Source organism: Bos mutus, chromosome 5 (genome assembly GCF_027580195.1).
Source record: "Bos mutus isolate GX-2022 chromosome 5, NWIPB_WYAK_1.1, whole genome shotgun sequence".
Lineage (NCBI taxonomy): Eukaryota > Metazoa > Chordata > Mammalia > Artiodactyla > Bovidae > Bos > Bos mutus.
In genome coordinates, this window is record NC_091621.1 from 14127356 (window position 1) to 14415713 (window position 288358).

Sequence of the window (288358 nt, forward strand, 5' to 3'; positions counted from 1 at the left end):
ATGCAGGAGACTCAGGTTCAATCCCTGGGTTGGGAGGATCCCTTGGAGTAGGAAATGGCAACCCTCTCCAGTATTCTTCTCTGGAAAATTCCATGGACAGAGGAGCCTGGAGTCCATGGGGTCGCAGAGAGTTGGATATAACTAAGCAGCAGCAGCAGCAAATATAAACTAATGGATTAGTTATGTAAGCTTGTTTCCAGCCCTTAGGACATCAATTAGTTAATCACATTCATGGAAAGGAAATTATTATTTTTATTTTGAAATAATTTCAAATTTATTGAAATATTGCAAGCACGGCACATTAACTTTATTTTTCCTGAATCATTTGCTAGTAAGTTGCCAACATGATGCTCTATTACACCAAATACTTTAGTGTATATTTCCTGCAAATAAGGAGTAAGAAGAATACTGTAGTCTAATGTAGTACATATTTTTAGTGTAGCTAGGAGTTTTGCCTGTTTATCTCCTAGGGAATTAGAAGTTTTAGCATTTGAAATTAATTCCTATGGGTTAAAGCAAGCATGGTAAAATTTTTATTTAGGGCAGGTAACCAATAAAAAAAATACGACTTTAGAGTGATATCGAGTTAAAAAATCTACTTTTGAAAATATTTTAAGAGAGAAGATATAAATCAATGAAGCTCAGTTTAAGATTATGTAACAGAAAATAAATATTAAAAAATATATTGATAATCTGTATGGTCAGTTATTTCCTCTTTTTCTCCTATCTTTTCTCTTCCCTTTTCTTCAATAAGTATCTATTTATCACTGACTCTATTACAGGCTCTGGAGATCCAAGGATTAACAAATAGAGGCTGGGTTCCTGCGTGCTTGGACCTAGTTGGACCCAGTTAGTGAAAGAAAGAAGAAAAAAAACTTCTAGGACAAAGGAAGGCAGAGAAAAATAGCAAAGTACTAGGGATTAAGCAGCATCTCATTTTTTTCCTACCTTTGTCCTATTCTAGTCTTTTTATAGTTTTTCCTTGCTGTGATCTGTCTTCTTTTGACTTCTCATAAAACTCATTTGCGACAATCATCAAAGGGTTGTACTTGATATTATAGCAAATTAACCATTTATAACATTTTCCAAGATGAGACTCAAAAACTTCTATAAAAAGAGAAAACAGTAACTTTATAGTACAGAAATCTGGCAAACACTGCCTTAACAAAGTAATGAAGGTCAAGATGATCACTGATATCCATGGGCGTCATGTTAATCTGACAAATGTGTATTCTCTACTTTGCCAGTTAATGATAAATGAGCCATTTTGAAGTCGAAGTTCTGTGCACAAAGGGGATTCTGAAAGTGTTGGGGTTCTCAAGTGTTACTCACTTTCTTCTTTAACCTCTCCTCACCCATCCTTGTTCTCTGCTGAGACTGTCTTTTCCCCTTTGAGCTTAAGTGCATTTGGCCTGTCAGTCAGGGCCACTTCCATTGCCATCAGGCTTAACAAAAGTTGCTATAAAACTGCTTTTATTGAAGTGTCAGAATATTACAAAATACAGAAGAAAGGCAGAAAACAATATGGCAACATGAAATATACTTCATCTCTGTTTTTAGCACATTCTAACATTTGCCATATTTTTTCCCACCCCACCCCACACTCTTTAAGACATAGAAGTTCCATTCCTTCATCTTCTTTTACACTTCCCCACCACAATTCCAGTAGTTCCCCTTTGAGAGGAACTGCAGGCTGCATACCTAGATCTGAAAATGGCTATGCCCATCTTCAGCTTTTCTAGACCTTTTCATCTTCAGTTTTCCCAGAAATTGCCACACTGTTCTTCAAAGTGGATGTGTATTAGGGTTCTTCAGAGAAACAGAACCAAGAGGTTCTGTGTGTATACACACAGGCATATAAACACACAAACATACAGAGATTATACACACACACATACATATAATATGGAGTGAGAGACAGAGATTTCATGAAATTGGCTCACAAGGTTGTGGGCCAAGCCCAAAATTTGTGGGGCAAACTAGCAGACTACAGATTCAGGTGGGAGTTGATATTACTGGTTTGGGCCTGAAATCTGCAGAACAGTTCAGTAACTGAAAATATAGTCAGGGCAGTCTTGGGGCAGAATCACTTTTTTGAGAAACCTCAGTCTTTACTTTTAATTCCTTCAGCTGATAGGGTAAAGCCCACCCGCATTCCACAGGGTAACCTGCTTTACTCAAGGTCTACTGATTTAAGTGTCAATCACATCGAAAAATACATTGTTGCTTTCATAGCAACATCTGGACTGGTGTTTGACCAAGCAACCAGATAATATAACCTAGTCAAGATGACACATCAAATTAACCATTACAGGTTGTATCAATTTACACTTCTACCAACACCTTTTGAGAGTTCACAGTGTTACCAACTCTTGTAATTTTGTAAGCTTGTTTAGTGTGAACTAATACTTTATATTAATTTGTATTTCCATGACTACTAGAGAACTGAATATATGTTTTATATCTTTTGCTTATTGCTTTTTTCTTCTTTCTTTTCCATACAGCCCACATGTTTTTTCTTACATTTGGTCTTTGTCCAAGTTCCTCTGTTGTGTCCTATGTTTGTCAAGATTTTGGTTGCATGTAACTGAAACTAGCCTAAGGGAAAAAAAACAATCTGATTATAGTTTCTGTTTTCATTTTTGTTTCAACAGTGTGCATGTTGGTGAGGAAACTGTTGTTTTTAGTCATTCACTAGTGGATGAAAGAAATTTGGAAGTAAGTCAAGAGAGAACAAAATATGATTTGATAGAAGGAAGTAAAGTTGTTTGCTTTATTAACGTCACTTTACCAGGTGCAGAGTCTTTCGGCCTTCCTAGAAGTACTGAAATACATTCCTTATAAAAGGACGCTAAGTGATTTAAAGCTCTCTGTCTCAGAACTATTGATTTATTGATGTTTTTGTTGTAGTAAAATATACATAACAAAAATTTACCATGTAAACTATTTTTAAACATATAGTTTATTGGCATTAAGTACACTCATTATTGTACAACCATCACCACCATCAATCTCCAGAACTTTTTCACTGCAGACATTCTGGATCAAATAATTCTTTGTTGGGGCTGAAGCAGGGTGCCTGTCCTATATATAGGAGGATGTTTAACATCATCCCTGGACTTTACCCATTAGATGTCAGTGGCATCCCTCCTCTCGTCAGTCACGACAATCAAAAATGTCCCTCAGTCAGTTCATTTCAGTCGCTCAGTCGTGCGACCCCATGGACTGCAGCATGCCAGGTCTCCCTGCCCATCACCAACTCCCGGAGTTTACTCAAACTCATGTCCACTGAGTCAGTGATGCCATCCAACCATATCATCCTCTGTCATCCCCTTCTCCTCTCGCCTTCAATCTTGCCCAGCATCAGGGTCTTTTCAAATGAGTCAGCTCTTCGCATCAGGTGACCAAAGTATTAAAGTTTCAGCTTCAACATCAGTCCTTCCAATGAACATTCAGGACTGATTTCCTTTAGGATGGACTGGTTGGATCTCCTTGCAGTCCAAGGGACTCTCAAGAGTCTTCTCCAACACCGTAGTTCAAAAGCATCAATTCTTCTGCGCTCAGCTTTCTTTATAGTCTAACTCTCACATCCATACATGACTACTGGAAAAACCATAGCCTTGACTAGACGGACCTTTGTTGACAAAGTAATGTCTATGCTTTTTAATATGCTGTCTAGGTTGGTCATAACTTTCCTTCCAAGGAGTAAGCATCTTTTAATTTCATGGCTGCAGTCACCATCTGCAGTGAGTTTGGGACCCCCAAAAATAAAGTCTGCCACTGTTTCCACTGTTTCTCCATCTATTTGCCATGAAGTGATGGGACCGGATGCCAAGATCTTAGTTTTCTGAATGTTGAGCTTTAAGCCAACTTTTTCACTCTCCTCTTTCACTTTCATCAAGAGGCTCTTTAGTTCTTCATTTTCTGCTATAAGGGTGGTTTTATCTGTGTATTAGAGGTTATTGATATTTCTCCCGGCAATCTTGATTCCAGCTTGTGCTTCCTCCAGCCCAGCATTTCTCATGATGTACTTTGCATATAAGTTAAATAAGCAGGGTGACAACATACAGCCTTGACATGCTCCTTTTCCTATTTGGAACCAGTCTGTTGTTCCATGTCCAGCTCTAACTGTTGCTTCCTGACCTGCATACAGATTTCTCAAGAGGCAGATCAAGTGGTTTGGTATTCCCATCTAATTCAGAATTTTCCATAGTTTGTTGTGAAAAAATTTCCCTAGATATTACCAAATGTCCCTGGGAGACAAAGTTGCCCCTGGCTGAGAACCACTGATTAAAATAGGAAGGATTTTCATTGTAAATAGAGTTATTTTAACTGTGAAGAAATAACTTTGGAAAAATGCATTATGGGCATTCATTAATATCAGACACAGAACTATTTATGATTTGACTATGTATCAGATCAGTCATGCTTTCAGTAGTAAAAAAAATAGAGCATTTAATTGCCACAACAGTGATAACATAATCACTCTGATTGGCATTGCTTCAGAACAGCAGAGACTAACCAGAAATAGTCTAGATTGGAAATGACAGCTTTGCATGCATGACTGAATGTGAATGAGTGAAAAATTGTTGACGTATAAGGTTAAGAAGTCTATTTTAGTTTTTTTTAATCATAATTACTGTATATTTTATAGAGTAACATCAACTAGCTTGTAAAAAAATAGCCATTCTCTGTTATTCTCAAACACAGAGAGTATCTTTTGTTAAAAAATTATTTGATCTTGTTGGCCAATATATACAGTAATTACAGTGAATAATACAATATAGACAAATATTTGAGGAATGTATTAGTTATACACCAAGAAAGTGAAATTTCCCAAAGCCAAACATGATGCTACATCCATTGCTAGCCAATGTATAAAATGATGGAATTTGAGTAGCATTTTGATTTTTAAAGCACTGAAGAACCTGTCCATGTGTTGTAGAAATATAGTGGGCTATTGTGTAAAGAACTGTAGAAATGAGGCACTTAATGTTATTTACATTGTTCCAAATAGTTGATATTTATCCTTAGGTGTGAGAGCCAGTTAAGATTTTAAAAGTCAGGTTTATTCCATACCAAACTAGTTCTATTTATTTCTAGCAGTTATCAACTTATTTTATTTATGGTTGCTGCGATTCTGAAAACAAAGAAGTTTTTTAGTTCTACACTTGATCCCATAGATATTTGGTGAAGTCCGTTGACCTCTCTAGGCCTTAGTTTTGCATTAGTCAAATTAAGGGATTGAAATAAATCATTTTCTCTGATAGTTTAAATTAATAACTGGAATAAATTGAAGATTAAAATAGGAAATACCTATTTTGATATAGTTGTAACTATTGTTGTAACTTGAATTGTAACCATGGTCTCAATTATATGAGACTAATCCTTCATACTCCCAAATAAAAGACAGAATAGATTTTCAGTTTGAGTAACAGTGTTGCTTACAGATAAGCCTTTCAGTTTTCCATGTATGTTCAGAGTGTTAGGCAAGAAAATATGATTCTTTTAAAACCATACACTGTAAAATGAGATTTTGCAATGATGCTGTTAAACATCTGTATCTTGATTCCCATAGTCTAATAGAGCAATTAGAAATGTAATAATTTAGAAGGGAAACTAAAGCTGATTCTGCTTCTATCCAATTATAGATGACAAATTAGATTTTTATAACTGACACAAGATTAAATTTATTCAGCAGACTATTTTTATTCATAATGTAATTTATTTATCCATAATTATTTAGACAATAAAAGTTTTATTCTCCTTATAGGAACTTGCTATGCTTGGGGGAAAGTCTAGACTGTTTTCAGATCTGTATAATAATAATAATATTTAAGTCAACAGCAGCATCATTATGACTGCCATTTATTGAGCACTTATGTGTCAACACTTTACATATATCATCTCATTTAATCCTTACAGCAACTCTGTGAGGCAGCTATTATTAACTAGAGTTGCTAAGTAACTTGCAGAAAATCCCACAAGGATTAAACCTCAGAGCCAGGATCTTTCTCCAACTTTGCTCCTTAGCACTTCTAATGCAAACTATATGAGGCCCAGGGAAAACAAACAAACACAATCTATCTTAATTCTACATATAGTTAATAGCCTAAGTTAGTGAAATTTCTGTACTGCAGACTGAATGTGATTTATTTTGACATATGTGATTGTCCACTTAATTACCCATACACATAACCTTCCGTATAGTATCAGACTCGTCCGTCAGTCTCCAAATTAGGTTTTGATGTGTGGTCAAAATTAAGATCACTCTTATATCAGAATGTCTGCTATTCTTTATTCTATTCTCTGTCTGTAAGCAGATATAGGAACCAAAGAAAGCTCCTGGGAGTTTAAATTAGAGAAAGACATTCTTAGCTTCTTACAAATCTGCCCTCTCGTTTGAATGGTTGTCCTTCATAGGCTTGCTTAAAGGATAGACATTTTCCCACAGCCCCCTGCTGCTTCTGAATGAACAGATTCTCAGCCCCCTGCTGACTGGTGAATATATTGCTTATCCTCATTTTTACTCTTTACTGACAGCCTTCATAATAACTTGCCTAGAAGACAAATGGCATGGCAGAATCTCTGACAACTCATTAAGGAAGAAATACAGTAGATTTCTGCCAAATATCACTACCCCCTTAAAGTGAACTGAGAGCAGTTTTTGTCATGATGGAAGAAGAAGCTGCTGAGAACTGCTGCCTTCTGTCAAAAGCAGCATAATGTCTCTTTGCACTGTTTTAAAGAGAGATTTAATGACACATCAACTTGTAGATTATCTATAGTGTTCTGCCTTGGCGCGTGCTGTTCCCTCTGCATGGAATGCCTGCCTCTCCCTTCTCTGCCAAACTTTCCAGAGACAGCCCAGATGGTATTTTCAATATGATCCCTTCCCTATCTCCCATGGCATCACTCCTTCCTCTAGGCTCTGGCAATACAATTGATATGTTGCAATATAGTCTGTATAATTATTTGTTGGTCTTGACTCAACTTGAAGCTTCTTGAACACAGAGACCATGGTGTACTTATTCATCTTTGTGTCCCCGGCATCCATAGCAATGCTTAGCACAGAAAAGGTGCTGGGTTACTGATTGTTAAATACCTTGTCTACCATAGGAAGAATCTTTCCTCATTGGGGTCCAGACCTACATAGAGTATGGTGATTACAATCATGGAAACCACTGACAAGTCCCAGTTCTGCTAGTTCTTTGACGTGTAACTTCTTCATTTTGTAAAATGGGGGTTATAATGGTATCTACCTCATGGAGGTATATTTCTGCAAATTTTTTCTGTTTCATCCATAGTTGAAGATCTGTTTAGGTTTTCTACTGTTTATTCTTGGGGACTTTCCTGGTGGCTCAGTGATAAATAATCCTCCTGCCAATGAAGGATACATAGATTTGATCACTGGTCTAGGAATATCCCCTGGAGAAAGAAATGACAACTCACGCCAGTATTCTGGTCTGGGAAATCCTATGGACAGAGAAGCCTGGCAGGCTGTAGTTGGCGGGATTACAAAAGAGTCAGACATACCTTAGTGACTAAACAACAAAAACTTCTTATTCTTGAGTCAATTAATGTAATTTATAGTTTTCTAAGAATCACTCACATCTTTTTATTTATTTTCATAAAGTACTCTACTTGTTGATTTCACCTATACATTTGTTTATATCCTGAGGAGAAGGGGACGACAGAGGATGAGATGGCTGGATGGCATCACTGACTCGATGGACGTGAGTCTGAGTGAACTCCAGGAGTTGGTGATGGACAGGGAGGCCTGGTGTGCTGCGATTCATGGGGTCGCAAAGAGTCGGACACGACTGCGCGACTGAACTGAACTGAACTGAACTGAATCTGTATATATATGTATTCACCTCTTTTACTGTTTTCCTTTTTCTAGAGAGAAATATGTAAAAATGTTAATATTTGGCTCTCTCTGGGTGATAAGATTGTGTTATATTTATATACGTCTCTTTTTACCAAATATTCAGAAACCAGTATGTATGTTACTTTCATATTCACAAAAAAATACTTAAGAAAATCTCTTTCAGTTCCTAAATTGAGACCAGGAATATTATATGGAACATTCTTAGACTGGAACCGGGAAACTGTACTGGCTCAGATGCTTTTTCCTGAGCCTTGAGGTAAGAGTCATGAAACCAGTGTGATTTCTCTAGTTCTCATCTGATACAAAGAAAATTAGCCACTAAACCATCTCACCTGCTCTAGTTCTCATCTTATATAAAGGTAAAGATGGTTGGAGTCATGTAAAAGATCATGAAGAATTAGTCATTGGGGCCGAACTCATCTTATGTGGTGGATTGAATTTTTGGTGACTCAGCATATCATTGATGATAAAAAATAATCACCCTAGTGATGAAGGACAACTTAGTTAATATGTCAGAATGACACATAGCAATGCGTGAAACATCTGAATGTATAATTGGAAGTATCTGAATGTGTAACTGGAAGTAACTAATTAATTACCTGTGTAATTATAATTAAAATGTGTAATTGAAAATATTCAACATTTTAAAATTTCCTGTGATTCTGTAGTAGCATTTTTAGAGGGAAACTGGTTTTTAAAAAAACTGTCTGGAAGAAGGCCCCTTGTAGTTTCCTGGCTCACAGCAAACTAGAATGAAGAGATAGGCAGCCTAATTTGATTCAACAAATATTTTTGGATTAACTAGTTTGAATCTCTTACTAGGCCATAAGTAGAAATGTCTTGATTGTCCTTGTTAAGGACATAACTACTTTCAAAGGGACTTTCTACAATTAGGTGTTAATGATTAGTTTGTTGTTGTTTAGTCACTAAGTCATGTCTGACTCTTTTGTGACCACATGGACTGTAGCCTGCCAGGCTCCTCTGTCAATGGGATTTCCTAGGTGAGAATACTGGAGTGGGTTCCATCTCATTTTCTAGGGGATCTTCCTTGACCAGGGATCGAATACGTGTCTACTGCATTGACAGGCAGGTTCTTTACCACTGAGCCACCAGGGAAGCCCAACAATTAGTTTACTAGGTTACTATATGTTCAGTTCAGTTTAGTCGCTCAGTCATGTCCGACTCTTTGCGACCCCATGGACTGCAGCACGCCAGGCCTCCCTGTCCATCACCAACTCCTGGAGTTTACCCATACTCACATCCACTAAGTTGGTGATGCCATCCAACCATCTCATCCTCTGTCGTCCCCTTCTCCTACCCTCAATCTTGCCCAGCATCAGGGTCTTCAAATGAGTCAGCTTTTCGCATCAGGTGGCCAAAGTATTGGAGTTTCAGCTTCAACATCAGTCCTTCCAATGAACATTCAGGACTGATGTCCTTTAGAATGGACTGGTTGAATATCCTTGCAGTCCAAGTGACTCTCTAAGAGTCTTCTCCAACACCACAGTTCAAAAGCATCAATTCTTCTGTGCTCAGGTTTCTTTATAGTCCAACTCTCACATCCATACATGACCACTGGAAAAACCATAGCCATGACTAGATGGATCTTTGTTGACAAAGTAATGTCTTTGCTTTTTAATATGCTAGGTTGGTCTAGGTTGGTCATGGCTTTTCTTCCAAGGAGTAAGCGTCTTTTTATTTCATGGCTGCAGTCACCATCTGCAGTGAGTTTGGAACCCCAAAAATAAAGTCTGACACTGTTTCCATTGTTTCCCCATCTATTTGCCATGAAGTGATGGGACCAGGTGCCATAATCTTTGTTTTCTGAATGTTGAGCTTTAAGCCAGCTTTTTCACTCTCTTCTTTTGCTTTCATCAAGAAGCTCTTTAGTTCTTCTTCACTTTCTGCCATAAGGGTGGTGTCATCTGCTTATCTGAGGTTCTTGATATTTCTCCCAGCAATCTTGATTCCAGCTTGTGCTTCTTCCAGCCCAGCGTTTCTCATGATGTACTCTGCATATAAGTTAAAAAAGCAGGGTGACAGTATACAGCCTTGATGTACTCCTTTTCCTATTTGGAACCAGTCTGTTGTTCCATGTCTAGTTCTAACTGTTGCTTCCTGACCTGCATACAGATTTCTCAAGAGGCAGGTCAGGTGGTCTGGTATTCCCATCTCTTTCAGAATTTTCTACAGTTTGTTGTGATCCACACAGTCAAAGACTTTGGCATAGTCAATAAAGCAGAAATAGATGTTTTTCTGAAACTCTCTAGCTTTTTCGATGATCTAGTGGATGTTGGCAATTTGATCTTTGGTTCCTCTGCCTTTTCTAAAACCAGCTTGAACATCTGGAAGTTCATGGTTCACATATTGTTGAAGTCTGGCTTGGAGGATTTTGAGCATTACTTTGTTATTACTATATGTAACTCACATCTTAAACCCTAAGTGATTTGCCTGGTGCTGACCACAAAGTATATATATTAATAATTTTGTCCCTTTCTACTAGGATATATATAAGCTTTATGACAACTAAATGTTTTCGTTATTTCATTGTTTTAAAGTCATTCGGTTCAGTTCAGTTCAGTTGCTCAGTCGTGTCCGAATTTTTGTGACCTCATGAATTGCAGCACGCCAGGCCTCCCTGTCCATCACCAACTCCCGGAGTTCACTCAAACTCATGTCCATCGAGCCAGTGATGCCATCCAGCAATCTCATCCTCTGTTGTCCCCTTCTCCTCCTGCCCCCAATCCCTCCCAGCATCAGAGTCTTTTCTAATGTCAACTCTTCACATGAGGTGGCCAAAGTACTGGAGTTTCAGCTTTAGCATCAGTCCTTCCAAAGAACACCCAGGACTGATCTCCTTTAGAATGGACAGGTTGGATTTCCTTGCAGTCCAAGGGACTCTCAAGAGTCTTCTCCAACACCACGGTTCAAAAAGCATCAATTCTTCGGTGCTCAGCTTTCTTCATAGTCCAACTCACATCCATACGTGACCACTGGAAAAACCATAGCCTTGACTAGACGGACCTTTGTTGGCAAAGTAATGTCTCTGCTTTTTAATATGCTATCTAACCTTATTTTTAAATTTTTATTTAATTTTTAATTATTATTTTAATTAATTAATTTTACTTTACAATATTGTATTGGTTTTGCCATACATTGACTTGAATCTGCCATGGGTGTACATGTGTTCCCCATCCTGAACCCCCCTCCCACCTCCTTCCCCATCCCATCCCTCTGAGTCATCCCAGTGTACCAGCCCCGAGCACCCTGTATCATGCATCAAACCTGGACTGGTGATTCATTTCACATATGATATTTTACATGTTTCAATGTCATTCTCCCAAATCATCCCACCCTCTCCCTCTCCCACAGAGTCCAAAAGACTGTTCAATACATCTGTGTCTCTTTTGCTGTCTCGCATACAGGGTTATCATTACCTTCTTTCTAAATTCCAAATATATGTATTAATATACTGTTTTGGTGTTTTTCTTTCTGGCTTACTTCACTCTGTATAATAAGTTCCAGTTTCATCCACCTCATTAGAACTGATTCAAATGTTTTCTTTTTAATGGCTGAGTAATATTCCATTGTGTATATGTACCACAGTTTTCTTGTCCATTCATCTGCTGATGGACATCTAGGTTGCTTCCATGTCTTGGCTATTATAAACAGTGCTGTGATGAACACTGGGGTATTACCTAACCTTAGAACACTGTGTAGCACAACAGAGGTATGTAAAAGATTTTAAAATTAATAGTGATAATAGTGGATAACACTTATCAGTGTGCTAAACATTGTGCTGGTCCCTTAAATGAATTATTACATTGAATCCTCATGATAACTTTAAGAGTTACTATTAACATCTTCATCTGACTGAGGTTTGGAGAGATTAGGTAACTTGTTCAAGGTCACACAGCTTGAAAATGGTTTGACTAGTATTTAACATTAAGTCTGTCTGATTTCAGAGTTTTGCTACTTTGATCACCAAACTCAATGAATGGTTGGTGGCTAAAAGAGTAAGTGAACTTTCATTTGCAGAAATTTGTATTTATTTAATCACTTTTCTTAAAAAAAAAAAGATTTCTGATTTTACGAACATCTTTCTATAGGAAGGAAAAACTATAAGTGCCTATGAGATTTATTTTACTATATTTCAAAGACACAGCATTGTTTTATATTATCAGTTATGTATCTGTTATAGTTATAGGTATCACTTATGTATCAGTATAGGTAATTATGATTGTAGACCCCATTGATTTTTGGTAATATCCCAGTTTTAGAGATGTTAAATTAAGTGTCTTACAACAGGAAATACATGTGATATGCACGAATATGTGTGTTCTGTATTGCAATGTGAAATTTTTTCTGCAAGTTCTGAGGCAATACAGTGTAGTAGTCAAGCATGCAGACTTTGAAGCCTGTCTGTTTCTTATTTGCTTGCAGTCATGGGGAAATTATTTAATTTCTCCAATTCATCCATAAAATATGGATAATAATAATATATTCCTTTGGATCACTCGAAGTACACTTTATTAGACCTAGCTAGGCATTTTTAGTTTGATTTCTAAAGTCTTTTACAAAAGATTGATTTGTTTCCTTGCTTAAAATCTCTATCAGCTGTCAGAGGACCTGCATTCGTATTTCTGCCTGAATTTTATTTTCAAATACCATCTTTTAGTTCAAAGACTTATCATTGTCTTCAGGAGGGCTCCAGTTTTATGATACCCTAAAAATGGCCATCCTATCAGGTTATTGACACTAACTGAGCTCAAGGTAAGAATATGATGTTAATGAGACACATTTCCATGCATTCACTTCCCACTGTAAATCTGTTAATTTTGCATGAAGAAAACCTCTGATCCATAACTACAGCCTACACTTCTCATTCTAGCCATCCAGGGAAGATGTATATTCATTCATATTTTCTTGATCTTTTTCTCCATCCTCCTCTGTCTCACAGGTTAGTTTTTGCACAAATAATCCTCTTAGCTCTATTCAGGTGACAAGTGAACAGAATTCATTTTTGTCAGATGAGGCCCTTATGGGTCCGGTGGATCAACTTGTAATGAGATAGGCTACTTGTTAAGGTGAGTGATAATGAAGTTTTGGAGGCAAAAAATGATGTCTTTTGCTCTAAGTGTAGGAAATGTTTCCTGAGAAGTTTCAGTTCAGTCGCTTAGTCATGACTCTTTGCGACCCCATGAATTTAACACGCCAGGCCTCCCTGTCCATCACCAACTCCTGGAGTTTACCCATACTCATGTCCATTGAGTCAGTGATGCCATCCAACCATCTCATCCTCTTTCGTCCCCTTCTCCTCTTGCCCCCAATCCCTCCCAGCATCAGAGTCCTTTCCAGTGAGTCAACTCTTCACATGAGGTGGCCAAAGTACTGGAGTTTCAGCTTTAGCATCATTCCTTCCAAAGAAATCCCAGGGCTGACCTCCTTCAGAATGGACTGGTTGGATCTCCTTACAGTCCAAGGGACTCTCAAGAGTCTTCTCCAACACCACAGTTCAAAAGCATCAATTCTTCTGCACTCAGCTTTCTTTATAGTCCAACTCTCACATCCATACATGACTACTGGAAAAACCATAGCCTTGACTAGACAGACCTTTGTTGACAAAGTAATGTCTTTGCTTTTGAATATGCTGTCTAGGTTGGTCATAACTTTCCTTCCAAGGAGTAAGCATCTTTTAATTTCATGGCTGCAGTCACCATCTGCAGTGATTTTGGAGCCCAAAAAATAAAGTCAGCCAAGTAAAGTCAGTCAAAAAAATAAAATAAAATAGATGTTTCCCCCTCTATTTGCCATGAATTGATGGGACCGGATGCCATTAGGAACTATAAAATGTGGAGTTATTGTTTGATTTTGTTGTATGCAATTCTGATGATGACCAAAAGAAAGAATAAAGATGTTGACATAGGTTAACTATAGATAGAAGCTGTAAGAATGACTTTTCCTTTCTGTATTCTTCCACATTTAAAACACCTGGAATAGGAAATGGCAACCCACTCCAGTATTCTTGCCTGAAAAATTCTACAGACCGGGGAACCTGGTGTGCGACAGTCCATGGGGTCACAAAGACTTGGACATGACTGAGCAACTGAGTGTGCATGCACACACTTTTAAAACATTTCCTGTGGGGGAAAAGCCTAAATTTCTGCTTTTCTTTGAAAGGGTCAGAAACTGCTTCCCTAAAGCATTATTTGATTATCATAATATAGTGGTTTTCAACCCTGGCAGCTCATTAAATCATCTGAGAGTATTTTTTTAATGCCGTGCCTGACACTAAAATACAGAGGTTCAAATTTAATTGTTCTGAGGTGGGACTTGGGCATTATTATTGTGATTCTAAATCACATCCAGGAATGAAAGTCACTGAGCTAACATGCTGCCTTATCTAAATTATTTCCCAATCTTGATTCTAATACTTCATTTTATTCTGTATAGAACATTTGGTTCATATTTGTAGTTTGAAGAATGAAGAAGGAAAAGATGTGATCTGTTATCTGAACTATATAATCCAACGATGTACTTGTGTTTAATGAGAGACTCCATTGGTTTATTTTTCAGTATTATATCTTAGTACTGAACATTTATTTTCAGCCACACATTTATTTCCAGCTAGATTTCAATGCCTATTCCTGCTATAGGAACTAAAATTTTCCATCTATGAACTGAATAATCATAGAATATGTTCCAGGACCCTTGTCAACCTATTCAATGAACAGGTAATTGGCCATATGCCAAGGGAATCTGCTGCCCTCTGGAGGATATTCTGCTGTGATGGATGAAAGCAGAATTTCTCTTTGTATATTCCAAAGCACTGGATAAGTTATGAAAAGAAAACAAACAAAAATGTTCCAAGGTCAAATCATTCAAAAGATGCTATGCTATCTCTATGTAGGGAAGTAACAAAGCAAACTGACAAAATAAAGATTGAAAAGTTCTGGAACAAAGAAATTTGTTTTCCAAACTAATTGGATTCTCTTTTTCCCATCTAAGTCCTGTTAATATTTGGGGAACTAATATTATACAAATGGCTTTTGTATTAACAATTTATACATAAGATTTGGGATTTGGAGAAAGTAGAGACCACAATGAAAGATTTCTTAAATAAGCTATAAAAAGGAAAAGATTGATAAAGTGGATGAAGTAAGATGAAAGGATCTCACATCCATGCAGTAACATTTTGACTGGAGGAATACAGTCTGACATGGCAGTGTGATGCGCCATGCTATAACATTCGTGTTTTTCTTCTTGTTTTTTATCCTAATGAGTCATTGAGATGTTTGTACTGTTGCATAACAAATGGAATTGTGATTTTTGCTTTATAATAAATAAAGTTGACTTTATGTACTGTCAAATGTACCAGGAATAACATTTGACCAAAATTGTATGGACCGCAAGAAGCTAGACATAACGGAATTCCACCCAGAAGTTCAGTTAGTACTTAAGTTCATATAAGGGTGGATCCCATATATGAAATTACATCAGTGTTTTGCTACAGATGGGATGATAGCAAGTTTAGTAGAAATAAAATATTTTGTCTTTTATGTCAGTAATTTTGTGATTCTTGCCAATTATTAATACAGTTCTCATGTATAAAAAGAAGACACGTAACTCTGTTGCAACTATTTAGTGAGATACCCTATGTGAAAATGCTTCACACAGCCTCTGATAAAGTAGGTGCTCAACAAACATGAGTTCAATATAAAGATGATTGATGAACACGGAGATAGCACCAACTTTAAACAGTAAAGGACTCAACATGGGAGGAAGCTAAAACTGGAGGTGAAAGAACTAAGGTAACCACCTGGCCCACTCCAATCTGCTGGGGACTGTCCCATTTTTTGCACTTCAAGTCCTGCTTTTGGGAGACTTCTCTCCTGGGCAAACCTGGATGGCTTGTCACCTTAACTCAGAACCCAGAATAGGAACACAAACAAGGATATGGATTGCAAGAACTGGTGAGAACACAGACACTGTCTCGGAACATTAGAAAGAATGGTCCTGAGATTGCCCAGTGTTTCTCGGGCAGATGGCAAACCAGGTCCAGCATTTCAGTGAGTACGGACAAGCCCACAGATGCATTGTGTCAGGAGATACGCTTGATTCAGTAGAGGGAAACTAAAGGTCCTATTCAAGTAGTGCTACACAAGAGAAATTTGGCACAACTTTTACTGTGAACAGTAAGGAAGAGAGAGTTTCTTCAGTGAATAATGCTGGAACAATTACTATTCATAGGAAAAAAGAAAACGAATTTCCTACCTCATATAATACACATAAGTTAGCAATATAGAAAACTAAATATGAAAATCAAGACTTCAAACATTCTAGGAGAAAAGCTCATGAAAGAATTTCTTGAGCTATAAAGAGGGAATGGAGCTTTCCAGGTGGCACTAGTGGTAAAGAACCTGCCGGCCAAGGCAGGAGATGTAAGAGACGTGAGTTTGATCCCCGGGTTGGGATGATCCCCTGGAGAAGGGCGTGGAAACCCACTCCAGTATTCTTGCCTGGAGAATCCCATGGACAGAGGAGCCTGGTCAGCTACAGTCCAGGGTTGCTAAGAGTTGGACACAACTGAAGCAACTTAGCACCATAAAGGGAGAAAGGGCAAGATAGCTAAAGTTGGTTCAATCAAAAATTAAAGATTCTATTAACATAGTGAAGAGCCAAACTGTAAACTGGGGAACAATAAAATATTTGCAATGTTGAACCTACACAGTACTTATATCAAGAGTATGTAAAGAACTCCAACAATTCAGTAAGGATAATAGCCAGTAATCCAATAGACACAGGAGAGGTATAGGCGATTCACAGTAGACCCTTGGATGGTAAAAACATTTTTTAAAGAAACTCCGTTTTACTGCTAATCAGGGAAACACTTACTGAATAACAATGAAATAATATTCTGTACCAAGCAGATAGTTAGAAATTTAAACACCTGACAATGTCAAGTGTTGGTGAGATAGTGAGGAAATAGAAATTTTCTTACACCATTGTTGTTCATTGCTGATGAGGGTGTAAATTGGTCCAATCACTGTGGAAAGCGATTTCTCAATATCTATAGTTTTTTTTTTTTTTAAGTATATACCTGAGTACTACTTTTTGGCATACAGCCTAGAGAAATTCTCAAAGGTGTGCACAGGTGTCACATACAAGAATGTTCACTGTTCAGTTCAGTTCAGTCGCTCAGTCGTGTCCGACTCTGCGACCCCATGAATCGCAGCACGCCAGGCCTCCCTGTCCATCACCAACTCCCGGAGTTCACTCAAACTCATGTCCATCAAGTCAGTGATACCATCCAGCCATCTCATCCTCTATTGTCCCCTTCTCTTCCTGCCCCCATTCCCTCCCAGCATCAGAGTCTTTTCCAATGAGTCAACTTTTCGCATGAGGTGGCCAAAGGACTGGAGTTTCAGCTTTAGCATCATTCCTTCCAAAGAACACCCAGGGCTGATCTCCTTCAGAATGGACTAGTTGGATCTCCTTGCAGTCCAAGGGACTCTCAAGAGTCTTCTCCAACACCACAGTTCAAAAGCATCAATTCTTCGGTGCTTAGCTTTCTTCACAGTCCAACTCTCGCATCCGTACATGACCACAGGAAAAACCATAGCCTTGACTAGACGGACCTTTGTTGACAAAGTATTGTCTCTTCTTTTCAATGTGCTATCCAGGTTGGTCATAACTTTCCTTCCAAGGAGTAAGCGTCTTTTAATTTCATGGCTGCAGTCACCATCTGCAGTGAGTTTGGAGCCCCCCAAAATAAAGTCTGACACTGTTTGCACTGTTTCCCCATCTATTTCCCATGAAGTGATGGGACCAGATGCCATGATCTTATTTTTCTGAATGTTGAGTTTTAAGTCAACTTTTTCACTCTCCTCTTTCACTTTCATCAAGAGGCTTTTGAGTTCCTCTTCACTTTCTGCCATAAGGGTGGTGTCATCTGCTTATCTGAGGTTATTGATATTTCTCCCAGCAATCTTCATTCCAGCTTGTGCTTCTTCCAGCCCAGAGTTTCTCATGATGTACTCTGCATATAAGTTAAATAAGCAGGGTGACAACATACAGCCTTGATGTACTCCTTTTCCTATTTGGAACCAGTCTGTTGTTCCATGTCCAGTTCTAACTGTTGCTTCCTGACCTGCATATAGGTTTCTCAAGAGGCAGGTCAGGTGGTCTGGTATGCCCATCTTTTTCAGAATTTTCCACAGTTTATTGTGATCCACACAGTCAAAGGCTTTGGCATAGTCAATAAAGCAGAAATAAATGTTTTTCTGGAACTCTCTTGCTTTTTCCATGATCCAGCGGATGTTGGCAATTTGATCTCTGGTTCCTCTGCCTTTTCTAAAACCAGCTTGAACATCTGGAGGTTCACGGTTCATGTACTGCTGAAGTCTGGCTTGGAGAATTTTGAGCATTACTTTACTAGCGTGTGAGATGAGTGCAATTATGTGGTAGTTTGAGCATTCTTTGACAATGCCTTTCTTTGGGATTGGAATGAAAACCGACCTTTTCCAGTTTCCATGTTCACTATAGCATGGTTTAAAAGAACAAGATCCTGGAAACAATCTAAATGTTCATAAATAAATCGTGCTATAATTCAGTCAATGGATTACTACCATACAGCAGTTAAAATAAATGACTGAAGATCTATATGAATAAATCTGACAAGTATAGTATTGAGATAGAAAGAGCAAGCTGCAGAGGATTTATTCAGTGTGGTATTATTTATCAATAAATCAAGCATAAAAAGTATTATAAATTTTATAGGCACACAAATATGTAATAAAAATATAAAAACAGGCACAGAAATAGTAAGCCAGATAGTGGTTACTTCTGAGGAGAAAAAGAAGCAAATGAAGCCAGGAGAGAGTTCAAAGGGCACATATGTGTCTCCTGTGTTTTACTTTTAAGCTATCTGATGAAAATACAGTAAAATGCCAAAATTGGGTGATAGATACTTGAGTGTCTATATGATACTTCTTTCTGCACTTTGAGTTTTTTTTATGAAAGTAAAAACAATATCAACATTTAAATTCAGATTATTTCAAAATACTCCAGAATATCTTTAAAAATGAAAACAAAACTATGCTTTCAAGAATTGGTCAAGTTTAACATTATTTCCAGAGAATAAGCTAAAGCCTCAGTGTACTTATACATGGTTCACTGCCGCTTAACCAACACTAGATGTCACTTTACTTCATTAATTCAGTTAAATGTGAGTGCTTTGAGTTGAGATTAGATGAACTTGAGTATGTCTTAGACATTTGTTTCCCTCTCCAGTTGATGTAAAGAAGGAGGAAAACTGAGAATGTTTTCTGCTATATATAACATTCTGTAAGGTGAGGGGCATATCTGTTTTGGTTCCTGGTTTTTATTCTCAACATCTACTGCATGTAATACTGTTGCCAAAATATTGTTAACTGAAGAAGGGATACAAGAGACTTTAACAGAAAACTGTTTAATATTACCAAAGTGTATAACATTACATTTAGAATAGTTTTTCTTTCAAATGGCAGCTAGGTATTTGAAGTGTTTTTCAAGAGAAACTTGTGACTCTAATCTCAAAGCTCAGTTTATGGTCAGTGGGGACGGGACATCATTTCAGATCTTTTTTTTTGGCCACACTGCACAAGGCTTAGGTGATCTTACTTCCCAGGATTGAACCCAGGCACCAGCAGTCAAAGCACTGAGTCCTAACCACTAGACTGCCATCGAATTCCCATTTCAGATCTTTTTTTTTTTTTTTTAAATTTTATTTTATTTTTAAACTTTACATAATTGTATTAGTTTTGCCAAATATCAAAATGAATCCGCCACAGGTATACATGTGTTCCCCATCCTGAACCCTCCTCCCACCTCCCTCCCCATACCATCCCTCTGGGTCATCCTAGTGCACTAGGCCCAAGCATCCAGTATCGTGCATTGAACCTGGACTGGCATCTCGTTTCATACATGATATTTTACATGTTTCAATGCCATTCTCCCAAATCTTTTAATTCAAAGTCGTATTGCATTTTATTGGCACACTGGATTTTCCATGAACAAAGACTCCTTAAATCAACAATTGTTAACTTTTTAGGGGGATAAGGACCTTTGAGGAGAAGGCAATGGCAACCCACTCCAGTACTCTTGCCTGGAAAATCCCATGGATGGAGGAGCCTGGTAGGCTCTAGTCCATGGGGTCATGAAGAGTCGGACACTTACTGAGTGACTTCACTTTCACTTTTCACCTTCATGCATTGGAGAAGGAAATGGCAACCCACTCCAGTGTTCTTGCCTGGAGAATCCCAGGGACGGCGGAGCCTGGTGAGCTGCCGTCTGTGGGGCCGCACAGAGTCGGACACGACTGAAGCGATTTAGCAGTAGCAGCAGCAAGGACCTTTGATGATCATGAAAACTATGGACTCTCTGAAAATGTTCATATAAACAAAAATTTTCATGCAGTTTCTGCAGATTTGCAGACCTCATTAAAGCTCATTCATGGGCCCCAGATTGGAATCCCCTTCTTGAGACAGGCAAAAGCACTTACCTAGTCGCTTTTCCTAAACCTCTTGACTTCCACTTTCACTCCGGCAATAACTAGAATGTACGGCTGATGCCTGCATCCATGATGGTGGCTTAATGATTTGATCATGTGAATGAAAATAGAGACAAACCCTGTAAATTCAGGTATAGGCAAATGTGGGCAATATCTACTTTGGAAATATTTGATTTATATATACCAATCAAAGTATTTACATATATATTTTTCCTATTAGACTACTTAAGAAAAAAATGTAATAACATATTTATTTGGAAAAATATTTATTGGAAGCGTGTTCTTCCCTGCAGAGCAAACTAAATCCCAGGAATTGCTCTACAAATTAAAAATATTTCCTTGAGCCACCTTGTCCAAATATTTTCATTTTATGCATTCTAAATGGAAAGAACTATTTTAAATTTTTATTATTGATTTTCTTGCATCATAAATACTTCAAAAGTAACCTTTGGCACTAGCTAGGTGACATTAGTTGATGTTATGAATGCAAATCAATGAAATTCCACTACATCGTGTAAAGACGCTTAAAACCAAGTAAATTTGAAATCTGTTTATTGTCTTTGTTTCAGATTCTTTCCTTATTTAAAAGGCCTCCTCTTTTCAGGAACTCTCAGTTCTGTTGGTCACAATCTCAATCTACCAATATCAGGTGTTGAATAACAAACAGAATTTTTCTTTAACATGACAATTCTTTTTATTTAAACAACTTAAGGCCATAGTTACGATAGTATACTGGGCCGTTTTGTTTTTTGTTTTTTAATTGTGGTTTTACTCAACAGAGATCATGTCAATGCTATGAAAATTGTACCAGGGTTTATTTTTCTCTTATTATGCAATCCTATTGGTGGCTCAGATGGTAAAGAATCTGCCTGCAATGCGGGAGACCCAGGTTTGATCCCTAGGTCAGGAAGATCCCCTGGAGAAGGAAATGGCAACCCACTCCAGTATTCTTGCCTGGAGAATTCCATGGACAGAGAAGCCTGGCTGGCTACAGTCCATGGGGTCAAAGAGTCGGACGTGAATGAGTGATTAACACACACACACATGCAACCCTGATACATGTGCAAAGCCTTGGTAAAGTAAACTAAGAATATTTTCAAGTCCTAATTTGGTGCAATGACTGTGTATAGACCTAGTGGGTTATACCATCCATTGTGAACTTACATGTAGAAAATGGAACCTGCTATAAGAGAACAGAATCTATCTTGGGTTCTAATTATTTGTCCACCAAAAACTTTCACAACTTGAATAGATCAAAGAGCATATGGCTTGTATCAGAGGTATAAAAGGCTGTGTTACAGCTGTTTTATTCAGGCAATTAAAGAAATATTCAGAGTTCCTTTTCCTTAAAGCAAAAAGCCTGAATTCTGATCCTTCTTTATAATTGATGATGTTCCTAGGATGTTTTCTTAAAGAATGATATAAATTTTGTAACTCTAGGGAGAAAAACATATTTTTACAACCAAGTATTTTATCATTTATTCAATAAAATCTGTAAATTTTCAGTCACTGATTTAACTTTTTCTCTCTGGCCTTAGAATTTAGAAACATCTGAACTTTTCTTCATAAACACTATTATACTAAGTGCTTAATTGAATGATCAACCTTTTCCTTGGAGAAAATCATCCTATATGAGTCATGGCTTAAATACTGGTATTTCTGGTTCTATAGCCAAAATCTTGTAATAATATTTGAGCCTTGTGTCAGTTTCTGGTTCTATGATAAAATACTTTGTTTTATATGATAATACCACATACTAAATTTGAGTGTTTATTTTACCATCATTATCGATACTTTAAAAATTATTAGGATGTTTTAAAATTTAGAATTTCTCAGCCTGGGGAGGAGTTAAAAGCTGCTGGGAGGTAGCATCTGACCCAGGTGTTCCTCAAAGGGAGCTCCGCTTTCTCATGCTCCTTGGAAAAGTACTTTCTTTCTGGTTCAATTTATATTGATGATGCCAAAGTGATTCACATACAGCTGAGCCTGTACTGTGAATTCTGAACTCTGCACTTCTCCTGAGCTAGTGATACAGTTTCTCATGATGCTGGGCAGTGGCAGTGAGCTGCAGCTCCAGTCAGGCACACAAGAATGTGGGTAAACCACTGATACAACTATTCTGTTGTTCACTTTCAGCACAGTATTCAGTAAATTACATGAAACACTCAACACTTTATTATAAACAGACTTTGTGTTTTAGATGATTTTGCCCAACTGTAGGCTAATGTAAGTGTTCTGAGCACGTTTAAGATAGGCTGGGCTAAACTGTGATGTTCGGTAGGTTAAGGGCATTTTTGATTTATGATGCCTTCGGTTTACAGTGCGGTTACTAGAATGTAACCACTGTAAGTCAGGGAAGATTTTCACTCAAATTTTTAGAGTTCTACAGTATACTTTGCTTGAAATCTGCATTATTATGAGGCAAATCTACATCACAAATAATGCTGAAATATAGGAAAAATTTTAGAAGTTTTCCGACCTCATGTCTAATTACCTGATCTGGCCAAAAGTGGAAGGGCCATCTCTACCCTCGAAAGGGGTACACACCTGGTCAGAGTGTGGACTCTGCATAAGGATCCTGGATCAGTCACTTTCAGCAACGTGACCTGAGGCCAATGACCTATCTTCTCCTTGCCTCACTTCCTCATCTGTATAGTAGGGATAACAATTATACTTCTATCACAAGACTGTTATGAGACCACTCGAGTTAATGGTGAAGTCTTCAGAGTAGAACCTGGAGCATAATTAGTGTTTTGCTAAACAAACAAGAAACACATAACAGTAGGTGTTAAATGGCTATCATCCAGAGATGCTATAAAAGAGATTTTTTTGCACCTTCAGAAAGATGACATCTAAGCTCCATTCCAGAGCTAAATTCTATTATTCTACTGGCCTTTGTGAACCTTGCTCCTATGACTTGCCTACCCAGTGTATCCAAACATTCCTTATTCACTTTAAACCTTCACTCGTGCCTTTGGAGAATGTCTTTCCTGCCTTTCTTTAGCTTATCATCTCCATCAGCTGCTGCTGCTTTTCTTCTTTTCTTCTTCTTCTCCTTCCTCTTCTGGGCATCCCGGTCTCTAGTGTGTTTTATTGGATTATAGTATTCTCTATTTGTTTTGTGTACAATTATTTGTATTCCTCGGAGAAGGCAATGGCACCCCACTCCAGTACTCTTGCCTGGAAAATCCCATGGATGGAGGAGCCTGGAAAGCTGCAGTCCATGGGGTCACTGAGGGTCGGATATGATTGAGCAACTTCACTTTCACGCATTGGAGAAGGAAATGGCAACCCACTCCAGTGTTCTTCCCTGGAGAATCCCAGGGACGGGGGAGCCTGGTGGGCTGCCATCTATGGGGTCACACAGAGTCGGACATGACTGAAGTGACTTAGCAGCAGTGGCATTTATATTCCTAATCAGATTGTAAGCTGGTTGAGAACATTCTTAGGGTTTACTTATGTTTCCAATCACATAGATAAATATTTATTAAATGAGTAAATGGTAGGGGGAAAGTAAATCAGGAATCAACTCTTTCAGTTCAGTTCAGTTCCGTTGCTCAGTCGTGTCCAACTCTTTGAGACCCCATGAGTTGCAGCACTCCAGGCCTCCCTGTCCATCACCAACTCCCGGAGTTCACTCAGACCCACACGCATCGAGTCAGTGATGCCATCCAGCCATCTCATCCTCTGTCATCCCCTTCTCCTCCTGCCCCCAATCCCTCCCAGCATCAGAGTCTTTTCCAATGAGTCAACTCTTCACATGAGGTGGCCAAAGTACTGGAGTTTCAGCTTTAGCATCATTCCTTCCAAAGAAATCCCAGGGCTGATCTCCTTCAGAATGGACTGGTTGGATCTCCTTACAGTCCAAGGGACTCTCAAGAGTCTTCTCCAACACCACAGTTCAAAAGCATCAATTCTTCAGCACTCAGCCTTCTTCACAGTCCAACTCTCACATCCAAACATGACCACTGGAAAAACCATAGCCTTGACTAGACGGACGTTTGTTGGCAAAGTAATGTCTCTGCTTTTGAATATGCTATCTAGGTTGGTCATAACTTTCCTTCCAAGGAGTAAGCGTCTTTTAATTTCATGGCTGCAGTCACCATCTGCAGTGATTTTGGAGCCCCCAAAAATAAAGTCTAACACTGTTTCCACTGCTTCCTCATCTATTTAGTGAAAATTAAATGCAAGTAAAAGGGATTATGGGCTTCCTAGGTGGTGCTAATGGTAAATAACTCACCTGCCAATGCAGCAGACCTAAGAGACACGTGTTTGATCCATGGATTGGGGGGATCCCCTAGGAGGGCATGGCAACCCACTCCAGTATTCTTGCCTGGAAAATTCCATGGACAGAGGAGCCTGGCAGGCTATAGTCCATAGGGTCGCAGAGTTGGACACAACTGAAGTGACTAAACCAGCACCACCAAAGTGGATTATATATCCAGGTTCAGACTATTAATGAGTAGTTTTTATTCCTAAAGAAATGTTGGTTTATAACTCCCCCTTCACTTTTATGTGGTCTGATCTACTGTTGGTGAAATATTTGTAGATTAGCTGGTTTCCCTTCATTCCTTCTCTTCTGAAATGTGTGGTAAAGTAAAAATGCCTAGAGCAATAATTTGTGGATAAAAACAGCTGCACATGAAAAATAATTGATGTGGTTTTAAAATTACCCTGAGATGGAAATTAAAATGCCTTTTCAACCTATGCTCTAAAAAGAGTGCTGAAGCTAATTCTTTATAAATTATGAAATGGAAGCAGAGGAAGACACAGGTTTTTGACTAGTCAACTGATTTTGGACCAGGAGAGTTTTTAAATTTTGTACATTATATTTTTAAATATTCAGTTCTATGAGAGGACATGGTGTAGTTAAAGAAAGCCTTATCTACACCCTTAGTAATGTGAATAAAATGTTTTCCATCCTTATAAATAAGAAAACTGATCACTCTGACTTCTTAATAATTTTTTAAAAATTTCTTTATAGTTTTAATTGTTTTTCCTATTATGCTTCTAATATTTTCCAAGGAGTGAACCAAATGGCAAATATTCTTTATTCATCTTTCTTCCAAGGGGAGGTGATCACTGTGCTGTCTTACTGCCACCAGTACCTGGTGTGCAGGTGTGTGAATGAAGTCAGACATTGGGACAAGACTGGAGAATTCACAAAATAACATTCTATCAAAATGAAACTGACAATATTTGATTGAACTTTTTAAACTCTAGAGCTACATAGACCTATTATTTCTAAATAAATAAAAATATTTTTTTCTATTAACTTTTTTCCTTCATCTAAAATTCTTAGGTCTAGAAAATATGCTTGTTAAGAGAATTCTAATTCCCTGGTTTTCTTTATATAGAGAACATCTGAGAACTATTCAAACACCAATACTTTCCTTCAGAAAGAAATTAAACAGGAAATAGAAAAGGTTTTAGTCATTATTATTTAAATTGCTGTATCTCTTAGCTAATTCACACAGGAAGCCTAAAAATTAAGCAGCATGAAAATGTGATGAGTCACAAGCATATTTCTCTGCTTGATTTGAGACTGTTGCTAACTTCAACACTCATAAACAGTGGTTAAGCATAAAATTTAAAAATATATACATGTATTTTAATTTTTGAGCTCTAAGCCTTATGATGTTTAGCAGAGTCTGTACAAACAGATAAAATATTCTAAGCATTTATTACCATTTACTATACCTTAAGAGTTTGCTTTGATAGAAAGGGGCTTAATATAAAATTATATAAACAAATTTAAACTTGAGCATGAGTTTTAGGAAAAGTAACAGGCTGAGACAGTAAACGGCAACTACCCTGAACAAAGTATCTGAGGATTAAAATAGAATTAAAGCAATAATTATACTAAAATTAGGCAGATAGAAAGGTCTGAATTTCAACCACCTGTTAAATATATTTTAGGCATTTAGAGTAGGGGAATTTGAATGTTTCCCTATGGACATTTTGCTGCTAAATGTTAAAAAATCAATTGGCAAAATACATTTTCCAACTATATGGACAAAATATAGGAGAAATAAAAACTCATATAAGTGCATGCTATGTACAAGGTATATTCCTAGAACTTTACTTGAAATGACTTTTTAGTCCTCATAAGAAGTCTATGAAGTAGATACTATTTTTAGTATCCTAATTTATAGGTGAGAAAACTGAGGTATACAGAGGGTAGATAATTTGCCCAAAGTCACTCTGCTAGTGAGTGGAAGAACTGGGATTCTTCTAGAGTTAGAATGCCAGAGTCTGAGCTTTTAAGCATCTCACTATTCTGCCTTTGCAACAAGATCGATAATCTTTTAATTCATTTTTGTTAAAGCAATATAAATTCCTAGTTAAAAGAGTGAGGTGAGCTGTGTTGTTTTACAACATGGAATATCCAAATAAGTTCTATAGAGTTTTAAAAAATGTAAGTACATGCTAGTAATCACATTTTTGGGTGACAGGAATTGAAAACATGTAGCTGTATTGAAATATTTTTTAGAAAAAATATCAGAAAAGAAAACAATCCACTATCCCTGATAGAAAAAAGATAAATGATAGTTAACTTGTTATTAAATGCTTATAGTGTGCCAAACATTATTCTAAGTGTTTTAATGAACTTATTCAATTCTATGGAAACCTACAAAATACACATCATTATTATTCCCATTTTATGAATGAGGTTAAGTGGGTGGGTAAAATGCTCACCCTCTCCCCTCCCACCTCTATTCTTTATTCCTGGAGATTCCTGGATCTTTGGTGTTTTCTTGTTTCAAATTTCTTTGAATATTTTGGAAACATTTAGGGGGCTTTTTCTGGTGAGGAAGGTTGACATCTTGGAATCTTTTAGTTGAAGGATAATGCTGCTTAGTGACAGAATAGCGAAAAAACCCACGGCAATTTCAAGGCATTTGCTTTTATCCTGCCACGTAACTACTGCATCATCTAGTTTAGTAGAATGGTAATAGCCACCAGCTCTGGTGTCCAATTTTTCAAATCTTGGCTCTGTCTCTTCTTAGGTGATCTTGGGCAAGTTACTTAACCTCCAGAGATGGTGCTTTTGAATGGATCAGAGGGAAACATCCCTGCCTTGTAAGGTAGGGATGGAAGAGGGCAAGGGGAATAGGAAGAGAGAGAGGTCAATATGTGAAAAGGATTGAAAGGGCAGAAAGTTATAAAAATAACTAAAAATGTTTCTTCCTATCCTCATTCAGCATTTTCCATTACCTATTTGATGTTTCCTATTTGTTTAATGATGAAATCTCTTTGATTTCTGTTTGCAGTTCTTAGTCATATGACAGCTTTCTATGATGACTGTGCTTGTATGAGAACTGACCTACCGGGCCCACCCATGCTGTTTACAGTGAGATCACTTTTTGCAGCTTGTTCTCAGTCTGTTTGTTATCTGTCCTGATGTGTCACCAATGCTGGGTGAACCACACCCACAAAACAAATCAGAAACAGATTTCCTTTAATAACATGTGACATTTGTGAGTTGGGATATTTTAAATTAAATCACATATCTATCTAATTGATCATCCTTCTTCAGTTTTCAACATGTATTTATTGAGAGCTTATTCTGTGCCCAGGATTGGGGATATAAGGATGAAGTAATACAGTTTCTGTCCCTGGCCACCTCAGAGTAGTGTTGTTCAGTCACTCAGTGGTGTCTGACTCTTTGAGACCCCATGGATTGCAGCATGCCAGGCTCTCTGTCCTGCACCATCTCCCAGAGTTTGTTTAAACTCATGTCTATTGAGTTGGTGATACTATCTAACCATCGTATCCTCTCCCGCTGCCTTCTCCTTTTGCCCTCAATCTTTCCTGGCATCAGGGTCTTTTCTAATGAGTCAGCTCTTCTCATCAGGTGGTCAGAGTTTTGGAGCTTCAGCATCAGTCCTTCCAATAAACATTCAGGATTGATATCCTTTAGGGTTTGATTTCCTTGCTGTCCAAGGGACTCTCAAGAGTCTCCAGCACTGCAATTCAAAAGCAACAATTTTTTAGTGCTCAGCCTTTTTTATGGTCCAATTCTCACATCCGTACTTGACTGCTAGGAAAACCATGGCTTTGACTATGCTGACCTTTGTTATAGTAGTGACAAGCCTACTATACTTTATACATTGGCAGGGCAGACTGCTTTTATTTTTTTTTAACTTGTTTTCCAGCTCTTGACTAATCGTAACTTTTTTATATAACCTGTGGTCTCTCTTTTTGCCTTCTGTTTAGTTCCTCTGCTAGCATCATTATTAGCAAATACGTCCAAGCATCCAAATTTTGTCCTTTTATATCGAGGTCACGACTGACCTACACTCCTCTTTCGGCTCCATCCAGTGCTTTTCTTCTGACAGTGCAAATTGGTTGCAAAGCCTTACTGCGACCTGTATGCAGGTCAAGAAGCAACAGTTAGAATCAGACATGAAGCAACAGACTGGTTCAAAATTGACAAAGGAATATGACAAGGCTGTATATTGTCACCTTGCTTATTTAGCTTATATGCAGAGTACTTCATGTGAAATGCCAGGCTAGATAAATCACAAGCTGGAATGAAGACTACCGGGAGAAATATCAACCTCAAATATGCAGATGATACCATTCTAATGGCAGAAGGTAAAGAGGAAGTAAAGAGCCTTTTGATGAGAGTGAAAGAGGAGAGTGAAAAAGTTGGCTTAAAACTCAACATTCAGAAAACTAATATGGCATCCATTCCCATCACTTCATGGCAAATAAAAGGGGAAAATGTGGAAGCAGTGACACATTTTATTTTCTTGGGCTCCAGAATCACTGTAGACAGTGACTGCAGCTACGTAATTAAAAGACGCTCTTTGGAAGAAAAACTATGACAAACCAAGACAGTATTTTAAAAAGCAGAGACGTCACTTTGCTGATAAAAGTCCATATAGTCAAAGCTATGGATTTTCCAGTAGTTATGTACAGATGTGAGAATTAGACCATAAAGAAGGCTGAGCACTGAAGAACTGATGCTTTCGAATTATGCTGCTGGAGACTCTTGAGAGTCCCTTGAATAGCAAGGAGATTAAACCAGTCAATCCTGAAGGAAATCAACCCTGAATATTCACTGAGAGGACTGATGCTGAAGCTGAAGCTCCAATACTTTGGCCCTGATGCAAAGAGCAGACTCATTGGAAAAGACCTTGATACTGGGAAAGATTGAGGGCAGAAGGAGAAGGGGGCAGCAGAAGATAAGATGGTTAGATAGCATCACCAATTCAATTGGCATGAGTTTGAGCAAACTCTGGGAGACAATGAAGGACAGAGAAACCTGGTGAGCTGTAGTCCATGGGGTCGTAAAGAGTCAAACACAACTTAGCTACTGAACAGCAACAACTTTGTACTCAGCACATATTATTTCCTTTGTGGTATTATCTTCTTGAGGTCTAAAACTGCTACACAATAGTGAATGAATCAATGAAATATATGTAACTCAAAGCTACGGATGTACAGGTACAAAGATGAATTGGCTATAAGTTTTGCCCCCTTTTAGTCTAAAACTGAAGATCTGTCTTTCTAAAGATAACTTTATGGGTTCAGTCAGATAAAATTAACTTTGCTTGGGCACAAGATGAGAGTTCAAAAAATTGGAAATCTGGTGTCATTGTATGTCTGGCATATGTCATTAACACTGACATTTCTTAGTGAGAAGGTAGCAACTATGGTATATAATCCTCTGTCTTAAGAATTTTTTATGGCAGAAACTAAGCATCACTGACTCGATGGACATGAGTCTGGGTGAACTCCGGGAGTTGGTGATGGACAGGGAGGCCTGGTGTGCTGCAATTCATGGGGTCGCAAAGAGTCGGATACGACTGAGTGACTGAACTGAACTGAACTGAACTGAAGCCCCAAAGCAATTTGAATTTGCAACTAAGCCAAGTCTACAAGTAACAAATGCTGGAGAGAGTATGGAGAAAAGGGAGCCCTCCTCCACTGTTGATGAGAATGTAAGTTGTACAGCTGCTATGGAAAACAGTATGGAGGTTCCTCAGAAAGTTAAAAAATTGAATTACCATACAATCCAACAATCCCACTCCTAGACATATACCTGGGCAAAATTATCATTCAAAAGATACATGCACCCTTATGTTCATAGCAGCACTATTCACAATAGCCAAAACAATCTACATGTCCATCGACAGATGAATGGATAAAGGTGTGGTACATATATACAATGAAATACTGCTCAGCCATTAAAAAGAACAAAATAATGTCATTTGCAGCAACATGGATACAACTAGAGATTATCATGCTAAGTAAAGTAAATTAGAGATATCAAAGTGATATCAAAATCATATGATACCACTTATAAGTGGAATCTAAAATATGGCACAAATGAATCTATCTACAAAACAGAAACAGACTCATAGACATAGAAAACAGACTTGTTGCCAAGGAGAGGGAGGGTAAGAGAGGGAAGGACTGGGAATTTGGGATTAGCAGATGTAAATCATTATATATAGGAAGGATAGACAACAAGGTCCTACTGTGCAGAACAGGAAGCTATATTTGATATTCTGTAATAAACCATAATGGAAAAAAGATTAAAAAGTGTCTATTTGTGTATAACTGAGTCATTTTGCTGTATAGCAGACATTTGGCACCACACTGTAAATCAACTATACTTCAGTTAAGAAAAAAGAGTTAAAAAAATGAAACTAAACCAAACAACTAGGACTCATTATTATCATTAGCACCTTACCATTATTTAATCACAGATATTATTATTACTACTGGTGAGATTTGTAATTTAATAGTTTTACATTGACTCTTTCCCCCAAGCAATACATTTAATTCTTTCCATTTTTTCACCTCATCTTAATCATATGTTTATACAAACAGGAGTGACAATTTACTTAATTACATAATACTAAAGTTAAAGAACATTGAATCAACACTGATTTGGAGTGGAAGAAGGAGGCTACTCTACTATAGCTACATTATAATGACAACATGTCTCCTAGACAGCATTTTTCTACTTGTAGCCAAAGAATCTTTTTGAAACACATTTAGGGTTATTTCTGGAGTCAGACATTTACAGATTATCACTACTTGCTTGAGAGAGACCCCAGAGTCCTAATTAGACAGAAAAGTGAAATAGACAGGCAAGGCCACCATAGCAGCCTTGCAGGTTGTGTGCTGCAGAATTTCAGGGAGTGCCATTCACAGAGACAGTAATGTAAATGGTGCCTCTGATGTTGTGCAACAAAGCAAGCTGCATGTTGGAAGCACTAGAAAAACTGTAGGAAGATACAGAGAACACTGATGTGCTAGGTAGACCCATAGTCATCTCATTGTCTTTGAAAGTACATTCATTTTTAATTAAGTTTTTCCTAGAAGCCATGAATATTAAGAAGTATGAATAACTGGAATGTAAAGAGAAAGACAGTTTCTCACTAGGGTTTTGATTTCACAATCAATATTCAATTTCACAAAAATACACCATTGGAAATGAGAAAAGTGAATTTGAAACATGGACTCAGAAAATGTATAAAGAGCAATTTACCTAGTAGAAAAGGTTAGGTAAAAGTATGGGAAATGATTAAAGGTAGGCTATGACTCTAGCAATAGGGCAGATTAGACAATTTGATTTCTCTCAGTACAAAACACCTAGTGCTGGGTTAAAAACAAAACAAAACAAAACAAAACTTTAAAACACTTTGTTTAGAATTCTCTGGCAATCCATTGGTTAGGACTCCTCCCTTTCATGGCAGGGGGCCCTGGTCTGATCCCTGGTCAGAGGACTAAGATCCTACAAGCTGGAGCTGGCCAAAACACACACATATACATGCACACACACACACACATACACACACACACACACACATTTTGCTTACCTCACAAAATGAGTTCATCAGTCATCCAGTATTGTGACTATTCAAAATGTACTAAGTGTTCTAGCCAGTGTAATTATCAAGGAAAAACAAATAAAACTTATAAGGACTGGAAATAAACCATAGGTATACACATATGATAAGACTGTCTATACAGAAAAGTCCAAAAAACTAAAAATGATCAGAACTAAGAATTTAGTAAGGTTGCTAGATATAAGATCAATACACAAAAAAATCAATTATGTCCCAATATGCCAACAACAATGATTTTTAAAATGCTATTTTTAAAAAGACACTTAGAAAGATAGTGTCTAGGAATAAATCTAAAGATTGACAATATTTTTATGAAGAAAATATGAAAGTCTATTGAAATATCTTAAAGAGGACCTAAATACATAGAGTTATACCATATTCATAAAAATGTGAACTCAATTTCTGAAGAAAGTAAATAACCTTAAAATTAACTTTGAATATATAATACAATTCCAGTTAAACACAACTCAATAGCTATGAGTAGTGGAATATAATTGAGTTGCTGGTACCTAAAGTGAATCTGGAATTTGGGGGGAGTCTAATATAATTAAAGTTACCTCTAATAGGAAAAAAAAATCCTTGTGAAGTTTGTTATCAGAAAGATGAATGCTCAGATATATGTATACTGCAAACACAACAGTTCTCTTATATACCAAGAATTGGACATTAATGTCAACATTGGGAAATTAGGAATGTGGTTTCTTAGCAAAGGAATTGCTGCCTCAGTTGCATGATGGCATTTTTCATCTATGACTCAGAAGGGAAGTCTGGAATACTAGCTTAATGCCTAAGACACAGACTCTGGGTTTCCAGTTCTAGAAAGAATGTTTTAGCAAGTGCAGCCTGCCACACATGAGAGCGTCCAAAGCATCCAGAGGTATCTGAGTGACTATACCTCACCCAAAGGCCATTTGTTAAACTATAACAGACATGCCACCTGTTCCTTCAGAGGCCAATAAGTGATCTTTGAACAGGGTTGGAGTTAAAAAGTAAACCTATGGTTCACGTTTTTGGATTGTTCTAACTAAAATACAACAATCGGCTTGCTACAAGTATGCAGTCAGTGTTTGCTTCTGAGATTGGCTCAGTGATTACATTTTAAAGGAAGAAGACATTTATTATGAAAACGGTTTTCCAACTAGTCTGATTGCTTTTGAAGGAGCTCTTAAAACTATAATACTATGTTATCAGCCAAACTTTCTGTATTACAGTTACCTTTACAACTCTATAACTGTGACTTTGTGATATTTTACAGTGAAAACAAGGTCAGTTCAAATCACAAGATTATAGATGTTCTTTTTAAGAGTTATAATATCACTTTTTAATTAAAAATTACAAATTCTCAAGAAGACAAAGAGAAAATAAGCTTTTCTAAAAAAATAGGCGTGAAAGCATCATTTAGAATATGGAAAAATCTCAGGCTAGTGACGTAATTGGTGTTTCCTTTCAACACTTTCTTCTGTGTTTCTGGCTTACCCTCTCACCCACCTTTTCCTTTCATACATCCTTTTCATTGTTAGAATGAGGTAACAGGCAAAAGTGAAAAACTTCATGAAAAGCATGCATGGAAATCTGTTTCCTGCATTATAAACTTTAAGTGTAATTAAGTTTTTTATTTACTTTTCTGTTGTTTTGTTCACTAGTTGTAAAAAATGAGCATAATTTGAAAAAGGTGAAAACAGTAAGGGTATAGATGACCTGAACAGATCAGTCAATTTGATCAAGTTGACATTTATAGAATACTCTATACAACAACGGTAGACACACAAGAAATATATACCAAGGTAGACCATATACTGGGCCATAAAACACATGTTAATAAACTTGAAAGAATAGAAATCAAGCATGGTATGTTCTCAGACCACAGTGAATTAAGTAGAAGCAAATAACAGAAAGATAATTGGAAAATCCCAAAATATCTGGAAATTAAACAACATACCTCTAAATAACTCAAGCCAAAGAAGTAATCTCAAGAGGAATTTAAAGATTTTTTGAATTAAAGAAAAATAAAAGTACAACTTGTTAAAATTTGTGGGATGCAGCAAAATCAATTTGCTTAGAGGAAAGTTTATAGAATTAAATGCATATGTTAGAAAAGAACTAAAGTCAATAATCTAAGCTTCCACCTTGGGAATCTAATAAAAAGGGTGAAGTAAAACCAATTAGCGGCCTTCCCTGGTGGCCCAAGGGCTTAAGAATCTGCCTGCTAATGCAGAGACATGGGTTTGATCCCTGGTCTGGGAAGATACTGCAGGCCGCAGCATTACTAAGCCAGTGTGTCAGGACTACTGAGCTGGTGAGCTAGAGTCTGTTCTCCGCAACAAGAGGAGCCACTGCACTGAGAAGCTCATGTTCTGCAAGCAGAGAGAAGCCCCTGCTGGCCGCCGCTAGAGAAAGCCTGCTCACAGCAACAAAGACCCAATGCAGCCAAAATAAATGAAAAATGAAAAAAAAAAAAAACTGATTAGCAAGCATAGAAAATTTTACAATAAATGTTCAATTTTACATATAATCCAGGAAAAGAAATGCAAATTAAGAAGAATCACTTTTCACATACTGAATTAGGAAATTTATATTTCTAAAGTATAATACCCAGTCCTGGTATGAGTGAGGTAAAATAGTCAGTATATTAGAAGTAGTTGTACAAACTGAAATAACCCTTTTTGAAAAGAAGTTTGCAATGTGACCTTAAATGTAATTAATGTGGCTTTTAAATGTATTTCCATTTTAATGATTGTAAATAATCTCAGATTAAGAAAATATTTAACTCCCATAAATAGCTATGCAAGTATTATTTACAGCAAAAATCTGAAAATGGCCCAAATGTCCAAACAAGTGTGGCATTAAGTTGAACAAGGAGTATCCAGTCACTGGAATAGTTGTTGGCCATGGTGATGTTATTTTGAAATAATTTGTAATAACTCGATAATAAGTCAGAGTATGAAACGAAAATCGTATGGCTAGAAATACAATCAGAAAAGTATATGCCAAAATGTAAACTGCTTTCTTGGTATGATGGGTGTATTGTTGTTCATCCTGTTCGTGATGCCAAGTGTCTTGCTATTCATGCTGTCCACACTGTTCGCTGAACCCAGGGTGGGCAAGGTGCAAACTAAGAGGCTGGAAGGAGTCTTGAGGAGCCACAGGAACTGCAGACACATGTATTCTCTCCTGGCTGGCATGGCAGCCAGAACACAGCCTCTCTCCTGCCTGATGCAGCAGCTGTGGCAGCAGCCACAACACAACCGTAACAGAGCCATAACATAACCTCTTATAACATAATCATGAAGTCGCTCCAATGTAGCCCCAATGCAGCAGCAGCCAGGGCTTTCATGGTAAAGCTCATACAGGTGTACCTCACAAAGTAGTCCGTGACCAAGTGAGTTCCTTGTGATGCTCATGCACAGTGCTATCAGTGATCTCAGCTGTTAGTGATCATTATTTACAAAACGCGGGGAAGAGTGAGAGGCCGTGGGGCGAGAGAGCCTGAGCATGCCATCTTGGCTGATTTGCCCTTTCATTACAATGGGTTTGCTCTTTCTACTGCTTTTCCATATTTCCCAAAGACCATGATGGACATAGAGGCTTTGATCATGGGTTTGAGAGAACAGGGGTTTGGGTTACTGTCTCCACCCTGCTGTGGGAGTCTCAGTTCCCATTTGTCAAATGAGATGATGACTGAAGGTCTCTCTCTGCTGTGGCTGTGAGGACTGAAGGTGATACCTGTCACAGGTTTAGCACAGAGTCTGCCACACTGTAAGTCTCTAATAAACAGTAGCTATTGTTACTGGTTACAGTAGTTTTTTTTTTTTTTTTAAGTCCTATTGAGAGTAAGCACATTAGGAAGAGGTTCATCCCAAATTTTCAAAGGGGGTTTTTATTTTTACTGATCCCTTTGGATTTCATCATATCCAAGATATTTGTTTACTAAGTGCAGAATATTCTGAGTCCATAGAGGGGTGATTAAAAATACTTTTGTATACAAAAAAGAACACATACTAGAAAATTACAAGTGTATTGGACTCTCTTTGTGTATTTAAAAGTATTATAACCCAAGACCACACCAGTGAGACTGAAAAGAATTCAAAGCTAGTGAATTTAGCTACTTATTACTTCAAGTCTGCAGGTTTGACCTTTTTTTTTTCCCAGAGTAAGAGACAGTAATCTGAGCCTCCTTCTTTCTCCCTGTTGGATGGGTAGGAAGCCAGAGAAAATGATAGTTTTACAGAGCAAACTTCCTACACGGTCATTAGTGTGCGTGTGTGTGTTAGTCGCTCAGTAGTGCCCAACTCTTTGCAATCCCATGGACTGTAGCCCACCAAGCTTCTCTGTCCACGGAATTCTACAGGCAAGAATACTGGAGTGGATTGGATTGCCATTACCTTCGCCAGAGGAACTTCCCAACCCAGGGATTGAACCCTGGTTTCCTGCCTCGCAGGCAGATTCTTTACCATTTGAACTACAGGGACTTTCCCCTAAAGTGCCCTAAAGCATCATTAGTAGACTGAGAAATCTCCTACTTATTTGGAATTTTTTCTAATATAAATTCTAATACTGCTTTAAAAGTAATATATGCTTTCATTCCCAAAAAGAGTTCTCCCCATAATAAGGATATTATGTATTCTAACAATAATCAATCGTTTTAAAAAGGATTCCTTCTTTTCTGTTTGTAATAAAACTTGCCTTCATTCAAACATCCCTGAAGGAAGGAAGAAAGTGGGAAAATGCTATATTATTCCTTTATGATGAAGGAATCTTCTATAGTTATGTTAGAGAAACTAACTGCATTCATGAAAAAGTGCTTAGACTTCATCAGAGTTAGGACTATTTTCATAATAATTTTGTATTAACTTTGGATTTAAGGCCCTTATTCCTCAAGTTTAGTAGGCAATATTTCTGTGAGTAAATAGCATTTATAAGTACAGAAAGTTTAAGGTAGAACACGGGAGGGGCCATTTTGAATTTTGCAGGAACATAAATGAAATTATTATTATTGTAACCTTGGGTGGCTAAGGCCTTCCATTTTCTTTACCACTCAGCTGATAGACTTTCAAAGTGTATTAATACTCTGAAGCTGTTATCCTGATCTCTGAAGATGGTGTATGGTTTGACATTATTTAATGAGGTTCTCTGATGTTCCTGGTAACTGAATCTGTGTTCTACAATGAGGTCTATTATACTCAATTTAAGGTTAGAGCAAATTATGTCACAGATTTACCTGCTAAATTGCATTGTAATCTTGTGAGACCTGAAATGAAAACATTGAGAAAAGCGCTTGTGTCTGAAATCACAGCCCAAGTTTAGGATTAAAAATTATCCAGTGAAATTATGATCTGTAGGTAAAACCGAACTAGAAGCACACCTAGCTTAATTAGCAGCTTGAATATATTGTCCTATATTATTTATCTTGAAATCCCACTTGCAAAGTTTTTTTTTAATATCAAATTGTTGCTTTAGGAAGCAAACTATTATATATCGAATGGATAAGTAACAAAGTCCTACTGTATAGCACAGGGAACTATATTCAATAAACCGTGATAAACCAAAATGGAAAAGAATACATTTTTCTGTAAGCAGAAATTTACACACCATTGTAAATCTACTAAACGTGAATAAAATTTTTAAAAATTGCTGCTTTAGGAGACTATGGGCATTTTAGAGTTGGGTTTCTAAGCTGTGTGTACTGGGGGATAGTTTATTTGATTTTAAGCTGAAGAGCTAGAAAAACTGAGTAGAACCTTTGTGCTCTCAGTTCAGTTCAGTTCAGTCGCTCAGTCGTGTCTGACTCTTCTGACCCCGTGGACCACAGCACGCCAGGCCTCCCTGTCCATCACCAACTCCCGGGGTTTACTCAAACTCATCTCCATTGAGTCGGTGATGCCATCCAACCATTTCATCCTCTGTCGTCCCCTTCTTCTTTGCCTTCAATCTTTCCCAGCATCAGGGTCTTTTCAAATGAGTCAGCTCTTCGCATCAAGTGGCCAAAGTATTGGAGTTTCAGCTTCAACATAAGTCCTTCCAATGAATATCCAGGACTGATCTCCTTTAGGATGGACTGGTTGGATCTCCTTGCAGTCCAAGGGACTCTCAGGAGTCTCCTTTGTGCTCCAGATTGACGATTTAGGAGTACTGGGCACAGAGAAGGCTCAACCCCAACTTAGTCACTTGTCCTAACTAGCTATATAACCCTGAGTAGACTGGGGCTCATGGAATAAAAGGTTTTAAATGTATAGTCTCAGCAGACTTCAGTTTTCTCATGCCATAAAAAGCGGTTGGCCTAATAATTTCCAAAATCTTTTCCTATGCCAATATTATATTGTGAAAATTACAAAATAGGTAGTTACAGTACAGATGGCAAATGTTCTTAAAATTACCCACTTTTCAGGGGGATTTAAACTTATTGTTTATTGCTTATTATTTCAACTGTATCTTTTTTGGGGGCGGCTATACCCTACAGCTTGTGAGATCTTAGTTTCCCAACCAGGGATTGATCCTGGGCCATGGCAGTGAAAGCACTGAGTCCTAACCACTGAACTGCCAGGAAAGTCCTTCAACTGTATTTTTATGTAAATGATTCCTAAACCTGTGTCTGGACACTTGACTGCTCAGCTATTCTCTTTAGTTCAACCTGTTCAAGGCCATCTCCTATAGCCCCACCTCCTAAAGCAACTGAATTTTCTGACTCTTCTATTTTGATAAAATAAGCTATCATTTTTTTTCAACTAACCAGATTCAGAGCCACCAGGTTCTAACTTCTAACTTTCTTCTAACATTCTAACTTCTTTCTTTGTCAATACCATGATCATTTACAAAGTCCTGTCAATCCCCTGTTTTTCCTTCAATTCCTCTCTCTCCATCTTCTCTAACATCACCTTGGTTTATATCCAAGTCTCCTCATAAAGTAGCTCTCAACTCTCCTTCTAGGTCTTCTTTTTTCTAATTTATTATAGGTCTTGTGTGTGTGCTAAGTCACTTCAATCATGTCCAACTCTTTGCGACCCTGTGGACTGTAGCCTGACAGGCTCCTCTGTCCATGTGATTCTCCAGGCAAGAACACTGGAGTGGATTGCCATGCCTTCTTCCAGGGGATCTTCCTAACCCAGGAATCAGACCCACATCTCCTGTGGCTCCTGAATTGCAGGTGGATTCTTTACCACTGAGCCACTGGGGAAGCCCTACTATGGGTCACATCTAGATAATAACAGCTGTAATCATGTAGCTTTTCAACACAGATCAGCTGGACTCACCAAAGCATTAACTATTTGTCCCTAGTCTACTTTTTCCCCATCTCATGCTGACCCCTCTCCTATTAGATACCACTCGCTCTCCTGGGAGGCACCTTGTATATTCACTCCTGTTCATTACAAGCAAGGCTTACCCACATTGGCCACCAATCCATCTAAACCAATTCAAATGTTAGGGGTCAAATATGTCCACATCCTCTGGATAGCTCTTCTAATCTTCTGAGCCTACAGTGTTCCACCTGCTACTCATCACCTACCAATATGTCATTAATCAGATACTGTTTTTATCATATTCAGCCTTAAGTTGTTACAATTTCACAATAAAAATGTGATCATAACAATTATATGGTATTGCTGAAAATTTCAAAGCTAGAGAAACGGTCATCTCTAGTATTTTAATATATTGTATGCCTTTTTAATATGTATGTTTTCCATAGGTATAGATAACTAAGGTATAGATACAATTTTGCTTCATGTTTTGCCCCCACTCAATATATAAGAAAAAAACTGTAATTGAGGATAATGACGTGATCTATGGGATGACAGAGGGGCAAATAACACTATTGGAAGAGTAGAGAGTAAGAAAGATGTCACAGCAGTTATGTCTGAATTGAATTTCCAAGTATCTGCCAGAGCTAGCCAGAAGCAGAAGAGAAGAGGAGACAGAGGGAGAGAGTGTGCAGAAACAAGGAGCTTGAAGCCCATTGTTAGCTCAGAGGCTGCAGGAAATTCACTGTGGGTGGAGCCAAAGACCCTGTGGCAGGAACTGGTACATGGCGGGTCTGGGTGCCAAGCCAAGCAGCATGAATTCCATCTGTCAATGACGGGGAGCCATGAAATATGTTACTGGGTGCTTGGGCCAGATACACTGGTGAAATTATTAACATTTGATGACATACACAGTATGTCTACTTACACTCAACCTACTCTTCTTTCTAATAGAAAAGGTTTCATTTTTTAAGGGTGGCAATGTGCCCAGTTAAAATATTCACCTCCTCAGACATCCTCATGGTCTGAAGAGGCCACATAATCCAGTTCAGGCCAGTTAGATATAAGCAGATGTGTGGGGCTGCTGGGGAAGCTTTTAAAGACTCAGCTGGCATATATCTTTTCCCCTTCTCTCTTTTCCATTTCTCTTGCCTAGAAGGGGGATACGAGTCCTAGAGGTGGCACAGCCATCTTGCAACCATGAGAAAGAAAACCACATAGGTCCTAATGACTTCCTTGTTCTGGACTGTCTACCTCCTGCCTCTTTGCCATGGGAAGAAAATCAGTCTTGATTTGGTTAAGCTACTGAGTTGAGTCCATGCAATTGAATACAATCCTATCTAATATTATGTCCACTTCTTAATGATTTGCAATGACTTAACATATGAAAGATTTTGAGAAGTCCTATTTAACCTTGTTTAATCTAATATTGATGTCATCTGACTACAGAGCTGTTTTTCCTCAGAACACTTCGTATATCTCACCGAGCACGAGTATTCTGTAGAAGTTTGGAAAATACTACTTGTGTTGATCCAGTAGATGGATTTAGTTATGACATTCTACTATAGGAGGAGTAACATGATAGAAGAGAAAGATAGTGAGTTTAGATTTAAATGTGTTGAATTAAAGATGTCTAAGTGGAGCTGTCCATTGATGACCTTGAAGCTCATGAGTGACATTTGGGAATAAACAAAGTAGGGTGGTGGATAAATCCACAGCTCAATGGGTTAAACTGACATTGTCAAAGGAGAAACTATTCTATGGGTGTCTTTGCCAATGAGAAAGTTGGCAATCTAGTCTTGAATCCTTTCTTTAATTGCCTTCCTATGTCATTTCTCTTGAAAGAGGAATGGAAAGAATACTGTGCTTAAAGTCAGACATGCCGCAGTTCAAATCCTGCCTTGTCAGTTTACTTAGCTGTGTGAACTTGGCTCAGATATTTAACTTCTCTGAGCTTCAGTTTTTTCAACAAGCGGTCAACAACCTAGCTTTAGAGTTGTTATGAGTATTATAAACTATTCAATATTGTGCCTGGTAAATTGTAGTTGCTCCATCAGTGCCATTCTCTTCTCCCTCTAGTTAGAAAAGATTTGTTGCTTCATACTTTCATCTCCTGTGTAGCAACTTTTAATACAGCTAAAACTGCATGTAAAATTAAGTCAGGGCAACTCTTTTATTTCTGCCTTTTAAATACCCATATATATTTCCACAACATTTTGCAGAAAACCCCAAAAGAACTTTTTCGTCAACCAATAACTTGAAGATGGAATTCTAGGGCAGGTCAAAGGAGATTGTATGTAATTGATGGATTTTTGTATTACTATTTTAGGTATTTAACAAAAGAATCGCCTGCAATGCAGAAGACCTGGGTTCGATCCCTGGGTTGGTAAGATCCCCTGGAGAAGGAAAAGGCTGCCCACTCCAGTATTTTGGCCTGGAGAATTCCATGGACTGTATAGTCCATGGGGTTGCAAAGAGTTGGACATGACTAAGCAACTTTCACAACAAAACAAAGTGCTTCCAATGTATCTTGCTCTTTTCTAACCTTTCATAAATATTAACTCATTTCATGTGCATAATAACCTTACTAATTAGATACTGTTATTATTCCCATACAGCAAATAAGGAAATGATTGAATCAAGAGGTTAAGTAACTTGCCCATAGTCACACAGCTAGCAGGTGGCAGAGCCAGGCTTCAAATCTGTGGAAACAGATCCCATAGTCCATGCTCCTAATTACTATGCATGTGTGTGTGCTAAATTGCTTCAGTCGTATCTGACTCTTTGCAACCCCATGGACTGTAGCCCACTATACTCCTCTGTCCATAGGATTCTCCAGGCAAGAATACTGGAGTGGGTTGCCATTTCCTCCTCCCCTAATTACTATACTTCTATATAAAAGACATAAATAAATAAGAGAAATTACTCACATTGCTCACTATTCTTTCATCCTTATGAGGCCTTTGGTAGCTATTTCTTTATCTATTTTCCTACATTAAAAAAATAGTTGTCTCTTAGCATCTTTTCATTAGTGTCAGAAATAGCAATATGCATAGAAAGTTTTAGCTAACAAGTATTCTGAAGAGAAATTGTTTAAAATTTGTGTCAGTATAGTGCTGTCCAGAGGAGCTATCTCTGTAACAACAGAACTGTTCTTGTTTGTTTGAACTTTCTAGATTCCATATAATTAATCTGAACATGAGAGAGCATGCTTTTTTTTTTTTTTTTTTTTAAAGAAACGTACTGCTTACCTTCCTGGAAGAGCAAACATATTTTCAAAGGTTCCTGCTCCCTTCCTAGGAATGAACAGTTATAGCCAGGAAGCAGATGAAATAAGAAATACAGTGCCAGTGGTAAGAGGCTTAGATGAAAGCATAAGGAAATTCCCAAGATGGTGTTTTTAAACGGCATTCAAAGGGAATAGACCAGGTAGACAACAAAATATAGGATTATTTGAATGGAAACAATTCTCCATTTCATTTTATCCTAATGGTTTTCTAGTTCAAAAAGAGAAGATTGTACTCATGGAAAACTGATGGATAAGCAATGGTTAAAGCACAAACAAATCTGGAAATCCATGTCCTATCTCTAGTATATATTTATTGGATGATCTAACTTTGGCATTTATGTCTTTCATATCACTTTCTCTCCCAGAAAATGTGAAAAACTTTTCCTGTTCCTTCCCACATGTTGATGCTTCCGGGATAACTGAGATAGTGTTTACAGTTCTGTGGAGGGAAGATACTAAGTGTACTAAAATCACTATTTCAAAGTTCCTCGTTTTCTTGGAAATGTATAATCATATCAATGTATACAGTGTTGTTAAGGAGAAGGAACTGGCAACCTACTCCAGTATTCTTGCCTGGAGAATCCCAGGGACAGAGAAGCCTGGTGGACTGCCGTCCATGGGGTCTCACAGAATTGGACACAACTGAAGCGACTTAGCAGCAGCAGCAGCAGAATACAGTGTTGTTAAAGAATCAAATTTTCCATAAAAGTGATTATTTTTTCAGAAAATACTTACCCCATTCAGAACTAATAGTTTCCTTTAAAAATTTAATCATTTTCAAAAATTAACAATTTGCATTTGTGGATTTTTTCCTTAATATTTATCAAATGCTTTCTATCTGCAATGTATTTTAGTGGAACTCTTTCCTTCTGGTTAAACAAAATACGTTTACCTTTTATTAAGGAGTCCTTAAGACATCAGCATATAAAAAGGGGATTTTAATTTTCTTCAAGCATAATATCAGTTGACATCATAAAACTTTTAATACACTTTTAGGGTAATGAAATATAAGCCCTAGACCTAAGTGAAGTGAACTATTAGTTCAGTTTTATTCTACACCAATTCAGACAAACCTAGAGTTGAGTTCTAGATACACAGTATAAAAGCAATGTTGACAAAACTGTAGTATATCTGAAAAGGGGTGAATAAGATGGTTAAAGGTTTGGAAATCATGCTATATGGGCAATTAAACACTTGGAGAAGAAAATAGGAGGAGCAATAAAACTTTACTTCAGACCTTCAAATACCTATCGGAAAAAGATTGGACCTATTCTATATTGTTCAGACAATTAAACTATAAACACAGGTAGAATTTTAAGGAGAAAGATTACAATAGTACCCAAAATGAAAAGGGCTGCTTTTGAGGCTTTTGTTTACTGAGATTTCTAGAACAGAATCTGGGTGACCTTTGGACAGAGATTCTGGGGAGAGGATCTGATGAGGTAAGAAGTTGCCCTCAAGGACCCCAAGGTCCCTTTTGATGCTAAATAACTCCATGATCCAATAGAAACATCACTTACTGTACTAAGTTATAATAGGGTGACACCTTTGCAGCTTTTTGATGCTTTGCCTCTGAATTAAAGGCCTCAGATTGCTATGGGGTTTTTGGTCCTTATGCTGCTTTTCATAGTTCTACCATCCCCTTTATGCTTCCCAGGTGGCGCTATTGGTAAAGAACCCACCTGCCAATGCAGGAGACAAAAGAGACGGGGGGTTCGATCCCTGGGTCAGGAAGATTCCCTGGAGGAGGAAATGGCAACCCACTCCAGTATTCTTGCCTGAAGAATCCCATGGACAGAGGAGCCTGGCAGGCTACAGGCTACAGGTTTACAGAGTCGGTCACTACTGAAGCGACTTAGCATGCACAACATGCATCCTCTTTATTACCAGGTTGCCTCAACTCATTCCTTGTTTTAACAACCTCCTGCTTCATTCTACTTTCTTGCTTCTAAATATGCTGTCGTCTAGGATAACAGCATAACCAAACTTATTAACACTGCGTGGATAATTTAAGTGAAGACCTAAAGAGCTCACCTGTAAATAAGGTCTTTGGTATATGGACTTTTTGCCATCAATTTTAGTTCTTGAAGGCATTTTTTAGCTTTCTTTCAAATTCTCAGGAGTATTCTAGATCTGTCAATTATGTGGTGTCTGGAAACTTGTTATCAAAATTCCATAGGTTTGCTAAGCTTCCTACTAACATAAATTTTAAAAAAATTCTAAATTCATTATTGAAATTTTCAAAAACACTTAATCACAGGCAGTGTATGCCCTTGATTATCACTGAGCAAGATTTTCCTTAGGTAGGCAAACTTTCCTTGTATAGCATCTTCAAAATGAAAATAGAAAAAAAAGTAACAAAAAAATTTTCAATGATGAAAACAGAATTTATAACTAAATTAGACTATGCAACCAAATGAAATTGATTAGAAAGCTAATTACTATTCTCTTCTGAGCTGCTTCATATATAAAATATTGGTATAAACATACAGATTTCTTTAGAATATGGGGAATCATCCTGATTTCACTGGTTTTCTTCTTAATCCCTGGTCTTTGGTATACTGCAATCGCTTTTTAACATAACCCAGTCAAAAATGTTTAATGAAAATTTGTTTTATATCTAGCAGGTGTTTTCAGTTAAGAATAAAAGAAAATGATAATAATGTTTTGTTCAGACTAAGTATAACAGACTGCTTGACCATTAAGGAACTCACTGTCTCCTTAAAGGAAGTAGGAACCAGTTACAGAGCAATCAAAGAAGTACATTATCAAGGCAGGATTGGTGCAGATAGTAATGCCCTTAATATTTGTAATGGGAAATGGAGTAGTTCTGCCTCAATAGGGTAGAATCAGAAGTTAATAATAAATGTGCATTTTTTTTTCTTTTTGAAAAGTTTGCTTTGATAATTAGGTTAAATATTGGTGTTAAGAGCCCTTGGATTGTTATTATTTCCTGTCATTTATTTGGTAAGAATAATATGGAGAGATGTTCAATTGACTCAGTTGGAAGCATGTCTATAAGATATGAAGAAAGCCCCCAAATTGCCAATATTTGAAAATTTAAAGGGTTTATTTTCTGAAATGTTATATAAATTGCTATTCCACATCTTTTGCCACTTTCCAGTGCTGGCCAGAATAATTTTAATGTCCCCAAATGGATGATGCTGACCACGTCCCAGTCCCTCCTGTGAGATATAAACTTCTTCTATAGCCTCAGCTGAGTCATAAATAATACCTACTTGTGCTCCGAGGCATCTAAATTGTCATCATCAGCAACACACACAACTGAATTGTATCTGTAAAACAGTTACTTTTCAGGAAAATATTTAAAGGCACAAAATGAACACTGCAATCAAAAACTACTTTCTACTTAACTTTGCCAGTTTCCCTGGATGTGTACATAGAACTTGATTTTCACAGAACTTGAGAAAGCCCCAGATTCAAGTGCTCCATAACCGGCTTCCGTAATCAGCAGCCCGGCACAATGCTATGGACAATTAGCTGCTTTTGGCTGCTACTAAATCTTCTCCCTTAGGTTATTTCACAACTTCACTGTTTCGCAGCACAACTGGAAGGACAGTGCTTGGAAGGACCAAAGAGGTTCTCTTTGTCGTGCCCCTGCCTCTAGCAAGGATGTTCTTAAACTGGGCACTGGCTAATCCTGTGCCCCTTTTCTTTTAGCACCCTGAGTTTGAATTAGGGAACACTTTTTATATCAAAAAGGATACACCTCGGATAAAGTAAGCATTGATTGTTTAGCCAAGATTCCCTCCTCCACTCCCCTGAGGGTCAGCAGAGAAGCGGCGAATGCAGTTAATGAGCTCTCTCTTGCCCATGACCCCGATTGGGTGGGCGTGTGTGTGGGGGGTTCTATCCCTGGGTCGTGAAACTCTGGGAGAAGGGGTGGCGGGAGAAGAGGGAGGGTTTGTTTTTGCTGGGGGGATGTTGGAAGTAGGCGCTAGCCTATTTCGCGGTTTTTTAAGCCCCTTGGCATGCCCTGACCTGATCAAGAAGGAGTCAACTGCTCTGTGGAATGTTCCGGGAGAAGGTGGGAGACTGCTTCTAAAGGAGGCCTGTGGGTGCTGGAGGGCACCAGGGGGGTCACGCAGGGACATGCAGGGCGAGAGCCGGGAGGGGCACGGTCGAAGCTGGGGGCCCGAGGTGAAAGGCGCGCGGAGGGGCGGAGGCGGGCGGGTCAAGCTGGCAGCGAGGCATCGGGGCGGCTGGTCTGGCTGTGGGGGGTGGGGTGGGGGGCGTCCCTCCCCGAGCTGCGGCGGCAATTCGCCCTCACAGGCTACAGCGCCCCGGCTGTCAAAGCGAGCGCGGGGGGCGGGAGGGAGGAAGGGGTGGAGGTGCGAGGGGAGGAGGGCTGGCACCGGAGCGCCGCGGTGTCGGTGCAATAAAAATGCATCCCATGGAACTGCCCATGGAGAAGCAGAGGACGGAGACGCCGCAGCCAGAGGAGGTGGTAAAAGCGGAGGAGGACGCCCAGGAGGCGGCGGCGGCGGCCGGGAAGTGAAAGGTCTCGCGAAGTTCAGCGGCTGCTGCGGGCGCCGAGCCCCGGACTAGCCGCGGAGGAGCCCGCGGACTGCTCCGCTGGGCAGCGCGGCCGGGCAGGTTATGGTCCCGGGGCTTCTGCCGCCCCCGAGGTGCCCGGGCCCCTCCAGGCCGGTGCGCGAGGGTCACCCCACCTCCCAGCGCGGCCCCAGCCCGCGGCTTCCCGGCGCCCCCGCCCACTGACCGAACCAGGCACCCCAGGAGGACGAAGAAATAAAAGAGCCCTGGTTCCTCCCGAGGACTTGTTGGCGCTTCATCCCACAGCCGCGAGGGCTCGACTCCCTCCCGCGCGCCCGGCCCGGGTCCTCCCGGCTTCTCCCGGCCATGGGGAGCTGCGCGCGGCTGCTACTGCTCTGGGGCTGCTCCGCGGTGGCCGCAGGTGGGTGGTGACGCTGCCGGGCCCCCACCCCCCTTCCTTCGCTCTTGTGTTCCCCATCTCGGGACTCGGGGATACAGGGGTGCGCAGGCTGAGAGCGCCGAGCTCAGCGCCCAAGGATGAAATGAGTGGCCATGTTCCGCCTCCTTTTCCCCGGGTCTCCGCAGTTTAAAATATTATTGATTTTTTTTTTTTTTTTTTTTTTTGCATCTGCGATACACATGCCCTTGGATAACCCGATATCCTGGGTGCGCCCTGCCTGAGATAGTGCGACCTTGGTTTTTTCCTCGGTTTGGACTAGTAAAAAACTGCCTTTCCACTTTGTGAGGGAACAAAGGACCAGGCTCGCCATCCCCCGGCACTACATGGCCTGAGGAATGACGGGGAGGGGTGGCCCAGCGACCCTGGGCGCGCGTGGGCCGGGGCCGCTCTCTTGTTGAGAGCGATCGCCGTCGTCCCCGAACTCTTGCTGGGTACTTGGGAGCCAGGTAGGGACACCTGGGGCGGGGTGAGGGCCCTCTCACCGGGACAGTGGCTAGAACTCAGACCCCGGCCTGGGAAGGTAGGTGGTGATCACCCTAGGTTGCAAGGAGCTGGTTTGCCGCCCTGGGGAATTGGTACCCTGGCGGAGGCTCCGCGGGAGGTCGGAGGCGGGTCTGCTTCCTGTCTGGGTAACTGGACTCCGGGCAGCGGCGTCGTCAGATGCGCTCGCCCTTGCACACCCACCCGGGCTGCCTTGGGCTGCCCTTGGCCACCAGTCCTAGCTTGCTCTTTCTAAATTTGGGAGCCCCTTCTGTTCCTCTCTCTCCTCTTGTAGGTCACCTGGTTTCCAGTTAGGCTCAAGTGCAGTTCAGGGTGTAAGGGGGAAAGACAGTGAGTAACTATTTGGCCTCTTGGTCTTTCAAAGCATCTCACTTGCTCCAGAAAGGAGAGTGTGGGCTGGAGGGACTGACGGGTGGAGAGGGAGCATTGGCACACTTCTCCCGTCCCTTCGGTTTCATCTACTCTGCCCCCAGAGATGCCAGCATGAAGAAAAGCCAGGCTTTAGAATCTGCATCCCAAACCCCAGTCGAACTGTTAGGGGCATCTTTGCTATATTTGGATGGTCACTTCTTTAGGGATCTCTAAGTATTGTGTCCATCGATTATTTATCTAACTCCAGTCTTCTCTGGATTGCTTCTTAGTTTTTTTTTTGGCGGGGGGCAGGGGGAGCTCTAAAATTACTCAGAACGTTTCCCAAGGAACTGTTAAAGGGTCTAAGCTTTTATTTTAATTCCTGCTACTTAAGCATCCCTGTGTGCACTTATGTATGCTCCCCCAACCACAAAGTGAACTTTAATAAACCTTTCAAACCATGTTATGGCAAAAACATGCAAGCAATCAAAAGGTTGTAAATAAATATCACAAGGCAAGTGTTTCAAGTCAAAAATACTTGTATGGGCAGTATATGATTTTCCCTGAAATGCTTTACAGGTGAGTCATAGCACATTGTGTGTTCGTGTGATGTTGGCCACAAGCAGCTGATGCCCCAGCTAATCAGAAAAGTGGCAAGCAGAGTCCAGACATAAGGCACACTTGAATCTGACATTTAAAAACTATGCCTAAGGAAGCCCTTTCTTAAGGTTGCAAAGACTATGTGAGGCTCGTGGTAGTCAGTGTGTGAAATGTCTCTCTTTTGGTCTAAGTTGTCATTTGGCTTATAGTGATAACAATTCAGAGGTGCACCCTCTTAAGAAGCAGAAACGTTCAATTAGCTAGAATTTGGGGTTTGGCTTCCTTTTCCTTCTTTCCCTCTCTGTTTTAACTTTTAAAATAGATAATTTTGTTTAAGGTATTCATAATTAAAATGACAAGCCCAAATTAAAGGATTGTATTATGTAGTCAGAATGTTAATGGGTGGATAATGTTTATCATTTTAAGTAATTTTGAAACATTAAAGTCTGCTGGGCCTTTGTTTGGGTGGAAGCACATGTTTCTTTAAGAAGGTGTTTTAGTTCACAGATTATGTTTAAAGGTGCTGTTAGTGGCTGCCAGACTGTAACCATTCTCCTGTTAGGCAAACAGGTGACTACTATATAACCTGTCATAGGGAGAAGCACTCAAGAGGGAGAGAGCACATCAAATAAGCTTTTCTGTCATCTGGTAGTTTAGAGGGTTTTTTCTTAGTTACATTTATGCAGTACTAAAAACAGATATTGCACATCTTAGTTCCCTAAATGAGATCCCATTGTACACCAATATCTCATATTGATTTTCCTAGAGAATTTGTCCCTTCATATTTTTGTCTTAAAAATATGGTAGAATTCTATATTCCCTCTGTAGTGCATTCTCATACACATATTAGATAATGCCAAGGACTCAAATTATATTTGAAAGACTAAACTGAGTGATCTTAAAAACGTTGTTGGTTTTTAGTATTATTTATGTCATGGCTTCAAAAGCAAATGAGTGTGTTTCAAAAATAGAGACTGTTTAAAAATATTTGAAAAGGTTTAGGCCCATTATCTTTTCCCAGTGTTAACACTTTCCTTCCTCTCACCCTTTACCTAAAGTGATTTTATTTTCTTTTATGTGAATTGTACATCTGAACATGAAACACGCATGCAGGCACACCCTCATACACTCATGCACATTCACACACTTCCATATTTGCATTTGGTAGAATTTCCTCTTTACTGAAAGTCTCAGGGCAACATGGGGACTGCTGAAGATGGACTGGGTGGACAGAAGAGCTTTCCAGATGGGTTTGTCTTGAATAACATATGCTTTCCCATCTCTAGGACTGAGTGGAGTGGCTGGAGTGAGTTCCCGCTGTGAAAAAGCCTGTAACCCTCGGATGGGAAATTTGGCTTTAGGGAGAAAACTCTGGACAGACACCACCTGTGGTCAGAACGCCACTGAACTGTACTGCTTCTACAGTGAGAACACTGATCTGACTTGTCAGCAGCCCAAATGTGACAAATGCAATGCTGCCCAGCCTCACCTGGCTCACCTACCAGCTGCCATGGCAGACTCCTCCTTCAGGTATCCTCGCACGTGGTGGCAGTCTGCTGAGGATGTACACAGAGAAAAGATCCAGCTAGACCTGGAAGCTGAATTCTACTTCACTCATCTAATTATGGTGTTCAAGTCTCCCCGGCCGGCAGCCATGGTGCTGGACCGGTCCCAGGACTTTGGAAAAACATGGAAGCCTTACAAGTACTTTGCAACTAACTGCTCAGCTACATTTGGCCTGGAAGACGATGTTGTCAAGAAGGGAGCTATTTGCACTTCTAGATACTCCAATCCTTTTCCCTGTACTGGAGGAGAGGTAAGGGCACAGGTTTAACTCTACACTGTAAGTAAGGTAGAAAAATGTTACCAGCCCACATTTTTTTTTAAAGCATGAAGGTATACTTGTAGCAACATGAATGAAATTAGAATTTTTCATGAGCTTTATTTGTCATAAATTATTTCTCACCCTGAGACATGCATGTGGAATCATTTTCAAGCGGGTTGCCCACTGGCTAGGTTTAAATCAGAATTCTAAGATTTTAATTTTTTTTTCATTTAAAGGAAGAGTAGATAGGCAACATTATCAGTTTACCTTAGAGGTTTAAAAGACTACTGGTGTCTTCAGACAGCAGGACTGCTTACTGTGCCTCTGCAGGGGCAAGCCTTACTGAGACTGCCTGTTCCTGGAGCCCATGCCTATCTTTCTGCAACCTTAACATAAATAGGAAGTAAATAAAAACAAAGCCAAGGGAGGAAAATACTATGTTTGTCAGAAGGATACTTTTGTATAACAGAGGAGTTTTATTGTTAAGATTAAGAGACTGCATAGCAAACAAATGAAGCTAGTTTCTTTTTAGACGCAGGAATTCTTTCTGGGCACACACACACACACATCAGTTGCAGCTCAGGCTCCTGGGTCTATCCTGGGTGCAAGACCTTCTCAATATCACTCTGCAAAACAGCCCCTTATCTACTAGTACCATTTCTATACAGAATGTTTACTCTTTGCTTCATATTTCCCATTGCTCAAGGGGGAGACTTTTTTTTTTCTTTTAATTTGTATGGATGTACCTAGAAAGCCCTCCCCCCACTGAGATGTATGAAAACATGGAGTTTAGAGACAATTGGGTGAAAGCAGATTTAGAGAATAAAGTACCTTCAATATATAGATCAAGAAATATCAACGTAGAAAAAAAAAGAGAAGAGAATATAGTATTTCTAGTTCTAGCACGTGACACAGAGAGTAGATAAGTGGTTCCCAACTAGAGGTGATTTTGTTAACATCACCTTTCAGGGGCTATTTGGCAGTGTCTGGAGACACTTTTGCTGAGGGTGGGGGTGACACGGTTGGTGTCTAGTAGATGGAGACTGGGGAGGTCACTCAGCCTCCTACAGTGCGCAAGATAACACTCCTCCCATTCTGGTTCCCAGAAAAGAATTATTTGCTCAAAATGTTAATAGTGTCAAAGTTGTGAACGTCTGGACCAAGTGTTAAGCATACATCCAGACACTAAGTTAATCATTCTTCCAGCAGTGTTTATATTACTATTCATAGACTTCCCAGATGATTATATTTAGTAAATATTTGAGTCCCTACTATGTGTCAGGCAGTGCTACAAATTCTGTCTTTGGTTTGGTGCACAGGGGTACTTGCCAGGGACTGATGGAAAGATTGGTTTGGGTACTTCTCTGCCCTACTCCCATAGACATGTGGACTTTTGCCATGTTATCCAGCTGCTGCTGTTTCTGTGTGTGCTCTGCAGACCTGGAACAGTGTTGCTGGCACCAGAACCAAGGAGGATACAGCCCAAGCAGCACGCAGATGGTGTTCCATTCTTATTCTTCGTTCCATTCTTCCTTAAGTTGGCTTAGTATTGTAAACCTGTGTGCACCCTGTCACGATGGACATTTTTCCAGATACCAGGACAGGAAAGAGACAGATAAGTTAGACTCTTTGTTTTCTTCTGTGGAGAACACTTTGTGTTGCAAACAAATGAATGGCTTGAACTCTCAGATTGCTTTGGAATTGATCCACAGGCTCATATCATTTCCCTCTATCTCAGTGCTACTGGGTCATGTTATCTATGAAGTAGCAAAAATAAGAGTTTCAGTAACCAGATGGTAGGCATGCTTGCTTAGCAAATATCATATTAAATGTATTTCAATGGCCCAGAAATTACTTAGAGATGACTAAAGTAATGACTAAACATTTATTTACTCTGCTGCTGCTGCTAAGTCACTTCAGTCGTGTCCGACTCTATGCAACCCCATAGACAGCAGCCCACCAGGCTCCTCCATCCCTGGGATTCTCCAGGCAAGGATACTGGAGTGGGTTGCCATTTCCTTCTCCAATGCATGAAAGTGAAAAGTGAAAGTGAAGTCGCTCAGTCGTGCCCGACTCTTAGCGTCCCCATGGACTGCAGCCTACCAGGCTCCTCCGCCCATGGGATTTTCCAGGCAAGAGTACTGGAGTGGGTTGCCATTGCCTTCTCCACTGCAGAGCAAAAATCTTGTTTTCTTTAAAGCCAAACTACTTATTGTCATCAGTGCTTATATCAAATTTCAAGCAGGTAGAGACTAAAACTTATGGTAGATCGATCTTTCAGTGTGCAGTCACCTTTTATATCTAGTTAAAAAATTTTTTATTGTAGTTATTTCAGCAGACATATTTCAATGGCAAGAAAAACATTAAATGCCATCTAGTTCTCTCTAGAGCATTACTTGCAAGTATATGTTAAACCATCATAGAATTTCTTTCCCTTAGAGACAGGTTTGGGAATGAATCTTTCCCTCCTGAGTTAGAAGAGAATCTTCCTCAAAGATAAGGACCAGAGGAAGCCTCCTTGGAAGCGATCATTATCTACCGCTCCTTTGTTGCTTTGGAATATAAATTAGTGCTGAGCTACAAATTAATTTTTCAGTACAACTCTGTAGCATCAGTCACTACTTTTGAAAACTGAGCAGAAAAATAATCCAATTAATCTAGCATCAAATAAGCAGGCTCAGATTTCATTTATTCCTTATTTATAATACTGTAGACCTATATGTTCCTCCATTCTACATAAGATTTCTCAGGCCTTCTCTAGGTATTATCCTACTACGTAGGCTAACGTAAATATATCCCAGTCTTTAAATTTGTTTCCATTGTCGATTCTGAAATACTTCTTTGGGCTTTTTAGGGCTTTAGAGAATCCTGTCGTTTCATGTCTAAGAAATCAGATATGTCCATCTTCAGAGTGGAAGGCACCAGTCATCTGAAAGAGGACTTTAAAAATACAGGCCTCAAAAATCCACACAGAAGAATACTTTTTAAATATAAGTTTAAGTTTACACAAAATGTTCTAAGCTGGTCAGCAGTTTCAAAGAACAGGATATGATTATCTTACAATGTGTCTCATTATAGGAGAGGAGATTGAGGCTCAGAGATAAGGTGATTTGCTCAGCTTACAATTAGTTGGACTTCCCTGGTGGCTCAGATGGTAAAGAATCTGCCTACAATGCAGGAGACCTGGGTTCAATCCCTGGGTCAGGAAGATACCCTAGAGAAGGGAATGGGTACCCACTCCAGTATTCTTGCCTGGAGAATCCCATGGATGAGGAGCCTGGAGGGCTATAGCCCATGGGATTGCAAAGAGTCTGACAGGATTGAGCGACTAACACTTTCATACAGTTAGTTATGTGACAGAGCTTGGACTAAATCACAAAGACTTTAAGTATAGTATTTGTTTCATAAAACCATGTTCTCTCACCATTACTGACCTCTAAGAGTTGATAGCAAAGAGATGTCTGCCTTTACCCTTGCTCACTCTCTCACATTTGCTGTTCATTTGGATGTGACATGAAGGTAAAAAAGAATTTGCCAAACAGTTTTCTCCTAAGCAGAAGTGTCCTCTGAGATGTCGATGGTGTTCTGGGAATAAAAGTTTCCATAGCCAAACTAGGTTGGGAGACACTGATTGGGTTTAACAAAATGAGACATTTATAAACACATAAATATTCTCATTATGTGTCCTGTATCTTCAAATGGGAGGTATAGGATGGGACATTCCCAAACTTATTAGCCCATGCAATCCTGTCTTTGCAGAACTCCAGTTCCTATCTTTTAGAACTCTAGAGATCCTCAGAGCATAATTTGGGAAATGCTGGGGTGAGGTATTAAGTGCTCCCAAAATCCTGGTGAAAGATGCAAACAGGAGGAGATATTGTTCATGGGGCACAAAGTTTCAGTTATGAAAGATAAACAAGTTCTGGAGAACTAATGTACAATAGTATGACTATAGTTGGAGAGGGCATGGCAACGCACTCCAGTATTCTTGCCTGGAGAATCCCATGGACAGAAGAGCCTGGAAGACTATAGTCCATGGGGTCGCAAAGAGTCGGACATGACTGAGTGACTAAGCATGCATGCATTCATGACTACAGTTAACAACACTTTATTGTGTACTTGAAATTTGCCAGGAGGCTGTATCTTAAGTATTCTCACCACGTGTGCTGAAAAGTGGTGACTATCTGAAGTGACAGAAATGTTAATTAGCTTGAATGTGGTGATTATTTGACAATATTTATGTGTAACAAATCATCAAATTGTAAACCTTAAATACATATAATTCTTAATTTCCAAATATACCTCCATTTTTTTTTTTAAAGGCACAGATGGGCCTGGTGCTTGGCACAGTAGTGAGAGTGGGGTGGGGAAGACAAAACAAATTAGCTAAGTTATACAGTATGCCAGAGTGTGATGACTTCTAAGGCGAAAATAAAACAGAATAGAGGATGTGGGGAGGCTCCCCTGGTGGCTCAGATGATCTACCCGCAATGCAGGAGACCTGGGTTCGATCCCTGGGTCAGGAAGATCACTGGAGAAGGGAATGGCTACCCACTCTGGTATTCTTGCCTGGAGAATCCCATGGATAGAGGACAGCAGAGCCTGGCAGGCTGTATAGTCTATGGGGTTGCAAAGAATTGGACTCGACTGAGTGACTAACACACAGACAGTGGGAATGCTGGCAGTGGAGGGGTTGCTGTTCTTATAACAGATTGAAGGATTTGTGTTGGATGAAACAGACAGTGATAAGAACTCTGAGTTCCTGGCAAGATTTCATGAGTGAACAAAATCTATAATTAAGGCTTCCTTCAATCTTTTGATATGGAAAAATGAAGTGTATTAAAATAACAAACACTGGTAAAAATCCCTCTTGCTAGTGTTTTTTAGAATGAGAGCATTTGAAAAGGAACCTCAATGTCATAGATGGAAAAGCACATGACTGATGAGTAATCTGAAGCCTGAAGAGAATTAATGTCTTGTCTACAATTACTCAGCTGAAGTTTGTATTTCCTGACTTCTCTGCTAGTGCTAACTCCACTGTACTATTGGCTTGGCTAAAAAATTTGTTTGTGGTTTTTCTGTAACATCTTACGGAAAAACATGAACGAACTTTTTGGGCAGCCCAATCATTTGAAATTCCTTTGTGTCAAGCTGTGTAGTGTGAAAGATGCAAAAACTACATACATTGCTTTTCCTTTGTAGTCCTTACAGTCTAGTGCATAAGAGATTAAATATCATTTATGGACTGATTTATTAAATAATATGAGACAGTGCATGATTAATTCCCCCAGTATGCTGTGCAAGTCCTATGCTTTTTAAGATTTGAGTGTTTGTCTCTTTAGGCTATTGAAGAGGATTACATTTCAGTACATTGTGATAAAGTCAGTGTGGCACAAATGTGCAGAAAATGATACATTAATCAGGGTTTTATAGGTATTTACATGTATAAGGTGCTCAGCAATATTTAGGATTTTTAAACTGTAAAGATAAAGTAATACACAAGTAGGAATACTTTGGAGACACTACTCTGGTTAGCTACTTGTTTTCTTCAGTCATTGAAATATGTTTGTGCCTGTTTTTGCAGCAGTATCAGTCATGAGAGTCATGGTGGCAGCTCTTATATACTGAAGCTTTCCCATATCCCAGGCATTCTGTAGAGTTCTCTACATCCCTTATTTTCAAAAGAATGTTGTTAGTTGGGTTTCAGTATCAACCCTATTTTACAGATAAAGTCCTTGAGACTTAGTGAGTCAGGGTAACTTTGTCAGAGGAAGTAATCAATGCTGGAGCTGGGATGACTAGATTGCCTTAAAATTATTTATATGATTAGGTTTTATTATAACTCAAAAATTAAAAATAAAATTAAATTTCTCTGGTAATTATTAAACTATAAAACTTACAGTTTAATTGATCATTTGTAATATGGCTATGTGAACTTTGGGCTTCCAAGGTGGCACTAGTGGTAAAGAACCAGCCTGCCATTGCAGGTAGGCATAAGAGACAATTCCTGGTTGGAGGAAAGCATGGCAACCCACCATGGAATTCTCAGCTGGAGAATCCCATGGACAGAGGAACCTGGTGGGCTATGGTCCATGGGGTTGCAAAGAGTCAGACACGACTGAAGCAACTTAGCATGCATGCATGAAAACTTTGTATAATAAAGTTAATTTTTTTTTACATTAGATAGAAAAATAATAGGCAAAGACTCTTTGCATTTAATGTTACCCAAGATGATGGTAAAGAATCTGCCTGCCATGTGGAAGACCTGGGTTTGAGTCCTGGGTCGGGAGGATCCCCTGGAGAAGGGAATAACAATCTACTCCAGTATTCTTACCTGGAGAATTTCATGGACAGAGGTGCGTGGCGGGCTATCGTCCACGGGATCACAAAGAGTCTGACATGACTAAGCGACTAACACAAGATCGTTTAGCATAAACCATATGGTAATGAGTATTAACAGTTCTTCAGTGCCATTTAGCATACTTTTTATTGATTGGTTTGTTTGTTGGGGGGGGGTGAAGGAAATACTTTTTATCTAGTTGGTAACTGCTTTAAGTAATTTTTCTAAGTTATTAATGTTATACTTTGAAGCATGTTCTCAGCTATAATTTTGTTGAGTTTTTTGGAAAATAAATGTTTTATCTGTTTGTTTAGAGTGCTTTGATTATCCACACCCTGGGGCTAGGCTACTCCCTTCCTGTAGGGGTGGGGCAGGAGACTTATAAAAGCACATTTTAAAAAATTGCCTTTAGTTTAAGGAAAACCCACAGGATGGTTATCAATTAAAATTATTCAAAGAAACTACATTAAAAATTAGAACAAACCCAGAGATTAAATCAATAAACTTTGATTGATTGGTTTCAATGGGTGGATTTTTCCTCTGCAAATACTTTCTATGTAGCTATTAAAAAAATCTGTTTAGCATCTGTTTGCTTCATATTTGCCAGTATTTCATTGTAATATTGTGGAAACTTTGAGAGATCATATTGCAAAATGCCGAGTTAGTAACCGATGATTCATGTTGAAAAATTAAGACAATGAGGAACAGACAGCTGAAGGTCAGGTAGGGCATACAAGGTAGCTTCCTACTAAGGGATGGAGAACGCAAACCAGAATGGGGGTTCTTCAGCAGCAGCAGGGGTTGGGCACCTTGGAAGATGAGGAAAATGAGTCATTCCAGAGAATATAGAAGTTATTGCTTCTGATCAGTAATCAGAAGTGTCTGAAAAGTCATTGAATATAAACTGCGTCTCTTCTGCACACCCATGCACTCTGTGTCACTCACATGCAACTATAATATCATGTCCTTTATCTCTTCTACTCCTACAGTGTTCACTTCTTGAAGAACTTTGCCTCTTCTCTCATTGTATTCGCTCTGTGGCTCCTAGACCCCCAACTTCTGCATCTATCATATATCCCCAGAAGCCATAAATGTCCAAATATGTTCATTTTTTTGTTTTTCCAAATACATTCAGGCAGTACTTCAGGACAGCAAGGAGGCTGGTGCTGAATTGAATTCTATGAAAATAACTGTGAAATGATAATACTATTTATTAAATGTGTCGGATGTTACACAACTCCTGTGTAGCCTTTCAAACTAATCATAATTCATTCATTCTTCTTACAAATATTTACATACTGTCTCCTATGTTCCAACTATTTTAGGAATGGGGGGTACAGAACAAAAAGTCAAAAATTCCTGCCCTTGAGATTACATTCTAAGTGTAAGGTGCTAAACAAGTTAAGTAAATAAAATATATGGGATGTTTGATAGTAATAAGTGTAAATTTTATAAAAAAAATAAAGAAGCAAGGAAGGGGACTAGGTAGTAGAAAGGGGGTTTTAAATATTTAGACAGCTTCCAGGGAACACCTTAATGGGATTTTTGAATAAGGACCTGAAGGGAAGCAGAAATGAGTTATGGATATGTCTAGGGGAAGGGCAAAGGTCCTGAGGAAGTCTGCCTCCTGCCGTCAGGACAGTGAAGAGGCTGGTGCTGAGGCAGAAGGGTTGAGGTATGTTACACTATACCAGAGGCCAGAGAGATAATGGCAAGGTGTGGGAAATTATGCAGATCCTTATAAGCGGGTGTCTAGGATGGCCCAAATTTACACCGAGATCACTTAAACTATTAATAGCATTCCCTTTCACTCTCAAAGAGGTCCCAATCTGGACAATAAATTTTTATAAAGTCATTGAGTTTTACTCTGAATGATACTTGAAGCCATTGGAGCTTTAAGCAGAGGGATAATATGATCAATTTATTGTTAATATGATTTCTCTGGTTTATGGGTAAGGAAAGACCAAAGAGGGAAGCAGGGAGACCAGCTAGAATGCTGTTGCCGGTAATTTCAGGCTAGATCTGATGGCGCAGAAACAGAAGGTTGCAGTGGAAATGATGAAAAGTAGTTGAGTTCTGGATCAATGTTATGGATAAAGTCAACAGCATTTGTTGGCAGGTTGGGTGCAGGTATGAGAGAAAGAAACAGATAAGGATGTTTCTAGCCTGAGTACCTGAAGAATGGGACAGCCAGTTACTGAGGTGGAGAAGACTCTAGAAGGAGTAGATTTGGAAAGGAATGTCAGGAACTCATATGTGGACACATTAGGTATAAGTTGCCTGTGACACATCCAAGTGGAAATACTGAGTAGGCAGTTGGTTCTGGGAGTTTAAAGTTCAAAGGGGAGATCTGAACTAAATATATACATTTGGGAGTCATTTGCACAGAGATGATATTTAATGCCATGAAACTGGATGAGATCATCAAGGGAGTGGGTGTGGACAGAAAAGAGGAATGTCCAAGAATGGAGTCCAGGGGAGGATCAAAGTTATTCCACTGACTCTGCCATTACCAAAAACACTTGCAACTGCCCAGGCATATACAAGGACCAGTCTTACCAACCTGCAGATTCAATGGCTGTTTAATTAAGCAACATCATGAATTTGAATAACATTGACTTGCCACTGTCAATACAGTCGGTACAAATTCTAAAATGAAAAGTGAGAGGGAAGGCGTGAAATTTGCCACTTTAGATTTTCAAAAGATGAACTAAAATAAATAGGGAGACAGGAAAGACTGGTCAGATAATGATGATAGAAAAGGGAGAGGGAACAGTATTGAAGGAGAAAGACATCTTTGAAAACATGCTGAAAGAGAAATGCTGATTTTAGGGGCTTTCAGATTTTAAGGGCCTCACGTTCCATTTTATCTTGACTTATTCAACTTTTAATCCTTTTTTGACCCTAAATTCCAGCTATAGGAGAAATTTGGCAGGATGATTTTTTAGAAGTCATTTTTAATATCCATGAGCTGTCACAGCATTGGAAATGAAATTAAAATAGAGCATTGTACACATTTTTTCTGCTTAACGAGTTGTGAAATTTAATTTGCAGAATGTGATGGAGAACATCTACTTAAGGCAAGGGTGCTATGCAATTAATCCCATTTATGTAAAAGTATTTACATTTTCACAATCTCAGAAAATGTTACTGTTTTAATGAATGTTTAATTGTTCTCTTAAGGAGGAGAAGAGAAAAGTATCATTTAGAGATCACAGTAAAATGTGCCAGTTTCTCTGTTGGGCATTTTGTATACATCTCACTTTAAGAAACAAGCTCTTTTCCTGGATGGTTTGTCTTATTAACAAACAAAAAGAAAACACTAATCCTCTTTCTGTGTCATATTTCACTCCTCTTCCTAACTTTCCTTCTGTAACAGAGAGAAGCAGAAGTCTTTCAAGGCCTCTGCTATGTTTGCAGACGTTACTTTACACTTCATAATCACATAGTTCCTAAAACAAAACAAAAAAAATTATGAAAAACATTCAGATGCTTTCTGGGTGACATCATCTGTGCTAACACTATCTTTCAGCAGCTACTAGAAAGGTTTGGGTGTTTTAAAATTAAATTGAAAAGAGAAAATTTAATCACTTTCTTATACTATTTAATCTCCATTAAGAATTTATGTTTCTTTTTATGGCAGTCAACCTGACCTTTCTGAGGTTTCTGAGGTTTTCCATCAGTTCCTTTTGTAATTGATTCCTATAGTTTTCTCATATCCTGTATCCCAGTGCATAGCCCTCTGACTCCACCCCTACCTCCAGATAAGAAGCAAAGATAAATGGAGGTCACGTGGACCAGTGCTCTGGCTCTTCCAGGAGAACTAGGCACCTCATCTCCAACAACCCATGTTTCCCCTCCCAGCACATCTAAAGGGGTAGGACACTGCAGTCACCCTGTTGGAACAATAGCTCCCTCTCCGATGATTATCAAAGTTCAGAAGAACTGAGGTCCACTAGGGGATCCTTCCTAGAACAGAGGGTGTAGTGAAGAAGTGTAGTTTGTAAGAACAAACAGGTAATTGTCAACTCCTCCTCTGCAAATCCCTAGCTCCCTTCCTTTCCTTATCAATTCCTATTTGTTACTTTTGGCCATTTTTCTAATTTTTATTTCTTCTTTTTAATAATCTAGTTATGCCACATTAGACCACTTATTTTCTCTCCTCTCTGGCCCCCACATAGCTATTTGTCTGCAAAAGTGGGCATGATACCTAGCTTGTTCCCATGATTTTCTCTTGAATCTTCTATGAGTCTGCTCAACTCCATTGCCCTCTTGTCTGTCCATCTCAGCCCAGTGCTAATCAATTCTACTGTTCACCTTCTTCCTTCAGCTAAAGAGCTGAACTCTAATGGTAAAATAATAACACAATTGTGCTTAGAGATGCCTCTACAAATTTTTTTTCCCACTCTGAATGTGGCCCTTAAATTACCCTGGAAATCCTTTTTTTCCCTTAACTCTTCTCCATTCCTGTAGTGATTCTTTCAAAGTGTCTTCTCCTGTCCCTAAGACCCCTCCTCACACTCATTGCTTGCTCTCAGCCACAGAGCTTGCCTCTTGTCTCACTGAGAAAATAAAAACTGAAATGAATGGTATTACTGTCTAACTCAGAAAGGCCCATCAAGACAAAAACTGAGACCCATATTCCATCCTTTCTCTCCTTCACTAGCCTTAGACATTCACCAGGGCCTGTCCCATTCTGCTACTGGAGTCTCTTTTGAGTCCATATGCTTCTCTCCATCCCTAAGCTACCAGTGGTGGTGCAGACCATTTCTATGCCTTATAGGAACGTCCCCTCTACCTGAGAGTTCACTCTGTTGGGTCTTGCTTGCTCCCCAATCTATTCTCTATATCGTACTCTGAAGGATCTTTGTGAAATCCAAAATGTCACTTCTTTGCTTAAAACCCTTCACTGACTCTCCAGTTTCCTCACACATTGTCCACACTGTTTAATGCCATGCCCTTTCTGAATGTCTGCTGCCTCAGCCTCCTCACTGCCTCTTACTCCCCAGCCTCCAGCTCTACATGTGGAACTGCTTGTTTTACCCCAAGGTGCCATGCTCTTTCTCATCCCCTGACCCTTGCACACATGCTTCCAGTTCCTGAGATGCTCCTCTTCTTGAGTCCTACCTCTATCCATTTAGCTAAGTTGTCACTCATATATTTTGGGGAGACAGATAGATAAAAGAATAGATAATTCCTACTCATCCTTAAGGACCTGGCTTAATCTTCACCTCTTTCCCAAATTGTGGGTTAGGTGCATGATGTATGTGCATCACACATGTGCACTCTTGGTACACATTCACCTCTGTTATGGCTTTCATCACATTGTTTTGTGAGTTCCTTAAGATAGTCCAGACCACAGTATGAGAAACACTACCCTTGCCTCTAACATGTTGCCTGATAAATAGTTGTTTATCAAATACATGGATTCTGAGGCATTCAGTTTAGTCGCTCAGTCACGTCCGACTCTTTGCGACCCCATGGACCGTAGTATGCCAGGCCTCCCTGTCTATCAGCAACTCCCAGAGTTTACTCAAACTCATGTCCATTGAGTTGGTGATGTCATCCAACCATCTTATCCTCGTTGCCCCCTTCTCCTCCCGCCTTCAATCTTTCCCAGCATCAGGGTCTTGTCAAATGAGTCAGTTCTTTGCATCAGGTGGCCAAAATATTGGAGTTTCAGCTTCAGCATCAGTCCTTCCAGTGAATGTTATTCAGGACTGATTTCCTTTAGGATGGACTGGTTGGATCTCCTAGCTGTACAAGGGACTCTCAAGAGTCTTCTCCAACACCACAGTTCAAAAGCATCAATTCTTTGCCTCTCAGCTTTCTTTATAGTCCAACTCTCACATCCATACATGACTACTGGAAAAACCATAGCCTTGACTAGACAGACCTTTGTTGGCAAAGTAATGTCTCTACTTTTTAAAATGCTGTCTAGGTTAGTTATAACTTTTCTTCCAAGGAGCAAGGGTCTTTTAATTTCGTGGCTGCAGTCACCATCTACAGTGATTTTGGAGCCCCCCAAAATAAAGTCTCTCACTGTTTCTACTGTTTCCCCATCTATTTGCCATGAAGTGATGGGACCAGATGCCATGATCTTAGTTTTCTAAATGTTGAGTTTTCAGCCAACTTTTTCACTCTTCTCTTTCACTTTCATCAAGAAGCTCTTTAGTTCTTCTTCGCTTTCTGCCATAAGTGTGGTGTCATCTGCATATCTGTGGTTATTGATATTTTTCCCGGCAATCTTGATTCCAGCTTGTGCTTCATCCAGTCCAGCATTTTGCATGATGTACTCTGCATATAAGTTAAATAAGCAGGATGACAATATACAACCTTGATGTACTCCTTTCCCTATTTGGAGCCAGTCTGTTGTTTCATGTCCAGTTCTAACTGTTGCTTCTTGACCTGCATATAGATTTCTCAGGAGGCAGATCAGGTTGTCTGGTATTCCCATCTCTTTAATAATTTTCCACAGTTTGTTGTGATCCAAATAGTCAAAGGCTTTGGTCTAGTCAATAAAGCAGAAGTAGATGTTTTTCTGGAACTCTCTTGCTTTTTTGATGATCCAACAGATGTTTGCAATTTGATCTCTGGTTCTGAGGCATTATCATTGTTAATATTATTGGTGCATGCATGTGGGCATGCTTAGTTGCTTCAGTAGTGTCCAACTCTTTGTGACTATGGACTGTGGCCTGCCAGGCTCCTCTGTCTGTGGGGTTTCTCAGACAAGAATACTAGAGTGGGTTTCCATGTCCTCCCACAGGGGATCTTTCTGACCCAAGAATCGAACCTGTGTTTCTTAGGTCTCCTGCATTGGCAGGCAATTCTTTACCACTAGTGCCACCTGGGAAGCCCAGTATTATTGGTAATGACTATTTATTACCTTTAGTTGTTTAAAGCATCTTTATGGCAGACAAAGAGTCAAACATGATTGAATGATTACACTTTCACTTTCACCTGGTGTGCAGGTACACTAAACAGTCTGTTTGAGAGATGACTTGCTAAATATCTGTTAAATTAGCCATTTAGGATGACAGATTCTAAGGCAGATAGTTGACTAGTACAATTTCTGAACAAGAACAATGTCTTAGCCTCTATCCCTTTACAAACCCAAACAACAGGCTCTATTTCTAATCTGCAAAGTCCTGACACAAAGCAGTTTAGACTGAAAGATACAAATCCATCAACATCTCTTGGAACACAATGGAAGGGGTAGGAAAAGGTTAACAGGGATATTTTGTTTAGTTTTTCATCAATATCACTGGAAATGATTGCTTCTGCAGTGCTTCCAACTGGATTTCTTTTCACAGTGTTGTACTGGGTGCAAAGGTGGTTTTTTTGTGTGTGTGTGATTCTGGAAAATAATCACAATAATACACTGCCTCTTGACAAACCTGTGCAGCTATGTGGTTCACTCGGGTAAACTGCCAAGCTTGTTACTTCCTCTCCCTAAGAATTACTGTTTCAAGTAAGCTAAATGCCTCTCACCTGGATTTCTAGAGTTGAAGACAACTGAAGCAGCTTAGTTTACAAGGAAAAAGAGGTTTAAATATTATTTTCTTAAAAAAAAAAGTAAAAATATAAAACTTGTAAATTAAGCTGCTTCAGTTGTATTCAACTCTTAGTAATCCATGGACTGTAGTCCACCAGGCTCCTCTGTCCACGGGTATTCTCCAGGCAAGAATGCTGGAGTGGGTTGCTATGCCCTCCTCAGAGGATCTCCCTGATCCAGTGATCAAACCTGTGTCTCCTGCATTGGCAGGTGGGTTCTTTACCTCTAGCGCCACCTGGGAAGCTCCTATTTTCTATTACCTGAACTTTCATGTAGTATATTCCTGCCTTCAGGAAGTTCACATCCTAATTGGGACTTTTAAATTGTCTCTTAAAAGTAGAAGTAATAATTACAAGGCGGAGAAGGGAATTGCATGGAAAAGTGCACATGTATGAAGAAAGTCAACCCTTAGAATGACTGGAGAGTCTGGTATGGTATGGTGTGGAGAGGAGAGAGAGCTGAGGGGAGATGAGGCTGACCCTGAAGGCTCAGGTTGGATTATACAGGGTCTAGTATGCAAAGTTGGAGAAGGCAATGGCAAGCCACTCTAGTACTCTTGCCTAGAAAATCCCATGGAGGAGCCTGGTAGGCTGCAGTCCACGGGGTTGCTACCAGTTGGACTCGACTGAGTGACTTCACTTTCACTTTTCACTTTCACGCAATGGAGAAGGAAATGGCAACCCACTCCAGTGTTCTTGCCTGGAGAATCCCAGGGATGGCAGAGCCTGATGGGCTGCTGTCTATGGGGTTGCACAGAGTCGGACACGGCTGCTGAAGTGACTTAGCAGCAGCAGCAGCAGTATGCAAAGTATTTTGGATTTGATCCTATAGGTAGCAGAGATCAATCAACAGTTCTGAGTAAGGATAACATTATCAGAGCTGTTTAAGAAAAACAGCTCAGGGAACAGTGTGAAAGAGTCTTGAGTAAAATTTATGACATTAAACTTAATTGTGGTAAATTCCTCTTTTAAAAACTCAGCTGTACTACTACCAAAGAGGTGTGACTTATCAGCCATTCATGTGAAAAAGACCTGAGGGTTTCAGTTGAGTGTAATCTCAGTGTGAGTCAACAGTACGTCATGACTGCCAAAAAAGCTAATGCAATCTTAGGCTGCATTAATAGGAGAATAATTCTCCAAACAAAAGAGAATAGTCCTTCTGTTGTGTTCTCTAGTCAAAGCATAGCTCGAATATTATGTTCAGGTCAAGATATTCCTATTTAGAGAAGGCTGAGCAGAACTTGTGAGATCAATTAGAAACCTCATTATATAATGAACAATTAACTTGGGATATTTTGCCTATGAGAGAGGATTTATGGATGTTCAGGAATTGCTAGCATTCTTCAGATATTTGAAGAGGGATTAAATGGACTCTGATGCTTTTCAGAAAGCAAGAGTTTGACCAAAGAAAGATTTTCTTAAAAACTGGATGTATCCAAAAGACAAAGTGAGGCCCCTTGAGTTTCTCATCCCATGAAGCGTTTCAGCAAGACCTGAATGAGCCTCTGTGAGAGATGTTATGGAGAGGATTTGTGTGCAGATTTGAAGATTTGTCTCAGGACCCCTTAATGTCTCACCCACCTCTGAATACAAGGGTTATACCATAGAGTGAGTAAATTCTTTACATTCAAACTACTCCTATAGCAGGGGTCTTAGGTTCAGACTGCTTAGCTAATCACATCAGTCTTCCTGCTAGCTAGACAGGAGCCTTCAATTTTGGTCTAATCTTTTTGGGGATATCTCTTTTCTTGTGAAGTGAGAGGGTCCTTCTCAATCACTGAACATAAGGATCTCACTTAACTGCTAAAGAAAAGGGTGACAGGAGAAAAAGAAATGAGTCTCTATTCTCCGAGTCTCTATTTTGTATGAAGAGATGATATTTTATCTACAGCTTACACTATTAGATGCAATGTGGTACCATACGTGTAGGAGTTGGAGCCTATATGAGGTCCATCACCAGGCTCTGGTGTTTCTGTCTCTAAGTTGGTTCTCACCTCCACTGTCACCATGTTGATTCAAGCTCCCTCATCTCACACCCAATCCTCTCAAGTAACTTAAATGGCTCTCTCTTTAATTTAGGGGTCTTATGAGCAGCCTTGGGTTATGTTGAGTGTGGCTATCATGCCTACAGTTTCTTGACAACACTTTATTGAGCTAGGCTTCAGCAATATGTGAACTGAAATCTTCCAGATGTACAAGCTGGGTTTTGAAGAGGCAGAGGAACCAGAGATCAAATTGATAACATTCATTGGATCATAGAGAAAACAAGAGAGTTCCAGAAAAACATCTACTTCTACTCCATTGACTATGTAAAAGCCTTTGACTATGTGGATCACAACAAACTGTTGAAAATTCTTCAAGAGATGGGAGTACCATACCATCTTACCTGTTTCCTAATAAACCTGCATGTGGGTCAAGAAGCAACAGTTAGAACCGGATATGGAACACTGACTGGGTTCCAAAGGGAAAGGAGTACAACAAGGCTGTATATCGTCACCCTGCTTATTTAACTTACATGCAGAGCTCATCATGCAAAATGCCAGGCAGAATGAATCACAAACTGAAATTAAGATTGCTGGGAGAAATATCAGCAACCTCAGATATGCAGATGATACCACTCTAATGGCAGAAAGTTAAGAGGAACTAAGGAGCCTCTAGATGAGAGTGAAAGAGAAGACTGAAAAAGCTGACTTAAAACTCAGCATTCAAAAAACTAAGACCATGGCATCTGATCACATCACTTTATGGCAAATAGAAGGGGGAAGAGTGGAAGCAGTGACAGATTTTATTGTCATGGGCTCCAAAATCACTGTGGATAGTGCCTGCAGCCCTGAAATTAAAAGATGCTTGCTCCTTGGAAAGAAAGCTATGACAAACCTAGATAGCATATTAAAAAGCAGAGCCATCACTTTGCCAACAAAGGTCCCTATAGTCAAAGCTATGGTTCTTCTAGTAGTCATGTATGGATATGAGAGGTGGACCATAAAGAAGGCTGAGTGCTGAAGAATTGATGTTTTCAAATTATGGTGCTAGAGAAGACTCTTGAGAGTCTCTTGGACTGCAAGGAGATCAAATCAGTCAATCCTAAAGGAAATCAACCCTGAATATTCACTAAAGGACTGATGGTGAAGTTGAAGCTCCAGTACTTTGGCCACCTAGTGGGAAGAGCCAACTCACTGGAAAAGACCCTCATGCTGGGAAAGATTGAAGGCCAAAGGAGAAGGAGGTACCAGAGGATAAGATGGTTAGATAGCGTCACCGACTCAATGGACATGAACTTGAGCAAACTCCAGGAGATAGTGGCGGACAGAAGAGCTTGGTATGCTTCAGCCCATGGGGTTGCAAAGAGTTGGATACCACTTAGCTCAAACCATTGTAATACTTATGATAATCCAAGTCAACTTTAACAATAAATCCTAAATGAGAAGTTAAAAAAAATTTGCAGGGCTTCAATTCAGTTCAGTTCAGTCGCTCAGTCATGTCCTACTCTTTGAAACCCTATGAATCACAGCACTCCAGGCCTCCCTGTCCATCACTAACTCCGGGAGTTCACTCAGACTCACATCCATCGAGTCAGTGATGCCATCCAGCCATCTCATCCTCTGTCGTCCCCTTCTCCTCCTGCCCCCAATCCCTCCCAGCATCAGAGTCTTTTCCAATGAGTCAACTCTTCACATGAGGTGGCCAAAGTACTGGAGTTTCAGCTTTAGCATCATTTCTTTCAAAGAAATCCCAGGGCTGATCTCCTTCAGAATGGACTGGTTGGATCTCCTTGCAGTCCAAGACACTCAAGAGTCTTCTCCAACACCACAGTTCAAAACATCAATTCTTCGGCACTCAGCCTTCTTCACAGTCCAACTCTCACATCCATACATGACCACAGGAAAAACCATAGCCTTGACTAGACAGACCTTTGTTGGCAAAGTAATGTCTCTGCTTTTGAATATGCTATGTAGGTTGGACATAACTTTCCTTCCAAGGAGTAAGCATCTTTTAATTTCATGGCTGCAGTCACCATCTGCAGTGGTTTTGGAGCCCAAATAAATAAAGTCTGACACTGTTTCCACTATTTCCCCATCTATTTCCCATGAAGTGATGGGACCGGATGCCATGATCTTCATTGTCTGAATGTTGAGCTTTAAGCCAACTTCTTCACTCTCCTCTTTCACTTTCGTCAAGAGGCTTTTGAGTTCCTCTTCACTTTGTGCCATAAGGGTGGTGTCATCTGCATATCTGAGGTTATTGATATTTCTCCCGGCAATCTTGATTCCAGCTTGTGTTTCTTCCAGTCCAGTGTTTCTCATGATGTACTCTGCATATAAGTTAAATAAGCAGGGTGACAATATTGAGCCTTGACGTCCTCCTTTCCCGATTTGGAACCAGTCTGTTGTTCCATGTCCAGTTCTAAGTGTTGCTTCCTGACCTGCATACAGATTTCTGAAGAGGCAGGTCAGGTGGTCTGGTATTCCCATCTCTTTCAGAATTTCCCAGTTTCTTGTGATCCACACAGTCAAAGGCTTTGGTATAGTCAATAAAGCAGAAATAGATGTTTTGCTGGAACTCTCTTGCTTTTTCCATGATCCAGCGGATGTTGGCAATTTGATCTCTGGTTCCTCTGCCTTTTCTAAAACCAGCTTGAACATCTGGAAGTTCATGGTTCACATATTGCTGAAGCCTGGCTTGGAGAATTTTGAGCATTACTTTTACTAGCCTGTGAGATGAGTGCAATTGTGCGGTAGTTTGAGCATTCTTTGGCATTGCCTTTCTTTGGGATCGTAATGAAAACTGACCTTTTCCAGTCCTGTGGCCACTGCTGAGTTTTCCAAATTTGCTGGCATATTGAGTGCAGCACTTTCACAGCATCATCCTTCAGCATTTGAAATAGCTCAACTGGAATTTCATCACCTCCACTAGCTTTGTTCGTAGTAATGCTTTCTAAGGCCCACGTGACTTCACATTCCAGGATGTCTGGCTCTAGGTCAGTCATCACAGCATCGTGATTATCTGGGTCATGAAGATTTTTTTGTACAGTTTTTCTGTGTATTCTTGCCATCTCTTCTTAATATCTTCTGCTTCTGTTAGGTCCATAACTTTTCTGTCCTTTATCGAGCCCATCTTTGCATGAAATGTTCCTTTGGTATCTCTAATTTTCTTGAAGAGATCCCTAGTCTTTCCCATTCTGTTGTTTTCCTCTATTTCTTTGCATTGTGCGGCTTAGATGCTACATTTGTAAATTGAATCAATGTGAGAAAGGGTAAAATATGGCTCATATAAATGTGTTCTATAAATTCTAAGTACTATATAAATGCTAACTATTATTATAATATAATTCAACTGTATCATTAGTGAAATCCACTCTAGGCCAGTTCATTCAGTCAATCAGCAAATATTTGGATGCCCATTGTGTGTCTAGCCCTATCCCAGGCTCTAGGGATACAGTAGTAAACGAAAATAAAGCCCAAGTAACTGACCTTACAAATAAATTTTTAGAACACAAGTCACTTGCAAATTCAGGACATTCTGTACTAACATTGGTTAACTGTCAAAGTTTTTCAAGAGCATCAAGGGTGTACATTTCTTTCTTAATTTGGACAGGTATTTAGTTTAGAGAACACATGTGTCTTAGTCATTTTATAGAAAATAAAGTGAATATAAAGAATTATATACTTTTTATTAAAGTACTAGCCCAGTCATCTTCACAAACAGGCAAAATAGAGTAGAAGGAGTTAGAGTGAGAGAAAAATGAACACATCACACGTGCAAAGAACATTTCATGTCTCGTCATTCCATATTTAGTTCTACATATCTATTGTGATGCTACAAATTCTTTTAAAAGTATATTATGAATGTCAAGTACAAGATAAGGAACTACGTTTTTAAAGATATTTTTAGATGGCAAAGTTATGTTAAGACACAAGTATGAGCTTAAAGTAAAAGTTCTTATCAAAACTGAAAAGTATCTGCCTACACCTTGTTGATATTTCAGACTCAAGGAGGAATTTTCAAGTGATTCTAGTAAGAGGTTGCTCTGTAGTGAACTCAGAGTGAGTGAGCAAAGTTCAGTTCCTGGCCCTGGCCTGGATTCTGTATTTGGACTTGCCTTAATGCTTTGGTTAAGATTAGATACTCTTCATGACTTTGTTGGTTTGTCACTAAAATTAATGGTCTTTTAAAACAATATGCTTGAAAAAGTCTTTCTTGAAGTCCTTTTCAAGTTAGGGAGTTATGTTCAAAAGATTATCAATTTGAAATACTGTCACCAGAACAGGTGGAAAATGCCTGTTTTCCAAGAACTTTATGAAATATGTACCAGCTTCATGGGCCAGGAGTTCAGTGATGTATTTATTTCTGCTCCTTTTTAGTTCTCCTTTTTTAAAAAAAAGCCCACTTGAGGAAGCATTTAGCTACTTCTGGGTGACCCAGCAGGTGCTGTAAGTATAACCAGAAGGATGTTTACTTGTGGAGCTGGCCCCTGGTACTTTCATCCTCAAAGGCCATTTTAATCTCCTGGTCAGTTTCCAACCAGTCACCTTCATCACTTCAGCTACTTCTGGAGACAGGGGGAACCAATTTGTTCATATGTAGTTACTGAATTTAGACTGCTGCCACCTCTCCCAACCCACCTTTGTTACTTTAGCTTTACCTGCCAGCTTTCCTATTGGTTTCATTGGCATATAACCAGAAATATTATTTTCTCAAGAACTAAATAATACAATGACAGATATATCATTGGAATGCTATGGAAATATGCAGATAATATCACAACATTCTATTCATATACAGGAGTGACTTTCCTTCCCTTCCCCACCTCCCAAAATAATGACGTTACTGCAGTCTTGCCTCCCTATTTGACCATGATTGTAGGTGAGTGCTCAGGAGGCCACATAAACAATATTCTCATCATGAATTCACTTTAATACCACTGTCTCCAGTCATCAACTCCATTTCTTCCCAAATAGCTGTATTGACATACTATAGGTCTTTTAAACAAATCTGAATATTTCTGGGCAGGGGCAGGCACAGTTCTTGAGGCACTAGCCTACTGTCTTCCCCCTTTGCCTGTAATAAAGCTGTTCTTTCCTTCTCCTACAAAAACAAAAATACAATAATACAAAAAGAAAAAAAAACCTATGAATATTCCTTAGGTTACAGAAAAACCTTTGAAATGCATTTGGACTGAAAAAGAATTGGGAAAAAAAATGTCCACCAGTAGAGATTAGAATTTTTTTTGAAATCTTAGAGGGGAAAATGTGAGGAAAAGAGTGTCATTGGTAGCTTACATATGTAAATAAAACAGAGGTCTTTTGCTCCCTAGCCAGAGTGGTAGAAAATGATCTTAAAACTATGTGATATGAGACACTGTCAATATTTTACCTAGAGAATGCAAGTGAAGTTGGTGGCTGCCCTTAAGTATCTGAAGGACTTCCTGTTGAAGATAAAATAGACTTATTTTGTGTAGCTGCAAGATCAGTATTAGAAGTTACAGAGGACAGATCCTAGCTTAACATAAGGGAACTTTTTGATAATTAGAATCATCAAAAATGAAGCATGCTGCCTGATGAGGTTGTGGGATCTAGTAGAGAATGGAGCTAATACTCTATTAGAGGAGCTAATACTCTAATAGAGTATTAGCCATTCTAGAAGAACTTCCAGCATTGAGAAATTCGATTAAATGGCCTTATGTGCCCTTCTGATTTAAAAAAATATGTATGTTTTGAGCTGTTTTCTAACACCATTTTAAAAAAAAGAATTATTTTTTAGTTGATGGAAAATTGCTTTACAATGTTGTGTTGTTTCTGCCATACAACAACGTGAATCAATCATAATTATATGTATATCTCCTCCCTGTTGAGCCTCCCTCCCCTTCCCCCCATCCCACCCCTCTAGGTCATATAAATCACTTTTGACAGAGTTCACTCAATTTTCAAGAATTATGGAATAACTGAAATCCTATGTATGATTGATTTTTCTTATTCAATTCTGTATCCGGAGTACCTGGCACAGTGCCTGATACAAAGTACTCCTCAATAAATAATGATTGAATGAATAAGTAAATGCTTCTTCTATAAAAAGGCTTAATGTCACATAGACCTGGGATTTTATCTTATTTAATCACAGCTCTGTCATCACTCAGAAATGACACTGCTGATAAGAGTCACAATTGGGATTTATATTAGCCAAGCTTGAAATATATCCAGGTTGGAAATGTCTTTTTCTTACCTAAAGTATGAGAGAAACATTTTTAGAAACTGAAAGTGAAAGTGTTAGTCGCTCAGTCATGTCCAACTCTTTGCAACCCCGTGGACTATAACCCGCCAGGTTTCTTTGTCCATGCAATTTTCAAGGCAAGAATACTGGAATGGGTAGCTAGTCCCTTCTCCAGGGTATCTTCCTGACCCAAGGATCAAACCTGAGTCTCCTGCATTGGCAGGCAGATTCTTTACTGTCTGAGACACCAGGAAATGAGATTTAACTTACTTCTCTTTGGAGGTCAGAATTTCTTCTATGGGCTTTCCTGTTCTATAAGCTCAATGGCTTAAACATTCTGAAAATTGTATACTTCTAGTTCTTCTCTGTAAATCTCTACTCTGGAGCAGAAGCAAATTTACACTAATTTTATAGTGTTTATTGTTTTCTGTCTTTACAAATCATATAAATGAGGGATACCAGTCTTTCAGTTGAACTGCTTGTACTTCACTATATGTAGGTCGAAGTAGAGAAATAGTATCTTTTTTATCTTTAAGCCAGGTTGCTGCTGCTGCTGCTGCTGCTAAGTCGCTTCAGACATGTCTAACTCTGTGCGACCCGATAGACGGCAGCCCACCAGGCTCCCCCGTCCCTGGGATTCTCCAGGCAAGAACACCGGAGTGGGGCGTTTATTTCTGCAAATTTATCCTTCTATTTAAGTTCTCAGCTCTCTTCCTTAATTAAGCTCTTGCAACTAGTCATTGTATGTCAGACTAGAACTTAATGGGAGAAGGTATATGAGATTCATCTCTACTGGGAAAACTTCATTGTGGTGATCAACAGCTATCTTCAAGATCTCCGGCAGGTGAAGGACAAAGTGGCCATATGCTATCTATTACCACAGTAATATAATAGCAAATATTTGTCTGTGGCTTCGGGAAACCCAGGGAGTCCCTTTGAAGTCTATTTGTTTGGTAGCCAGGATCTCCCCACCAGAGTAACAGTGTTTAAAGTTTGATATATGTTTTAAACCCTAAGCAGGATATTTTGGTTGCTCCTGATTAAGTCTCTTGAATGAAAAGTTGAAAGCACATTCTAGCAAAGGTTTGCATTATGGAAAACCTCCAATAGGCACACAGATGTTCAACAAGAAAGCTAGTTTTAAAGTCAAACTAATTGCTAACTGTGGTTTTCTATGGTAGCCAGTTAGGGAAAGTGTTTATTTTTAACTTATATATATATATATATATATATGCATTTTTATAAGGAAGATTAATTGAGGGCACAAAGAGGAATAAAATTTTTAAAGCCTTTAACATGAAAAAATGGCTGAAAATTTTGCTACAGTGGACAATTTTACTGGCATTTGGTCCTGTTAGTGTTTAAGAGTTGTCTTACTCTTAAAGAGGAGGATGTATTTATAGAAATGTAGGTTTAGTATCAGAGAAGGCAATGGCAACCCACTCCAGTACTCTTGCCTAGAAAATCCATGGACGGAACCTGGTAGGCTGCAGTCCGTGGGGCTGAGGAGAGTCAGACACGACTGAACGACTTCACTTTCACTTTTCAATTTCATGCATTGGGGAAGGAAATGGCAACTCACTCCAGTGTTCTTACCTGGAGAATCCCAGGGACGGGGGAGCCTGGTGGGCTGCCGTCTATGGGGTCGCACAGAGTCGGACACGACTGAAGCGACTTAGCAGCAGCAGCAGCAGGTATTGTAGACTTAGAGAATTCTTCTGGATGTTAATAACTGAGTGTTCATGGTTTATCTTTTTTAAATGTGGCTGTTTTTCAAGTACACTGGAGATCCAAGGATGCCTCTTAGGTCACTTCATTTAAAGGGATATCTCAATTACTGTGATGCAGGAAAATTCACTTTTGCCATGTGCACAATTTACATTCTGTGTTAAAGTACTTGATATTACAATTAAGCAGAGAAGGCAATGGCACCCCACTCCAGTACTCTTGCCTGGAAAATCCCATGGATGGAGGAGCCTGGTGGGCTACAGTCCATGGGGTCCCTAAAAGTCAGACACGACTGAGCGACTTCACTTTCACTTTTCACTTTCATGCATTGGAGAAGGCAATGGCGACCCACTCCAGTGTTCTTGCTTGGAGAATCCCAGGGACTGGGGAGCCTGGTGGGCTGCCATCTATGGGGTCGCACAGAATCGGACACGACTGAAGCGACTTAGCAGCAGCAGCAGCATTACAATTAAGTGACTGAGGAGGCATAGAAGGCTGTAAATAGCTTTGTTCTGATCATGCTGAATGATAGCAGGGCCAAAGTGAAATCCTAGGAACTGTTAATTCAGTAAGTGAAATAGCAACCCAGAGCTATTGTAATACCATCTACTTTGAAAAAGAAAGTATCTGCAACGCTATGGTTTCTGCTTCTTAAATACTGAGTATACCTCCAAATACAACAAATTATAGAAAGCAACTTCATTTGCAAGTTTCATTTGTTCAAGGGAAAAATCTCAGGTAGAATCCTCTATCTTTTAGGGAGGGAAAGGGATATGGGTAGGGAAGAAATAAGAAAGAAAGAATAATTACATTTAAGTATTAAATCATATAGGCTTTCCCTTTTGTCTTCTGACACTCCAGAAGTTACATCTTGTGTGTGTGTATGTGCTAAGTCACTTCAGTTGTGTCCGACTCTTTGTGACCCTATGGACTGTAACCCATCAGGCTCCTCTGTCCATGGAATTCTCCAGGCAGTAATACTGGAGAGGGTTGCCATGCCCTCCTCCAGGGGATCTTCCTGACCCAGGGATCAAACCTGCATCTCTTGCATCTCCTGCATTAGCAGGTAGGTTCTTTACCACAGTACCACCTGGGAAGCCCTATAGCATCTTAAAAATTAGCAATTTGAAATGGAATTTCTGTTTGTGAAGAATTAGCTGCTGTAGGAATTACCTTCCTACATTAAAAAACTAGAAAACCAGGAAAAAATATGTGGTACAATTATTTCAGACATTGGCCAACAGGTAGCATAAAACTGATCTGAGAGGGAAAACAAAACATGACAAGCCCTGTGACTGTCCAGGTTACTGATGGGGCATTTCTAAGGCATGGTGAAGGGGAACCTGAAGTCCAGTTATCTTACTGACTTCAGGAGATCAGTGCTCAAGGAGGCCAAGACAGCTACAGTTTGTGAGGAAGAACCCTGAAGAAGAGGAAGCTTCATGGAGAAGTCCAGAGATCTGTCCAAAGGTCCCCCCAAATCTTTGGCTGAATACTGAGCTGCTTATGTGTGAACTAAACTCTATGAGAGTAGAGAAAGAACCAGTAGAATGTAGAGGCTAGCTGCACAATCCCTAGTATTCACACAAGGCTGAGAATGGTTTATGGTCCTACCATCCAAAGTGGAAAGACCTCATAACTCACAGGTACCTGGAAGGGTTCTCAGACGGCCTTAATAGTGGGGCTAAATTAGCTTGAGAATAAAGACTAGACTGCATTCACCCTAACAAAAATTAAAATAAACCTCAAAAAGATTGGGCTTCCCTGGTGGCTTAGAGAGTAAATAATCTGCATGCAATTCAGGAAACCCAGGTTTGATCCCTGGCTGGGAAGATACCCTGAAAAAGGGAAAGACTACCCATTCTAGTATCCTTGCCTGGAGAATTCCATGGAGAGAGGAGCCTGGCGGGCTACAGTCCACAGGGTCGCAAAGAGTCAGACATGACCGAGCAACTAACACTTTTCATTTTTAAAAAGATTAAATTGACTTCAAGTATATTGACTGCAGAACAAAGTCTAACCATTCTTAGAAAGGTACGTCAAAATCCAGCAACCAACAGCATAATGTTTACAATGTTAATGTTCAATCAAAATGAACAAACTTGGGCTTCCCAGGTGGCTCATTGGTAAAGAATCCTCCTGCCAGTGCAGGAGACATGGGCTCACTTCCTGATCTAGGAAGATCCGACATGCTGCAGACCAACTAAGCCCCTGTGCCGCAACGACTGAACCCACGTGCTGCAACTGCTGAAGCCCTCATGCCCTAGAGTCCATGCTCTGCAACAAGAGAAGCCTCTGCAATTAGAAGCCTGCACCCGACTAGAGAGTAGGCCCTGCTCACTGCAAGTAGAGAAAAGCCTGTGCAGCAATGAAGACACAGCACAGCCAAAAATAGATAAAATTAACAAACATGACACACTACTATATATAAAATAGATAACTAATAAGGACCTACTGTATAACACAGGGAACTCTTCTCAATACTCTGTAATGACCCACATGGGAAAAGAATCTAAAAAACAGTATAAATGAAGTCGATCAGTTATGTCTGACTCTTTGCAACCCCATGGACTGCAGCCTACCAGGCTCCTCTGTCCATGGAATTTTCCAGGCAAGAGTACTGGAGTGGGTTGCCATTTCCTTCTTCAGGGGATCTTCCCAATCCAGGGATTGAACCTGGGTTTCCCGCATTGCAAGGCAGACGTTTTACCATCTGAGCCACCAGGGAAGCACCCCCACCCCCCCAAAAAAAAGAGTAAAGAGTATATGTATATGTATAGCTGATTCACTTTGCTGTACAGCAGAAAGTAACACAACATTGTAAATAAACTCTACTCCAATAGAAAGTTTTTAAAAAATAAAAAAATTTAACAATCGTGAGAAAATAACTCCTGACTAGAAGAAAAATCAGTTAATAGAAACACACCCAGAAATGACACAGCTGATAGAATGAGCAGACAAAGGCATTAAAGCAGCTATTATAAGTATACTCTGTACGTTTGAGACATTGAATACAGAAAACACATTGAATACAGAGATAGAAGATATAAAGAAGATCCAAATGGAACTTCTAAAGATGAAAAATGCAATATATGAAATGGAAATATACTGTAAAGGATTAACAGTAGAGTAGATAGTGCAGAAGAAAAGACTGGTGAACCCAAGAGCATAGCAGTGAAAACTATAAATTAATGAAGCATAGAGAAAAAAGAGAATTGAATGAGAAGAATGTCAGTGAACTGTGTGACAATACTGAGGTGATCTACATTCATATGCTAAGTCGCTTTAGTCGTGTCCGACTCTGTGCGACCCCATAGATGGCAGCCCACCAGGCTCCCCCGTCCCTGGGATTCTCCAGGCAAGAATACTGGAGTGGTTTCCTCAGTGTGTATGCCCAGCAGTGGGATTGCTGGATCATAAGGCAGTTCTATTTCCAGTTTTTTAAGGAATCTCCACACTGTTCTCCATAGTGGCTGTACTAGTTTGCATTCCCACCAACAGTGTAAGAGAGTTCCCTTTTCTCCACACCCTCTCCAGCATTTATTGCTTGTAGACTTATGGATGGCAGCTGTGGTACATATACACAATGGAGTATTACTCAGCCATTAAAAAGAATACATTTGAATCAGTTCTAATGAGATGGATGAAACTGGAACCTATTATACAGAGTGAAGTAAGCCAGAAAGAAAAACACCAATACAGTATACTAACGCATATATATGGAATTTAGAAAGATGGTAACAATAACCCTGTACGAGACAGCAAAAGAGACACTGATGTATAGATCAGTCTTATGGACTCTGTGGGAGAGGGAGGGGTGGGGAGATTTTGGAGAATGGCATTGAAACATGTATAATATCATGTATGAAACGAGTCGCCAGTCCAGGTTCGATGCACGATACTGGATGCTTGGGGCTGATGCACTGGGATGACCCAGAGGGAGGGTATGGGGAGGAGGAGGAGGAGGGTTCAGGATAGGGAACACAGGTATACCTGTGGCGGATTCATTTTGATATTTGGCAAAACTAATACAATATTGTAAAGTTAAAAAAAAAAAAAAAAGAATACTGGAGCGGGTTGCCATTTCCTTCTCTAATGCATGAAAGAGAAAAGTGAAAGTGAAGTCGCTCAGTCGTGTCTGACTCTTTGCGACCCCATGGACTGCAGCCCACCAGGCTCCTCCATCCATGGGATTTTCCAGGCAAGAGTACTGGAGTGGGGTGCCATTGCCTTCTCTGACATTCATATAGCTGGTGTCTAAAAGGAGAAGCAGGGACTTCCATGGCGGTCCAGTGGTTAAGCCTGTGCTTCCACTGCATGGGGCATGGGTTCAATCCCTGATTGGGGATCTATCCTGCATGCCGTGTGGTATGACTAAAAAATTTAATGAATAGATAATATTTTTTAAACAGGAGAAGCAGAGGACCAAAAAAAAAATATTTTTAAGGAATAACAGGCAAATCTTTTCTAACTTGATGGGAACTATAAATCCACAGCTCTAATAATATCAGTAAACTTCAAGCAAAAGAAACATAAAGAAAACTATATACCAAAGTTATCAAGGTGATGCAATAAAGAAAAGGTAGTGTTTTCAACAAGCAGTGCTGGAGTAATTGGATATCCACATGCAAAAAAGAAGGAGAAGGAGAAGAAAGAAACAAAAACTTAGTTCTTAACACAGAGTTCACACCATAGAGAAAATTAACCTGAAATGGACTGTATACCTAAATGTAACAGCTAAAACTATAAAACTTCTAGAAGAAAACATAGGAGAAAATATTTATAAGCTTGAGTTACACAAAAATTTCTTAGGTGGGACAAAAAAAACACAAATCATAAAATGAAAATATTGATAATTCAATTTCATTCAGTTCAGTTCAGTTCAGTTCAGTTGCTCAGTTGTGTCCGACTCTTTGCTATCCCATGGACTGCAGCACACCAGGCCTCCCCGTCCATCGCCAACTCCCGGAGTTTACTCAAATTCATGTCCATTGAGTCGGTGATGCCTTCCAACCATCTCATCCTCTGTCATCCCCTTCTCCTCCCGCCTTCCATCTTTCCCAGCATCAGGGTCTTTTCAAATGAGTCAGTTCTTTGCATCAGGTGGCCAAAGTATTGGAGTTTCAGGTTCAACATCAGACCTTCCAATGAACACCCAGGACTGATCTCCTTTAGGTTGGACTGGTTGGATCTCCTTGCAGTCCAAGGGACTCTCAAGAGTCTTCTCCAACACCATAGTTCAATTTCATAAAATTAAAAATTTTTGCTTTTAAGATACTATTAAGAAAATGAAGAGACAAACCACAGACTGGAAAAAAATACGTGCCAGTAATATATCTGAATATGCATGCATGCATGCTCAGTTGTGTCTGACTCTTTGTGACCCCTTGGACTGTAGCCCGCCAGTCTATTTTGTCCATGGGATTTCCCAGGCAAGAATACTGGAGTGGGTTGCCATTTCCTTCTCAAGGGGATCTTCCCCACCCAAGGATTGAACCGCATATCCTGCATTGGCAGGCGGATTCTTTACCACATATATATTATATATCAGAATTTATAAAGAACTCAAGTCTACAAGAAGGAAAACAACAAGAATAAAAATGGGCAAGAGATTTGAAAAGCTACTTCACCAAAGACGATGTATAGCAAATAAACACATGAAATGATGCCCAACACCATTAGTCAGCAGGGAAATGTACATTAAAACCACAGTGAGAGACTATTCATATTCACTATCAGAGCTAAAGTTAAGAAGACTGACAATACCATGTGTTGGTGAGAATGTGTAGCTACTAAAAGTTTCATCATATATTGCTAGGAGAAATGGAAAATAGTATAATTACCTTAGAAAACAGACTCTCAGTTCCCAATAAAATTAAACACACTCTTATCACACCACCTAAGAATTCCTCTTCTAAATACCCAGGAAAAATGAGTTCAGATCAGATCAGATCAGTCGCTCAGTTGTGTCCGACTCTTTGAGACCCCATGAATTGCAGCACGCCAGGCCTCCCTGTCCATCACCAACTCCCAGAGTTCACTCAGACTCACGTCCATCGAGTCAGTGATGCCATCCAGCCACCTCGTCCTCTGTCGTCCCCTTCTCCTCCTGCCCCCAATCCCTCCCAGCATCAGAGTCTTTTCCAATGAGTCAACTCTTCGCATGAGGTGGCCAAAGGACTGGAGTTTCAGCTTTAGCATCATTCCTTCCAAAGAAATCCCAGGGCTGATCTCCTTCAGAAGGGACTGGTTGGATCTCCTTGCAGTCCAAGGGACTCTCAAGAGTCTTCTCCAACACCACAGTTCAAAAGCATCAATTCTTCGGCACTCAGCCTTCTTCACAGTCCAACTCTCACATCCATACATGACCACAGGAAAAACCATAGCCTTGACTAGACAGACGTTTGTTGGCAAAGTAATGTCTCTGCTTTTGAATATGCTATCTAGGTTGGTCATAACTTTCCTTCCAAGGAGTAAGCGTTTTTTAATTTCATGGCTGCAGTCACCATCTGTAGTGATTTTGGAGCCCAGAAAAATAAAGTCTGACACTGTTTCCACTGTTTCCCCATCTATTTCCCATGAAGTGATGGGACCGGATGCCATGATCTCCGTTTTCTGACTGTTGAGCTTTAAGCCAACTTTTTCACTCTCCACTTTCACTTTCATCAAGAGGCTTTTGAGTTCCTCTTCACTTTGTGCCATAAGGGTGGTGTCATCTGCATATCTGAGGTTATTGATATTTCTCCCGGCAGTCTTGATTCCAGCTTGTGTTTCTTCCAGTCCAGTGTTTCTCATGATGTACTCTGCATATAAGTTAAATAAGCAGGGTGACAATATACAGCCTTGACGAACTCCGTTTCCTATTGGGAACCAGTCTGTTGTTCCATGTCCAGTTCTAACTGTTGCTTCCTGACCTGCATACAAATTTCTCAAGAGGCAGATCAGGTTTTCTGGTATTCCCATCTCTTTCAGAATTTTCCACAGTTTATTGTGACTCTCACAATTACTTTTGTGTGAATGTCATAGCACTTTTATTCATAATAGCCAAAATCTGTAAACAACCCAAATGTCTATCAACTAATTAATGAATAAACAAACTGCCAAAATTCTGCAGTCACTTCTTTTTTGCTTCCACTTCTTTGTCCCTTATTCTTTCTTGAAATTTTTATAAACCATCCCTTATTCCATCTAGGCTCTCAAAAGTCTTCTCTCAGTCAGCCACCACCCCCCCCCAACTTTTTTTTCCTCAGTCTTCTTTCTTGCCTCCTGTATTCAGCTCACCACTAATAGCTAATTTTCTTTATTTTAATTCTCACTTCCTTTGGCTTCTAGGAAAATGAATTTTTAATATTTTCCTACATTGCTCACTGACCCTTCTTTTGTATTATTTCTGGCTCATCTCCTTTCTTCTGCCTTTAACTAAAAGTGGCTCCTAAAGCTTAGCCTTTAGTTCTTAGTTTTTGTTCTAATCTTTTTTTTTTTTTGCCTTTTATCTATGGGTTGTCTGCCCTACCCTTTCCTCACTGCCTCCACTATGGTTCAGATGCTTTTCTTTGCCAGATTTATTCTTCTGTAGAGAAGTTCTGGAGAGGGCAATGGCAACCCATTCCAGTACTCTTGCCTGGAAAATCCCATGGATGAAGGATCCTGGTAGGTTGCAGTCCATGGGGTCGCTAGGAGTAGGACACGACTGAGGGACTTCACTTTCACTTTTCACTTTCATGCATTGGAGAAGGAAATGGCAACCCACTCCAGTATTCTTGCCTGGAGAATCCCAGGGACGGGGGAGCCTGGTGGGCTGCCATCTATGGGGTCGCACAGAGTCAGACACGACTGAAGCGACTTAGCAGCAGCAGCAGCAGTAGAGAAGCTCCAATTATGTCTCTCCCTTGGTCACCTACTTAAGACTTTTAATTATTCTATAACCAAACAAAGTTTGTTGTAATAGTAATAACATTGAACTTGGAATCCAACAACCTGGGTTCAAATACTGGCTCTGCCACTTCTAGCTAGGTGAATTTCTATGTCTGAAAAATGGCAATGAATAATACCAACCATAGGTTTACTGCAAGGATGAAGTGAGGTAAATAAAGGTGAAAGCAGTGTGTGACATGTGAATTATTATTAAGTATGAGTATCATCTTTCTAAAAATATGTGTTAACTCTTTGGACTCTGGTAGCTTAAAAGGTAAATTAAATGCCTACAATGTGAGAGATCCAGGTTTGATCCCTGGGTTGGGAAGGTCCCCTGGAGAAGGAAATGGTTATCCACTCCAATATTCTTGCCTGGAAAATTCCATGGGAAGCAGTGCCTGGCAGGCTACAGTCCATGGGGTCACAAAGAGTCGGACATGACTAAGCGACTTATATGTGGCAAGCATCGGCTATGTACTGGTGGAGAAGCAAACACGGCCCTCTGCACTCATGGGGCTCACAGTCTAGAGAGGAATATAAGCAATTAAAATAGACACAGTAGTGTGAAGTCTGCAAGAAATAACAGGTGCTTGAAGTAGCATATGAGAACATCTCATCTAAACTTACAGTGGAGAGGAATGGTGAAGAAAGATGCGGAAGATGATACCTAAAAGATAGGTAACCAGTTGGCCAAGGAAGGAAGGGGAGTCAAGCACTGGGTGACAGTGGCCAAAAAAAAAAAAAAAATGTAAAAAGGATTCCAGGCAGTGAAATATTATGGGCCAAGTCTGGGAAGGGGAAGGGAGAGAGACCATGGGGCTCTCTAGGAACAGAAAGGAGTTCAATATGATTGGCGTATACAAAACTGAGTACAAAGAGGGAGCAAGAGTTGGAAGGGACAGGCAGTGAAAGCAGAGAGGTCACGTATGCAATTTCCAGCATAGATGAGGCAAACAGAAGGCATTGATGACCCGAGATGAGGCAGAGGGTATTCCAGACTGTAGACTGACTGTGTTGCCAGGAAACAGAAGGGAAAGACTGGGAAGTTACTCAGGTTGACATACAGCCCTCATCTGAAGGGCCTATCATGAATCCTAGCCACTGGGCTGCTCAGTCCCAAAGAAGGTAGATTGACAAAAACAAGGCAGGTCCCTAATAAAAAGCTATTCACCAATCAATTTTATTTATAAAGAGCAGTGATTTTTCAAAATGTTTCTATATCTGATATCTTTTAAAACATCTTCCCTGCATCCCTGTGAGCCAATCAAGAGTAAGTATTGTTACTTTTATGAAGGGTATAGTTAGTCATATCCATTAAAAAAAAGGTGGCACAGTTAGTCCCATCCATTATGAGGATAAGTGGGATAAATCATATATAAAATTCTCCTTAATCTTGCATTTAAAATTTAACTTTAATTCAGGAATGGCTGGCTGCCAAACAAGTATAAAGTGGGATATATTGGAAAACTCATGAGATTAGAATCAGGAAACTGGGTGCTAGTTTTAGCTTGGTCATAAACCTGTTTACTGACCTTTGGTAAATCACTTGAAGCAGTCTGCACCTCAATTTCCTCTCGTCAGACTAGATCATCTGTTACTAAGGACTCTCCTGACACTCAGATCCCAAGACTCCAACTACTGAGGGCAAAGGAAAAGCTAGCATTCCAAATGTATTGGAGAATGTTTTAAAATTTATTTTTAGCCCCAGTCTTTATTTTGATCTTCTGTCTTGTTTCTTGTTTCTCCTTGCAGTTCTGTCATTTCCCTTCCCCCTGAAGATATTTAAGAAGCTGCCTTTTCATCATTTTAAAACTGTAAATATGTCCTTGAAACATGCAAAGAGCCTTTTGTGTACTTACAAATCGAGGTTATTATCGTACAAGTAAGTCACTTGAGTGCACTGCATTCCTCAGCTTGCTCCACTGAGAGGTTTATTAGGTTATATTGTCCTATCTTAGAAGAACTAGTTGAGTAGATAAAACTCTCCCACTTTAAAAGGTGGGCTATCTGATGAAACAGGGTGCTTAACGCTCCAGAGTGTAAGCAAAAGGATTTTGGCACTGCCCAAAGACAGACACACTTCTCTAACACAAGTAGGTGCTCCACTTAAAGTGGCACAGTCAAGGACAAATGTTCTAAAATTAACCCAACCAGCTGCTGTGCCACAGACACCCACCTGTTAATTATGCTGTCTACTCCTTGTCCAGCCTTCTTTCCCCTTGAAACCAGAACTCCACTCACTGCAACCCTTAAGAGGCCTGAAACTTCACATACTTTCCCAAAGATTACCTACCCAGGACAACAGAGAGCTGGTTTCAAAAATATATTAGGGTACAGGTACTCAAAGAATCTTTCAGCTTTCCATCTCAGATTCCTAAAATGTCAGCTTACATGGTGCCAGCAACTAGTTTCAGAAACCAGGTGACATAAAGCCTTCCTTGTTTGTGTGGTGACAATACAAAACTAGAGTGTGTGAATCCCACTAAATTTTAGGAACTTTTTAAGTAGGAGAGTTTGCAATCTCGCTTGAGGAACAGTAAAAATGAAGACAGATATATTAGTTTCTATGTTTAGATCTTAAGGTGTGTCATCAACCTAACAATAAACAGAACAGTTGTCAATGTGTAGTAATGAGATTCAAATGAATTAACCAGATGCGATTTCTAAAGAACTGGTAAACATGAAACAAACAACTTGAAGCAAACACATGAAAAAAAATGACCTGAAACACACGAAACAAATGCTTTATAATGCAATTGGAAATATCTCTCCACATAGATGTCATTCTTTAGAGTTGGGAAGAAGTGTGATTATTTTTCTAATATATATATACAGTTAGTTTTTACGGTAGAGGTGTTTTATCTTTTTATTAAATTATGTTAGGCAAAAGTACCAGGGATTCCCTTTCTAAATGTGTTGTCATTCTTGCAGTTGATGTAAATTTATTACTGAAAATACATTATTCAAATTTGGCACTCAGAAAGTATTTTAATATTGATTATAGTGAATCCTTTTTTTAATAAGGTAAAAATTTTAGGTAGTGTAAGACTAACAAACAACTAAGATATTTTTAAGATGATAAACTTTCTTGTAAAGTACTATGTGCTTAGTATGTTCTTTTATGAATAAAATTCACATTATATAAATAAAATTTTTATATCTATATTATTATTCTTAAATCAGAAAATTTAAGCCTGTCTTAACATGATCCTAATTAACACACTCTTTCAGTAGTATTATTAATCTGTCAGACAGTATTAGATGGGAATACAAAGATGCATCAAAGCATGATATAAACTTAAAAATATAAAGTAGAAGATTATAATAAGTCACATAAACTGTAAAGAATGTTATAATGAGGATTTTCCTGTCTTTTAAAATATACAAATTACCAAAACAGATTTACTGAATAAACTTACAAAGTTCAGATGCTTATGTTTTCAATTCTTTGTATTTCTTAGTTTGATATGCCCCATAAAAAAACAAGTTTTCAAGCCTTTTTATCTACTAAATGTTCCAAGTATGGTTCCCACACTTCTAAAATTTCAATGTATAATTTCCATGATAGCTTTATACAAAACTAAGGACTTAGTTCAATTATCATTTTTAAAATTATATTTTATACAATTAAACTCTCTTGGTTCTTTAGACTTCAGCTCACAGCTAAGATGCAATGACAAGAATCAGACTAATCCTGCTGCCTGAAACAACTAAAAAAATGGACAAAATATATGACACAAATGTTTTCAGGTATTGGACATCAAGCAGCAGATCCCTGATGGTATTGGACATCCCAGTGATCCCTGAAGAGAGCAGTAGCAAATGAGGTGAACTCTATGATTGCCCTAGCTTATTGCCTAGAGTTTCCAGGCTGGGGCACAGGAAAGAGGAACTGAGGAGAAGCCTAATAGATTTCCTGAATTAAAGAGCTGAGAGTTTGAGAAGACCAAGGAGGCAGAGTTTGCAGAGTGGAGCACCAGAAACAACAACAACAACAAAAACGGCTGCACTGGGGGAGACTTCCAGGGATCTACAAATGGTCTCCCTCAAGTCTTCAGCAGAGTACCAATCAACACATGTGTTTAAGAAACCTACTTGAGGGCAGAGAAGGAACCACCTTAAAGGACAGAGGGAACAAATCCTTAGAGATCACACAGGACCAGGATTAGTCAGCCACAGTGGAAAACTTTATAATTCAACCTTGTAATGCATCAGTAGAATAATTAGAAGGGTATGAATGAAAGGACAGAACTAGCCTGATACTAAAAAATGCAGTGGTCCCACCTAACAAAACTTAAAAGCTATTTAAACTTCAAGCTATTTCCAAGTAATTGCATCCCAGAAAAGAGCTCAAGAATTAAAAAAAAAAAAAATCCAGCCATCAATAAGGTAAAATTCACAATGTCTGGCAGCCAATGAAGCCATGCAAAAAAGCAGGAAAATACAACCTATGATGAGTAGAAAAGTAAACAGAAACAGATCCGGAAGTGACACAAATAAATGATAGGGGTAGTAGTCATGGACATTAATACGATTATAACTGTATTCCTTATGTTTAAGAATGTAGAGGAAAGACTGACCATGTTAAGTGGAGCATGGAAAATATGGCAGAAATCCCAGTTCAACATCCACTGTTGAAAAACACAATGTCTCAGATGAAAAATACATGGAATGGGATTAGTAGGTTAGACCTACAGATAAGTAGATTTGTGAAGTTCAATACATGACAGTAGCAATGGTCCAGTATGAAACACAGGGAGAAAAAACGCAGATAAATAAATAAATCATCAGTTTAAATAAATAAATCAGTGAGCTGTGGAACAACTTCAAAAAGCAGAAAAATAAATAACTCAGCAATTTAAAAAAATAAATAAATCAGGGAGCTGTAGTACATGAATAAGTTGGTATCCATGAAGGAGAGGAGAGGAACAGAAAACAATTTAAGGAATAATGGATGAAGTTTTTCTAAATTTGATTGTACTATAAATCCATAGATCCAACAAACCTTAAACAAACAAGTATAACAAACCTTAGACACATGAAATGGAAGAAAACTGCCTCAGGGCACATCGTAATCAAGTAGTTTAACGATGAATAGCAAAGAGAAAAACTTAAAAGCAGCCAGAGGGGGACAAAAAAATAACACATTTATGTACAAAAGAACGAATACAAGAATGGCAGCTTTTGTACAGAAACGATACAAGCCAAAAGATAGTTAAGCAGAATCCTGAAAGTATTGACAGGAAAAAAAAAAAAGTTAACCTAAACGTCTATGCCTGGCAAAAATATCTTTCAAAAATGAAGAAGAAATAGACTTTTTCAGGCATGAAAAGGCAACCAGCAGACCTGCATTACAGGAAATTTTAAAAAGAAATCCTTCAGGCAGAAGGATATCTAGATAAAGGAATAGTAAAGAATGAAGGTCATCAAAAAGGGAAAATAGGTGGCTACATGTAAAATACTTTTTTCTTATTTTTAAAATCTCTTTAAAAGATAATTGACTTTTTAGAGGAAAAGTATTACCAATATGTGGTGGAGATTATAATATATATAGAAGTCAGATGCATGACCACAGTGACACAGGTTGAAGGGAGGAAAGGGAGTACACTATTATATTTCTTATACTGTTTGTGAGGTAGTAAATATTACTTAAAGATAGACTGTGCTAAGTTAAAGATGTATACTATAAATCCTAAGGCAATTACTATTTTTTTAAAAAGAGTTATAACTAATAAAAATGGAAATTATAAAAGGACCCTAAAATGTTCAATCTAATGGAAAATATAAAAAGAAGGGGGACAGAATATAAAGCAAAAACCAAGATGGTAGATTAAACACAATGTGTATCATATTACATTTAAAAGGCTTAAACACTCCAATTAAAGGCAGAGATTATGAAATTGAATATAGATTTTCAAAAGACACAATCATGCTGCTTATATGAAATCCATTTTAAATATTAAGATGTAAATAATTTAAAGGGAGAAGAGTGGAAAAAGATAAGTGCTGAGACTAATCAAAAGCTTCTGATAGTGGCTATATTATTATCAGACAAAGTAAATTTCAGATCAAAGAATATTGCCAGGGATAAAGAGGGACATTTCATACTGATTAAGGAGCCAGTTCATCAAGAGAACATAACAACCCTAAATGTTTATGCACCTAATAAAAAGGCTTCAAATGAGTGTGGCAAACATTGCAAGAAGGAATAGATAAACTGATCATTATAGTTGGAGACTTCTACAACTTTCTCACTGAAATTGATATAATAAGTAGAGAAAATCATGATATAACAAGTAGGGAAAAGAATATAGATGATTTGAATTACATTATCAACCAACTTGATGTAATTAACATTTATGTAACACTTCAACAACAACAGTAGAATATAAATCTTTTCAAGGGCATTTATCAAGATAAGTCATATACTGGGTCATAAGACAGGTGCCAAGAAATATAAAAATATTTAAATCATACAAAGTTTATTCTCTGATCACAAAGGAATTACTTAGAAATCAATTATAGGAAGGTATCTTGGAAATCCCCAAATATTTGGAAATTACACATTTTTGAATAACCCATGGGTCAAAGAAGACATAGAAAGGAAAATTATAAAGCATTTCTGCTGAATTATAAATGGAAATACAGCATAGAAAAATTTATGAGCTGCAACTAATGAAGCACTTAGGGGAAAAAGTCTCAAAACAATGATCTACAGTTCTATCAAGAAACTAGTAAAAGAAAATGAAACCCAAAGGAAGCAGAAAAAAGTAATAAAGGTAAAAGCAAAACTAAGGGGATTCCCTGGTGGTTTAGTGGTAAAGTATCCACCTGTCACATCACTTCATGGGAAATATATGGGGAAACAGTGGAAACAGTGTCAGACTTTATTTTTGGGGGCTCCAAAATCACTGCAGATGGTGACTGCAGCCATGCAATTAAAAGACACTTGCTCCTTGGAAGGAAAGTTATGACCAACCTAGACAGCATATTCAAAAGCAGAGACATTACTTTGTCAACAAAGGTCCGTCTAGTCAAGGCTATGGTTTTTCCTGTTGTCATGTATGGATGTGAGAGTTGGACTTGAAGAAGGCTGAGCGCCGAAGAATTGATGCTTTTGAACTGTGGTGTTGGAGAAGACTCTTGAGAGTCCCTTGGACTACAAGGAGATCCAACCAGTCCATTCTGAAGGAGATCAGCCCTGGGATGTCCTTGGAAGGAATGATGCTAAAGCTGAAACTCCAGTCCTTTGGCCACCTCATGCGAAGAGTTGACTCATTGGAAAAGACTCTGATGCTGGGAGGGATTGGGGGCAGGAGGAGAAGGGGACGACAGAGGATGAGATGGTTGGATTTCATCACTGACTCAATGGACATGAGTTTGGGTGAACTCCGGGAGTTGGTGATGGACAGGAAGGCCTGGTGTGCTGCGATTCATGGGGTCGCAAAGAGTTGGACACGACTGAGCAACTGATCTGATCTGATCTGATCCACCTGTCAGTGCAGAAGGTATGGGTTGGATCCCTGATCTGGGAAGATCCCACATGCCTTGGAGCAACTAAGCCCAAGCACCACAACTATTGAGCCTGTCTGTGTTCTAGAGCCTGGGAGCCACAACTACAAAGCCCATGTGCTGCAACTCCTGAAACCTGCCCAACCTAGAGCCCGTGCTTCACAGCAAGAGAAGCCACAGCAACTAAAGAGTAGCGCCCGCTCGCCACAACTAGAGAAAAGCCCGAGCAGCAATGAAGCCCCAGCACAGCCAAAAATAAATAAAAAAAATTTTTTTTTGTTTTTAAAAAGCAAAAGCGAAATATAGAAATAGAGAAAATCATTGAAACCAAAAGCTCTTTAAGAGAGAACATGAAGCTATCTAGGTTTTCAAAAACCATTAAATAACAATTGCAGTTATGATCCTGAAGCTTCTATTTTTGGTAAATAAAAAAATAGACCAGAAACCATGGGAAATATCTAGTATTTGTATGTGTTTGGGTCCTTGCTCATGCCTCCCTGATTTGTTTTCTGAAGAACATGAAAGATCTTGTGTGCTACTGAAGGGAAAGAATCTATGAAACCACTTGAAATGTACTACCTATATTTTTACATAGGTATTTATACAAATATGTGTGTTCACATACTCCTCATCAGGAGTGCAGAACTTGTGGTAAGACCATCTTGCTTTCTGTATTTTTCTAAACCCTATTCCCTATTTGGCTTCTCCTTTTTAAAAAATGCTATTTGGAGAAATCAGTCATTCATTTTTTCATTCAACTTAATTATGAAATGCTACAATTTGCCAAAGACTGTGGGACATGCTGGGGGACACAGCTGTTAACCAGACAAACAAGATCCTTGCCCACTGAGCAGAGTCTAATGTGGGATACAGACAAGTAAATAAGCAATAACAATGTACTAGTGTAAAAATGCCATCATGGGAAGAACAAGTGCCAGAGGAGTCCATGGAATGGGTAATCAGCTTGGACCTGAAATATTCCTCAAACTAGCAGCTAAAAAGTTTTTTTTTTTTTTAATGTGATAACTAAGTTTCTTGAAGTATTATTCTACACAGGCAATACAATTTTAGGTATAAAACAGTATGTAAATTATGAGTTCAGAATGGAAAGAATTCCTTGACTATTATATACCTAATATTACTCTACTACTTATTTTGTCCACACTGTGTTGGTACTCTGTTGAAATTTCTGAGTATAAATAGAATGCTATGTAAATGTATAGAATGCCATTTTTTAACTAATTCTCAGTATTATTTAGAGTTTTTTGTAAGTATTCTAGAAAAGAAAGAACATGTAGGTGATTCTACCCTGTTCAGAAGATCTCTTTGTTTTAGTAGAGCATGAGAAATGGCAGAGCCTAAGCCAAGAATCCAGATCCTTAGGCAAAGTTTGAGGCATTCCAGGCTTAGAGAAGTGAGGCAAGACTGAGAAATGTCAAGATTCCAAAGATTAGGTAAGAAAGGGTACATGATTCATTCAAGAAGCTCTGATAGGTTTTGAAACTATAACTCTTGATTTTCACATTTGGAAATGTGTCAAGATATTATTATAAACTCCCATATTCTAGCTATAACATTGTACTTTGTAATGAGTTATACTGAAAAGCTGGAAACAATGATACCAGCCTGGCTGAATAAATTGTGTCATAGTCACACAATGGAACGCTAAGCAGTTTTTAAAATTATGTGGCAGTGATTCTCAAATGTTATTGTGCTTCAAAACCACCTGGAAGGCTTGTTGAAACACAGATTGCTGGGCTCCATCTCCAGAGTTTTTGATTTGTCAATCTGGTGTAGGGCCCACGAATTTGCATTTTGAACAAGTTCCCAGGTTGTTACTGATGATAGTGGTCTAGGAGGCCACACTTTGAGAACAACTGATGTAGAGTTATTTTTAATGATTTGGAAGAATATTCACAAGGTTTTGCAAATTTGAACCAAAGTTTTTACATTATACTCTGTATGTATACATATAGAAGTTCAGATGGAAAAATATTATCAAGCTGGCATCCCTGGTTGTCTTCCACGTGGATCAGATTGTAGGTTTTTAATGTTTTCTACACTTTGAGTGACAGATTTTCCTGTAATGAACATAGTATAATCACTAAAACATAATCAAATTTCTTAGTTAAAAAGATAAAATCATGAGTGATAGTTGCTCAGTTGTGTCAACTCTTTGTAACCCCATGGACTGTAACTGGCCAGGCTCCTTTGTCCATGGAATTCTCCAGGAAAAAATACTGGAGTGGTAGCCATTCCCTTCTCCAGGGGATCTTCCCAACCCAGGGATTGAACCAGGGTCTCCTGCATTGCAGGCAGATTCTTTACCATCTGAGTCACCTGGGAAGCCTAAGATCATGAAGTCCTGGCCAATAGCACTAACAAGCTGGAAACATTGAATTGGGCTGGATCCTCATCCCCCTCTGGCTTTTTAACGATGTCTTGTTAGGAGTGCATCTTCAGAAGCAATCACAGACAGAGGAACAGCGATGGCCCCTGTGTATACATCCAGTTCCTGATAGGAACAAAGACACAAGAGGCTGATGTTATATGGAGAGCTTCTACACTTTTTCTTCCTTCATTTTAGTAGTGCCATACAAGCTTCTTCTGTGGATGTTTGAAGAAAAACTGGGTGGGACCCAAAAGGCGACCTGCCAGAAGTTTGAAGCATCTGGATTGGCACACTCTCTGTTTCCTGGTGCAGGGTAGATCCATTTCCCAGGGTATCAGATTAAGGCGTCTCCTTTCTAGAAAAAAAGATTTCATGGTTTAAATTCCCGTTCACTTTTGTGTCTGTGGCACTCTGCTGTCTCCTTTCCAGCATGCAGCCTCGGGGGTCACAATGCCCGTTCCCTGCTGATATCAGCGTGCCAACTGTGGTGTCATGCACACCAAGCACAGAGCCACCATTCAGCTTCCACAGTCTGGGTTCAGGAAGCAAAATAGCCTCTGAGTTCCTACAAACCTTGACAGATCTTCCTGTAGTCTTGCATGTGCTCAACAATTCTCACGGGGAGGGAGAGAGAGGGAACTAGGGTAAATGTCAAGGGTGAAAATGTGCCAGGAGCAGAGAGAGCAAACACAGTTGCCACCAATGTTCAGGAAAAGGATGGGTGGGTGACAGTGTAGTATGCAAAGACTTTTCAGTGGAACACATTTACTTAGCATTGGTTACCCTTTTCCATGTCCTTGCACCACTGGTTAATAAATTGGGAGGTAGCCACATCACTGATCTTATTTAGAGCAAGAGTTCTTCACAAGTGTCTAACATAATGCCAGTGTTTGAGAGTCATATGGAAAATAAACCCTATGTAAATCTCACAATGAAGTCACTGTTTTTTAAAATTTTTTTAATGATTGGAAATATAAAACCGTGTTATGTTTAGTCTGTTGTTCAAAGAAAACGACATTCATTCTTTTAAAAAAATATTTGTTTACTTGGCTGAGCCTGGTCTTAGTTGCGGCACATGGGATCCTATTCCCTGATCAGGAAGGGAACCCAGGCCCCATTCACTGGGAGCACGTCTTACCCGCTAGACCCCTAGGGAAGTCTCAAAAGACATTAGTTTTATATTGACTTTCAAATAGGTGACATATTATTTGTTGGAAAATTTTAGTTGATAATGTGTTGCTTTCTGCCACCTTACATGTGAATGAAGGGGACAGACTATTGTTTAAGACACAGCTTTCTTAAGTTTTGCAAGTTCAAAATTAGCTACATACTGGTTAATAATTCATTATTTATAACTATTGCTTTAATATAACTTACCTGTTCCCTTCTGGTGCTGTGACATGAATTCAGTATGTGAATTTGTTTATGACCCTGTAGAAGGAAGTTATTTGAAATTCTCATCTGTTATTTGAATGCTGAGAACAATGTTATAATTAATCAATTTATTTACCAAAAATTTATTGAATACCAGGCCTTGTTCTGTGCCAGGCACTGTCCTGAGATACATCAGTGACTCTCCTCAAGAAGTTCACATTCTAGGGAACTGGAATTCCCTGGCAGTCCAGTGGTTAAGACTCCACGATGCCACTGCAGGGGGCATGGGTTTGATCCCGGTCAGGGAACTAAAATTCTGTATGTCTTGTGGTGCAGCCAAAAAAAAAAACAAACCAAGTTTATATTCTATATTGAAAAGACTACTAGTAAAACATTAAACAACTACAACTATAATGTGCAGGTAGTAATAGCACTAAGATAAAAAATAAAGCAGGGCCATTATAAGGACTTTGTATTTTATTCTGAGAGAAATGGGAGGTCTTTGGGTGGGTGTGGATTTAAGCAAAGGACATGGTCCAATTTCTGTTAGTGAAGAATCACTCTGGCTGCTGGATGGAGAATTGGCTAGAGGAGGTCTAGTGTCCATTGAATTAACACCTTGCCTTAAGTTATATTTCACTGAGGACAGTTCTGTACCAGTAGATCTGGAAATCTGATCCTACACAGTAGAGTCTTGTCTTTTCATACTTTCCATGCAAAATTGATTTGTAAAATGAAATTTTTCTATCCAAAGTATTCCTTAAAGAAAAAAATTTTTTCCCCTGGAAAGTCACTTTTTACATACATTCTTTCTAAATGGGAGTTTATCCAAAGTTTACTTTTTAATAATTTATTTCATAGTATAGTCAGCTCTCTGTATCCACAGGCTTCATATCTGTGGATTTGGAGGACCAACTAAGGGATTTGAGCATTTGCAAAATTTGGTATTGGGGCGGGGGCAGTGCTGGAACCAGTCCTCCTGAATACCAAGGGATGGCTGTATGTGGTTATCAAAATATTTCTGTTTTTTTGTAAATAAGGTTTTGACATTTTTTTTTTAAAGCCAAGAGATGTTTAAGAATTTTTCAGAGGAGCTTTGTGTTTCTTACTATATAAATCAATGAGATTGATTGAGGTTTTGTCTGTTTTGTTTAACTGCATGATGAGGTGTAACTCATCATGAGTGTTGAGGCAACTCATGCATGAGTGTTGCCTTCCTTCTAATAATCCTTCATGTTACATTATATTTATATTCACTAGTTTCAACAGGCAGTGATTTCCTTCTCCACCAGTCTCTACTCCAAAGTAACAGGTCCACTAGAGAATTTTACACCACCCCACCCCAAGGCCCATGTTATTACCCCTATATAAGGTATAGACTCCTTCGCATGCCCTTCTGAGCCTTCCTCCCTCTGGTTTTCCTCCCTCCCTCCTAACACCTTAAATTGCCTATAGAATCTATAACCTATCTATAACCTAAACAATAAAAAAAATCATTGCTTAATTATACCGTGCTTTTCACCAAAAATGCTGTTAACTAACTCAATCAGGTTTATTACTTACTGCATTGGATTTAAATGCTGCTGCTAAGTCACTTCAGTTGTATCCGACTCTGTGAGACCCCATAGACGGCAGCCCACCAGGCTCCCCCGTCCCTGGGATTCTCCAGGCAAGAATACTGGAGTGCATTGCCATTTCCTTCTCCAATGCATGAAAGTGAAAAGTGAAAGTGAAGTCACTCAGTCGTGTCCAATTCCTAGCGACCCCAAGGACTGTAGCCTACCAGGCTCCTCTCTCCATGGGATTTTCCAGGCAAGAGTACTGGAATGGGTTGTCATTGCCTCCTCTGTATTTAAATGACTTTTGACTAACTTCAGAAATCAGATCCATTCTCAAAGGGTTGTATATTTACTGCCAGTAAAAATATTGTGGCTTCCCTGGTAGCTTAGACGGTAAAGAGTCTGCCTGCAATGAGGGGAGACCTGGGTTTGATCCCTGGGTTGGGAAGATTCCCTGGAGAAAGAAATGGCAACCCACTCCAGTATTCTTGCTTGGAAAATCCCATGGACAGAGGAGCCTGGAAGGCTGCAATCCATGAAATCATAGAGAGTCAGACACAACTGAGTGACTTCACTTTTGGGCTTCCCTGGTAGCTCAGATGGTAAAGCATCTGCCTGCAATGCAGGAGACCTGAGTTCAATGCCTGGGTTGGGAAGATTCCCTGGAAAAGGAAATGGCAACTTACTCCAATATTCTTGCCTGGAGAATTCCATGCACAGAGAAGCTTGGTGGGCTACAGTCCATGGGGTTGCAGAGTTGGACATGACTGAGTGACTAACACACAAAAATATTCCAAATATATGCCACAGGCTTGCCAGGCAGATCCAGAAAAGGAGGACCAAAAATATTTCTAGTCGAAGTGGCCTCAGTTAATAACTGATGAGCCTTTGAAAAGGTCATACCTCATTTACAAATATAAGTACCTGGATCTTTATTATTTTGCAGTCTCTCCCTAACTGGTCTTCTTGCTTCTGTTCTTTACTCTTTGTAATCCACCCTCCTCACAAAAGTAAGTTCCCTTTCTTAAAAATGCAAATCAGATCACATCGCTTCTCTGCCTATTACCTTCCAGTGGCTTCCCACTACAGTTAGAATGACTCTACCATGGCCTTTAAAGGGCGCTGTATTCATAATCTGTCATACAAGGGCTCTCTCCTCCTCTCCGAACACTGTTCCCTTGTCCCCTGGACTCTGGTCACACTGATCTTGTTGTTCTTCCTTGAATAAGCCAAGCTTGATTCTACTTAAAGGTCTTTAAACTGGCTGTTCCTTCTGCCTGGAAGGCTCTTCTCTCAAGATCTTTGTATGGCTGCCTTTATCCCAAGAGTCAGGTTTCTGCTGTTACTCAGTTTATACTTCTGCATCCAAACAGGCAGCACATCTGTTCCTTGAAATAATAGGGCAGCTCTTCCCCAGATGGGATCAAGGTCTGAAACCCTCTTATCTTATCATTTGTAGATGATGAAAGGTATAAAGCAAAGCAGGACTACACGGGGCGGGAGAGTTCAGGGTTTGCACACAGTCCTGTATATGCACCGCGTTTTCTTTTTCTTTACAGGTTATTTTCAGAGCTTTGTCACCACCGAATGATATGGAGAACCCTTACGGTGCCAAGGTGCAGGAGCAGCTGAAGATCACCAACCTCCGTGTGCAGCTGCTAAAACGACAGTCTTGTCCCTGTCAGAGAAACCACTTGAATGCAGAGCCTCAACATTTTACCCACTATGCAATCTATGATTTCATTGTTAAGGGCAGCTGCTTCTGTAACGGCCATGCTGACCAGTGCATACCTATTGCTGGCTTCAGACCTGTCAAGGCCCCTGGAGCATTCCACGTGGTATGTAAAACAAGTCCTCACTTATGAAAAAAATCCGTAGTCTAAATTCTCTTACAGTGAGTCTATGCTTGCATAGTGCTTCTTTCTTCCTCTGATGATTCACTCCTCCAACTCCATGGTCATCCCAGGATGTGCCTATTAACTTGGGTTTTTTTTTTTTTTAATCTTCCATTTTTGAATTATAGTCAAGCATGATAACCAGATTCCTTGGAAAACATTCATGCCAGATTTTAGTACTATGACCTTCAGATATAAAGTGTAAGGTGAGCAGTAGGAGAGGTTAACATAATCACATTTGTGGCATTATCACATGGAAACCAGCTTTGACAGTAAATGGGTACTATTGTTAAATGGATTTTAGAGTGTAAAAAATAAGAACCTTAGTTTAACTCCTGGTATCTTCTGCTTGCCAGCCAGTAGAATGAATAATAACTTTCCTCTCTTAAGAGTGGCCTCTCACCCTAAGGCAGACTTAAATGCTCTTTCCTCTAGGCTCACACTTCTCATTGCACTTTCCTGTGAACTTTTACTTGTTTGCCTCTCCTAGGAGGACAGGCACTGTGTGATCTTTGTATTCTCAGGATCTATTGTGTTACCTGAGCCAGAAGAAGGTGTTCAGCAGGTATTTGGTTGAATGATAGCACCATAGGAATAGGGAGAGGATGTAAATTACTGTCACCATTTGTCCTCACCTCATCTTCTTCCAAAAAAGACACAGAGTGTCTCAGACAGCAAGTACCATTTGGGATTCATGTGGAGGCATGAATGGAGAATAGGGAAATAGGAGAGCATTCTAATTCTTTAATTTTATATTTTCTTCTGATACTTCTAATCAAACCAAATCAAAAATAAAAGGCTTCAGAATATCCTTACTTTGTTACCTAAAGCATTGACATACACATTTGTCTTCTTTCTACCAGCCCTGATATAGGATAGGGCCACCAGAGACCATGAACCAGTTAGCCAGCCTGATTATCTTGTTAGCTGGGCTGAGTTGGCAGGGTGCAGAGTAGCACTGGGGTAACTGAAATGATTAGGACAGCAGCCAGGAAGTAACAAGAATAGAAATAATGCTATTACTTCGAAGTGAATCTAGGGTTCCCAAGTGGAAGAAAGTACAATATTCATTCAACAAACATGTACTAGTTTCTACTCATTAATGGGTTTTTGAATCAATATTGTTTCAAATAAATGATGAAATAATTTTTTATACCTAAGTTAATTGGGTTCAGGTATTAGTCAAATAGAAAGTAACCTAGATATTCTAGAGACGTGTCAACCAGACTGAAAACAGGTCTGTATGAGGTAAGATGTTAGTAACTTTCTGCCATTATATTCTAGGTGCATTAGTGAAAGGAGAGCCTGCAGGCTGCAATGTATTGGGTGTTTGTGTCCCCACCCCCAAATTCTGTTGAGCCCTTAGTTCTAGTGTGATGGTACATAGAGATGGAGCCTTTGAGAAGTGATTAGGTCATGAGAGTGGAGCCCTCATGAATGGGACTAGTGCCCTGAGAAGAAGAAGCCAGACAGCTTGCTAGCTTCTCCTTCTGTCCTGTGAGGACACAGTGAACAGTCTGCAACTTGGAAGAAGGCTTTCACCAGTACCTGACCAGGCTGACACCTGGGTCTCAGACGTTCAGCCTTCAAAACTCTGAGAAGTAAATCTCTGTCTTTTATAATCCACCCAGTCTATAGTACTTGCTTCTAGCAGCCCAAACAGACTACGACACTGGCCTCTTGTTTCAACTGTCTCTTGTAACCTGAGCCTTACAGGATAATTTCAGGGTAGAGTCCTGAGGACGGATACAAGCTTAGAGGCCCCCAAAACATGAGTGGCACAGAATAGGCCACATTTGATTTGTCTCATGACCTATGAGACAACCTGAATGACTCTGATCAACCAAACTAAATTACTAGAGTTCTCAAGAGCCTTATAAAGCATTCATGGGTATGCATTTAAAAGCAATAGCTTCTTTCTTTCTTTTTTTTTTTAAAGTAAATCTTCTGAATATAAACTTTCAAGTTGGCAGATTATCTCTGCCAATCCTATGCCAATTCTAGCAACATTTTCTAAGGCTGAAGAGAAAATCCCGGAAGTTTTTATTATATATTCTGGGTATTTGCAAGTACACTGTCTAGAGTGAGAGCCACTGAGAGGGGTGTCTTGCATATGCTTCTCACTCAATAGCAGCAATCCCATCACTGTCTCCTGTGCCTGGGACAAGCTGGTCAAGATACGAAGCCTGGTAAACTGCAAACTGAAGACCAATCATATCAGCCCCCCAGACTACCTGACCACTGTGACTATCTCTCCAGAGGGATCCCTCTGTGCTTCTGAGGGCAAGGACAGCCAGGCCTAGCTGTGGCCCCTCAATAAAAGCAAGCATCTTTATACACTATCCAGTAGGGACATCATCAATTCCCAGTGCTTCAGCCTCAGCCACTGCTGCCCCAGAGCCACTGCAGGCCTCAATATTCAGATTTGAAGTAAGATGTTATCGGTACCAGCAGCAAGGCAGAGCCACCTCAGTGCCCCTTTCTGACCTGGTCTGCTGATGGCAGAAGTCTTAAAATACAACCATTCTATATAATCTTCAGCCAGATGATCAAGGGCTTTGCCAGTGGTGATGGTAACAAGGATGTCTGGGCTGTGCAGCACTTCATGAAAGAGGGCATTCGTGTTTATCTCTGCCAGTCCTATGCCAAGAACGTTACATAGTCCTATGCCTATGTAAGTCCTATGCTTATATGTGAGCATGTGGGAGCCTTCACTATGATTCGACAAAGATGCCGATGGAGCCAAAAGGGTGGAATTGCACTTGAAGATCTTGATCCATCCTGTGTATTCTCAGTGGAGTCCTGATTGCCTTAATCCCTGAGACCAGCCCAGATTTGCAAAAAACAATGGTTGCAAGAAATTAAAGGCATGGCCAACTGTGTGATTAGCACTCAGATTCAACTTGCCTCCAGCCTCAAGAAAGAGGGCTTCTCACACAATGGGCGGCACATCCCTGACCAAACTGGCAAGTTTCATTTCACAGGTCTAACACCCACCTAAGTAGGTGGAGTGGCCAACCAAGGAATTCTCCATCTACATGACAAAGTCAGCCACATCTCTGTGGCAAGGGACACAGGCAACTAGGCTGCCTCTCTCATGACAGCCACCAGGTCACTCAGTGAGTTCCCTGATGAGAGAAAACAGAGAAAACCTTGTCTTCAGCCTCTGAGCTCATGAGATTCACAAGGAGGATAAAGGAGGGTGGATGGTGGTAAGTGAATCATTTCTTTCAACCACAGTGCTAACACTCAGCAGTGTTTCTCAAAAAAGAACGTATAGTGAAATGGGGCAGAAACATTGGTGGCTTTGTGGCTCTAAACTAAATTCTTCCCCATCTTTATATTTACAGCTTTTTTCTTAAGAATTTACATGTGTAAGAAAGTTGGAACCCCCCAAAACCTGCCCATCACGCCACTGTAATATTTTGGAAACTTTAAAGGAAGCACTGTATGGTGTTGGGGGTTCCTTTGTGGCCTGTATTAGAGGCTTCGTGAGAAGCCCTAGTTCTGACATTAATGGTCAGCCTGTTTGTCCTCCTATAGCTGAGGGGTTTTATTAATAGATCATATTATAGAAATCATGTTCTATGAAAAACAGCGAGTCTGCTGCCACTGCAGCAAGAAAATTTTCCTTAAGGAAATGAGATCAGTGTCTACCTTACACAGTTATTGTGAGGCTTAAAAACGGGATACCCAGTGCCTGACATTCGGTAGCCACTATTTACATCACTATTGTTATCTTGTATTGTCTTTTCTACCACTTCTCTTACAGACACTTCTTTCCCAATAACAACAAGAATAATCATAGAGTAGGTGCTTTTTGCAGAGAAGGCAATGGCACCCCACTCCAGTACTCTTCCCTGGAAAATCCCATGGATGGAGGAGCCTGGTAGGCTGTAGTCCATGGGGTCGCTAAAAGTCGGACACAACTGAGCGACTTCCTTTTCACTTTTCACTTTCATGCATTGGAGAAGGCAATGGCAACCTATTCCAGTGTTCTTGCTTGGAGAATCCCAGAGGCGGGGGAGCCTGGTGGGCTGCTGTCTATGGGGTCGCACAGAGTCGGACACTGCTGCTGATGGAACTTAGCAGCAGCAGCAGCAGGGGTGTTATGTCACAGAAAATGGTACTCTGATTCCAGCCTGCTGGGATCCCAGAAATGATATGGCAGGGAGATCTTAAGCTTTTTCTCTGTGCAGCTGGGAAGGACTGATTTAGTTCCCTTTTTCCTAGCAGTTGGCGATTTTACAGCTGTGGGATGATGGATGGTAATAAGAAGGAACATGGAATATTTCATTGTTTTACTAAAATACCATTCATTGGATAACACACAGGCCTTAGAATGCTGTGGAGAATTGTTTAAATGCCTTGAGTTACACTAAGGTTAAGGTGGATTTTTCTTTTGTAACCAGAAACTCTTTTTTATAAGAGTTTTGACTAATGTGTTCTAAATCTGAAGGTAAACATCAAAACTTGTGGAACCATAGAGTGAGGTTTGAGAAAGATATTATTTAGCTACTAGCTATGTAAGTCAGGTAGCAGAATCATTCATATAACGTCATTACAAACATTGTTCTCCCTCTGAATCTGAAGACTTTTATTCACATATTTATATTTGTATCTCTTATATGTCATATTTTATAAATTCAGGACAGATTTAAGGCCATAGTTTTATATTCTTTTTAAAAATTCTTTGCTGTACTGTGAATATGTATTAATTTGAAAGCTCTTGGCTCTTCAAGATATTAAGGCAAAGAACATAGGTTTTAAAAACAATAAGGTTATTAAATAAGAATATTCAAAATTTTAACATATTTTTATAGCAAACATACATGTATATTTGGAAATGAACATTTGTAAATTAGTGTCAGGTCTGAGTTCTCAGCAGAGAAAAAAATAATTATCATGGATTATAAACACTACTACTAACAGTTACCACTTACTGTGTGCCGGGTTTCGTGCTGTCATGTTACAGGTGTTATTGAATTTAATCTTCACAATAACTGGGTGGAGTGTCGTCATCACTTTGTTTCTTAGATGAGGAACTGAGGCTTGGGAATGTTAACTGACTTCCCAAAGGTTAATGAAGAGTAGAGCTCAGGTTAAATTCATCGTCCATCCTTTTTTGTTGTTTTTGTACTGTAAAAATTTAATCTATACAGAGTTGATAATATGTCAAGAACAGAGTAAAAAAGAGCATAGACAGGACATGAGGGCAAGAGAGGTGGAGGTAGACTCAAGTAATTAATAATCATCATGGATCATGGAATCTAAACCAAGCAAAGGGAATTCTCTGGTGGTCTAGTGGTTAGGACTCTGTGCTTTTATCGCAGAAGATGCAGGTCAGTGTGCATGGCTAAAAAATAAAAAATAAATAAATAAACTGAGCAATGACATAAGAGAGCAAAGACTATTTCCACCACCAAAAGCTCTTAATTTTTACATTTTATAAAGCCCGTTCCCATGCATTTTTTTCCCCTTGATCCTTACTACAATTCTGGAAGATGAGCATTGTCAATACTGTTTCACAGATAAGGGAAACTGAGGTACAGAGAGATTAATTTACCTGCTTATCGTCACAGTGGTAGTAATTTCTACATTCAGAGTTCTTTTTACTGTACCCCACCTCTACCCTCAATATGCTACCAAGGAAAAAGCTTTCACTAAAGAGACTCTTTTCATAGGAATAGGTAATCTATCCAAGTCATCTGCATTTTAATGTTGAATCTGAAATTATCATTGGTTCTCTCTTCTCTTCTATTCATTAGTGAAATGGTCCAAAGGCAAGAAAGAGTAAAAACAAGTCTGGAAAATCTACAAAGAAAATAATTTAGAAGTACCTATCTTTTGGAGTGTGTGACTCATCTTTGTTGAGTATCTTTGGTTTTACTAGAAAGAGGGATTTCTGGACCTACCATTCTTTACTTCCATCTCCAGCCCTAAATCATTTTCACAGCTAATGAAAGGCAGCAGCAACCTCACACCCTTGATGCGTCACATGGAGGAATGGGTAATCCTATCACCAACGGGGACACAATGTTGTTCCTAAAATTAACAAAATAGAAACTGCCAACTTGACACAGTTAGTGTGAGACTATTCTCAACTCATTTCAAAATCTTAATGTTCTTATTTCAGTGTTCCTATGTTAGTATGGTATAGCTTTGCCAGTAGTCCCTTGGCAATGAGTAACTACAGATACAATAATAGAAGGTGTACAGAATGTTCTTTATACTTCATTACTACCTTGTGTTTCCTAGTAGCAGGACAAGTCAGGAAAATATGTTCATGGTCGGAAATTGTTGGTGTTTTGACCATAAGACTGCAAATGAATCTAGCCTTATTTTCCCTCTAAACAGTAAGACATACTGTATTTTAATGGCAAACGTTGCCTAAGATTACTCTTTTTATTTGACGATTAGGAAACCAGAAGACTTAAGAATTAGAAGTGTTACAAAATAATTTTTGCACTCAGGAAAGCAATTCCCTGTGAAGTTCCTTTCAAAGGTTCCCCAGAACATTTAAGTATTTGTTTATGGGCTTTGGACTGCTTAACAGAGAGGTTAAAGGATAAAAATACTGGAAAGCTAAGATGTTAGTGTGAGAGCTGACATCTCTGAAAATAAAATACAAGCCAATAGGAAAATAAGGTTGATTCTCCAAATACTATATTTTGTACATTCAACTTTTCATGAATATGCTTTGAAGAAAATGAATCACATGTATATTTAGGTCAAATTTTGAGTATTGTAAAGGTACAAAAATGAGTTTAACATATCACTTTGCAAATTTTCTTAAGACTAATTCCTTTTCAGTGCTGTAGCATTTGGAAGGTCCATCTCATAGATAGTTGGAAGCCTAGATCAGATCTGTGTGTCTGGAAAGCCTAGTCTCCCTGTTCAATTGTTAGTATAATGGAGTGAGTGGAGGGTGAAGCTACATGGAAAGAAGCTGAAGTTACAGATATCTGACTTCTGGTTCACAACCCCAGGTCTCGTATCTCTGTGGTATTTCACTTGTGTCTTGCCAATTTTGTAAGAGCTGGAAATGTACTTCAATTTGTCTTAAAACAATTACATTCAGTGGAAGATAAGTTGTAATTTAAGTCCTGTTCCCTCTTATGAGGTGAATTTTAGTGACCAAACATACAAAGTTAAAATACACACACATACACGTGTGTGTATGTATATGTATATATATATTCATATATATAATATATGAATATATAATATATGAATATATACAATATATGATATAATATATATAATAATTATTCCACAAGGTGGAGAAACTTCAGAGTCATTTCAAATAGTGAGAACAGCAAAGTGTCTAAGTCTTAGCATTCAAAACCTTAATACTATAACTGGAACTACAGTCATATTATATCTTAGCAATGTAAATATTTAATGGAATGAAATAGTACACATGTGGGGGTATAGAAACAGTATTCTGCTAAGTCACGTCAGTCGTGTCCGACTCTGTGTGACCCCATAGACGGCAGCCCACCAGGCTCCCCCATCCCTGGGATTCTCCAGGCAAGAACACTGGAGTGGGTTGCCATTTCCTTCTCCAATGCATGAAAGTGAAAAGTGAAAGTGAGGTCGCTCAATCATATCCGACCCTCAGCGACTCCATGGACTGCAGCCTTCCAGGCTCCTCCGTCCATGGGATTTTCCAGACAAGAGTACTGGAGTGGGGTGCCATTGCCTTCTCCATAGAAACAGTATAGTATTAGTTAATTCTTAATAAGATGAAATTTTGGTATCTTTAAAACTCTTTGCTCTAGCTATCTAGATAGAAAAAGCAGAGAAAATTATGGCTTCAAAAACTACAATATATTGTAGTTTCAAAAACTACAATATATGTGGAAATGGAAAAATGATTATTTTTCCACTAGTAAATATTTTATAGATACAGTTATTAAATTTATAAAAGTAAACAATGACCAAGTGTCCTTGGCCTTCTATTTTTGCATCTCTAAGGGCATTAGTACCAGGCATGTAATTTAGCTGGCTCAGTCAGCTCTCAGAATTCCTGAAGGGCATTGGTTTCATTGTTTCCCCCATAAGGCCTGAGTAGGCATTAAGATTAAAGAAAACATGGGATCCTAGTATTTCCATTATTCTGAATAAGGGCTAAAGATCATAATTGTAGTATATTTAGCCGCTAATTCTCATTTGCCAGTTCTCATAGTTAATAAAAAGGGAATTTCACTCTGTGGGTTCTGTTTTGGCACTTAACTTCACTAACATGTGAAGTAAAGAATTACAACCTATTTTTTCAAACAAATAGGTTATTAGTGGCCTAGACACAAAGCCCCAATCATTAGTCAGACCTCCAAGAGTTCCCTGTACCTCTCGCAATTAAAATATTTACCTCACTGTATCATTTGCGTACATATCCAGCTTTTCCTATCTGCTAAACTCTCTGATTCTTTAAAGGCAGATGATGGAATAATCAAAATATCAAACACATAGTGGGTTCAAAATATCACCAGTTAATATATGAATGAATTAATCAATAGAATTTTAAAAATAAGGGATTTATTTCAGATAATGTTAAAAATCAATAATAATGACTGCTCTTGATTGATTGTGTCACACATCTACATGCATTTTCTCTTTTAATTCTCAAATACATGGAGCCAGTACTATTTATAGGTAGGACACTGTGGCTTGTTATTAAGGAATTTATCCAAGGTTACTGAGAGCAGGGATTGGAAACCCCATGTATCTAATTCCAAAGTTTATTCTCTTTATGTCATATTTATCCACATAATGCTAAGAAAAGAACCCAATTTAAAAATGGGCAAAGGTTTAAACAGGTATTTTTTCCAAAGAAGATATGAAAATGCCTAATAAGCCCATGAAAAGATGTTTGAAATTCTTAGTCATTAGGAAAATGCAAATCAAAACTACAATGAAATACTTCTTCACATCTATTAGAATGACTATAATGAAAAACACAAATAATAACAAGTTTTGATGAGGATGCAGAGAAATTGGAACCCTCACACCCTGCTGGTAGGAATGTAAAATGGTGCTGCTGCTGTCTGGCAGGTCCTCAAATAGTTTAACAGAATTATTTTATGACCCAGCAGTTCTACTCTTTAGTATCTGCCCAAGTGAATGGAAAACAAATGTCTACACAAAACCTTGTACCTGAATATTCATAGTTGCTTTATTCTTGCCAAAAGGTGGAAACAACCCAGTGTTTATCAACTGATGAATGAATAAACAAAGTGTGGTATATCCATACAACAGAGTATTATCCAACCATAAAAAGGAATGCAGTACTGATACATGCTACAACAAGAATGAACCTTGAAAACATTAGCTGAGTGAGAGAAGCCAGACACAAAAGGCCCCATACTGTATTATTCCTTTTATATGAAATGTCCAGGAGAGACAAATCCATAAAGACAAAGTAGGTTAGTGGTTGCTAGGAGTTGGAGCTTAGGGAGGAATGGGCAGTAACTGCTTAATGGACACAGATTTTCTTTTTGGAGTAATGGGAATGCCTTGGAATGAGATAATGGCAATGACTGCATAATTTTTTTTGGATATACTAGAAACTACTGAATTGTATACTTTAAAATAGTTAAAATGATACATTTTATGCTATGTGAATATAATCTCAGTAGGAAAAAATCAAAAGCTGAAAAACAAACCAACCTATGGCTGGTTATAAAGGAACTTTACAAAATGAATATATTTCTTTTCAAGTCCCAGTCATTAGCTGGGACTGTTTTAAAAAGCACTAGCTTTGGATGGATGGGTATTGAGGCAAACCAGTTCTTTCAGTAGCTGCAGTTGTTGTTTCTGGATGTGTACAAATGACCACAGATTTGGTAATGACATTCTGATAGAGTTATCCAATAAGCATAAGTTTTAATATATCAGTATTTCCACCTTGATCATTCACATGAACATATTCAGTAATGAAGACTATGTTTTACATGGTTCACCTAGAAACAAGCAATTTTCCAATGTGAAAAGAAGCATTTGAATGAATTAATTTAACGAAAAAAAAAAAAAAAAAAACTATGGAAGAAAACATGCCCTAGCAATTGGCTTCTTGTACGACAATCAGGGGCTCATTTATCTTAAACAAGTCAACTTTTGTAACACCCTCTGCACTGTATAGAATACTGAGTGACAGTTAAACAGAACTGTCAAGAAAAGAGGAAAAACAGTGAGAAATGTGAAGTAGAATGAATTAAAATTGTAAGAGAATGCAAAATAGTCTGCGACAAGGAATTTTCTTTAAAATAACCAGAAGCTATGTGAACACATTGAGCAAGTGAAAAGTACTTAATAATCCCCCACAGCATTTCTAATAGAATTTACCTGGTCTTCTACTAATTATAAAAACCCATCTAAATCCTAAAAGACACTGAACAAAACCCCACAAGACCTTCCTTCATTCTTGTGTCAAATGCTGCTTGACAGATAAGTTGCTCACAAAATGAGTTCTAGTATTTCCCTTCACTTAATTTCTCAGGTTCTTGTCTGACAATTGTTGTGTTAATAGTTTTAACAGCATAGAAGTTATATACTGTTAACTCCACTTTAGCTCTTTCTTTCTAAAATTATTCAAATTAACTAGATAAAAATTTGAAATTATCCTTTTTACCCCTCAAGAAAGTTTATCCTAAGAAGTTATTTTAGGTGTTTGTGGGAAGGAAAAAAAAAATCTTCCTGATGACATCACTGTTCCAAGATGGAAGCCTCTAATATTTTTGGATTCTCTTGGGAGTTTTGTTCCCTGTTTTGCCACTGGCTTGCCTTGTGACCCTGGAAAAGCTTAAATATAAAAAGATAAGTGCAAAGTTAACTTATGAAAACAAGACTTAACTGAGATCAAATGAAGAACAGAGATGAAGTGGATCACATGGCTATGTAGCAACTGTTTCAGTAACTCAACACAGTAACCAGGTAGCAATCTGGCTTGAAACAGATTTCAAATGTCGAATCTGTATACTAAGGTAGTTTCATATATAGTCTTTAAGTAAAATCAAAGTCTGCCTATAAACAAGAACGGCAGCAAGAATCTAATGGTATTTGTCAGTCTTCTCTTGCTCTGTACCTTGAAGAAATTGTAACTGTAGAAAAGGAGCTAACTTGACATTTTGAGGTAATTCCATAGATATACCAAAATAAATGTCTTAAAATCAGAGTGCCTTGCTTTATTTCCATTGTACACATGCAAATCTGAAACCAGATTATGCATGTAACCTAAGTATTCATTTGTAGGATTTATCCAAATAAGTAAGTCTGTTGGACAGACATCATTTTTAAAACCCTGTAGTCAGAAATAATACGTAAAGCTCATTGAAAACGAAAAGCAAATAAGAGATGGTTCTATGTAATGAAGTAAGGATAGAAAAAAAATCACCTAAATTGGTGATAGTTTGATTTTATCTAAATGTAATCTTCATAAGCCTCCTAGGCATCATAGTTTTTAGTTTAATGCTATTTACACTTTTATGGCTGAAATATTTATTACAGTTTCCACAGGAGAGATGAAGTGCCTGATGAAACGGAAAAAAACAAAGCTAGTAGAATTAATCTTGTAAAGATATGAGACATTCAAAACCCATTTAACTACATATAGCATGTTGAAATTCCACTTTTAGAAGTATATTCTTAAGTAGTCTACATGGAAGAACTTTAGGTAACATGTGGAGGATAAGAAATGGCAATATTTAAGGATATTCTTTTAAAGAGTAAAGTCATGATTCACACAGATATAAAATAAATACATGTCAAAAATTTTATTTAACTCAGTAATTAATAAGGGGACAGTAAGACCTTACTACTGCTTCAAAGAAAAATTTAAAAAACCACACATACATTGGCAAATAAATAGATTTACAAAGAGGTGCAAAACAGGTCAATATGATAAGAATTGTTCAACTGCACTGTCAGACACAACTGACTTGCATTTCTGTGGAGAAGAACTATTTGCATTATCGTTAATTTTCTACAGCTTATGGAGTTGTGAAATAGTTCATTGATAATAAAATGCAGATATGGACAGAAGACCTAAGTAGACATTTCTCCAAAGAAACATACAGATGGCCAACAGGCACGTGAAAAGATGTTCAGCATCGGTAATTATTAGAGAATGCAAATCAAACCGCAATGAGGTATTACCTCACAGCAGTTAGAATGGCCATCATTAAAATGTCTACAATAAATGCTGGAGAGGATGTGGAGAAATGGGAACCCTCCTACACTGTTGGTGGGAATGTAAATTGGTGCAGCTACTATAGAAAACTGTATGGAGGTTCATTAAAAAACTAAAAATATACTTACCATATGAACCAGTAATCCCACTTCTGGGCATATATCCAAAAAAGATGAAAACTCTAATTCAAAAAGATACATGCACCCCAGTATTCATAGCTGCAGTATTTACAACAGTCAAGAGATGGAAGCAATCTAAATGTTCTTCAACAGATGAATGGATAAAGAAGATGTGGTGTGTATATGTATATATAAATATACATATGCAATGGAATATTACTCAGTCAATGCCAAAGAATGCTCAAACTACCACACAATTGCACTCATCTCACAGGCTGGTAAAGTAATGCTCAAAATTCTCCAAGCCAGGCTTCAGCAATATGTGAACCGTGAAATTCCTGATGTTCAAGCTGGTTTTAGAAAAGGCAGAGGAACCAGAGATCAAATTGCCAACATCTGCTGGATCATGGAAAAAGCAAGACAGTTCCAGAAAAACATCTATTTCTGCTTTATTGACTATGCCAAAGCCTCTGACTGTCAGGATCACAATAAACTGTGGAAAATTCTGAAAGAGATGGGAATACCAGACCACCTGATCTGCCTCTTGAGAAATTTGTATGCAGGTCAGGAAGCAACAGTTAGAACTGGACATGAAACAACAGACTGGTTCCAAATAGGAAAAGGAGTTTGTCAAGGCTGTATATTGTCACCCTGCTTATTTAACTTACATGCAGAGTACATCATGAGAAATGCTGGACTGGAAGAAACACAAGCTGGAATCAAGATTGCTGGGAGAAATATCAATAACCTCAGATATGCAGATGACACCACCCTTATGGCACAAAGTGAAGAGGAACTCAAAAGCCTCTTGATGAAAGTGAAAGTGGAGAGTGAAAAAGTTGGCTTAAAGCTCAACATTCAGAAAATGAAGATCATGGCATCTGGTCCCATCACTTCATGGGAAATAGATGGGGAAACAGTGGAAACAGTGTCAGACTTTATTTTTCTGGGCTCCAAAATCACTGCAGATGGTCACTGCAGCCATGAAATTAAAAGACGCTTACTCCTTGGAAGGAAAGTTATGACCAACCTAGATAGCATATTCAAAAGCAGAGACATTACTTTGCCAACAAAGGTTCGTCTAGTCAAGGCTATGGATTTTCCTGTGGTCATGTATGGATGTGAGAGTTGGACTGTGAAGAAGGCTGAGTGCCGAAGAATTGATGTTTTGAACTGTGGTGTTGGAGAAGACTCTTGAGAGTCCCTTGGACTGCAAGGAGATCCAGCCAGTGCATTCTGAAGGAGATCAGCCCTGGGATTTCTTTGGAAGGACTGATGCTAAAGCTGAAACTCCAGTCCTTTGGCCACTTCATGCGAAACGTTGACTCATTGGAAAAAACTCTGATGCTGGGAGGGATTGGGGGCAGGAAGAGAAGGGGACGACAGAGGATGAGACGGCTGGATGGCATCACTGACTTGATGGATGTGAGTCTGAGTGAACTCTGGGAGTTGGTGATGGACAGGGAGGCCTGGCATGCTGCGATTCATGGGGTCGCAAAGAGTCGGACACGACTGAACGACTGATCTGATCTGATCTGATTACTCATAAAAAAGAATAAAATGATGCCATTTGCAGCAACATGGATGGACCTAGAGATTATCATACTAAGTGAAATAAGTCAGAAAAAGACAAATACAATATAATATTGCTTATATGTGGAATATAAAAAAAGATACAAAAGAACTTATTACAAAACAGAAACAGACTCACAGACATATGAGTTATAGTTACCAAAGGAAAAGTAGAGGAGGGATAGATTAGGAGTTTTGGGCTAACAGATACAAATTCTATATATAAAACAGATAAACAACAAGAACCTCCTGTATAGCACAGGGAACTATATCTAATATCTTGTAATAACCTATAATGGAAAATAATTTGAAAAAGAATATATATATATTTATATATAATTGAATCACTTTGGTGTACACCTGAAATGAATACAACATTGTAAAGCAACTATACTTCAATTAAAAAGAAAAAAAAGCAGATATAATCTAGAAAAGTATGTTAGCCAGAACACTTAGTCTCTCTTTATGGGGGGCGGGTGCATTTCAAAGTTTATCACAATTTTATCCAATAGAAAGAATATTATTTGTTAATTAGAGAAAAATGCAAAGAAAAGTATTCTGATAACGTGGTTTTCCAAAAGATCCTGCATTGATCCTGCCCATGGTTATAAATAAAAGTAGTCCTTATCCCTGGACTCACAAAGAGAGATTTTCTTTATTCTAGGAAATCATCACTCTGAAAGCTAAGAGGAAATTGTACCTAAAATTTACTGAAGAACCCAAAATTTAAACTAAAGTGCTCACTTAACAAAACACAGTTGAGCTAATAGTACATTTTAAAACAATGGGAATATTTTAAAATCTTTCACTTGGCTTTTAAAATAGGTTACTTTATTAACATTTTTTAACTCAAAAGTATTTTGAACTTGATTTGGAAGGTCCAAAAAGCTTTTCTCTGTCCTGGAGAAGTTTCTGCCTTTTTTTCTGCGGATACTGGGTTTGGAAGGTTTGATTTTGTATGTTTTGCTTTGTTTTGACCAATCATCTAATTTCTCAGCAAGGGCCATGTGGTATGTTGAAAGATAAACCACAGAACTTGATTTTAGTTAGTTCTCAGTTCTAGATGTCATACTACAAAACAAAGGTCTACTGAAATACATCTTTAGGAAATCGTAAAATTAATGTCCACAGTTGGGAATACATAGATCTAGTAGCATTTGGAAATTCTGTGTATGTGGATTCATGCTTCCGAATAGTACCTCAGCTACTGATTTCTTCTGATAAATAGCATGCACAATGGCACAGAAAAACTGCCATTTAGATATACAAATCAAAGCTTTGGGGCATACAAAGTTTTGTACATTAAAAAAATGGAAATAAGCCAACAGCCTGAATCTTAACTTTGACCTGAATCATTAGGTTATGTACAATGTTTGACTTACCATTCTTTATAAATTAAAACTAACTGTAAAAGCCATCACATTACACAGTATTACTATCTATCCTTACCAGAGAACAGATAACAAAAGGGAGGCTATTCACAAAGAGCAAATCTTTAATTAGAATGTATTTACATACTTTCCTGTTATCTCCATTTGCAAATTTATTCAGGGGAGTTTCTAAGTTAAGGCAGTAAAGAATCTGCCTGTAATGCAGGAGACCCTAGGTTCGATTCCTGGGTCGGGAATATCCCCTGGAGAAGGGATAGGCTACCCACTCCTGTATTCTTGGGCTTCCCTTGTAGCTCAGCTAGTAAAGAATCCGCCTGCAATGTGGGAGACCTGGGTTCAATCTCTGGGTTGGGAAGATCTCCTGGAGAAGGGAAAGGCTACCCACTCCAGAATTCTGGCCTGGAGAATTCCATGGACTATAGCCCATGGAGTCACAAAGAGTTGGACAGGACTGATTGACTTTCACTTCTAAGACTTGTTAACACCTGCAGTGGCCCACAAATGCCCCTAGGAGGCATCAGAATTTCCAAGGTACAGATAGATTTTACATTGCACCAATAAGAATCTAAAAATATTCTCTACTCCTACATGCCCTGAACTTATTGATGCCAGGCGTGGGAAAAGGGGCCAATCTTCCTATATTCACCCATTGCCAAAACTGCTAGGCTTCTCAGAGGAAGAGGACAAATAATCCATTCAAGAACAGAATACCCTTGAAATGACTCACTTTGAGTCCATACCAACCTTCATCCTGAGGAACTCTTCAAGGACAGACAAATTGGTTTGAAACATCAATATTATTTAAGTAACACACTGAAGATATTTGGCCAAAGTAGATCTCTCAAAAATCCTACTCCCCAGGGTCATTTAAGGGTTAGGATGGTGACTCTGGAGTCAGACTGCTATAGAATTCTTGGGTAAATTACTTAAGCTTCAGTTTTCTAATTTGTAAAATGACAGCAATAGTTATACCTACCTTATAGGGTTCTTATGGGGCTTCCCTGGTGGCACAGTTGGTAAAGAATCCACATGCAATGCAGGAGGCTGCCTGTAATATAGGAGACCTGGGTTCAGTCTCTGGGTTGGGAAGATCCCCTGGAGAAGGAAATGGCAACCCACTCCAGTATTCTTGCCTGGGAAATCCCACAGACAGAGGATCGTGGAGGGCTATAGTCCATGGGGTCGCAAGAGTTGGACACGATTTAGCAACTAAAATACTATGGGTTCTTGTGTAAATCCAATGAATTAATATTTATACAGTGCCTAGAACAGCACCTGGTACATAGTAAGTGCTAATCAATATTAACTACTACTATTATTTTGATTATTTATCATCATCATCTTCATCTTTATTCTCATTTCCCTCCCTGACTAACCTTAAGCCTTAGGCTTACAGTAACTCTCTACATAGCATCATATTTACCAGTGTGACTTGTCCAAAAGTGCTCTGGACAAAGCTAAATATCTTTCAACCCTGTTCTGCCCCAAATCCTGCTTGGTGACAAACAAAAGTACCCCATTCCCACTTCAAATGAATAATTAGCACCCTTTCTTCTTGGGAAGTTTTGAAAGTGGACTTAAACTCAATAACTAAGGTTCTCCATGTTCCATTGAATATATATTGGCTGAATGAAAAAAATTAACACATATCAATTGAAAACCTATTATATGCCAGTTAATAGGGATTCAAAGAAATTTAAGCCATAGTTTCTTCCCTGCAAGAGCTTACAATCTATCAGAGAGATGTATATAAACACATGATTACCATACAGTGTACTTAAATGCAGTTTTGTTATGAAATTTGCATTGGCCCCATGCATTTTTTCCAGGTTTGTCAGCCAGTTACTTGGCACCTTAGTGAAGTAGGGACAGTTTATCTTTGGCTCCTTCCCTCTCTTTAGACATTCCCTTTCCCTCCACCAGAAAGCTACTTCCTTCTTTAGGCAACTCTGAGTACAGTTCTAAAATTGAGAACAGATGGTTATAATCCCTGCTGATATGTTTGCTGCTAATAATTTAAGGATTTTCGGTTTCTGAGCTTAAGTCCCTTTTTGTAGGGAGCTCTTGAACCTAAAATGATATTCAGGGCCTAAAGGAATGAGTTCTGATAGGAAGAATTTCAGGCAACAGGCTGACTGGGAAGAGAGAAGTCTCCTGTGGCTGATTTTCATTCTTTAATCATAATTGTTTCTGCTCTATACCTATCTATTTTATTGCTCATGCTTTCTTACAAGACCTGTTTTCTCTAGTGTTCAAGTATAGACCAAAGAATAGATTGTAGAGCTTTTCCACTGCTTACAATCCTGCGATATATATATTATTGGGCAAGGGTTTGAAATATTCAGTCTTCATTTTACTCCATTCTAACACTATGTTTCAAGCCTCCTTTTACCAAACTCAATTATTGTGCTACATGTTCACCATAGAACTCCCACTTCTGTTAAATTGAAATATGCATACCTTTAATAGGGGTAGAGAAAGATTTTATTTGTTAATGAAAAGACATGTTTTCCTCACAATGCTTTCTAGTCAAGGGTTTGTGCTGTAGCATTGTGGTGCCTGTTTTTGTCCTGCTTAAGAGGAGCAGGTTCTAACAGGCTAGCCCATTGTTAGAATTTATCTCTTTTCATACATAAGAAGTTCATTCATTTGGAAGCTAATCCTTTTCTCTAAAAGGGACATACTATCTCTTTAGAAATTAAATCAGTTTTTTTGCCTTTACATCTTTTCTAAAGTTGCTGCAAAGCACTGTTCCACTTTTGTAAATCATTTATCAGCGCTAAATGAAGGTCTGTGAATTGCCATAGCTGCCTTTAAGTGGGCAATTTTCTTAGGATCATAGAATAGGCACTGTTTGTGTTCTCTTTTCACAAACATTTTTTAAGGTTCCAATGATGGTATGAAAGGATATTCATTTTCCATTGAAATTCAAAGTTGAATGGTAAAGAAAGAAAATAAAATTATATATAAAAACAATAATGGCACAGGAGCCCAAGGAAAGTACCCAATTGAAGTACCCAATTCTTCAGAAATTGAAGAATTTCTGAATACTTGGCTGTAAAATCTTTTTTTTCCCACTAACTTTCATTATAAATTGTAGTAGGACTTGAACAATAGTTGGTTCTTTCTTTCTTGGAGAGCAGCTGGGAAGCAAATTTTATCAGACATTGATAAAAGAATTCAGTTAATTTGAGTCTTCCAAAGCTTTAACCATATTTATTATTTGCTTTGGTATTTCCATTATAATGAATGTCTGTGGATGATAAAATATACCTTTATTTGGAAGGCAGGTGCTAGAATGACAGTCTGATTACTTTTCTCATAAGCAATGGGGAAAATGCAGTACAGAAGGAGGAAAACAGTAGGAGAAAAATCAGAAAGAATGAAACTTATTTTAGTTTTGGTATAGTCATTATCGACATATGCAAATCCATCTTCAGAGACTATTAACATTTACTTTTTCATTTCTGCCACATCAGGTAGTGCCTGCTAAAAAGGAGAGATATTCTCCTAACTCTCCCTTATTTGACTTTCACATTATTTGGAAACACTCTTGGTGAAATGGTAATAGGACCCTGCCATATGACATTTAAGGCTTATTTGGTAGCTTAGAAAGGATTATGGGTAGTTGCCTTCAACCAGGCAGTATTCACAATACACAGAGGCAGGCCTTAGAATCATAGAACCTCAAGCCACTCCAGTACTCTTGCCTAGAAAATCCCATGGATGGAGGAGCCTGGTAGGCTGCAGTCCATGGGGTCGCTAAGAGTTGGACATGAATGAGCGACTTCACTTTGACTTTTCACTTTCATGCATTGGAGAAGGAAATGGCAACCCACTCCAGTGTTCTTGCCTGGAGAATCCCAGGGACGGCAGAGCCTGATGGACTGCTGTCTATGGGGTCACACAGAGTCAGAAATGACTGAAGCGACTTAGCAGCAGCAGCAGCAAGACTCAGTTCAGTTCAGTTCAGTCACTCAGTCGTGTCCGACTCTTTGCAACCCCATGAATTGCAGCATGCCAGGCTTCCCTGTCCATCACCAACTCCCGGAGTTCACTCAAACTTACATCCATTGAGTCGGTGATGCCATCCAGCCATCTCATCCTCTGTCATCCCCTTTTCCTCCTGTCCCCAACCCCTCCCAGCATCAGAGTCTTTTCCAATGAGTCAACTCTTCGCATGCGGTGGCCAAAGTACTGGAGTTTCAGCTTTAGCATCATTCCTTCCAAAGAACACCCAGGACTGATCACCTTAAGACTAAAAGGACCTTAAAAGTTGTCAAAGCCAGTCTTCCATTTAATGTTTAAATATTCTACACTATCTTGATAAGCGATTGTCCAACCCTTATGCTTAACATTGCCAATGGCCAGATTCTCACAACCTCCTGCCATGGACAATTTCCTCAAGTCTATGTTTGCTGACTACTAGAGGGTCTTCTGCCCCCAAAGAACAATTAAAAATGAGCTTTTCTAAGCAAGATGGGTTATCTTACAATGACAAATTTGAAAGATAATAATTTCCTCATTTTGTTCCCACATAGATTCTTAGAGCCTTACATATGAAGGAGCAGTATTTCCTCTTCTGTGTCTATTTACCTCTAATATATCATATTTGTCACCAAAGTAGACAGGTATTCATGAGCAAGCTGTTCTAGTAATCCCTTAAATTTCTTATTCAAAGTTTGTATGATTCCCTCCCTGTATGGGATATAGTAAGAAACTTTTGACATCAATGGAGAAATGTACTCTCAGTATAATGGAGGGGTTTATGAAATTCATAGACTATCAAAAATGCCAAGGTATAACTCTTGTATAATTAGGGTTGTAGATTTGTTGTTAAAGATGAATTCTCATTTCCCAGTTACACAGCCAGACACCTCTCTTTTTCAACTAAGCCTTAAATACATAATCCCATTTTCCTGCTCTTTATCTAGTTTATGTTTGTGTACCAAACAAGAGCTTTGTTTAACTTGTTACTAAAGTTTCCTTTTTCTGTTTTTTTTTTTCCCCAGTGAAGACCTAGTTTCACTTGTACATTTTTCACAAGCATCAAATAGTGGGTGATCTTTCAAGCTTGAACAGTAACAGTTGTATCGCTGAGAAAGGATTTCTTGTTTCAAATGGTCTAGGTAATGATTTACAACTATTTTTAGTAATTCTCAAAATGACAGTTCCTTGACTTTTTCTGTGTGCAGAAATATTTGCTGGGCTGGCATCTTTCAGACCCCGGGAGGTTCATCCCAATCCTTGCATGTGGGTGTAAGGAAGTGCTCTGAGATCCTTACTCTAGAGGGAACTGACCGGTCCACATCATCTTGTGATGCACGTGAATGTTTGATGAGGTTCCCTAAGTGTCTTTGGTCTCCTGAGTTCTGGAATTTGTGGACCAGGACTAACCAGAGTTGGGTGAAATTACATACAGGCCTTGGGCATTCCAAGACCAAACCTGATAAACTGACTTATAATGATAGTTTAGTTTCTCTAAAGAAAAATAGCAATAATTTGCAGCAGAATCCGCTTGCAATGCTGGAGGTATATATATATATATATATGCTGGATATATATATATACACACACCTATATATAACTGATTCATTTTGCTGTATACCTGGAACACAATGTTGTAAATCAACTATACTCCAGTAAAAATTTTTTAGTTAAAAAAATATGACGTAAATGAACTTATGTATGAAACAGAAACAGACTCATAGAGAGAACACACTTGGGATGCCATGGGGGTGTGGGGGAGGGAAGGAGTGAGAGTTTGGGGCTAGCAGATACAAGCTACTATATACAGGGTGGATAAACAGCAAGCTACTTTATAGCACTGGGCACTATATTCATGGTCCTGTGATAAATCATAATGGAAAAGAATATGAATATGCATAACTGAACTACTTTGCTGTATAGCAGAAAGTAATACAACGTTGTAAATCAACTATATTTCAATTAAGAAAAAGAATCTTACCTTGTAGAAATTATTTGATAGAATTTTTTTTTTCATGATGATAAGAATGTTGAATTTAAAAGATTTAATAAAAAGCAGTTGGACTAGAACATTTCTACCAGAATATATGAAAAATTAGATATTCAGGAGCTAGGATGAAAACACCTCATTCTTATAGAGTAGTGAACATTGAATTCCTGCAGCTCTCCAAATTTAAGTGCAAAGTTGTCTTTAGCTCTTAGCTGGATGTGTGAATAGTTATGTATAGTAAACTCCTAACAACTCCATGGGACTTTATGTATAAACAAGTCCTAGCTTTGTTGTATAAACAAGTCTTTTCACAAAGAAAAGCCCAAGAAAAAAGGTAACTGTAATTCATCTCATGCTTTGGCATTCCAAGAACAAAACCAATACATTGAATCTATAATATTAGCTGAGTTTCTATAAAGAAAATCAACAAAAATTTTTGTAACATATTGTACTCTGAGTCAATTCTACTATTTAAAAAATCTATATCCTAGCTAATCCCTAAGAACTAAAAGGACAGCTATAGTTCATTTTCATTAAGCACAAAAACCTTTGTTTATAATACATAGAAACTAAATTTAGCAAGATGGCTCTTAGGTATCATGTGATTCATTCACAAGTAGCCTGTGGACCTCCAAGCCCTGAATAATTCCTGCACTTGAATTTTATGTGTACATAAAGGTCCACAGTAGTCACATAACACACTTGGATAATGCATATGCTATTCCCAGAGTGCCTCTACCAGTGGAACCAAAGAAATATATTCCAAGAGAATAAAAAGAGAAAGGAGACTTTGGGTAGACAACGCAACTTTCTCAAGTGTTAAATTAGGTCAAGCAGTAATACCTCAATGTATTGGTTGTAGCTATTTCCACATTTGTTGAACCCTAAGATTAATTTTATTTCTGGCCAGTCTAAGTACGTCTCATTTTTAGTAGTTCCTTTATCATCACAGTCAGAATATTTCAGATATATTGAAATAAACTTTGTTCATAGATTTTCTGTAACCTCCCAGAACCACAGCTTGGTTAATTTTGTTTCCTCTTCCTGGAAAGTCTCTTCTCTTCTGCCTGTCAGAAATACTGCCCAACTTCAACGCCCGTCTGTCTCATAAAGTCCTCAGTCACTGTTAATCTACTGTGATTTCTGCATCTTTTGAACTCCAACATAATTTTCTTTCTTAGGTATTTATTTATTGTCTTGTTTATGCATAATTTTTTTTATGTAAATCTTTTTTATCCAGCTACATTGTACTTTGCTTAAAGACAGAAATCATGTTTTATAACGCTTTGTGTATCAAACATTGCCTAATATAGCAACTTTCTCTAGTAGGTATTCATTAAATAATTATAAATGGTTGATATAACTTATTACCTCTGCATTGATTTATTTTTTATACTGTTTCTCAAGAAAAAACAACAATACTTCATAGATCCAAGTTTGGGACTCTGTCTCTGAGCTACTTCAAAAAACGTTCGTTTGTACAGTCATGATATCATGTGTCAATAAATTCATTGTGGTACTGGAATTCATGGCAAACTTAGTTATTAGGAAGTATTCCAGATGATCCCAAATACTAATTTTTAGAAATTATTGATGAGATAATACAAAATATTAAAATTCTCATAAAATGCTCAGATCCCAAATAATTCTGTTGGGGGCAGCACACTGATTGAAACCTTCCACCCTGGCCAGGCACCATAGTAACCATTTGCATAAGTTGTTTTACGACAGGAGGTCCTGGTAAAGAACAGAGAACTAATAAGCCTCCACCAACCAGAAGAGTTCGGGAAAGGTCAAAAGGAGACACCACAGGTCCGACCACCTCCCAGAATCCTTCTCTCTGGCATCCATTTTGGCTGAACAAGGCATGCACCACCAAGAAGGACTCTTGAGTCAGAATGATTGGCTAAAGACAATCTGGAAACTAATCCCATCACCATAAAACCCAATAAAACCATATAAAAACCCATAAAACCCATAAAACCCCATAAACTATCACCATAAAAGCCATGTGGCAGAGCTGTTCTCCTGGGTTCCCTTACCCTACTGCTCTCCACCCGAGTGCCCTTTCCCAATAAAATCTCTTGTTTTGTCAGCACATGTGTCTCCTTGGACAATTCTTTTCCGAGTGTTAGACAAGAGCCCAGTTTCGGGCCCTGGAAGGGGTCCCCCTTCCTGCAACAATTCCACTAAAATATTTTTCCTTGTGAGAAATACTATTTTTAAAACCCTCAGCTACTCTGAATTATGGGATTAAAAGAAAATGCCCAGTATTATGACAAAATGTCTTCAAAGCCTTAAAAATATACAGATGATGACTGTTCGACTTTACTTCTAGAAAACACATTCCAAATAAATGAAGATGTACACAATAGCTACAAGGATATTAATTATAGAATTAAAATATACTGTATAAAAATATATAAAAACCTAAATAACCAAAAATAGGTGATTGGTCAAATAAACTGTATATTGTACAAGGAAATCATTAAAATGGGTGTTGTACAAAAACATTTAATGACATGGAAAGGTCTACATTTTCTGTATTGAAGATGTATCACTTTTGTGTAAAGAATAAAAAAAAATTTGAAGTATTAAAAATTTAAGTAAATGCCTAGCAATTATCTCAGAATTGCTTATTTGGGTCATGTATCCTGCTGTCAAGAAAATATGTATTTTGTAGTTTTTTGAATTAACAGCAAAGACAAACCAAAGAAAGGATCTCTCATCTTGATGATTAATATCTTCAAGTGAATGAATGTCATATGGCTAAAGCCAATGAACGAGATGAGCTTGTGGGAAGAATGTTCTTTCCTAGCATTGTTTGTGCTCTTAGCTCTTACTTTTCTTTGCAGGTCCATGGAAAGTGTATATGTAAGCACAACACAGCGGGCACCCACTGCCAACACTGTGCACCTTTATATAACGACCGCCCCTGGGAGGCAGCTGATGGAAAAACAGGGTCTCCAAATGAGTGCAGAAGTAAGTACCAAGTCCACAGACTCAGAAGTCTTCTTTGTTAAGTAAACATCTGTAGACTTCTCGTTTGTTGTCTTGAGAAACACAATATTAAGTGGTAGGTTACAGATGCTAACCTACACAAACATAGCCCATATCACTGCCCACTGTGACTTCAGCCATTGGAAACAATTCAGTTCAGTTCAGTTCAGTTCAGTCGCTCAGTCATGTCTGACTCTTGAGACCCCATGAATCGCAGCATGCCAGGCCTCCCTGTCCATCACCAACTCCCAGAGTTCACTCAGACTCATGTCCATCGAGTCAGTGATGCCATCCAGCCATCTCATCCTCTGTCGTCCCCTTCTCCTCCTGCCCCAATCCCTCCCAGCATCAGAGTCTTTTCCAATGAGTCAACTCTTCGCATGAGGTGGCCACTGGAGTTTCAGCTTTAGCATCATTCCTTCCAAAGAAATCCCAGGGCTGATCTCCTTCAGAATGGACTGGTTGGATCTCCTTGCAGTCCAAGGGACTCTCAAGAGTCTTATCCAACACCACAGTTCAAAAGCATCAATTCTCGGTGCTCAGGAAACAATTACTGCTTGCAAAGTTGCTGGTATGACTATTTTGCCAAAAATGTGTTGCTTATTTGCTGGGACTCTATGTTGAACCTGAGCACCCTTCTTGAGAGTTTGATGTAATAAAAACATGGCAAGACACAGAGCAACTGAGGTTTAGAGTTCACAGATACTGAATTATAATAATGAAAATAGGTATCTTGAATTCAGTTCTCGAAACAATCCTATAAAGTAGGTGGTGTTAATCCCATATTGCTGCTGCTGCTGCTAAGTCGGCTTCAGTCGTGTCCGACTCTGTGCGACCCCATAGACAGCAGCCCACGAGGCTCCCCTGTCCCTGGGATTCTCCAGGCAAGAATACTGGAGTGGGTTGCCATTTCCTTCTCCAATGCATGAAGGTGAAAAGTGAAAGTGAAGTCACTCAGTCGTGTCCGACTCTGAGCGACCCCATGGACTGCAGCCTACAGGGCTCCTCCATCCATGGGATTTTCCAGGCAAGAGTACTGGAGTGGGGTGCCATCGCCTTCTCCTAATCCCATATTAGAGATCAGTAAACTGAGGCACAATAAAATTTTAAGTATCTTGCCAAAGTTAGTAAATGATAGAGTCAGGACTTGATCCCTAGTTTTCAGACTCCAAATTAAATACTTTTTTCTAGAATACCATAATGCCTGTCTCTTCACTTATACTTTTAAAAACAAATTAGATTTGAAACTATGCCAATTCATCAAGAATGAGACTAACACTGTCATGGCTAACTTTGGGTTTGAGATTAGATAGAAGAGTAAAAAATATGGGAATGTGAACCATTTTTTTCTTTGCAATTAAAAATGAAGCACACATGAAATGGAAATATACAGGCACCGAGAAATGCACGTGCCCATAGCAATGTTTACACTAACAAACTTCAACTTTACTAGGATTTAAAGGCAAATACAGTGGGTAAAATTGTGGGAAGTCTCTTCCCATAGGTAGTTTGGAATCATAGCTGATTTATTTTAGTTTCACGGAAATGTACAGGATTTCCTCTAAGCATAAATCTTAAATTATCTTATAGTATGCTTTTTAAAGACTATGAATCTGGTAAAAATATCATAACACATCAAGGAAACAATGAAAAACAATAGCAAAAACATTTTCAAATACAGCTGACCTCCAGGAAAAAGTTCAGATCCTTATTCTAAATCAATCAAGAGAATCTAAAGAATTTCTTCCGAATTCCTAGAGTGCCATTATGACCCTTTCCACAGAAACCAGCTGCATATCTAAATACATATAGAACACAGAGACTTGTCACTTGGTGCTACTGACTATAATCTTAGAAATGACTTTGAGAATCTGTTACATAAGAAACTTGCAAGCCTCTCCCATAAGAAAATTAAGGCCTCTTTAGGAGACCACCTCATACACTCAAGTACAATAACTGAAGAATAGTACTTCATGAAAGGCAAATCAATCTATCTGCCAAGTTACTAACCCCTGTGCACCAGAGGTTTCCTTCTAGGTTTGAAGGAAGGTGGGAGGGAGAGAAGGATGAAAGAGAAGGAAGGAAGAAAGGAAAGAAACTACTGAGGGCCAGAGGAAACAGGGTGAATAGGGATGGGGAGATTAGAGTTCTTAATATATAAACCTGCTTACACTGTTTTGACTCCTGTATTGTGAAAATGTATACTATTCAAAAAACTAAATTAAAAAAAAATGAAGTACAATTGATTTACAATGTTGTGTTAATTTCTGCAGAGTGATTCAATTATACATACATAAGGCTTCCCAGGTGGCATTAGTGGTAAAGAACTCGCCTGCCAGTGCATAAGAGACACAGGTTTGATCCCTGTGTCAGTTAGATCCCCTGGAGGAGGGAATGGCAACCCATCCTGGTATTCTTACTTGGGGAATCCCATGGGCAGAGGAACCTGGCGGGCTACAGTCTTTAAGGGACGAAAGAGTCGGACACGACTGAAGCAACTTCACACACACACACCACACATGTATTCTTTTTTCCATATTCTTTTCTATTATGGTTTATCACAGTTTATTGAATGTAGTTCCCTGTGCTATTACAGTAGAACCTCATTGTTTATCCATTCTATATGTAATAGTTTGCATCTGCTAACCCCAAACTCCTACTCTATTCTTTCCCCATCCTCGCACCCTCTTGGCAACCACAAGTCTGTTTTCTACTTATGAATCTGAAAAAACTAATTTTTAAAAAAATTTAGCAGTCAGTTTGCCCTACTCATAACTGCCTGAATACTAGAGAAACTGTCATTTTATTTTTAATTCTTTGTTTTCCTCTGATTCTTCTTTCCCCCAGCCTGCAAGTGCAATGGACATGCTGACGCCTGTCACTTTGACATTAATGTGTGGGAGGCATCAGGGAATCGTAGTGGCGGCGTCTGCAATGACTGTCAGCACAACACAGAAGGTCAACACTGCCAGCGATGTAAGCCAGGCTTCTACTGGGACCTCCGAAGACCTTTCTCTGCCCCAGATGCTTGCAAATGTAAGTGAACTCATGGTTATGGGGGGAAAAGTTTGATTCTTACAAAAGAGATGACACTGCATCCTTCATTTGCTCACCCAAGGGAGAGAGGTCATGAAATTCTCAGACAATCTACTCATACACTTCAGTTAACTTCATTGATAAGGGGTAAAAATTGTCAGGTGGGCACAGTACAATAGTCATAAAAACAATCTCCTTACTCACTCTCCATGAAGTAAAATTGTCTCCTATAGCACCATATTTTGGAAAACAAGATGACTACTAACAGGGAAAAAAGAATGATCAAGAGGAAGATATATTTAAGATTATCTTCAGCTCAGTTCAGTCGGTCAGTCATGTCCAACTCTTTGCAACCCCATGAACTGCAGCACGCCAGATTTCCCCGTCCATCACCACCTCCCAGAGCTTACTTAAACTTCTGTCCATCAAGTTGGTGATGCCATCCAACTAGCTCATCCTCTGTCATCCCCTTCTCCTGCCTTCAATCTTTCCCAGCATCAGGGTCTTTTCCAATGAGTCAGCTCTTCTCACTAGGTGGCCAAAGTATTGGAGTTTCAGCTTCAGCATCAGTCCTTCCAATGAATATTCAGGGTTGATTTTCTTTAGAATTGACTAGTTAGATCTCCTTGCAGTCCAAGGGACTCTCAAGAGGCTTCTCCACCACTACAGTTCAAAAACATTAATTCTGTGGTGCTCAAATTTTCTTAAGACCAAATATATGAGTAGGACACAGACAATAATGGACTCAAACTGATGAAATAAAGAGTGGTAATCTGCACTTGGGTCATTCTTGTTTTCATCTCTGCAGTGAACTTGAACATCTGAAAAATGACAGATTTTGGTTCCACTCTGAATGCAATCTGGTTGACTCTGCTCTAATGTACCATGGTATCATAAATGAATTTAGAACATAACAGTAATTCCTTACATTCCCTCCAAATACTAAACTATTAAAGAATGGGTTCTGCTTTTTGTTGGCATAAATCCAATAAGAGGTTTTTTTTCAAAGAAAGAGTATAATTCTCCAAGATCTGCCCAGTTAATGAGACATTCTCTGAAACATGACTATGAAGGATGTAGACAGAGCTTAAGTAAAAGTCCAGTGTGGATGAATAGTTCCTCTAACTACATGAGCATTTACATGTCTCTTGACTCAGATGATTAGATCACAGAAACCACTCAAGACTGTTAATGGAGATGAATGATCATGCCCTTCCTTTTCCCACTAAGGACTCTACGCTAGGTCAAAAAACAGAGACAGGAAAGGAACAATACAATGGGAAACAATCATTTAAAATCTTGAGTTTGTTTTTAATTTAAAGGAAAAATTCTGTTGCTCTTGAAAAAACAGTTTTGACATAAGGCAGGAGGTATTTACATGAAATATGAGTGGGCTTACTTGTTAACAGGCTTTTTCTCTTATATTGTTGAAGACAGAACATGGAACAGCTCACTTTCAACACTAAGCCCCAAATTTTGATTTACGTCACAATATTTCTCCAAGAATTGTTTTACTCCTGTTTTTTTTCTGTACTCAGTTCAGTTCAGTTCAGTCGCTCAGTCATGTCCGACTCTTTGAGACTCCATGGACTGCAGCACGCCAGGCTTCCCTGTCCCTCACCAACTCCTGGAATTTACTGAAATTCATGTTCCTTGAGTCAGTGATGCCATCCAACCATCTCATCCTCTGTTGTCACTTTCTCGTCCTGCCTTCAATCTTTCCCAGCATCAGGGTCTTTTCAAATGAGTCAGTTCTTCACACCACGTGGTCAAAGTATTGGAGTTTCAGCTTTAGCATCAGTCCTTCCAGTGAATATTCAGGACTGATTTGCTTTAGGATGGACTGGTTGGATCTCCTTGCAGTCCAAGGGACTCTCAAGAGTCTTTTCCAACACCACAGTTCAAAAACATCAGTGCTCAGCTTTCTTTACAGTCCAACTCTCACATCCACACATGACAACTGGAAAAACCATAGCCTTGACTAGACGGACCTTTGTTGGTATTATTTGACCTGAGGCCAAACTATGGTGGAGGTAATGAAAAGGTCCCATGCACGCACTGCTATACTCAGTGTCCCCAATCCTGCAGCAGGCCACCGCCGACCCACGCCTCCACCAGAGACTCCTGGACACTTATGGGCAAGTCTGGGTTAGTCTCTTGTGGGGTCACTGCTCCTTTCTCCTGGGTCCTGGTACATACAAGATTCTGTTTGTGCCCTTTGAGTGTCTGTTTCCCCAGTCGTGTGTAAGATCTAGCGACTCTATGGTGGGTTAATGGCAGCCTCCTCCCAAAGGGCTTATGCCATACCCAGGTCTAGTGCACCCAGAGCCCCTGCCCCTGAAGCAATCCATTTCTGACCTGTACCTCCTCTGGAGACACCCAAACACAGTTCTGTCTCAGTCTCTGTGGGGTCTCCAGGTCCTGGTGCGTACAAGGTATGTTTGAGCCCTCTGAGCTTCTCTGGCCAGTATGGGATTTGATTCTAAATGCTATCTCTGTATTCAGACTTTAATTTTTTTATTTTATTTGGAGGATAATTGCTGTGCAACACTGTTTTTGTTTCTGCTGTAACATAGTGAATTAGCAAATTCAGACTTAAATTGAAGAAAGTGGGGAAAACCACTAGACCATTCAGGTATGACCTAAATCAAATCCCTTATGATTATACAGTGGAAGTGAGAAATAGATTTAAGGGACTAGATCTGATGGACAGAGTGCCTGATGAACTATGGACGGAGGTTTGTGACATTGTACAGGAGACAGGGATCCAGACCATCCCCATGGAAAAGAAATGCAAAAAAGCAAAATGGCTGTCTGAGGAGGCCTTAAAAATAGCTGTGAAAAGAAGAGAAGTGAAAAGCAGAGGAGAAAAAGAAAGATATAAGTATCTGAATGCAGAGTTCCAAAGAATAACAAGGAGAGATAAGAAAGCCTTGCTCAGAGATCAATGCAAAGAAATAGAGGAAAACAACAGAATGGGAAAGACTAGAGATCTCTTCAAGAAAATTAGAGATACCAAGGGAACATTTCATGCAAAGATGGGCTTGATAAAGGACAGAAATGGTATGGACCTAACAGAAGCAGAAGATATTAAGAAGAGGTGGCAAGAATACCCAGAAGAACTGTACAAAAAAGATCTTTACAACCAAGATAATCACTATGGTGTGATCACTGACCTAGAGCCAGACATCCTGGAATGTGAAGTCAAGTGGGCCTTAGAAAGCATCTCTACAAACAAAGCTAGTGGAGGTGATGGAATTCCAGTTGAGCTATTTCAAATCCTGAAAGATGATGCTGTGAAAGTGCTGCACTCAAGATGTCAGCAAATTTGGAAAACTCAGCAGTGGCCACAGGACTGGAAGAGGTCAGTTTTCATTCCAATCCCAAAGAAAGGCAAAGCCAAACAATGCTCAAACTACCACACAATTGTACTCATCTCACACGCTAGTAAAGTAATGCTCAAAATTCTCCAAGCCAGGCTTCAGCAATACGTGAACCATGAAATTCCAGATATTCAAGCTGGTTTTAGAAAAGGCAGAAGAACCAGAGATCAAATTGCCAACATTCGCTGAATCATGGAAACAACAGAGTTCCAGCAAAACATCTATTTCTACTTTATTGACTATGCCAAAGTCTTTGACTGTGTGGATCACAAGAAACTGTGGGAAATTCTGAAAGAGATGGGAATACCAGACCACCTGACCTGCCTCTTGAGAAACCTATATGCAGGTCAGGAAGCAACAGTTAGAACTGGACATGGAACAACAGACTGGTTCCAAATAGGAAAAGGAGTTCGTCAAGGCTGTATATTGTCACCCTGCTTATTTAACTTATATGCAGAGCACATCATGAGAAATGCTGGGCTGGAAGAAGTACAAGCTGGAATCAAGATTGCCGGGAGAAAGATCAATCACCTTAGATATGCAGATGACACCACCCTTATGGCAGAAAGTGAAGAGGAACTAAAAAGCCCTTTGATGAAAGTGAAAGTGGAGAGTGAAAATGTTGGCTTAAAGCTCAACATTCAGAAAATGAAGACCATGGCATCTGGTCCCATCACTTCATGAGAAATAGATGGGGAAACAGTGGAAACAGTGTCAGACTTTATTTTTCTGGGCTCCAAAATCATTGCAGATGTTGATTACAGCCATGAAATTAAAAGACACTTACTCCTTGGAAAGAAATTTATGACCAACCTAGATATTATATTGAAAAGCAGAGATATTATTTTGCCAACAAAGGTCCATTAAGTCAAGGCTATGGTTTTTCCAGTGGTCATGTATGGATGTGAGAGTTGGACTGTGAAGAAAGCTGAGCGCCGAAGAATTGATGCTTTTGAACTGTGGTGTTGGAGAAGACTCTTGAGAGTCCCTTGGACTGCAAGGAGATCCAACAAGTCCATCCTAAAGGAGATCAGTCCTGGGTGTTCATTGGAAGGACTGATGCTGAATCTGAAACTCCAGTACTTTGGCCACCTCATGAGAAGAGTTGACCCATTGGAAAAGACCCTGATGCTGGGAGGGATTGGGGGCAGGAGGAGAAGGGGACGACAGAGAATGAGATGGCTGGATGGTATGACCAACTCGATGGACATGAGTTTGGGTGAACTCTGGGAGTTGGTGATGAACAGAGCGGCCTGGCATGCTGTGATTCATGGGGTCGCAAAGAGTCGGACATGACTGAAGGACTGAACTGAACTGATACACATATACTTGAGCCTCCCTTCTACATGCCCCAACCATCAGACTTTAATTTTAGTAGAATTCAAACAGATCTAGAATAGAAACTTACCCTGCCCCTTACAGTTGTGTAACCCAATGCCAGCTGTTGAAGGTCTTTGGACACCAATGTCTTTCTACTCACAAGGTTGTAATGAGAACTATATAACCTAAAATATGTGGAGTGTTTAGCAGGTTTCTTGTTGTATAGTAAGTCCTAAAGAAATGAAAAACTAGTATAAACTGTTGTCCTATAAGATCTACTCTTTATTGATTAAAAATACCTTATAACAAAAATAATTACTCCTTTAAAATCCATAGTACCTTAGGGACTAACATGTAGTTTCCTTAACTCTGTGTGCTCAGTGAAGGGTCTGCTTATGAAATTTTTCAATCTGAAACATATTCCGCCCCAGCACCATTTTGTACAGGATATATTTAAATATATATGTGTATGGGGGTATTTCACATCTTCAGACCACTAGTAAAAATGTCTAAAAGAAAGAATATATGCACTAACAAGCAGATAAAACAGGAAATTAGTTTACTACCTTGCATGGCAATGGGCAACATTTTCAGAAAGATACTGTTATAGGGATCGTATTGAATATGTAGATTGCTTTCGGTAGTACAGTCATTTTCACAATATTGATTCTTCCCATCCAAAAACACCTTCTGTGTCATCTTTGGTTTCTTTCACCAGTGTCTTATAGTTTTCTGAGTACAGGTCCTTTACTTCTTTAGGTACGTTTATTCCTAGGTATTTTATTCTTTTTGATGGAATGATAAATGAGATTATTTCCTTAATTTCTCTTTGTGATCTTTTACTGTTAGTATGTAGGAATGCAACAGATTTCTGTGCATTAATTTTGTATCCTGCTTTACCAGATTCATTAATTAGCTCTAGTAGTTTTCTGATAGTAACTTTAGGATTTTCTATGTATAGTATCATGTTATCTGCAAACACTGACATTTTTACTTATTTTCTAATTTGTATAGCTTTTTGAACTATTGGTGGGAATGTAAATTGATACAGTCACTATGAAGAACATTATGAAGGTTCCTTAAAAAACTAAACATAGAACTTCCATATGACCCAGCAGTTCTACTCCTGGTCATATACCCAAAGAAAACCATAAGTCTAAAAGACACAGGCACCCCCAAGTTCACTGCAGCACTATTCACAATAGCCAGGACATGGAAACAACCCAAATATCTATCAACAGAGGAATGGATAAAGGAGATGTGGTACATATATACAATGAAATGTTGCTCAGTCATAAAAGGAATGAAATTGGGTCATTTGGAGAGATGTGGATGGACCTAGAGACTGTCATATAGAGTGAAGTAAGTCAGTGAGAGAAAAGCAGATACTGTATATTAACACATATATGTGGAATCTAGAAAAATGGTATAGATGATCTTATTTGCAAAGCAGAAATAGAGACATCAGATCAGATAAGATCAGCTGCTCAGTCATGTCCGACTCTTTGCGACCCCATGAATCACAGCACACCAGGCCTCCCTGTCCATCACCAACTCCCGGAGTTCACTGAGACTCAAGTCCATCGAGTCAGTGATGCCATCCAGCCTTCTCATCCTCTGTCGTCCCCTTCTCCTCTTGCCCCCAATCCCTCCCAGCATCAGAGTCTTTTCCAACAAGTCAACTCTTCGTATGAGGTGGCCAAAGTACTGGAGTTTCAGCTTTAGCATCATTCCTTCCAAAGAAATCCCAGGGCTGATCTCCTTCAGAATGGACTGGTTGGATCTCCTCGCAGTGCAAGGGACTCTCAAGAGTCTTCTCCAATACACAGTTCAAAAGCATCAATTTTTCAGTGCTCAGCCTTCTTCACAGTCCAACTCTAACATCCATACATGACCACAGGAAAAACCATAGCCTTGAACGAATGCATGGATTCCAAACGGGGAAGAGGGTGGGATGAACTGGGAGGTTGGGTCAGACATATATACACTAGTAATACTATATATAAAATACACAAATAATGAGAACATTTTATAGCACAGGGAACTCTACTCAATGCTCTGTGGTGACCTAAATGGGGAGGAAATCCAAAAAAAGAGGGGCTATGTATACGTATAGCTGATTCACTTTGCTGTATAGCAGAAACTAACATAACATTGGAAAGCAACTATGCTCCAATAAAAACTAATAAAAATCAATAAATAAAATTAATAAATGAAGTATATAGTAAATATGTTAGAAGATGGTAAGTGCTATTAATAACATCACCAAAGAAGTATAAATCAAACAAGTTAAGAAGGATCCGAGGTGCCAGGGGTTTGGAATGAGAAGATGAGTGACAAGATGCAGTATTATTTTTCACTTTCATTATTTAATAATTGGCATATAGCACTATATGAGTTTAAGATGTACAGCATAATCATTTGGTATATGTATATATAATTGTGAAATGATCACCACAATAAGTTTAGTTAACAGCTATCACCTCACATAATTATAGTTTTTTCCTTATGATGAAAACTTTTATAATCTACTCTCTTAGGAACTTTCACATACACAGTACGGTATTAACTGTACTTATCATGCTGTACATTATATCTCCAAAACTTATTTATCTTATAACTGGAAGTTTGTTGTTGTTGTTGTTGTTGTTGTTTTACCATCTTCACCTATTTTGCCCTAACAACCCCTCATTCCCCACCTCTGGAAACCACCAATCTGTTCTCTATTCCTGTAAGTTTGGTTTTTTAGCTTCTCACTGATATAAGTGAGAACATAGACAAGATGCAGTATTGAATGAGGATAGGCTTCATCACTAAGAAGGTGAGACTTGAGCAAAGAACTGAAGATAGTAAAAAAGTTGGCCAAATATTTAAGAAAATCTAAGCAGATGGAATACCCATAGCGAATGTCCTCAGACATGAAGGTACTTAATGTGTCAAAATGAAAACAAGGTCAGCGTGGCTGCATCAGAATGGGATTTGGGGGGAACAGGTGATGAGACCAGAGGTATGAGGCAAATAATGTGGGCCTGTAAGCCACTGAAAGCACAGCACATTTTACCTGAAGTGAAATGATGAACCAGCATAGATATTTGAACAGAAAGGTGGTATAATCTGACTTACTTTTCAAAGATTCATTCTTGTGTTGAACAAAGGCAGCTCAATTCAAGTTTAGTTGCAGTCAACAAGCAAACCAGTGATTCTCAAAATGTCTGGTTCCTGGACCATCAGCATCATCTGGGAATGTGTTAGAAATGCAAGTTTTCAGACTGCAACCCAAACCAGCTGCACCAGATTTTGGGGTGGAGCCCAGAAATCTGAATTTTACAAGCCTGCCAGGTGATTCTGATGCAAGCAGTTTGAGAAACACTGGTCTAGATTAAGACTCTGCAAATTTTACTTACATTGATTAAAACAAACCTAGTTTCTGATATCTAACTAACATTTAAGCATCTACTCTGATCCCCTGGAGAAGGAAATGGCAGCCCACTCCAGTATTCTTGCCTGGAAAATCCCATGGACCACGGAGCCTGGTAGGCTACCGTCCATGGGGTCGCAAAGAGTCAGACACGACTGAGCGACTTCACTTTCACTTTCACTGTTCTAATATGGCTTCCCACGTGGTGCAGTGGTTAAGAATCCATCTGTCAATGCAAGAGACACAGGAGACATGAGTTTGATTCCTGGGTTGGGAAGATTCTCCTGGAGTAGGAGATGGCAACCCACTCCAGTATTCTTGCCTGGAAAATTCTGTGGACATAGAAGCCTGGTGGGCTACAGTCCATGGCGTCGCAGAGAATCAGACACAACCGAGTGAGCATGCATGCACATGTTCTGGTATAGCAAATGGCTGGTCACTTTCATTAGAGTAACAAGCAGAAGATCTGTAAGAAGAAAGAAAACTTTGAAACATTGATTAGGACTAGATTTTAGAGGGCCTTGTATGCTAGCCTAAAAATTTTTGGTATTAATTTTCTAGGGTACTGGGAGCCATTGCAGTGATTAATCTGGAAAGTTTCATATATTTCAAATATATTTTACTAATATAATATTCAGATTAATTTGAAAGCACTGCATATTTTTCATTGCATTTTACTTTACTAGTCAACATTTAAATTCTTCAGCTTTTCAAAACTGCAAGATGAGTAAATGTATAAAAGATTGAAACAGAGATAATTTTTTTTAATGTCTAAGTCTTACCAATAAAAAGAGAAATATAAAAGGTTTATTGGCTGACTTGGAGCCAAAATAAACACCTTTTGTTTTGTTACTGTTCTGTGTTCAAGCTACTGCTCATATTCTTACAAAATGTAAAAAGGTTGTGTCAGCTCTAGCTCTTTAAATACTAGAGGGCTCATGGTTTCAGAGTTTTATAAAAAGATCATGAAAGAGGAGATTATTTAAAAAGTTATCCCACTACTTAATGTAGCTCTTCTGGGGACCTTTGCCAAAAAGGCTTTATAGGTTTTGGTCTCCAAATTACAGTTCTATAAAAACATCAGCAAAATGTGAGAATGTAGCTAAAACTACAAAACACATAACTTTTTATTATTTTTTAGTCCATGAAAATGTCTATAGAGACAATATTTTCCATAATATACTGTTTGATTTCCAAGGTCAATAGAGTTGAAACAAAATTAGAACATTTTAAAAACTTTCCCTTTCATTCAACAAATTCTTATTGAATATTACTGTGTACTAAGTGTGCTCATTTCTGGGAATTATAACAGTGAACAAGAGAGACAGTCTTTTTTTTTTTTTTGAGACACAGTCTTTTTACAGAGCTTATGTGTGAATAAATATATATATGTATGTGTGTGTGTGTGTGTGTATAGGCAACTAGTGATATATATGTGTGTGTTAAATCACACCAGTATGACCAGTACTATTTAGAGTATACAGGAGAGATCATAGGAGGGGCAATGAACAAGAGTTGATTTTTCGACTTAAGATCTAAGACCTGAAGTTTAATAGGAATCAACATGATATGGATAAAGGATATTCCCAGCAGTGAGAACAACCAGTGCTAAAAAGGAACAGAAGGAAGAAGGACTATAGCATATTCAAAGAACTGGAAAAATTTTAGAATACTTCAGTTCAGTTCAGTTCAGTCGCTCAGTCGTGTCCAACTCTTTGCGACCCCATGAACCGCAGCATGCCAGGCCTCCCTGTCCATCGCCCTGTCCATCACCAACTCCCAGAGTTTACTCAAACCCATGTCCATTGAGTCAGTGATGCGATCCAGCCATCTCATCCTCTGTCGTCATCTTCTCCTGCCCTCAATCTTTCCCAGCATCAGGGTCTTTTCCAATGAGTCCGTTCTTCACTGGAGTTTCAGCTTCAACATCAGTCCTTCCAATGAACACCCAGGACTGATCTCCTTGAGGATGGACTTGTTGGATCTCCTTGCAGTCCAAGGGACTCTCAAGAGTCTTCTCCAACCCCACAGTTCAAAAGCATCAATTCTTCAGCACTCAGTTTTCTTTATAGTCCAACTCTCACATCCATACATGACCACTGGAAAAACCATAGCCTTGACTAGACAGACCTTGCTGCTGCTAAGTCGCTTCAGTCGTGTCCAACTCTGTGCGACCCCATAGACTGCAGCCTACCAGGCTTTCCCGTCCCTGGGATTTTCCAGGCAAGAACACTGGAGTGGGTTGCCATTTCCTTCTCCAATGCATGAAAGTGAAAAGTTAAAGTCAAGTCGCTCAGTCGTGTCCGACTCTAGCGACTCCACGGACTGCAGCCTACCAGGCTCCTCCGTCCATGGGATTTTCTAGGCAAAAGTACTCGAGTGGGGTGCCATTGCCTTCTCCAAGACAGACCTTACAGAGGGAAAAAAAAGGGGGAGCATGGTAGAGGAGTATGAGGGTGAGAGAAGTAGAGAAGATGGGTGGTTGGCTGGAGGTGCCCTCATCTTGGATACTTCCATCAGTGAGATGCTGTGGGTTGAACTATCCCACAAGCAGGTGATAGTCAGTCAATAAGTACCATTTAATATTACTGGACCCTACCAAAAGATATTTATAGGCAATGTCAAACTGTCAGAAGACTAAAGGTACCAAAGCTATTTCAATGAAAAGTCCATGAACAGCACAGTAATGACATTCTAGAACAAAACAAAACATTGTAAGATAATTGTAACACACTTTTCTGGATTAGTTTCTGAACCCCTTAAATTATCATAGTATTCCCTTACATCTGGAATCCTGAATGACTTGAAGCTAGAAACTACCACCAATAATTCATAATGCGAATCACTCCTAATTCAAAATATTTACACCTTATAAGTATGGTGCAACAAATAGGGGAATTATGAAAATAACTGGTACCAATTTAGTCCTTTTAGTATAATTTGTAGGAGGTAAATGGATTAGTATGGAAGATCTATATTTCCTTTTTTTCTTCTCCAGACATGCCTTCGATTCTGGGTAGACTGCCTGAGAAAGGCATATCTCCATTCATGTTATGACAGTTCCAGCATGTTTGGGACACAGATGCCTGTGTGACTTCCCAAGCATGGCTTTTCTTAACTGGCACCTTATTCCAGGTTATGACTCTAGTTCTTCCTTTCCCTTTCCTGAGTCAGGAGTAGACTCCACCACTTATTAGCACATCCTATTTTTCTCTCTTTCAAGTATTTTCCATAACATGCTGTTTGGTTGGCAACATGTTTGGCAATGTTTTCATTTTTATTTAGTAATATTTCATATTATTAACTCCCTCTTTAGCAGATGTGTCTCTATATCACCTTTAGATTTACCAAGGCTGAGAATTAAGCTTATGAAAAATATGTTAATGTACTTAACATTTATCAAGTACCTACAGTGCACCACAAGCTTCCCAAGTGGCTCTAGTGGTAAAGAACCTGCCTGTCAATGCAGGAGACATAAGAGACACAAGTTTGATCCCTGAGTTGGGAAGATCCCCTGAAGGAGGGCACAACCCACTCCAGTATTCTTGTCTGGAGAATCCTATGGACAGAGGAGCCTGGACGGCTACAGTCCATGGGGTCACAAAAAGTCAGACACGACTGAAGGGACTTAGCACACACAGGACAGTGCACCATATTTCATGCTAAGTGCTGATAGAGAATCATTATGGCTACAACTTTTCTGCCCATTGGGTCCCACTTTACTTTTATATGAGGAAGGTCATATCAAGAAAACAAGTGGACATTTGAAAAAAAAAATTAAACTATCTCAGTGTGTGGCTTCATCAACATGTATAATGTTATTCAAAATAACAATGTATTTATTCTACTGTGCTTTCCAAGGCAGAAAAGTAACCTGATGCTCAGTGTGTGGTCCAAAGACCAGCTGCATTAGGATCATTCAGTTGCTGATGAACCTCTGATCCCCACCCAACACCTGCTGAAGCCAACATGCACTTTACCAAAACTCTCAGGTGATTATATTTAAAGTTTGAGAGTGGGCAGAATACTTTTCATCAAGGGTTAAATTCATTTAGCACTTATTCTACAGTTAATTTTTTTTTTTAGTTAGCCAGACAGAATAACCTACGATTCCTGAGCATTAAAATTAACCAAAGCTTGCATCTCTCTTTGTATGCATATAGACTTAGATTTTTAATGAATTACGTAGATGAAAAGGATGGAAATCTGATGAAAAGGATGGAAATCTGGATACATGTGTTTCTATGATTTGGTGTTTTCCAAAGTTTGATTCATGGAACACTAACTCCATAAGAGTTAATTAATAGAAATTAGATATACGGGAGTTTTTCTACAGCCTTCAGATTCAGGAAATGATAAATTAGTCAAAGGTTTCTTTACTTAAAGATTTCTCAGAGCTTTTAAATGACAGTGTTCATGATAAAACTCCTATATAGTTTTGAAGTATGACTCCCAAATTTAACCAGAGAATGCTTTTCTTATGGAGTCTCTTTCAGGACTAGTGTTCCATAGAACACACTGGAAATATTGCATTGTATAGTGGCCTTACCTATATGAAGAGTCACTTACAAAGACATATCCTAGAAGATTCCTTCTATATGTTTGTTCCTCATTTTCAAGTGCTACAGCCAGAGCCTACACCTGTGTATTAAGGAGAAAATAAACTTTATATTTCTAGCAGTGAAATGATCACAGTTCAGTTCAGTTCAGCTGCTCAGTTGTGTCTGACTCTTTGAGACCCCATGGACTGCAGAACGCCAGGCCTCCCTGTCCATCACCAACTCATGTCCATTGAGTCCATGATGCCATCCAACCATCTCATCCTCTGTTGTCCCCTTCTCCTCCCACCTTCAATCTTTCCCAGCATCAGGGTCTTTTCAAATGAGTCAATTCTTCGCATCAGGTGGCCAAAGTATTGGAGTTTCAGCTTTATTTTTTTAAAATATTTTATTTTTTAACTTTACAATATTGTATTGGTTTTGCCATATATCTTTTATCTGCTGGGTATTCCTCTGTTTCTTCATCTTGTTTAAATTGCTGATTTTGGGGTGTCCTTTCTGTATTCTGGCAGTTTGTGGAGTTCTCTTTATTGTGGCGTTTCCTCGCTGTGTGTGGGTTTGTACAGGTGCCTTGTCAAGGTTTCCTGGTTAGGGAAGCTTGTGTTGGTGTTCTGGTGGGTGGAGCTGTATTTCTTCTCTCTGGAGTGCAATGAAGTGTCCAGTAATGAGTTATGAGATGTCTATGGTTTTGGGGTGACTTTGGGCAGCCTGTATCTTGAAGCTCAGGGCTGTGTTCCTTTGTTGCTGGAGAATTTGCTTGGTATGTCTTGCCCTGGAACTTGTTGGTCCTTGTGTGGTGCTTGGTTTCAGTATCGGTGTGGAGGTGTTTGATGAACTCCTGTCAATTAATGTTCCCTGGAGTCAGGAGTTCCCTGGAGTCAGGGTTTGGATTTAAGCCTCCTGCTTCCAGTTATCGGTCTTATTTTTACAGTAGTTTCAAAACTTCTCCTTCTATACAGCACCATTGATAAAAAAAAATATGGAACGCTTCACGAATTTGCGTGTCATCCTTGCGCAGGGGCCATGCTAATCTCTGTATCGTTCCAATTTTAGTATATGTGCTGCCGAAGCAAGCACGGTTTTGCCATATATCAACATGAATCCACTACAGGTATACACGTGTTCCCCATCCTGAACCCTCCTCCCTTTAGCATCAGTCCTTCCAGTGAATACTTAGGACTGATTTCCTTTAGGATGGACTGTTGGATCTCCTTGCAGTCCAAGGGACTCTCGAGAGTCTTCTCCAACACCACAGTTCAAAAGCATCAATTCTTTGGCGGTCAGCTTTCTTTATAGTTCAACTCTCATATCCAAACATGACTACTGGAAAAACCATAGCCTTGACTCTAGATGGACCTTTGTTGGCAAAGTAATGTCTCTGCTTTTTAATATGCTGTCTAGGTTGGTCATAACTTTTCTTGCAAGGAGTAAGCATCTTTTAATTTTATGGCTGCAGCCACCATCTGCAGTGATTTTGGAGCCCCCCCAAAATAAAGTCTCTCAGTTTCCACTGTTTCCCCATCTATTTCCCATGAAGTGATGGGACCAGATGCCATGATCTTAGTTTTCTGAATGTTGAGTTTTAAGCCAACCTTTTCACTCTCCTCTCTCACTTTCATCAAGAGGCTCTTTATTCTTCACTTTCTGCCATAAGTGTGGTATCATCTGCATATCTGAGGTTATTGATATTTTTCCTGGCAATCTTGATTCCAGCTTGTGCTTCATCCAGTCCAGCATTTCTCATGATGTACTCTGCATATAAGTTAAATAAGAGGGTGACAACATACAGCCTTGACGTCCTCCTTTCCTGATTTGGAACCAGTCTGTTGTTCCATGTCCAGTTCTAACTGCTGCTTCCTGACCTGCATACAGATTTCTCAAGAGGCAGGTCAGGTGGTCTGGTATTCCCATTTCTTTAAGAATTTTCCACAGTTTGTTGTGATCCATACAGTCAAAGGCTTTGGTGTAGTCAATAAAGCAGAAATAGATGTTTTTCTGGAACTCTCTTGCTTTTTCGATGATCTGATGGATTTTGGCAATTTGATCTCTGGTTCCTCTGCCTTTTCTAAATCCAGGTTGAACAGCTGGAAGTTCACAGTTCATGTACTGTTGAAGTCTGGCTTGGAGAATTTTGAGCATCACTTTGCTAGTGTGTGAGATGAGTGCAATTGTGTGGTAATTTGAGCATTCTTTGACATTGCCTTTCTTTGGGATTGGAATGAAAACTGACCTTTTCCAGTCCTGTGGCCACTGCTGAGTTTTCCAGATTTGCTGGCATATTGAGTGCAGCACTTTCACAGCATCATCTTTTAGGATTTGAAGTAGCTCAACTGGAATTCCATTACCACCACTAGCTTTGTTCATAGTGATGCTTTCTAATGCCCACTTGACCTCACATTCCAGGATATCTTTCTCTAGGTGAGTGATCACACCATCGTGATTATCTGGGTCATTAAGACCTTTTTGTATAGTTCTTCTGTGAATTCTTACCACCTCTTCTTAATCTCTTCTGTTTCTGTTAGGTCCTTGCCATTTCTATCCTTTATTGAGCTCATCTTTGCATAAAATGTTCCCTTGGCATCTCTAATTTTCTTGAAGGGATCTCTAGTCTTTCTCATTCTGTTGTTTTCCTTTATTTCTTTGCACTGATCACTGAGCAAGGCTTTCTTATCTTTCCTTGCTATTCTTTGGAACTCTCCATTCAAATGGGTATATCTTTCCTTTTCTCCTTTGCTTTTAGCTTCTCTTCTTTTCTCAGCTATTTGTAAGGCCTCCTCAGACAACCATTTCACCTTTTTGCATTTCTTTTTCTTGAGGATGGTCTTGATCACTGCCTCCTTACAATGTCATGAACCTCTGTCCATAGTTCTTCAGGCACTCTATCACATCTAATCTCTTGAATCTATTTGTCACTTCCACTGTGTAATCTTAAGGGGTTTGATTTAGATCATACCTGAATGGTCTAGTGGTTTTCCCTATTTTCGTCAATTTAAGTCTGAATTTGGCAATAAACAGTTCATGATTTGTGCCACAGTCAGCTCCCAGTCATGTTTTTGCTTACTCTCAGGGCTTCTCCATATTTGGCTGCAAAGAATGTAATCAATCTGATTTCAGTATTGACCATCTGGTGATGTCTATATGTAGAGTCTTCTCTTGTGTTGTTGGGAGAGGGTGTTTGCTATGACCAATGCATTCTCTTGGCAAAACTCTACTAGCCTTTGCCCTGCTTCATTCTGTACTCCAAGGCCAAATTTGCCTGTTACTCCAGATATCTCTTGATTTCCTATTTTTGCATTCCAGTCCCCTATTATGAAAAGGACATCTTTTTTGGGTGTTAGTTCTAAAAGGTCTTGTAGGTCTTCATAAAAGCATTCAACTTCTGCTTCTTCAGCATTACTGGTTGGGGCATAGACTTGGATTACTATGATATTGAAAGGTTTGCCTTGGAAATGAACAGAGATCATTCTGTCGTTTTTGAGATTGCATCCAAGTACTGCATTTCGGACTCTTTTGTTGACTATGATGGCTACTCCATTTCTTCTAAGGAATTCTTGCCCACGGTAGTAGATATAATGGTCATCTGAGTTAAACTTACCCATTCCAGTCAATTTTAGTTTGCCGATTCCTAAAATGTTGATGGTCACTCTTGCCATCTCCTGTTTGACCACTTCCAGTTTGCCTTGATTCATGGACCTAACATTCCAGGTTCCTATACAGTATTGCTCTCTAATATTAAATAGGCCTGGGCAATTATAATCTATTGGATGGCCATCAATGATGTATCAAAATCCTTCTCTCCTTTATTTCCTAGCTTATGTCTTTTCAGGAGTTGGAACTATTGGAAAACCTGAAACAGCAGTCCAAAGTTTATTAGAAGTGTAAAAATCAAAGTGCAGTTTAGCCAAAGAAACACTCATTGAGTGTCTCCCCTACAGTAGGCACTGTGGTAAGCACTGGATCTGTAAAGATGAAGAGGTCTTCCCTAAAGGATCTTATATCCTCGATGGGGAGAAATTTATTGTAATAGATCATTTCAATACACTGTGGTGTGGTGATGGTGTAATAGTAGTGGCTGACATTTATTGAGTGCCTGCTCTTTTCTGTTCACTGTTCAAAGGGTTGTATAGGTATTAACTCATTTATCTTTCACAAAAGCACTTTCATGTAGGTAATATTATTGTCCCCTATTATATGAAGAAAGTGCAATGAAAGTGAGACACGAAGTGCCTTAAGGAGAGTTTGAGGGTGGTGTGAGGGCATAAGGGGAGACTTCCTTGAAGAGATGTCTTCAATATTTCTTTGGTGACTGTTTTTATTTTTCCCTCTTAAAGTGCCAAAACACAAAGTTTGTCCTACTTTCTAATCAATGATTGCCTGTATTGCCTTTAATGAGGTGATCTGGGAAAGGGAATGAATTGATGTTATTCCTCCTTGCAGAATCTACTGTACATTTAATAGAATATTTACCTGGGCACATTAGTTCATTCAACAAATAGTAATAACATTGCTCTTGGGACTCTATTCACAGTTAGGTAACTAGCTCTCTGCCAGATAAGCCAAGGACTTATTGGTCCCATGGATGTTCTAGGGTTTTTTTCCCTCCTAACAAACACCATGCTAAATACTATGGTCCTTGTGTGTAAACTTTTAGTTACTGGCCATAAATTCACCAAACCTGAATAAACAGGGCCCCGAGTCAACTCTACTAGCCAATAGATTTATTCCTGTGAGAAATTAAATCATCTCTATTCTCACTTCCTCTTTATTTTAGCATTAACTAGAGTCACCTGTGGGACCCAAATAATCAACTACATATTTTCATAGCCAAGAAATCACTTTTGAGGATTTTAGAGATGTTGTTTGTTTTTTTTTAAACTAGAAGGGATCATTGAAACTGAATTTATTTCTACAACTTAGAAAAAAAAATTATTTAAGGACAGTGCATTTAAGGTCTGTAAACACAAGGGACATTGTGAATCTCTCCAGCTGAATTTAGGGTTGAGAACAAAATGGAGGCACAAACTAGTTGTTAAGATACAGGAGAAATCTATCACTGTGTCCTGAGCCATGGTGAAGGAATTCTGTCTTTGTTCTAAAACAGCAGTTTCTTCTAGAGTAACTCACTTGAAATCCTTAAAGTCACTTATGTGCCTTTGGTAGCCTGTAACCTTGATAGATTTTCCTGTGGCAGGCCTTTTAAAAATATGAGAATAACCCTACTAGACAGTGGTGTGCTGCTTTTTAGTGGGGAGGAAGCCCTGATTTGCAGCACTGGTCAGTTCTATTATTTAAATGTTTCCACCATGACCAATTTCAAGCTACCAGGCTTTTTTTTTAAAGTCAGAAACTCAGATTCTAAATGAAAAGTAGGATGGTTTCTTTCCTTTGAACAAAGTCTTGCCTCCACTTTCACAGTACCCTTATTTTATCTCAAGCACTGTTGCTATCTAGTCATTGGTTCCCAAACCTGTATGCAGATCAGAATCACTTGGCAGGAGGTATGGGAGGAAGGAGATACATGTATACTTTAGAGCTGATTCATTTTGCTGTACAGTAGAAACTAACACAGCATTGTAAAGCAACTATAGCTAAGCTAAGCTAAGTCGCTTCAGTCGTGTCTGACTCTGTGCGACCCCATAGACGGCAGCCCACCAGGCTCCCCCGTCCCTGGGATTCTCCAGGCAAGAACACTGGAGTGGGTTGTCATTTCCTTCTCCAGTGCATGAAAGTGAAAAGTGAAAGTGAAGTCACTCAGTCGTGTCCTACTCTTAGCGACCCCATGGACTGCAGCCTACCAGGCTCCTCCGCCCATGGGATTTTCCAGGCAAGAGTACTGGAGTGGGGTGCCATTGCCTTCTCCCAAAGCAACTATATACCCCAACAAAAATTAATCAAAAAATTAAAAAAAAAGAATCATTTGGGAAGGCTTGTTGAAATATGAAATCCCAGAGTCCTGCCCTAGGTCTATTGAATCAGAATCTCCAACAGAAGCGGCGACAGAAATTTGTAGCATCATTGGTGATTCTTATTCAGCCTTCTGGTCTCCAGGTTAGCATATGATAGCACTACACATGCTATTCCTATTTCCAGGATGAACTCTGTTCACTTTCATTCTTGGACCAAAGGTTTTGAGCTAATTATCATCTATAACTTAGTCTACTTACTGAATTAGCCATATCTCTGGTGGAAAATTCTAAAGGATTACTAAAACTCTGGCTAGACATGTTTTCCTAACTCAATGATAGATGTGAATGTTGATAAGCACTCGTTCAGTTATCTTCTCCCACTTAAGAATGTCTCACTCAGAATCTCTGCCTTTCTGCAACAAAATTTCTGGCAGAATTCTAAGATGTCTGTTTTTCATATAACAATTTCAAAATAAATACCTAGCAATTCCATTCAGAGACACACACCCCCATTCATAGTATACAGATTTATTTACCATAAATACCTCATACTTTAAAGTGAATTATTGTAGTGAGACTGGAATTTATAATAAAATTAGTTTACCACCACATTGACAATTTACTTTACTTCTATATTACATATTCCAGAAGTAGCATTAAACTATTACGTTATGTTGGTATTTAAATGATTATTGAATCCAGTACTTCATGAAGTCCCATCCTTCCCCCTTCTCTGTTCTTTTAACACCACAAGATGTGTTAAATGTTCGATGGGTGGGAAATTGATTGCATGTGGAATATAGACAGCTAGTCCGTGACATTTTTCTATAGAAAATTTCCCTTACTTTAGTGGGACTTGTGGTTTAAAATAGATGTTTGAAGAAATGCTTTGTAGAACAGCATTAGTTCTCTTTTTGGGAAACAGTTACTTTACAATAAATGAATTGACTTTTATGTCAAGATATATTTTTACCTATTGCACACTCTCTTTCCACCTTTAAAGAAAAATCAGCGAATGGAAAAGAAAGTAGAACTCATTCTCTGTCAAACTAAACAACCGCTTGAAAAACTGACATGCCCTTCCTTCCTCCCTGGTGGGACAAAATAAATGTAGTCAACTGCCTTTAGCAGAGAGTGAATAAAAACAAACTTAGTCCCTCTGCCCTAAACCCCAAACCAAATGTTTACCAAGATACTGTCTGGTTACTTGGTTACCATTACCCTATGTAGCCAACTATCTTTGTAAAGAATGAGTTTTATCATCCATTCAAATCTCTTTTGTGTCTTCTTGCCTTTTTTTTTTTTTTTTTTTCTTTCTTCTTTCTGGCTTAGATGAAAACTGTTCAGCTGATAGAAATACAAGTGCCTTGAATGGGAACTATTTTGCCACAGACCCTCTTTCCATCCTTCACAGTCCTATTCAGACATCACCTTCTCATCATGGTCCCAAGAAGATTCACAAGAATCACTCTCTGCTCGTACTCCTATTTAACAAGTATTTCATTCTACCCCTGGCATAGTTATTCTTTACCTTCAAATTGTCTTTGAAGTAAAATTGTTAATCAAATCCAGACTGCCTTACCACAGTATTACCTTCCATTTTTCATTCTTGTACCTGTATTCCAGTCCATCTCAGAAAAGAATTGTTCCCCAAGGGTATTGACATGGATTCCAGGAGTAGCTTAGTGGGTTTTTTCTTTGAAACTGTAGTTTTAGCAAAGCCACATGAGTTTATCTTATGTTGTATAAACAACACAGACATTTTGTTTTATTTTGGAAGTAACTGTGAATGATTCTAGCATAGAATCAATATGAAGTAACCAGTTTTGAAAACGAAACTTTAAATAGAACAGTGACTTGGCAATAAGAGTTGGGAAACTTTAATCTCAGTTTTAAAAAAATCTAGGATGTAAAACCAGAATGTTAAGTAGTCAAAGAGATAGATAAAATGCATATATATATATTGTAATAATCATACTAGGACTATCCTTTAAAAGATTAAATAACATTAAAATTCACTGTCAAAAGGAGATATTTTATGAACTGATAAATATAAAAGTCAGTGAAATTTGGGCAGAGAAATGGGAGAGGTCATTTGTTCCTGTTCAGTCACTTAGTCAGGTCCAACTCTTTGCGACCCCATGGACTGCAGCACACCAAGCTTTGCTGTTCTTCACACCATCACCCAGAGCTTGCTCAAACCCATGTACATCAAGTTGGTGATGCCATCCAACCATCTCATCCTCTGTCATTCCCTTCTCCTCCTGCCTTCAATCTTTCCCAGCCTCAGGGTCTTTCCTAATGAGTCAGCTCTTAGCATCAGGTGGCCAAAGTATTGGAGCTTCAGCTTCAGCATCAGTCCTTCCAATGAACATTCAGGACTAATTTCCTTTAGGACGGACTGGTTTGATCTCCTTGCTGTCCAAGGGACTCTCAAGAATCTTCTCCAGCACTACAGTTCAAAAGCATCAATTCTTCAATGCTTAGCCTTCTTTATGGTCCAATTCTCACATTCATCCATGACTAATGGAAAAACCATAGCTTTGACTAGATGGACCTTTGTTGGCAAAGTAATGTCTCTGTGTTTTAATATGCTGTCTAGGTTTACCATAGCTTTTCTTCCAAGGAGCAAGTGTCTTTTAATTTCCTGGCTACAGTCACCATCTGTAGTGATTTTGGAGCCCAAGAAAATAAAGTCTGTCACTGTTTTCATTGTTTCCTCATCTATTTGCTGTGAAATGATGGGACCAGATGCCATTATCTTAGTTTTTTGAGTGTTGAGTTTTAAGCCAGCTTTTTCACTCTCCTCTTTCACCTTCATCACGAGGCTCTTTAGTTCTTCGCTTTCTGTCATAAGGGTGGTTTCATCTACATATCTAAGGTTATTGATATTTCTCCTGGCAATCTTGAGTCCAGCTTGTGCTTCATCCAGTCCAGCATTTTGCATGATGTACTCTGCATATAAGTTAAATAAACAGGGTGACAATATACAGCCTTTATGTACTCCTTTCCCGATTTGAAACCAGTCTGTTGTTCCATGTCCAGTTCTAACTTTTGCTTTTGGAACCAGTCCGTTGTTCTCTAAAATGTCTCTAGGACAATTCACTGAATAAATAAATAATATGCTATTTTGCACTTGATGAGAAGAAGCATTAAATCATCAAACAAACAATGATAAAATACTTAAACTCTCAGAAAACCTAGACAAAATTAGACAGGCTATAAAGAAGAGAGCTAGCATTTGTTGAGTGGCTACTATAGGTCAGACACTGTGCTGGGCAGTTTACATAGGTTTTCCCATTTAGCAATTTTTATGAGTTGGGTGGTATCTATTGTATTTCATAAATGAGGATATCAAGGCTTAAATTGACTATATAATTTGTCCAAGTTCACACAACTGATCAGCACAGAGATTTGAACTCAGGTTTATCTGTTCCCAAAGACTTTGATCCAAAGACCTGTTAAGATCCAAAGAATTTGATTCCACACCACATTGTTACCTAGTTGGTGAAAACAAAAGGAGTAAACAAAGGCAGATAGAATCAGAAATTATATATGTATACTTATATTCTTGGGCCGTAAGAACTGCATTTATCTTAAACTTAGTATAACAAAGGTGGAGGTAAATGGAGAGAGCTTCAAATAGACCAACAAAAGAATCAGGAAAAGAGATACTAATAAATAAACATGGAAGAGAATAAATATTCTCAGATCAATGAGGAAACTGCTCAGGGAGAATACAGCTTTTTACATATACTTGAAAGGTATAAGGGTACATAAGTGCAAGTTGCTCAGTTGTGTCCGGACTCTTTGCGACCCCATGGACTATATAGTCCATGGAATTCTCCAGGCCAGAATACTACAGTGGGTAGCCTTTCCCTTCTCCAGGGGATCTTCCAAGCCCAGGGATCAAACCCAGGTTTCCCACATTACAGGTGGACTCTTTACCAGCTTACAAATGGAGTGGCAAAAAAGAACTGAATTTCCTAGAACAAAGAGTCATAATTTGATATAATTGGTTTGAAAGTGAGGAAAGGAATTTCAGATTGATTAATGTGAAAAAAATATTTTGCTGCCAGTGAGAGGATTTATGGGTGGGGAATGTCTCCCACAGAGTTAGAATAAAGAACTTTTTTTACAAATAATAAATAATATTATTTGACCGAGTAGCTCATTAAATGTAGGAAGCAGTCTTGCACTAATGCAGGGAACAGCCTTGCTCTAGGAAGATTCAGAATATTCTCTTCTATTTGGCCATTTCCATTTTTTATGAATTTGTTCTGCTTGTTCTGTTTCTAGTATCTTAGTGTTACTAAAAACCTGTAAAAGAAATAGTATGAGCCTTTTAGGAGGTTCTTGAAAACATAAAATAATTTCCTGGTTGTTGCTCAATAGAGATTGAGTAAGTCCTAAAAATGGGTCAGTCATGGTCCTAGGTTTTGGGGAATACAGAGATGAAAAGACAAGGCCTCTACCTTCTAGGCCTTCACAATATCCTATAGAGATGGCAGTGAGGTGAAAAATCATAATGAAATTACACTGGAGGCCAGAAGACCATCAATCATTAGGAAACATTTATTAACTGACTGTAATTAACCCAGTTTTAAAAAACCCAACACAGATTTACCCAGTGCCTATCATGTGACTGGTCTATCCTATTCATGATACAAACAGCAAGAGTCCCTAACTCCAAGTGAACAAGCTATAAATAAATTTACCCAAGTAAATGTGTAAATTAAAAACTGCATTAAGGAAAAAAAAACTACATTAAGTATTAAGAAGGAAGGGGTACCATGACAGTCTAGCAGGGGCTATAAATGGAGTCCATAGGGGTTCTTTCTTCAAAGGAAAAAGGAGTTAGAGATGACTAAGTGGATGGTACCTGAGTGGACTGGGAATACAGAAGGCTGTCTTTAACAAAAAGACAATGGTGTATAATCTAACCAAATCCTCCAAATACAGTGTCCAAAACTGTACCAAAAAGTTTTGCCATAGTAAAATTTGTCTATACACTCAAAAGTACTTCCTTCAATTTTAACTAAAGTAGCAACCCAGGAATATAAAAATCAGCTATTTAGTTCTCTAAGATCTCTTACATATACCCAGAAATAAATAGGAACTGGCTCAGTTACAACTAGTAAACAGGAAAGGAATGATATAGAGATCAAACTGAGGGTCTGAGCAGTGGTCATATAGTAAAGCATTAAAAATAAACAGCCTGGGGACTTCTCTGGCAATCCAGTGGTTAAGATTCTGCAGGGGACATTACAAGGGGTATGGACTGTCCCTTGGTGGGGGAACTAAGATCCTGAATACTGCACAGCATGGCCAAAAATAAATACATAAATAAAAAAATAAGAATTCAGTGGGATTATAGCCAAACAATTCAATTCCAAAAATAAATAAATAAAGGGCATGACTTTTGTATTTATTTGCATTACTCATTTAAAAGCTTATAGAAGACAGATAGGAAATATACTTAAATACCTTCCATTTATTTTTAAAAACTATTCAATAGAGGCAAGAATGGATAGATATCAGGCATAAATGAATCTCTATCTTTGTGTGGGATGTACAATTCAGGAGACATTGCATTTTAGTAACTGATAGGCAATCTTAATTTAGATTATTTTCTTATTAAGTTTATTCTAGTGTAGTTTTTTTAAAGGAATATATACCTTGAATATTGTGGAACTAGCTATCTTTGAATACAATGTGTATAACACTTAAAAAGTGAATAGAAACATGCTCCTTAGGAGAATAAAGGGGTAAAACATATTTTATTTGAGTAAAATTCATGTACAAATTTTTTGTTTATTTTTTATAGCTATCCATCCACTAGCAAAAAAATAGTTGATAGTAGAAGGAAAGGAGAAAATAATGTCAAAAAAATAGACAACTTCATTTTATCTAACGCTTAACTTCACACTTAATATAGTAATGACAGTTCATACTGTCTCCTGTTTGGAGCTGCATCTCAAAGTCATTTCCTGTTCCTTCTAAGAACCTTGGCAGGAAGCTGGGCAACTTTTGAAATGGCTTTGGTATTAGAAATTCCCCATCAGAAATTTTGTAGGGCCTTGGCCTTTTCAGGAGAAAACAATGTTGGGAGGCTGGAAGGTGCTGCTGAAGGCATGGTTGCTGAGCAGTGGGGAAAAAGCTTCACGAGCAGCTTCTTTCCCAGCTGAGAGCCGTGACCTTGGAGTTCTGTTTTTAGAAAAGCTAAATCAGAAGCAAATACTTCCAGGGTATTTTGCTCCCAGTATAGCTTCTACTAACAAAGTGGCAAAAGCTAGAGCCATCAGGTAATACTAAGAAGTCCTGACAATTTAAAAAATAGTGAGATGCTAAACTCAGCAGGTGGTTTCTGTGGTTCCCAAGGTGGTTCCCACGCTTGGCATCCTGGATCACTCTTTGAGTGAATGATACGCAGACTCATTGAGCTGCAGTGAAGGTGGGAATAAAGGTGAAAAGGCAGCAATGGTCTCTACCACCAAAGGCTTTAGCAATCCCATCAGAATAAAGGAAGCCATAGCTCTTCCATTATGTTCCTGGCCATTCTGTATCCATGTTGACATGCTTATTGTGCTCATGCAGATTGACAGCTGTGACTCTTGTCCTACATTCCATTGCAGGGTATCTCCCTATAAGCAGCAGGACCATGGATAATACCCTACTTTTTCTCAACATACTTTGACCCACAAAATAAGAGTGATAGCTGATTAATTTTCTTTTAAGCAGAGAAGGGAACATGTAACAGGGCGAGTAACCTAGAGGACTTAGATTAGTCAAGAAAGCTGTTTGCCACCGATTCCTTCCAGGTACAAAGCAAGGAATTTCAGCCTGTTTTGAAAGCCAGTTAGATAATTAATTTCCTTAAAAAAACTCATATCTTTAATGAGGCAGTTTTTATTCTTTCCTCTGTGCTTCCATGCACCCTGGTCTACCTCTGTTCTAACACTTACTGCCCTGGTGGCTCAGTGGTAAAGAAGCCACCTGTAGTGCAGGAGACATGGGAAGATCCCTGGAGAAGGAATTGGCAACCCACTCCAGTATTCTTGTTCTGGAAATCCCACGGACAGAGGAGCCTGGAGGGCTACAGCCCATGGGGTCTCAAAGTTGGACACGACTTAGCGACTTAGCAACAACAATTTATTTACATATCTCTCGAAGAGATATGACTCTCTATTTGTCTTTGTATCTTCATCTCGTAGCATAGTTCATGTTAACACCAAAGCTCAATAACTCTTTGGTAAAGGTTTGATGAATAAATGAATAAATGGTGGACATTTAAAGCTGGTATGTTTCATGCAGATAACAATAACAGTGATTATCTAAGCATAGTTCAGTTCAGTTCAGTCGCTCAGTAGTGTCCGACTCTTTGCGACCCCATGAATCGCAGCACTGCCAGGCTTCCCTGTCCATCACCAACTCCCGGAGTTCACTCAGACTCAAGTTCATCGAGTCAGTGATGCCATCCAGCCATCTCATCCTCTGGCGTCCCCTTACATAAGGTGCCACTAATGCCTGAAACATTGCTACATATATACATTATCTCATTTAGTCCTCAAAGAAACAATTCTGTAGCATAGGTATTATTACTCTTCTTTCATGAGTGAGAAAATTGAGACTTGAGGGGGTTAATTTCACAGTTATATAAGGAGTAAGCCACATAACCAGAATTTGAACTCTTAGTCTGACTCTTTAAGTTTTTGCCATTACCAACTCTATTAGATTGTCTTTGTATTGTAGGTTATGTCTTCCTGAGACATTACAGGTACTTTCCAAACAGTTGTATTTATCGTCAGCCTTTGTGATTGGAAACAGATATTAGTTTCAGAGCCTTATATATACACAAGGTTATTTTAAAAGTCTTCATCTATTGTTCTATTTGTAGTTACCTTTTCTAAGGAAAAAACCGCCTCTGTCCTCACTCTTGTCTGTACATGCTCTGTGGAGGGACAATACATCACAAAATAGATGTGGTGCTACTAATACGTATCTGTAAATAAGATCTGTACAACATTTAGCAATTATTTAAATTCATTATTTGAAGGAAAATTGTTGTGAAATCTTTTGTGAAGTACTCGTTTCCTCTATCTCATCTGTTCTGGAAGTTTTGTGTTACTGTGTCATGTGTTCTTATAACAGGACATACCAGACAAAACATACTGTTTAAAATAAGTTGTTTCATTATTAATGAAATCTTGTGACAATAATGAGGAATTAAAATGACATTTAAAAAATAATTTTGCTTTGTCAGTATGGTTGTATGAGAGCAGCCTAGGGTGAGCTTTCTTTTGGGAGGTAGTGGTATTAATAATTACTCCAGTAATAATTTGTTTCCTAGATAGACCACATAGCCTCTAAATATTGGGTTGGCCAAAAAGTTCATTCAGGGTTTTGTATAAGATGTTACAGAAAAACCTGAACGAACTTTTTGGCCAACCCAGTATATCTGGTTACTACTCAAAGCACTGTCGGGAACAATTTACCAACAATTTTGGCTGTAGGGAACAATTTACCACAGCTGAATACCCCCCCCCCCCAAATGATAATGAAACTAATAATTAAGTTTAGAATAATAGTATATGGTGTCAGTTCAATCTCTACTATTGGGTTTTGTGTCTAACAAGGAGAAGACAAAACTGAAGTCAAGGGTTTATGTCACTCTGGGTTCTAATTTTTTTTTAAATGTATTTATTTGGCTGCTCCAGGTCTTAGCTGTGGCATTACGGGGTCTTTAGTTGTGGCATGTGAACTCCTAGTTGCAGCACGTGGGGTCTTCCCAGACCAGTGATCAAACACATGTCTTCAGCATTGGCAGGTGGATTCTTTACCACCGAACCACCAGGAAAGCCCCCTTGGTTTTAATTTGATATTCACCATAATGAATGTATAAAATGTAAGTGTTTGGGTTGAATTTTAGAGTCAACAATTAGTAAGTTATTGATTTACACAATTAGTAAATTATTGATTCTAAAATTCAACCCAAGCACTTACTGTTTATGTTGGAAGATCATAACCTGAACTGGAATCTAAGAAAAACCTTCCCTCCTTCTCCCAAACAAGGAGAAAATATACTTCCATTTTGGAAGAAAATAAGAAATGTAGATTATGTATGTAATAGATATTGCTTGCCATAGAAACTTCAGGAGATAGGTATGCAAGGCGAGCCTCAGTGTGCAGTCTGAAAAAGTATGCCATGAAAGGTGTCAGGAGCTTTTGCCTGGAGCTAATTCTGCATAGTTTCCAAATGGTATTTTATCTTTTAATTATGTGAAAAGTCACATTGACAGAAATCCACTAGCACGTGTAATAGAATCACATTCTTCTCTGGCCATTCCTGAAATGTGTGTAGGTTTTAAAATATATGGCAGTACAGAGAGGTCAAATCCTAGAAAGGACTGGATTTTCCCATAAGAGTAAAAGATAGCGGTGGTAGTGGTGGAATACCATATAATACAATAGATGAGTCCTACCTTGTCTTTCTTCTGGCCCCCTGCTGCTGTCAAGAACTAAGTTGACTTAACTGAGTGATACGGTAACTATTGGTTTAGTCACCTCAAAATGATGAAATGTTTCTATTGGATTATGGGATTTAATTTAATTAAAACATCTTCACATAGCATTTTGATACATTCATGTTACATACTGTATAATCTCTCCAAATTATTTAATTAAAAACAAATGAAAAATCAAAAATACTTTGCTATCAAGAGGAAATGCCGAATGTTTTCATAACAAAACCCAACCAAAAGAAAAAAAAATCAGGGGATTTAATGTCAGCAATCACCATAACTGTATGAACCGAAATAAAGTTGGTCTCCTGAAAGACTTTAGAGGCAGAATGTTTACTTTTCTCCTTGCATTAGATAAGTTTTTTTAATCTTCTAATAATTATTCTTCTAAATTCTGGATATCTTTAAGAGCCAAAAATATCAAATCGGTGCCTGGAAGTCTGTTCAGTATTTAACACACAGTAAGTGCTCATTAAATGTCTATTGAATAAGTGAACAGATAAATAAATGCTGCCTTAAACAAACACACACATTTATCTTTTCAAGCAATGTCTATTATGGTGTTTTCCTCTGCTGCCCTTTGTAAATAGCTTTTTCATCACTGCCTTTTAATTCAAATAAACCATCTTTTATTGAGTAGCCAGAATCTGCTATTTGTTAGCTGCCTGTTAAGTCCTAGGGACATACACTGCTGCTGCTGCTGCTGCTAAGTCGCTTCAGTCGTGTCTGACTCTGTGCGACCCCATAGACGGCAGCCTACCAGGCTCCCCCATCCCTGGGATTCTCCAGGCAAGAACACTGGAGTGGGTTGCCATTTCCTTCTCCAAGGGACATACACTATGACTCATTTAATTCTTAATACAACCTGGTAAAATAGAAACGTGAGGCTCATAAAGATAAAAACATTTAGCTTGGAGTTGAACCCAAGTCTCTCCACTGAAGACTTCCGGGGGTAGGTGAGTGAAACCCATGCTCACCTTCAAGGAATTTACATACTGGTTGGTCAGAGAAAAGTAGACGCCTGACTGTCTGAAATGCAAAGTAGAAGTGAGCAGAGCTATAACAAGAAATGCTATTTTTAAAGCACCAAGAGGTTTCAAATAAAGGATGAAATCATATTCAACTATGTTGAAATAGGGAATGATTTCTAAGGTAAACTTGCCCATTAGATGGATAAATGGAATGGCTACTTTGGGCTTCATACTTGGTGGGGTGGGAGGGGGTTGCAGCGGGAAGGGTGCTGCATCTTTTCTGAATATCACTGAATTTCAACTGTGAGGTTCTGTCTTTATAGGAAAGATGCAAACAGGGCTTCTACCATGAGCACTTCCACTGTTCCAAATCGTTGAATCATTTTGACCATGGCCTTCCAGAGACAACCTTTAGGGTTGACACTTGAATAGATCTTAAAGGATGTGTAGAATTTTGAAAGATAGATGTAGGAGAAAAGATTTCCCTATTGGGATTCATAAAGAGCAGGAAAGATTGGGGTTCCACTTAATTAGAATAAAGGCTAACTGCAGGAATTCATCTCATTCAATTAGAATAAGGGCTGTACGCAAGAGAGTAATGAGAAGTTAAAGTAGGAAAGTGGGCTAGGGCCATAATATGGAGGACATTAAATATTTGACTAAGGAGTAGTTGTGTTTTGTAAACTACAAATGCTTCATACACATTAGAATTATTAACTAACACATGTTGGTTGAGTGAGCAAGTAAATGAATAGTCCCAAGAAGATAATTTATACCTTTTGTTTTTAAAAAGGGCAATATTCCATGTTCTTATTTTAGTGGTTCTCAACCAAGGAGAGCATAAGAGAGGAAAGGAAGGGTATGTTTCACAGATACAACAAGTATAGAATTTTTGCAGACCTCTCACATTCCTGCTGGTTTGAAAACTACTACCCTAATGATTATAGGCTTAACAAAATGAGGGAGATCTAAACAGAATGCTGCTGCTGCTACTGCTAAGTCGCTTCAGTTGTGTCCAACTCTGTGCGACCCCATAGACGGCAGCCCACCAGGCTCCCCCGTCCCTGGGACATCTCCAGGCAAGAACACTGGAGTGGGTTGCTATTTCCTTCCCCAATGCATGAAAGTGAAAAGTGAAAGTGAAGTTGCTCAGTCGTGTTGGACTCTTAGCGACCCCATGCACTTCAGCCTACAAGGCTCCTCCATCAGTGGGATTTTCCAGGCAAGAGTACTGGAGTGGGTTGCCATTGCCTTCTCCGCTGAACAGAATACTATGCCATTAATACCTCCATTTCTTCAGATCCTGCTCTTCCAAGTCACCAATGCCCTCCTATGTGACAACATTACTGTCCTATTATATATCTTATGTGACTTACACATTCTGCTTTGTTTGACATTGTTAATCACTTGAAACTTTCTCATCCTTTGGTTTCCATAACACCTACTTGATTCTTCTCCCTTTCTATCTGGTCCTTATCTGCTTCACAAGTTACTGCTCCTCCACTGCCTGGACTATGTGGGTGTTCACCAGTGTTCCACTTTGGTTATCTTCTTACTTTGTATACTATCTCTGGGAAATCTCATCCAGTAGTCCTAGTTTCAATTCTCATCTTCTGACAATTCTCAAAACTGTATTTGTTACTCCAACCTTCTATTACACTTCAGATTATTATTTCCAGTTGCTTGGTATAACTTATTGGGCTTCCCTGGTGGCTCAAATGGTGAAGATTCCACTTGCAATACAGGAGACCTGGGTTTGATCACTGAGTTGGGAAGATGCCCTGAATCGCCCATGGCAATTCACTCCAGTATTCTTGCCTAGAGAATACCCATGAACAGAGGAGCCTGGTGGGCTATAGTCCATGGGATCGCAAAGATTTGGACATGACTGAGCAGCTAAGCACATACATACACAGTATAACTTAGTGTATTCTTCAGACATCTCAATATGTCTAACCCTGAACTCATCTTTTTCTCCCTCTCTTCCTTATCTCCACCCCAACATGGATTCACCTACCCCAACCTGCTCTATTCACTTTCATAAACTAGAAACCTTAAAATCTTCCTCAGTTTCTATTGTCCCTCAACAGTGCATTCTTCCTCATCATCCAGCCCCTGAATCCTATCAATTCAATATTTTAAAAGTTTTTCACATCCAACCTTTTCTCCTGTTCCTTCATCTGCTGTCTTAGTTCAATTCCTTGTTTTCTCTCATTTGTTTGGTTTCCCTGACATTAGCCTCTCCCTACTGTAGTCTCTTTATGATGTCACCAAAGTAACTGTCAAAATTAAATTCTAACCATGTCATAATTCTGTTCTTTTTTTTTTTTTTAAAAAAAAAAAACAATTTGCTTCCTATGATTCTTTATACCCATAAGACAAAATTCAACTTCTTAGGTTAGGTTCTGCCATGGTCTGGCTCCAAACCTAACTCAACACTTTTTCTTCTGCCTCATCAGTTGGGAAGATTCCCTGGAGAAGGAAATGACAACCCACTCCAGTATTCTTGCCTGGAAAAATCCCATGGACAGAGAAGCCTGGTGGGCTATAGTCCATGGAGACATGACTTAGTGACTAAAGAACAACAATGGTATCAGTTCCAACTGCTTTCCCCTAAATGTACACTCTACACACACTAAACTTCTCACATTCCCCAAATAGGCCCTTTCACATATGACTCGCACAGCCTGGAATGACCTTCAGGTCAATTCCATAAATTCTTATTTGGGCATCTACTATATTCCGGACTCTGTTCTGGAGTATAGAAAGCCAAAATAAGAAGATAAAGACGCTTCTGTCAATGAGTTCAGAGTCTAGTAATAAGGGAGACAGGCACATAAACAAATAATAATGATGCACTGTGATACACACAAAATAGAAATACATACAAAGAACAGAGGCAGTGTAGAAGAAAGAGTGGTTAACTATCTCGAAGGCATGAAGGAGGCTGAAACTGTCACAGCATTGTTAGTCAGCTGTTGCATATGTACTAAGTTGCGCCCACCAGGCTTCTCTGTCCATAGGGCTGAGGAGAAGGACTCTTGATTAATATAAAGAACTTGCAGAAATGGTGATTATAGATTCTAGTCTGAGGAGCTGTCTTAGCCTATGCAGGCTGTTATAACAAAATATCATAGACTAGGTGGCTTAAGGGCTTTCCAGATGGCTCAGTGGTAAAGAATCCGTCTGCCAAAGCAGGAGCCACAGGGTATGCATGTTCAGTCCCTGGGAAGATCCCCTGGAGGAGGAAATGGCAACACACTCCAGTATTCTTGCCTGGAGAATCTCAGGGAGAGAGGAGTCTGGCAGGCTACAGTCCGCAGGGTTGCAAAGAGTTGGATACAACTGCAGCAACTTAGCAGACAGGCAGGCAGGTGGCTTAAACACAAACATTTATTTCTCACAGTTCTGAAGGTTTAAGTCTGCAATATGATGCCAGCAATGGCCCGGTTCTGGTGAGAGCTCTCTTCCGGGTTGCAGACTGCCAACTTCTGTTGTTGCCTCACATCCTTCACAAGGAAGAGAGCTCTGCGCTCTTTTTCCCTTATAAGGGTACCAATATCATCTCCCCTAAACTGTATCCAAACCTCCCAAAGGCTTCCCACCTCTTAATACCATCACGGTGGGGATTAGGCTCCAACATGCAAATGTAGTGGGAAGGACACAAACATTCAGCAAATCAAATCAAGCTTTCTTCCTGTGCCACATCTGAACTCTCCTAGTTGTATAGAACTGAAGAAACAACCAATCATTTTGTCTGAAGTCACTATGAATTCATGACTACTAATCTCAAAAGGTGCCCTTTATGCTGCTGGCAATTATACTTCACTTCCTAAGTCTCTCAGTCACTTTCCCACTCCCATTCTTTGTCATCTTTCTCACCTGATGACATAGTTTTCTATTTCATTCAGAAAACAAGCAGTCAGAAGAAAAGTCCCAGCTCCCACCATGGCATTTATCCACTTCCCTGCATTTGTATCCACATGCTCTGCCTTCCATCTTATTACTATGAATTAATTATGCTTTTACCCAAGGCCAACACCTCCTCTTCTACACCAAATCCCATCCTTTTGTCCTTACCCAAGTATGCCCAAATATCCCTTTTAAAATTCTCCCATCTCTCTTTCACTCATCAGTTTTCCCCTTTCTACTGGATCTTTTCCAGCAACATCAAGCATGCTGTAATTTCCCCCAGCTTAAAACAAACACAACAGACAAAAACTGAAACCTTCACTTCAGTTCCTATCTCCAATTTAAGCTACCACTACATTTCTGTGCCCTTATAGAAAAGCTCTCAATAGCGCTGTCTGTTTTCATGCTCAAATTCCTCTACTCCTATTCTCTCCTGAGTTTTCTTCAATGAGGTTCACTACTCACTATTACACTGAAACTGTTCCTGTCATGGACACCAGTGGTCTTCATGCTGTCAGGTGCATTGATCCATTCCTGCCCCTCATCTGCTTGGACTTACAGCATTTAACACAGTTGATGTTGCCCACCTCCTTGGAGCTTCCGCTTCCAGAACACCATGCACTCATGATTTTTTTTCTTTCTCACTAACTGCTTCTTCTTTGTCTTCTTTGCTTATTCATCCTCATCACCCCAGACAAAAAGCCGTTCATATTAATGCCTTTAATTTAATGATAAATTAGGTGGTTTAGCAGCAGATGTGCTTTTCTGATGATGTCTTCTTATCTGCAGTTTAATTAGCTTTCACTCGCTGAGCATACATTAAGTGGGTAAAGGAGAAGCCTCAGAGATGTGCTGTGTGGTGAGAGGAAACAGCTGGGGACCAATCTTTGCAGATAACCGGTTGACTCATTGGTGCTTCTGTGTCTTCTCTGTTGTAGCGTGTTCCTGTCATCCAGTTGGATCAGCTGTCCTTCCTTTCAGCTCGGTGACCTTCTGTGACCCCAGCAATGGTGACTGCCCGTGCAAGCCTGGGGTGGCAGGGCCACATTGTGAGAGGTGTATGGTGGGGTACTGGGGCTTCGGAGACTACGGCTGCCGGCCTTGTGACTGTGCGGGGAGCTGCGACCCTCATACAGGAGACTGCCTCAGCAGGTGAATAAGCATGGCTCTTGCTCTCATCTGTGTCTTTCACATTCTTTTGAAGATCTGATGGTGATCTGGAAAACCTTACATGCCACTGGAGGAGCAAAGATGTAGTTTCACATCTCTTTAAAGAATTTTTGTCAAATTGCAGAATCAAGGAAATTGTGCTTGCAAGATTCTAGAGATGGTCTGGTTCATTTTGCAAGATGAATTATTCTTTTTAACAATAGGCCCTTTATGATACTATTTATTTCTGAAAAGTGAAAAGATAGGAAGATAGCTGACAAGGTTTAAATCCCTATAAATACATTCATTTAATTTAAGTTCTAAGAGATTCCTTAATAGGTTCTTCATCGTTTTCTATTTTATTAGCAGCACAGACATAGACTGGTATCATGAAGTTCCTGATTTCCATTCCATGCACAATAAGAGTGAGCCAACCTGGGATTGGAAGGATGAGCAAGGATTTTCTGCACTTCGACATTCAGGTGGGACAAGAGGTATAATTAGAGATGATATTTCTGGGTCTGGTCTCAAGTAGCAGTGATCCATGACAAACCAGAGAACAGATTTTGAATCTTATAAGGGGAATGCTTTAGTTCTGAGGTTAACCAGGTAGTGAACCCCATAAGTATAAAACTATTAAATATAAATCAAGCTTTTTAAATTTTCTTATTGGTAGAGTAACATATAGTTAGAGTAAAAAATTGGAAAACAGAAAATATCAAGTAAAAAAATACCCAAATCTCACTATCCCACTCTTGGTACTTTGGTGTGTTTCCTTCTCTCTAAAATATACTGTTTTGATGGAAATGTACAGATCCATTTAAAAGAAAAATATTCTTATAGACCGAGTGTAACTCAGTATGTACAAAGCAAAAACTAGCTGTGACTGCCTTATGTTTATAGCGTAAAGCAAAAACTAGCTGTGAACGCCTTATGTTTATAGCTTTGTTACAACTCTAAAAGTAATTTTATAGACTAAATATAAGCCAAATAAAACTAATAAAATTCATGTTAACAACATTAATTGAATATGAAACATGATTTTTACTGAAGTCAAAACACTGTTTACTATATAAAGATGATTCTTTGAGCTTATCAAGTCTATACTATCTCTTCTGATTCAGTTTTGCTGTGATATTTATCTGCTCTGTCATTTGAGGAGCATGCTGTAATATTGGTGTGAATACATAATTTCTGGGTTTATCCTGTCTGTATTCTTTTCTCATAGAAAATCAAGTGTTTCTATTTAGCACCAACTTACTCTTATCAAAAATACAAATGTGGACAAAAAATCTTGTCAGCATTTGGCTATAAAGTGATCACCAAATCATCCAAATAAAACTTAAAATAAGTTTTAAAATATTTTTATTATTAAACATTACAAACACCAAAACTATGATATGAACACCCATATGAACACCTTGTAATGCTATCAAATCTTAATTTTGCAATAATTATCTCACATGCTAAGTCACTTCAGTTGTGTCCGACTCTTTGTGACCCTATAGACTTAGCCCACCAGGGATTCTCCAGGCAAGAATACTAGAGTGGGCTGCCATGTCCTCCTCCAGGGGATCTTCCTGATTTAGGGATTGAACCCACATCTCTTGTGTCTCCTGGATTGGCAAATGGGTTCTTTACCACTAGTGCCACCTGGGAAGCCATATTTTCATTTAAATTATAAGATATTACAGATACATTTGAAGCCCTAGGTGTACCAATCTACAAACTCAATTAGCCTTCCTTATGCCATAGAATAACCACTAACCTGAATTTTGGTGTTCACCATACACTTTCATATTTTTACTATTTTACTATACATATAGTAAATAGTGAGCTTCCCTGGTGGCTTAGACGGTAAAGCGTCTGCCTGCAATGCAGGAGACTCGAGTTTGATCCCTGGGTTGGGAAGATCCCGTGGAGAAGGAAATGGCAACCCACTCCAGTAATCCTACCTGGAAAATTCCATGGACTGAGGAGCCTGTTAGGCTACAGTCCATGGGGTCGCAAAGAGTCGGATACAACTGAGCGACCGCACTTTCACTTTCACTTTCATCAGATCAGATCAGATCAGTCTCTCAGTCATGTCCGACTCTTTGCAACCCCATAAATCACAGCAGGCCAGGCCTCCCTGTCCATCACCAACTCCCAGAGTTCACTCAGACTCATGTCCATCGAGTCAGTGATGCCATCCAGCCATCTCATCCTCTGTCGTCCCCTTCTCCTCCTGCCCCCAATCCCTCCCAGCATCAGAGTCTTTTCCAATGAGTCAACTCTTCGTATGAGGTGGCCAAAGTCCTGGAGTTTCAGCTTTAGCATCATTCCTTCCAAAGAAATCCCAGGGCTGATCTCCTTCAGAATGGACTGGTTGGATCTCCTTGCAGTCCAAGGGACTCTCAGGAGTCTTCTCCAACACCACAGTTCAAAAGCATCAATTCTTTGGTGCTCAGCCTTCTTCACAGTCCAACTCTCACATCCATACATGACCACAGGAAAATCCATAGCCTTGACTAGACGAACCTTTGTTGGCAAAGTAATGTCTCTGCTTTTGAATATGCTATCTAGGCTGGTCATAACTTTCCTTCCAAGGAGTAAGCTCTTTTAATTTCATGGCTGCAGTCACCATCTGCAGTGATTTTGGAGCCCAGAAAAATAAAGTCCGACACTGTTTGCACTGTTTCCCCATCTATTTCCCATGAAGTGGTGGGACCAGATGCCATGATCTTCGTTTTCTGAATGTTGAGCTTTAAGCCAACTTTTTCACTCTCCACTTTCACTGTCATCAAGAGGCTTTTTAGTTCCTCTTCACTTTCTGCCATAAGGGTGGTATCTGCATATATGAGGTTATTGATATTTCTCCCAGCGATCTTGATTCCAGTTGTGTTTCTTCCAGTCCAGCGTTTCTCATGATGTACTCTGCATATAAGTTAAATAAACAGGGTGACAATATACAGCCTTGATGAACTCCTTTTCCTATTCACTTTCATAGTAAATAGTATATAATTAGTATAATATATAATATTTTAAAAATCTTATGTACACGATAACTTACCTACCCCTTAAAATTATTTTTACTTAAATGTGTACTTTTTTTTAGATTTATCCATTTTTATTCTCCCATTGTTTACCATTTAGGTTATCTCCAATTTCCAGTTTTCCACTATTACATACAGTGCTACCATGAATATTTTCCTACATATGTTATATTGTGTACTTGAGAAGGAGTTTCACTAGATCAGGCAAACTACAGCCCTCAGGCCAAATCTGGCCTGCCTTATACTTTTCTGCAGGCTAAAGTTTCATCACTTCATGGGAAATAGATGGGGAAACAGTGGAAACAGTTTTTTTTCAGACTTTATTTTTGGTGATTGCAGCCATGAAATTAAAAGATGCTTACTCCTTGAAAGGAAAGTTATGACCAACCTAGATAGCATATTCAAAAGCAGAGACATTACTTTGCCAACAAAGGTCCATCTAGTCAAGGCTATGGTTTTTCCTGTGGTCATGTATGGATGTGCAAGTTAGACTGTGAAGAAAGCTGAGCACCGAAGAATTGATGCTTTTGAACTGTGGTGTTGGAGAAGACTCCTGAGAGTCCCTTGGACTGCAAGGAGATCCAACCAGTCCATTCTAAAGGAGATCAGTCCTGGGTGTTCTTTGGAAGGAATGATGCTAAAGCTGAAACTCCAGGACTTTGGCCACCTCATACGAAGAGTTGACTCATTGGAAAAGACTCTGATGCTGGGAGGGATTGGGGGCAGGAGGAGAAGGAGACAACAGAGGATGAGATGGCTGGATGGCATCACTGACTCAATGGACATGAGTCTGAGTGAACTCCGGGAGTTGGTGATGGATAGGGAGGGCTGGCATGCTGCAATTCATGGGGTCGAAAAGAGTCAGAGACAACTGAGCGACTGAACTGAACTGAAAGCTAACTGCTCTAAGGTTTAAACAGTTACACTTTAAGTGGTTACATAAATACCTACATAAAATCCTTAATTTTTCCCTGTGGCTCACAAAGTCTATAATGTTTATTATCTGATCCCTGTTCTAGGATACAACCTCATTTTGTTGAGTCTCAAGTGTTCAATTCAGTCGCTCAGCTATGGCTGACTCTTTGCAACCCCATGGACTGCAGCTTGCCAGGCCTCCCTGTCCATCACCAATTGCCATAGTTCACTCAAACTCATGTCCATTGAGTCGATGATGCCATCCAACCATCTCACCCTCTGTCATCCCCTTCTCCTCCGCCTTCAGTCTTTCCCAGCATCAGGGTCTTTTCAAATGAATCAGTTCTTTGCATCAGGTGGCCAAAGTATTGGAATTTCAGCTTTAGTATCAGTCCTTCCAATGAATATTCAGGACAGATTTCCTTTAGGATGGACTGGTTGGATCTCCTTGAAGTCCAAGGGACTCTCAAGAGTCTTCTCCAACACCACAGTTCAAAAGCATCAATTCTTCAATGCTCAGCCTTCTTTATGGTCCAACTCTCACATCCATACATGACTAAAGGAAAAACCATAGCTTTGACTAGACAGACCTTTGTTGGCAAAGTAATGTCTCTGCCTTTTCTTCCAAGGAGCAAGTGTCTTTTAATATCATGGCGGCACTCACCATCTGCAGTGATTTTGGAGCCCCCCAAAATAAAATCTCTCACTGTTTCCACTCTTTCCCTATCTATTTGCTATGAAGTGGTGGACCAGATCTTAGTTTTCTGAATGTTGAGTTTTAAGCCAACTTTTTCACTTTCCTCTTTCACTTTCATCAAGAGGCTCTTTAGTTCTTCACTTTCTGCCATAAGGGTGGTGTCATCTGCATATCTGAGGTTATTGATATTTTTCCTGGCAGTCTTGATTCCAGCTTGTGCTTCATCCAGCCCAGCATTTCTTCTGATGTACTCTGCATGTAAGTTAAAAAAGCAGGGTGACAATATACAGCCTTGACGTCCTCCTTTCCCAATTTGGAACCAGTCTGTTGTTCCATGTCCAGTTCTAACTGTTGCTTCCTGACCTGCATATAGATTTCTCAAGAGGCAGGTCTGGTGGTCTGGTATTCCCATTTCTTTAAGAATTTTCCACAGTTTGTTGTGATCCAAACAGTCAAAGGCGTTGGTGTAGTCAATAAAGCAGAAATAGATGTTTTTCTGGAACTGTCTTGCTTTTTCCATGATCCAGCGGATGTTGGGAATTTGCTCTCTGGTTCCTCTGCCTTTTCTAAAACCAGCTTGAACATCTGGAACTTCACAGTTCATGTACTGTTGAAGCCTGGCTTGGAGAATTTTGAGCATTACTTTTCTAGTGTGTGAGATGAGTGCAATTGAGCAGTAGTTTGAGCATTCTTTGGCATTGCCTTTCTTTGGGATTGGAATGAAAACTGACCTTTTCCAGTCCTGTGGCCACTGCTGAGTTTTCCAGATTTGCTGGCATATTGAGTGTAGCACTTTCACAGCATCATCTTCTAGGATTTGAAATAGCTCAACTGGAATTTTGTTGGGTCGCAAGAGTGCTTACTGTCAAATTTATCATTTACTGCCAAATAGCTCTCTCAAGTGGTTGTATCCATTTGCATTCCACCAGCAAAATATGACATCCTGTTGTTCATCCTCACTAATACTTTGTATTTTGCAAATATCTATGTAGCATATACAAAGGGCCAAGCACTATCATAACTCATTCATTCAGGCAGTTTAACTCAGTTAATATTTATTGGACTTCTAAAATTAATGTTATCAAACCTAAATTTTTGCCAATCTGAAGGGTGCGAAATGGGAGCTTGCCATTTTAATTTCATTTTCATGATTAGTAATTTTTCATGACTTCTGGGACATTCAGGTTTCTTTTTCTGTGAATTTCCTATTTGTAATTTTCTTACTAATTTGTAAGTGTTCTTTATAAACTCATTCATTTAGAAGATACTTATTGAGTAGCCTATGCTATGTGCCAGTGCTGCAAATAGAGTAATTGAACAGACAAAAATCTCAGTATCTTAGGAGCTTACATTCCTGCAGAGGAAGACAGCTAATAAATAAATTAAATATTTAATGATGTTTAGTATAATAGAGAAATAAAGCAGGGATGGAGGAAAAGAAGGACTTGAGAGGGACATACTTCTAAGTAGGGTGATCAGAAAAGTCCTATGAAAGGACTTTTGAGGGAAAATGACCTGAAGAAGGTAAGGGAATGAACTATACAGATAAAAGAGGAAGGAGTTTAGGCAGGAGATAAAGCAAATACAGCAGCCCTGAGGTGAGACTGTGTGTGCGTGCCAGCTCAGTCACTTCAGTGTCGCAACTCTAGGGACTGTAGCCCACCAGGCTCCTCTGTCGATGGGATTTCTCCAGGCAAGAATGCTGGAGTGCCATGCCCTCCTCCAGGGGATCTTCCTAACTCAGGGATCACACCCAAGTTTCTTATGTCTCCTGCATTCGCAGGCAGTTCTTTACCACTAGCGCCACCTGGGAAGCCTGCTGCTGCTGCTGCTAAGTCACTTCAGTCATGTCTGACTCTGTGCGACCCCACAGACGGCAGCCCACCAGGCTCCCCTGTCCCTGGGATTCTCCAGGCAAGAACACTGGAGTGGGTTGCCATTTCCTTCTCCAACGCATGAAAGCTAGGCCTGGCTTATTTAAGAAACAGCAAGGAGGCAAGTGTGGCTGGAGCAGAGTTAAGAAACCACAGTTTTAATGCATTCTCCTAGAGAATTATGGACCTTTCAAGAATCAAGACCTCAAATATGAGAAACACTCGATATCAGCAATTTTGTATCATGATTTTTTTTCACTTAACAATCTTAAGATCATTTTCTTAACTGGTGTTACTTTAATTTACAACAGGCAAGAAGGTAGGAAAGATTAGATAATATGAAGTTGTTGTATCTATCTTTTTAGCATTTGAAAAGGAAAAATCTTTCCCGTTAATTTTGTGCCTTAATGCTACTTAGTCTGAATTCTATGTTTGAACAATTGCTTTTGAAAGATTTCTTCTATTTTTCTAATGGTTTTTCAAATTCTCCAACTTTGTTTACCTATTTACCTGCCATGTTTCCATAACTAGGAATATAATGCATTACATGAAGATACTCTTAATTTCTACCACGTCTTGTGAGATGGAGAACATCAGATGAAAATTTCACTTAACTGGCTTTAACTAGTACAACAGAACTATAAATAATACTTCTTTTATGAAATATTCTAACAACCCAGTATAACTAAATAGGTTTTCCTCCTCTTCCAGATTTCTATTAAGAAAACGCATCTGGGCTGAGGCCTAATCAAGAAAGATTTATTCAAATTTTAATGTCTGATTTCTTAGCATATGAAAAGGGAGTACTGGAAAGCAGCCAAGAAAAGGTTTTCAAATAACAGACCTATTCTTGTTCTTTAAAAAATTTTTTTTTCTTTTTTCCCCTTTTTTATTTTCATACAATTTTTAAAGGTTACTTTCCATTCACAATTATTACAAAATATTCACTATATTCCCCATGTTGTACAATACATCTTTGAGCCTCTCTAACACTCAATAGGTTGTACCTCCCACTCCCCTACCACTATGTTGTCCCTCCCTACCCGTGTTCTCATAGGCTGAAGGACTAAAGAGAAGAGCATTACATTCAGGAATAAGATATGCCATTGGTGGCGGGGAGGGCACTTCCCTGGTGGTCCAGTGGCTGAGGGTCTGTGCTCCCAATGCAGTGGGCCCAGGTTTGATCCCTGGTCAGGGAACCAGGTCCCACATGCCACAACTAAGAGTTTACATGCCGTAACTGAAAGATCCCACATGCCCCAGCAAAGATCCTATGTGTTGCAACTAAACCCAGTTCAGTTCAGTTGCTCAGTTGTGTCCGACTTTTTGTGACCCCATGGACTGCAGCACGCCAGGCCTCCCTGTCCATCACCAACTCCCAGAGTTTACTCAAACTCACGTCCATTGAGTTGGTGATGCCATCCAACCATCTCATCCTCTGTCGTTTGCTTCTCCTCCTTCTGTCTTTCCCAGCATCAGGGTTTTTTCAAATGAGTCAGTTCTTTGCATCAGGTGGCCAAAGTATTGGAGTTTCAGCTTCAGCATCAGTCTTTCCAATGAATATTCAGGACAGATTTCCTTTAGGATGGACTGGTTGGATCTCCTTGCAGTCCAAGGGATTCTCAAGAGTCTTCTCTAACACCACAGTTCAAAAGCATCAATTCTTTGGTGCTCAGCTTTCTTTATAGTCCAACTCTCCCATACATGACTACTGGAAAAACCATAGCTTTGACTAGACAGACCTTAGTTGGCAAAGTAATGTCTCTGCTTTTTAATATGCTGTCTAGGTTGGTCATAGCTTTTCTCCCAAGGAGCGTCTTTTAATTTCATGGCTGCGGTCACCATCTGCAGTGATTTTGGAGCCCCCCAAAATAGTCGGTCACTGTTTCCATTGTTTCCCGTCTATTTGCCATGAAGTGATGGGACCAGATGCCATGATCTTAGTTTTCTGAATGTTGAGATTTAAGCCAACTGTGAAAAAGACCCAGTACAGCCAAATAAATAAATAAAATTTTGAAGATATGCGATTTGGAGTTCAAATAGGTTTTGGAGTTCATTTAGCATTTGGAGTTCAATTAGGCTTTTGTAGCTCATTTAGCATTTGGATTTCAATTAACATGGTAGTTACCATACTCTCCTGCTTTGGTAGAATCATCAAAGGCCATGAGGTATCCACTCAGGTTGCTACAATTTCTGCATGAGCAATCCTCTGCTTTGTTTGGATGATAAGCAGTATTATTGAACAAATCACAATAGTTCATTTTAAGCACTTTTGATTTATCTTTCCTATTATTTAATCTCATTATGATTTTCAACTTGCAAATCTTGTGCTCTGATTTCTCAAGAAACTTTAGCTAGAACCAATATGTCAATGTTTCCTACATCTCTGTATCTACCTACATCAGTTACAAGCATTAAAATATATCATTGTTTCTACTTTTCTATATTTCCCTTAGATCAATACTTTGTTGGATGATAACTAATTCAATTAAAATAGTTTTCTTTTAAGTGACTTTTCATGGTTTCTTATGGATTATATTGTACAAATCACTCAAGTCTTAAAAGGTTATGCCACTTGGATTTACTTGCTGATTTTTTTTTTTTTTACTTTGTTTCCAAATTACTAACACCATGTTCATTTACTTTCTTTAGGTAAATGTGAATGTAAGGAACAGGTGTTAGGAAACTCCAAGGCATTCTGTGGAATGAAATACTCATATGGTGAGTCTGAAGTCCATGAGTGCTTCCAAGGATCTATTCAAACTACCTGTACAAAGAGTTTTGAAGGAAATGAGTGGCCTGGTTTATGACATTCTCAATAAATCAAAGCATTAATCTTATGTAACAGTAGTAAATACAGTATTCTGGTCTTGACCTAGATTTTCCTAATAGAGATGGTTTTGAATGTCTTAGTGAGAGTAGGAGGCTTTTAGAGCAAAAGCAAGGTTATCCTAGTATGTGGAAAAGAGGCAGACAATAACAACAACAACAAAATCTTGACATGTAATCCTTTCCTATGAATGATTCTTATTTTATTAATCTAAAAGGAAAGTCTCTAGCCACTTAAATGACTCCTTGGCCAGTAGTACTACTAAGCAGAAATCAGTTTAAAGCAGTGTATTCACAGTGATTAAAAGCTCAGGCTTTGGATTCAGACCTGTGTGTGTTTTATTTCTGGTTTATTGGGTGGGTAGCTTAACATCTTGCCTGGAGAATCCCAGGGACGGGGGAGCCTGATGGGCTGCCATCTATGGGGTCGCACAGAGTTGGACACGACTGAAGCAACTTAGCAGCAGCAGCAGCAGCAGCAGCAGCAGCTTAACATCTCCAAACTTCTTCATCTGTAAAACAGGGATGATGCCATCTTCCCCATGAAATGAGATTTTTGAAAACCACACAGCACATTTCCTTGCACATACTAGATGCTCAGTAAGTAGTAGGAGGGAAGGAGAAATATACTGGAAAGGCATTGAGACTAGCTCTCTGCCTGACTCTCTTCCCTGCCATCTCTGTCTACTCCTCTACCTTTCAAATACCCAGAAGATAAAGTGTATGGACAAAGGAAAATGTCATTACCCTAAGTAAAGACTGTTACTATTTTTAAATTCTAAATGGCTTTATTCTTAAGTATAGGTAGCTCAGATGGTAAAGAATAGGCCCACTATGCCAGAGACCCTGGTTCAATCTCTGGGTTGGGAAGATCCCCTGGAGAAGGAAATGGCAACCTGCTCCAGTATTCTTGCCTGGAGAATTCCATGCACAAAGGAGCCTGGTGGGCTACAGTCCCTACAGTCCACGGGGTTGCAAAGAATTGGACATGATTGAGCAACTAACACTTTCACTTTCAATATATTAAAGATGCCTTATCTTGCCGACATATCATTGACTAGTGTCTGAGTCTTTTATTATTCCATAACTTATACAGCCCAAAATATACATAATCCCTATCCACATCCATTTCATAAATGGAAGAGTATAATAGAATCATGAAACTGGAGCTCTGCCATCACACAGGACAGCTTCCTAATCCTAGTCAGCTTGAATTTTACACCAGGGAAGAAAAGTAACCAATAATATTTAATCTCCTTAGACTATGTAAAATATGTCCTGGCAATAACGTTTTGCTCCTTGTCATAACATTACACAAAGCCAGCCATAGAGTATAATATAGTCAGAATCTAAATAAAAGCCAGGATAACAATTCTACTTCCTGTGCATCTTTTTTCTTTTTAGATTTGATAGCTGAATGTGCTTAAGATTTATTTGCAGTAGACAAATGGTTGATATTCTCTTAACATAATGATATGGAAAGAAGTAACAGTTGAAAATGTCTAAGAAGGAAGAGGATAGTTCACATAGATAGATTGGATGAAGTTAGTGTAAAATCAATGAGCCTAATGATTTTCTTTTATTGAGATATATAGTTAATATATAATATTATATGTTTCAGGAGTATAACTAGTGATTCACAATTTTAAAGGTTATATTCCATTTACAGTTATTATAAAATATTGGCTATATTCCCTGTGTTGTAAATACATCCTTGTAACTTGTTTATTTTATACATAGAAATGTGTACCTCTTAATCCCTAATGATTTTTAAAGCATATTTCCACATTATAATCACTAGTTCACTTTTCCATTATACTCTGAAATGCATATCTAAGTTGTTCAAAGTTCAAAGAGTAGTATGAAATTCTATTCATTTTTACTTTTGGAATTGTGTTCCTACAGTGCTAAAAATAAAGATCTTATCGGCTCATGATAAAGGATCTCATGCTGAGGTCAACGTGAAGATTAAAAAAGTCTTAAAATCCACCAAACTGAAAATTTTACGAGGAAAGCGAACACTGTATCCAGAATCATGGACTAACAGAGGCTGCACTTGTCCAATCCTCAATCCTGGTGAGCATTAGACGTTACTAGCTTGATCCCTACCTTGTCTCTGCTGATTTGCTGCTTGTCTTACATTGTCTGAATCACAATCTAAATAAACTCAGCAAGAGCATCTCTCCTTTTCACCTCCTGAATTCTGGGGAAAGTCCAAACGGAATTCTTCACATGCTCTATGAAAGTAAAATATTTTAAAATCCAGCAATTTAATATTTTCTGTCTTGAAGAGAAGTCTCAGATTGGTTCCAGTGGCAGTAGCAAGGAAAACATTTTCATGAATTCCTCTGCCACTAATACTGTACTGGAAAGCTAGGTCCTGTTACAATGCCCTGGTTAGAACTTGCTCCCAAAGGAATTTCAAAGGCAAAATTCCATCTGTGCAAATAATATTGAATTCATTTTTTCTGTTGCATGGGAAGCATCTGTTTCTTCTGGATAGAAAACAACTCTCAAGTTGTCATCATCTTCTTTTTCATTAAATGATCATTCTGGTTTCAAATCAAGAACAGTAAAAATAAACAGCAGCAAAACTACAGAATCTTAGAGAAACTTGGAATGGAGGGAAATTTACACCTTAAAATAATATGACAGACACAGAGGCAGGCCAGTAAGCATGGGATTCTGATCTGTTTACCTTATAAGCACACTCTTTACATTGTGTCATAATCTGCTTATTTCTCTCTCTCTCTCACTAAATTTGAGGATGGGATTGAGATTTTTGACCATACTGTCTCCAGGATCTACCATTATTTCCAAGATAATAGTACTGCAGTACACAAATAATGAATTCTAGCAAAACAAATAATATATTTTTTAAATCTTCTGTACTTCCCTGTTTACAAAGTTGCCATTTGTGTCTTAATGACACTGCTGAAACAGGTGCATAATTTGTGTTCTGGATCTAATTCTTTTCAAAGTTAAGTCCAGGAAAGCACAGTTACATTAAGAAGTCATTTATGGTCTTTGGTTAATAAATTTGAGAGAAGCAGATAACTGAGTGAGAGAGAGAGAAAAGCTATCAATAAAATATCCCCCAACCTAAACAATCTAAACAATGATATAACTGTTGACTTTGTTGACTAACCTCTCATACCCTTTTTGTAGCTCTTCATATTTTATTTAATCTAAATTTTATTTATTTATTTTTATTTTATTTTTTTCACTTTCTTTTTTAAAAATTTTATTTTATTTTAAAACTTTACAATATTGTATTGGTTTTGCCAAATATTGAAATGAATCCACCACAGGTATACATGTGTTCCCCATCCTGAACCCTCCTCCCTCCTCCCTCCCCATATCCTCCCTCTGGGTCGTCCCAGTGCACCAGCCCTAAGCATCCAGTATCGTGCATCGAACCTGGACTGGCGACTCATTTCATATATGATATTATACGTATTTCAATGCCATTCTCCCAAATCATCCCACCCTCTCCCACAGAGTCCAAAAGACTGTTCTATACATCAGTGTCTCTTTTGCTGTCTCGTACACAGGGTTATTGTTACCATCTTTCTAAATTCCATATATATGCGTTAGTATACTGTATTGGTGTTTTTCTTTCTGGCTTACTTCACTCTGTATAATTTTAATAAGGAAAATTTAAAAGACATTTTAAAATATGTTTCCAAAGAACGAACTAATCAGAATCTTGGGTTTTGAATACTGGAGACTGAGTCATTAAGTTCTGTTTCCCAGTGATCTCTGCATAGGGGCTCTTTCTATAAGCACTTTTGACTAAACTGGCAAACGAAAAAAAAAAAAAGAAATCTACTCAGTTTTTTAGTAAGACATTAAAAACAAAAGCTTTGACCATCTGCACCACCCTCCAGGAAGTGAACTATACTTCCTAATCAGGTTTCTGCCAAACAGAGTAAAAGAACCAACTGAGTTCATCACAATTGAAAACATAAGCACAATTATTCAAAGAATTCTTGAAAACATGTTTATTCACTTTGATAAAAAGACTTTGCCAAAGCAAAACCAGACACTCTTTAACTTTGTTTTCCATTTTTACAAGTTTAATAGCTAAGGCCAAAGAAAGCTGATAAGAAAACACTGAAACCTTACACGCCAACCTGTTTCCTTTGCTACTTTTGAAAAGTAGTAATCTAGTTGGCATCCCTAAAAATTCATTCATTCTTACTTTCATGCATATATTTGCTCATTCATCTATTGAATATTTTAGAATGTCAAGACTAGCACTAAAATATTGTATTTTCTTTTTCTGTGGATAAAAAGTGAGCTTTGTGCCCTCAACCTTTCAGCAAAGTAGATGTCAAAAGCAAAGAGATATCAAAATTAAATGTAAATGCTAATAAGTGATACAACAGATAAAGTTATTTTTCATGCTAACTTTTGGTATGATGCTGTTCCATAGTTTACAGATTTATTCAGCATCATTTTCATTAGTTTAATTTATATTTATACTTTGACATAATGACAAACTCTTATAATATTTGTTTTATTTATACTTTCAAGGTAAATTCATCTAAATACTAGACTTAACACTGAAAGTTTCCTAAAAATTATTCATTGTATTTTTAAAGAGGGTTTTATTATTTTAGGGATGATACAAATAATATCACAACCATTATGTTTCAACTAGTTTGTTGATTAAATACTGGGATTCTTTTTCATGGAGAAGCTAAGGTTACCCTTTAAAGAATTTAAATACCTTATAATTCACCTTACATTTATGCTCTCCAGTGTTTGAAACCTATGTCATTATTTTCCTTTTTCTTTTGTCTCTCTCCTTTTTTTGTTGAAAATATCATCGTAGCTATTTTTAAGTTTAGGACTTAAAGCTTTTAAGTCCTAGACTTAATTTCTTTTAATAATCTTGATTTCTTTTAATAATTTAAATAACCTTTTTTATTATTATAGAAGCAACACATGTACATTATAGAAATTTAGGGGAAATTTTTAAATTTTACACTTGTGTCCTCCAAAGATCATTTCTGTTAACATCCTAGTGTGAATCCTTCCAGATATTTCTCTATATATGTATACATTATATTTTTAACCAAAATGAAATCATAATATACACTTCATTCTGCAACCTACTTTATTCAGTTAATGATCTTTACCTTAAATTTTCGTTTATTTTCATATACTCTAATACTGAGATCATATTCCAATTTCCCAACTGATCCCAAAATGCTCTTTAGGGTTTGTCCTTGACAGTATTCAATCCAAACTATTGAATCCAACTATTCAATCCAAAATCACAAATTGTATCTAGTTTTTAAGTCCCTCAAATATCTTAGATTTATGATGAGTTTCTTTTTAGTGCATTAGAAATTATTGTTGAAAAAAATAGGCCAGGTGTTCTGTAAATTATCCTGCCTTCTGTATTTGGTTGGTTCTTTGTAGTGTCATTTAGCTTGTCTCTCTACTTCCTATTTTTCTTGTAATCTCTACAGTTTATCTTGATAGGCTCAAGATAAGCATTTTGGCTAGCACTTATTATAGATATTGTTGTGTTGTTTCATGTTAAATCACATCACAAGATATACAGTACCTGGATGACCCACCATCGCGGATCTAAACATCTGGGTTGCTCAAACTGAACAGTCTGATCTCTCCATTGGAGAGTTTTGTTTTCCCTTTTGAGACTAGGAAACAATGAGTGTGAGTTATTTAGCCACTATGCAAACATCCAGTTCCCATCAACTATTCACTTAGTGATTTTGTCACCCAACTGGCAATCCCTTCTTGGATGAATAATTTAATTAGTTTGAGAAACGTTTTTTTCTAATTTTGTCTAATTCCCTTCATTTATTACATGACATTATTCTGTAAGAGGACTTTCTCTCCCATGGTGGGCTATTAGGTTACTATGAAATATAGTTCCTATTATAAAAGCAGGATAAAGGCTAAATTGTTTCCTTTAATCAGCAATTTCCAAAGTAAGGAATGGTTTTAACAACTGTCTCAAGATGGCAAGTTAATTTCTCTCTGGTACTTTTTGAGTATCACTTTGGAATTATGGATTTTTGTTGATTCAGTATGTTAGCACACAATTACTATGCTCTTGGTGCTCAAATTATCATAACTTTGACAAGTTATAACCCTCCTTTACTGATTCCTTTACTGTGCCCTTTTAAAATGATTCCTATGAGCCTTTTTAGCATAATAAGTCCCATGCGTACCTGTATCTTTCTGCCTTGGAACTAGAAAAAGCATTTCTTCAAGAAGCTTTGTTTTGTGTTGTTTTTGGTGATACCTGTTATTAGAGACCACGTTATATTTGTAATAGGTAATCCTTACCATTAGAATGGCATTTTTTAAAACCATTTCAGAAAATGAAATGGGGCTTCCCTGGTGGCTCAGACAGTAAAGAATCTTCCTGCAATGCAGGAGACCTGAGTTCAATCCCTGGGTTGGGAATATCCCGGGGAGAAGGAAATGGCAACCCACTATAGTATTCTTGTCTGGAGAATTCATGGACAAAGGAGCCTGGTGGGTTACAGTCCATGGGGTCGCTAAGAGCCAGACAGGACTGAGAGACTAGCACTTTTACTTTCACTCCAGTGAATGAACAAGACTATATATATATATATATATATATATATATATATATATATAAAATCAAGACTTTAAATTGATATTTTCAACTGAATTTTAATATCTCATGTTTTCCCTTGAGTTTTAAAGTATATGTCTCTTTATCTTATATTGGACAGTTTTATTTTATAAATGTAATTACTTATTTTTTTTACCCTATAATATTACAGAAAACTGTTTCAAAATACCAATATTGATATTACTAAAGACATCTACTGAGGGAGATTATCATATTTCTATTTATTAATGTATAGATAATGAGATTGTCCTTTCGGTTTTTTTTTGTTAGCCAAAAAATTTTATTTGAAGCCTGAAAGGAATTTTATAAAATTCTTTTATTATAAAATCAGCAGTAGGTCTTGTCAAGTCTCATCATTTTTTAAAAGTATGACACACAAACATTCTATATTCCAAAAACACTTTATCTAGGAGATATGTGCTGTTTTGTATAATTCATACTTCTCTTCCAGTGTTGTTGTTGTTCAGTTGCTCAGTCGTGTCTGACTCTGTGATCCCATGGACTGTACCCCACCAGGCTCCTCTCTGTCCATGAGATTTTCCAGGCAAGAATACTGGAATGGGTTGCCATTTCCTTCTCCAGGGAATCTTCCCAACCAAGGGATTGAACACACATCTGCACGCATCTCTTGCGTTACAGGTGGATTCTTTACTGCTGAGCCACCGGGGCTTCTCTTTCTTTCAATATGTTTTCCCAAATGGTTGTTTCACTTTTATAAAATCCTCCTTAATGTACACTACCATATATAGTGAGTCCCCAAGAACTATTGGTTTATAGCAGCATGTTAAGTACCCACAGAATCCTCACTTCTTCACCATGGAGAGTGGTATATAGCAAAGAGTAAAACTTCTACCATCAGACAGGGCTAAGCTTGAGTCAAAGAGCTACTGCTTACTGGGAAACACTGTTTCTTAATCTTGCCAAGCCTCAGTGTCCTTATTTGTAAAATGAGGAAAGAAGAAAAGTGATACCTACTTCAAAGGATTATTTTTAAGGTTAAATAAGATAATCCATTTAAAGCATTTGGCACTTAACGAATATTTACCAAATTATTGCCTGTGACTCCCTATTTCAACTGTGAATTGATAAAACCTTGAACCATGTATATATAAAACTGCTAAAATCATATCTTTCCCTTCCATAAATTATGATACTGCATAGCCCCTAATATTGTTCTCTTTTAGGTTTGGAGTACCTCGTAGCAGGACACGAGGATGTAAGAACAGGCAAACTAGTCGTGAATATGAAAAGTTTTGTCCAGCACTGGAAACCATCTCTTGGAAGAAAAGTCATGGATATTTTGAGAAGAGAGTGCAAGTAACAGTAAAGGTTTATAGCACTTAATGGCACGTCTCTATGTACAAAAGACAAACTTAATGGAAAGGAGACCTCAAAAATGAAACTGGAAACTTTTTTAAGTGCCAAAATATATAGAAATGTTCCAATGCATGGACCTTATTTAATGTATCTCTTTTGGGCCCATGTTTAAATGCAGTTTGTTTCATAAAGAAGAATGAAAAGTCCTAATACTGATACCTATTTTCTATGAGACTGATTCTGAAATTCATAACTATTAAGGATATTTTAATAGCAATATGATATTTAGCAGTAATCTATTAAGCCCAATGCACCTAACAAGGACTCTTCCCATCTTCAGACATGTTACTTACATTTGTGCTACTTGAAGTAATTAATGAGATTTTAAGGAATTCCCAACCCTACTATCAGAAAAGGTGTTTCTTAAAAAGAGCCTTCTCTTGCGTGATGTGTGTGAACTTTGGTCTGTGGAGTGTTAAATGGATCCTCTCCACATGTATATAGTATTTCATTGTATAAAGCACTTTACTACCTACCACTTGTGTTGTGAAAGTTTGGAGACTGCTGTTGACAGGAAAAAAAGAGAAAAAGGTGTGTATGAAAACCTGCTGAAACAGAAGCACTGCCACCACGTGTGGAAAAAAGTGACCACATACAGAAAGTTGTACTGTTTAACCTTGAACACTTAGAGAAACTATGTGAAGATGCAACCTGAAAGGAGAATATGTTTGCATGAAGTCTCAGCTTTGGGCTAGAGGTTAGATTCCACAGATACCAGCAATGGTCAAACTTCGAAAAATAAAAAAAACTAAACAAGAAGAGATTCTAAAATAAGAGAAAGGAGTCCTAAGTATAGAAAATGCTTGGATAAAGAGGAAATGGACTTTAAATTGTAAAAAGCCCATTTATTTGCAATGCACTTGTATACACTTCAAAGATTATTGTAGACACAGAATTTGTTTTTTGTGTTTAGTATTTAAACCTGAATATTGAGACAGTTTCCTCCTTGTCTTTATTAACAGTATATGGTCATTCTGTTCACTCATTTTTGGATGCAATGTATGTGATAGTTCACCGAATTACAGTTTTTCATTATTATTCATCTTCTGTATCCATCATAACCACTATATATACCATTTCTTCTGTACTTGAATATATAAATCGTGAACCACAGTGCCATAAGATTAACTTCACATTCAGAACATATTTTTTTCCTGAGGTCCTGTGGACTAGCAAAAAATTTATATATATTGCTCTGTTAAGTTTTTTATACTTCATATATGTAATAAAGAAATATGATCTCCTTACTTTTGCCTCATTTTCTGATCAGCTCTTTCACTGATATTAAAGATTGCTTTCTCTCAATGTAGGAGCTCAACTCTAATCCCTTAAATTAAGAAAATAAAATATCGTGGGGTTTGGGAATGGAGTGGAAGCTAATTCAGAAGGGTTTACTTTCTGTAGCTGTTGGATGTGAACTTTTTTCATCAGATGCATTGCGTTTTTATATTACATTTACTTTTTAAAAGCAATAAAATTTCATTGTTGAAAATACAGAAAACCATAATGAGAGAAAAATATGGCTATACTTCAACAATCCTGTGATAATAACTATTAGCATTTCAGTGTAGATATTGCTAGACTGCTTTCTATGCATATACATACCTTTTATAGAACTGGAATTATACTATACATACTATTAGGAAATCTGCTTTTATAACCTGTAGCATAGGTCTCAGTTTCTTCTCTATTCCTGTCTTATCCTGGTAGATGGAATGCTATCTAGCAGGCATAATTTACAAACAACTTATACAACATAGTGGTAAGTACATCATATCAATAAAAATAAAAATATATCAAATATATGACTTTCTTAAGTTTCAGAATTGCCAGGTTGCCTTCGTTTCCATTTCACTTTACATAAAATAACCCCTTAAAAAGAATATAAATAATGTCTATTTTTTAAAAGAGTACAAAGATGCTAATAATATATTATTCAGTAAAAGAACAATATGTACAGTATTAGCTCCCACTCCTAAAACACATTTATAAAATATACAGCATTTCAAAAGTTCTGACAGATAGATTATATAGTAGTAATATTTGCCCCTGCAGGGGAAAGAAGGAGGGAGGCGTTCACCTTTTATTTTACATATGTCGGCATTGCTTGACTTTCTTTCCTTGATTATGTACTGGTTTTGTAACATTTTTTAAATAATTAACTGTTAATCAATTGTTTTTAAAGTATGTTCAAGCAAAATCATAGCAAAAATTTAATTTAGCTAGTTTACCACATTGCTGGGGCCCCCTATATGGCTTTCCATTTACAAGCAACTTAAAAAACATGTCTTTTGATCAGAATCCAGTCCTTATGATTCAAATCTTCACTAGGTACTCTTTCAACACCTTTTCTGGCAATATTCTAAAAAAAAGGCCCCTCTTATGATCATTTCTTAATGCCTTGATTTTCATATCATTTTTAGCCCCTTCACTGCAGTTTTAATTTCCTGTGAGCATTGTTGGCTTCCAAAGGAAAAAAAAAAAAAGAAAAGAAACCTCATGCTCCCCATTTGTAAAAGTAAATAACAAAATGAAATGTGAGGAAGCTGCCTCCTGACCCCACTCCCATCCCACCATTCCATCATTCTGCCACACTTCTGTATACTTTCTCACCCTTGGCATCTTTCAAAATAACCATCACGGTACCAAGGCAACAGAATCACATACAGCTTCCATCTATGGCTGCAGATGAACATGAACACTTCCTTCGAGAGCTAGTGGGAAAGTCTGCCCCCAGAGCTTTACTCCCTGTACCGCTGGGCTTTATTAGCCAGCAGATTAGTTGCATAATCTTCACATACTTCTCTGTATAATTTGTCTGAGGTCAACTCAGTCTATGCCCTTTTATTACATCACTTTCCCCATAGAGGAATGTTACTAATATTTAGTATTTGATGCAATGGAAATTCTCAATCATAGGATAATCTTTTAATAGTGTCTGCTAAATGAGGTCAAATCTGTAGGGATATGATTGTGAGTCCAAAAAGCAGTGTCCATCTGGCTAGATTAAACAGAGAGCAAGGCCTGTTATGGGTAAATATAGTTCTTTGGGATACTTTGGGTTCTTGCAGAACAAATCCCTTTCTAAATGATTAGAGACTTATCAACTCTGAAGGGTGGGAAAAAGAACCTTGAAAATTCCTTGTGCTGTCTGTCCCTTTGCCACTCCCCTGGAATGCTTGAGAAAAAGGAGCGTGAGTACCGCCTCAGCTGTTGAGAGTTTTGTCAGAGGCCCCAGGACTGAATTGCCTTTGTGTTCATTGTTTCAATGATAAGCAGTCCCCTAACCTAACTTTATCAAAGATCCAAAGTTACTCATGATTTATTTCCCACAGTTTGGAAGGAAAATATTTACGAACAACCTCAATTTTGTAGGGGAGATTGCCATGATAAAAATGGAATAGAAGCAAAGGGGTGTGCCTTGCATGACTGATTTTTTTTTTAATCTCTCAGAGAATGATTTGTCTGAGAATACTTTCTGAAAAATGATGCCCTTGTTCCTGCTTTCCTACACTTCTGCCAAAGAGATTTGAACATTTCTCTACTTTTTTAACATTACTGTGTTTGAGACCTACAATATTTTAAAAGACAAATTCTCAGCTTTATTATTAGTCTTTATATATGCTGAAAGACAAAAAAAGCAGTATTAGTTACGAGCGAGAAAGATATATGCACTGGGTCAAATAGATATTTCCAGAATTAAGATGCATGTTCTGTTAAGAGAGAGTTTTAGTAAATACTGAATACACCTCTAGTTTTTTAATATGTGGTCACAGATGGGTGATTATATCCCAAAGTGTGATCATTAATAACAAGTTAATTTATAAATCTAAAACTATCCAAGGTTTATTGGGGGTGATCAAATCATAGTGCATTTATCTGAATAAAGGGGAATGGCAGCCAGGCAAGGAAACTTGCTTCCCAGAAAGAAAAATAACCACTGTCAGCAAATTTTCACAATGTGAGCAAAATGGTCTGTCCAGAAACTCCCTGAATACTTCCTCCTCACTCAGGACATCACTGAGGATTTCAAACTTGGTGAATGAAAAATAAGAAAGATAATACATCAATAGCAATCAGTACTTAAGAGTTTGCCACAAAGAAGGCACTTCTCTCAGTGCTTTACACATGTTATTCTCATTTGATCCTCCTAAGCACCCTTAAAGGACATGCTGTTATTATCTACATTCCCAGACAAGGAAACTGAGGCACAGTGAGACTAAATTGTCCAAGGACACTCAGCCAATAATTGTGGAGCCTGTGTTTGAACCCAAGCATTCTAACTGCCAGAGTTCATATTTCAACCACTAAAAGGGGATCCTAGTATTCAGAGGGGAATTCATGTGAGATGATGCCAACAGCACCATTTTTTTCATTGGCTGTTTCTTTTATTTATTTATTCATTGAAGTATAGTTGATTTACAATGTTGTGTTAGTTTCTGATCACAGCAAAGTGACTCATTTATATATATATATATATTTTTCATATTATTTTCCATTATGGTTTATTACAGGATGCTGAATATAGCCCCCTGTGGCTATACAATAGAACTTTGTTGTTGTCCATTCTATATATGATAGTTTGCATCTGCTAGTCCCCAGACTTCAGCTCCAACCCTTCCTAACTCCACCTTCCTCCTTGGCAACCACAAGTCTGTTTTCTATGTCTGTGAGTGTTTCTGTTCTGTAGATAAGTTCATTTGTGTGATATTTTAGATTTCACATGCTGTTTCTTTTGGATTGCAGTTGAATCCCAGTTTTCCTTCTCTATCCTCCAAATTATAATGTATCCCATTATTCTGTGATTACATAATTTTATTTCTTATTATTACATTGCCATTAGCATAAAACTGTTTACCATAGTTTACACTAGGATGAAACAATGAGTCCATTTTTATCTTTGCTCTTTTCCTCTTGGTTTGATTTTCTAAGATCTATTTAGGTAAAAGGTCCACTTTCGCATTTATCAGTAGTGACACTGAATAAGTTACTATGCAATTTAACAGAATTTCAATCGGTTCTCTCAGCTTTAAATTTTGCTATGTAGAGCAATTCTGCTTGCAAGATGAATGAGAAGGAATTACACCAGAGAGACAAGGAAACAGAAGAAAATAGAGAATGTAGGCACTATGTTGACCAAGGAGAGAGAGCAAAAGGTAAGAAACAAAGGGTAAAGATATAAGAGAAGAAAAGGAAAGTGACAGCTGGGAAAGAAACCAGGTGGTCTGTTCTAGTAAGAATATGCAAAATATTTCAAAGTATAACATAGTCAATTCTTCCATTGCTAGATACCATGATTTAGGTGAGATTGTTCCAAATTTTTATTACAAAATATTCCATCCAACTCTTTTGCTATTAGATATGTTTGAGAAGTCAGAAAAGCTAAAGAAGATACAGCAACAGAAAAACCTTAGGGAACAATAATTAGGAAACCAATTGGTTTTACCATATATTGCAATAGAATTTTGAAATCATCTTTTATAAAGTACATGGTCATCAAAATATTTAATATCTAATATTAGTCCTGCCTGAGTCTTTTCCAATAAATATACTCATCTTAATAATGATATCACTTTTGCCCTTATTAAGTGCCAGATGCTGTGCTAAACTTCATACAACTTAGCTCCTTGGACCTCACTTAAAAATCTTGTGAAGTTGGTATTCTTATTAGGCAGGAACTGAGGGCTAGATGGTTGCTTGTCCAAGGTCACCAAACAAGCAAGCAGCTGAGGTGGGATGTGAACCCTGACCTACCTACCTTTAGAACCCATATTTTTAACCTCTATAATCTACTGAAACCTCCAAACCAATAATTCTCAAATAATGTGCATAAGAATCAACAGACATATTTGTTAAAATGCAGAGTCCCAGACCCCCATCTCAGAACATCTGTTTCAGAGACTCTGGGTGGGAACCGGGGAGAGGCAATTAAATCTGTGTGGTGATTCAGATACAACTGCCCTAGACACTTTTACAGAATAGTCTCAACAAAGTCAGAATGATCATTAGTTCTGCTTCTACAAATGTATCTCCCTCTGATCATAAATCCACTTGGCCTTCATCATGAATATTAATTTTATGAATAACCAAATCATTAGTCCTGTTATGGTTACCCAAGAACTAATAGTGAGAAGGGGGCAACAGAGGATGAAATGGTTGGATGGCATCACTGACTCAATGGACATGAGTTTGCCCAAATTCAGGGAGATAGTGAAGGACAGGGAAGCCTGGTGTGCTGCAGTTCATGGGGTTGCACTGAACAACAACAACAACAAAGATAGTGGAAAAGGGAATTGAAAGGAGATTCCTCCAACTATTATGTACCCTACTTCTTAACCTTGCCTGAAACAGAACTGTGAAATATTTAAATTTGCTCCTTGGTCCATTTTGGGCAATCTTCTCCCAAGCGCTTATTGCCTTCATACTGCTGAGAGTCTACATGAAGATGCTACATGAAACTCTGGACTCTCAACTTTCCCTCCAGCCTTAACTGTATACTGTACCTACCTGTCAAGATGCGGCTCTTTACTAAGAGATTCACAAACTGATAAGGTAAAATAAGCCATCATAATGAGACACCTTCCCATTTTCCCACTTTCTTCTTTTTCCCGAACACAATGTTTTATTGACCCAAATAAACCATGCGTGTCTGCAGAAAACTTTTAATGGGTGATTCTTATCATAGGAATTTCAGGCACTGATGGCAGGCCAGTGGAGGAGATATTTTTGGTCAGTTGTGCTTTTCAATGCCTCATAAATCAGGCGGCTTAGGCAGCTTCCTAATTTCCCTTTAGGCAGCGCCAGTCCTATTCATACACTCAATTGTGAGTATAAGCTACCCACTCAGAAGCTTAAGAAGTAAGGAGAAATATAAAAAGCAGTGACATTGGGAAAGGAAAGCATTGAGAACCATCTAACTTAGCCTCTGTCAGAAATAAGGATTCATGCCACAAATAATAGTCTGCACAGACTTCACATTTTTCTTTCTCATTCCTGTAAATGAGAAGTAAAATCTAGGATAACATTTTCCTTGATACACATGGGCAGAAAAATGGAGAAAATGTACACAACTTGTATCACAGAAAATAGAATTCCTTAACTTCAGTAATACTTGTTATATACACATACAAGCTCCAACCTCTTACACATAGAGAGTTGGCCAGCAGTGACCTTAGCAACCTTGAGAGCTTTTTATAATAATTGAGAATACACAACTGGATATTTTTATCAGTGTTCTCTGCCTTTGATAAATGTTGTACTAAGTAGTTTGAAGCAAAAACACAGTGAATACATTGTTTTAATGCAGTATTTACAAGTATACTTAATTCGCATCCTCCAGAATTTTACAAGTTTTACAAGTCTCAGGAAAGAAAGCTAACTTTAGGAAAGATCCCTCCAAGCTTTTGCTTGACCCTAAATGTTATCCAACTTGGATTAGGTAAAAGCTATTTGAGAAATGGTGTTTTAAAGCCTCGTATAGGCCATGGTTGATTTTTCAGGATTCTGATTCAGTATCTTTACAAAATGTGCTTTCCATTTTCAAGTAGAAAAGAAAATAACACATTAAAAAAAAAAACAAAAGAAGAGTAAGTACCCTGCAACATGAAGAGTTCTTTAATATCGATTTTTAAGGCAGTAAAGAGATGCTTGACTCGCTTAGTCTCCCATTGAGTAGGTCATCCATTATGTAAATTCCTGACTGAAACAACATGATTTATGGGAGGCAGGGGTAGAATCAGCATTTTCAGAGTGTCAAACTTCATCACAATTTTCATCTCAATTGATCCTCAGAACAACATCTTGAATACAGGTATTTCTAATGACCTTCCTGTGCAGTGGGCATTGTTCTGGGTCCTGGGGATACAGAGGTCAATGAAATAAAATCCCTACTCTCATGGAGCTTACACTGTGTTGGGAGAGGCCTTTCATAAGATACATATAATAAGCCCTACTCTTTATCCACACTGCAAGGATTATTTATGGAGTGCTCCCTGGCCCTAAATGATTTAAGAGGAATATCCTCTTTTCATCACTAAAGGGAAAATCTAATGCAATGAACCCTGTCATCTTGGTTGCATTGAACACTATTTTCTCCCAGATGAACTGAAAGCAATAAATGATTACATTCTTCAGAATGGAAAGCTGTTAAAATTGGCTAATGGTCACAAAGCAGGCATTTTTGAGTTACACTAAATGCCTGGGGTGGGGTGGGGGGAGGCGGGAAGCAGCAGAATTTTTCCTCCCACCACCCGTTATGGAACTGACAAGGTCCTGCTCTGTGTGGTGCTCATTAATTTTCCTGTTGGCTTCAAAGATTTACAACAGCTCTGTGCGACACTCATGCATGAGAAACACAGGGATTCCAGGTGCCCAAGCCTTGGTGTACTGGCTGGCTTTGCTCCCCACACAAGCTTACTGGGGTCTCATCAACTCCAGTCATGAGAGTTTGGGAAGATTCACTTGCCCCTGTGAGAAATAACAGTGATCATAATAGAAAAAGAAATACTAGGCATTCTTTCAAGCTGTTGGGAAGTTCCAGCACATTCCAGCTGCAAAAGAATTCAAATTCCTCCACTTACGTCAAAGTTTCAGCACCATCCTCGTATGCTTTGTACATTTAATAGACCAAAGTTTAGTCATTAACTCTATAGATTCTCTCCCTGCTGTTTTTTATCATGAACCACAAGCTGATTTTATAGGGAGGTCAATCTGGGATTTGGTGAATTATCCTTTGGCTTTGGGCAATGACATTTCAGAGCTTTGAAGATTTTTAACATAAAGCGTTGCTATTCCAGAGCACTAAGACATTGTGATCTGATTTTTGCAGAGTAGTTTTTCCTTAAGCTTTGGAAATCCACATCTATGACTACTTATGGCTTTTGTAAGAAGTCTTCACTCCTTTCAGGGTTCGCATCTTTGAAAGCTCACAACTTGAAGGTTCATATGTAGGGGACTCACTATATCTATTTTCTTCACATTATATCCCCTATGCATACCAGAGTGCCTGGCATATAGCAGGTATTCAGAAAATATTTGTCAATGAATAAATAGGTGGTATCTCCCAAAACATATTCAACTGTTCCCTTTTCTTTATATATTTAATTACTCAAAATTAATTGAACAGCAGTTACTAAAAGAAATGGCTTAATGGAGTGTTTAAGAACACAGAATGTAAACTGATTGCCTAGATTCAAATATTGGTTCTGTCGCTTATCAGCTATGTGGACCTGGGCTAACCAACTAACCTTTCCGTATTTTATATTCCCAATCTGTAAAATGGGGCAAGTAACAGCACCCACCTACCCTTGGATTGTTGTAAGGAAGAAGTGAATTAACATAGGTAAAGTGCTTAGAACAGCACCTGGGATTTGGGTCCAGTGGTTAAGAATCTATGTTCCCAATACAGGGGTCATGGGTTTAATCCCTGGCCAGGGAACTAAGATCCTGCATGTCAAGTGATGCAGCCAATAAATAAATAAATAAAACAGCACCTGGCATATAATAAACAGTAGGTGTTTGCTATGATGAAGATGATGATGGTGTTCGAAGCTTCAGGGCACCGGGGGTACATTAGTGAAAAAGTCAGATAGGTCCCTGTGTACATATAACTTACATTCTAGTGGGAGAAACAAACAGTAAACTTACAAACCAGTCAGTGAAACAATTTCAAATAGTTTTAAACACTATGAAGGAAATGACACTTTCCTGGTGTTGAGAAATGAGTGTGTGTGTGTGCTAAGTCGCTTCATTTGTGTCCAACTCTGTGCGATCCCATGGACTGTAGCCCGCCAGGCTCCTCTCTCCATGGGATTCTCCAGGCAAGAATACTGGAGTGAGTTGCCATGCCCTCTTTCCGGGGATCTTCCAGACGCAGGGGTGGAACCTGTGTCTCTTACATCTCCTGCATTGGCGGGCAGGTTCTTTATCACTAGTGCCACCTGCAAAATGAGCACGGAGGTGGGATTTAGAATGTTTACTAAGGAGAGGTCAACCTCTGTGGAAGGGAGGAGATGGAAACAGAAGTAATCAGAGGAGAAACTGAACAGCAAAGCAGGCCCAACCATAGCCCCAGTTCACGCCACAAGGGCAGCTGGAGCAGAGTGAACCTTCAGGGCTGTCCTGAGTGGGGCTGAGGTAAACAGGCTTTTAGATACCTCTTTGGATGGGGGCTACCTGAGGAAGGGGCATGACCATGATCTCTGCAGCTGAAGAAGTTCCTAAAGGGGCTGACAGCTGAAGACTGCCCGCTGCCACTGAAGGGAGACAGGATAGCACCCAGTACGCATTCCACCTAGAAGACATGATGGAAGGGACGGGTCACTGCCTGAAAATGTGGTCATGGAAGGCCTCTTTGAGGAGGTAATGTTTAAGCTGGTAACTCTACAGTGAGGAAGTGGCAGCCATAAAGTAGAGAGGAGAAAGCATTCTTATTAAAGGAAATAGAACAGTGTCCCCCAGGACGGAACAAGTTGGGAGTGTTCAAAGTTCAAACAGCCAGTCCGGGTGGAGAGTGGTATAAAATGAGATCTGAAGAGGCAGGCAGGGGCCGGAGCATGAGAACCTTGGAAGAGTTTGGATTTTATTCTAGATAATGATGAGGAGCAATTGGAGGAAAGAGGCAGAATCTGTTTTACTTTTTAAAAAGACCCCTCTGGCTGGTATTTTGGGAATAGATTAAAGAAAGAATACAAGTGAAGAAAGAAAGACCAATTAAAAGGTTATTGAAGTTTTCCTAACAAGTGCTGGTATGTTGTAGAGAAGGCAATGGCACCCCACTCCAGTACTCTTACCTGGAAAATCCCATGGACGGGGAAGCCTGGTAGGCTGCAGTCCATGGGGTCGCTAAGAGTCAGACACGACTGAGCAGCTTCACGTTCACTTTTCACTTTCATGCACTGGAGAAGGCAATGGCAACCCACTCCAGTATTCTTGCCTGGAGAATCCCAGGGACTGGGGAGCCTCGTGGGCTGCCGTCTATGGGGTCTCACAGAGTCAGACACGACTGAAGTGACTTAGCAGCAGCAGCAGCAGCTGGTATGTTGATGAACATGAGAAAAGTGGCTGTATTTACATGCAAGACTCTGCAGGAAACCCCACAGGGTTGTTAAAGGATTAAATGTGGAAAGTGAAAAAGAGACTCAAGAATGACTCCTAGTTCTTTTGGCTTGAACGACTGGAAGAATGGTGGTATCCACTGAGATGGTAAAAGGCAGATTTGGGGTTGAAAATAAAGAGTCTATTTTGGATTTTTTCATTTGAGATGCCTCCTAGACACAGTGGAGATGTCAAATAGTCAGTTGGATATAAAAGTCTAGAGCACAAAAGAAGAGACACCAAAGGCTAAAGATTCATATTTGGAAAGGTAAACAAATGCTGATATTGCCACATGTGTGTGCTTACTCAGTCGTGACCGACTCTCTGCAGCTCCATGGCCTATAGCCCTATGAGGTTCCTTTGCCCATGGAATTTTCCAGGCAAGAATACTGGACTAGGGTACCATTTCCTTCTCAAGGTAACCTTCTCTTCCTGACCCAGGGGTCAAACTCACATCTCTTGCATCTCCTGCACTGGTAGGAGATTCTCTACCATTAGCACTACCTGGGAGGTTATTGGCACATGACGATTCCCAATACTCAGTGGCATAAAACAACAATAATATATTTTTGCTCCCATCTCTAAATTGTCTGTGGTTTAATATAAGCATCTCTGCTGTTATCTGCAGGTCTGTGGGTCAGACAGGTAGCTACACTCTATGTCTCTCATCCTCCTAGGACCAGCAGGCCAGCCAGGCAAAGATAGTGGCAGAGACTCAAGAGAACAAGAAGAAACATGCAAGGCCTTGAGAAAGTCCCAGGAAATAGAAACAGAATGAGAAAAAAATATCTGCACTCCCATGTTTACTATATTCACAGTAGCCAAGATGCAGAAACAACCTAAATGCCCATCAGTGGATGAATGGATAAAGAAGATATGATATGTACATATATATTTAATATTCTATTATAAATAGTGAAATATTATTCAGCCATGAGAAAGAAGGAACTTGCACAACACAGATGGACCTTGAGAGCATTAGGCTTAGTGAGATAATCCAAAGACAAACATTTTATATCATCTGTGTAATCTAAAAAAGCCAAACTCATAAAAATAGAGAGTAGAATGGTGGGTAGGCCAGGTTCACAATTTTAGGCTGCTGTTCAGACATCCCCCCAGTCCCTGCTGCTTTCCTTCCCCAAGCCCAGCCCTGTCTGTCTTCCCAGACAGCTCACCACACACCGAAAGCTCATGGAGTTCAGAACATGGTGATGGCCCTCATCTTGCTTGCACAGGCTCTAGTCTTTCTCTTCTAGTCCTCCTCACCTCAGGCTTGACATCTTAAGGATTTTGACCTTGTACAAATGCTTTCCTTACTTCAAGTCCCACTTGTCTGTCCTAGGGACTCTTAGCAGAGGGTTGAGGTGGGAAGGGAGTGTGAGCAAGTAATGATCCTGAAGAGCAGCCATTCTGTCTTTTACATGGCATAATCTGCAGCATTTTCCAAGAAGCCTGAAAGGCACCAACAAATATCTCACATAATGAAATATTATTATTTGTATTACGTAGTAATTTGGCTTGGAGAACTTTTCCTATAGTCTCATGCCAGGAATTGCAGTGAACAGGTGCTTTTTTCCTGGAACAGAAGGATTACTTGAAATGAGCTATAGTTTAAAATAAGTCATTATTGGATATATGCTAGGATTATCCTTGTTGATTTTCTGAGGCCATCATGTTTTTCTAAACTCATACATCTTTAGGTGCTATGCATGGTATTTTCCTGTTGTCTGGCAGCTAAATATTCTTTCACTGACTGGTCCTAGTGAGGTATGGAGAAAACCATAAAACTGGAGATTAGGAAGTAATGACATCAGTGTTCAAATAACAAAAGACAATATGGAAACAAATACCATAGTCCTTTGGTATATGTAGGGACTAGTTCCAGGAAACCCCCTCCCCCTCCAGATACCAAAATCCACAGATGCTCAAGTCTCTTACATAAAGTGGCATGGTGTTTGCACAAAACCTATGGATATCTTCCCATCCTCCTGTATATTTTAAATCATCTCTAGATTACTTATATACCTAATACAAAGTAAATGCTATGTAAATTGTAAATACAATGTAAATGCTATGTAGACAGTTGCCAGTTTACAGCAAACACAAGTTTTGCTTTTTGAAACTTATTTTTCTAACATTTTTGATCCTCGGTTGAATCCACAGACACAGAAACCACAGACAGGCAGGGCCAGCTGTGTTCTGCTTTAATTCTGGTTCGCGGTGTTAACAAAGCATTGAATTTGGCAAGGCTCAAAACTGCTAACTCTGCTTGATCACTGTCATTTAGTGAAAATTTATTTCCCTGAACTCAACAGTACTTCATCTGGCCCTGGTGCTTACTGGGAAATTTCCAGTGACCCATGAAACTCTCTCAGATTTCACCACTCCTGGGTTCTAGTTACATCTTGCCACAAAATCATTTTGTGGTCTCTGCCTCTTCCTTCATTCTTTGCCCTGCAAGTAAGGTGGAGTAACTATGCTGCCCACCTGATGACAGAGACTCTCAGAGGTGCCTGTTATCACATTTTTTCAGGCATCTTCAGAAGCAGCTTTAATTCTGGTTTCTGCTTTAAGACTATTTCATTATTTGATTTACTTCAGAGTTTGTCATACCCAGACTGAATTACTTTTGTCTGGTGGGGACCAGTCTCTTTATGTCTCAGGCTCCTTGTTACTCTCTTCAGCCATGGCTCCCCCTAGTGGCAAAGTTCCTGCACACGCTGATGCCCCTTGTTGCCTCAGGAGTTGGTTACACTTTCTTTTTTGTTTGTTTTTGACTGCATCCCTGCAGCATGAGGGATGTTAGTTCTCCAACCAGGGATCCGACCCATGCCGCTGCATGGGAAGACAGTCTTTGTCTTTGGACCACCAGGGAAGTTCCAGTTACACTTCTTAAAGGGACTCTGTAATACCTTTGTCAAAGAGGGGCTCAGAGCAATCTCTCCACTGAATATATTGCTTGCAAAGATCATGTCTCCTAGTTCGTCCCCCAAACCCTTTTTGAATCAAACTTGCATACGGCCCTAAAAAATTAGAGTAGGGAAGCTAAGGGAACACACCGCAGTCATACTCAAAACTGCCTCTTGACTAACATTTAAGTCTCTGAGGAAAGACATGGACCCACTGACTCTCTTTTAGCCCATGTCTTTGAGTGTATCCTTGGCCCTTCTTCCATGATTACCAGCCCTTCTACCACTCCCAGGTGAAATAGGGACACCTGAGCAAAACAAGCCTGGGGTATTTCTTAGTTTCCCTACACAGACCTACAACAGCCTAGGTTATCCTAGTAAAGGAAAGGAGTCTCTTACTAGAGCCTGTGTCAGGGTCAAGTCACCTCAAATATTTATTGAGAACCTTCTTTATGCCTAGCACCAAGAAGTTCTTGGCACCCAGTTATTGTCGCTAGAACCAACAGTTTTCTCTGAAAGCGTCATTATGTCACATGCTTTTCACAGCCCTCACTGCCCTCCAGGAGCTCTGGTGCGATCCTGAGTGATGGTGGACTATTGAATGGAGCAAGCCTGGGCCACAGACGGACTGCAGACAGACTCAAGTATAGCTGAGTTTTCCAGCCCTCCTCTACCCTCCAAAAGGCTCCGAGCAAACAGTACCTCTGTGTTACGGTCATTATTTAGCACTTCCCTCCTTTGCTTCATTACCTCATATCTGTTACTCAGATTGTAAACACAGACCAAATGCCAAGACAGAGATAAAGGCACCAGGAAACCCAGCTCCATGTGCCAGACCCACCTTTGTGCTTTTGGACGTTTGCTCTTTTTGTTTAGAGATGACAGGAAAATGGTGCCACATTGCTCAGTGCTCATTTGCTTCCTGCTCTGTTAGGTATTAAATCCCAGAAACTTGTGCAAGACTCAGTGCCTCTTACTATGGCCAGCTGACTAGAACACTAGCCCCCAGCTTTATGCCCCAAAAGAGTTTTCTCCTCTCCTCTCCTCTTTTTACTTCTCCTCTTCCCAAGATCCTGTGAGCCAAACACCATAATGTAACAAACAAGGCATGTATGTTGCAGAGACTTCTCTTCTCTGTGATTCCACTCATAGGAAAAAATAAATAAGAAAGAACTGTTGATTATCTTAACCTCCACATAACTTGTAGGACAAAAAGATTCCTGTCAAATAACCTTCCCTTAATAAATTCCCTTCGCCATTGTAAACTAAGACACGACCTTTAAGCATTAATACCCAGACAATAAAACATTTGTGTTATTTAATTAGCTTATTTTTTTGTTAATGTACATTCCTATGATTATACTACTTTCCACTCAAACTTGGAAAAAAAATATAATATCTGGGATTAAAGCTTTTTTTTTAACTGATGCATCCATACTTCTACTCCATTTTTTAATTATTTTATTGCCTCCTAGCCAGGATCTTTTAATGTTTTGAGGTTATCTCATAACAATGGGTAATTTATTAAGTCCTGGAAACTTGTACAACAATAAGTCTTTGTGCAAAGTTTTGGCATGCTGAAGATTTTTGGTTAAAAAAAAAGACTGACAGATCCGGCAGAGACCACTGTCATTTTTGCACCATCTAATCCCCCTTATGAAGTGAGCTTTATCAAAATGGGAAGTGATCATCTGGCAATACAAACAACCCTGGAAAAGCCAATTCAATAAATCAGAGGGGTTATTCCATGTTATCTACATGCTCAAACAAGAGGGAGAGCACATGGGCTTTAGTAAATCCTCAGTTTCCAGCCAAAGGCCTTTCAGAGCTCTTGGCTGCCTGACCAGATGTCTAGGTCTATGAAAGAAAGTGTTTGGAGCTAAAGGAGGACCGTCTGATATACCATAAAGAGAAGGTTTGGACTGTACAACTTGCTCAGTATTCTACATGAGTATCTGATAATCATGTAATTAATAATTATTATCTCATTTTTTACATTATTATCTCATTTAAAGATGTAAGACTAAAACGAGTTAAGAAATATACTTATAGGCAGCTGGGAAATGACGGATCTGGAATGATAATCTTTCCACAATGTCCACATCATAAAACAGAACATCAGAGGGTGGTGCTGGTCTCTATCAGTGATCCCATGTTAGTCCCACACATTGCCTGGTTACTGAGCAATGATGTATATGACTGATGACTCAGATCACAGTGCTGATGAGGCCCACAGCCACTCAGTTGTAACCAATATTGTTGAGAAATTACTGTGTGCCAGGCTCTGTTCTAGGTATAAGAGAAACAGCAGTGAATCAACAGACAAAGTCCCTGTCCTCGCTGGGTTTACATTCTAATAAAGGGAAACAGGGCTTCCCAGCAGTTAAGAATCTGCCTGCAATGATGGAGATGGTGGAGCCTCAGGTTTGATCCGTGGGTTGGGAAGATCCCCTGGAGGAGGGCATGGCAATCTACTCCAGTATTCTTGCCAGGAGAATCCCGTGGATAGAGGAGCCTGCCGGGCTATGGTCCATGGGGTCAAAAAGAATTGGACATGACTGAAGTGACTGAATATGCAAGGGGAAACAGACAACTAAGTACATTATGATGTCAAGTAGGGATAAGCACTATGAAGAAAAATAAAGAAGGTTAAAGAGGAAAAGAGAAAACTTCAGTGGGGGTGCTATTCAATTTAGATGGCCAGGGAAGTCCTCTCTCATAAGAAGACGTCTGAGCAGACTGAAGGAACAGAGGGAAGGGAGAAGAAAGTGAACCATGGGATATCCATGGAAAGAGCATTCCAGGCAGAAGGCACACCAAGTGAAGGACCTTGTACAAGAGGATGTTTTATACATTTTAGGAAAAACACTGATGTCGCCAGTGTGGCTACAGCAGAGTAAGCAAAGGCGAGAGTGCAAAGAGATGAGGTGGAATGGGTGTCAGGGGGGAAGATGACTAGGATCCTTGTAGATTCTGAAAACGTTCTGAATTTCACTATGTGAGATGGAAATTCTTTGGGAGGTTTTTAGGTGAGGAATGACATACTCTGGATTATGTTTTAGGAGAATCACTCTTAATTAACCTGCTGATGTGGCTTCCTCTAGTCAACAAGGTCTCAAACTGCACATAGAATGAGAGGTAGGGTGGTAGTGCAAAGAGCATGGGCTTTGGAATGAGATAGCTCTGGGTCCAGACCTTAGGCTCAATCATCTGTTACTTTATTAACCCTACATTATTTAAGCTCTCTGAAGTGCAGTTTCCTCAACTGTAAAAGAATAACATAATCTACTACAGAGCAATTAATTAAATATTTATAAAGCACTTGAAATATAGTGGTTAACTCTAAAAAACAAAACAAAACAAAACAAAAAAACAGCCAGTGTAGCTATTTAATTTAGTAACTAAGTTTTGGATTCTTTTATCATTAGTACAAATAATATAGGTAAGACCCAGATTGAATAATATTTTTTATCTGCTTCTAGAATAATAACAATAACAAATTAATAGTTGGAAAAATAAAGGAATTGCTCTTTCTCCCTCAAAAAAAACCCTTCTATTTTGGGAAATTTCGAAACATATACAAAATTAAAGCAACTAATCTAATGAATCTCCATTTACACAGTATCAAAAATTAGCATTTATTCAATCTTATTTCATCTTATTTTTCTAGATTGTTTTATTTTTATTTTCTAAATTGTTTTATCTTATTTTTCCAGAATGTTTTAAAGCTAATACCAAATATATTATAATTTCAACCATAAATATTTCAGTTTGAATCCCTATCAGAAAAGAACTTCTTTTTAACATAACTTCAATACAATGATCATATCTAACAAAGCTAGCAATCATTTCTTTCTTAAAACAATTTTTGCTTAATATCATCTAGTATGCATTCCATGATCAAATTTCCCAACTGCGTCAAAAGTATTGTTTTTACAATAGTTTTGGTCAAATCAGGATCTAAACCAGGCCCATAGATTTTGGTTAACTGATATGGCCCTCAACTTTCCTTTTATTTGTAATGGTACCTCCTTCTTTTTTTACCGCATGACATTTGTTTTTGAAGAAACTGTCACTTAAAGAATATGCTCTAATAATGGCATGTTAACAATGTTTCCTCCATATGCAAAGGATAAAAAACCTATACTGTATTGTACTGTAGACACATGACAAATGCTTTCAGACAGAAAAAGGTATGTTTTCTTCTTCCAAGAGAGGAAATCGACACTAGCAAATCTTGTAGAGATAATGTCATTTAACATGGTGAGGAAATGACCAAGAGCTGACTTAGGCTCTTTAACATGGACATAAAGGATTATTGTGGAAATGTATCATATTACCGAGGGCTTCCTTCCAGTCCTAGAATCCTCTGAAACCCATCATTACATATGTATTCAGAGGATCACCATGGGATAATGACTAACAGAATTTCTGTTTTACATTAAAGAGCAATCAGAAGTTTTCCTTGTTGGGAAGAAATGACAAGATTACTTCCTGTCCTAGTTGAAAAGAGAACAGGTCAGTTAATACCACGGAAGGCCTATATTGCTCTTAGAACTTATGGTCCGATTGGGTTGGCTTAGCTAAACTCAATCCTGAAATCATAGCTAGACCTAGCTGACTTTCACTAGTTCTTTCAAGTAATTCTCTAGAACACCAAAAGAATTAAAGGGGTGCTGAAAAATTTTGACTGAGCATAAGTGGTTTTTTCATCTGGGAGAAAAGAAAACCAGGTAAAGGTAGCCCCTATTGATTCCATATCATATTATATAAGTTTTGACAAAGGCTCACTTGTGGAAATAACTACCAAGAAGCTAAACTGTCAAGAACTTGTCCAGGAACTGACTTCTAGAAGGAAGTCAAAAACCTAAATTTAGATATTGGTTCCCATACACTTTATTTAACCATCAGGTACAAACTTCCTTTATAGACCTTAATTAAAGGCCAGAATTAGAAATGAAGTATTTGTACTCGTGACAAATTATTTTGGACTTGAGGATCCTTTGAAATGTCCATGTGAGTCAACATGGGGTGGGAGTTGGAAAAAGAAAGCATGATCTCCCACTCATAGCTAATTTTGGCTCTGGTAATCAGGGAAACACAAGAGGCAGCCAAGTACAGACTGGCAGCTCCAACTAGCTTGTTTTGTTATTTCATCTTTCACTCACTAGTCAACCTTCCTTCAACATTCACTGGAGTGTGACCTAGCACTAGACCCACAGTTTTCTGAGTGTAGTAACTCTTCATCAAAACGTGAAGCCAGGAGTCTGGTTTGACACTGACATTTACTCTTAATTGATATGAATAACTCAGAGATTATTGTTGCCAAACAAATCACAGAAGGAAAGCAGTGGTCTATAGGACACAAGGCAGAATAGTGGAGAGAAAACAGAATAACAGGAGAAGAAAATAGACAGCAGAAAGAAAGAACATTTCTAAAAAATATATACCCAAACATCTGATGATGCGGGAAAAGAAAGTAATAACTTTGCATTCAAAGATGTTATTAAAGCTGGCACATATAGGATTGTGGAAGGGAAACATCAAGTCTCTTCTGTGCTGGATTGGCTGTGGGGAACAGCAGGAGAGGTCAAGTGTAGCCCACTGTGTGGTTCATCACTAATAACAAAAAGAAGACAAGTGAGGCTCTGTCTTGGACAAGGCCTTCCCTTTGCAGGCGAAAACTTGAGCTGTCCTACCAGGGCTTGGTCTCTGAGGTGTGAGAGCAACATACCTGGCCTACCCAAACTACATATGCTTTTTATATTACTAACCAGAATTGATAGAAAGCAGAAAATTTTTAAAGTCTTTAAATTTAAATGGGAGGAATTTTGGTTAGATTTAATCAAGATTTTATAACAAGTTGCTTTAAAAGGAAAAAAAAAATTAAAAGCTGGCATCCAATAAGGGCTGTTCCTTGGAAGAAAGCATAATGTATATTGATGCTGTTTCTTCCTGCTAGGATCAATAAGACAGATGGGAAAATGCTGAGAGACAGATTTCAATTCAATACAATGATAAATTTTTAACACTTTTATGGCCCAGTCATGAAACATGCCACCCCTTCAAAAGGATGAGATCTATGATACTGGAAATAGTCAACATTGGATGACTTGCTATCAGTAAAATTGAATACAAGTGGTCTCCAACGTTTGTAAGTATAAGGTCCCCTTTGAATTCATCAGGTTAGTATTTAAATTCCTGGTATTAAGAAACCATGTTGACTAATGCCATAGAATTATCCAGTTACAAGTGGTTAAAATGGTAAATTTAATGTTATGAGTAGTTTACTACAATAAAAAAATCAGGATGACGAAATATGAATTTAGTGATGCTTTTAAACAACAAAATTCTGTAAAGCAATTATCCTTCAATTAAAAAAAATTAAAAAAACTAAAAAAATTTGTATTTTTATGGCATTTACATATGTTAGGAGAACCATGTTCATTATTTCCTATAGTTGTCTGTTTATGGAATGCATAATATATCCCACGTACCAAGGCAGGCACTGAAGATACAGAAGTGAGTAAAAACCAATATGGCACCTGATTTCATAAAGCACATACATATATATGTAAGACATTAAAAAATTAATTCATTTTTAATTGAAGAATAATTGCTTTACAATATTGTGTTGGTTTCTGCCATACATCAGCATGAATCAGTCAAAAGTATACATATGTCCCCTCCCTCTTCAACCTTCCTCCTATCTCCCACCCCATCCCAAGATTTGTTATTTATGATCCATAGACAGTGCTGTGTCATAGCTGATTAGAGAACCCTGTCTCTAATTCCCCACTTTCACATGTTGAGAACTACTGGTATAAAGCAATCTCCTCCTTCTTTAACCATCAAATCTCTACTGTATGCATTATAAACAAAAACACAGGTCAGCAATAACATGTGGCTACAGATAATAAATAATATGTTAAAGTGTGAAAAGTTCATCCCATGCTAACTTGGGAACAAGAAGATAGGTTTAGGGTCTTTTTCATGGTAACCCAATATGCCCTTGACAGGAATATGAAGGTGATTGATACATGTTGATTTGTTATTCTAAGGTTGGACTTTCGTTGCTGTAGTATGAAAGGGAAAAAAAAAAGCACACTTTTAAAAAGTTCTTATGAAGGATTATTTAGGGACATCTAAAATAGGATCATGAACAACTAGTTTAAAATAAAGAGGTTTTGCTTTAACATCACACTCAGTTTGGGGGTTGTAAAAGAACAGTCAGATAGTTAACAATTTACCTGATACCTTGGGTGCCTGCCAAAGTACTTGCTGATTTCATTCTAAAATGTGTCCTGCCAGGGGCTACAAAAGAGAGGGATTCCTCTGTTTTGCATTTGTATGTGACACATGGTTTTTTAGGAGAGGAGACAGAGGAGAAGGGGAGTTTTTTAATTCAGTTATACACTTCAACAACGGAGAGCCCCTGAATAATATCTGAGGAATAATCAGATTTTCTTCCTCCACTTGGCCCCCAACTGAGCAGGTTGCAATCCTTTCCTAACTGGAGCACTGCAGGGGTGTGACAAGTGAGGACATTACTAGACATTTGCATTTAAAGAATTAATAAAAATTCCTCATTTGCCTGAAAGCCCCATAAAGTTTATAACCTTGACGCTTTATAACCCCCTGCACTGGTTTCTCTCCTGGTATGGCCAAACAAATCAACATAATCTGTATTTTAAAGAATGCAATTAGTAATGTGCTACTGGGCCACATACTGGAATGATGCAGTTCCCTGGCCACAAGTTCACAAAAGGGAAACAAACAATACAGAACAATGAAAAGCATTCCCTGGACTATATTAACCTTTAGGTCACCCATATTAATGGCAGCTATTCCATGTGAACATTTTTTACTGTGAGCAAACAATCTATTGAGGACAAAGAAGTCAAAACTGCTTTTCTTTGGGGTTGACAGAGGAGAACTTCTTTTCACTTGTTCTTGCCTGGAAATTGATACCGATCAGTGCTTCCTGGGGCTGATTTTCAAAGTTTAGCTTGCAAATCTACCTTAGGGTTCTCTGTGATCAGTTCCTCTAGCAGTACCTGAGCCCAGTCTGCCTCTGTGGTCCTACACTCTACTTGGGGCAACACAGAAGGAGGTCATTAGGGCTGTTGCCAAGACCACAAGACTCCTGAGAATGGATCTGGCATCAACACCCTGCCGTGCAGGAGGAGCATTGGGAAGAGGGTACCTAACGGAAAATTTAAGAATGTGTCCTTAGCCAGGGCAGAGAGAGGAACCTGCCCCCCAGCGTGGCACTGAAGAAGATAGAGAACACGGGACATCGATTAGGACCCCACAGGCCTCTCTCTCTTGTGTAACCTTAAAAAAGGAATTTCTTAAAAGATAAGTGGAAATCTCAGATTAGTCAGGCCACTGACGGCTTTGGGATAGATCCAGGCGCCCTCTAGAGGCGATACTGCGGTTTCTAGTCACTGCGTGGCCTAAGGATATTTGGGAAGGGGTCAGGGCTTCTCCCCACTCCAGTATTCTTGCCTGGAGAATTCTATGGGCAGAGGAGCCTGGCTAGCTACAGTCCATGGGGTCGGTCGCAAAAGTCGGACTTGGCTTAGTGACTAAACCACCACCACCAGGACTTCTCCGGGCTTCCTCCATTGACTCAGCGGTAAAGAATCCGCCTGCAATGCAGGAGAGGCGGGTTCAAGCCCTGGATCGGGAAGATCCCCTGGAGGAAGAAATGGCAACCCGCACCAGTATTCTTGCATGGAGAATTCCATGGACAGAGGAGCCTGGCGGACTACAGTCCATAGGTTGCATAGAGGTGGACAAGACTGAGAGACTGAACACATACACACACACACACACACACACACACACACACACAAGGTTAGTTATCAAACACACAAACTGGAGGAAGTCCCCGAGAATAGCAGTACCATTGGGAGCTTCAGTGAAGCCCAGCTGATAAGAACGGTTCCAGGGAGCAGCAGTGTCGAACTCTGTCTTCTCTTCCTGTTTGTCACCCTTGAGGGAAACTGAAGTCAGCCTTTCCTGGCTATACATATATCTAAGGGTGGAATATCGGGGAGAAAGGGTGGCCTTTTCTTCTTTTGGAAACCACTCTATAATTTTGAGCCCTTTTATCTAAATTAGCTAGATCCTTGATTCCAAATTACTTCCTCTTATTTCTTCCCCTGAGAAATCCTTGCAAGCTTCAACCTTGCCACCTCCCCAGCAGCCTGAGTAAGGCTGCTCCCTATCACGATGTCCCTGGTGAGGTAGTTACTTTATTAAGCATAGCTTTCTTCAGCTTGGTCACCACCACTGCTCCCACTTCTCTGGCCCTAGAGATGTGGCATCATTCTTCTCTTTGCCACATCTTTTCAAGCATGCAACAGGCCTTTCTAATAATTCATCAAGGCAGACTATATCACCCATAACAAGGCTTCAACAAAGGCTCAAAAGTAACAAACTGGAAAAGACCCTAAGATTATCTGCTAAACTCCAAACTACATGCATTAGAATTATCTGAAGTGCTTGTTAACAAACAAGGTTAAGGGCCCCACTTTGCCCTTGATTAGAATTTCTGGAAGTGGGACTCAGATATGATAATAATCTCCCCAGAAGGTATACATGCATACCAATATTTGACTGACTGGCATGGGAAGTAATTTACAACTGCTATAAGATGTGACTTCTTTCAGAGCCCATAAGACCAGCAGCCAATATGAGGAACCCTCAGGGCACATCCAGGTCTAATTTTCAACCTGCATTCATGTGGTAGACATTGGCTCAGCCCCACACTACTAGTGTACTGGAATGTCCATGTAGCAAAACCCAGGCAAAATGCCAAAAAGTCTAGTGAGACAAAAGAGTTCTCTCATCTGGTCTAAGGCTCACCCAAGTTTTATTTTATTTCCAGTCCCAGGAAGTGCTTCTTTCAAGATGACTGAGTTTCCAAGATCACAAATTTCCACTGTCATCATGAAAACCACCATCCAAAACTCACCAAAGTATGGTCTTACTCTGAGAGTCTCAAAGATAATCACTTCAATATACTTCCAAAATCCCAGGGTCATTCCTTTTCCAAATAACACCAGAGCTCAGGCATTAACAGTCCAAGCTGACTTCACCAAGTCCACTACAGCTCTTTTTATAGTCTCTCCTCTGTTCTAAGATAAAGATAGTGCCTATATCCCTTTCCTGGAGTTCTCTTGGTCCTGGATTGGACTATGTGATTAATCTTGCTTAACTAGAATACAACAGATCTCCCCAAGAAAAAGAGGTAACAGACAGAGGAGTCTTGATCTATACCTAGAAAAGAGAAATTTCAAATTATTTGATTCTAAAATGCCATCAATTCTCAGACAGAACATCAGTATAATGCAGGTTTTATCAGTTACTTGCATACTCTCATAAATATTTAAATTTATATTTAATGTCACTTAAAATAATTTCAAGATTACATTTTAATGTAGCATTGAAAATCTGTATATGTAAAAGGGCATGAGAATGGAACAATGTTTTAAATGTACACAAAAATGTTTTACTCATTGACAAATAACATATATTTATCCATTTAATTATTCTACTTTATTATATATTACAAAAGTCTGAGACTTTTTAAATTTATAAACTTCCAAATCACTTCTTATAGACAGCATGATATGTGACATCAAACACTGACTTCCACAGCTGTGAAGTGGCAGAACTCAAAGTTTCAGTCAGACCCGCTGACTCCTAAGTCTACCCTTTTTTTGCTATGTCATGCCCCGTCTCGAACTGTCAGTGGTCAGAACTGCAGTTCCTGCCCTGGTTTCTCCTTGTCCTGGTATTTTACCCTTGTCCTGTCTGGATCATTCATTTTCTACGCTACAGTGACGCTAGAAATGTGGTGTCCATTATACCTGCTTCTGAAGGCCAAATAATCTTTCTGGATACATATCTGCCCCTTAAACATAAGTTTTAATTTTCTCGGTTATCTAAAGACAGTGGTTGCCAAATTCTGTTTTGACTACTCAACTCTTACCAGTTTCAGCACAAGTTCCACTGTATGCATGTTTGTGCTCAGTCACTCAGTGGTATCCAACTCTTTGTGACCCCATGGACTGTGGCCCACCAGGCTCCTCTGTCTATGGGATTTTTTAGGCAAGAATATTGGAGTGGGTTGCCACATCCTCCTGGAGGGGATCTTCCTGACCCAGGGATCAAACCCATGTCTCCTGTGGCCACTGAGCCACCTGAGTTATAAATCATATTATATAATACATACTCCTGTATCATATATTTCATAATGCATGAAAAATGTACAATGTTTTAAATGAGATTTTAAAAATAAAGATATTTCTAATATTTTTTCCAACATTCCTACTTTGGAGACTATATAACTTTAAGAAACTCTTACTAGGTCTGATGGCCAGAGCCCACAGTCACATTTTAAAATGATAAAGCTTCAAGACAGTAGCTCCTAGCCTGACAGATTTGGAAACTTTTTTACAAGATAGAATCTCAAGCCCCCTCCCTCCAAAGGTTCTGAGTTAGAACATGTCAATGCCTCAGTTATAGCTGATGCTCAGATGTGGAAACCACAGCTCTAAGAGATCCAACCCTGGCCAGAGGACACAGTCTCAGTGACAACAGTGATTACATCTGTTTATTTCTAACATCACCTCTCCCTGTTTGACCATCTCATCTCTCTGATAAATTCTGACTCACAGGATTTCAATTATCCCTCTTACCTCTGCTTTAATTTGGAAGGAGGGATAATTTATGCTTGCTCTTTAGTTTTAGATGGAATGAAGACTATCCCAGGTAGCAACAATTTTCCTGGGCGGCTGGTCCTCTACTCCTATAAAGAAAGTTCCTCACTGTTTCATAGTAGCAGTGCAACCACAAAATAGCTTTCAAACCTTCTGGCTTTGTTCCATGAATAAAAATTATTTATAAAAAATTAATTATTTCTTGTCTATAACCTTTGAACTACATTTTCACTCAAAATACTATACTTCTGAAATAAATATTTTTTAATAGTTGTTTTGATTCCCACAGCTGCATTTTGGGGCATGTTCGGGAAAGGAAAATGATTGAGGAAGAATCCAACTGTGTAATCTGTTCCTAGGGCCACATATTAATAACTAAACTGTATCCAATACTCAAATGTTTGCATAAGCCATTGTATTTTTGTATATTAAGACAAGATTGTCACTAAGTCAGCTGATTAGCATTCATCGAAATAGATTAAATTATTTACTCTGGTTCTAGAACTATCTGACCAGTTCTCACCATTTACTTATGTCCTTCTTGTCTGATTTGGTATTAATTCCTAATCCATCTTTGATCATCAGTCTTTATCTCTACCTCCACCCTCCCAAATGACAGGGGTGGTAATAACAGCTGCAAATGGATTGCTATAAATGAAGCAATGGGGCACTCATGCAGAAGGGGGGGCTCCAAGGCAATTTGTTCCCCAAATATATTTTATAATGCTTACAAAATCACATATACACTGACATAAAATTTCATTTGTTGGATAAGCCAAACTATCCTTACCTTTAAAAGGAAAAAGTTTATTTTGTTAGAGAACTTATTTCTCACATATAGAAATTAAAGGAAACTATTGACTTGAAAATAACTTTTAAAATTATTTCGCCCATTAAAACTGAGGTGACCGTAACTTTGGAGTCACTAAGGTTAAACTTAGGAGCTTATCCTAAGAAATAATCGAGATGCATCCAAAGATTTATGTTCAGTGGTATTATGCTGAATGTTACCATAAAAAGGAAAAAATTGAGCCCAATCTAAATGACCAACATTATTTTGTTAAATAAATTGTGGTGTTTACCTGATTAAGCTTTAAAGTCATGTTACCAAATAAATTGAAAGAAATAGTAAAATGTATAAAATATCACATGGTGAAAGCAAAAGCAGATAGTGAAGCACTGTTAGATGTATACAGATTTTTATTTCAATTTTGTAAAAGAGAAAATGCTTGTGTCCATTTTTTGAAAAAGACTAGATAGATGTAACAGAGTATTTGTTTTTATCTCTTTTAAAATCTTAGATGAAGTTTTTCCAAATTTTCTACAAGCATTTTTTTCTTACATACAGATATACACATATAGTTTGGTTTGTAGTAACACTGAAAAATTATTTTATTATGAAAGTATGCTTTGGTCCCTGCAGCTGCTGCTAAGTCACTTCAGTTGTTTCCAACTCTGTGTGACTCCATAGACGGCAGCCCACCAGGCTCCCCTGTCCCTGGGATTCTCCAGGCAAGAACACTGGAGTGGGTTGCCATTGCCTTCTCCAATGCATGAAAGTGAAAAGTGAAAGTTAAGTCGCTCAGTCGTGTCTGACCCTCAGCGACCCCATGGACTGCAGCCTTCCAGGCTCCTCCATCCATGGGATTTTCCAGGCGAGAGTACTGGAGTGGGGTGCCATTGACTCATCTTAATTTGAAAACTACTGTAAATATAACTTCCAACATTTTATTATGGAGACCACTCAGTGATCACATATTATTATTCATATTACTAATTTAATTGCCATAAAATACTTACTTAAGCCTTATTCATTTACATAGACATAATATTCCTATGTTGTTTTTATCTCATCTGCTTTTCTTATTAAAGTATGTGTGTGTGTTAGTCACTTAGTCATGTCCGACTCTTTATGACCTCATGGACTACAGACCACCAAGTTCCTCTGTCCATGAAATTTTCCAGGCAAGAATAGTGTAGTGGGCTGCCGTTCCCTTCTCCAGGAGATCTTCCCTAGAGGGATCGAACCTGGGTCTCCTGAGTTGGAGGAATATTCTTTACCATCTGAGCCACCAAGGAAGTCACTTATTAAAGCATGCATGAAAATACAGAGAAAAATATTACCAGACATCCAGTACTAAAGAAAAATAACAATAAGGATCCAAAGGGGCCTGTTAATAATAATACTGTTTTTTCTGTAGGAAGAGATAAATTTTAAGACAGTTAATCATAACTAATTGTTGACTTTTGATCTGCAATGATACAACTTGGATTTCCCATGATCCTGTATTATCTGTTTTTATACTAAAGTGAAAGTGAAGTTGCTGAGTCGTGTCTGACTCTTTGCTACCGCCTGGATTGTAGCCCACCAGGCTCCTCTGTCCATGGGATTTTCCAGGCAAGAATACTGGAGTGGGTTGCCATTTCCTTCTGCAAACAGTGTCAGTTTATATAATTGGGTGGGGGCTTTAAATTACTAAAAATGATCAACAAGAGAGTTATAGCTTATTTATCAAGATTCTTAGTCTTTTAGAAACAGTAAAAAAGAAATACAAATTTCAAACAGATATTTAAATGTATTGACTTTTGTAATTCTTAATAGCCCATCTCTTCATGGGATTTATGTCATTGAAAACACAGATAAATCACAGAAGGAAAGCACCATCCTTCTAATTATTCCAAAGAGCATACAGCAGAGAAAGAAAAGGGAAAGTTTTCATCCAGCAACCCAGCTTCAAGCTTCCATGAGTTGTTGAGACATAACAGAGTGACCAGTTTTCATACACCCATAAAACAGTATTCCTCTGATCGCTTACTTAAAAGATTACTGCCATACATTGGAGGGAATATGTGAGTATGAAGGCTGAGTTTAGTTGGTTTAGTGTGGATCTTTAAATTCAGCCATGAAATAATAATATTTTTCTTCAACTATGCAATGTAGGACAAAATGGGCAGGTAAGCTTAAAAGAGCTATTCATCAGAACAAAATCTGAGCTCTGAGTCAACTGTTTACACAACACAAATGTATTTCGTCCATTTTAACACAATGCCACCCCTGGTGATGATGCCTGCCAAGCTGGAGACTCAAGTTTTAAGGGACCAAAGAAGTTGATTATGGACTTTAAAATGGCCCCATGTATACCTTCTCCCAGATGAGAGCACCTGGATTTTGGACTAACCCTTCTCATCAATCTGCTGTTGCATAAACTCCCAACTTGGAATCTCTTCCTTCTACTTATACAGATTGTATCATAACTGGAAAGGGTTTCCAAGATAAAAAATGAGCATGGTTCAAGGTTGAGACCTTATTAGCATTTACAAAGAGCAGTGAAAGCCTCTACTCTCTCTTCCCTGCCAAGTAAATTTTGTTTTGCTGAGCTTTGGCACTGTTCCTCTGTTGTCATGGTGGGGCATTATTGTCACAGCTGTCTCAGGGGGTGCTGCCTTGAATATGTTTAGCAAATAACACACAAATAAGGAACATGACATTCACTATACCAAATAAAAGAGCTTTTTATAAGGCAACCACACCTACTACTGCAAAAATCCAAAATGGTAATATAAATATCACTTTGCACTTTTAAAACTATGGAGCCAAAAGATAAAATTTTAGGTAAGTGAATGAATGTGCTATTTACTATAGAGAAGAGAACATTAAACAGCATACACTTATGCCTTCACTAAAAAGGGAAAATAAAAAGAATACTCTGAAGATCTTTTAAAATGAACAATCTATGCAACTTTTCTCAACAATAATTATAACCCCTTCCCTCCAACTACCTGCTTCATTCAGTAAATTTTCTTTTTCAATGTGACCTATTCTTTTGTTTTGATTATCTTGCTCTTCAGAAAACACCAAGCTATCAACAACAGGAGAGGAAGTTCCTTTCAATTTTATATTCATTATGAATAAAGAGAGTGGTTAGAGAAGTTAATAGTGCATACAAGGCCTTGAATGATGGATAAAATGTAAATTTAATGCATCATATTGGAATTTCCTTTACCAACATGCTATCTTTAAAATACATATGTTTAACCAGAATTTCATGTAAGAACATGCAACTAATGTGCATTTAATGAAAAGTTATTCATTATATCCTTACCAATAAATAAGTGGCTCAGAGGTCATTTGACATTTTCCAAGCACTTTCACAATGATTTCAAGTTAAAAACAAAACCAAAAAACTTTAGTTGCTATGCCTGATTGACATCTTCAGAATCAAGGGAAATGAGAGCATTTCTCAGTACTATCACAGACTTGCCATGGGATTTTGAGAAAGTCATTCCCAAATCAATGCTCTTTTTTCTAGAAATAGATTAGTGATTAAAATAAAGCAATAATACTTCTAGTGGATTATGATTACATATATTTAGGAATTTCTCACAATAAGATATGGCTGCATTAAGACATTGGTTTGAATACCTTAACAGAATCCAACATAACAGTGACTTAAATAAGAATAAAGAATTATTTCTCCTTCACATAAAAGTCTGAGCTGGTAGATGATGTGGAGTGTAGGGTGGCTTTCTTCCATGAAGTCACCCAAGAACCCAGATTTCACCTATGTTATTGTTCCACAAGAGCAGGGGTAGAGAAACTATAGTCAGTAGGGTGATCGCTTACTTTTGTAAAAAAAAAAAAAGTTTTATTAGAATATAGCCATGCCCAAGTGTGTAAGTATTGGCTATGGCTGCTTTTAATCTATGACAGCAGAACTGAGTTGTGACAAAGACCCTATGGCCTATAAGTCAAAATATCTCCTATCAGGTCTTTTAAGAAAATTTGCCAACCTCTGCAAAGAAATATACTAAATGAAGTTCTCTACTGCAAAGTCAAAGCTGGTTTACCACCACACTGCAGCTTGTGTGAAAGAGTAAAAAGAGAACTAAAGATATTTCCTTAAGTGTGACAATCCCTTTCACATCCCATTGGCCAGAACTTAGTTACATGGCCTACATTCAGAGAAAGCTGGAAAATGTTGTTTCTAGCTTGATAGTCATTTTCCCAACTAAAAACTGGAACTTCTATTAATTAAAAAAATAAAAGACTGACAGAATAATTATCAGAGGTCAATTAGTAGGCTTTCCTACAGACCACCTCTCTGGCCACCCTAGTATTGACACATACCCTTCTGATACATAAGAGCACATCCACTTCCTTCCCATGGGAACCCATCCAACATCCCACCCAGTTACCACATCCATCTTGGAGTCCAAGTTCTGTGAGCATTAAGCAATCTTTTCCATCATATCTGGATGTGGCTTCTTTTCATAAGATAGCCAATATGTAGTGGTATGACAAAGGCAAGATAACCACAATAAAAACTCCAAGTCAGAAAAGGGAAAAATGGGAAATACGGTCGTAGTCACTAGTACACAGCAACTGTCAATTCCTAATGAGCAAAAACTGCAAAGATTCCCTGCCCCAGCAAAGACTAAGTCCCTTGGTTGGCACTTCTGATCACCCCAGTTCTGCTCTATGGGGGTTCTTTCACCAATATCCTCTGTAACCACATCTGAAGTTGGTATTAGAAACTATGTCCTTCTTGGATACTTGAAATTTTCTCAGTCTGTTTCCTGCTGGTGTGGGCCCCAGGGCTGTATTGGGGTGTGAAAAAGCATAGGTTTATGGTTTCTTGCAAACATTTAATAGTTTTCTGTGAGTGACACACCTGGAATTGTATAGTACACAAACTGCAAGGCTGTGATAGCCCCAATCCTGAGTGAGGTCAGATTACAGGAAAGGGCAAGGAATCCTTTAGAAGACACTCATTGTGAAGACAGGAGTCTAGACTTAAGAGCCAAGCTTCCCAAGAAGGGTTGAAAGAGTGCTGCTTCTAAGTACTTCGCAGTTAATATCAGAACCCATCTGAAGCAACGACATCAGAGCTCTGAGTGTGCCTATGCAGGAAATAGTGGGGACTTGTAAACTGAGCAGAACTCTACCTTTTAGGATCCAGAGTTTTTGCCAAAGTACACCCCTGAGTGAGCATTACACAGTAGTGGGGAACATTTTCTCCTCTCTATTCAACCTTCAACACAATGTCATCCTAACCATATAAATAGTTTACTCTTGCTTTCAAGCAAAGTAAAAATGCCCCTTCTCTATAAGATCTCCTTAGTATACCCAGGTCAGAATCAATCAATTCCTCCTTAGGGCTCCAACAGCACTTAAAAATTGTGATCATTTACTGGCTAGTTACTGGTTACTTACCTTCCCTGTGCTTTGGTTTTCTTACGGAAACAATAGCAAAGATTTTACAGAATTATTATGAGAATTAGATCTGTTGACACATGGAAAGCATTTAGAACAATTCTTGTTAAGGAGAAGCACTTGATAAAATTTGGCTGTGATTATTATTATGAGCCAGTGAGTTCCATTTTTGCATAAACAGTTTGGATTGTGTTTCTGTAACTTCCAACTTAAAGTGCCCTGACTCAATTTTACTTTTGTAAGAAACTGCTTAGAGACAATAATCATTCTAACACAAATTCATTTTTTCATGTTTAATTTCACTAAACTGTGCAGAAATTGGTTTTGAGGACATAAGAGATGGAAGAAAACTAAAATTGTAAATTGGATACCAATTTTAAATTGGTCTCTATGTCCAACAAGCATAGTGCACATTGTCAGTCAGTTACCTAAGCAGATCCATTACCTTCCTGACAGTACCCTGATGAGTTTAAGTCTGTGTTCCCATCTGCTTTACACAAAGCTGATCTACCGTCAGCTTCTGGAGTAATCCTGAATTATCTAAATCAGTGGTTTTCATTCAGGGTGATTTTGCCTCTAGGGGACATTTGGCAACATCTAGAGATATTCTGGTTGTTGCAACTGGCTGGGGGATGCTCCTGGCATCTAGTGGGTAAAAGCTGGGGTGCTGCCAAATAACCTAAAATGCACAGGACAGTCCCCCACAACAAAGACTGACCCAGCCCAATGCCGACGGTGTCTAGGCTGAGAAGCCCTAATCCCATCCCTCTGATGAGAAGGAATGATGATGTGACCCAAGTCCAACCAACTAGAAGAGGTTTTCTAGATGCTCTGGGAAAACTGCTCATGTCTCTTAAGAAAGAAGCTTAGGAGTGTGTGTGTGCGTGTGTATGTGTGTGTGTGTGTGACTTCCTCCTTCTCGGTCTCTATCTCTCTCTATCCTGTCACATGCCAAGTTTGCCTGCACCCTAATTGTTCTAGTAACCATCCTTCAACACCAAAAGAAATCTGTCTGCAGATTGAAACAGAACACAGCAACAGAATGACCCTTTGTCTTTGATGACATATTGGGACTGCTGGATCCACCCTACCACTGGAGTTCTCCTTATGTGAACTAACATAAGTTAACATAAGTTAGTTGCATCATCAAGTTTTTGTTAAGTATCTACTGTACAGATACTTTTTAAGTGTTAAAAGATTTTAACACTGAAAGAATAAAAATGAAGACAGTCAACTGGTCCACTGGAGAATTTTTATTCTAAAAGAGGACATGAAGGGACACGGTCCAGTGATTAAGAATCCATCCTTTAAAAGCAGGGGATGTGGGTTCAATTCTTGGTTAGAAAACTAAGATCCCACATGGCTCGGGGCATCTAAGCCTGCACACCGTAATTAGAGAAGCCCATGCACTGCATCTAGAGAAGTCTGCAGGCTACAACAAAGAGCCTGAGTGCCACAGTGAAGACCCAGCATAACCAAAATTAAAAAAAAAAGTACATGGATACTTAAAGAAATAATTATAATATATGCTGTAATAGAGATAGTTACAATAAGAGCCTAATGGAAGAAGTATTAGTCTGGCTTCTTTGGGAAATCAAATCTATCCCCCTTACTAAATTCCTAAGGGTGAAGAATTAAATCATTTCCATCTTCTCATTCTCAGTATTTGGCATGATTTCTTGTACATGGGTGTTCAAAAATATTTGATTACTTCAGCTTAAGTACTTATCAAAATTATCATTTTTGCTAGGTTCTCTAGTGCGCTTGTTAATTTTTTAGAGGATAATATTGAGTCTAAATTCAAAGTACGTTTTTATTACTATTTCCTCCAATCTTGCCAGAAGTCTCTAGCCTTATTTTGTATGTATATATGTGTATTTATTATACTTCTAAAATGTGTTTGCTGCTGCTGCTGCTAAGTTACTTCAGTCGTGTCCGACTCTGTGCGACCCCATAGACAGAAGCCCACCAGGCTCCGCCGTCCCTGGGATTCCCCAGGCAAGAACGCTGGAGTGAGTTGCCATTTCCTTCTCCAATACAGGAAAGTGAAAAGTGAAAGGGAAGTTGCTCAGTTGTGTCTGACTCTCCACGACCCCATGGACTGCAGCCCACCAGGCTCCTCCATCCATGGGATTCTCCAAGCAAGAGTACTGGAGTGGGGTGCCATTGCCTTCTCCGAAAATGTGTTTAAGGTACTATAAATATAAAATACAAACACACTTGGATAGGCATTTTTCCAAAGAAGACATAAAAATGGCCAACAGTTATATGAAAGATGCTCGATATCACTAATTATCAAGGAAATGCAAATCAAAACCACAGTATGGGAGATATCACTTCAAACCTGTTAGAATGGCTACTATTAAAAAAGTCAAAAGGTATCACTTGTTGGTGAGGATGTGTATTATTATTATTTTTTTTACCTTTACAATATTGTATTGGTTTTGCCATACATCAACATGCATCCGCCACGGGTGTACACGTGTTCCCCATTCTGAACACCCCTCCCACCTCCCTCCCCATACCATCCCTCTGGATCATCCCAGTGCACCAGCCCCAAGCTTCCTGTATCCTGCATCGAACCTGGACTGGCGATTCATTTCTTATATGATATTATACATGTTTTAATGACATTCTCCCAAATCATCCTCCCTCTCCCTCTCCCACAGAGTCCAAAAGACTGTTCTATATATCTGTGTCTCTTTTGCTGTCTCACATACAGGGTTGTTGTTACCATCTTTCTAAATTCCATATATATGCATTAGCATACTGTATTGGTGTTTTTCTTTCTGGCTTACTTCACTCTCTATAATAGGCTCCAGTTTCATTCACCTCATTAGAACTGATTCAAATGTATTCTTTTTAATGGCTGAGTAATACTCCATTGTGTATATGTACCACAGCTTTCTTATCCATCTGCTTATGGACATCTAGGTTGCTTCCATGTCCTGGCTATTATAAACAGTGCTGCCATGAACACTGGGGTACACGTGTCTCTTTCAATTCTGGTTTCCTTGTTCTGTATGCCCAGCAGTGGGATTGCTGGGTCGTATGGCAGTTCTATTTCCAGTTTTTTAAGGAATCTCCACACTGTTCTTCACAGTGGCTGTACTAGTTTGCATTCCCACCAACAGTGTAAGAGGGTTCCCTTTTCTCCACACCCTCTCCAGCATTTATTGCTTGTAGACTTTTGGATCACAGCCATTCTGACTGGCGTGAAATGGTACCTCATTGTGGTTTTGATTTGCATTTCTCTTATAATGAGTGATGTTGAGCATCTTTTCATGTGTTTGTTAGCCATCTGTATGTCTTCTTTGGAGAAATGTCTGTTTAGTTTTTTGGCCCATTTTTTGATTGGGTCATTTATTTTTTTGGAATTGAGCTGCAGGAGTTGCTTGTATATGAGGATGTGTAGATAGGGAACCCGTGTGCCATTATGGTAAATTGTTTGGAGGTTCCTCAAAAAAATTAAAAATAGAAATACCATAAGATTCATCAATCCCACTTCTGGGTACATATCTAAAGGAAATAAAGTTACATCTTGAACAGATATCTTTACTCCCATATTTAATGCAGTATTATTCATAATAGCCAAGGTATGGAGACCATTTCAGTATCCCTCAACAGATGAATGGATAAAGAAAAATACAGAAAATGTGTGTGTGTGTGTGTGTGTATGTGTATATATATATATATATATATATATATATATATATATATAATGTTTATACATATTCCATTCCAATATGTAGTATGACAAACACAAGATAACCACAATAAAAACTCCAAGTCAGAAAAGGGAAAAATGGGAAATACGCAGTAGTCACTGGTTTACAGCAACTGTCAATTCCACTATAAAATGTATAATTCATAGAAACATGGAGTTCAATTCCTGGTTGGGGAGCTAGGATCCTGCAAGCCACATGGCCAAAATAAATACTAGCCTTTTTTTGGAAATGTAAATGACAGGTGTTAAAATTTTAGAATAGAATTTTCATATAATATGATAATTTTTCAGAAGGCAAGAGTACCAGAGCTAGAAGTGGCATCCTTAATCCAGGCAGGTAGAGCCTTATTTGATAAGATTCTCCATCCTAGTTTTCTTTCAAAAAAATGTATTTTTACCTACTTGGAGGTTTTAGCCCAAGGAATATAATTGCAGCATCTCTTTAGCCTGAAATATTAGAAACTGAGAACCCAGAGAAATAATCGGAATTAAGGAACTCTGGCATGTGCCTCCTTAGGGATGGGGGGCAGGGGGTACTGATTTCAAGATGTGATCATGATGCAGAGTCCACTGAACATAAGTATTTTCTGATGGATGTATCAGGAGATGGAAAAGGACACTTCTAAGCAAAGATGATCAGTAAACTTTTTATTTCACCTTAACTGCTATCTTTGTAATTAAATGTTTTTATCTTTATAAAGAAAACTGGCATAATCCTCTAAGATTTTCCAAGTTTAAGAATGCCTCTTCCCTTCTACTTCTTCCCTTCCCATTTGTTTTTTTTTAACTGGAATTTTGTCTGTTCACTTTGATTAGTAATTTTCAGTTTAAACTGTGTCTGAATTTTTATGTATGACAGATAAAAATTGTATGTACTTAAGGTGTACATGATGTTCTGATATATATATATAAACACACATATGTAATATGTATAAATATATGATGGAATGATTACCACAATCAAAGTAATTCACATATCCATCACCTCCCATAGTTACCTTGTATGTAGCGTGTATGTGTGTGTGTGGTAAGAACACCTGAGATATAGTCTTTTAGCAAATTTCAAGTATGCAATACATTACTACTAGCTACAGTCATCATGCTGTACACTAGGTCTCCAGAAATTAATCATCTTATAACTGAAAGTTTGTACGGTTTGATTAATATCTCCCCTTTTCCCCCATCTTCTAGACTCTGGTAGCTACCAGTCTGCTCTGTTACTTTGAGTTTGAACTTTTTTTTAAGATTCCACAGGTACATAGTGTGTGTGTGTGTGCGCTAAGTCACTTTCGTTGTGTCTGACTCGTTGTGACCCTATGGACTGTAGCCCAACCAGGTAGTATTTGTCTTTTCTGTCTGGCTTCTTTCACCTAGCATAATTCCCTCCGGGTTCAGCCACATTGTCCCAAATGACAGGATTTCCTTCTTTTTTAAGGCTGACTAATATTCCTGTGTGTGTGTTGGTGTCTGTGTGTGCAGACAGATGAGGTTTTTTTGATCCAGTCATCTGTTAATGGATGCATGCATGCTAAGTTGCTTCAGTTGTGTCCAACTCTTTGTGACCCTATGGATGGTAGCCCATCAGGCTCCTCTCTCCATGGGATTCTCCAGGCAAGAATACTGGATCAGGTTGCTATGGCCTCCTCCAGCAGATCTTCCCCACCCAAGGATCAAACCCTGGTGTCTTAATGTCACCTGCATTGGCAGGCAGGTTCTTGCCAGTGCTACCTGGGATGCCCTTATGGACACTTAGGTTGTTTCCATACCATGGCTATTGTGAATAGTGTTGCAATGAACATAAGAGTACAGATATTGCTTCAAGATAATGGCTGCGTTTCCTTTGACTATATATACCAAAAAGCGGGATTACTGGATAGGAAAGCAACTTTTAAGGTTGCATAGACTTTCCTTAAAGAATTTTATTGTTCAGTTGCTCAGTCATGTCTGACTCTTCATGATCCCATGGACCTCAGCATGCCAGGCTTCTGTCCATCACGTCCATCACCATCTCCCGGAGCTTGCTCAAACTCATGTCTGTTGAGTCAGTGATGCCATCCAACAATCTCCTCCTTCATTGTCCCCTTCTCCTCCTGCCTTCCATCGTTCCCAGCATCAGGGTCTTTTCAAATGAATCAGCTATTCACATCAGGTGGCCAAAGTATTGGAGCTGCAGCTTCAGTATCAGTCCTTCCAATGAATATTCAGGGTTGATTTCCTTTAGGATTGACTGGTTGAATCTCCTTGAGGTCCAAGGGACTCTCCAGAGTCTTCTCCAACAGTACAGTTCAAAAGCAACAATTCTTCAATGCTCAGATTTCTTTATGGTCCAACTCTCACATACACACATGACTACTGCAAAAACCATAGCTTTGACTAGATGGAACTGTGTCAGCAAAGTAATGTCTATGCTTTTTAATACACTGTCTAGATTTGTCAAAGCTTTTCTTCCAAGGAACAAGCGTCTTTTAATTTCATGGCTGCACTCACCACCTCCTCTGATTTTGGAGCCCAAGAAAATAAAGTCTGTCACTGTTTCCATTGTTTCCCCATCTGTTTGCCATGAAATGATGGGACAAGATGCTATGATCTTCATTTTTTTAAAGTTGAATTTTAAGCCAGTGTTTTCACTTTCCTTTTTCACCTTCATCTAGAGACTCTTTAGTTCCTCTTCCCTTTCTTACATAAGGGTTGTGTCATCTGCATATCTGAGGTTATCGATATTTCTCCCAGAACCTGACATTTACCATGATGTACTCTGCATGTAAGTTAAATAAACAGGGTGACAATATACAGCCTTGATGCACTCCTTTCTCAATTTTGAGCCAGTCTATTGTTCCATGTTTGGTTCTAACCATTGCTTCTTGAGCTGCACACAGGTTTCTAATGAGGCAGGTAAGGTGGTCTGGTAGTCCCATCTCTTGAAGAATTTTCCACAATTTGTTGTCATCCACATAGTCAAAGGCTTTAGTGTAGTCAATGAAGAGGAAGTAGATGTTTTTCTGGAATTCTCTTGCTTTTTCGATGATCCAATGGATGTTGGCAATTTGATTTCTGGTTCCTCTACCTTTTCTAAGTATAGCTTGTACACCTGGAAGTTCACAGTTCACATACTGTTGAAGCCTGGCTTGGAGGATTTTGAGCATGACCTTGTTAGTATGAGAAATGAGTGCAATTGTATGGTAGTTTGAACATTCTGTGGCATTGCCCTTCTTTGGGATTGGAATGAAAACTGACCTTTTCCACTGCTGAGTTTTCCAGATTTGCTGGCATATTGAGTGCAGTACTTTCACAGCATCATCTTTTAGGATTGAGATAGCTCAGCTGGAATTCCATCACCTCCACTAGCTTTGTTCATAGTGATGCTTCCTAAGGCCCACTTAACTTTATACTCCTGGATGTCTCCTGGATGTCTGGCTCCAGGTGAGTGATCACGCCATCAGAGTTATCCAGGTCATTAAGATCTTTTGTGTGTGTGAGTGTGTGTGTGTGTGTGTGTGTAGTGCTTCAATGAATTCTTGCCCCCTCTAAATATCTTCTGCTTCTGTTAGGTCCATACCATTTCTGTCCTTTATTGTGCTTTTCTTTGCATGAAATGTTCCCTCAGTATCTCTAATTTTCTTGAATAGACCTCTAGTCTTTCCCATTCTATTGTTTTCCTCTATTTCTTTGCATTGTTCACTTAGGAAGGCTTTCTTATCTCTCCTTTCTATTTGGAACTCTGTATTCAGATAAGTATATCTTTCCTTTTCTCCTCTGCCTTTAGTGTCTCTGCTTTTCACAGCTATTTGTAAGGCCTCCTCAGACAGCCATTTTGCCTTTTTGCATTTCTTTTTCTTGGGGATGGTTTTGATCACCGACTCCTGTACAGTGTTACAAACCTCTGTCCACAGTTCTTCAGGCACTCTGTCTATCAGATCTAACCCCTTGAATCTATGTGTCACTTTCAGTGTATAATTGTAAGGGATTTGATTAAGGTCATACCTGAATGGCTTAGTGGTTTTCCCTACTTTCTTGAATTTAAGTCTGAATTTTGCAATAAGGAGCTCATGATCTGACCTACCATCAGCTCCGGGTCTTTTTTTTTGCTGACTGTATAGAGCTTCTTCATCTCCAGCTGCAAAGAATATAATCAATCTGATTTCAGTATTGACCATCTGGTGATGTCCATGTGTAGAGTTGTCTCCTGTGTTGTTGGAAGAGGGTGTTTGCTATGACCAGTGCGTTCTCTTGGCAAAACTCAGTTGGCCATTGTCCTGCTTCATTTTGTATTCCAAGGCCAAACTTGCCTGTTACTCCAGGTATCTCTTGACTTCCTACTTTTGCATTCCATTCCCCTATGATGAAAAGGACATCTGTTTTTGGTGTCACTTCTAGAAGATCCTTAAAGAATAGATTGTTATTAATTATAACTCAATTAAAAATGAGACAAACACAACTTAGATGCGTTTAAGAAAAAGAGCAAATGACTAGGTTGTCTGGAAAAGTTTAAATACAAGTATATCCAGGAACCAGACCAATATCAGCACCTTTCATTTTCTCTATGTTTCTCCACTCTGCTCCTGTGTGTTAATTTTCTCTTAGTATAAGACAGACTCCATGAGGCCTGGGAGGATTACTCTGTGAGGCTTCATCCTATATCCTGATCTGGCAGCTTTGCAGAAGGAATCCTTCTTACCACCTTCCATCAGTTCAGTGAAAGTCTCAGACTGGTCTTGCTTAGATCAATGCCCACTCCTGAGCCAATAACTATGTTTAGAAGAAGAGGTTACTATGAATGGCCAAGCCTGGTTCATGTGCCTTTACTGTTGCCAAATGAGTGAGACCCTGGGAAATGCAGCCAATAAGAGTCACAGGAAGTAGAGGAGAGGCAGTTCCCGTAAAGAAAGGATGCTGGATAGGGAAAAAAAAAAAAAGAGAGAGTCCAGTGGAGTAGGAAAGCTGAATGTCTGGTAAATTGTATTACTCCAGAACATTTTTATGCATGTATTTAAGGAGTCTATGGCAATTGGTGCTTTCCAAGTTGAAAGGTTTAGTGAGGAGGGAAAGCAGCAATCTTCTGCCCTGGAACTAGTAACCTAACATCATGGGAATTTGTGTCGAGTTAACCTTACAACCTTACAGTTGTCCCATAGATCAACTCTTCTATTTTGTTTTTACCTCAGTTAACGTGTTTAGTTCCTAGATATTCTGAGTATATCATCTGTGAGACAGCATAAGTGGATCCTAACATGGCATGCAGTTTTTTTTCTAAAGCACTTTGAAATCCTGGGAAGATGGGGGTTATAGCATATGCTCCAGTGAGCCTGTTAAGATTACTCATGATGACTCTAGGCTATGTTTGGAACTCTTTCTGAAGTGAATAAACAGATGGTCGGCAGTGGCTAAAATTGAAAGTAGTTTTAGAAATGCTGAGAATCAATTACTTTAATACTCTCTAAGCTTAAAGGTCCTTCAGAAATGACTGGATGATATTTACTGAGAAACATGTTCTTTCTGGAAAGAATTCAGCTCAAGGAGAGCAGATGTGCTGTAATATTCTGAGACATGATGTGAGCAAAAATTACTTGTTTCACATCAATATCATAGAAGTCCTGAGGCATAATTAATTGACGATTGCTTCAGAAATATTCTGAGCCAAGACACCACCAAAAAAGGGAAGTATTTTTCTCATTAACTTTCTAATAGCACATATTACTCATAAGAAATTCACAGGAATGGACATGCTATGTCTTGGAAAAGTGACCCATTTAGGAGTATTCTTGAGCCACAAACAGCAAAATGGTGGGAAGGTTGAGCTGCAGGGTTCTGAATCCTAGAAACTATGCCAGTAAGATTTTCTGAGGGCCAAGAAAGACAGTGAATCAGCCAGTCCAGCTGTGAGAATGCAGCTGTGAGATTGCTGAAGGAAACGATGAAGTAGAAAGTAAGGTCATAAAATGGACACACCAAGAAGCTGAGAGAGGCATTAGCATACTGGAGGATAAAAATCAGTACCAAGAATGACTTTGGCAAGTTAGAGACTTGTGTCTAAAATTTAAAAAAGAAAAGAAAAAATTTTAACAAGATCAGTCACAAATTGATATGAAGAATCTGTAGGACCAACATAAGGCTGCAGACAGAAGTTGAGTAGCAACTTCTGGGAGTTTATGCTATATGGAAATTATCTTGTCTGACTAATTCATCTTACAGATGAAAAACATCTTGCACAGAGAGTGTGTTTCAATTCTCTTGCTATTTAACAAATTAACCTGAAAGATAGTGGCTTTAAAAAGCCATTTATTTGCCTCTAATTCTGTAATTTGGGTAAGGCTGGGCAAGGACAGTTTGTCATCACTCCACATGGCTTCAGATGGGGTGCCATGTCTATGATTAGAGAATTCCATCTACTTACAAGATGGCCTCACTGGTGGGAGGTCAAGCTGGTGTAGTTGGCATGGTCAGTTAGATCAGCAAGGGCCATTGGCCAGGGGTTGGTCTTCTCTACATGGCCTCTCCATGTGGCTAGTTTGGGCTCATGGAGAGGTGATGTGGAGCACAACTGCTCACAGCATGGCAGTCTTAGGGTGGAAATGTTACACAGTGGCTGGCTTTACTCCAGAAAGCTACTAGGTCTTCTTGAGGCTTAAGTCTGGAATGAGCACAGTGTCACTTTCTCAGTATTCTGTTAGTTACAGCAGGTCTCAGGGCCAGCCCACAGTCAAGAGGAGAACATAACACAGGGGCCTGAATAACAGAAGGCATAGTTCAATTTACCACAGAGGAGCTGTGGCTTGGGTAAAGTTAACAGTATGCTATTATCAGTAAAATTTGACTCTAATATGTCTGTATAATAAAACATAGTGGGGGGGAAAAAGTACTGTTTGGCATTGCCAACACAGGAAAAAAAGAAAAAGAAAAGAAGAAGAGGAAAATAGGCAGAAACAGGTAAATAATGATTCTACTATAAGGGCTATGGTTTTTCCAATAGTCATGTATGGATGTGAGAGTTGGACTATAAGGAAAGCTGAGTGCTGAAGAATTGATGCTTTTGAACTGTGGTGTTGGAGAAGACTCTTGAGAGTCCCTTGGACTGCAAGGAGATCCAACCAGTCCATCCTAAAGGAGATCAGTCCTGAATATTCATTGGAAGGACTGATGTTGAAGCTGAAACTCCAATACTTTGGCCACCTGATGCGAAGAACCATCTCACTGGAAAAGACCCTGATTCTGGAAAAGATTGAAGGCGGGAGGAGAAGGGGATGGTTGAGATGGTTGGATGGCATCACTGACTCAATGGACATGAGTTTGAGTAGGCTCTGGGAGTTGGCGATGGACAGGGAAGCCTCCTGGAGTGCTGCAGTCCATGGGATCACAAAGAGTCGGACATGACTGAGCAACTGAACTGAAGTGACTATAAGGGCCATGTTCAAATCTCAACTTCACAACTTAAAATAAACCTGGAAAATTTGCAGGTAAGTCTAAGGGAAGCCATAATTATAATTGGAGGGTAGGAAAATAAAACTTAGGATGAAACTTTTAAAAATTATATGCCTGGAGAAAAGAAGACTGGAGAGTGACTTAGTAAATGATCCTCAAAGTCTGCATATAAACATTCACCACTAGTTTCTATCTCTAAGAAGAGGAAAAGAGGATGTCTGTTTAAACTGAGCATATAAGATATAGGTTGAAATAACGTCCTGGAAGAGACCATGGATTAGAAAAAGGAGGCATACGTTTCTCTTTTTATATGGGTTAGTTTCCTCTGTCCTGGACAAAATGGAACCCTCATGATGACTCCGTCATGTGAAGCTGAGAAGCTCCTAGGGAGGGTGATGCTCTATATAGACTAATTGTCTATACCTTCCCTCCTGCATTATTATTAACCCTTTTATCCCCCTGTCTTTGCTCCCTGCCCTACATCCCATCTATATCAAAGGTTCCTTGAGAGCAGGGATTATGTCTTGATCTTCTTTTTCCAGAGTCTACAACTTGCTCTTAAGAGAATATGTGTTTAATATATAAAGTGTTTAGATACCTTTGCCCATGTTAACTGATTAGGTGCTAAGCACAATGACTAAATAATTGTCTCTTCTTTATTCAATTTTATTGATATTAACTGTGCACTGATTCTGTGCCAGGCACTACTGTAAGCAGTGATAAACTTAGGTCAGCAAAACATACTTTCTGTCCTTACAGTGAGAAGCTGTATGTATGTATAGTTTTTGAAGGAAAACTAAAGGATGACATGAGAGGTTAGGAGAATTATTATAGAATAGTAAGCATATATATGAGCACAGGTTGTAAGGCTGGACTGACTGCAAGTTTCTTAAACACTGAATATTTTGATCTGTAAAATGGAAATAATAGAATCTATCTGATAAAATTGTTTCAAAATGTAACCTTGGTATAATGTCAGTGTCCACTAGACTCCTTTTTGATTTTTGAATTTCTATTTTGAGCAGCTCTATTTGTAAAGATTAACTTTTCATAGAGGTCTTCATCTGAGAAGATTGACTTATTTTAGAGATTGTAAAAAAACAAAGAGAAATTTTGTGTTTTTATTTTTTAGGCTTAAACTGTTATTATCTTGTAATTGCCATACAGGTCCAATGAACTCTTCAAAATCTAACATATGGGATTTTAGTGACCTTATTTTTCTCATATATTCAATTATTTTGCTATGCCATCATCCTTGAAATTGGCTCATCAATACTTACCAATTATTCTCAACTACGATTTTCAAAGAATAAGATAATAAGAAAATAGAATTATTAAATTACCAGAAGTATTTGCAATAGTAAAATAAATCACCACTATTACATCACTCTTCAGTTTCTTATTGTCCTAAACAAAGTATTGAATTACCTTTCAAGAAAATACAAAAGATAAAAGAATAACTATTTCTTTGGTTAAGGTTTTTTTTTAAACACAGTTGGGAGAATTGAGTTTACAAGTCAAGTTTTGGAAACAAAAGTGTTCAGAGAGGGGGAAGTAATACTTCATGTGGACCACATGACAACAAAGAAAAATAGTAAATGAATAATTAAGGTGTAGGGAACACCTCCCTTGATTTTCTTGAAATCTTTCCAATCCTGGGCTGTGCTGGGCTCACAGTATGTTTTCAATAAACAATTAATTAACAGAGAAATGAACCCAAATCAGTCCTTAATGTTAGTAAAGAGGAATGATATGAATCTTACAGTCCAAAAATCCTAGGCCCTAATTCCTGTGCTGCCTCTAAGTACACGTTTGACCTTAATCAAACCTCACTTTCATCATCTGTAAAAGAGACAATACTAGTATCTACCTCAGAAGATTGACATATGAAATAAAGCAGGTAAAATACTTAGAAGAGTACTCAGTAAGTGTGAGCTTCTTTTTTCCCCCTGGTTAACAGGTATTTTTCATCAGCATAGCAGTCAAATGTAAAAAACCAAATGTCAATGCATTAACACAATAGTCTCACATGACTATTTTTTTCCAAGAGCAAAAGCCAGCTTTTAATTTATGGTGATTTATGATGGGATTACATTTGTCAAGGGAATGACTTTAAAATCTGGGCCTAACTCTTTTCTTAATAAACCAGGAAAGAGAATTCCTTAGGAATCATTGAATAACACTAAAGTATATCTTATAAAATAAAAAGGGAAGAATAAAATTCCCTTTGTCATGTGAAAGGAATTAGCACTCACACCACAAGAAAACAGCCTAAAATTTGAAACTTTTTTAGGATAAACAATATAATGTATGCTCAACAGAAATGTTATAATTTTCCTTTCCACTTATACTAGCTCTTTTCCATGCTTAATAAAAAAACAGCTTGGTAAATTATACTGTTTTCTTTTTTCCAAGACATCTGCCAACTAGGTGAGAATAATAACAATCGTATTAATAATTATGATAATAAGAGCACTTAATAGGCATCATAAATATTTCACATGACTTATCTCATTGAGTTATCATACTGCTATGATTATATAATTACATACAAAAAAAGACATATGAATGGTTTTGAGAAGTTGATCCTAAGACTAAGAAGGGTGCATGAGGTAGATATTGTGTTGCACTGCCCAGATTCCTCTTCATTGACAGACGTTGCCTCAGCTAAGAACATTGTTGGCAGACAGTCTTGCCCTACGTTAACACCTTTCAGGAACTATCTTAATCAGGTTTCTGCCGTCAGCCAGCCCCTTCTAGGACTGCCTCAGAAGCAGAGACTTTTGCCTGAAGTGTGTGTGAAAGTCGCTCAGTTGTGTCCGACTCTTTGCGACCCTATGGACTATACAATCCATGGAATTCTCCAGGTCAGAATACTGGAGTGAGTAGCCTTTCCCTTCTCCAGGGAATCTTCCCAACCCAGGGATTGAACTCAGGTCTCCCGCATTACAGGTGGATTCTTTACCAGCTGAGCCACAAGGGGAGCCCAAGAATACTGGAGTAGGTAGCCTATCCCTTCTCCAGGGAATCTTCCTGACCCAGGAATCAAACCGGTGTCTCCTGCATTGCAGGCAGATTCTTTACTGACTGAGCTATGATGGGAAACCTTGCCCCAAACTATGCCCTTTCCAGGGTGGCCCCTATCCAATGACTGGTTGATGTGGAAGTATAAAGACTTAGCCATCTAGGGCCAACTTAGGACAACCCCAAATGGCCATTCTAGCTTCAGAGCTCTTTGTAGGGTCAGCGGAGACAGTGGTTGGTGTGCATCACAGCTGGATTTATCCCTTTACTTCCTTCCCCATGTTTCAACAAGTTTTAATTCCAAGGGCACTGCTTAATAAACATCCTGCATGCTAAGCTGTGTCTGAGTCTGCTGCCTGGGAAACCCAACTTGCAACACTGCAAGTACATTACCAAAAAAAGGCCATCTTTTCTCCCACAAAATATCTCACATTTTTAATACTTCATGACACTAAATGTAGTTATTGAAAAAAAAAAAGGAATCTCAAACAAGTTACAGTATTCCTTGTCTTATTATGCACATTTATACAGCCTGCAGGGTGGAGGGAGGATGGTCATGGTGTGGCTGTGCTTTGGACATAGCACTAGTTCCAGCAGATAGCTGTAGGTGAATCTTGGGGAACCAAGTTTGTCAGTCTGATAACTGATCCTCTTAACCAAAATAAAAACTAAATAAAGAAAACTAGAATCTTCTTATGGAATATAGTACAAATGTAAGAAATATATTCTGATTGGTGAACTTTTAATTACAGAAATTTTATAAGATCAAAAAGGAATGATCCACCTCTTTCCTCACCTCAACCCCTGTCCCATTCCCCAGAGGTAATTGCTGTTGGTTGGATGTGCATTATTGCCAGAGCTTTTTCTATGACTACTTATTTATAGGTGTGCATATGTTTGAATATGAATTTTTAATAAAAATGGAATTTACTCTATGTGCTTCTCAGCAACCCACATTATAGAAGATAATCTGCTTTACTCAAACTACTGATTTAAATGTTAATCATATCTAAAAATTACCTTGACAACATCTAAATTGGAATTTAACCAAACATCTGGGCACCACAGACAAGCCAAGTTGACACATTCAGCATTAATCATCACAGTACACCCTTTGTCAATTTGGTACTTTTAAAATCATACTTAATATCTAAATAAAGATAATAACAAGTGTCTTAGTTCAGGCTATATAGTGAAGTACCACAGACTGGGTGGCTTATAAGTAACAGAAATGTATTTTTCTAAAGCTTGGAAGTCAGAGGTCAGGGTGCCAGCATGGTCAAGTTCTGGACAAGTTCTTCTAGAAACTCTTCCAGTTACTGACTGCTGATTTCTTGTATTACATGGCAGAAAGCAGGAAGGGACAGGAAGCTCTCTTGTAGGCTTGATAAGGGCATTAATCCCATTCCTGAGGGTTTTATCATCATGACCCCATCTTATCCTAATCCTAAAGACCCCATCTCTTAATACCATAACACTGTAGGGGTGGAGTTTCAACATATTAATTTTGGAAGGACACAAACATTCCATCCATAACAATAAGATTATATTTCCATCTAATATGGTACAACTATCCTTTGTACAACTGAAAAAGCACTAACCCTTTCTCCAAAAGAAGATGCAAAGTTCTTGGGTGATGTTCACTCTTCTTACCATACAACTTAAATATTATAAAACTAATACATCTTATGTTATATAAGAGGATCAAAAAAGAAGAAAACAAAGATACTTGCTAGGAATACACACATACATACATTCATAATAAAATAAGTATGAAATGCTCATGATAATTACAGTTGTTACAGTACAGTTCAGTTGCTCAGTTGTGTCCGTCTCTTTGCGACCCCATGGACCTTAACATGCTAGGCTTACTTGTCCCTCACCAACAGTTATTACTACTGGTCATACAGTCACAGCTGGTATTTAGAATACATTCTTCCACTCCATATTCTGTATTTCCCCTTTCGCTCAGCAAGCACCTCTGCTGGTTGTGGTTCTTTATCACGTAAATAACTCAAACTTTCATTCCTGGAAGGTCTAGGTTATTTCTAGTCCTGCCTGAATTGGGTTGTTGTAACTTTCCATCATCTTTGACTTGCCTGGTGGCTCAGAGGTTAAAGCGTCTGCCCGCAATGTGGGAGACCTGGGTTCGATCCCTGGGCTTGGAAGATCCTCTGGAGAAGGAAATGGCAACCCACTCCAGTACTCTTGCCTGGAGAATCCCATGGACAGAGAAGCCTGGTGGGCTACAGTCCATGGGGTCGCAAAGAGTCGGACACAACTGAGTGACTTCACTTTCACTTTCACTTTGATTACAGGGCATGGTAATAATAAAGAGACACCCTAAGAGACACGCCCTTCCTTACCTCCACTGTGAAGTAGTAGACCAGTTTCCCCTTGGTTATCAAGATCAGTCATCCCAGCCAACATAGTAACTCTATTCTTTGTCTGTTTAGGGGTATGAGGAGCCCAAAGTGGTGGGGTGGCAGTCTTAACTTCCAATCTGTTTTGTGTCTCCTGGAAAAAGGCATTCTTTCATTTAATACTAAGATCTTTAGGCCAGCAGAATATGAGTTTATGAGGACAGAAAGAAAAAAATTTGATAGTGGATTACTAGGGAAAATAGTGAATGGTGCTGCTCCCATTTCCACCATTTAATTCCTGGACTCATGGATCCTGGCTACGGGAGAAGAGCAGAAAGTACAGAGTACATAAAACCTCCTGGCCAATCTTGTCCTACTCCTACAAGATATTGCCACCTCAGTTCAGTTCAGTCACTCAGTCATGTCTGACTCTGCAACCCCATGAATTGCAGCACATCAGGCCTCCCTGTCCATCACCAACTCCTGGAGTTCACTCAAACTCATGTCCATCGAGTTGGTGATACCAGCCAGCCATCTCATCCTCTGTTATCCCCTTTTCCCCCTATCCCCAATCCCTCCCAGCATCAGAGTCTTTTCCAATGAGTCAATTCTTCGTGTGAGGTGGCCAAAGGACTGGAGTTTCAGCTTTAGTATCAGTCCTTCCAAAGAAATCCCATGGCTGATCTTCTTTAGGATGGACTGGTTGGATCTCCTTGCAGTCCAAGGGACTCTCAAGAGTCTTCTCCAACACCACAGTTCAAAAGCATCAATTCTTTGGTGCTCAGCTTTCTTCACAGTCCAACTCTTACATCCATACATGACTACTGGAAAAACTATAGCCTTGACTAGACGGACCTTTGTTGGCAAAGTAACGTCTCTCCTTTTCAATATGCTATCTAGGTTGGTCATAACTTTTCAAGGAGTAAGCGTCTTTTAATTTCATGGCTGCATTCACCATCTGCAGTGATTTTGGAGCCCCAAAAAATAAAGTCTGACACTGTTTCCACTGTTTCCCCATCTATTTGCCATGAAGTGATGGGACCAGATGCCATGATCTTAGTTTTCTGAATGTTGAGCTTTAAGCCAACTTCTTCACTCTCCTCTCTCACTTTCATCAGAGGTTTTTTAGTTCCTCTTCACTTTCTGCCATAAGGGTGGTGTCATCAGAATAGCTGAGGTTATTGATATTTCTCCCGGCAATCTTGATTCCAGCTTGTGCTTCTTCCAGCTCAGCGTTTCTCATGATGTACTCTGCATATAAGTTTAATAAGCAGAGTGACAATATACAGCCTTGACATACTCCTTTTCCTATTTGGAACCAGTCTGTTGTTCCATGTCCAGTTCTAACTGTTGCTTCCTGACCTGCATATAGGTTTCCCAAGAGGCAGGTCAGGTGGTCTGGTATTCCCATCTCTTTCAGAATTTTCCACAGTTTATTGTGATCCACACAGTCAAAGGCTTTGGCATAGTCAATAAAGCAGAAATAGATGTTTTTCTGGAACTCTCTTGCTTTTTCCATGATCCAGCAGATGTCGGCAATTTGATCTCTGGTTCCTCTGCCTTTTCTAAAGCCAGCTTGAACATCTGGAAGTTCACGGTTCACGTATTGCTGAAGCCTGGCTTGGAGAATTTTGAGCATTACTTTACTAGCATGTGAGATTTAAGGGACTAGATCTGATAGATAGAGTGTCTGATGAACTATGGACTGAGGTTCATGACATTGTACAGAAGACAGGGATCAAGACCATCCCCATGGAAAAGAAATGCAAAAATGCAAAATGGCTGTCTGGGGAGGCCTTACAAATAGCTGTGAAAAGAAGAGAAGCAAAAAGCAAAGGAGAAAAGGAAAGATATAAGCATCTGAATGCAGAGTTCCAAAGAATAGTAAAAAGAGATAAGAAAGCCTTCCTCAGTGATCAACACAAAGAAATAGAAGAAAACAACAGAATGGGAAAGACTAGAGATCTCTTCAAGAAAATTAGAGATACCAAGGGAAACTTTCATGCAAAGATGGGCTCGATAAAGGACAGAAATGGTATGGACTTAACAGAAGCAGAAGATACTAAGAAGAGGTGGCAAGAATACACAGAAGAACTGTATAAAAAAGAGCTTCACAACCAAGATAATCACGATGGTGTGATCACTGACCTAGAGCCAGTGAAGTGAATCCTGGAATGTGAAGTCAAGTGGACCTTAGAAAGCACACTACGAACAAAGCTAGTGGAGGTGATGGAATTCCAGTTGAGCTATTTCAAATCCTGAAAGATGATGCTGTGAAAGTGCTACACTCAATATGCCAGCAAATTTGGAGAACTCAGCAGTGGCCACAGGACTGGAAAAGGTGTTTTCATTCCAATCCCAAAGAAAGGCAATGTCAAAGAATGCTCAAACTACCGCACAATTGCATTCATCTCACATGCTAGTAAACTAATGCTCAAAATTGCCACCTAGGTGGCATTATAAATGAGTCTTCGAAAGGCCTTTCCACCATTCTATGAAGCCAGATGTCTCTGCATGATGGGAGACATGGTAAGACCAACAAGTTCCCTGAACATAGTCCATAGTCACACTTTATTTGTTGTAAATTGAGTTCCCTGATCAGAAGTAATGCTGGAATACCCTAATAGCGGATAAAGCATTCTATGTGTCTACAAATGGTATTTTTGGCTGAAGCACTGTGTGCAGGGAAGGTAAATTCATATCTAGAGTGTCTATTCCAATAAAAAGAAAATGCTGCCCCCTCCATTATGGAAGTGGTCCAATGTAATCAACATGTCGGCTGGTAGTTGGCTGATCACCCTGGGGAAGGATGCCTTTTTGGGGACTCAGTGTAGATAGCAGACTGAGCACTCAGCAGTGGCCACAACCAGGTCAGCTGTGGTGAGTACGAGTCCATTTCACTGAGCCCAGGCATAGACTCCAGCCCTGCCACTATGGCCACTTTGTTCATGAGCCCATTGAGCAATGACAGAGGTGGCTGAGCAAAGAGGCTGACTGGTATCCCCAGAATGGGTCATCCTATCCACTTGATTATTAAATTCCTCCCCTATTGAGGACATACTTTTGTGAACACTCACATGAGACACAAATAACTTCACATTTTCACTCATTCAGAGAGGTGTATTCATATACTTCTTCCCCAAATTTCTTTGTTTCCAGTTTTCCAGTCATGCTTCTTCCAAGTGTCTGACCTTCCAGCCAAACTATTGGCCACAGCCCATGAATCAGTATATAATCACACAGCTGGTCATTTTCCCTTCCAAGAAAAATGAGCAAGCAGGTGTGCTGCTTGACATTCTGCCCACTGGGAGGACTTCCTTTCATCACCATCCTTCAGAGATGTCCCAGAAAGGGGTTGTAGTACTATAGCTGTCCATTTTCAAGTGGTGTCTGCATGTTGCACAGAATCATCTATAAACCAGGCCTAAGATTTGTCTTCCCCTATCAACTGATTGCAGGCAACTCCCAATGAGGCCACAGGCACAGGTTGGGAGAAAGAAGCTAATATTTCAGGAGCAGGAATCCTTTTACATTTATACTATAAATCTAGCTCATTCATTTTTATCATTGTACCATAATACAACTATTCCACTATAATGAGCTTATAGCTTGTCTTCAATTTTTTTTTTTCCCTTTAAAATGTTCCAGGGAATTTAGTAGGGACTGCATTGAATTCGTAGATTGCCTTAAGTAGTACAGTCATTTTTACAATATTGATTCTTCCAATCCAAGAACATGACATTTTATCTTTTCATCTGTTTGTGTATTTAATTTATTTTATCAGCATCACATAATTTTCAGAGTACAGGGTTTTTTCCTCCTTCAGTTCAGTTCAGTTCAGTCGCTCAGTCGTGTCTGACTCTTTGCGACCCCATGAATTGCAGCACGCCAGGCCTCCCTGTCCATCACCAACTCCTGGAGTTCACCCAGACTCACGTCCATCGAGTTAGTTTGCCATCCAGCCATCTCATCCTCTGTCATCCCCTTCTCCTCCTGCCTCCAATCCCTCCCAGCATCAGAGTCTTTTCCAATGAGTCAGCTCTTCGCATGAGGTGGCCAAAGGACTGGAGTTTCAGCTTTAGCATCATTCCTTCCAAAGAAATCCCAGGGCTGATCTCCTTCAGAATGGACTGGTTGGATCTCCTTGCAGTCCAAGGGACTCTCAAGAGTCTTCTCCAACACCACAGTTCAAAAGCATCAATTCTTCGGCACTCAGCATTCTTCACAGTCCAACTCTCACATCCATACATGACCACAGGAAAATCCATAGCCTTGACTAGACGAACCTTTGTTGGCAAAGTAATGTCTCTGCTTTTGAATATGCTATCTAGGCTGGTCATAACTTTCCTTCCAAGGAGTAAGCTCTTTTAATTTCATGGCTGCAGTCACCATCTGCAGTGATTTTGGAGCCCAGAAAAATAAAGTCTGACACTGTTTCCACTGTTTCCCCATCTATTTCCCATGAAGTGATGGGACCAGATGCCATGATCTTGGTTTCTGAATGTTGAGCTTTAAGCCAACTTTTTCACTCTCCACTTTCACTTTCATCAAGAGGCTTTTGAGTTCCTCTTCACTTTCTGCCATAAGGGTGGTGTCATCTGCATATCTGAGGTTATTGATATTTCTCCCTGCAATCTTGATTCCAGCTAGTGTTTCTTCCAGTCCAGTGTTTCTCATGATGTACTCTGCATATAAGTTAAATAAGCAGGGTGACAATATACAGCCTTGACAAACTCCTTTTCCTATTTGGAACCAGTCTGTTGTTCCATGTCCAGTTCTAACTGTTGCTTCCTGACCTGCATACAAATTTCTCAAGAGGCAGATCAGGTGGTCTGGTATTCCCACCTCTTTCAGAATTTTCCACAGTTTATTGTGATCCACATAGTCAAAGGCTTTGGCACAGTCAATAAAGCAGAAATAGATTTTTTTTTCCTTAGGTAGGTTTATTCCTAGGTAGGTATTTTATTCTTTTTTTTTTTTTTTTTTTTGCTGCACTGGTTCTTTGTTGCTGTGCACAGGCTTTCTCTAGTTTCTAGTGGGGACTACTCACTAGTTATAGTGTGAAGGCTTCTCATTGCAGCAGCTTCTCCTGTTGCAAAGTATGGGCTCTAGTGTAGGCTTCAGTAGCTGTGGTTCATGGGCTTGGTTGCCACGTGGCATGCGGAATCCTCCCAGGCCAGTGATTGAACTCATGTCTCCTGCATTGGCAGGCAGATTCTTAACCACTGGACCACTAGGGAAGTCTGGTGTTTTATTGCTTTTTATGCAATGGTAAATGGAATATCCCTTTCTGATCTTTCATTGTTAGTGTATAAAAATGCAAATGCTATATGATATCATTTATATATGGAATCTAAAAAAATGATACAAATGAACTTATTCACAAAACAGAGATTCACAGACATAGAAAACAAATTTATAGTTACTAAAGGGAAAAGGCTGAGGGAAGGATAAATTAGAAGCTTCGGATTAACAGATATACAATACTATATATAGAGTAATCAACAAGGACTTACTATATAGCACAGGGAACTCTACTCAGTATTCTGTAATAATCTATATGGGAAAAGAATCTGAAAGAGGATGGATATATGTATAACTAAATCACTTTTTTTGTACATCTAAAATTAACACAACATTGTAAATCAGCTACACTCTAATATAAAATAAAATTAAACTTAAAAAATGTTTTGGGGGAGAACATTATATACTTATATATATAAGTATATATACATATATATATCCTTGTGCATCTGTGAGATTTTCATGAAAATCAGGTAATGGAAGTAGAAAATAAAATTTTAACTGTGGCAACTAGATTGGCTACTCTGAAACAAAGATGCATCAGGATATTTATCCATTTTGAAATCTATTACAGGTATCCTTGACTACTCAGACAAGAATCTAATGAAATTCTCAAGTGTGTGTGTGTGTGTGTGTGTGTGTGTTAGTGTGTGTTGACCCTTGAACAACGCACTCTCTGAGCAGTAGAAAAGTTGCATATAAATTTCAGTAATCCCTCAATATCTTAAGTTCCTCTGTACCCATGGTTCAGCATCTGAGGGTTCAACGAACCTTGGGTCATATAGTACTGTATTATTTTACTATTGAAAAAATCCACAGATAAGTGCACCTGAGCAGTTCAAATGTATTGCTGTTCAAGGGTCAACTGTACTGTACTCTTTATATTATTGAGCTAACATTTAAACCAATACAGGAGTATTTTCACCTACAATTTTGAGTTGAATTAGCAATTATTGCCACTCAATGAATTTGGGGGTATTCAACAGTTAGGATATAGTCCAACTTATTTAAATTCTTTTGTTCATTGCAAGCACAGCTCCACAAATTATCTACTTGATCAGTTAGAAATTTAGTACTTTCTGATGATTGCTTCTATCCTGAGAGTTGATTCAGTCTTGGGGATAATTATTTAAAGAATGCATTTCAAATTCAACAGAAGTCTTATACTCATGCATAGTAATACATCCTTTTTAATTTTGCCAAACCAATGATCTTAACAATTTATACTTTATAAATCAAAGAAATTCATTCCATTCTAACCAAGAGTATAAGCTTTCAGTTTCTTTTATAAAGGATATACGTTTCATACTTTGGTGGCTGGTTATATTTCATTTCACTGAACTGAAAAAAGCCATCTCATATATGAACAACTAAAATGTGCATCTCTACTTACAAATCATTGAGTTAGTAGAGATTTCACCTCTTACGAAGCAAAAGCTTCAGGTAAAGTGTTTTAAATCTTTGCTGATTTCAAAAGTAATCAACCGCCAAGTTAGACAGGGCTCTCTTTTGGTGGGCCTTCTATAAGCAGAGACTGATTGTTACTTGCAAAACCTTATAAGTGAGTCCTCTTGTGAAAAATTGCTCCACATTAAAAAAAATAGTTTAAATTCCACTCTCTGAGATTTTATTAGAAGTCTTTAAAAACCTTTCAGTCTTCTTAAAAAAATCTCTTAAAATACAAATTCCTGGGAGAGTTAATCCCTTAAGCCAAGAGGGCAGTTATCATCTTCATTAAATAACTTAGAAATGAGATGAAACGAGTTCACCAGACAGCCAAAGAAAATTTTTGGCCTATTCTACAATTTTACCAATAATCTACCCTCATAAGATTTCAGGTAAAATAAGCCCATATTAACTTAGTTAGGTTTGGATGTGAATTTATCTTCTAAGATATTTCAAAATTAGATGATACCTTATTTATAGATAGCTCTTTTAGACACACTTTCTTTTCAACTCACGAACTTTCTATACCTTGTTCCTTCTAGAAATCATCTATACTTACTAACTCTGGAGAATGGATCTTCTGTTATTCTCCGATCCCCTTAATCATTACCTTTACTTTTATCATAGTCTTGTCCTTGCTTCCTTTAGTTTCACCACCCATATATGTATCCTTAAATAATATAATTTAGTTTTGCCTATTTTTGAAATTCATAAAAGTTGAATCATACTATATGTATTCTCTTTTGCTCCATATTGTTGCTTATGGCTATACTTGTTCATTTTTACTTCTGTCTAATTTTCCATTTCTAAATATCCTTTTATTTCTCCATTGTACAGCTAATAAACATTTATGATGTTTCAATTTGAGGACTACTAACAATAACAGTGCTATGAATGCTGTTAAACATGAACTGTGATAAACATAAGCGCACAGTGTATTCCTAAGACTGGAATTCTTATGTCACAGGATATGAATATCTTCAATTTTACCCGATAATGCAAACTAATTTCCAAAGCAATTGTGCCTAATTACACTGCAAGTAGAAATCTATGAGCTCCAGCTGCTTTTTATCCTGGCCAACTCTTGATATTGTCAGATGTACTAATTTTTGCAAATCTGCTGGGTGTGTAAAGGTATCCCACTAATCTACATAGCCTTGATTAGAAAGGAGGTTGAGTACCTTTTTCATAAATTTTACCAGCCATCTGGATATCCTTTATTGTGAAGTGGTGAAAAATCCCTCACATGTTTTGCTGTTGCTATAGATTGTTTTTTTTTTTTTTTAAAAAGGAGTTCTTTATTCTGAGTACTAATAAATACTTGATTGATCCTACAGTTGCAAAAGTCTTCCATTTTCTGTCATTTCTTTTCTGTCTTTTTAAGTCATCTTTTGACATAATTTTAATATAGTCAATTTTTCCCTTTATGTTTAGTGATTTTTGTAACTTGTTTAATGTCACTTAAACCTTGAGGTATTTTCCTATATTTCTCCTAATAGCTTTATAGTTTTGACTTTCATATTGAAGTCATAAATCTACCTGGTATTGATTTTTTAATTAATTAATTAATTTTAATTGGAGGATAATTACTTTACAATATTGTGGTGTTTTTACCATATGTCAACATGAATCAGCCATGGGTATACATGTGTCCCCCTGATCCTGAACCCCCCTCCCACCTCCCTCTCCACCCTATCCCTCTGGGTTGTCCCAGAGCACTGGCTTTGGGTGCCCTGCTTCATGCATTGAGCTTGCATGTCTATGGTGTGAGGTAGAAGTCTATTTCTCTTTTTCCCGTAAAGACACTCAACTGTTCCAGCACTGATCTTCCAGAACAAGAAGAGAGTCTTCTGAGTTGTTTTTCTTTTCTTTGAATCCAAGTGTAGGAAATCTCTAGCCCTTGACAACACTTTCATCTCACAGAGAAGGTAACAAGAAGGGGTTCAACTTATTTCAATAGTTGTTAAAACTCTAAAGAGTTTTCTTTATATATTGTTAGTTGTAATCATTTGCATGCGTGCGTGCATGCTAGGTTGCTTCAGTCGTGTCCAACTCTTTGTGATCCTAAGGACTGTAGCCTGCCAGGCTCCTCTGTCCATGGGATTCTCCAGGCAAAAATACTGGGGTGGGCTGTCATGCCCTCCTCCATCTGCTGCATTGGCAGGTGGGTTCTTTACCACCAGCACCACCTGGGAGGCCCCTGAAGAGCTCACTACTAAACCAAAATTTGACCAATACCTACTTTTTCCATTCACTGAACAAAATTCAACATGATAAGGTCCTTCCAGAAGAAGTCTGATCTTTCTTCCTCCTCTTGACTCTTCTAGTCTTGCCAACACTAAGATTCTTTCACTTTTCCTTGCTGTCCTAATGTCATCTCCCCTCAGCACCTTAGCTCTTCTGAAGGAAGGTTCTGAACATAAAATTGACTAGCAGAATGTAGAATAAACTCTCACCTTCTTTACTTCACACATAATACCTTTATTAATGTGTTTCCTTTTCCAAAGCCACTTTCTATTGCTGTTTTTGTATGCTGCATACAACTAGCCATAACAGTGACATAAAATTAAATCTTTATTTGTCAACACTATCAAATAGCATTATGTTCCTATTTAAAACATGACTGGAACATCCCTGGAGGTCCAGTGGGTTAAGACTTCATGCTTCTGCTGCAGAGGGCATGGACTCAACCCCTGGACAGGGAATTAAGATCCCATAGGCCACATGGTGGGCCAAAATAAGTAAGTAAATAAGTTTTTTAAAAGTGAATGAGCCTACTGTTTCTACATTTCTCTCATTCTTAAAAGATAACCTCAGTTATGTTTCTTATGTACTTATGTGTGTGTGTGCAAGTTGATTTAGTCATGTCCAACTCTGCGATGCTACGAACTGTAGCCCTCCAGGCTCCTCTGTCCATTGGATTCTCCAGGCAAGAATACTGGATTGGGTTGCCATGCCCTCTTCCAGGGAATCTTCCTGACCCAGGGATCAAACCCATGTCTCTTACATCTCCTTCAGTGGCAGGCAGGTTCTTTACCACCAGTGCCATCTGGGAAGCCGCTTATGTACTTACAGATGATACCACATGGTTTAAAACACATACATGCTTCTTGAGAGGAAACAGAACCATTTCTAGTACAACATGTATCTAAGAGACTTATATTTCACTCTTTGAAGTGAAGTGAAGTGAAAGCTGCTCAGTCATGCCTGACTCTTTGTGACCCCATGGACTATATAGTTCATGGAATTCTCTAGGCCAGAATACTGGAGTAGCCTTTCCCTTCTCCAAGGGGGATCTTCCCAACCCAGGGATTGAACTCAGGTCTCCCGCATGGCAGGCAGATTCTTTACCAGCTGAGACACAGGGAAGCACAAGAATTTCACTCTTTATGTACAGGTAAAGAGTTTTTGGTCACTTTGTTTTCTTCACTATTTTTTTTCTTTTCTTAAGTGGAACAAGGAAAATTCTGTTCCTGTGCTTATTCACAGTTCTCAGCTTGTGAATGACACAACATCTTTGCCCCTCTTAGAAAGTTTTTTCTACCATAACCAATTATAATTTTGAAGTCTTTTCTTTATTCAATTGTAGAGGGTTTTTCTTTTTGAAGAGTTATGACTGATGATCAAAAAAAACTCAATTATGCCTAGCAAAATTCCATCATCTAATTTCCCAGGGGCTACTAGAGAGCCCTGCCCCACCAGCCAGGATACACAAGAACTTTGTTTTAAAGCAGTTCCACATGATTGCCTGTTTCTCCCTTGTAATCTCCATGGCTGGGAATTACCTCTTTGAAAAACACAATGCCATGCTGATTGTGCGTTTTTCATTAAAATGTGGCCTGTTACCAGGTTGGTATCTGAGCTCCACATTCAGCTAACCCTTTGGCCAAATTCACACCCACATATCTTGGACATTCTTCTGGCCTAAAGCTACACCCAGAGCATCTGTTCTGTGCAAAGGATTAATGAGAAAAAAATGTGTGTGCAGGTCAGGAGCCAGTTTAGTAACTGTACATCTCCCTTCTGATGCTTGATCAGCCCACAAAATCCTTGAGGCAACTATCAGACATGTGCAGTTTGTGGCTTATTTAAAAATCTTTTTAAAGTTCTCATCTTAAATGGATGGGAAAGCAGCAAGAAAAAACAGAGAACATTTTCTTTCTTTGTTTTAGTTCTTTGACATTTGATAAACTCTTAGGGTTTCTAATACTAGATTCTAGGAATCTAATAAAAGTTTGGATTTTTCCACCACAAGTGGAAAGAACAGGAAAATACTAGTTTAAACCTTAAAAATAAGGAGGAAAAAATTTATATACATTTTCCTTTACTCATAACTCCTTCTCACCCTCATTTCTCTGCATCACCTCTTAAAAAAAAAAAGCTTAAAGGTAACCAATTCTAAGAAGTGGAACCCAACATATATTTAAGAAAAATGTATTTTTCAAATATAGATATTGATATGGATATATCTTATTTTTTAAGTTAATGCCATGGAAAAAAGGACACTATAGATGGATGAACATACATTATTCTAAAAGTCCCTCAAGTTGGATTGGCATATATCCATTACTATATATAAAATAGATAACTGATGAGAAATGACTGTGAAGCACAAGGAACTCAATGCTCTGTGGTGACCTAAATGGGAAGGAAATCCAAGGAGGTGGGGATATATGTATATGTGTAGCTGATTCACTTTGCTGTACAGTAGAAACTAACACAACATTGTAAAGTAGCTATACACCAATCATAAAAAAAAAAAACCTCCCAAATTACACTATATAAATCCTCAAATTTCCCTCTTGTATATAGGGGTGACTAAAGAAGTCTCACCGAGTTATGCCTGAGGAGATGAGTTTAGGAAATATAGAGAGAGACTTAGTCTTTTATAAGCAAAGGTATAACATTTCTCTCTATCCCTCTACTAAATACTAGGGCTATTTGCCAGGCAATTAAGGAGGCAACACCGTCACAAATCCTGTGGTAGAACCTAGTGAGTTCTTGTGCCCAAAACAATGAGGACCCTCTGTTCTAGCCATCAGATGTTGTAGCCATCTCACTGAATGTCCTGTTAGTGATTTGACTAGTTAGTTGTCCTTCACGGCATTCTGTGTCTGGAATACTATGACTGCCTCTCATTCTCCCTTCCAGGCCATAAAAAGAGAATTCAGTTTCCTTCTCACTGTGTCACTTGCAACACTTAGGGAGGCAAGAATTTGTCAATAAATGTGGCAGAGGTTAACAGTAGCGGTTACAGAAACACTGGCGAAACTTCATAAGAAAGCAGTTTCAACTACAATGCACCCCCAAAGCATTGGCCAAAAACAATGACATAGTGAAAGTAATGCCACAAAAAGGAACTAAAGGAAAAGAGTAACTACTAGTTCCTCAAGATATGGATTTAGCTCCCAAGTCAACAGAATTCAAGTGTAACTTTGGCTTATTATGTTTGTTATTTCTTTGAAAAGGAAACAAAGGTCTAACAAAATGACACTTGTTATTTTAAATAGTTTTCACTAGTTTTGATTGTTTTAATTTAAGCTGACACCTTTCAAAGGTTAATGAGTCTGGATGAGAAGTAGAATTACCAAATCTACAAGTTTGCTTTTTTTCAGGTAACCAAGTAGAAAGGACAGCGGCTTTGCTGAACAGTATTATCCCAGGGCACCCCCTTATGGCTAAATTCACTAAGGAAAGGGTTTCAACAGGAAAAGTCAAGTGCTTTAAATATTCAACATAAACAAATACTGATTTTCCACTCTTAAGATCTTTTCTCCTTTTTTGATGGGAAATTAGAAATCCCCCTGGCACTCAAAAGAATAGTCTCAGTTCACTTTATAAGTAGATTCATTTACTACTTCAAAAATTAACTTTTTCATGTTAGAAGAACATAGAACTCTAAACTTTAGCTTCATTCAATCATGGCAAACCTAAATAGACCCGGTTTTTATACTCCTGATAAGCTTAATTCCCAGATGGATTCTTATACCACCAGCTGGACTTGAAGTATTCTGTGACATGTCATCTTTCATTAAACCATTCACACCCATTAATCTCTGAACTCATCTTGGATGCCAGCTTCAGAGCCCATTCATGTTATGAATACCCTCTGACTTGTTATTGACTGAACAGGATCATTGATCCTTATTGTTAAGATGGTGAATGACTACAGCTATAAATATGGTTCTCTGGAGGGTTCTTGCTGCAGTTGGAAAGACAGGACATGAATTAATAATTCTGAACCAAGCAAATGTTTATATTAATTTAGCATGACAGGATACTCACATGTAACTTCTGTCTCCTGTTATTTTTTAACCCATTATTTAGACTTTTTAAATGTTCTGTATGTTAAGAATAAATCTCTATGATCTTATGTTAAACATCAGAAAAAGCCATCAAAGGTCCATATAATTAAGGCTACAGTTTTTCCAGTAGTCATGTACAGATGTGAGAGTTGGGCCATAAAAAAGACTGAACACTGAGAATCGAGGCTTCTGAACTGTGGTGAAGACTTTTGAGAGTCCCTTGGGCACCAAGAAGATCAAACCAATCAGTCCTAAAGGAAATCAACTTTGAATATTCATTGGAAGGACTGATGCTGAAGCTGAAGCTCCAATACTTTGGCCACCTGATGCAAAGAGATGACTCATTGGAAAGGACCCTGATGCTGGGAAAGATTGAAGGCAAAAGGACAAGGGGGTGGCAGAGGACTAGATGGTTGGATAGCATCACCAATCCAATGGACACAAACTTGAGCAAACTATGGGAGACAGTGAAGGACTAGGAAGCCTGGTGTGCTGCAGTCTATGGGGTAACAAAGAGTCAGACATGACCTAGTGACTGAACAACAACAGAGCAGACTTGAAGACTTTGAATTCAGTTTTGCAAATGTCAAGTTCAGCTATCTATTCAACATCCATGCAGAGACACTGAATAGGCAGATAGATATATGGGGTCAGAAGTTAACAGAAGTCTGGGTTGGAAAATCTGGGAATTGTATTCATTTAGATAGGAAAAGGAGTATGTCAAGGCTGTATATTATCACCCTGCTTATTTAACTTATATGCAGAGTAGAGCATGAGAAACACTGGGCTGGAAGAAGCACAAGCTGGAATCAAGATTGCCGGGAGAAATATCAATAACCTCAGATATGCAGATGACACCACCCTTATGGCAGAAAGTGAAGAGGAACTAAAGAGCCTCTTGATGAAAGTGAAAGAGGAAAGTGAAAAAGTTGGCTTAAAGCTCAACATTCAGAAACTAAGATCATGGCATCTGGTCCCATCACTTCATGGGAAATAGATGGGGAAACAGTGAAACAGTGTCAGACTTTTATTTTTCTGGGCTCCTAAATCGATGCAGATGGTGATTGCAGCCATGAAATTAAAAGACGCTTACTCCTTGGAAGGAAAGTTATGACCAACCTAGACAGCATATCAAAAAGCAGAGACATTACTTTGCCAACAAAGGTCTGTCTAGTCAAAGCTATGGTTTTTCCAGTAGTCATGTATGGGACAGTTGGACTGTGAAGAAAGCTGAGCGCCGAAGAATTGATGCTTTTGAACTGTGGTGTTGGAGAAGACTCTTGAGAGTCCCTTGGACTGCAAGGAGATCCAACCAGACTTTCCATAACCAAGAAAGTGAGATTATCTCATCCTAAAGGAAATCATCCTGAATATTCATTGGAAGGACTGATGCTAAAGCTGAAACTTCAATACTTTGGCCACCTGATCTGAAGAACTGACTCATTTGAAAAGACTCTGATGCTGGAAAAAACTGAAGGCGAGAGGAGAAAGGGATGACAGAAGATGAGATGGTTGGATGGTATCACCGACTCAATGGACATGAGTTTGAGTAAGCTCTGGGAGTTGGTGATGGACAGGGAGGCCTGGCATGCTGCAGAGAGTCGGACATCACTGAGTGACTGAACTGACTGATTTTGAGAATGCAATTGGTAAGTTTGGGGAAGTCAGGTGATAAAGAGGGGAAGGGATGGAGATTTTTGTTGTGGTTGTTATTTAAAAGCTTAGATTTTATATGGTGGGTAAAAAGCAAATAGGGAAATTACCTGAGAAGAATGATTTTTATGATAGTTATGTAAAAACCAGATTGCAATAGAGAGGTCTTGGAGCTCAGTAGACAAGCTAGACATGCCATATTTTAGGCCTAGGTTGTTAAGACCTGAAATAAAATGGTAGCTGAGGAAATTTCCAAGTTGAATTAAGATAAAAATAATAAAGAAAAGGCTATGCTACACACTATCCCATTCCTATTGTGCTTAGTTCCTCAGTTGTGTCCGACTTTTTGCTACCCATGGACTATAGCCCGCCAGGCTCCTCTGTCCCTGGGGGTTCTCCAGCCAAGAATAGTGGAGTGGGTTGCCATGTCCTCTGCCAGGGGAATCTTCCTAACCCAGGGATCAAACCCAGTTCTTCCACATTGCAGGCGGATTCTTTACCACCTGAGCTAGCAGGGAAGCTCATCCCATTCCTATTCTTTAATTATTAACCTAATTAACAATTATCTCCAGATAATTTACCTCCAGTCCCCCCTTCCCATGGAGCACCTCTCCCTAGTTTACATTTTTGTATCAAAGACATTTTATTCAAGACATCCTTTTTAGTACTCTCCACCTATGCCTGCCTTTACTTCATCTTCTTTCCATTTCACCTCCTCCTGTCATTTAGTCAAATGATTTTAGTCCTTATAAGACCTTAAGGCATTAATAATCTCAGAAAATTCTCTGAAATTCTGTCTGCTAGTCACTTTAACCACACAATGACAACATAGAACTTATTTTCAAAATTATTAGAATTTTTGACTGCTGATGGTATTCATGCTAGTTAATGCTCAAGTTTTAAAAAATCATGATTGTTGTAGAAAATAAAAATAACTTGTAATCTTGCCACCATTATTAAAATACTAATGCATTCCTTCCAAATATTGTAAAATGTGAATAATTTTCACATATTTTAAAACACAGTTAAAATATCAGACTGCAATAGAAAGATCCTGGAGCTCAGTAGACAAGCTAGACATGCCATATTTTAGGCCTAGACCTTTTAACTTATTTTTAGTGTGAGGATAGTTGCTTTACAATGTTGTCTTGGTTTCTATCATACATTGACATGAATCAACCATAGGTATACATATGTCCCTTCCCTTTCAGTATAAACATCTTTGCATCTTGCTTTTAGTTTTCACTTCCATAATTATTTTGGAGGCTACTAGAATTCAAGTGGTTCTACTCAGAATCTTGCTTCTTCTGCCTCTCTGTAACTCAGCCTGTATTCTCTGTAACCTCTGATTATTCGTGACTTCTGCTCCCTGTGGTTTTTGCTGTCTGGCATCCACCACTTGCATACTAAATGCCTTTAAGCCATTTTTCAAACCACCTCAGCCTCTCTTTCTCCTTACAGTGTTTGGGTAGAGCTTTAACAAATTTCCAACAGACCTATTACACTTGGGTCTAGTGTCCATGCCGGTCCACAAAATGTTGCAAAGAGGGAGAAAGAGTCATGTCTACCAGACATGACTTATGAAGACGAAACCTCTTTGAGGAAAGGGAATGGCAGACACAGTTGTCTTGATCTATATTCCTTCATTTCTTACTTTTTGAAAATAAGATTTTTGACGACTATATAATTTTCTGTCCTGTGAACGTTCCAGATGTACCTAACTGTTCCAACAGTGATGAACAGTTAGCATGTTTCTGATTTCCACTATTATAAATAACAGTGAGATGAACAGCCTACTAAATTGCATGAGCCTCAAGTAAAAACTCTTGATTTCTAAAAGTTGAATTACTACATCAGAGGTGGCACTCTTGATAGTGTTTGCCAGATGAACTTCCAAGGGTTTTATGACATTAAAATAGGAGCAACGATTTTAATTTGTTATATTTTGCTTTTTAGGAACCACAGGGACATCTATACCATATGCTAGAACTATGTAATTAGAAGAAATATTTGCTTTTAAGAGATGCTCTCATGTAATGAATTTAGTACATTTTAGGAATGAAGGTGGTAGGGATTACAATACAGCAGTTTGTGTTCTGAGGAGGAGGAACGCACTGGAGACGGACTTGAATTGGAAAGTTATTATGCACTCAAATATACTGAAAAAGGAATGAAAGGCATATTAAGCTATCCAAATTCACTCATCTTTAATCTTTATATGCATAACTACATTTTACGCAGTTGAACCTGCAGGTACATTTTGGTATTTGTCAACTATTAATCGATAAGGCTATTGCCATTTTGTGATCTGCGCCAAGAATTCCCAAGGTCAGTATGCCAGAAATTAGCCTTTCCCTTTTAGTTAGATTTTTTTTCTCCCTTCAAATTTTTGTTGTTGGGATAATTTTGGATAATACCGCATGAGTACCTTAGTGCATTCATTTTTTAAAAGTCAGGCCATTGAAAGGTATTTCCCAAAGTGGAACTGTTGTTTTAAAAGATATGAACAATTGTATTACTTGTCTTATATATTGCAAGATACTGTACTCCACTGACATGTTATTAACTTTGCACGTCTGTCTCGCTGGTTCTTTCCATTTTCCATCTTCCCCACGGGGAAACAGAGCACAAATGGCTCAGAGTCGAACGCAAAGTATAAATAAAAGCTCAATAAATACTAGTGGATTAATCTTTCCGTACCTGTAGGCTTGACTTTTCTCTAGATTTTTCTCCTCGAGTCTCTTCCTTCCGTTTCTTTCCGGAAACTACTTCATTACCTTAAATTGGCAGTTTCAGGTAAAGTAATTTTGAACAGAAGCGACTTTCGTTTCCCTTACATCTTGTTTCCCATTCTGGAAACTTATTTGCTGTCTGAGGAAGCCAAATTCAAAGCACTCACTGCCACCTGAGCTCACACCTGGCTGCCTCCTCAGAAAGGAAATGTTTTCTGGAAAACTTTCTACGCCAGTCAATACGGGCAGATTCTGAAGATAACGAGATAGGCGCACGTTTCTGTCAACCCATTCGACGCTGAGTGGCAGAAATTCTATGAAGGGGTAAGGACGTCCGGGGAATATTTTGCATCTCAGTTGCTTGGAGTTAACACTGGATGCCCCCTCCCAGGCCCCAAAAGCTACGACAAGTGCGAAACCCGCCCAGGAGGAGCTTCTGCCGTCCCCGCTGAACCACAGGCGGCGCAGAGGAACATCCATCCCCCGGGTTCCCAGGTGGAGCCCGGGCGCCGGGTTCTTCCCTCAGGCCGCCAAGCCACAGGTCCATGGTCGTCGCGCCGGGGGGCCGGGTCTCCTCGGGCGCTCGAAAGGCTAGGCAGGGTGGGGGCGGGGTCGGCCGCGGCGTCACCACTGACGTAACCGCCCCATCAGGCCGCCGCCGCAGTACCGGTGAGCGAGGGGGTTGGGGGAGCAGGAGCGGAAGGGAAGCAGGTAGGGAGGAGGGCGCGGGAGGAGCGCTAAGATGGCCGCTCTGGCGAGGACTGGGCCTTGGGCGAGTTGGGAGAAGCAGAGAAATGGGGACTTAAGGGAGATGCAGTGTGGAGATGTATTCGCAAATGATCGCGTCTCTGATGCCTGCGGCTCCCTCTGCGGAGCTGGCGCTCTCGAGATAAAGCGCATCCTGCTTCTGGCTTTGATTGCCGCCAGGTGATGCTCGAAGCGCCTCTGACATGCTTTGGAAGGGCCGTTCTAGTCCTCCTTTTATAAGGAATGTCTTGCCTTCCCTGCATTGATCCGTCCCGGCACTTGCCAGCACCTGCTGCCATTTAGAGACACTTAAACGACTTTTAAATACCAGCTTCTTAAACCTTTCCCGCTGGCCTTCGGGGAAGGACTGCTAATAGCTAAACTTACTTGGGACGCGTAAAGAAACTTGTAACATAGGAAGAAAAAAATGACTGCTCAAGTTTAAGAGACAGGACTCGCTCTCTCCCCCTACCCCCGCAATAAAAAAAGAAAGTGAAACATGGTAATTGTTTAAACTGCAAGTTTGAGTTGTTAATTCTTCGGGTAACTGGATAATTTTTTGCAGTCTTAATTCTGAAGTTAAAAAATAAGTTTTTAATGAGCAGCTTTATCCTCAAGTACCTTTCACCATTTTAAGCCTTAATTGTCAAATACTGCGAGTAACGGGGGTGGGGGTGGGGTTGTAAGATTAGCATAGAAATACGACTTTACGACTTTCAGGCCAGGTCCGTGAACTTGAATTCCTTATGATTAGATCTTTAGTCAGTTCTGAACCCAGCTTCAGAATCTGTTTAAGAATGTAAATCAGAAGTTTATTCAGGAAAGCAAATTATCACATATGTTTTTGTCAGGTTTTATATTATCTGTGCATCTTTCCTCCCTCAATGTGTGCACCAAAGACTAAAGTTATTTATCTGTGGAAACCTGCATCGTTGTCCATATTCTTCTCTTTGCACCCAAACTGGTGTTCAGCTCATATCCTCTATTTCATTTTTCTCTTTCACGTGATACAACAGCTGCTCCACCTGACACCTCTCCTGATGAGTCTGCACTTGCACTTCATCTCCTTCCTGCAATGACTGTTTTCTATCCCAGCCTCATATCAAAACTTCCACTGGGGGAGAGGTTATAAGGAATCCTGAGCACAAGCCTGAGAAAGCCATATTCCTGATTGCATTGTCCATGGTGAATATTGAAAATCTGCTTATTTCTCACACGATATTAGAGAACATGAATTCTCTGTCATGGGTTTATATAAATTGTGGGTTAATTGTCCACTGTTCTCCAACATGAAGAACAGGAGAATGTGATCTGAAGTGGCCTGAGCCTGCAATGGAGGAGACCTGGGATCAATCCCTGAGTGGGGAAGATCCCCTGGAGAACAAAATGGCTACCCACTCCAGTATTCGTGCCTGGAGAATTTCATGGACAGAGGAGCCTGGCGGGCTACAGTCCATGAGGTCGCAAAGAGTTGGACATGACTGACCAACTTTCACACTTTCAGAAAGACTAATAAAGACCTACTGTATACCACAGGGAATTCTACTCAATACTCTGTAATGACCTATAAGGGAAAAGAATCTAAAAAAATGGATGTATGTATAATTGATTTTTTTTTTTGCTGTATATCTGAAACTAACACAACATTGTAAATCAACTATACTCTAGTAAAAGTTTTGTAAAAATACATTAAAAAAGGGTGTTGGTTAAACAGGATTGTGTGAAAATGCATGGACAATACAGAAAATGGATTTAATAGAAAAAAGTACCCCCTACTAACTATCAGAGGATCTAAATTCTAGCACTGGCTGCCAGTATGTGATTTTGGACACACAATCCTTTCCTTTCATTCTTTTTTTTTTTTACAGTCAGACAACTGACTAGACTAGTTCCTTCGAACTGTGATATTCCATGACTCAGTTTTCTCATTGAGAGTGGAGATATTAACCCCTTTTCCCCTGGGCCCACAAGGATGTAGCAGCTGGGATTTCTGATGGGTGGAACAGCTTGTATAGATGAGCACAACTGGGATCTGGGAGCATTGTGGGACTCCAGTGGCTGAACTCCAGTTAACAAGCCACGGAATTACCACACCTTTAATCCCTTTTTCCGAAATGCTGTACTGGCTCTGCCTTCCACACCCTGCCCCTCTAACCACTCAGGAGGTTGAGCAGGTGGAGCCCAGACAGATGCTGGCAGAAATAAGGGGAGGATAGAGACCAGAGGAAGCTTTTGTTCCCAGGGCTAATAATAGAATCTTCCGCAAATGACTGATTCACCTTCCCAGTTCTTCAGAATCTTGCCAGGGAGGGAAAAGGGAGACAGACTACTTTTCCTCCCTCTCCGATATTGCCTCTGGTACAGATCCATGGGTTATTCCAAGTTCCCTGGCCTGAGGGAACAGCGCCCCAGGAAGCAGTTAGGGAACAGAGAAGCTTATCCCTGCATACCCTGCCTCCAGAATCCTGTCCCCACCTCCCTCCAGATGAGCTCTCTAAAAGTCTTGTTATTAATTGGGGCTTCCCTCATGGTTCAGCTGGTAAAGAATCCACCTGCAACGCAGGAGACCCGGGTTCGATTCCTGGGTTGGGCGGATCCCCTGGAGAAGGGATAGGCTACCCACTCCAGTATTCTTGGGCTTCCATTGTGGCTCAACTGGTAAAGAATGCGCCTGCAAGTGGGAGACCTGGGTTCGATCCCTGAGTTGGGAAGAGCCCCTGGAGAAGGGAAAGGCTACCCACTCCAGTATTCTGGCCTGGAGAATTCCATGAACTAAGTCCATGGGGTCACAAAGAGTCAGACACGACTGAGTGACTTTCACTTTCACTTTCATTCCTGCGTCTAATAGTGGGTTGTCTGGTTCTGCAGTCCCAAGTTATTCCTTCCATGATGGGGTCGTATAGGCTGTTAGCCTCTCAAACTCTTTAAATGAAATAATCTCAGATACTTCCGGTCTCCTTGATCACGATGGCTTTAAAGTTCCCCTCAGCTTTGGTGCAGTGGTAAACAATCTGCCTGCCAATGTAGGAGACGCAAGAGATGCCAGTTGGATCCCTGGGTCAGGAAGATCCCCTGGAGTAGAAAATGGCAACCTGCTCTAGTATTCTTGCCTGGAAAATCCCATGGACAGAGGAGCCTGGTAAGCTACATCCGTGGGGTAACAGTTGGACATGACTAAACCACTGGGCCTTCCTACAGGTTGACTCAACTTTGGATGGGTATCTTCCAGACTCTAGGTTCTGACTTCTCTTTTCTTTGAGCATTTATTTTAGAAAGCTTGCTATTGTAAATCTTATCTCTGTCCATTTGAGATGTAAATCTTCTCTCAGCTTCATTCCACTTTTACAGCCCTGGAAAGTCTTTCTCTATGACCAAAGAGTCATTTCTCTGAAATGTAAATATTGAGGAAAATATCACCCAGTTTCCAGGAGGGTAAGATCCTGACTTAGGGGTGAGGGGGAGGAAGGCTAGTTCCAAGTTGCAAAACTGCCTCCTTCAAGAAGATACCAGAAAGTTTACTTTTCCTTTAGTGTATAGTGTAGTGTGTTAGTTGCTCAGTCGTGTCTGACTCTTTGCAATCCCATGGACTGTAGCCTGCCAGGCTCCGCTGTCCATGGCATTCTCCAGGCAAGAATACTGGAGTGGGTTGCCATCTGCTTCTCCAGGGGACTTTTCCTTTGGGGAAGGCCAATTAGCAAACACTGATGGTCTAAGATGCCTGCCACTCCAGCTCTTAAAAGTCTTCAGCCCTTTGTTTCCACCTAGCTGGGCAACGAGACTGGTCTATTACCAGCAATAGTATCTAAATAAAATAGAGCTCTGTTTGCTTGTCATATCTGGTATGATTTTTTTCCTTTAACACTCATGGTTATGTTTTCTTTTGAATCCCTCTTTCCTGGTCTTTGTTATCTTGCAGTGTATTAGGCAATCAAGTGATACATCACTGTAAACCTCTGTGTGTGTGTGTGTGTGAGACCTCTCTCACTAGACTGAAATTTTCTTTGGGAAGAAAACTCTCTACCGTATATTGCCTGGGAGAGCCCTGTCAGTGCTCAGGCTCTGTTTACTGACGAAACACTTTATGTCTTATATAAACCACAACTGTTAATTCTCTTTTAAAAATGCCAAGGTTTAAAAAACATATTTTTACTTACTTTACTCGGTATGTGAAGTAAGTCAGAAAGAGAAAAACAGGGGACTTCCCCAGTAGTCCAGTGGTTAAGAATCCGCCTGCCAATGCTGGAGACATGGTTAGATCCCTGGTCCAGGAAGATCCCACATGCTGAGAGGCAACTAAACCTGTGAGTCACAACTACTGAAGCCCACGTATCCTAGACCCTATGCTCTGCAACAAGAGAAGCCACCACAATGAGAAGCCCACACACCAAAACTAGAGAGTAGCCCCACTTGCCACAACAAGAGAAAGCCCAAGTGTAGCAACAAAGACCAATGCAACAAATAAATATCTTTTAACAAAAGAGAAAAACAAATATCCTATAGTAATGCATGTATGTGGAATCTAGAAAAAATGGTACAGATGAACCCATTTATAGTGTAGGAGTAGAGTCACAGTCATAGAGAATGGACATGTAGACACAAGGCAGGGAGGGGCAGTGCCATGAATTGGGAGGTCGGGATTGCCATGTGCACTGGCAGGTGTAAAACAGATAGCTAGTGGGAACCTGCTATATAGCACAGGGAGCTATGTAGTGACCTAGAGGGGTGAGATGGTGGGGGTGGGGTGGGAGGGAGGTTCAAGAGGGAGGGGATATATGTCTACATGTAGCCGATCTACTGTACAGTAGAGACTAACACAACATTGTAAAGCAACTATACTCCAATTGAAAAAATAAACATTTTTATTTGTATCGTTTTCTGCCAGCAAAAAATACTGCACATTTTTTGCAGTGGCCAAGAGGAGGGATTCTGAATCCCACTCATCTCTTTTCCTATGAAGATCCAAAATTTGGGATACAGGTGGAAGCTGGTTTTTGGGCGGGGGAAGGCTCCAAGCAGATCTCCTCAGATGGGGCCTTAAGAAGAAAAACAAAATAGGAATAAAACAACCATATGACCCAGGAATCCCACTACTGTGCATATACCTGAGAAAACCACAACTAAAAAAGATACATGTACCCCAGTGTTCACTGCAGCACTATTTACAATAGCCAGGACATGAAAGCAACCTAGATGTCCCATTGACAGGTGAATGGATAAAGAAGATATATGTGGTATGTATTTACAATGGAGTATTGCTGCTGCTGCTGCTGCTGCTGCTAAGTCGCTTCAGTCGTGTCCGACTCTTTGCGACCCCATAGACGGCAGCCCATCAGGCTCCGCCGTCCCTGGCATTCTCCAGGCAAGAACACTGGATTGGGTTGCCATTTCCTTCTCCAAAGCATGAAAGTGAAAAGTGAAAGTGAAGTCACTCAGTCGTGCCTGACTCTTAGCGACCCCATGGACTGCAGCCACCAGGCTCCTCCATCCATGGGATTTTCCAGGCAAGAGTACTGGAGTGGGGTGCCATTGCCTTCTCTGCAATGAAATATTACTCAGCCATAAAAGGAACAAATTTGAGTCAGTTGTAGTGAAGTAGATGAACCTAGAGCCTCTTATAAAGAGTGAATTAAATCAGAAAGAGAAAAACAAATACAGTATATTAACATGTATATATGGAATCTAGAAGAATAGTACTGATGAACATATTTACAGAGAACAAATGGAGATGCAGAATAGAGAATGGGCTGGTGGACTCAGGGAAGGGCAAGGCAGGACAAATTGAGAAAGTAGCATATATACATATGCATATATATGTATATACATATACACACTATCATGTGTGAAATAGATAACTAGCGGGAAGCTGCTGTTTAATATAGGGAGCCCAGCCTGGTGCTCTGTGATGACCTAGAGGAGTGGAATGGAGTGGGGGAGGATTAAGAGGGAGGGGATATATATATAAAATTATGACTAATTTTCATTGATGTACGGCGGAGAACACCACAACAATGTGAAGCAATTATCCTCCAATTAAATAAACTAAAAATAAAAAAGAAGAAAAACAGGACATTGGTATGGTGGAAGACTTCCTGGAATTTAACTGGGAGCACGGAGGGATGAGTAGAGGGTCTGAGGGAATCCCACTGTAGATTGCACCAAGGTTTCAGAGCCTGAAAGTGGGAATTGTCTTTCCTTATTTAGCTTGAGCCTTTTGAGAGTATTCCAGTAGCACCCTTGTTTCTCAGATTTGGTTATCCTTAAATCTACTAACTGCCCTAGGCAGTGTCAAAGCTTGAGAGAAAATTCTTTGTCCAGGTTACCACTGTTCATATCATATAGATCATGTATTCTAATACCCACATAGAAAAACCAAAGTGCAGAGAAATGAAGCGACTGTTTAAGTTCTATCTCTGTGCATGCTGTTCATGACAGCATCAGGAGGAGATTCCAAGTCTCTCACTCTGGTCTTCTGTCTGGTGTACCATCTTGCTTTTCTCTTATTGAGGTCAGGAGTTTGCAGGGCTAGGGAGCAGGAGCTGGATGTTGGAGGCTGTAGAGCCTCCTGTGAGAAGAGGTGGGAATTAGGCTTTTCTGTGAAGTCACTGCTGTCAGAGAATGTGCTGTGGTTGTGGTGAAAGCCTGCAATGGAAATGTAAAAGAAACACATCATGCTTTTTAAAAAAAAACTGAAGTATAGCTAATTTACAAATGTTGTGTTAGCCTCAGGTGTACAGCAGAGTAATGCAATTATATAACTGCGCTTAGTTGCTTAGTTGTGTACGACTCTTTGCAACACCATGGATTGTAGCCCACCAGGCTCCTCTATCTATTCATGGGGATTCTCCCGGCAAGAATACTGGAGTGGGTTGCTATGCCCTCCACCAGGGAATCTTCCCAACCCAGGAATCAAACCCAGGTCTCCTGCATTGCAGGAGGATTCTTTACCACTGACTCACCAGGGAAGCCCACACAGATGAATTCTTTTTATTCTTTTACATTATAGGTTATTACAAGATATTGAATATATTTCTCTGTGCTATACAACAAGACCTTGTTGTTTATCCATTTTATGTATAGTATAGTGTGTATTGGGCTTCCCAGGTGGTGCTAGTGGTAAAGAATTTGCCTGCCAATGCAGGAGACACAAGAACTGGTTCAGTTCCTGGGTCGGGAAGATCCCTTGGAGTAGGAAATGACAACTCATTCCAGTATTCTTGCCTGGAAAATTCCATAGACAGATGAACTTGGCGGGCTACAGTCCATGAGGCTGCAAAGTCAAATACAACTGAGCAACTGAGCATACACACATAGTGTGTATCTGTTAATCCTAGACTCCTAAATTACCTCTCCTGCTCCTTCATTACTCCCTTTGGTAACCATAAGATTGCTTTCTATATCTGTGAGTTTTTTTCTGTTTTGTAAGTAAGTTTTTTTGTATCATTTTTAAGATTCCACATATAAGTGATATCATATGATACTTGTCTTTCTCTTTCTGACTTATTTCAATTAGTATGATAATTTCTAGATCCATCCATGTTGCTGCAAATGTCATTATTTCATTCTTCTTAATGGCTGAGTGATATTTCACTGTGTATATATACCATATCTTTTTTATTTGTTCATCTGTCCATGGATATTTAGGCTGCTTTCATGTTTTGGCTTCCCATGTGGCACTAGTGGTAAAGAACCTGCCTGTCACTGCAGGAGACATAAAAGATGCAGGTTCAATCCCCGGGTCAGGAAGATCCCCTGGAGAAGGAAATGGCAACACACTCCAGTATTCTTGCCTGAGAATCCCATGGACAGAGGAGCCTGGCTATGGTGCGTAGAATTGCAGAGAGTCAGACACAACTGAAGTGACTTAGCAGGTATGCATGTTTTGACTATTTTAAGTAGTGCCATTGGGGTGCATGAATTGTCTTGAATTAGAGTTTTCTCTGGGTATATGCCCAGAGGTAGGATTGCTTGATCATATGGTAATACTATTTTTAGTTTTTAAAGGAACCTCCTTAGTGTTTTCCATAGCAGCTGCACCAATTTGCATTCCCACCAACAGTATAGGAGGGTTACCTCTTATCCACACCCTCTACAGCATTTATTTGTACTTTTTGATGGTGGCCATTCTGACCCATGTGAGGTGATATCTCACTGTGGTTTTGATTTGCACTTCCCTAATAATTAGCAATGTTGAGCAGCTTTTTATGTCTTTGGAGAAATGTCTATTTAGGTCTTCTGCTCATTTTTGATTGGGTTGTTTGTCACATCATGCATCTTTGAGACGACTGTAGGCACTGGGTTGGTAGAAACTTCCATACCCTACCTGGGGAAATGTTTCTTGCTACTACAAGTGATCTTTAAAGTTATTTGCAGCAGCAGCAGCAGAGACATCAAAGAGTCATGTGATGTAGACTTTCTATTGAACTCAATGTTTAGAGTTATAAAACGATTACCTATACTTTTATTCTTATTCTTTTGTATAGATTACTGAGCACTGCTGGAGAAAATGACAAAACCATTGCCAATCCATGTTCTGCAACTTGAGCTGAGCCCCAACGTTATTCACCAATTCAACTACTAATATATGTTTCTATTATTCTTGTCCTTTCTCCATAGTGGTGATCTCAAACCTTTATGATCTTCCTCAGATTTCCTGCCTCACAATTTTATTGCTGACCTGACAGGAAAAAGGGAGAAAAGAGTAAGCATACATTTCTTGACCTCCTCTCCAATGTAACTAGTCACGCCTGTCCTTTTTCATTTCCTCTCATCTCAAAGATCTGTATCTTAGTCCCTGGCTGAACCCTTCAAAAGTGCTTTGGATCTCAGCTCATTACCACTCTCCACTGATCTCACATCATCATTTCCCTACCCTCCTGAACCATGGTCCCCCACACTCTATTGATTCTTTTCCTCCAGCAAATATACATGCTTAAAACTTCATCATCCTAGGGAAAAAAAAACACAAAACACTCCTTAGAGACTCTTGACCCTTTTATCTACTTTGCTTGCATAGTTTCCTATTCATTTTTCACATTAATATTATAAAGCCCTGTCACACAAATAAAAATACTCTTATCAAGTTTCCTAATCATTTTCTAGTGGAAAATCTAGTGGTATAGTTGCACTGTCTTTCCTACTAGATATTTTATGACATATGTTACTGAACACTACACCCCCTTCTCGAAACATTATTTTTGTTGTTGTTGTTTCAGTCGCTCAGTCACGTCCAACGTTTTGTGGCCCTATGGACTGCAGCACGCCAGGCTTCCCTTTCCTTCACTATCTCCTAGAGCTTGCTCAAACTCATGTCCAGTAAGTCGGTGATGCCATCCAACCATCTCATCCTCTGTCGTCCCCTTCTCCTCCTGCCTTCAATCTTTCCCAGCATCAGGGTCTTTTCTAATGAGTTGGCTCTTTGCATCAGGTGGCCAAAGTATTGGAGTTTCAGCTTCAGCATCAGTCCTTCCAATGAATATTCAGGGTTGATTTCCTTTCTAAAGTTACTGTGTTTCACTGAATCTGATAAGCTATTGTTTGTAAGGCTTATAATTATTTTCAAGGAGGCAAGTATATGTGTGTGTGTGTGTGTAGGACAAAACTGTATATCTTACAATTACATTGGTTAACAATGCCAATTGTTAGACCCATTCTATTTCAGACATATTCAAATACAGAAAAATGTACATCTTAGAATAAGTGAAATACAGCATCTCTAACCACAATAACTCCTCCTATAATGAAATCCTATTACCCTAGCAGACAATAGAATCTATTACTTATTTGAAATGTGTAACTCCTGAAAACTTCTTCTCTGGCAAAGCAATTCCAATCTTTCTGTATACCTGACTTCTAGCCAAAGATGGGACATGTTTGAGAGAGGAACTGATGTGCTGGGTATTTCATGAATTGTGTAGAAAAGTATAGTCATATAGATTCTGCACAGCCTGCTTTGCTGGACATCTTGGCATTATTTTTTGCTTGTGTGAGGCTGACATCTGCTGGACAAATAACACTTGATCAGAATTTTGTATTTTAGAGTAAATTAAAATTTTTGGCAGTGAAGCTTAGCTGTGGTGCATATACTCCATGTTTTCTATTTGAATTTGGTAAGTTTGGCAGTTAATTTTCTTTTCAAATTTTGTATGCTGTGGCTGAGTCTCAGTGAGCTTTAGAATGAGAGCTTGCCCTTGGGGTATCTTTAATATGTGAGGATAAAGCCCTTTAATTAAACTAGTTGTTCTTAACCCTCACCGGGTGCCAGAATCACTGTCTGTGATAGACTGTTTATAAACATGGCCACAACAACCCTCCCATTCCACATGCCTTTTCACAGTGTGACTTTGCCACTCCTATTAAAAAAGTAAAGCATGTTTTCCTTCCTTTTGAATCTAGATTGGCTTTGCAATTTAATTTGAGCAATAACATGTGGTTGAAGGGGCATTGTACAACTTACAACATATCCTTAAAAAGAGGCATTGCAACTTCAGTTTTTGCTGAACATTCTTCCGTTAAGACTACTGAAGAATGACTCAACTCCCGTGGAGAGAGTACCTGGCTGACAGTGAGCACCAAGATTCGGTCCAAGGTCAGCACCATTAGGGCGAGCCCACTTTTGACCAGATCCAGCCCAGTCAACTAGCCAAAAGCAGTTGCATAAGTGAAATCAGATGAGACAAGCAGAAGAATCCACCCAGCAAACCCACAAAATAGAAATAATAAGTAAGTTTTTCTTTAAGTCACTACATTTTGGGTGGTTTATTATACAACAATAGATGATTGATATCACTAGGAAAACTTTTAAAGAAGAATAAACAATAATAATGCCCAAGTTCAAATCTAAGAGATTTATATTTAATTCTATTAGGTGGAATCCAGGAAATAAAATATATATTTTTAAAAAAGCTTGCAAGATTGGGAATCACTGATCTAAATATTTTATGCCCATAATTACTTTTTCCTAAAATATCATCATCATCTACAGCAGCAACATCATAACTGTTACTCCAATAAATCACATTTCTTTCACATACTCCTTGAAAGGTTTCATAGGAACAAACAAAAGTTGATTTCTGCAAGATTACTGAGCTAGTATGAGGTAGGTTATTTGACTTCATATCCTAAATTTGTTCAACTGCACATAGTATATTGCTGCTTCTGATATTTACTTCTTTTGTGAGTGACTGATAGCTACTAGTTATGTACCTGGAGATAAAGGTAATGGGCACAAGAGAAAATAAAGTGACTAGGGCCCTAAAACCACAGATAATAAGAATTAAAGGAGTTAGTCTCATAAAGACTTTTGTGATTCAGGACCAGTAACAATGAAATTTCAGTGTTAATCAAAATTTTGGTTAACAACTGGTTAATAATCAACAATTTGATTATTATCAGACTAGGAAGTACAGTAAATAGTAATAAAACATCCAAAATGGAGGGAACCCCAAGCAAGATGATTCATTTACTTAATTCAAGAAAGATTTCAGTTCTTACTCTTGCCATATTCTCTGTGGTCCTAGGGGACAGGCAGTTGTAGCACCAGGAGACTAATTTCTGCTTAGTTTAAATACAAATCTTTAGCTAAAATTAAAAAGAATAAAAAATACCTCTGAAAGAATTAATGCTTGAAATTCACATCTAGAGGAAAGACATTTTAGCTGCAGTAACTACCTATATAATATTAATGGTCCTTCTTTGAGGAGGGAAGGAAAGCTTATGTATACCTAACCCGAGCTGCAGGATGGACCTCATAGCTTAAATGAACACATTAAGGAATTTTGCCTCAGTCCTATGATTTAGGCTGATTAGAAAGCAGCTAAAAGCAGGTGCGAGGGTATAAATCTCCATGGTTGGTTTTCACCTGCTGCAAAACTATAATGCTTCTTAAACTTCAGTGTGCAAGCAAATCACCTAAGGGTCTCAGTAAAATTCGATTCATCAGATCTAAGATGGGGAAGGGCTGGGATCCCACATTTCTAACAATATCCCAAGTGATGCTAAAACTGCTATTCTGTAGACTATATTTGAATATTAGGGTAATACAGAATTTTCTCCCCGGACAACAGTTTTCAGACTGTAATCACCAAACCAACCACATCAACATCACTTGAGAACATGTTAGAGATGCAGATTCCCAGGCCCTGTCCAGACCTATTCAATCAGAAACTCTGGCAGTGAGGACCCAGGCATCTGTAGTGCCTCAAGCTTTCCAGGGGATTTTGATGCTAAAGTCTGAGAGTCACTGATTTAGAGAAGTATTTATCCAGCCATAATAGAATCACCCTACCTAAGAGCTTAACAATAAAAAAATCAGTCCCTGGGCTCCATATCAATTAAATTAGAAGGCAGGATGTGGGACACTTCATTATGAGTATTTGTAAAAATTTCAACATGTGCTTGCAATGTGCGTCCCAGTTTGAGAACCAAGAGAGACAGAGAGAGACGAGAGATCCACTTCACTTACTTCTGGAGTCTTCGCCAGCAGAAGTCTGGCAGAGGTGGTGATGTCCAGGTCTGCTGGGCCAGTGGCTCTCCTCCTCCTCACTGTTGCTTTGCACCTGTAACCAAGATCCCTGCAGAACTCAGTCAGTACCAGTGGCAGGGGAAAGTGCAGGACAGCAGGCGACTATAGGGGAAAGAGGCTGAGTGTACTTGAGAAACCTGGGCTCTTCTCTTGTGGTAGGAGCCTGGCAGTGAGGAAGGCAGGGCCAGCTCTACATTCAGTGAGAGGTGACACACATGCAAACAGGACTGCAAATCACCACGCTTCTCTTTGTGGCAAGGGTTTGAGGGATTTTCCTTGAGACTCTGGCACTTGATCATAGCACTGTCTATAGACCCAGGCAAGAGGAATCCCGAGTTTTAGAGAGCTCATGGGCTGAAGAATCAGTGGACCGAGAGAATGTGTCCACTTTGATATTGCACTACCACTTCTAGACCATGCTCTGGATGCCCACAATCCCCTCCCCAAATGCAACTCAATGGCCCCAAGCCTATTTCAGGGAAATGCATTGGTTTCGCCTGGTGTCTGTTCTCTCTAGACTGGCCTTTTTCCTAGGGTATGCACTTCTAGGCCTGAATGATAACTGGTAGATGGTTATATGCATTGGTAGGGGGGTTGTGGGGGCTTCCCAGGTGGCGCTAGTGGTAAAGAACCCAGCTGCCAATGCAGGAGATGTGAGAGATGCAGGTTCAAGCCGCAGGTCAGGAAGATCCCCTGGAGGAGGGCGTGGCAACCCACTCCAGCATTCTTGCCTAGAGAATCCCATGGACAGAGGAGCCTGGTAGGCTACAGTCCATAGGGTCACAAAGAGTCGGACATGACTGAAGTGACTTAGCGTGCATGCACACATGCAGGGGTTTTGTGGCATTTGAATATGCCAGCTGGGGTGTTCACACATGGTGTGCAAAATCCCTTATGGTACAGGACAGACATAGGTATGGGAAGAGAAAGAGATAGGCCAGGGCTGGGATGGCTCTGCCCACGCTGCCCATGTTCTAGCGCTGAAGTCCTAAGAGTGAGAATTCTAGATTTGAATCTGAACTTCTAGGTCTTCATGGTTATATACTTGCCAAGGTAGAAGAGATTTTATATAATCGTGTTTAGTCTAGTGTGTAACTGACCTTATCTTTACTCTTGTGTGTATCCCACAGATGATAGGGGTAGGTGTGTTTGATGGGAAATTTTAGTGAAGATCAGCCTGGAAGAGGAATTAGAAAAATAGTGACAAAAACTGGGTGCTCTTAAGAAACTGGGTCTATTTCTCTTTCCCCTTCCTTCTATATTAATGTTGGTTGATCAGTTGTATCCGACTCTGCAGCTCCATGGACTATAGCCCACCAGGCTCCTCTGCCCATGGAATTCTCCATGCAAGAATACTGGAGTGGGTAGCCATTCCCTTCTCCAGGGGATTTTCCCGACCTATGGATCAAACCCGGGACTCCAGCATTGCAGGCAGACTCTTTACCATCTGAGCCACCAGGGAATCCACTTTCAAAGGTTTCTGAATGTAATTCAAGACTTGGTATATCTGACAAGGAAGATATATTTTAACCCAAGGGCAGGAATCCAGAATTCATGGGCAGGAATGCCAACCTCTCCTTCACTTTCAACCCACTCACCTCCAAGTCCAAAGTGTCCTGCCACTGCTCAGTTAGAGATCGGTGCATTTCTGTTCTCTCTTGACTCTGTTTCCATTTCTGTTGGATGATGGACAAATCCAGTGATTTAACCTTCTTGCCCATGGGATTCTTCTGAAACAGACTCCTTCTTGCTCTGCTCTTTCTTATCCAGAAGGCATCATCCTTGACTGAATGGGCTTCCTTACTGGTCGCCTGTAGCCCCCATAGCTCTCTCTTTACCTGTGCAGAGTCTGTGTTCCACTGTATATCTGCTCTGGGCAGAGAACGTGAGCAACATGGTATTTTGAGGTCAGAATCCATAGTTTCTGAAGGTTCTTGCCATGTGGACATCCCCTGCTGTGTTTCTTCTTTAAGGCAGAGGACACATGGACAGGAAGAAGTAGGCAGTTTTGTACCCTTGAAAGGAGGCACGGGATCTCCCTGTGGGCCTGGTCCAAACCCAGAGTCTTGCTGGAGGACCAACTTCTCTCCTCTCACTCTGTCCATCACTTCCCACACCACCTGGTCTAAACTGTTTCTTTTGGGAGTATGGTCGGGTGGTGAGAGCCTATCTCGTGGGCATGTGTACAGGCACATTTTGGAGATGGCTTTCCGGAGGCGCTCTCTGGGTGAGTGAGGTTCAGGCTCTGGGGACAGAATCTTGATGGATGGCACATCAGTTGGGTTGCAATTCCAGAACATGTGGGATGGTGTGAACTTTTGGACAGGTGTCTTAGACACGTAGGAGTAGAGACAGAAGAAGGCATCTGCAGTGACGGCCAGTGTTTGCACTTGCTTAAACCTGCCTGAGTGCAAGGAATGAAGATGATGAGTCTAGGAATCATCAGAAAATTACTTCTTGAATTTTTCCCTTCAATAGCTTTCCTAAAACTCAAAGTTCAGAAAGAAGATGCCAGTTTCTCTACCAATATCTCTCCCATTTAGATTTCTTAGACCTAGGATTCCCTTTCTTGACTTTTTGACTCTTTATCCCCAGTAGTCTAGAAATTAATTCTATACAGGATGAGAAACCTTTCCATATCTTGATTTAGCATATCCTTTCTGCTGTCAGTATACAATGGCCTGTATCACTATGTTTGCTTCAGCAGTCCCCAGCCTTTTTGGGACCAGAGACCAGTTCCATGGAAGACAATTTTTTCCCACGGACTTGGGGTAGAGGGATGGCTTCAGGATGATTCAAGCGCATAACGTTTATTGTGCACTTTGTTTTTATTGTTATTACATTAACTCCACCTTAGATCATCAGGCATTAGATCCCAGAGGTTGGGGACCCCTGCTTTAGATGACAAACATGACTAAAAAAGGCAAAACTAACATTGTGTTCTTAGTAAGAAAAATTTAGGGTTATGGAAATCTTCTTTGATAGAAGCAAATTTGAGAGATAGCAATTAGTAGGCAATGGACAAGGGTAGAGAAATCTAGATGGACTATATTATTTCTAATAGACTTTGCTTCTCAACGTGTGGTCAGTAGTTCAGTAGCATTGGCATTACTTGGGAACTTATGTAAATACAGAATCTCAGACTGTATCCCATGCATCTTAACAATATCCTTTCATAATTCATATGCACATCCATGTTTGAAAAGCATGTGATAAACCATTTACCCATTAAACTATAAGTGTCCTAAAGGCAAGATCATGTTCCTCTTGCCTAGCTGCTGTTCTTCCAGAATTTAACATCTGTACCTGGCACATAAAATACATTCAACAAAAACATCCTCAATCTTTAGGGTGCATAAGAGTCATATAAAGTGCTTGTGAAATACTTCCACTGAAAATCCTTATTTCAGCAAGTGGAGCTCAGGAGTATAGTTTTACCAAATTTTGAAGTTGAATCTGATACAAAAGATCTGAAACAACACTATCAGGAACACCATTATGATGGGAGGGGGTGGGCTGTAAAAGAATATTATTTGAAATATATTCTAACACAAAGAATAAAATAGAGTCTTTCATCCCTCATCAAAGTAGAGAAGCCCTCTCATATCTTTCTTCAGTATGGAATTGGGACACCTTAAGTCATTGTTTCCCTAGATGTGGTAAGATTATACATAAGGATCACTGGTGTGCTTACTTAAATATTTCTGAGCCCTTCCTTCTGTGGAAGAAAAGCCAAAGAATATGAATGCTTTATAAACTCCTGCACAATTTAACATAATTAACAGAACTTCTGTCCTAAATGGAAATTGTATTAACGTAATGGCTATAAATGGGGAACATTCACTAATTCCAACTGAGAAATAGAAAATGGTGATAAGATTTAAAGATACCAGTCCAATTTGAGTCAGCAAAAAGAGAGAAGATCTAAAAGAAAGTCACTGTGATACCAGGTCTCTTGAAAACTCTTCAAGAGAGAGAAGCAGAACTCGAAGTTCTCCATTCACTGAAGACAACAAGGAAGAAACAGACACAAGAGACAAAGGGTGAAGAGAAGCTAACCAAGAGAAAGTAGGATTTAGAGCCATTGATCCCTGTTATGACTGTCTGGAGGTTGAGAGAGAAGTAGAGCACGGGTCTGTGCTAACACTCACTGGCCAGCATGAGGCAAGGGTCTTCCATCTCAATCCTCCGCACCTGGGACTTCAGGAAGAGCTGGAAATCAATGCCTTTGGCTTGAGAGGGGGTGGTGAAAAATCGAGCAGGAATTCGAGAAGTGTCTTTGTGGTCCTCCTGACCAAAGCCCAGGCTGAAAAGAACATCTTCCGCATCTTCTTGCACCTTGTCCAGAATCTCTGAGATGCTGAAAAGTGGGGGTTTGGGTAAACACAGGAAGCTTTGAGAAGCAGGATAATCCAGACTATCTAATAAAAGTGTCAGGACACTGAGATATCTTTCTGGCCATTTCTCTATCTACCACTGCAACCCAGAAAAGCTTTCACTTCTCTGAATCTAAATTCTCTGTCTGAAACCTGGGAATTACAATCTGGCCTTGGTTTAAAAATTGAACATGATTCTATTAGAGTACTTCAAATGACTGATTAAAATGATTACAGATGAATGAAAATTTGCTATGAGAGGGATCTGAAAAACCAAAATCAGTATAGTTGCAAAATGATCTGTGGTTGTGTTATTAACCAGTCAGTTTCCATTTGCTATAAGATATAGCTGGCTTTTGCCACGTGCTTTGTCACTTGCTTACCAGCTTGCACCAGTGGTTGGTGGAACAACCAGGCAATAAGTGTGTAAGCAACATAGAACTCATTTTATTCTCACCCTGAGGATAAAATTTTATCAATACAGCTGTGTTAGGTAAGCCTGTTTGTAGCACAATTTCAGGATAGAATCCCTGCATCTGTAGATCAAACACTTTCTCCAACATCCATCTCTGTGCAAATCGTTGCAGTACCAGGCTGGTGACACAAGAGCTCACTAACACTACATTCCAAACATCAGTGAGAGTAGGGGAGCTGTGAATTATTTGAGGCTTTGACTAATCACTGTTAATCTCTTCAGAAAGGATGCCGGTGTTCCAAACTGAAATCATCTTGTTTAAGTAAAAGCTGGATAATTGGAATCCCTGGCTCTATTCTTGTGCGTTCCTCCTAACTGCTAATTTCATCTCCATGATCCCGAGTTTCCTTATCTGAATTGTCTTCATAAGACTAGATCCCTGAGGAGGAAGGAGATCAAGGCGGCAGAGAAGGAAGATGCTGAGCTCATTGCCCTCAGTGAACACACCAAAACATATATCCACACGAGGAGCAGTTCTTGCTGAAAACAAACTGGATGGAGACTGGCAGAAAGACTCTTCAACAACTAAGGCTATAAAGAATGATCTACATGGAAGTGGGTAGGAAGAGAAGAGAAACGATCAGGTCAGGATCTGTATCCCTAGGAAGGGACACAGAGGAGGAGGGAGGTCCCAGAGGCTCAGAGATCCTCCCTGGGGAATGGATGGTTCAAACCACAAATTGGGCACCAGAGCCCTCGAGTCTGATGCTGGGCAGAGGAGTCCCATTCGCTAGCTTGAAAACCAGTAGGACTAACAGGAGGGCAGTAAGAACTGTGCTTGCAAAGATTATGCACACACTTGCTTACTCCTGAAACAGGGATGAGGAAGCAGATTCAATGTGTCTGAGCCTCTGGCCAGCTTCCTGAAACCTACACCGAGCATCACTCCAGCTCTTCTCACTTGCTAGTGCAGTGCTCCACTAGGGTGGAGGCCACTATTTGTGAAGACAGTGTGTAGCTGTGGGGGATGGAGCTGGCTTGGACCTGGCACTACATCTGAAAGGGGTGATGGCAGTCATTACTGTTGCTCCCAGAGGAGGCGGATCAAGAACGGGCTGAAACTCTAACTGAATGTGCCAGAATTTCTCCAGAGTGTAACCTAGCTTGCATTGGGTACCTGCTCTGGCCCTTCTGGCTCTAGCACTGTTCCCCTCCAGGGCACAGGTACCAAAGCTGGGATGGGGGAGACCACACACTAAAAGAGAAGGGAACCAGCTCAGACCTGACCCTCAGGAATCCTGTCCAAAAACTTAGGACACAATCCTGCCCTGGATAGGGAACTGTCAGTCACTGAGCACAGAAGCCCTGGCTCACACCTAACTTTGGCTCTAGCCAACGCCCTCACCCCTGATCTCTAGCTGCACTTTCCACTAAGGTGATAGTTCCCAGCACACTCTGGGGGAAGATGTGACTTGTGCTCATTTCAGATACAGCTCTTTTATAAAGCTAGTCATCAAAGCAGTATGCTACTGGCACAAAAACAGACATACAGATCAATGGAACAGAACAGAGCCCAGAAATACACCCATGCAAGTATAGTCTAGTAATCTATGATAAAGGGGGAAAGAATATACAATGGGAAAAAAGACAGTTTCTTCAGCAAATGCTGCTGGGAAAACTGGACAGCTGCATGTAAAAGAATGAAATTAGAACATTTTCCTACCCCATATAAAAAATAAACTCAAAATGGATAAAGACAGTTCCATAAGAACAGAAACCATAAAACTCCTAGAAGAAAACACAGGCAGAACACTCTTGAACATAAATCACAGCAAAGTTTTTTTTTGATCTGTCTTATAAGGCAAAGGAAACAAAAGCAAAAAAGAACAAATGGGACCTGATTAAACTGAAAACATTTTGCACAGCAAAGGAAATCATTTACAAAATGAAAAGAAAACCTACTGAATGGGAGAAAATATTTTCAAATGATATGACTGATAATGAGTTAATATAAAATGAATATACAGCTCATACAACTCATATCAAAAAATTAAAGAACCTAATTAGAAAATGGGCAGAAGACCTGAATAGATATTTTCCCAAAGAAGACATATGGATGGGCAATAGGCACGAAAAGATGTTCATCATTGCTAATGATTAGAAAAATAAAAATCAAAACTACACCTCACACTGATCAGAATGGCCATCATCAAAAAGTCTACAAACAATACATGCTGGAGAGGGTATGGAGAAAAGGGAACTTTCTCGCACTGTTGGTGGGAATATAAATGAACACAACCACTATAGAGAACAGTATGGAGATTCCTTAAAAAGCTAGGAATAAAATTATCATATGACCCAACAATCTGCTACTCGGAATTTATCCTGAGGAAACCATAGTTGAAAAAGACACATGTACCCAAAGGCTCATTGCGGCACTGTTTACAATAGCTAGGACATGGAAGCAACCTAGATGTCCATCAACAGACGAATGGGTAAAGAAGTTGTGGTATATATAGAGATACCCTAACCCTAACTCTAACTCTAACCCTTACAACTATAGGCTAGTTGTGGTGTATATATATATATATATATATATATATATATATAGTGGAATATTACTAAGCCATAAAAGGAATGCATTTGAGTCAGTTCTAATGAAGTGGATGAACCTGAAGCCTATTATACAGAATGAAGTAAGTCAGAAAGAGAAAAAAAATATATTAACACACACACACATGCACACACACACACATATATGGAACCTATTGGCAGAGCAGCAATGGAGATGTAGACATAGAGAACAAATTTGTGGACACAGGGCAAGGAGAGGGTGGAACGAACTGAGGGAGTAGCATGGAAATACGTGCGTTACCATAAGTAAAACAGCCAATGAGAATTTGCTCTAAATCAAAAGGAGCTCAAACCTGGCGCCCTGTGACAACTTAGAGGGGTGGGATCAGGTAGGAGGTGGGAGGGAGGTTCAAGGGGTGGGGACATATACCAATGGCCGATTCATGCTGATGTGTGGCAGGAACCAACACAATATTGTAAAGCAATTATTCTCTGATTAAGAATGAATAAATTAAAAACCAGAAAATCAAGGGAAAAATGATGTGGTATATATCAGCCATAAAAAAGATTGAAATAAAACCATTTGCAGCAACACAGATCTAGAAATTATTATACTAAGTGAAGTAAGTCAGAGAAAGATAAATATCATATGATATTTCTTACATGTGGAATCCAAAAAAATGATACAAATGAACTTATTTACAAAATAGAAATAGACTCACAGACATAGAAAACAAGCTTATGGTTACCAAAGGGGATAGCAAGGGATGAGAGATAAGTTAGGAGTTTGGGATTAACACATATATGCTACTATATATACAATGGGTAAACAATAAGGACCTACTGTACAACATAGGACACTATACTCAATATCTTGTAATAACCTAAGAATCTGAATAAGAATATATATATATATATATATTTGAATCACTTTGTGGTACATTTGAAGCATTGTAAATCAAATGTACTTCAAAAAAAGTTTTCTTTTAAATGCAGACATTTGAGTCTCACCCCAGAGATTCTATGTTAACTGAATTGGGGTGTAAGGCTCAGTGAGTACAAATCACTAAAAATAGTAAATAAGCTAATAAGTCTGCGAACCAGGTTTGAGATTCAAACTTTGACTCCAAATTCCAAACAATTTTTATAATAGCACACTAGTTCTCATCATTTTCCACCTTGTTTTAGAGTTATTGGTGTGTATTTTTTTTTTCACCCTATAGAATTGTTGAGCTCCTTCAGGCAAACTTTTTATCTACTTGATTTTCAAATTCCATACAGTCATTGCCTGGCCTGAATTTGGAGATACAAAATTGCTTGAATGAATCAATATTTTATCACATCAATTGATCAATCAATTAATGGATACACTTATTGATTGTTTTGTTGTTGTTCAGTCACTAAGTCATGTCCAACTCTTTGCAACCCACGGACTGCAGCATGCCAGGTTTCCCTGTCCTTCACTATCTCTGAGAGTTTGCTGAAATTGATATCCAACTGATTGTTTACTGAGAACTTATTATAAGTCCTGGAAATGTGATTGGACCAATATTACACTTCCTGGGGTACAAAGTTCAGGGGAGGAGACACCTGTATTTTACACACAGCAACCAGCTCTGAGTAGTAGGTATTTGTGCATCCCTGCTATTCTTGAAGCATGCTGTCACCCTTGTCAAGTATGTGACTGCATAAAAGCGCTAGTAATAATATATCCCAGAAAAAAACTGGCAATGATTCTAAGTTCCAGTCTCTTCTGCCTCTCATCTTCCCTGACCTTATAACCCTGCCAAACTTGGTACCTACCTTGAACTAGTCTTGTTGGTCCCACCAGTCATGCTGCTGGAAGCCAAACTGCAGCCAAGATCTAGTAGCTGTCCGGGCCGGGATGTCTCCAGGAAGCTCCTGCAGGGATCAATGCTAAGACACACTAATCTTGTGAGCAATCAGTCTGTACTCTGGCTTCCAGACATGCCCTGCAGGGCACAGTCACTCCCTGCTGGGTATGTTTGAACCATCTACTGTAAAAACTGAATCTATGGTCTCATTTCTGGTTGGAAATTTCACTCTCTATTGTGAAACTGCAGCTCTTTGTTTTTAATCTCTTGGACTCTGACACCCACCCCAGTTCAGTAGCTCCTGAAGGAGATATCACTCAGCCTGGCTGAAACTAACACTTACCTGGAGTAGAGTTTGCTGCTGGCGGCCAACAGTGTGGCTGGACAAGTAACAGAAAGACAAAGTTAGAAGGGGAAAGGAAAATCATCTGAGCTGCCCCTCTGAACTGAAACCTCGGCCCCTTCTGTTCCTCTCTGCTACTACTACAGGCCCATAAACCCTATGAACCCTTTTCTTTAGGAAAGTATATGAAGATTATCAAACATAGACCTGGAAGGGGGACAGACATGGCAGAGAAAAACTGGCCCCATGCCTCCAAACTTCTGAACCATGCCTGGTGTCCAGACAAGAGTTTCTCTGTCCTGAGGAGGACAGAGTCATTCAGGCCCCCAGGCTAGTGTTCCTGTCTCACCACTTGGGTCTCTAAGGGTCCCAGAAGACACAGGTGGGTTGATGTACCTCCATCCTTCATTTTAGCCTTTATCTTCCTCCAATGTAATCTCTCTCTTACACCCAGTACTCAGGCTGCTTGGGTCTTCTATATAGAAAACCATTTCAAAGATGTCTGGGCAGCCAACTCTAGGGTGATTTTATGTATTATCTTCCTAGGGGCCAAAGGAAAGCTCCAATGATGAACCAGTAAATGTCTTGATAGGATGGTGAGCAGACATTTCTGGGCATGTGATGCTTTCTGAGTTTTCCATTAGATCATATGGGATTGCTCTTTCCCTGCAGAGAAGATGCCAGGGATGGGCTGCTTCTTTCTGCAGTTCTCCCCTTCCAGTCTATCTTCATTCATCCAGTGGATAGCTGCTTCTTCAATCCCAACCTGAGAGAGCTGTGCCACTTACCCTCTGCTCCAAGGCTCAAGTCATCTTCAAAGCTGGTTCCATGGCTGGGGCACCCTATCAAATAATGAGGCAAGGGCTGCAGAAAATCAGGCTTGGACTCACACGCATGCTTACACACTTATATACACATCTACAACCACACAATCACATCATACATCCACACATTTGCAAAACAACCCCAGCCATACATATACAGAAATCACATTCATAATTCTGATTAAAAATAATCATGTAAAATTTTTTTTTGTTTTGTAAAATTACCTATAATTAATATGTCCCCAAATCACATAGTCAAGTACACAGTCCTTTATCAAAGAATTAGCACATGGAGGTATGCACTCAGATACATAAACATACATACACAGACACACACATTTTACAAAGCTCTTTTTCCATAGCAGTGATTATTAGCTGCTGCTGCTGTTGCTAAGTTGCTTCAGTCGTGTCCGACTCTGTGAGACCCCAGAGACAGCAGCCCACCAGGCTCCCTCGTCCCTGGGATTCTCCAGGCAAGAACACTGGAGTGGGTTGCCATTTCCTTCTCCAATGCATGAAAGTAAAAAGTGAAAGTGAAGTCGGTCCGTCGTGTCTGACTCTTCGCAACCCCATGGACTGTTAGCCTACCAGGCTCCTCCGTCCATGGGATTTTCCAGGCAAGAGTACTGGAGTGGATTGCCATTGCCTTCTCTGATTATTAGCTGAGCAACCACTAACAGAAGATAACCTTTGAGGACTAGTCAGCCTGTGGGCTCTCAGCCAACACTATCTTCTGGGCCTCCTGGATTGCCTTATGACCATTAATAGGTGTTCTGCAGGCAGTGAAAAGATAGCATCTTATGCACTCATATGCATGTGCATGTACACACACACAGTGATGTCACTGTCTAAGGTGGATGAACAGAAGAAAGAATAGAGCCTCTACTTACCATTGTAGTTCAACTGTCCTGCTTCCTCAAAAAACCCTTCTTCAGAGTATCTAAAAACCAAAAAGAAACACAGGTTGAAATCACTATGTTTTCAAAGGGGCTTTTCTTCAAATATCTCCCACAAGTTTGTATAATTTTCTAATGAGAGTCAGTAGTATTTAAATCACTTTTATGTTGAAGAAAATGGAGAGTGATGATTTGACTGACAAATCCATAGTGGTAGTCAGCGGGCCCCATATTTTAAATTGGGCTGCCATCTATGGGGTTGCACAGAGTCGGAAGTGACTGAAGCAACTTAGCAGCAGCAGCAGCAGCAGCAGCCATCATGCTGACCACAGTGCCCCAAGTCAGCTTAGCAATAATTCTTCAGAAGCTAGGAAAGAAAGAATATGGAAACAAAACTGGATAAATCTATTTACAGAAGCAGGGGTTTGAGTGCCATAAACTTTCCATTACAAATGCAAATATTGAGACTAAGAAAAAATCTTTTAGGAGATCATCTTATTTACCCACCTCTCCTTCCTTTCCTCTGAGCTCCTTTCTTGGTGAATATCATGTCTTTCAGGAAGCAGTCGGAACAGCATTTTGGTTAAAGATTATGTTTCTACATTTTGAGATATGTGCTTTATCAAACATTCACTATCTCCACAAGAACAGATGGAAGTCAGCATACACGGTAGTGAGAAACAGCTTAAACAAGGAAGAGATTCACTGTCTGAAGCAAGTGAATGAAGTTGTCTATGAAAAACCTTTGAATGGGGAACAGAGTACCTGGATTCCAGTCGTGGCTCCTTGCTGCTGCTATGTTCTCAAATATATTAAGTAAGGGGATTTAGAGGCCTAGATATTATCATTTTCTAAGTTAACTTTGTGGAGAAGGTGATGGCACCCTACTCCAGTACTCTTGCCTGGAAAATCCCATGGATGGAGGAGCCCGGTAGGCTGTGGTCCATGGGGTCGCTCAGAGTTGGACAGGACTGAGCTACTTCACTTTCACTTTTCACCTTCATGCATTGGAGAAGGAAATGGCAACCCACTCCAGTATTCTTGGCTGGAGAATCCCAGGGACAGGGAGCCTGGTGGGCTGTTGTCTATGGGGTCACACAGAGTCGGACACGACTGAAGCGACTTAGCAGCAGTAAGTTCACTTTGAGCACTGATGTGTTGTGAGTTTTATAGTTGGCTTTCCTGAAAGTTTAAAAAATGGAACTTGCACATGATGCTTTGAATATAATCTCAAATGGAGGCTGGAATAGAGAGTTGCTAAAGCGAGTTAATAGGGAAACTGACTGGAAAGCAGCCATTGGAGCTGTTCTTAAATAAGTCTTCTTTATTCAGTGATGGTGTGATCACTGACCTAGAGCCAGACATCCTGGGATGTGAAGTCAAGTGGGCCTTAGAAAGCATCACTATGAACAAAGCTAGTGGAGGTGATGGAATTCCAGTTGAGCTATTCCAAATCCTGAAAGATGATGCTGTGAAAGTGCTGTACTCAATATGCCAGCAAATTTGGAAAACTCAGCAGTGGCCACAGGACTGGAAAAGGTCAGTTTTCATTCCAATCCCAAAGAAAGACAATGCCAAAGAATGCTCAAACTACTGCACAATTGCACTCATCTCACACGCTAGTAAAGTAATGCTCAAAATTCTCCAAGACAGGCTTCAGCAATACGTGAACCGTGAACTTCCTGATGTTCAAGCTGGTTTTAGAAAAGGCAGAGCAACCAGAGATCAAATTGCCAACATCCGCTGGATCATAGAAAAAGCAAAAGAGTTCCTGAAAAACATCTATTTCTGCTTTATTGACTATGCCAAAGCCTTTGACTGTGTGGATCACAATAAACAGTGGAAAATTCTGAAAGAGATGGGAATACCAGACCACCTGATCTGCCTCTTGAGAAATTTGTATGCAGGTCAGGAAGCAACAGTTAGAACTGGACATGGAACAACAGACTGGTTCCAAATAGGAAAAGGAGTTCGTCAAGGCTGTATATTGTCACCCTGTTTATTTAACTTATATTCAGAGTACATCATGAGAAACGCTGGGCTGGAAGAAACACAAATTGGAATCGAGATTGCCGGGAGAAATCTCAATAACCTCAGATATGCAGATGACACCACCCTTATGGCAGAAAGTGAAGAGGAACTCAAAAGCCTCTTGATGAAAGTGAAAGTGGAGAGTGAAAAAGTTGGCTTAAAGCTCAACATTCAGAAAACGAAGATCATGGCATCCGGTCCTACCACTTCATGGGAAATAGATGGGGAAACAATGTCAGACTTTATTTTTCTGGGCTCCAAAATCACTGCAGATGGTGACTGCCGCCATGAAATTAAAAGACGCTTACTCCTTGGAAGGAAAGTTATGACCAACCTAGATAGCATATTCAAAAGCAGAGACATTACTTTGCCAACAAAGGTTCGTCTAGTCAAGGCTATGGTTTTTCCTGTGGTCATGTATGGATGTGAGAGTTGGACTGTGAAGAAGGCTGAGCGCCGAAGAATTGATGCTTTTGAACTGTGGTGTTGGAGAAGACTCTTGAGAGTCCCTTGGACTGCAAGGAGATCCAACCAGTCCATTCTGAAGGAGATCAGCCCTGGGATGTCCTTGGAAGGAATGATGCTAAAGCTGAAACTCCAGTCCTTTGGCCACCTCATGCGAAGAGTTGACTCATTGGAAAAGACTCTGATGCTGGGAGGCATTGGGGGAAGGAGGAGAAGGGGACGACAGAGGATGAGGTGGCTGGATGGAATCACTGACTCAATGGACGTGAGTCTGAGTGAACTCCAGGAGTTGGTGAGGGACTGGGAGGCCTGGTGTGCTGCGATTCATGGGGTTGCAAAGAGTCGGACACGACTGAGCGACTGATCTGATCTGAATGCAGTCAACTACTAGAATGACAAGATCTACTGTTCCATTTAATGCTTGTGCTGTCAGTACACAGTAATGCAACTACTAAAGCCCACTATTAATATGACTACAATAAAACATACTATTGTTGCATTGCTAGGTATGCCATCAATGGAAATGCCTATATATATTCACCAAAAGAAATAATATATATAATAACCCAGAATCAGGAGACTCCCAAATCTCTAGTTATTTTAAAGTGGATAATTTCCATGATGGATAGATGGACAGGGCTACACAATTAAAAAGAAGGACCTATTGCTGGGTGAAAATGCATGGATGAACATCGCAAACTTAAGGCTGAACAAAAGAAGCACACATAAAAAAGTGCATATAGTATGATTCCCTTTATATAAAGCTTAAAAAGTACAAAACTTATCTATGATGCTACAAGTCAGGGTACTGGTTACCCTTGGAAGTAGGGCAGTGAATGGAACAGGACACAAGGGGCTTCTGGAGTGTGGGCAATGTTTCACTTCAGATTTTTCAGATTTCATCACTCTATTCCCTTCGAGAAAATTCACTGAGCCATATACTTAAATCCTCACTTATTTTTCAGTAAATATTTTATACTTCAATGATTTATATTGCTCTTATTTTAACAAGTTTTTTTTGGAGGTACAATTGATATACAAGAAACAGCACATATTTAACATGTGTAACTTGATAAGCTTGGACATATGTAAACACTTGTGATACCATCCATCACCAATCGAAGAAACAGACATATCCAACAATTCCCAGGGTATCTTCATTTCCCTTTGACTTTTTTTTGAAATAAGAACACTTAACATGGGATCTACCCTCTACACAAATTTTGAAGTGCCCAATACCATATTGTTAACTACAGGTACCACGTTGTACAGCACTGGTCACTAGAATGTATTCATCTACCATAGCTGGAGCTTATATTCATTGAGTTGTACAATTCATATTAAAAAGAAAAATTCTACTGATGTGTATACTATACTTCAATAAAATTTACATTAAAATCCCACTGATAAAATTCCTTATTTGTCCAAAACAAAATTTGGTAACACAAGATTTGTTGGGTGCGCATCCTTTGTTTCTATTTTCTAGTTGTGCTCTAGTAGGCATTTCTATAGTCTATATATGAGGACCAGCTCAGGCTGACCCTTGCTTTTCTTTGCATATGTGGGATACACAACAGAAATATGGACAAAAGCCTGGATCTGTTGACGTCTTCTCACTGAGAATGATGGTCTGACATTTCACAGCCCTCATCCAAGTCCCAGGCCTTTCATGAGTTATTGCTTAGGACATAAAATCAATGACTAGAGACTAGATCCAGAGTTTGCTCCTCTCCATATTTGCATTGAAAGGTCCCTTAGCATCATTTCATTCTGACATAGAAGGGCCAAGTTACTGCTCTTCCTATATACTGAATTCATAAACAAAGAGTACAAAGGAGTATTGAACTGTGGGAAGCATTTTAAATCCTGGGACAGTTCTTACACACCCAAACCTGCAAGCATTCCCATTAACATCATCCCTTCAATTCCCTGTATTTTGATTACCCTTAATTGACTTTTGAAGTAAAAAAATTTTGAACCAGATTATGACAATCAATAAAGACAATGTGTTTAATAAACAACAACAACAAACAAAACAAAATAAATCCTTCCTGGCCTTACCTGCCAGGGTAGAGTTAAAATAAACAACCTTGGATTATGCAGTGCTATTTATTTCCTACCAAATCAACCAGGATGGGCTTATTTTTATGTTAATAAATGAGTTTAGATGAAAGGCTATATCAAGCTAGAGACATTTCTGGAGAGGAAATAAAGAGCAGGCAGTAGATTTTAAGTTCTGAGAATTCATTATCACACAAGTGATCATACTTAAACAGGTCACAGAAGCTTTCCCTCTGTGTCTGAGTAGACTGAGCCTAAAATGGGACAGCCTGTTGGGGGTGTGAGGCCTCAAATTTTAAGAGTTTCTCAGGAAAGAAATACTACAATCTGCCTTGAAGTACCTATTCCACTTAGTCAATGCTTTGAATAACTAGGGTAAATGCTTAGCCCTTCCTGTGTTCTGTTGTAGAAGTAAACAATATAATGATTCATAATGATGAATTACTTTGATCATAAGAACAGTTAGGTTTTTAACTCCTCTTCTGTCACACAGTGTAAGACTCTGATCCAAAGGGAAAAGTAATGGAGCAGGGGTCTGGAATTTAGCCGTCATTCACTATGGCTGCCAATTTCCATCCTTCTTGGTTTTAGACCAGATCCAGTCTGTGTTTCCAGACCTTCACCCTAACTTAGTCTCAGCCCAGAGAGGCACTTGACTCACAGCCCTAACCCCCACACTCACTCAATTCTTTACAGACCCCTCTCACTCATTTCAACATCACTTCTAATTATTAGGCCCAATTAAAACTCATGTCCCTGTCTTTGAGTCCTCCAATCAGGACACCCAACCACCAACCATGCTCAACACACCACTTTGCTGGTACTTACCCACAATCTTGCAGCCAGTCTTCAATCTTGTTGATTGGATTTCCTAGAAAAGTCAGATATCGGATCACTGTGGGGACTGAAGGATATCAGACTTCCTCCCTGGAACTCACCCTGTTCCACAAATTTATCCTTATTCAAGCCACCTCATGAACCCTTTTTATTCCCATAAAACTTTTCCTTAAGATACAAGAGTGATATACCCATGTAAAAAAAACAGTGGACATCTCTTTTCTCTTGGCCTCTGGGCCCCCTTTCTCCCAGAAACTTGGGAAATACTCCAAGGTTTGGGAGCAGGGGTAGATTATTCTGTTTAAAGAAAAAAGAAAGAAAAAACAAGAAAAACCAGCACAATTTTGCTTTTGTCCTTTTTGTTTCCTATCAAATAAGCAAGGGTAGGCATATTTACATAAGATTTATTTTTTATTTTTCAATCATGTCTGTAGCATCATTTGAACCTCCAAGAAGTTCTGAGATGCATGTGGAAAAGGTAATATTACTATTTCAGGTACTAATACTTCAATTAGACAAGTATGTTCTAGAGGGGTGAGTGACTTGCCAAAGGTCACATCAGCAACTGAGCAGCAGCCAGAGTCCAGGCACCAAGATTGAGTGTAGCTTTGTCACACATTCAACATAGAAACACTCTAAACATTCACAGAGATACCTGGCCTGGGGTCCTCACAAATACTCAAAACGACGCAAAAGTGCACCTCTTCCTCTTTCTCAATCTTATGCCCTTTCTTTTGTACACAATTCATACCTTACATTACTGTCTTTATGATCTTCCCTTTAGCTCATTTAACCCAGTCAAAATGAGCCACATGGAGAGAGAGTGAAAGCCGCTCAGTTGTGTCCGACTCTTTGCAACTCCATGGACTATACAATTCGTGGAATTCTCCAGGCCAGAACACTGGAGGGGGTAGCCTTTCCCTTTTCCAGAGATCTTCCTAACCCGAGGATCGAACCCAGGCCTCCCTCACTTCAGGCAGATTCTTTACCAGCTGAGCCGCAAGGGAAGCCCAAGAATACTGGAGTGGGTAGCCTCTCCCTTCTTCAGGGGATCTTCCCAACCCAGGATTCAAACCGGGATCTCCTGCATTACAGGCAGATTCTTTACCAACCAAGCTATCAGGGAAGAAACTGGGGACCCTCTGCCCTCACGGCAGACCTGGGCATCTGCCACATATTCCCTATCTCAAGACAATATGCCTCTCTGTTTGGCCTCCTTACCTTCCTGGAAAACGTCATCCATGCCAGAGGGCTCGGCATCTGGGACATTCTGCAGGGCCGCTACAGCCTCCTCCTCCAGGACCTGGGTCTGCCAGTGCCGGCTCTGACGGAGCCAGGCCCTGCGTCTCTCCCAGGATGTGGGGCTCAGCACAGAGCCCTCCATGGCGCTGATTCAGACTTCAGGGCCTCTGGCCACAGAGATGCTATCCTGAGAGTTGGAACACAGTGATACACCATCATCCTGTGTTCAGAATCCACCCCCCCCAGGGTTGCCTCCACATTTTCCCAGCTCTGCACAAAGGAGCATAACCCTCTGCCTATTCAGGAGCTGGGAGGAGATGTCTGGTTCTTCAAAGAAAAAAAAAGGAATGCTCTGAACAACCTAAACACCAGGGCAATTTCAGATTTCTTCAAATCTGAAAACTTGAAACATCGTATGATTTAAGGGACAATGAGAAAGGGCTGCCTCTCATGATAGGTTAGCTGCCGTATTAGAAAACATTTTCTTTAATTCTTAAGAATTTTGTCTCCCAGAATATTCCATTGAAATGAAAATATCTTTAAATTTGAAATGTGTAAATTTCACTTTATTTGATCTTCATAAAGATATATGAAAGGGGAAAAATTAGATCTCAAAGGTTAAACCAATTTTCTAAAGGTCTCACAACCAGGATGTCACTCTAACTACAGTCATTCTGGGCTTGTCTTGTTTCCTGTTTAAAATAGGAATTCTCTGGGGGAAATGGGGGTGGGAGAATCCCATAATAAAAACAACACGGAGACACTGTTGTTATTGTTGTTGCTCAGTCACTAAGTCATGTCCAACTCTTTGTGACCCCATGGACTGTAGCACACCAGGCTTCCCTGTCCTTCACTGTCTCCCGGAGTTTGCTCAAATTCATGTCCATTGAGTTGGTGATTCAGCCCAATAATCTCATCTGCTGTCACCCTCTTCTCCTTTTTCCTTCAACCTTTCCCAGCATCAGGGTCTTTTCTATTGAGTTGGCTCTTCACATCAAGTGGCCAAAGTATTGGAGCTTCAATTTCAGCATCAGTTCTTTCAATGAATATTCAAGGTTGATTTCATTTAATGTTGACCAGTTTGATCTCCTTGAAGTCCAAGGGACTCTCAAAGCTCTTCTCCAGCACCATGGTTCAAAAGCATCAATTCATTGCTTCACAGCCTTCTTCGTGGTCCAACTCTCACACCCATACATGACTACTAGAAAAACCATAGCTTTGACTATACGGACCTTTGTTAGCATAAAAGTGGTGTCTCTGCTTTTTAATATGCTATCTAGGTTTGTCATAGCTTTCCTTCCAACGAGCAAGCATCTTTTAATTTCATGGCTGCAGTCACCTTCTGCAGTGCTTTTGGAGCCCAAGGAAATAAAATCCGTCAGTGCTTCCACTTTTCCCCCTTCAATTTGCTGTGAAGTGATGGGACCAGATGCCATGATCTTAGTTTTTTTAAGGTTAAATTTCAAGCCAGCTTTTTCACTCTCCTCTTTCACCATCATCAAGCGGCTCTTTAGTTTTTCTTCACTTTCTGCCATTATAGTGGTATCATCTGCATATCTGAGGTTATTGATATTTCTGCTGGCAGTCTTGATTCCCACTTGTGATTAATCCAGCCCAGCATCTTGCATGATGTACTCTGCATATAAGTTAAATAAGCGGGGTGACAAGGGTGACAATATACAGCCTTGTCACACTCCTTTCCCAATTTTGAACCAGTCATTTCATGTCTGATTCTAATGGTTGCTTCTTGACCTGCATACAGGTTTCTCAGGAGGCAGGTAAGGCGTTCTGGTACTCCCATCTCTAAGAATTTTCCAGTTTTTTGTGATCCACACAGTCAAATGTTTTAGTGCAGTTGATGAAGCAGATGTAGATGTTTCTTTTCTGGAATTTCTGGATCAATTAGCAGTTACCACCTTTAGAATCATCACCTTCTAATTTGTCATCTTGGGTTTTCCCCTGGCTCTGAGTTAATTCCCCAGTTCATCAGTGTGCTAATATTTCATTTAACACTGCCTGATCAACACTTGTGTGTTTTTCCAAGTGATGCATTCCGATGGCACAAGCCACTTATTTGAAGAGGAAATCAGAGGGAATGAATCATTCAACTGTGCAAATACAGCTTAAAAGATTTGAGGCTAATATACTGTAATTTGCTTATACTCTGTCCTCCTGCCTCTTCTCCACCAGCTGCAGTCACAACTTCCACAGTGAACAGGTGGAGGTGGGACCACCCCTCATCCCTGCAGCTGCCATAAACACTCCATCCTTATACCTACACCTCCCTTTGTTTCTTGATGAGTCTGGCTAATGGTTTGTCAATTTTATTTATCCTTTCAAAGAACCAGCTTTTGGCTTTGTTGATTTTTGCTATGGTCTCTTTTGTTTCTTTTGCATTTATTTCTGCTCTAATTTTTAAGATTTCTTTCCTTCTACTAACCCTGGGGTTCTTCATTTCTTCCTTTTCTAGTTGCTTTAGGTGTAGAGTTAGGTTATTTATTTGACTTTTTCTTGTTTCTTGAGGTGTGCCTGTATTGCTATGAACTTTCCCCTTAGGACTGCTTTTACTGTGTCCCACAGGTTTTGGGTTGTTGTGTTTTCATTTTCATTCGTTTCTATGCAAATTTTGATTTCTTTTTTGATTTCTTCTGTGATTTGTTGGTTATTCAGCAGCGTGTTGTTCAGCCTCCATATGTTGGAATTTTTAATAGTTTTTCTCCTGTAATTGAGATCTAATCTTACTGCATTATGGTCAGAAAAGATGCTTGGAATGATTTCTATTTTTTTGAATTTACCAAGGCTAGCTTTATGGCCCAGGATGTGATCTATCCTGGAGAATGTTCCTTGTGCGCTTGAGAAAAAGGTGAAATTCATTGTTTTGGGATGAAATGTCCTATAGATATCAATTAGGTCTAACTGGTCTATTGTATCGTTTAAAGTTTGTGTTTCCTTGTTAATTTTCTGTTTAGTTGATCTATCCATAGGTGTGAGTGGGGTATTAAAGTCTCCCACTATTATTGTGTTATTGTTAATTTCTCCTTTCATACTTGTTAGCATTTGTCTTACATACTATGTGTGCTCCCGTGTTGGGTGCATATATATTTATAATTGTTATATCAATAAAATTAGAAACGAAAATGGAGAGATCACAACAGACAACACAGAAATACAAAGGATCATAAGAGACTATTATCAACAATTATATGCCAATAAAATGGACAACGAGGAAGAAATGGACAAATTCTTAGAAAAGTACAACTTTCCAAAACTCGACCAGGAAGAAATAGAAAACCTTAACAGACCCATCACAAGCACGGAAATTGAAACTGTAATCAAAAATCTTCCAGCAAACAAAAGCCCAGGTCCAGACGGCTTCACAGCTGAATTTCTACCAAAAATTTAGAGAAGAGCTAACACCTATCCTGCTCAAACTCTTCCAGAAAATTGCAGAGGAAGGTAAACTTCCAAACTCATTCTATGAGGCCACCATCACCCTAATACCAAAACCTGACAAAGATCCCACAAAAAAGAAAACTACAGGCCAATATCACTGATGAACATAGATGCAAAAATCCTAAACAAAATTCTAGCAATCAGAATCCAACAACACATTAAAAGATCATACACCATGACCAAGTGGGCTTTATCCCAGGGATGCAAGGATTCTTCAATATCCAAATCAATAAATGTAATACACCACATTAACAAATTGAAAATAAAAACCATATGATTATCTCAATAGATGCAGAGAAAGCCTTTGACAAAATTCAGCACCCATTTATGATAAAAACTCTCCAGAAAGCAGGAATAGAAGGAACATACTCAACATAATAAAAGCTATATATGACAAACCCACAGCAACATTATCCTCAATGGTGAAAAATTGAAAGCATTTCCTCTAAAGTCAGAACAAGACAAGGGTGCCCACTTTCACCATTACTATTCAACATAGTTTTGGAAGGTTTGGCCACAGCAATCAGAGCAGAAAAAGAAATAAAAGGAATCCAAATTGGAAAAGAAGAAGTAAAACTCTCACTATTTGCAGATGACATGATCCTCTATATAGAAAACCCTAAAGACTCCACCAGAAAATTACTAGAACTAATCAATGGTTATAGTAAAGTTGCAGGATATAAAATCAACACACAGAAATCCCTTGCATTCCTATACAGTAATAATGAGAAAACAGAAAGAGAAATTAAGGAAACAATTCCATTCACCATTGCAACGAAAAGAATAAAATACTTAGGAATATATCTACCTATACCTACACCTTTATCTGTTAGAGTTAGGAAAAATAAAAGGGGGAAAAATAAGAAGAGAGCCGGTTTCCAGAGACTCCTGCTTTTCAAACTCTTAAAAACAAAAACCATCAGTGAAGCATTAATTTAGGCACTAAAATAGCTATTTTTGAAAAGAACATCCTAAATAGAAAAGCCTTCCTAAGACAATAAAATTGTTTTGGATGCTTCTGTTTGTTACAGACAAAATATATTCAGAGGAAAAGGATACGTAATTACTGCTGTCTGATCTAAATTCTTTTACTTTAGGTTCAGCCTAAGGCATATTTTCCCCCGAGGAGAGATAGTAGTTGGCACTATGCAACTTTATTAACCCTTGACACTGGGCTCTTTGTCCACAGCCAGTGCCTTTGAGGGGAAATTAAATGATTGACTGAAACCTGTGATGCAGAGTGAAGCCGCAAAGAGCGATAGCAGAGAGAATTTGTTGTCCTTTGGCTAAAGCTGCTGTGAGGTGATAAAACAAGGATGAAACTGCCACTGTAAAGAATTTAGGGAAAGAGTCTAAAAAGCTGTCTTAGCCTGCATTTACCTGGTCCTGCACCACCATCCAAAGCATTTAATAGGTTGGCATCAGTCAGACTGGGGAAGAAAATACCAAAGGTTGACTTGCCTGTTGTCTTTAATTTCTGACTGGCCTGTTGTCTTTAATTTCCAGAGCAAATGAACCCCACCTAAATCACAGGAAATCTTCAGCTCACCAGAACTTATTTGGGGATGAGGGGAATTTAAAAGGAAGTCATAAAGGCAGGCAGAGAGGAAGGAAAGAAAGAGGGAAAGAAGTGAGAGAAGGAAGTCGGGAAGGGAGGGAAGAAGAAGTGAAGGAAGGAGGGAAAGAAAGAAGGGACGTGGATTCCCATATTCAGCCACTTGCTAAAAGTATAACCTTGGCAAATTCATCCCCTTTCTCTGGGCTCATTTTCTCAGTGTCAGAATCTCACTACCTGAGATGAGTTATGGAGGCCTCTACTTGGGTTTTAACATCCTCCATGATGTGAATCTATCCTGTATTCCTCCTACTTCTTGGAAAATACATCACACTCATATAGACTCATTTTCCCTCTGCCCCCTGAAAATGCTTATCTCTTTTTCAACTCCAGGCTTTTCACACATTGTTTTCCCCTGTCTTCCCCCTACCTCAGCCTTTGACGCACTCAACCTGCGAAGCCCAGCTATCAAGCAATTTCTCTGTGAAGCCAGGCCTGGCTTCCACAGTGTCCAGTAAACAGTCACTTCCTCGTAGTTCCTTCCCTTCTTCATTGTTCTTATCACTAACATTATATTTTACTTGTTAATCTAATTCATTATTTACTCTTCTGATTAAAATAGAAGCTCCACCAGGGCAGAGATTTTTCTCTGGGTTATTCACTGCTATGTCCCTGTTGCCTAAACAGAATCTAACTGGTTTTCTCCAATCTCAGCCACACTTGGATTATAGAGATGGGTTCATGGGGCATTGTGTGGGAACACCATAAGTACAGCAATATTCCGAGGCAGAAAGAAATAGAATTGTCTGGTTAGTGGTAGCAGAAGGAAGTGATGTTGCTGGAAGATAAGAAGCTGAGTGTTTGTGGAAATCTGGAGGAAGTGGCAAATGATTATCAGGCAAGCACATCAACAGTGAGAGTGTTAGAACTGAGGGATGTATGCACACAGCTGTCAGGATGGCACCTTGGAAGGTATGGGGCGGGGGTGGCTTGTAATAGAAGGTATGGAGGTATTTCCTCTAAACAAGTCATACAAAAACACACACCTGTGTGTACAGTGGAGTTTGGTGCAGTGAAAAAAGCACTTACTGGGAGTTTAGAGACTTGGGCATTCTTCCAAACTTGCTGTCCAATTAACTGACTTCTGGTAAGTCAATCAGGTTTCTACTTGGGCATTGACTTTGTCCTCTAGAAAGTGAATTAGTGGCAATGAATATTGTAGAGTTTGCCTCTAATAGTAACATTTATGAATTTATTCTAGTTGAGTTTGAAATATTTGTAGGAACAATACTGTACAAAAGAAGCATCTGTGTAGTTTTTCCTGTAAGAATTAGAAAATGGTCCAGTGGCCTCGGGAGTTACTTCCTACTTAACAAATTTACTTTCAATTAATACTAATTTATGAAGGCTTCCCTGGTGACTCAAACAGTAAAGAATCTGCCTCCAATGCAGGAGACTCGGGTTTGATCCCTGGGTTTGGAAAATCCCCTGGAGAAGGGAATGATTACCCATTCCAGTATTCTTGCCTAGAGAATTCCATGGACAGAGGAGCCTGGTGGGCTACGGTCCATGAGGTAACAAAGAGACAGATATGATTGAGTGTATAACACTTTCACTTTCATGAGGTTCCAGACTTAAAACTTCCTAGTGAAAGTGGTAAGCCTGGATGAGGAAGGCTGAAAGAAGGAGACCAAAGGAGTGTGACTCAGTCAGGAGAGCTCATGGACCCCTGGAGCTTCTTGAACTTCTCTGATCCTTTGCCTTAGTTTATACAGGCTTATCCACCTTCCTCTCTACACAACCATATGCTATCTATCCTTTGAAGACCTCCTCAAGTCATCTCTGCTCTCTTGCCCACCTCTAGCACCCAGCACATGTACCTATGTCACGTTCAGCAAGATATATGTGCCTACGTTTCTTGTCATTATCCACCAATGCTTGAACCTCTCCCCTAAATCTTACTCAGGACATTGCACAGTACCTCACAACAGAAGGGGCTCAGTAGACACTGTACCTGCAGAGAAGCAAGAATCGCACTGGAGCTGAAAAATTACCCTCATCTAGTCTATGTCCTAGGACAGGTCCACATGGTCTCAAATTCTAATGTATCAGTATATGTTTTATATACCTTGTAATGAAGAGGAAGAAGGCTTGGGGCATAGTCACACCAAGGCTTTGTTGCTAGAACGCAGGGCCACACAAGTCTTAATGAATTTATAAGCTGAAACTATCAAATCCTCCTATCCTAAAAACAAAAACATGGAAAAAAAACTGTCTTCCAGAATTTTCCATTGTAAATTTTACTCCTTGTTCAAAAGTTCCTTTGGGATTTGAGTACCATCTTTCTTAATGCTGGTTTATATTATAATGTTATATTTAATCTATCTTCTGTAAGGATGGATGTCTGATAAATTTTCTCTGACATTTCCATTAACTATTTCCCCCCACACCCCCCCAAAAAAAACAACAAAAACGCCACACTGGCTTTATTGCTACTTGCTTAAATCACTCCAAAATCTTATTTCCCCTTCTGCTACTATTTTCAGTCCTTTGTCTTTGCCTTCCCTACATTTCTCTAGAGATTTACTCCCCAAATATTTCTCCATCATCTGTTGAGTGTTCTGGAAACTGACTACAACCAAACGGAGAAGAAGTAAATTCTCTTTGTTCTGAGGATGTTATAGTTAAAAGAAAAAATTTCAGCAGATAGGATTGGAGTTAGACAAGAAGAGTCACCATTCGTGGTTTAAGACTAGGGAGTTGTTTAAGAACTTTGAAAGGAAAATCTCCCACCAAAATCATCAGCAGAAGCAGTAACTTTTGTAGCAGAGAAAATCTTTATGGGTATGTGATTTTTACTACACTGAGATCATCACTTACTTCCAGTATCTCTTTTCTAAGGAATGTAGTCTGAGGTTCACTTAATATTAACATGGGCAAGTCAAAGTAATAGGTATTCATAATAACTGAGATGTATAGAGTTCCTTATATTTACCCATAAAACTTCTCCACAAACTACTTCACTTAATCCCCACAGTCTCCTTGGAGCTAACTACTGTTATCTGAAGCTCAGAGTGATATGTGAGTGATCCAAGGTCATATATTTAAGATCTTGTGGTACTGAGATTTAAATTCACATTGATCTGACTCTAGTTGTATCATCTTTCCACTGGTAATAGCATATGAGAATAACCTAAGATCACCATGTAGATGTCCGCAGTAAATGCAATTTAGGATAAAAAGAAGGAGAAACGATGTTAGTAAATTTTCTATTCCACATCATGCTACATAAACTCTCCATCTTATAATCTAGTACAGAGGAGGCAGACAAACCAAAAGTAATTTTGGCTCAACTTTGCTATCATCTTAGCAAAAAAAGAGTGACTTTGTTTGGTTAATAGCAATCAAGACCCTACGTTCTACTTTAGAAGAGAGTTTGCCTGGAATTTCACATTACTTTTAGATGGTGGTAGCATTCAGAACATTTAGCAGCACAGGAAAATCAGAGGTGACACCAGTCAGAGTCCTTGGCCTGGGTCCCACAAGTGCTATGGCTAGCGTGGCACTGAATTTTTGGTGCCACCTGGGGGGTCTTGTTGGAAGCACTGGGGTAGCTGAGTTAGTGATGGGCATTCAAAGGGCTTGAAACAATGAATATTTATCATAATTTGATGTGAACATATTTTAATATTTTAACAACCATTATAGCCTACCAATCTGAACCTGCCAAATATCAGCTCCAGTTACAGATATCTTACTATGGGGATGTTTTGAAGGGGTTTAGGAAGAATGGTCAATTCTTGAGAAGGAAAACTGTAGAAAGAATGTGCACTGTGGAATCAGAATAAACCTTGTTTGAAATCACAGTTCTGCCTACTCACTGTGTATGTGTCCTTGGTGAAATTCCTTGTCCCCTCTAAACCTAAATTTTTTCATATATAAAACAGACAGAGTACCAGACTTGGGTTATTGGGATTTAAAAATCAGATAATGCATATTAAGTCCCTGATGTATAAAGGAGGTGCTTAATAAACATAGTTATTATTATTGTTAATTTTCTCTCAGTCTAAATCATTCACTAAAGTTGGAACATTTTCAGGAATAAGGAAAGAAGGAATAAGAAGTGGTTAGTAGAGTAGAGATATGTTTGTGCTCAATCATATCTGACTCTTTGCAACCCCATGGACTGTAGCCCACCAGGCTCCTCTGTCCATGGGGTTTTCAGGCAAGAATACTGTAGTGGGTCGCCATTTCCTCCTCCAGGGGACAGGGTACAGAAGTGCGTGCCAAATCCAGAGGATGAAAGTAAGACGATGCTGTTAAGAAGAGATGAAAAATAAGCAGTAAATAGGTTCTTTGTTCTTATTTAATACTCAGAGGGATCAGAGAGATCATATAATCCCGATCCCTCATTTTGCAGTTAAGGAAACTGACAGAGAGAGACTTATCTGAAGTCACACAGAATACCGACTGTTATCAATGGAACACACACAAGTTCTGAGCCCCAGGTGTGTGCTTTCTTCCTCTATATTGCACAGCCCTCCTCCTCCACTCTTGGTTTCTAAGACCCAGCCCTGGTTTTCTCTTCAGCACTCTGGGCCTCCTCCTCGGACACGTATCAGACAGGCCTCTCTTCTCTTCTCTCTGAATTATGCCTACACCCTGAGCAGTACCTGTGAATTGGACTGAGAGTGAAAACAAGCGTGGGAGGAGAGAAAAAGGAAACGGAGTTTCCATGATGGGGCCTGTAAGACCTTCCGCAGTGGGTACATCTTATCCTCGGTCACTGCCAAGACAGACATCACCACTGTTGTAAGGTGGTGTGGGAAATCCCAGGACGGCCAATTTCTCGGTTTTCGAATAGGACAAACTCCACCTCAAGCCAGGCTGACAGCCCGCCATTCTCCATACCTCCAGGCTCTCCATACCTGCCACAAGCTCTCATGTTCCTTCACAGATAGGCAATGCCTTCCCAATCTGTAACCCTTTCCCGTGTCACTGCTGTTTGGAAGACCATCAGAACAAAATTTACCCTGAGTGCTGCATTTTTGCATTCGAGAATTCTTGTGGTCTAAGGGAGCAGTTCAATCTATTCAAGGAGAAAAGAGGGATGCTATTTGATAAATAAAACCAAGAAAAATGCCTATTCACTTTTATAACTCTTTTCCCCTTCTCTTTTCATTCCCTCCTTCCCCTCTTACCCACAAATAAGCTTAGTTGAATGCATCCTGAAAGAAGACCATCTACAGACTCTTTTTCTCTCTTCTTTACTAAAGTTGTACATTTGGAAAAAAGGAATCTTGTGCTGTCCATGTTGGGAGACACTAATTTCTTTCCTCTGGATGGGTTATCATCAGGCATCAAGAATAAGAGGCATCAGTTCATTTGGACTGGTTTACAGGCAGTTCAGTCTAGAAACAGGAGTGAGAATGAGCAGATGTCTTGATCATCGAGTTAGTTCTGTGAATTACAATCTTTAATACTTCAGTATTATTTCCTTGGTAATGAAACTCTGTCCTTCAGGTACTCACATTTACTCTTCTTTTTCTTTCACAATATCTATACCCTCTCTTCATCTTCTCAAAATCTGTGTTCAAGCTTTTTGCAGTAGGCCCAGGTATGGGCCAGACACGTAGTAGTACCATGGGTACTGGAATACCAACCTTGGTCTTGTCCTTTAGGCAGTAAACATTTGGCAGTTATTAAGTGGAGATAGATGTCGGATCTATTTCTCTTATTATGTGAATCATGATCTGAGCTGAGAATAAATTTCCTCTCCTTTTTTTTTCCCCTCTACTTTTTCTAATAGAATATGAATCAAAATGACTATGTTGGGTCTCCATGGCCACTACATTATGTTTAATCACTGAACTCCATCTAAGTTTCAGTGGAGCAAAGGAGTTATGAGAAAAAGTTATTAGTACAGTTGGAAAGAATTTCTAAACTCCTTGGGGTGTCTGTGAGTAAAAAACCATTTGTAAAGCCCCTTTCTATCTCTCTTGTCATAGCTTCAGCAAGTTATCTCTGATGATATTCTCAGTAGAGACAGATAATAAACCTGACTTACCCTCCTCATAATAATGCTTCAAGTTATAGGAAAATTATACCAGATCTTTAGGTCTAATCACTCAAGCCTAATAACAAGCTTAGACAAAAAAGTTGAAATCCTGCAACTGCCAATCTCCTATCCTGGGTACCACTGTATGCTGTCTAGAAGTCTAGAAAGTTCTCTTTTCTCTCTATTCAGGGCCATTTGTGGTAGATGGAGTCACTGAGGCTCTCCTCTAAACCCTCCTGGTCTCATCAAATCCCTTCTGGGGGGCTCTTTCATCTTGTCCTTGTTCTGTACTGGGGACTCACCTCTGCTCCTCCACCCACTGGTGGGTTCAGTAGCCAGCAGGGCATGGGAAAACCCCAGCACACTCCTCTACCTTCCCCCAAACTCATGCAGGTGGTGACATGCTCAGCCTGATTACTGCTGAGACCAGGTGTGTTGGAGGAGCAGACCTCCTCCTCACTCAGGATTACATAGATCATTAAGGGGTCAATATATTCATCAATCCGTCTCTGAGATGTACGGCTTGAACACCAACCTGAGAGGTGGTTGTTGATCTTGGGTTTTCCAGTAAATTTGGTCCAGTGTTGTCCAGTTGTATAAATTCTCCCTCTCCTCTCACCCAAGCATATATGGCTATAGTTTATCTCCTCACCAACCTTCTGCAGCTTTTGAAGAAAGAGGCCATATCCACAAAAAGCAAAGTTGACTTAGGCTAGGTACTCTCGAGAGTCAGAGTTATGAATACTAGAGCAGATGAAGGGAAGAAACTTTTCTCCTTGAGAACTTTTCAAAGCTAGAACCAGACTGAAATGAAGCAAAAGTAAGGACAGCAGGGCACAGAGAGGAACTTCTCAGGCGAGAAAGAATTCCTAAATACTAACCAGGTCATCAAAGGAACCCATGTTTTATGTCCCTGCCAAGAGTACCTCTCTGATAACAGGAAGGAAAAAAAAAGCAAAGAGACCATGTTCCAAGAGGCACAGTGATGCATTTCTTAAGGTTGAAGTCAGGGATGTGGGAGCTTTTCTCCTGATGTTTCCCTCTTCTCTGCAGCCTGATTTTCTCTGACATGTTTCTCCCTGTCTTCGGTTGTTGTTTAGTCGCTAAGTTATGTCCGACTCTTTTGCGACCCCATGGACAGTAGCCCTCCAGGCTTCTCTGTCCATGGAATTTTCCAGGTAAAAATACTGGAGTGGGTTGTCATTTCCCCTTACTCCAGGGGATCTTCCTGATTCAGGGACTGAACCTGGGTCTCCTTTATTGCAGATGGATTCTTTACTGCTGAGCCACCAGGGAAGTTCCCCATCTCCTGGCATCATTCAAAATCAGCACAGTCTTAAAACTGAGGTGGAAGTTGTACTCACCTGTCCACTGGTAGAGAGCTGAGTTTGAGGCAATGCAGTTGTCAGTGCTGGGCACTGCCCTTCCCCTGTTTTGGGATGGAGGCGAGGACAAGGAGAAGGTATCATATTGCATATCGCACCTTTCTCTCTGTCTTCATGAAACTGCTTTTGCCGGCTTGAAAGGGGAAGCGGAAATGAGAAAATGCTCAAACACACATACACACACACACACATGCACAGTCCCCGCCTCCTACCCCAGCCACATCCTCTGTTTAGCTCGGCAGACTGACTGTAGAACAAAATATCTGAGGTCCCCGCAGCTCACCACTAAGGAGCCCTTCCCGTCAAGATCTGCAATGCTCTTTCCGAGACAATAGGAGATCTTTTCCTATTAAGGGGAAGGTACAGCTCACTGAGGGATGTGTACAGGAAAAGTCTTCTAACCATGTAACTGCCTCAAATAATTCCGTTGCCTCACGTAAAGCTTCTGTCCTCAGCAGGAGAAGTGTCTAAAAATGGTAATGCTCTCTCCCTAAAATGATCTCACATTTATTTCTGAGAAGATGCTTACGGCCCCATCACAAACTGAAGAGTCCTCTAAGCCAGAGTGCATCTGTTTTCATAACTCTTTCACACTCTCATGAAGTCCCCAGAAGCTTGTTTTCAAATACTGCACCATTGTAAACAACTGTCTCTCTGTGTTGACTTCTTAATGTTTTATTTTTTGCTCAAACCAATTCAAAGTATTTCTTGTTAAATGACTGATTGATTTCTCACCCCCAAATCTGTCCCAGCCTGGAGATGTCTTCCATTTACTGGCTTTCAGTTTCAAGAAGACTGATTAGACTCTAGATTTTCTTCCATCCCTCCGTCACTTTCACCTCTGACCAGCATTCAGTATCCTTGACGATCCCTCACCCCATCTCCTGACACTCTTTCTTCTTTGATGTTGCACCAAGTTATCTCCTATCTCTCTTCAGGTCCTGATTCTGTTCCTTTCCTGTGTCATTTACTTACAAATATTTATCATAATATTTATCATACGAGACACACCTCTGATGTACTGCTGGAACTGACTTTCATGTGTTCATTCTTTTCTTCCCAATTTTATGGCTATAACTACAGCTGGATCTCTTTTTACCATGTTCCAAAATTTCATTTCCAATTGCCAGTGGGACAACTTCATTGGATATTCACAATATAGTTATAGTGTCATGGAAAGTAGCCTAAATTTCTGCTCAGCAAATCAACTTCTCTAAATATTATTTTCTTCAAAGACAAGTAGGATTAAAATAATAATTCTCTCTCTCTCTAATACACACAGACACACACAATACATTCATTTACATGTAGGGATAAAAATGTCTAAACCTCTTTCCCAGTATATAGTAGGTGCTAAATATAAATTTTTCAGAGAATTAACTCAAAATCCACAAGTAAAAAACCAAATCTAGCACTCCCTTGGTCTCTTTAACACTATTTATTTTTACCCTGTACAAATTAACTACAACTAACTAATGGAAGTTAAAATTGTTTTTAACCTCATTTCTGAAATTCACTACTTTCCTTAACTGTTATCTTCAACATGCTGGGGACAGGGAAAGTACCACCTCTATGTTGTCTGTTCTTGTTTAGTCAGTGAGTCACGTCCAGCTCTTTTGCGACCCCCATGGACTGTATCCCACCAGGCTCCTCTGTCCATGGGATTCTCCAGGCAACAACACTGGAGTGGGTTGCCATGCCCTCCTCCAGTCTTCCCAACCCAGAGATCGAACCCAAGTCTCTTGCACTGCACGCAGATTCTCTACCACTCAGCCACCAGGGAAGCCCTGGACACATTAACTAACACCTCCAGACCTCAACTTCCTATCTGCAAAATGAAGATAATCTTCCTAAAGGACTAGTTGCAAAACTCTAGGAAAACTCTAGTCCCTGAAGCCACCAAAGTGACCTTACTCATTAAAGAAACAAATTTTCATTTCACAAAAATTCATTTCACAAACAAATTTTGAGAGGTTTTTTTTTTTGTTAATTAAAAAAAGGTCTGTGATTTTTTTTAAATAAATGTTTTTCTTCTTTAAAAGCAATTGCTGAAAGACAAAGATGCTGCTGTCTGATCCCTAGGAAGACAAAGAAGTCCAGAGTATTCTATGTTTGTCTTATTCCTCAATTGTAGAATATTTCTCTCTCTCCCTCTTATCTACCCTTCCTATGTCCTCTGATAACATTGTGTGTGTGTGTGTGTGTGTGTGTGTGTGTTCAGTCTTTCAGTTGTGTCCGACTCTTTGCAACCCCTTGGACTGTAGCCTGCCGGGCTCCTCTCTCCATGGAATTCTCCAGGGAAGAATACTGGAGTTGGTGGTCATTTTCTTCTCCAGGGGATCTCCCCTGCCCAGGGATGGAGCCTCTATATCTTTGACTCTCTAAAGTTTTCTCATCATATATTCCACAGGCTTCCTGAAACCTTGACCAATTGTCCTTTTTCTGCTAGATGTAGTCCA

At 39.2% G+C, this 288358-nt stretch overlaps 2 protein-coding genes and 1 non-coding gene across 9 annotated transcripts; 1 reads left to right on the forward strand and 2 right to left on the reverse strand.

Moving 5' to 3' along the window:
• Positions 1-47637: 47637 nt before the first annotated feature.
• Positions 47638-177607, forward strand: NTN4 (netrin 4). Of its 4 annotated transcripts, none has more exons than XM_070370332.1 (10): positions 47638-47771; positions 50549-51078; positions 97228-97506; positions 121668-121794; positions 124660-124848; positions 158777-158990; positions 159354-159481; positions 168161-168229; positions 170243-170413; positions 176168-177607. In XM_070370332.1, the coding sequence occupies exons 1-10, from the start codon at positions 47717-47719 to the stop codon at positions 176302-176304; spliced, it is 1899 nt and encodes a 632-aa protein (XP_070226433.1). In that variant the 5' UTR covers positions 47638-47716; the 3' UTR covers positions 176305-177607. The 4 variants fall into 4 exon arrangements, with proteins under 4 accessions (XP_070226433.1, XP_005898461.1, XP_070226434.1 ...); XM_005898399.3 differs by having other exon boundaries at positions 159354-159469; XM_070370333.1 differs by having other exon boundaries at positions 159357-159481.
• Positions 138502-138605, reverse strand: LOC138988084 (U6 spliceosomal RNA). Its single transcript, XR_011464420.1, has one exon. It is a non-coding gene; the product is annotated as a U6 spliceosomal RNA (small nuclear RNA).
• Positions 177608-247870: 70263 nt separating the features above from the next.
• On the reverse strand, positions 247871-286027 carry TESPA1 (thymocyte expressed, positive selection associated 1). 4 transcript variants are annotated; one of them, XM_014479015.2, is made up of 11 exons: positions 285879-286027; positions 273428-273635; positions 272198-272240; positions 266807-266856; positions 265881-265934; positions 265093-265129; positions 264718-264816; positions 259701-259909; positions 257148-257953; positions 255490-255583; positions 247871-249668 (listed from the first exon to the last, which is right to left on the reverse strand). In XM_014479015.2, the coding sequence occupies exons 2-11, from the start codon at positions 273588-273590 to the stop codon at positions 249427-249429; spliced, it is 1797 nt and encodes a 598-aa protein (XP_014334501.1). In that variant the 5' UTR covers positions 273591-273635; positions 285879-286027; the 3' UTR covers positions 247871-249426. The 4 variants fall into 4 exon arrangements, with proteins under 4 accessions (XP_014334501.1, XP_070226051.1, XP_070226050.1 ...); XM_070369950.1 differs by having other exon boundaries at positions 255490-255598; XM_070369949.1 differs by having other exon boundaries at positions 264718-264831.
• Positions 286028-288358: the final 2331 nt, after the last annotated feature.

Coding starts and splice junctions, on each gene's coding strand:
- TESPA1 (XM_070369948.1), bottom strand. CDS start 273,590: ATGGAGGGCTCTGTGCTGAGCCCCACATCCTGGGAGAGACGCAGGGCC. Junction 265,130..265,880: donor CTTGAGCCTTGGAGCAGAGG/GTAAGTGGCACA, acceptor TTACTTGTCCAG/CCACACTGTTGGCCGCCAGC. Junction 249,669..255,489: donor TGCTGGCGAAGACTCCAGAA/GTAAGTGAAGTG, acceptor TTTCCATTGCAG/GCTTTCACCACAACCACAGC.
- NTN4 (XM_070370332.1), top strand. CDS start 47,717: ATGGGGAGCTGCGCGCGGCTGCTACTGCTCTGGGGCTGCTCCGCGGTG. Junction 158,991..159,353: donor ACAGGAGACTGCCTCAGCAG/GTGAATAAGCAT, acceptor CTATTTTATTAG/CAGCACAGACATAGACTGGT. Junction 170,414..176,167: donor TTGTCCAATCCTCAATCCTG/GTGAGCATTAGA, acceptor GTTCTCTTTTAG/GTTTGGAGTACCTCGTAGCA.